The sequence below is a fragment of the Chenopodium album genome, chromosome 4 (assembly GCF_948465745.1).
Source record: "Chenopodium album chromosome 4, dcCheAlbu1.1, whole genome shotgun sequence".
Classification (NCBI taxonomy): domain Eukaryota; kingdom Viridiplantae; phylum Streptophyta; class Magnoliopsida; order Caryophyllales; family Amaranthaceae; genus Chenopodium; species Chenopodium album.
The window spans coordinates 706,053-963,636 of NC_137837.1; the positions used below are offsets into that span (position 1 = coordinate 706,053).

At 34.9% G+C, this 257,584-nt stretch overlaps 29 protein-coding genes, 3 long non-coding RNA genes, 1 other non-coding gene and 2 pseudogenes across 46 annotated transcripts; 11 read left to right on the forward strand and 24 right to left on the reverse strand.

The window, feature by feature from the left end:
- The first annotated feature begins 5,773 nt into the window (after positions 1 to 5,773).
- Positions 5,774 to 15,401, forward strand: LOC145626232 (putative pentatricopeptide repeat-containing protein At3g18840). Of its 2 annotated transcripts, XM_081678660.1 has the most exons (5): positions 5,774 to 8,333; positions 9,022 to 9,133; positions 13,154 to 13,250; positions 14,062 to 14,408; positions 15,294 to 15,401. In XM_081678660.1, the coding sequence occupies exon 1, from the start codon at positions 5,946 to 5,948 to the stop codon at positions 8,013 to 8,015; it is 2,070 nt and encodes a 689-aa protein (XP_081534786.1). In that variant the 5' UTR covers positions 5,774 to 5,945; the 3' UTR covers positions 8,016 to 8,333; positions 9,022 to 9,133; positions 13,154 to 13,250; positions 14,062 to 14,408; positions 15,294 to 15,401. The 2 variants fall into 2 exon arrangements, with proteins under 2 accessions (XP_081534786.1, XP_081534787.1); XM_081678661.1 differs by lacking the exon at positions 13,154 to 13,250 and having other exon boundaries at positions 9,022 to 9,136.
- A 156-nt stretch (positions 15,402 to 15,557) lies between these two features.
- On the reverse strand, positions 15,558 to 20,179 carry LOC145626233 (delta(12)-fatty-acid desaturase FAD2-like). Its single transcript, XM_081678662.1, has 2 exons — positions 20,019 to 20,179; positions 15,558 to 16,818 (listed from the first exon to the last, which is right to left on the reverse strand). Exon 2 carries the CDS (start codon positions 16,793 to 16,795, stop codon positions 15,626 to 15,628), a length of 1,170 nt encoding a protein of 389 aa, XP_081534788.1. The 5' UTR covers positions 16,796 to 16,818; positions 20,019 to 20,179; the 3' UTR covers positions 15,558 to 15,625.
- A 5,254-nt stretch (positions 20,180 to 25,433) lies between these two features.
- LOC145626195 (polygalacturonase inhibitor 1-like) lies at positions 25,434 to 26,381 on the reverse strand. The gene is made up of 2 exons (XM_081678625.1): positions 26,247 to 26,381; positions 25,434 to 25,904 (listed from the first exon to the last, which is right to left on the reverse strand). The coding sequence occupies exons 1-2, from the start codon at positions 26,379 to 26,381 to the stop codon at positions 25,434 to 25,436; spliced, it is 606 nt and encodes a 201-aa protein (XP_081534751.1).
- A 942-nt stretch (positions 26,382 to 27,323) lies between these two features.
- LOC145628386 (zinc finger CCCH domain-containing protein 14-like) lies at positions 27,324 to 31,265 on the reverse strand. The gene is made up of 3 exons (XM_081680678.1): positions 30,992 to 31,265; positions 30,585 to 30,645; positions 27,324 to 28,285 (listed from the first exon to the last, which is right to left on the reverse strand). Exons 1-3 carry the CDS (start codon positions 31,071 to 31,073, stop codon positions 27,529 to 27,531), a joined length of 900 nt encoding a protein of 299 aa, XP_081536804.1. The 5' UTR covers positions 31,074 to 31,265; the 3' UTR covers positions 27,324 to 27,528.
- Positions 31,266 to 32,416: 1,151 nt separating this feature from the next.
- LOC145626196 (non-structural maintenance of chromosomes element 4 homolog A-like) lies at positions 32,417 to 35,720 on the reverse strand (annotated as a pseudogene). Its single transcript, XR_014110970.1, has 8 exons — positions 35,678 to 35,720; positions 34,996 to 35,154; positions 34,824 to 34,904; positions 34,003 to 34,249; positions 33,827 to 33,920; positions 33,347 to 33,563; positions 33,161 to 33,252; positions 32,417 to 32,818 (listed from the first exon to the last, which is right to left on the reverse strand). The product of XR_014110970.1 is annotated as a non-structural maintenance of chromosomes element 4 homolog A-like (transcript).
- Positions 35,721 to 36,998: 1,278 nt separating this feature from the next.
- On the forward strand, positions 36,999 to 46,562 carry LOC145628387 (uncharacterized). The gene is made up of 3 exons (XM_081680679.1): positions 36,999 to 37,961; positions 38,083 to 38,725; positions 45,132 to 46,562. Exons 1-3 carry the CDS (start codon positions 37,522 to 37,524, stop codon positions 46,317 to 46,319), a joined length of 2,271 nt encoding a protein of 756 aa, XP_081536805.1. The 5' UTR covers positions 36,999 to 37,521; the 3' UTR covers positions 46,320 to 46,562.
- Positions 46,563 to 47,753: 1,191 nt separating this feature from the next.
- LOC145628389 (uncharacterized) lies at positions 47,754 to 50,175 on the forward strand. Its single transcript, XM_081680681.1, has 2 exons — positions 47,754 to 48,388; positions 49,622 to 50,175. Exons 1-2 carry the CDS (start codon positions 48,049 to 48,051, stop codon positions 49,942 to 49,944), a joined length of 663 nt encoding a protein of 220 aa, XP_081536807.1. The 5' UTR covers positions 47,754 to 48,048; the 3' UTR covers positions 49,945 to 50,175.
- Positions 50,176 to 50,185: 10 nt separating this feature from the next.
- LOC145628388 (protein EMSY-LIKE 3-like) lies at positions 50,186 to 58,881 on the reverse strand. The gene is made up of 10 exons (XM_081680680.1): positions 58,381 to 58,881; positions 55,464 to 55,672; positions 55,275 to 55,384; positions 54,920 to 55,154; positions 54,288 to 54,473; positions 54,096 to 54,164; positions 51,230 to 51,475; positions 51,063 to 51,131; positions 50,918 to 50,981; positions 50,186 to 50,544 (listed from the first exon to the last, which is right to left on the reverse strand). The coding sequence occupies exons 1-10, from the start codon at positions 58,406 to 58,408 to the stop codon at positions 50,390 to 50,392; spliced, it is 1,371 nt and encodes a 456-aa protein (XP_081536806.1). The 5' UTR covers positions 58,409 to 58,881; the 3' UTR covers positions 50,186 to 50,389.
- LOC145628390 (uncharacterized) lies at positions 52,418 to 52,975 on the forward strand. Its single transcript, XR_014111423.1, has 2 exons — positions 52,418 to 52,554; positions 52,808 to 52,975. It is a non-coding gene; the product is annotated as an uncharacterized LOC145628390 (long non-coding RNA).
- Positions 58,882 to 60,497: 1,616 nt separating the features above from the next.
- Positions 60,498 to 66,140, forward strand: LOC145628391 (uncharacterized). Its single transcript, XM_081680682.1, has 8 exons — positions 60,498 to 60,951; positions 62,260 to 62,369; positions 62,619 to 62,675; positions 62,788 to 63,087; positions 63,417 to 63,664; positions 64,353 to 64,659; positions 64,750 to 65,023; positions 65,620 to 66,140. Exons 1-8 carry the CDS (start codon positions 60,628 to 60,630, stop codon positions 65,872 to 65,874), a joined length of 1,875 nt encoding a protein of 624 aa, XP_081536808.1. The 5' UTR covers positions 60,498 to 60,627; the 3' UTR covers positions 65,875 to 66,140.
- Positions 66,141 to 67,439: 1,299 nt separating this feature from the next.
- On the forward strand, positions 67,440 to 78,055 carry LOC145628393 (octanoyltransferase LIP2, mitochondrial-like). 8 transcript variants are annotated; one of them, XM_081680685.1, is made up of 9 exons: positions 67,440 to 67,652; positions 67,883 to 68,005; positions 68,309 to 68,774; positions 69,123 to 69,167; positions 70,797 to 72,199; positions 72,713 to 72,854; positions 73,889 to 74,067; positions 77,012 to 77,073; positions 77,686 to 78,055. In XM_081680685.1, exons 2-4 carry the CDS (start codon positions 67,883 to 67,885, stop codon positions 69,125 to 69,127), a joined length of 594 nt encoding a protein of 197 aa, XP_081536811.1. In that variant the 5' UTR covers positions 67,440 to 67,652; the 3' UTR covers positions 69,128 to 69,167; positions 70,797 to 72,199; positions 72,713 to 72,854; positions 73,889 to 74,067; positions 77,012 to 77,073; positions 77,686 to 78,055. The 8 variants fall into 8 exon arrangements, with proteins under 8 accessions (XP_081536811.1, XP_081536812.1, XP_081536815.1 ...); XM_081680686.1 differs by having other exon boundaries at positions 70,797 to 70,986; positions 71,103 to 72,199; positions 72,713 to 74,067; XM_081680689.1 differs by having other exon boundaries at positions 69,123 to 70,216; positions 71,103 to 72,199; positions 72,713 to 74,067.
- Positions 78,056 to 79,765: 1,710 nt separating this feature from the next.
- On the reverse strand, positions 79,766 to 85,422 carry LOC145626235 (uncharacterized). Its single transcript, XR_014110976.1, has 3 exons — positions 85,242 to 85,422; positions 80,610 to 80,844; positions 79,766 to 79,910 (listed from the first exon to the last, which is right to left on the reverse strand). It is a non-coding gene; the product is annotated as an uncharacterized LOC145626235 (long non-coding RNA).
- On the forward strand, positions 81,862 to 84,669 carry LOC145626234 (G-type lectin S-receptor-like serine/threonine-protein kinase LECRK4). The gene has a single exon (XM_081678663.1). The coding sequence runs from the start codon at positions 81,938 to 81,940 to the stop codon at positions 84,323 to 84,325; it is 2,388 nt and encodes a 795-aa protein (XP_081534789.1). The 5' UTR covers positions 81,862 to 81,937; the 3' UTR covers positions 84,326 to 84,669.
- Positions 85,423 to 95,795: 10,373 nt separating the features above from the next.
- LOC145626197 (uncharacterized) lies at positions 95,796 to 96,671 on the forward strand. Its single transcript, XM_081678626.1, has 2 exons — positions 95,796 to 96,515; positions 96,609 to 96,671. Exons 1-2 carry the CDS (start codon positions 95,796 to 95,798, stop codon positions 96,669 to 96,671), a joined length of 783 nt encoding a protein of 260 aa, XP_081534752.1.
- A 2,139-nt stretch (positions 96,672 to 98,810) lies between these two features.
- Positions 98,811 to 99,791, forward strand: LOC145626199 (uncharacterized). The gene is made up of 3 exons (XM_081678627.1): positions 98,811 to 98,872; positions 99,363 to 99,641; positions 99,752 to 99,791. Exons 1-3 carry the CDS (start codon positions 98,811 to 98,813, stop codon positions 99,789 to 99,791), a joined length of 381 nt encoding a protein of 126 aa, XP_081534753.1.
- Positions 99,792 to 102,147: 2,356 nt separating this feature from the next.
- On the reverse strand, positions 102,148 to 104,399 carry LOC145628394 (uncharacterized). The gene is made up of 2 exons (XR_014111424.1): positions 103,607 to 104,399; positions 102,148 to 102,866 (listed from the first exon to the last, which is right to left on the reverse strand). It is a non-coding gene; the product is annotated as an uncharacterized LOC145628394 (long non-coding RNA).
- Positions 104,400 to 107,109: 2,710 nt separating this feature from the next.
- LOC145626237 (pentatricopeptide repeat-containing protein At5g59600-like) lies at positions 107,110 to 110,165 on the reverse strand. Of its 3 annotated transcripts, none has more exons than XM_081678666.1 (4): positions 108,258 to 110,165; positions 107,832 to 107,936; positions 107,474 to 107,701; positions 107,110 to 107,225 (listed from the first exon to the last, which is right to left on the reverse strand). In XM_081678666.1, the coding sequence occupies exon 1, from the start codon at positions 109,908 to 109,910 to the stop codon at positions 108,285 to 108,287; it is 1,626 nt and encodes a 541-aa protein (XP_081534792.1). In that variant the 5' UTR covers positions 109,911 to 110,165; the 3' UTR covers positions 107,110 to 107,225; positions 107,474 to 107,701; positions 107,832 to 107,936; positions 108,258 to 108,284. The 3 variants fall into 3 exon arrangements, with proteins under 3 accessions (XP_081534792.1, XP_081534790.1, XP_081534791.1); XM_081678664.1 differs by having other exon boundaries at positions 107,474 to 107,704; XM_081678665.1 differs by having other exon boundaries at positions 107,224 to 107,270; positions 107,474 to 107,704.
- Positions 110,080 to 110,161, reverse strand: TRNAS-GCU (transfer RNA serine (anticodon GCU)). Its single transcript has one exon. It is a non-coding gene; the product is annotated as a tRNA-Ser (tRNA).
- A 1,997-nt stretch (positions 110,166 to 112,162) lies between the features above and the next one.
- LOC145626200 (G-type lectin S-receptor-like serine/threonine-protein kinase LECRK4) lies at positions 112,163 to 112,919 on the reverse strand. Its single transcript, XM_081678628.1, has 3 exons — positions 112,661 to 112,919; positions 112,443 to 112,556; positions 112,163 to 112,398 (listed from the first exon to the last, which is right to left on the reverse strand). The coding sequence occupies exons 1-3, from the start codon at positions 112,917 to 112,919 to the stop codon at positions 112,163 to 112,165; spliced, it is 609 nt and encodes a 202-aa protein (XP_081534754.1).
- Positions 112,920 to 116,549: 3,630 nt separating this feature from the next.
- Positions 116,550 to 119,347, reverse strand: LOC145628398 (G-type lectin S-receptor-like serine/threonine-protein kinase LECRK3). The gene has a single exon (XM_081680695.1). The coding sequence runs from the start codon at positions 119,059 to 119,061 to the stop codon at positions 116,626 to 116,628; it is 2,436 nt and encodes an 811-aa protein (XP_081536821.1). The 5' UTR covers positions 119,062 to 119,347; the 3' UTR covers positions 116,550 to 116,625.
- Positions 119,348 to 120,611: 1,264 nt separating this feature from the next.
- On the reverse strand, positions 120,612 to 123,257 carry LOC145628396 (G-type lectin S-receptor-like serine/threonine-protein kinase LECRK3). The gene has a single exon (XM_081680693.1). It carries the CDS (start codon positions 123,221 to 123,223, stop codon positions 120,752 to 120,754), a length of 2,472 nt encoding a protein of 823 aa, XP_081536819.1. The 5' UTR covers positions 123,224 to 123,257; the 3' UTR covers positions 120,612 to 120,751.
- A 1,910-nt stretch (positions 123,258 to 125,167) lies between these two features.
- On the reverse strand, positions 125,168 to 127,949 carry LOC145628397 (G-type lectin S-receptor-like serine/threonine-protein kinase LECRK3). Its single transcript, XM_081680694.1, has one exon. The coding sequence runs from the start codon at positions 127,702 to 127,704 to the stop codon at positions 125,251 to 125,253; it is 2,454 nt and encodes an 817-aa protein (XP_081536820.1). The 5' UTR covers positions 127,705 to 127,949; the 3' UTR covers positions 125,168 to 125,250.
- Positions 127,950 to 131,181: 3,232 nt separating this feature from the next.
- On the reverse strand, positions 131,182 to 133,873 carry LOC145628395 (G-type lectin S-receptor-like serine/threonine-protein kinase LECRK3). Its single transcript, XM_081680692.1, has one exon. The coding sequence runs from the start codon at positions 133,871 to 133,873 to the stop codon at positions 131,399 to 131,401; it is 2,475 nt and encodes an 824-aa protein (XP_081536818.1). The 3' UTR covers positions 131,182 to 131,398.
- An 802-nt stretch (positions 133,874 to 134,675) lies between these two features.
- Positions 134,676 to 137,344, reverse strand: LOC145626238 (G-type lectin S-receptor-like serine/threonine-protein kinase RLK1). The gene is made up of 2 exons (XM_081678667.1): positions 136,591 to 137,344; positions 134,676 to 136,381 (listed from the first exon to the last, which is right to left on the reverse strand). Exons 1-2 carry the CDS (start codon positions 137,342 to 137,344, stop codon positions 134,676 to 134,678), a joined length of 2,460 nt encoding a protein of 819 aa, XP_081534793.1.
- Positions 137,345 to 138,811: 1,467 nt separating this feature from the next.
- On the reverse strand, positions 138,812 to 141,393 carry LOC145626239 (G-type lectin S-receptor-like serine/threonine-protein kinase RLK1). Its single transcript, XM_081678669.1, has one exon. It carries the CDS (start codon positions 141,358 to 141,360, stop codon positions 138,922 to 138,924), a length of 2,439 nt encoding a protein of 812 aa, XP_081534795.1. The 5' UTR covers positions 141,361 to 141,393; the 3' UTR covers positions 138,812 to 138,921.
- Positions 141,394 to 141,963: 570 nt separating this feature from the next.
- On the reverse strand, positions 141,964 to 144,739 carry LOC145626240 (G-type lectin S-receptor-like serine/threonine-protein kinase LECRK3). Its single transcript, XM_081678670.1, has one exon. The coding sequence runs from the start codon at positions 144,667 to 144,669 to the stop codon at positions 142,198 to 142,200; it is 2,472 nt and encodes an 823-aa protein (XP_081534796.1). The 5' UTR covers positions 144,670 to 144,739; the 3' UTR covers positions 141,964 to 142,197.
- A 2,322-nt stretch (positions 144,740 to 147,061) lies between these two features.
- LOC145628400 (beta-glucosidase 13-like) lies at positions 147,062 to 162,654 on the forward strand. Its single transcript, XM_081680696.1, has 13 exons — positions 147,062 to 147,438; positions 147,784 to 147,853; positions 148,054 to 148,112; positions 148,505 to 148,580; positions 149,059 to 149,136; positions 159,861 to 159,948; positions 160,329 to 160,584; positions 160,846 to 160,961; positions 161,143 to 161,360; positions 161,518 to 161,549; positions 161,693 to 161,795; positions 161,888 to 161,996; positions 162,305 to 162,654. The coding sequence occupies exons 1-13, from the start codon at positions 147,250 to 147,252 to the stop codon at positions 162,477 to 162,479; spliced, it is 1,569 nt and encodes a 522-aa protein (XP_081536822.1). The 5' UTR covers positions 147,062 to 147,249; the 3' UTR covers positions 162,480 to 162,654.
- Positions 150,222 to 157,213, reverse strand: LOC145629523 (G-type lectin S-receptor-like serine/threonine-protein kinase RLK1 pseudogene; annotated as a pseudogene).
- Positions 162,655 to 176,594: 13,940 nt separating the features above from the next.
- On the forward strand, positions 176,595 to 180,920 carry LOC145628401 (beta-glucosidase 13-like). 2 transcript variants are annotated; one of them, XM_081680698.1, is made up of 13 exons: positions 176,595 to 176,937; positions 177,040 to 177,109; positions 177,277 to 177,335; positions 177,505 to 177,580; positions 178,045 to 178,119; positions 178,250 to 178,337; positions 178,767 to 179,022; positions 179,208 to 179,323; positions 179,505 to 179,734; positions 179,958 to 179,989; positions 180,073 to 180,175; positions 180,255 to 180,363; positions 180,579 to 180,920. In XM_081680698.1, exons 1-13 carry the CDS (start codon positions 176,773 to 176,775, stop codon positions 180,745 to 180,747), a joined length of 1,548 nt encoding a protein of 515 aa, XP_081536824.1. In that variant the 5' UTR covers positions 176,595 to 176,772; the 3' UTR covers positions 180,748 to 180,920. The 2 variants fall into 2 exon arrangements, with proteins under 2 accessions (XP_081536824.1, XP_081536823.1); XM_081680697.1 differs by having other exon boundaries at positions 176,598 to 176,937; positions 178,042 to 178,119.
- An 826-nt stretch (positions 180,921 to 181,746) lies between these two features.
- Positions 181,747 to 193,015, reverse strand: LOC145628402 (histidinol dehydrogenase, chloroplastic-like). Of its 2 annotated transcripts, none has more exons than XM_081680700.1 (15): positions 192,878 to 193,015; positions 192,366 to 192,512; positions 190,924 to 191,045; positions 190,579 to 190,631; positions 190,394 to 190,466; positions 190,073 to 190,174; positions 189,880 to 189,981; positions 189,716 to 189,787; positions 189,566 to 189,628; positions 189,394 to 189,435; positions 189,177 to 189,236; positions 188,987 to 189,097; positions 188,410 to 188,580; positions 188,142 to 188,232; positions 181,747 to 182,348 (listed from the first exon to the last, which is right to left on the reverse strand). In XM_081680700.1, exons 2-15 carry the CDS (start codon positions 192,490 to 192,492, stop codon positions 182,065 to 182,067), a joined length of 1,473 nt encoding a protein of 490 aa, XP_081536826.1. In that variant the 5' UTR covers positions 192,493 to 192,512; positions 192,878 to 193,015; the 3' UTR covers positions 181,747 to 182,064. The 2 variants fall into 2 exon arrangements, with proteins under 2 accessions (XP_081536826.1, XP_081536827.1); XM_081680701.1 differs by having other exon boundaries at positions 192,366 to 192,457; positions 192,878 to 192,934.
- A 2,335-nt stretch (positions 193,016 to 195,350) lies between these two features.
- Positions 195,351 to 205,800, reverse strand: LOC145626201 (linoleate 13S-lipoxygenase 2-1, chloroplastic-like). Its single transcript, XM_081678629.1, has 9 exons — positions 205,359 to 205,800; positions 204,906 to 205,240; positions 204,553 to 204,787; positions 203,472 to 203,768; positions 203,173 to 203,258; positions 197,188 to 197,304; positions 196,782 to 197,086; positions 196,247 to 196,513; positions 195,351 to 196,107 (listed from the first exon to the last, which is right to left on the reverse strand). The coding sequence occupies exons 1-9, from the start codon at positions 205,798 to 205,800 to the stop codon at positions 195,351 to 195,353; spliced, it is 2,841 nt and encodes a 946-aa protein (XP_081534755.1).
- Positions 205,801 to 208,265: 2,465 nt separating this feature from the next.
- LOC145628403 (linoleate 13S-lipoxygenase 2-1, chloroplastic-like) lies at positions 208,266 to 212,760 on the reverse strand. Its single transcript, XM_081680702.1, has 9 exons — positions 212,542 to 212,760; positions 211,856 to 212,139; positions 211,287 to 211,524; positions 210,629 to 210,934; positions 210,455 to 210,540; positions 210,120 to 210,230; positions 209,729 to 210,036; positions 209,369 to 209,635; positions 208,266 to 209,275 (listed from the first exon to the last, which is right to left on the reverse strand). Exons 1-9 carry the CDS (start codon positions 212,696 to 212,698, stop codon positions 208,516 to 208,518), a joined length of 2,517 nt encoding a protein of 838 aa, XP_081536828.1. The 5' UTR covers positions 212,699 to 212,760; the 3' UTR covers positions 208,266 to 208,515.
- An 11,421-nt stretch (positions 212,761 to 224,181) lies between these two features.
- On the reverse strand, positions 224,182 to 233,588 carry LOC145626241 (linoleate 13S-lipoxygenase 2-1, chloroplastic-like). Its single transcript, XM_081678671.1, has 9 exons — positions 233,192 to 233,588; positions 232,463 to 232,734; positions 232,057 to 232,297; positions 231,516 to 231,836; positions 226,297 to 226,382; positions 226,028 to 226,138; positions 225,643 to 225,941; positions 225,194 to 225,460; positions 224,182 to 225,071 (listed from the first exon to the last, which is right to left on the reverse strand). Exons 1-9 carry the CDS (start codon positions 233,586 to 233,588, stop codon positions 224,312 to 224,314), a joined length of 2,754 nt encoding a protein of 917 aa, XP_081534797.1. The 3' UTR covers positions 224,182 to 224,311.
- A 2,270-nt stretch (positions 233,589 to 235,858) lies between these two features.
- LOC145628404 (linoleate 13S-lipoxygenase 2-1, chloroplastic-like) lies at positions 235,859 to 241,558 on the reverse strand. Its single transcript, XM_081680703.1, has 9 exons — positions 241,100 to 241,558; positions 239,493 to 239,764; positions 239,155 to 239,395; positions 238,426 to 238,746; positions 238,235 to 238,320; positions 237,946 to 238,056; positions 237,544 to 237,842; positions 236,946 to 237,212; positions 235,859 to 236,766 (listed from the first exon to the last, which is right to left on the reverse strand). The coding sequence occupies exons 1-9, from the start codon at positions 241,491 to 241,493 to the stop codon at positions 236,007 to 236,009; spliced, it is 2,751 nt and encodes a 916-aa protein (XP_081536829.1). The 5' UTR covers positions 241,494 to 241,558; the 3' UTR covers positions 235,859 to 236,006.
- Positions 241,559 to 248,982: 7,424 nt separating this feature from the next.
- On the reverse strand, positions 248,983 to 255,287 carry LOC145628405 (linoleate 13S-lipoxygenase 2-1, chloroplastic-like). The gene is made up of 9 exons (XM_081680704.1): positions 254,851 to 255,287; positions 253,573 to 253,841; positions 252,602 to 252,842; positions 251,986 to 252,306; positions 251,653 to 251,738; positions 251,353 to 251,463; positions 250,837 to 251,138; positions 250,248 to 250,514; positions 248,983 to 249,920 (listed from the first exon to the last, which is right to left on the reverse strand). The coding sequence occupies exons 1-9, from the start codon at positions 255,239 to 255,241 to the stop codon at positions 249,161 to 249,163; spliced, it is 2,748 nt and encodes a 915-aa protein (XP_081536830.1). The 5' UTR covers positions 255,242 to 255,287; the 3' UTR covers positions 248,983 to 249,160.
- Between the last annotated feature and the right edge of the window lie 2,297 nt (positions 255,288 to 257,584).

The window sequence follows — 257,584 nt, forward strand, 5'->3', positions numbered from 1 at the left end:
ATTAATATGATGGTATTTCTTATTTTTGAGTTTAATTAAGGGTCTGTTCTCTTCGGCTTAATTTCAGTTCAGTTCATTTTAGTTTTCAGTTCCTAACTTCCTACTCTCATGAACAATTTATTTCAGCTCTATTTAGTTCAGTTCAGTAAATCAGACTAGACCCTAAGGGTGTCCGACCTTAGTTTGATCAGCTGCCAACTTGTGTAAATTTACACAATTTCAGATGACACGGGTTTTTCTTAACTTGAAAAGCCAACTTGAGCATTGGCACGTAATGTAGGCTTTGCACAACCTCATGTTTCAGACTTTCAGCTCTATCCCTAAACTTTTTTTTTTTTTGACTCAACATAAGCTTATAGTCTTATACATACATTAAATTAAGTGACATATTGTAGATTGATTTTGAATACATTAAGTGACATATATTTGTTTAATGATTTTAGTTCGAGCCCCACGCATGCTTGGGTCATTAAGGGTAGTAGGAGAATAACGTAGGGGTATTACGGTATTTGTGGTACTATGTTTATTCCATTTAAGTACTTTTTTAAGGTTAAATTGTTTTTTAAAATTTTACCTAGTATATTTATTTGTGCACAATTTAGTGTGCATAGAAGTGGGACCCAGCTCAAACATCAACATGAGTCAAAGCATAATAAAGCTATGAGCTAACAACCATTTGCGTTACCCAATACAACTCTTTTCTTATTAGCTATCTAACCAAACTCACAAATCACAAAATCTCATCTTGGAGTTACTTATGTACCTAATCTTCCTCGGCCTCACCTTAATCACCACCCATTTTGTTTTTCATTTTTTTTTAAAAAAAAATAATCACCACCTAATTGGAATAATGTTTCATTTTGCTTGCTACACTGAAAGTTAAAATTAAATTTTCAAAAGTTACAAATTAAAACAAATCTAATAAAATCTCGCCTGATTTTTTTTTTCCCGTATGATTCAACATATGACATGAAAAGTAAAAGTTTGAATGATGTCAATATCCTAATGTTACATATAAAATGGAGTTGATGAATTACTCTCTCCGTTTCAATATGATAGTCCCATATGGAATTTATCACATAAAATAAGAAAAGAAGAGTATTTGGAACCTAACATTAAAGTAAAAAACATTTCATAAATAGTTTTGCCTTATTTAAACTTTTTTGTTTTTTTAGGAAACCATCAAGTATAATTGCATAATTCAAGGGAATAATTTCTTTACTTAGACTCATGTCATCAATGCACAATCATTAATTTAACCAATCATAAATTAATATGTATAAAATAGGAAATAAATACTAAGTTAAAAGTAGAATACATTCAATATGGGTAGATCTTTTTGAAACGCCCAAAATAGTATATGGGACTAACAAATTGAAACGGAGGGAGTAATATTTATTAATTTTTAGGATAATTTGTCAATTACTACCGCAAGTTAATATTACTTTGTAAATTACTACAGCAAATTAAAAAAGTTGTGAATTACTTAGGGATATAATGACGTCATGGTTAAGGGCTTTAACCATGGGAAGAGAACAGCATCGAGCTTAAATAGAGCAAATAAAAAAGTGCGCTAATATTGTGAATTTACATTATTACCCTGGTTGGCTTTTGTGATGTTGGTCAGGGTCGTCCCATTCCATTACGGGGCCCTGTTCTAATCATTAAAAAGGGCCCTCAACAAAAAAAAATGAAATAGATAAATAAATAAAATTGGCCCCTACTACAATATATATTTAAATTGAAATTCAAAATTTCACTAACAATAAATGAGAATATATACTGAAAATTATACAATGTATAGTTTAACTTTAAATCGTTTTGAGTAGTTAGATGTTGATAAAAACAATTAAATTGATTAAAATTTATAAGAGGTGAATTTGATGATGGCTGGAAATCAAGGGATGTATTTGTTAAGTATGAAATCTTGAAAATTGCCTTCAAAAAAAAAGTATGAAATCTTGAAAGTGCTATTATATTGAAGATTATTGAAGGATTGTGAAAATATTATTTACAATGAATATTATTGACATGTCACAATATATGTTAGCTGGAAATTAAAAGAGGTAAGAGGATGGTAAATTGATAAGATAATTAGATAATTATAATTGGGTGAAACAAGAGAGTTAGGAAATGTCCCATTAAAAAGAAAAAAAAAACAGAGAAGAAAGTTAGTACGGAGTAAAAGAAATAGTAAAATCCGGAAACTCTTGAATTTCCTACTTCCTAGGCATTAGTGCATTACTGAAGAACATGTGGAAATTGGAAAGTATGAATAGGATAAAATAATTACTGTAGTAGATTTTACTATACCCAAGAAGTGAGTATACGACAGTAACATCCTTGTAATACCCGAATATTTTATGATTTTATATATAGTTTATATTTATTTATTAAATAACTTTCCTATTCTCATATTTTATTTTAGAGTTCGGAAAGTTTTAAAACCCTATTTTAATTTTAATATGACTCTTTATTTTTTTTAAGCGTATATAAACTATCTTAACCCTATTAATATTTGTGCAGCCGTGACTCTTATTAAAACTTTATCTTTGCAACTGCTTTCACAGACCTCTTTGTTTCACGCACAACAACTCAAATCTTGGGGATTAAAGTTCTTTTGATGACTTTTGACTTCTTTATTTCGTTTTATATGCAAGTGCATTAGCAAAACTTGAAAAGCAGTATGTGTATGCAAAGAATATTGTTCATGCAAATATGCAATCATGCGTGACCTTAGTTTCATTATTGATAAATCTTGGAGTATTATTTTTCGGAAGGTAATCACACTCGTCATCTTGGAGTTGTTTGGTTATTGATCATTATTGTTTGTATTGATTGTACTTTGTACTATTGTGTATAAATTTTATGAATTGTTATTTGTTTGACCCATATTTATATATATGTGATTAATGTATTGTATTATAAAATTTAATTGTTGTATTGATTGATCGTGTTATTTTTCTAGGGTTTTAATGTTGTCTCTATTTGGAGTATTGTTTTATCGAGGTTTTAGGGTTGTTAATGCAGAGTATTATTTTTGGGTTGAGATTTGATTATTTTGGGTGCTAGTATTATTACCCTAAGAGTTGAGATATTTATTAAGCGAATTGTTATGTTATTTTTACTCAGCTTTTGCTGACGTGTGTGTATTTTTGTTGTGCTACTTGTGTTTGCGGCCATGTCTTTTTCTTATGGTGGCCCTGCGACGATCTATTTTGGAATTTGTCCTTAATGGTGTGCAGACAAGACTGTTTTAGCAGGTTGATCAAGTAATCGTAGCTAAAGGAGCTCAAGTGATCGATTAGTATGCTATAATGAGTTTATAAAGTTGTATAAATAGTTCACCTAGTTTATTGGGTTGTAATTATTGACATTTTGTAAGCCTTAACACTTGACAAGTTGTCGAGTGTGGCGGTAATACCTCCGATTTAGGTGTATGCTTCCGCAATTTTATTTAAAGATCGTTAATTTTCCTTTTATTCTTGTGTATTATTAATTAGTAAATCGGGGGTGTTACAATCCTACACAGTATGCTACAGACAAATTGACAAAGTAAAGGACTGGGTTGCTACCAAAAATTGGGCCCTTTGAGTTTGGGGGGCCCTGTGCGGTTGGTCTCTTTGCACAGGGCCATAACCGGGCCTGATGTTGGTGTTTATAGTTGTAGTTTTTTGGTTTAATAGGGGTAGCTTTGAGAAAGTGATTTGAATTTTAAAAAAGTGATGATTCACAATTTCACATTGTAGCGTAGATTCTACCATGGTTTTTTCTTAATCTCAACCATTCATTTCATACTTTCAATCTTAATCATTCATTACTTTACGCATTGTTTGGATAGCAAAGAAGGAAAGAAAAGAAGGGGAGGGGAAATGGAGGAAGGGAAGGGAAAAGAAAGGGAGGGGGGTGAGCTTCATTTTCCCTCCAAATGATTATGGTTATTATAGAGAGAGGGAAAATGGATCCCTCCCTGTCCTTCCCCTTCCTCCCCCCAATCTTTTACCCAAACAAGAGATTTCGCCCCCCTCAATTTCTCTTCTTTTCCATCCATTTCTTCCTTTCCAAACAAAGTGTTAGTTAAGAAAAATGAACAAATTTTACAAATCTTAATTAAAATTCTCTTTAATGTAAAAATATATATATAACATTGAATTATTGAGAAACATAAACATTGAAAAACTTTTATTTGAAGACGAATGAACCGATAGAGTAAATAAAGTTGAATTTTACTTTGTAAAAAACGGCCGCGGCGGGCCAAGGTAAAAAAAATTTGGCCATTTTCCGGGCCATGCCTGGCCAAACTTCGAGCCAAAAGGTGTGCCCAAACTCGCACAAACTAGGCAGGCCATGCGGGCTTTTTCAAGCAAAATTGATTTCCCAAGCCTGCCCAAAATTTTTAAAAAATCGGGTCGGGCCTGGAAAAAGTTGTCCAAATTAAAGACCGCCCAAAATCGCGCCGGGCTCAACTTGATCACCTCTTGTTCAATGTTCACACATTATTATATGTTGTCGGTTACACCATAAATTAATGGTGTGGGCAAATGATCGCTTCATATATAATTAATGTAAGCAATTAATTGAATAATGGGATGATCAAATGAATTACCTTAATAGGTAGGCATGCATTATTGTAGTAGAATTAGGCCCTGTTCGGCTCACATTTAAAAAGTAATATTTAGTAAAAATAAGTTCAGCTTAGTAAAAATAAGTTCAGCTCAGTTTAATAAAAATAATTTAAGATCGGTAAAAATCAAAAACTCTAAAGAAAATAGAGAATTAGTAAAAATAATTTCATTTCAACAACATTAATTTCAGTTCATTAAAAAAAATTAAGTTCAACAAAAATAATTCCAGTCTAGTAAAAATAATTTCCGTTTAACAAAATTAAGATGAAGTGAACGAGGCCTTACACGGTTACTTTTATAAACAAGTAGAATTATTTCTTTTAGGCTTGTTTTGGTTCATTGTTAGTAAAGGAAAAGAAGAGAAAGGAAGGGAAGGGAAAAGAAAGGAAGGGAAGGGAAAAAGAAAGAAATATTATTTCCAATGTTTGGTTAATGAAAGGAAATAAGAGGAAGAGAAAGGAAAATGCTTTTATTTTCACTTTCTAGTCGAATTACTCCGATTTTGGGAGGAAAGGAAAGCAGAAAATTTGTAAAGAGGCTTTCCTTTCACGTACCTTCCTTTCATTTAAATTCTCATGTCATTCATTAAACCAAACATGGGAACATATCAAAACCTTTTCCTTTCCTTTCTTTTCCAGCCAAATCCCTTGAACAAAAAAGGGTTTATATGATATTCAAAATAAAAGAAAAAGGGTTACTTGAATTAATGAAGTAACTACTACTACGCACTACTTTTTTTTAATTAATTGATGTTAGTAATTTGGGTTACATATATAGTAAAAATAAAGTTATGATAATGAACAATTGAATTAATGTATAAATAAGGTTACTTTTATAAACAAGAAGTGTAATCATATCATGTAGTTGGTCGCACACAAAACTTATAGGGAGTTGTTTAATTTCAGAATACCTCAATGCTTAAAAATCTCTTGTACGTATTAAGTTTGATATAAGCCTAAAACTCTATAAAATATTAGTTCTTGGGATCAGGTGTTCAAGAACGGGCGATACTTTGTACATCTAACACCAACCCAATCTCGATCTAGTCAAGAGTGAATCGATTTGATCATTCCAATCTGATAGCATTGATCGCCGCCTTGATACAAATAATACGAGTATACTACTTCCATTTCATAAATAATTAAATATGATATTTTAGATTTTGTTACTTGAAGATTACTTACGGAGTATTTTTTTCCTTTTTTCAAAGGAAAGAGGATTATTTAACGATTACTTTAGGCAGCAATACTGTAGTTGTCTTAGTATTGCCAAAAATAGAAACTACTCATATTTGCTTGATAAAATTTTCTGTGCCTTTAAATGCTGCTCAAATCTGTAAAAGAGCTTCAATTGTTTCATTCTCAAGCCATCAAATCCGGCTTACAATCCAGCATCTTCACATTCAACAATCTCATCCATTGTTATGCAAAACATGGGTTTTTGCGGTATGCCCATAAACTGTTCGACGAAATGCCTGAAAGAAATGTATTCACTTGGAACACTATTATTGCTGCCCACTTGAAGAATCAAGACATAAAGACAGCTGAACTCCTTTTTAAGTCTTCCCCATACAAGGATTTAGTGACTTACAACTCTATGCTATCTGGGTATGTTAATGCTGATGATAAACCCGAGCACGAATCGAGTGATCAAGCTCTTAGACTCTTTGTTGAGATGCAATCATCTCAAGTTAATGGTGGTAGTGGTAGAAACATTGATGAGTTTACTATCACTACTATGCTTAACTTGGTTGCTAAGTTATCTTTCGCGTCTCTAGGAATGCAGTTGCATTCATATATGGTGAAAAGTGGGAATGATCATAGTGGATTTTCTTGTAGTTCACTTATTGACATGTATTCTAAATGTGGGTGTTTTCAAGAAGCAATTCGGGTTTTTAATGATTGTCGTGGTGGATTGGATTCGGTATCTAAGAATGCTATAGTAGCTGCTTGTTGCAGGGAAAATAAGTTGGATTTGGCCTTGGATATCTTTTGGCACGAGGCTGAGTTGAATGACACTATATCGTGGAACACGATTATTTCCGGTTTTGTTCAGAACGATCTTCATGAGAAGGCATTGAGATTATTCATTTGCATGATGGAAAATGGGATCAGATTGAATAACCATACCTTTGCTAGCATCTTAGGTGCCTGCTCGGGTACAAGGAGCCTTAATCTTGGGAAGGAAGTCCATGCACATGTTTTGAAGGCTGGATTTATTGAGAATTCTTTTATCAGCAGTGGTATTGTAGATGTTTATTGCAAGTGTGGTAATATGGATTATGCTAAATCTGCCTATACAGCATTTAGCATGGGGAACGCCTTTTCAATCACTTCGATGATTGTGGGATACTCATCAATAGGCAACATGGTGGAAGCACGAAGGCTTTTTGACACATTGCGTGAGAAGAACTCTATAGTTTGGACTGCTTTGTTTTCAGGGTATGTGAAATCACATTGTTGTGAAGCAGCATTTGAACTTTTATCAGAGTTTCTAGCTAAAGAAGTAAATATTCCAGATGTTTTGATATTGATGACTCTACTTGGTGCATGTGCTATACAAGCCTCCTTGCATCCTGGTAAGCAGATTCATTCTTACATACTAAGGATTGGTATGAAATTAGATAATAAACTTCAGAGTTCAATGATTGACATGTACTCAAAATGTGGCCACATAACATCTGCTGAGAGAATTTTCTCAGGAGTCAAAGAGAAGGATTCAGTCCTTTATAATGTGATGATTGCTGGTTATGCTAATCATGGGCAAGAAAGTGAGGCCATTAAGTTGTTCAAGGAGATGTGCGAGAGAAATATTAGACCAAATGCTGCAACTTTTGTGGCTCTTTTATCAACTTGTCGGCATGCTGGCTTGGTGGAATCAGGTGAAAAGCATTTTGATGCCATGGAAAGAGATTATGGTATACAACGAGAAGTTGATCACTATGCTTGTATGATTGATCTCTATGGAAGGGCTCATAAACTGGACAAGGCGGCTGCCTTAATGGAAGAAATTCCTTTTGAACCAGATGCTGTTTTATTGGGTGCTTTTTTAAATGCTTGTAGGATAAGCGGGAATTTAAATCTGGCCAGAGAAACAGAGGAAAAGCTGTTGAGAATTGAGGGTGAAAATGGGTCTCGTTATGTGCAATTGGCTAATGTATATGCTTCAGAGGGGGATTGGGATGAGGTAGGGAGGATTAGGAAGAAGATGAAAGGGAAGGTGATCAAGAAGCTTGTAGGATGCAGTTGGATACATCTGGAGAAAGGTGTTACTGTCTTTACTTCTGGTGACACATCTCACTTGAAATCCGATGCAATCTACTCTTTGCTTGCATGTTTAGTAGCAGAAATTAACCACCTTGCCTTGGTCGAAAGATCTGCTTGTAGATAAAATGAATTGATTCCTGGGAACTATGTCATGAAGATGTCTGCTGTGACCTTATAGTATTCGCTTCTGAAAGAATTTGAACTAATTGTGCTTGACAGTAGTAGATTCTTCATAAACTGAGAAATCAAATTATGGGTTTCAACTTTGTGAAGATATTTAATAAGAAGGGGAAGGAACCCAAGTATGGCTTTATCTAATGGATATTCAGTATGCAAGTTTGTTTGAATTACTCTGCAGCTGTTGAGTGGGGGTGGGGTGAGGAGGGTGAGGGAAGGTCGGGAAGTCTTAATGATTAACAAAAGTGCCTTATTTTTTGGGCAGGTTAGTTTTATACTTTTATCTCTCGCATACTCCATACATTTTCCTTATTTAATTCTTGCTAATTTAGGTTGGATTTGGTTCAGCTGAATAATTTTGAACTGAAATCGTTTTTAGATTTCAAGTTTCAATATCTGTTTGATTCAAAAGAGGGGGTGAGGAGAGCTAGAGTGGAGGAAAGGAGGAAGATATGGTATATGGTGGACAGTGTGACACTTTTTTTTTTCTTTCTTTCCCCCCCCCCTTCAAACTAGAGACATCTCTTTCATCTTCAAGGATATTAGATTACGTCTACATATTTATTTTTCTCTTTCTCACATGCTAAACATAGGAAATATCTTAAAAGTAATTGTTTGGAATATAATATTCTTTTCAATTAAACTGGCTTGTTATGTTTATACCTGTTTCAATATTATAGTTCACACTTATGTTCTCAGTACACAATTTAGTTACAACATGAGCCTTTTCCTTATTTGTTGACTAATGGTTGTAATTGAAGATGATGTAAGTAAAGTTCAATATTTTAGTTTGATAATAATTATGTTTTACTCTTTACTTGATGGCTTCCAATTAAATGTCCCTAAATTAAAATATTATTTTTGATCTTGTTTCTAATGTTGATATTTATATTTTGTTATCACCAATTTGGAAGAGTATTCTCCTAACATAAGTGTGAACAATAATATTGCAGTTATACCTTTTGGTCTGAGCCACACAACTGTGATATAGGCTGACTGATTTGCACAAGCTTCGGTGTAAGAAGATCTACAACCATGCTCCTTGGAGAAGTTTGAACATCTAAAGTAGTATGTTTTTCTTTACCCTACATGAAGATTTGTTTGAGTTTTGGTTGTTATAAATGAGTATGCAATATATATATATATACTATGTTACTTGGACTCGGATGAAGTGTCAAATTAGACACGGGTGTCCAAGCACCGGACTCGCCCATTTTCTTGAAAAAAGTTGTGTTTTTAGTTAAAAATGAAGTGTCCAAGTGTCGGTGTCGGTGTCCGACACGAGTCGTGTCGACACGGATACGTGAGGTAAATGAAAGAGTCCGATATATATATATATATATATATATATATATTTTGTCTAATAAATAGTTGATACCTTTTAATCATAGTTATGGCTATTCATGGGAGTATTATGTTTATTTTGGCCTCACCATCCCAAGAAAACTGAGGAAAACCAATTTTTAGTTGTTTAATGGTGCGGAATCCTTTGTCCTATAATTATAGCTCACAATTTGATTGGTATACATTCATTTAATTTTGCTTTTATACGCTGTAATACCCACCAATTGAACACATTTATTACTCTCCAAGAAGAAAATATTGACACACTGGAAACAAGGGGTTAGATATTCAAGAATTTGTTATAACGTTTTATGTTGTACGATTATGCAGTTTGCAGCATATATAGATATATATAAATTTTAAAGTTTATAACGGAAAACGAACTGAACCTTGGTTACAGTACTATAACGGTAAACGAACTGAACCCTTGGTTACAGTTTTATAACGGAAAACAGAACTGAACCTTGTTCTAGACACATAAAATTTAAAACACAATTCCTAATGGCATATAAAATATAAAACACGATTCCTGATAGAGCTGCCACTATAAAATGCTAATACATAGGGATACAATCAGTCAACCTCCTTCTTGATAACCATAGTAGCAGAACCAGTCACACATCTTGGCTGACCAGAACCAGTCAGTATTGGCTCTTCCCCCTGCTGAAGAGACCCAGGCATCACAGTGATACCATCAGCAGAATTTGCTAAGTGCATTTCCCTCTTCCTGATCTTACTTTCACGACGTTTCTTCCGCTCATCAGGTGTCTCATCCTTGTAATGAATCTGAGTATGTGCTGAATACCTATTTCCATTCTCAAAAACAACATGACACTTAGGGCAAGTGTACGGGCCATACTTTTTGTAGGGATGACTCCTATACATTGAAGTTCTTCTTGCTTGATATGCAGGTTCAGCTGTTGCGTTGTTGTTATTAGGTTCAGAAGCTTGTCCTACCACTTCTACTGATGCAGAGTGAATTTCAGGAAAAGTTGGATTTGGTTGAGGATTAAATGAATTAAAATGGAGTGTGCCATTTCCATCAACAAGGATCGGATTTTGGTGGTTGGGTGAGTTCAGTATTGAACTTGGGAAAGAAGGAACAGGATTGTACTTCTCACCACGGTATCTAAATGGTCGATTGAATAAACTTAAACCCATTGTATGTTGAGAAGTGATGCGACTTTGATCAAGAATTCTTTGGCATAGGTTGGATGGTTGTCCATGATGAGTGGACAAACTGACTATATTCTGTCTTAGGTATGAAATAGCAGTAGGAATCTCTTGCTCAGAGTTTGTAACATACGTACCTCGAGTGTTTCCACTTCCTGTAGCAACAATGGGAGAAGCATATTGTGAATGAAGTCTTGCGAACCGGGGGCTACCATTTATTTCTGAATATCTATTCAGTATGGGTTCTTGGTTCGGGCCTAGATTTAAAAATGGCTGCTGGACATGTGAAGATGCCGGATTGAAGATGTTTATAATTGGGGGAGTACTTGATGAGCCTGCAGAAGGACTATTGCTTGCAAATTGAGAAATGGGGTTGTTGTTCAGGAGGTTGATATTGAAGGAAGAACTGTTTCCCACAAAAAAATTCAAGTTTACATTGTTTCGAGGTTGTAAAGGATAGGAATCAGATGGGCTATGCGCATGGAGACCAAAAGGTATGTTAAAGTTTGATCTCCTAGTCCTTGCTCCATCCAGATGATGATGGGAGGACTGTTGATCAATCACAGGATTGGCCTGATTTTGGCGAGAAGGCAAGGTGCTACTTGAGTTGATAGAGAGGGACAGAGAGAGGTTAATATCAACTGCACCAAGACCATCAGAGGTTGGTGCAAGAGTTGTGCCATGGACACCATGCTCAGATTGGCTAGGGTGATTGGGGGATGCCATGGTGATGAAGAGAAGGGCTCTAAAAACTGATAGAATGAGTTTCATTGAGGATGGAATGGCTATTGGTGAGTTAATGAGAAGTGGGAAGGCCCTGTTTATAGATGGCTCGGTTTCACACTATTGGACGCCTCTGCCAGATAAGCCTTTTGTTAATTATGGAAACATACCAGGGAGATTTCTAGAATCATGAATAATCTACCCTATCACGATTCACATTGGAGGACATTTAATGTTTTTTAAATTTAGAAGATCATAGCCTTATAGGAGATATGCTTTTTAAGTAACAAATCATGATTCTATTTTGTTTGACTAAAGGCCCATTTTCATAATTCAGTATTCAGTTTTGTGTAGGAAATGACAGCAAAGGTCAGAGTCATATTAGTATATAGTACTCGTTTTAAGCTAATTACTACCTCCTTTTCTTTTTATGTGCAACAAAGGAAAATTTTATGTCTCACAAATAATACCCCTTTGTTGCACATAATAAGAACCGGAGGTAGTATCATATTCCAGATTCATTAAATGGCTAATTAGGTGTTGCACTCAGATTCACTTAAACTTTGTGTACCGGGAAATTTACAACCATTTGTTCTTCTATTATTTATCTCATTTTATTTTTATTCCCTTTTTTCATTTTTTTCATACATAATGCCTTAAATTATCTGTATGTTCACAACCTGAGGATCGTGATACATTATACTTTAAGGGTAAACAATCAGTTTCATAGTTTGAAAAGAAGCTTGCCTGATATTTAAGCTGTTAACGACAACCTTTAATGAATTTGCTTGGCCTGCCTCTTAAATTACCCTATGTCAAATCAAGCATTGTATCTAAGTTCAACCTTTTCACAAGTCTATTAGTTTAGCAGTGGTTTAATCTTTTTAATCTTCTTCAAGTGGACACTAGCCATAGTAACAGCACAAATTAATGTACACTGAGTGCACTAGAATTGTGGTCCGTATTATCCATCACAATTACATGACAAAGTTTGACTGACAAGGATGATTATGACAAAAAAGGTAGCACAGAAGAACCCTAGCCAATACTTAGTTGCTGATAATCACAATTGCACACATTAGTAAATAGTAATTGCTTTTAGCCTCAACTATTAAACTTTTGATTGTGAACAGGAAAACAGTTTTATTTACAGTTTATATGACAAACAGTGTGGTTAGTTTCATTTTCCTTTTTCTCTTCTTTGTCTTTGTTACTGGCTTATTCCTTACAGATGGGTGAGTTGATATCTGTCTACAGAATCATAACGAGATGATTCTATCGGAATCTGATCTAAAAAATGATAGATTGTAAATCATATCAGGTTGAAACCTAAATTAATTAATTATAATACTGAATGTAGAAGAGACAACTATCTAAAATCCTGTTAGATTTCCATGTAACCAGAATAAACGTCATACAAAAGCGAATTTTGTTACTTATTGTTTCCTAAGATGAACAATGTTACTATGTTGGCAACTTAGCATTGAGCTCTGCTGCAAGAGTTCTTAGCTTTGCCTTAGTTCTTGACCTTTACCAAAAACTATTTATGATCTTAAGTGGCTTCGTTGAAGGGAGCAATGGGAGGGCTCCTGCCCACTCTGTTTTACTCAAAGTGTTCATATTGTTCTTTGACATTTAGTACAACTAAATGCTCAGTCTCTTTCATTTGCTTAGTGCTATATGGTTACCTACTGAGCTACAGCATTTTGGGCATGCTAGATAAATAAATTGTTCTGCATATATTTTGCATCAGTTGTAGTAGGAAAACACAATTTTTTTATTTTTTTAAAACTGTCTGGATGCTAACCAAATTCCTATTTTAAAAGTTGATTAAACTCCTTTCAGGTGCATCCTACATAGCTAAAGCTAATGAATTCTCATTGTTAAGAGGGCCATTTTATAATTACGTCGCCAATATTTTTTCTACATGTCCTTAGTTTCGGTAGGTGTATTTTGCTTTTCATTTCTCATTTTTTTTCTCCTTTGTGTTATTGTGTTTATAGTAATTTCATAATCTTATGATACTAATTAAGCTTCTTCAGTAGTTTTATCCCTTCCTAAGTATTACTGTTGAGACTTGAGAGAACTTGAACTTCATCCTCTCTCAACCACCACTAGAGGGTGTTGGTGGATAGTTAGATACTTAGATAATATATTCTCAAACAGAAACAATCCATGATTCTTTTTCAACTCAAACTCATCATATCGTCATTTAATTCCCGATTCTTGCTTGAGCAGCACCTCAATCTTTCTAACTCCTCTTCCCAGTTTCTTTCTAGAGCCAAATACGGGTTCAATTTATGAAACAGACAACTATATCTTATCCATTCCTTGTCCCTCAGTTTCACCGTTGCAAAAAGTTATAGTAAATTAGTGAGAAATCATTCATCTTGCTATTCTATTACTCTCCTCTCCTAGATGACTCTAGAAGCTGTAATCCTTTATTTCAGACAAGCCAAGTTCATAGCTATTTTCACTAGGCTTTACTTTTTCCTATAATTCCTTAAACTACATTACATATTGATCAATACATGCTGTTTAATTGTTTGTTTTATTAAAGTAGCCAATAATCTAGCAACCAAGCTATTGACATTAAATATGTTTAACTTACCATGGTCAGACATAAATCAGTGCTTTTCGTTGTTTTAGAATGAAATGATTGAAATCTTGCATCCTGAGAAATATTTTGGGTCTAATAAGTATAACTATTCCTTTGATGATAACTGAAATAACATAGATGCTTTGTGGCACAGGTTCTACCAATCAGCATAACTGCTGTTGAATGGGCAAATTTCTGCTGTGTTGCAAACTACCATCTCAAAGGCTCATGCTGGAGAGACGTGGTTTTTGTGTAAGACTGATATTTTGATGTAGTGAAAGCCACCCGAAGGAGATTTACAAACTAGGATGAGTAATTTCACCAATGAAGACTGTGTAACATGTCATACAGTACTGGCATGCAATGCCCTGGGTGCACATAGGAGTTACCATGCCTAGAAAAAGAAGTTGGAGGTGCCAAAGATCACCCCCAACTGTCTTAGCAACCATGTGATTTGACTGGAGTTTGTGTCTGCTCTGGCTCTTGGATAACAAAGCTACGGTAATTATTCGATGAATACCTTTTGATAGTAAGTTTAAATTTATATATTATAAGATGGAGTTATATGTGAAGAGATTTTGGGCATAAGGTGTAGAGGTCTTATTCATTTTCTTCTATTTTTCCCCACATGCTGAAATATGTTGTACTTTTCTCACTTTTTTTAATGGTAAGGGGACACCTACTTCAATGACGATGATGTAAGCCGTGGTTTTTGTGTATTCAAGTGGGGGTTTAGCCACTGCTCTCACACCTACATGCATGTCAAGCTCTTGAGTTCAGACATGAATAGATCCTTAGCAGATTTTATTTGTAGTTTTTGATAATGTAGTCAGGTTCATTTTCACTCATCTTAATTTGTGTTTATGTTATGTCATTCAGAGTTTAATTATGGCAGTGGTGGTATTGTTAGACTGATATTGCTAATGTTGGAGGGATGTCAGGATGTGGTATAGTTATTGTTTATGATATACTTTGCATAAGATAACTTACATAAATCTTTAGTTTCTACGGTTAAGTAGTATTCTTGTTTCTCTTTGATGTTTGCCGCCATAACTATGTTATAAATCTTCAAGATGCTGCTTGTTACCTGTTTGGTACGATTTGCTTTTGAGAATTTTTTTCAGTGAGATTTCTATGGGTATAATGATATATGTAAAAGTTGTCTTAATCAAATGGTGGCTTATCATGGGATTAAGGCTTTGATTGATTGATTATACCCATAGAAAATAAACAGTGGCTGCTACTTATCAGTCGTAGCCACTCTAATAAAAAGCCTAAACCCTAGAAATCAATGTACAATATTTATACGATTTTGATGTAGAATCTGTAGATCCTGTTTATTGCAATGATACTTTTTGCCAGAATAATAATTCCTGTAATTTGCAGGTATAATGTTACTGGCGATAGCAGGAAATCTCTGCCAATGGAGGTGTAGCAGCAGCTTAGTAAGAAATTCAACGAACAGAGTTCACACTCGAGATGATGATGAGAGTATGATGAGATACAGAGATAATAGTTTCGTTTTATATCCAACAGAACAACTGAGATATTTAGTGCCTGAAAATCTAATACAGGGAATGAGGGAAACACTTGGGATTCCTAGTTACTACAAGTAATAGTACAGTCTAACAAGTTACTACTAACAAGTACGAATACAATTTTTTCCATAACTTATCACTTAGTTCATAACATAACAGTTCGGGACCTGAATTAGAATGTCAGAACCGATTTTTGTACCAGTATACACCTTTCTGCTGCGAATCATCGTCTGGCTCGACATACAAACACTCCTTAGCCTCCCTCCATAATGCTTTGTAGAACGGTGTCCCATCAAACTGGTAATAGTCCCCAAGAATAGGCTTGATTGCTTTGGTTGCTTCCATTGCATGGTAGTGAGGCATAGTAGAGAACAAATGATGAGCAACATGAGTATCTGTTATATTATGGAAAACCTTGTTTAACACCCCATAGTCGCGATCCATAGTTGACAATGCCCCCTTCAGCCAATCCCACTCCGATGAGTCATAGTGGGGTAACGCCGGGTGCGTATGCTGGAGGTAAGTTATGGTGACAAGGAAGCCGTTGACAACCAAAAGTGGGACGCCGTACATGTAAATCAACCAAACTAGACCTTTAGTCATAGCAACCTTGTATAGGAGAAACATCACCCCTAGTACACCCAAATCAGATAGAAAAACTTGAGTCCTCTCCCTGGTCGAAAAAATGGGCCCACTTGGGTCAAAATGGCAAGCGAACCGGTCATAAGGGCGACCGGATGCATTGAAGAGCAAGTACAAGGGCCAACCCAATGCTAATGTGACTATAAGTGAAACCATACGGCCCGGTGGGCTGTTCATGTATTTGGAGTACCATGAGATTTGAGACTTAGGCTTGGGCACAAACACTTCATCCCTATCCAACGAACCGGTGTTCGAGTGGTGGCGACGGTGGCTATACTTCCAAGAAAAGTATGGGACCAAAAGGAAGGAATGAAAGATTAGGCCCACGGTATCATCAACCCATTGGTAGTCACTAAAAGCATGGTGTCCACATTCATGGGCTACGACCCAAACACCTGTGAGAATGCAGCCTTGTACGGCCCAATATATCGGCCAGCCCAACAAAGGCAGAGGATAAGCTAGAGTTGGAATAACATGAGAGGCAATGAAGTAGAAAAGGCAGGCTAGTGTAATATCATACACTAGACAGGTGAACGATTTTAAGAGGGAACGTTGGAAACAATGTGGTGGGATGGCTTGCTTAAGTTGGCCTAGTGTGAAGGGTGGTTTCGAGTTTGGGGCACGGCGAATAGCTACTCTGCCTCCTCCGTTTCTTTCTCCTTCTCGCGACTTTATGCTTGTGGTTTTCCTTTGCCCACCTGAACCCATTGCTACTCTTCAAAATCTTCCAACTGCATGGACATAAACATAGCGAGATTACAACGTTTAAGCTTTAATTTCCGTTGATTATTGTGTTAAAAAGAAAAGTTAAGGTCACTTAAAACATGTTTAAAAAAAAAAGGTCACTTAAAACATGTTCAAAGTACACTTGAAGAAACTAAAACTCACAAATACAAGTGCTTCATACTTTGAAATTATTATAAATAACTGTTGTTTCTATAATCTAGGTCATATTAGTTTTACGAAATCAAAATCTCATTCGTTTAATTCGTAATATATTTTTGCATTTTGTTAGTCCAATACTCCAATATACAAGGTATGGAGTATTGTATCCCCTCAAAAAAAAAGGGTTATGGAGTATTGTATTACAGCGTAGTTAATACAATATCATACGGGTACACTAAAAAGATGATTTTTAAACATAAGAATGTATATTGCGGAGAGAACTCGGGGCATCGCCCAGGACAGGTACTAGTTGGACATAAATCGAAAACAATTACTCGTAATTAATTTCCTCCTGCATGTTTGACTAATGCTTCAAAAACACCAATCCTAAGAGCAAGTTTAGCCCCAAGTCTTAAGACTTGGGGTGACATCATCATTTTGAGTCTTAAGATTTATACTTAAGACTTTTCCCATTTTTCTTCAAAAATCTCAAGCAAGTCTCAAGTTGAGTCTTGAAATTTCAAGACTCAACTTAAGACTTGAGATTGGGACCCACTTCACCCACTTCATTTTTATTCTTATTATCCCTTTTTTTTTACACTTTTCTACATATAATATGTCAAATATTTAAGTTTTAGGGCTAAAGTGATAAATTTGTGTAAGTCTTAGTGAGTCTTAACAAGAATTTGATGACATCATTTTCAATAGGGACCACCAAAAATGATGTCACATTCAAGTCTTAAGACTTGGGGCTAAACTTGCTCTAAGAAAGGCCTCTTCCATGACACAAGTACAACTAAGTAACCTGTATATAAAGTCCAACTACCAAACTCACATTTATTATGTAGCATTGGATCCATTTATTAACTCATCAATTTATGTTTATTTAAGCGATCTTGCTAACGAGCGTCCCGGGGCGTTAGATAAGGATAAATTATATAGGTTGAAATGGTATTAAGTTTGGAATTCATGACAAAATCACGCGTCGTTCGGTGTAATTAATGTTAATTTTACTCTAATATTTGCACTTTAATTCTCTTATCTAACGCCCCGGAGGCGTTCATTAGCTTTTGCCTTATTTAAGTATCATTTTCAATTACTCTAGTATTTGTTTTTAGGCCCAAGCGATACCTACCCCGATTATTGCATGAATAACATGCACAATTTACTCTCTTATTATTGTTTTTAGTCTTCCTTTGTGACTCAAATAAGATTAAATTGGGAAGAAATAAATAACATAATATGTATCACAACATTGGGTTAATGTTAATTGAAGGTTGAACTTTTAAACAAGATTCTTACTAGTCAAAATAAATATAGGTTAGACCATTTCACGGCAATTCAATTTGTTATAAGAGGACCATATGTGATAATTGGATCCTATTCTTTATTAAAATATTTGGAATCTAACTAGTAGTTGGCATAAGATATTAAGAATAAAAAATTAAAAAATAAAATAAAAAATACAAATTCTATAGTATTAAGGTGTTAGAACTTGACTATGCCACCTTATTTTTTGGTCACACGATTATAACAACACTTTTAGACATCACGTCAACCATGCTAATAAAAACAAAAGTTTTAATCACACCAAAGGCGTTTATTATTTCACTCTTAAATTTTTTTTTTCAAAAGCGTTTATTATTAAAGGTGTTAGAATATGCCTTGAATTGGCACCCTCTTCAAACTATCATCACGGAAAACTTATAATATACACGTATGTTATATTATATGGGCTCGACTATTTTGTAATTTGTACTCTTCCTCAAAATAGCTCTCTCTTGTTTAATTTGTTGATTTCGTTAATGTTTCTTGTTTTTATCTTAACAATAGGGTAAGGAGAAAACTTGTCCAAGGATACCATTCAACTATTAATTAGATTTTAGACTTTTATTATTCAATAGAGTGAAATTAAAGAAAGACGTGTTACAAATATTTAGGCAAGAGACTCGAACTAACAAATAAAATCAAATTAGCTACCCATTCAACTCGTCTATTTTCTGAGAGTGAAGGATAGCTCAAGTGGTTAGAGCTCCCTTCCCGATTCCAGGAGATCATGGGATCGATTCTCACCCCAGCCCTTGTGGCTCTCTAAACACCAAAAAAAAAACTCGTCTATTTTCTTACTAGATACTAGGATAGACTAATTCTACATGCAACTCTTTTTCTAGTTTAGATATTTCTACAATTTTGGTAAAAGATTGTACAATATATTACAAAAAACGAAATTTAAAAATAATTAAAAGTAAATTAATTAAAAAAATTAACCTATGAAATTATTATGTTAGATCGTTAGTTACGTTGTCCATGTATTAACGCAAGAGTTTCCTTTCTATCTCTGCATCTTTTTTTTTTAATACTATAAGTTTGGTTATTTTTGTTACTCTTTGTTTGGAAGTATTGTTATTAATCTTTACGTAGGAAGAAAATCGAAAATTTCCAATATAAGTAAATTTTATATGATCAAAAACACTGTTTGATAATGATTGTCAAAAATTTTTTACAAAAATGCATTGTCACATATAGATTGTGTTAATTTAATGATGTAATCTTATACTTATAAGAGAATATATAAGAGGGTGTAAAATTACATTCGAAATTATAATATAGATCAGACATAAGAAGGTGTAAACTTACATTCGAAAATATAATATAAATCGGACCTGTGATGTAATTGGTACAGAGTAATATACACTCATTCTCTCATACTTTTCTCTTCGGGTATAAATTATAACTAAGTAAGATGTTTCCTTATAAATTAGAAGAAGAAATAATGAAAGAATTGGAGTTATAATAAAAAGATACAAGGAACTTAGGGAGTCCCCCAGTTGCTCTTCTTGAGAACTTATGGTTTCAACAAATTCAAATTCCAAAATAGTGACATTAAAAACTTCCAAGCTTAAGGTGAATATTATAAAACATCAAGATCTAAAGATGATATGATGAACTTAAAAAAAAATTTTATAAAAAAGAACATAAATGAATATATAATGAATAAAATGCGCTAATTTATGAGGAAAATACGAAAATATATAAAACATCATACCTGTTTTGTAACAAAAGTATCAACCCAAGATGAGAGTTTCTTCTTCTTTGCTTTTATTTTTAGAAATGTTATATTTGAAGGTAAAAAATGATAGTAGTACGAAAGGATGCCCAAGCATTTGCACATATATATAGTGACCTTCCCAATTCCGTAAAATAACTAAGCCCCTTCATATGGGAGGTAGGTGGGCCCTTTAAATATCACTCCAATTAAGTAAGGATCAATTTTTTAAGTAAAAATCACAATAACTTTATACGACTGTTAATGTATTTGGCTCAAATTGGCAAAATGACATTACAAATCACAAATATATATTGTATTCAACTAATAAATACAAGTCCTTGTCAAAAAAAAAAAAAATTAAAAAAATAAATAAATAACCTAATAAATACAAGGGTAATGCTATACATAGCCCTTAGGGCTATATATAAGCATTGAATTTACTCTTGGAAAATGTATAAAGTTAGGAATTCATGACAAAAACACGCGCAAATCGGTGTAATTAGTGTGTTTTTGTCATGATTTTCTAAATTTAAACTATTTTTAAGAGTAAATTAAATGCTTATATGTAGCCCTTAGGGCTATGTATAGCATTTTCCTAAATACAAGTCTTCATTGTTGGTTGAAGCCTGGAATTGGTTTACATACTCTCTATATAAACTTTTTATCAGAGGGTTCGTTGGGTTTAAAGTGTGAAAGTAGCATGTGTCTCTTCATAACGAGCACTAAATATTCTGCTTGAAAGAAGGGGTAAATAAAATTTGAACCCATAACGTATATATATGTTAAATAATCAACTCGTTCAATATTGAAAATAGTATAGTGCACCCGGGTGCACCATGTGCATGGTGCACCCGAAAAGAACATTAGACATATTTTAAAGAACATGGGAAAAAAAAGAACATGCTAGTCTTTGAAAAAGAACATGTTTGTGTTTGACAAGAACATGACATTACAAAGAACATAAAGTCTTTACAAAAAGAACATGTTATTTTTCATGGTTATTTGGGTGGTTAAACGTGTTTGAAAAAGAACATTATATTTGACAAAAAAGAACATGTTCGTGTTTGACAAAGATATAGGTGATCATTAGGCGGACCGGGCCAAGGTTAAAAAATCAGCTCACTTCTCGAGTCGGGCCAAGTTTTTTGGGCTGAAGTTTTTGTGCCCAAACCTGCCCAAAATGGTCCGGCCGTGCGGGCTTTTCGTGTTGAGTATAAAAAATCAACTAAAATGCATAATAACGCAATCCCAAACCCGCCCAAAAATTTAAATTTACGGGCCGGGTCCGACCGAATTAGGGGGTGAATTTTTTTTGCCCAAAACCCGTCCAAAATCAAGCCGGGTCGGTCTAACTTTGATCACCTCTAACCAAATAACATAAAGTCTTTACAAAAAGAACATGATAATACAGCAAAGAACATATTCTTTTTTCTAGTTACTCGGGTGATTGGTTTTTTTTTTTTTTTTAATGTACATACATTAAAGAACATATTGTATAATGTAAAGAACATATAGTTCAAACTCAAAGAACATATTAATCAAATTTAAAGAACATATTATGCTCACGTTCTTTATAAATATCTATAATGCTCTTTTTTTCGCCCATGTTCTTGTAAATATACCTAATGTTCTTTCCGGGTGCACCATGCGCATGGTATACCCGGGTGCACCAACCATACATTAGTTCAATATATAGTTTAAACTGATGGTTGAAGCCATAGTTGAGCCCAAAATTGATTTATATAATCTTTGGTCACAAAAATCTATTGTGGCCTTGTGGGTTAGCACATTGAATTTTCCATTGCTTGTTTATTTTGGGAATGTTAAATAGTGAAAGTCAATATTGTACGTCCTTGATTATTATTGGGAGACTGGGGGTATAGACAATTGTCCTTATGCACCACCATTGTGAATGTTGCACCACCATTGTGGATGCTCTAATAGTGGAAGTCAATATTTAATGGTCCTCGATTATTATTATACTGGGGTATCGACAACTGTGCAAATTAAGTTAATAAACACAATATTAATGATGATTTAATTCATAGGAGATTAATGCTCACATTACTTGTTTACTTCTGAAAAATATAAGTGGTTGCATGGCATAGGTTTAATAGAAGACTTGAACAAAACCAAACACTCGTCAAGAGAAATTGTTGCATCTTTTGCATGTGGCTGCCTAAATTGGAATCCACACATGAACTTACTAGTCTTGCGACTGACTTCCCTCAACCATTGTGCCTTGTCTAATTTGGCCTTTCTATCGTTGTTAATGAGACATGAGAAATTTATACTTTTTTTGGTATATATCGTACTTTGTCATACTACACGTCAGTTTGACATACAGTGGCGAAGTCTAAAATTATTGAGGAAGCCCCTGTTTATCAATTTGATAAACAAAATTTGTTTATCAAATGACAAAATGGTAAATAAAACAACATAAATGCCCAGTCATCATGACATTTTCGTAAATATATCAACAACAGTGGGACCCATATTACTAAAAAGTTGTTGATTTATTTACAATTTTGCTATTTAATAAACAAATTTTGTTTATCATATTGATAAACTTGTATTTTCTCAAAATTATTGCTGCATGTATTAAGAAATGGTGGAAGTGTATCATACTACGTATATAATTTCATTACAATAAACTATTTTGTCAAGACGACTTTGTTATAATTTACTACGAATTGAAGCACATCTTCTTCATATTATATTAGGGTGAGTTCTTATTACGACGAGTTCTTATTAATTAAAACATATTTTGCGTTATTTAAGGTTCTAATATTCTATATATACATTGTAACAAATCAATAATATTACGTAATATATAATATGTAGCTTTATCGGTTGCTATGTCATTTTCTATTTCTCATGCTAAAGAAATGAAAATTAAATTCCATAATTTTGTGTTTCGTTGGATAAATGGGCCAAATGAAACTATTTCTTAATCCAAGTTGTTGATAAGTTTCGTGTAAGCCCAGAAATTTAGAACCAATTAACTTAAGCAACAACAGCTATCAATTTCATTTGAATTTATTACAAGTCTTTCTCAAATCTCAATAATCTTCCTCTCTATTTAAACATATTACGCACGCAATTTATACAACCGTACTTGACAATATGCTAATAATAATAATGTGTAGTGTTGTGTTTTTCAAACAAATTGGTAGAATTTCGAAGGAAAATTACAAATTGATCAGTGTCATTGTAATTAAAAGCTATGGTTGAAATGTATATAAGTACTCGTAATTAATAACGTGAAATTAAGTGTTGGTACTCTTCAATAATGTACAGAGTACTACCTTTGAGTTTTGTCGTTTGGAAATTTAGGTAGATTTAAAAGAGAGGAAAATAAAATAGACAACTTTAAAGAATATAATAAGTTAGGGCGTGTTCGGCGCTAGCTTTTAAGTAGCTTTTAGGTAGCTTTAAGTCAAACCACTACTTAACAAAAAATGTGAGTATTTGACAAAGTAGTGGTTATGATAGCTTTTAGTGGTGGAGGTAGCTTTTATGAAAAGTTAGATAAATTAGCTTTTGAAATTAGAGGTAGCTTTTGAGGTATCTGTTGAAAATTTAATCTATAGTTTTAAAAATAAAATATTGAATTTTATATGTAACAGTTAGTCAACCGCTATTTTACCGAACACTCATATCTAAATTATTTATTTTCACAACTAACATCTTGTTGACAGCTAGCAGTTACCTACACAGCTAACAGCTACCTCTACAGCTACAGCTACCTTCACAGCTATATTTTGCCGAACACTTTCTTAATAGTGTAAATAAAGAAATAAAATATAATATTTATTATACAATTTATGCGTGATTTTGTTATACGTTTTAAAAACAATTTCAAATATATTAAAGGTTTATTTGCAGTTTTAAGGACTGCATTTATCATTACTCTACAAAAAAAAATTACGAGTAATAACTATATATAAATCCCGTACGGAATAGTACTTTAATTCACACGTTTATAAAAAAAAAAAGATTGCATTTGCTTTGTTACAATGTTGTAAACATTTTCTCCTAAGAATAGCTATAAGACCGTTACATTAATTCACACAAAAGCACATAGCAATATTAGCATGTACCAAGAGTTGAAAAACCATATGTCCATATTTGTGATAATCAATGGGCGTATTATGGGCCTCCATGCCGAGGACGTAGAGAAGCTATGAATTTATGACGGTATAAAATGAGCTAATAGTGTAAATAAATAAATAAAATATAACATTTATTACACATGCGTGATTTTATTATACATGTTAAAAACAATTTCAAATATATTAAAAGCTTAATTATTTGCAATTTAACCAAATGAGGCCTTAGTGTAAAACTCCATTTTATAAACTTCGTATACATTATCTGTGAGATTGTATAACATAATCCCCTTGATTGGTTTAAATTGGAGTGTTTACATTTTTTTTATTATTACGGAGTACCTTTTAGTACACAATTAACTCATCATGAGGACTTGTCCTACAGATTTTGAATTACATGCAATGCAATTTCATGGTAGATATAAGAGACTACAAGCTTCTGAATATAAGTAATTATTATTGCAATACTCATACTTGTGATATTTTATGTATCTTTAAAAAATTTCCCTCAATATTTTATTCTCATCGACACATTGAATTGACAAAAGAAATGTGGTTATTAGGTATCATATACAAAGCCTCAATTCATAGAGGGTTTGGTCCAAATTATATTTTACAAAAGGTTTAATTTAAAAAAGATGTAAATGTGACAAAGTACTTGTACCCATTTTAGTCTTGGGTAATTCTACCCATATAAGCCCAAAGAGCATAAAAAGGTCCCAAATAAATCAAATGCATCAGTATGGCCTTCAACGGCCCACATATGTACTTTTAGGGCTCACAAACCCACTCATGTAGTACTATAAATACCCCTCAAAGGGCATAAGGTAAAGGGAGGTCACTCTTAGCATCTAAGATGACCATACTCCTCCACTCTCTCCCCTAAACTCCTCTCAATATATGCATTGTTTAATTGGCTACTAACTTGGGTGTCGGAGGCTCTGCCCCGGGGTCCACCCCCGAGGCTTGGGGTTCATTTTGCAGGTCCATTCAAGGTCCAATATCGAGGTTCTCAGACACCCCTTTGAGGCCCGGTTAGCTCATTTTTTGCCGAAACAGTACTGAACTGAGTAATTGAATTATGACACAAAAGGCAAAAAACTATATTAATTAGGAAGCTTGAGTAGTGAGGCATATCAACTATCAAGCGATAGTGCAAATGTGCAATACATAAAACCAGCAACAAAGACTTAAAAAAGTGCACGGTACACACAAATGACCAAATAAACGAGCTTTTAATTGAGAGCAAGTAAAGTCACGAATTAAGAGTGCACGGTACACACAAAATAGACTAGGGCAGCTACTTCTTGCATGGAGGTAATCCAGGTGCATCACAAAGGCACTTGTTATTGGTAAAACCATCAGGGCTAAATTGCTTTAGACGTCGGCCTTTGGGAAACTTACCACATAGCTCGTTGTTGCAAAAATTGACATATCTTAGTTGTCTCAGTTGTCCGAGTCGTTTAGGAAGAGATCCATAGAGCTGGTTGTAAGACATGTCAATATAGTTTAGCGTCCAAGGTAGGTCAACATAGCTGAAATTAAACTTGAAAAGATTTTGCCTTAGGATGACTCGCTCCATTGGTTTATCACTTGTGAACAAAAAAGATGCATCACTTGTAAATTGGTTGAGGGATAATTCTAACTGGCTAATATTTGCTTGACCTAACGACCTTGGGATTGGACCAGATAACCCATTTGTGTCAAGTCTTAATATTGAAAGCCTACTTTTAAATGATCCAAAACTTTTATTGAACCACTTAGCTTGAGTCTGAAATAATGTACACATCAACACCGTTAAATTGATAAATCATGATATCGTGTTACAAATGAACAAATAATATACATTATACAAGTACGTATACCATTTTGTTTTATGCAAGGCAATACAAGTATGTACAAACTTGTAGTGTTTTTCTTTTAACTGAATGAAATAAATATACAATACCTCATTTTCTTATTATTTGTAACCAAAAATATTGATTTTGTAAAACATAAAAAATTATTTGTTACAAATAATAAGAAACGGACATAGTAAATGGATGTATTAACGGATTCACTAATAAAATGAAAAAAAACAAATAAAAGACACATACCCGCTAAGAATGAGTACTTGAAGGTTGGGAAGGAGCGACAAAGAGGAAGGAATAGTGCCTTCGAAGCCGCACGCAACAAGCTGAATGGATTGAAGAGTCTTAATCTGGCTTAAAAATTCAGGAATAGGACCACTGAGGTTAACATTATCCATTGTAATATCGGCGAGATTAGTAAGGTTAACGATGGTGGATGGAATGGAACCCGTCAGGTTTGGCAAGTAATCAAACCCGAGCGTCTCGAGGAATGGAAGGTCACCAATAGAAGGCGGGATTAAACCGGAGACATTATTAGCAATTTGAAAATCAATAAGTCCAGATAGATGAAACCCGGTAATTCGGCCATTGCTTTCGTCGTTGCAACTAACAACATCCAGTTACAGCAGTCATCGCCGTTCCATCCTGAGAAGGGGTACACGTTGTTAAAGTGATCTTTTATTTGTATTAGCACCTTTGTATCGTTTGGGTGGCATGATGCTCCTTCTACTGATTCATGTTGGGAATTAATCAATAAGACCATCAACAAGAGGCTACAATATTTCATCTTCACTTTGATTTCTTTCATCTATCACAAGTTGAATAATATGACTATATTATGTTTTTTGTATGTATAGTGTGAACATATATAATCAACTCTCTGTGAAGATTAATTGATTTTGGAATCTATATAATCAGCAAGATTGAGTCATTATTGCCTTTATTGGTCCAATCAAGGTTCTTGTACTCCATAGCTAGGTCATTGTTGGGTTGGATCATGTCAGTGTATTATTTAATACAGAGTATTAATAAAAGTTGAAGTTTTGGGTTTATCATCAAGGGTACTGTATGACACAACTAACAAAAACTCGTCATCTTAAGAGGCTCGTACTTAAAAAACAACCCATCCTGCTGTAGTCCTGCACAACAGATGATTGATTAGTTCAATAGCTAACTCACAATTACCAGACGATTTTGGTCACTCATAATAAGGAATAATATAAACGTTACGATTCGAGAGGTGAAAGCCGTAAGACAAAGCAGAGTACTACTACTTTTAAGACAATCACAAGATCCACAAGCTGCTTTAGGATGTAACCAACCCACAAAAACACCCCAACTATCAAAATAAAAGAAATTTAACAAAACTAATTAAATGTAAGATTATAAACGTACAAATGAAAAAAACCCTACAGCCTCTGATAGTCATATTGTCTCTGTACCACAGTACTAAAACAACCCACATCCACAGCCTAAACATGCAAGACGGACATACAAAAACCCCAAATTAAATAGGGTGAAAAGGAACAAGTGAGGAGCTAAGGATTATATTGCAGATTTACGCATTTCATCAGCTCCATGAGCAAAATGGCACCTGTCCCCAAAAGTGCACGACCCCTTGGTGAAGTTTTCACAAAGCCTTGTCTTGAAATTGCTACCACCACCAGGTGCACCATGTCCTGTTGACTGCCTGACAGGGGGGCCGCCAGAAGCTGCCTTGACATTCCGTATGAGCTCCTCAACCATGGAAGAGGCCTGCTTGATTTGATCAAAGGTGCCCTCGAGTTGAATATTCCTTTTGTTAGAATCAGTCTCATGGTCTCTTATTGAAAGCTTCACCCCAGTGACACGGCATATTTGCTTTGAATTTATCCCACTTTTACCTATGACTGCTCCAGCAAGAGCAGCATCAATGCTGAGTTTGGCTGTAGAAGACTCTCCAAAGTTTGCAGCAGCACCAATACCAGGTGGTGGAGGTTCCATCCTGCCTCCCATCCTACCTGACATGTATCCCATGCCCCGTGGATCTTCATATGATGGAATGGATGGCCTTCCAAGCTGTCGTTCTCCATGAGCAAAGTGACACTTGTCTCCATATTTACAACCTTCTGGAGAATTAAATTTGGTGCAAATCTTGGTCTTGCCTGATGGTGTAGCTGGACCATCAGAGTATGATGGGGCAACATTCCTGGGTGGAGGAACTGGTGCACCACCAAGGTTCAACATCTGGGAAACAGCCTTGAATCCACCCGGGACATGGTGCAAGAAGTGGCACCCCTCACCAAATGGACAGCCTGACGTACTGCAAAAGAGACAAATTGGGTTCAGATTATTTTTAAATATAAAAAGATGGGGTGAAAACAAAGCTAAAACATCTTCAAATCTAAGTTTTATTTTATAGAACAAAATTGGGACAGACAGGATGATAAGAAATAACAAGGAGATTAACTTTTCCCGTATACAACTGATGAGGAAACTTCATTTATACAAGCCACTGTGAGCAGTCAGCAACAAATAAAACACAACACAAACCCAGAAACTAAAGAAAAGCGTAACCTAGGAAGCCAATGATGTACAAAATCAAACCCATAATAAAACCCACATACACAAACAATTTGAACCCCAATACCTTCACCAGTTCACCCCAACTCTCCACCCCACAGTCTACACCCACAAAGATATCATATGTCAAGTATGAGACACTGATTATTAAGGCTCTGACATATAGCCTCGTGATAAAAAAGAATAACATCAAAACCATAATCTTGGGAAAAATGTTCTTCACTTCCCATAAACCTAGATCCAAAGCACATTTAACCACATCCGACACCAAATCACAGCTAAACAAAGCCAAGTGTTTTCCAACTTAAAAAATTTCTAAGCAATAGTGGCTAGCATAGGTACAAAATCCCAAAATCAAAATAACAAGAGACAACAACCCAAATATAAAAAGATCGATCAAAGTAGCAAGTGAGGAAGGAAAGCCTCTGCAATGCATCACAAATATCTCAAACTTGCATCTGAAAAGCAAGAACTCTAACAGACTTTGAGCTTGACAACTCGTAGGACGTAATGAAAGAACCTAGCAACAGCGAGTCTGATCAAAACAAGGACCTAAAATAATACAAGGAAAAAATAAAATCTAGTTCCACAACAAGTTTACAAATCAATAAATCATACGTCCATTAACCAAAAAAAAATTTATTCCATCCTATCTCCCCCTTGATTCACAATCAATGGTCATTTCAAACATACCTATGGACATTCTATCAGTTTTGAGCACTTTCACATCACATTAACATAGTGGTCCAATCTTCTACACAATTAATTAAGAAACAAAAGAGTTAGATACTCAGGAAGAGCACCAGGACAGCATGGTTGCAGATAATAATTAAACTAGTCTATGCATATCATTCCTGCCGGAGCTAGAAATACACTAATTGTGTAATTGTAAACATTATAAAAATTATGACTTAACATTACATATCGACACAAATCAAACGAGACCCAACATAGGTATTTTTTAATTATGTGATTAGTAAATGATGTCAAATTGAAGAGGGTGAATAGTGCCAAAAATCAAAATTGAACAACTAAAAAAGTATTGACACAAACAAACAGGATAAAACAAATCTCACACAATATGCATCACACAATACAAGAACCTGATTGTGAAATTAGGCCACCCTGCCCATCATGTTCATATGTAAATGGTACCACTCAAACACCCACCCCCCTTCTATCAGTCTCAACACCACACAGCAAAATGCAGAAAATTAAATAATCAGATGTCAGATTATATGATTAAATTCAGCACTTCATGAAACTGCTTCTTCTCGGGATATTTAGCCTTGTTGAAACTTATTTAGTCTCAAAATTGCAGTGAGTACTCCAATGAATTAATAATTTCCATCACATTATATGATTAATTTCAGCACTTCATAAATCTGCTTCTTCTCAGACTATTTAGGCTTGTTGAAACTTATTTCATCTCAGAAATTGCAGTAAGTACTCCAATGAATTAAGAATTTGAATTTCCATCAAGAGTATCGATTTATTGTAATTTGAATGAAGAGTATGGACCTGTACCAAAAACTTAAATACCAATTAATTAGTCTGAGACTGAGTTGCATCACTTTCAAAGCTTAAACTCCCTCCATCTCATAATCAAAGACCCTCACACTTTCCGAGAGTCCACTTTGACCACTACTCCCTCTCAAAATATATACTCCTTCATAAAGTTATTCCGAATCTTTTTTCTTAATTCTGATACAATCTTTCACTGAACATATTTTGAGTAAAAGTTTGAAGCCAAAGTTCAAGCTCGGAAATTAGATTTTACACATAATTCCATATATCTTCCAGTAGATTACCCAGTGTATCGAACATTAGTTATCAATATCATCAAAGTCTCTGTTTACTGTGATTATATGATGATATAGAATAAGACCTGTATCACAACTTTGGATGCTGAATTTATTAGTCAATATATTACCAACATAAATTGTGTAAAATAACATTATTAATCTATATAGCATATTGTTGAATGTAAGATTTGCATTATATGTAGAATTGTTTTAAATAAGTATTGAGATTTGAACCTGAAAAACTTTGTGCAAGGCTTCGATTTGCTTCCTACACCAGATTGGAAGGACTCCGATTCTGTTGAAGAACATTAATTACTTTTTTTCAGTGAGTTGTATTAATTCATTCTTCAATCTCCACTGTTTTTCACCTTTTCCTACCAATCTTTTTTTTAATATAGATTTCGATTTTTATTCAATTCTTTCACTCGCTAAAATTTTAGAAGATTTCGCAGATTAGCTTACAACAAATCTACGAACTAAAACCCTAGAAAATGTCCTAAAATCGCGCAAATCTACAATTGAGTGAGCAAATCGCAGCAAACAAGTCCAAACTCCAAATCATCACTAAAACTTCATAAAAACCCTAGAATACACAATTAATTTGAAATAAAGGTAATTTATAGGAAGAAAATTCAACAAACCTGGACGAGATTTCTTGAAGCCGCCATTGCCATTAAGTGAACCTTCATGTCTACCTCTTTTGCGAGGACCACCGAAATCCATTGTCGAACGAAAGAAGAAGAAATTGAACTACTTAAACCTAAACCTAAAGAAAACCCTAATTTGAGGAAAGAAATTGATTGAAAATTGGGGAAGAAGAAGAGTGGAGTAGGCGAAAGAGAAAACCCTAGCGAAAAGAGAGGAGAGAGAAAGTGAGAGGGCGGGTGTTTGGAGAGAGAAAGTGAAAAGAAACGAAAAAGATTAGGTGGATGTGAGATTTATTTCGGTTTAATATGATTTATTTTAATGACACCTGGAAATTCGAGAGGAGGGTCACGTGCAGTGGGTGAGGTGTAAGAAGCGTCATTCATTCATGTACGAGCACTTTCATTTTCTGTGGGTTTTTCTTTCTCTCTCTTTTGACTAATTGTTGTTTTCTTTTTAGAACTTTACTCTTGCTTCTTTTATTACGACGAGTCGACCTGTGGACGAGTACTAATTTTGCCATGTAGTCCAGTTGGGCTGGGAGTACATCTTTGGGTAGGGCTAGACCTCACAATCCAACCCAAATAACTTGAATTAACCCGAAAATGTCTATTCAAAATTGACCCGATCACAAAACTCATCCGACCCATACCTGTCCAAGCCGAAATGGAGATGACCTGAGCTTGACCTGATACCCAAACGGAACCGACCCGATACCAGAATTGACCCGACCCAAACTCTACCTGATTTGAATTTAACCTGACCTGAACTTGATCCAACAATTGGACTTGAAGACTCACCCGACCTGAAGTGTTGACTCGATACCCGACTTGTTCCGAATAACAATTGACCCGAAACCCGATCCAAATGATCCGTTTGACAAGTGGTAGGGCTCAGTTAGAGATGATTATATGCAGTTCTAGTTGAGCCATTTGAAAACTCCGTTATTTTTTGCTCAAAATGGCAAGTTTGGTTAGATATATTTCTTTTGGGCTAGATATTTCACCAAAATTGTCAACTTGTTTCACCAAGCTCCAGCTCAACTCATGTTCAAGTCTAGGCTAACCAAAACCATTTGATTATTGGTTGGGACTATTAAAAAAACATAGGTAAATTGAAATTATTCCAATATAATCGAAATTTGAAAATATTTTAAAGATAAACCGTCAAAGTTTAAATCATTAAAACCAATTTATCTTTGAGTGTATAAAGTTTTGAAGTTAACACCTATATCAACCCCACCTATTTTGACCCTTTTAAGGCAACCTGATAGCAACCCACATTGATCCAATCCGACCAGCCAATAACCAAGTCCAATTCTAATCATGTGTGATTGAGGATTGGAAGAAGCAATTAGAAAAAAAAAACACATTGCTTACTCTAAACTTTTCCCAATAATTCAAAAAATCAGAAGTCTAAAGTTTACCTCAAAATAATCATTACTTGCTTCTTAAAACTAGATTCATTACAATATGTTACTCCTCTGCACATGATTATACTTACAGAGTTACTAGTCCATCTAAAATACATATTGGCACCCTCATAAACATGCCACTGCACAAAAAATGCTTCCAAAACTATGCTTGTTAGTTGTTAATAGCTATTTGCACTGAATGATCAGTCAGCCAGGATCAGAATGTTGCTGCTAGAGCTCTACAACCATGGTTCCTCCTCCACTACTTCGAGCTTTTGTTGTTGGTGAAGTCGGAATTGCAACTGGAGTAAGATTTGGCACTGACTGTGTCTGCCTGAGACAGCGGAACACTCGCTTGGTACCTATGAGGCATTAGTTCTTCTCCAGTTGGCACTGAATCCGCCATCAGCTGTTATTCATAAACCAACGAACATAAGCATAACATAATGCAAAATACTACTCCTTTTGTTACAGCATCAGTGCTTCCTTTTGTTGTTAATTCAGTTCTACACTCTTTATTTTGAGATGAATTCAATTCTACACTTGTTTCGAGTTCAGCCAATACAGTCATGTTTTCAGATTTTACAGGGTTGTGAACAACGTAGCGTAGTCCCTAAAATCAGCATGTATACTGATATACACCTTCGATTAATTTTTTTACTCTGAAATTGTGACATTTACAAAGCATTAAAGTCTCAACTCAATATTCAACACTGACAAAACAGATAGCAGTGAGAAGGAATTGCCTTACCTTCCAGTCCTTGAAATCAAATCTGAAGACAAAGTGGTTGTATGAAACTTCCTTGGAAGTCACTGAACTCGAGTCAGGAGCATTCTTTGGTGCTGAAAACAAAAGCGATAACAGTCATAAGTTGATCAAAATCAGGAGTATTGCGAAAGTTAAATGTTAAGATGAGCAAGAACGGCAAGGACTTACAAACAAGATGAGTCCCATTATCATTAACAGTAATCTGAGCACGCCCATCTTTTACCAAAAAAGACAAAGCAAACAAATTCTCAACAGTCTGTGCGAATGAATTCCTGTTCAGAATCAAGTTTTCGAGGCAGACACTTCTTTTACTCTTCAAGATGTTAAACATGGTTGCCATGTTCTTATCTGTGTCCTTTTTGTGGTCTGAACCAGAGTTCTCAACCTGATTCACAAGAAGAAAAAATATGAAGCAGATTTATGAACGAGCCAGTAAATCATACTCTGTCACAATGAATCTTTGCTATAAATGCTACATGAAGTACCAAGGAAGTTCAAGACCATATTTAATATTCGATTGAAACAATCTAATGTCATGCGAAATGCACCAGAAATAGTAATTCAATCATCTTCATAAATAAACATCAAGCATAAAGAAGTCCACTGTGAATAATTAAATAACCCATCAAAGTTAATAAAGCTGTATACCTCTTCAGGCTTAGCAGCACTTCCAGTAACCCTTGTTCGTTTCTTTCGAACAAAAGCCTTTCTTGGCTTGATCTGAGTTTTCATCGGTCCAGTCCTGCCATAACAAACAACCATCAATACACCCACAAATCATATCCATGAATCAAATATTTCGCGAATAGAAGTTCAAAACATACATTGTAGAACAGCCTTGAGCATTTTTGAAAATGGGGCAGACAAGCACACCAATGGCATTCCATTTGATCGAAGCACAGTCCTTTTCGTCTTTCCTTCCATCAACAACTCCAAAGTCGCGAACCAAAGAGGTTATGAAATCAAATGGGGTTAGGCCATCTTTGGAATATGACCTTGCAGTGGTCACTAAGGTGTTGGCCATGTCTAGCAGTGTCTCTGCATCCGTTACTTGCTCTCTTGTAGTTGTCACTAAAATATCCCAAGCAAAATTAACCAAAGTATTCATCAGAAGTTATAACAGGAATACAGGACTAACAGCATGTACTGTTATGTACAAGTACAAGTCAAAGCTAGCAAAAAAATTATCCTTTTCTTTTCTTTTCAACTCTTTTTTTTATGACAACCAATGTCTAAGCGACTAAGACTAGGACGTTAAGTAAATAATGTGATACAAATAATACGATCATACATGTAGCGAAGTACTCCGTAGTACTTAAGCCTAAAAACAAACACGTACAATCATTTTATATATTGAAATAGAGTCGTAAACAACCATAATTTAAACACGAGATATAAATTAAAAAAAACTCCACAAGTATGCTCAATTAAATTGTTCATTTTTACAATAAAACTAATACGGAGTAAATTACTTGTCCTACACGGCTACACCTACACTATACACAAATAATACTCGTACAGTCGTACCTGGTTCAATTTTTGTACAACAGTAACTAAAATTTTGCTGAGATTTCAACAGTAAATTTGTAACGTCATATTAAAAAATAAAAAATAAAAAATAAAAAAAAATTAAAATTAAAATTACCATTATCATATAAATCGTCAACTTCTCTAATTATTTTCTGGAACCTATTCGAATCTCCTTTGCATAATTCTTCCTTCTCCTCTGCAAAAAATTTACATGTAAATAAATAAAAACAAACAAATAAATAAATAACTTAAAAACAAATAATTTAACATGAATTTCAATTTTTCACCATGAATGAGATTTTTGTAGTATGCGTAGTGAGACCGGATAACTCGGCGGTCAACCGCCGGTTTCTGCACCGGTTCATCACCGCCGCCACGTGTCCGATCAGAACGGCGTCGTTTTGGTGGTGGCACTTGAAAATGGTCGGTTCGGTTCACCTTTTCGGCTTTAAAAATTTATGTGTCCATTACACCATATGATCATAAACTGGTGATACAATTTGCCTATTTTGTGATGAATTAGATATTTTTGGCAGATTTTTTTTTTCTTCTCACTTTAAAACCTTATAATGCTAAGAAAAAAAATATATAAAGTTAGCGAAAAATAACTACCTTGGAGTACACTTACTTCTATATCCAACCAGATTTACATAAAAGGTGTTGGTGACATATAATAATATGTCAATTTGCACAAAAATATCATACTATATATTTACAAAATGTAAATCTATAAGAAGAGGGGTTAAATTAGTTAGCTAATCCCGTGAATTCCAATTGAAAGACTCGGGATTGACTTTCATTAAACTCGCTTTGGTAAGATTTCACTTATTCCCCTTTTTAAGATATGTGGGTGTTCTTAGAGGTTGGCAACGTATCGTGTCGGGCTGTTGGGGGCTGTGCCTGGTGGTGGCTCGTGTCGGGCCACCATTTGGCACACCCCAGCCCACGGTACGGCACGACGCCACGTGCCTGGCGTGATGTGTCGTATCGTATCGGGCACCGGGCTGTCCATAATTTTTTTAAAACAACCTTTGAAATGGATATCTACTTAAATATTTTTATTAATTTATGTTTATGTTTTTTATTATTATTGTTCTTTTTACTATTATAGTTCTTTATTATTATTTATATTATTCTTATGGTCGTGCTAGGCCGTGCTTGGCGTGTCATACCAACGGGCCAAATTATTGTGCCGCCTGCGGGTTCGTGTTGTGCTCGTGTCGGATTTTCATGAACTACCAACACAACAAAAAGAATACTCGTGTATGGGCCTAAAGCTTTAACCCAGGCTTATTAGGCTCTAATTAGTCGGACCTAAATATGAGTTTTAAGTTTTTAACCGTGCAATTTGGGCAGGAATGTTGGATCAACCGTGGTAAACTCTAACGGTAGTTGCTAGTTAGGGATTAGGGGCAAATGAGTCAAAGTAGTCTATTCAGATTCTAGTTGATCTGAGTTTGTATTATTCGGAGTATCAATAGTTTTAATCCTTTAAGTCACTTTATATCAAGTCATTTTTATACTGATCTTTTACCGAGCAAACCTTGGTGGAGTTGGTGGGGAACACACCATGTGATCTGGAGGTTTTTAATTAAACACATAAGGCAATATTTACATGTACATATTTGAGCGTAATTCCATTCATTTTTTTAAAAAAAAAACATATTACTAATAATAAACAAATCAATCACGAGAAATTATAATGATAGATCAACATGAAATTGATAAGTTGGCTATAAATTTAATAAGACATTAGATCAAACCATGTTTAAGTAAGCTTGCTTTATAACTATAGTTTTAGACCAAAATTTTAAAATAAAACTAGGGTGACTAAGGGCCTGTTCACATTTACTTAATTTCAGTTCAGTTTCAGCTCTTAATTTCCCTCTCTCATAAAATATTCATTTCAGCTTAATTCAGTTCAACTCTAATCAATTCAGTTCAACTCCAATCAGTTCAATTCATATTAGTTCAGCTCAGTTCAGTTCAGTAAATGTGAACATGCCCTAAGTTGAGAACTCAATGGTAGAGAACGAGGATTCAATTTTCATTTCCTCCAATCCTAATCAGGTCAGATACACATATTAATTGCAGTTTCTTCATTGATTTTACATCTCCTCCTTAAACGTTCTAGTGTTCTACCAACCTCATGAAATTGGGCCTTTGTTCACCAAAATCATCCCTCCCTCTCTTTTTTTTTATACTCCGATTTATTTTCTTTTATAAAAATCTCTTTATATAATTATTTATTTAACGGACAAAGATCAACCCATCAATAACAAAGTAGGACCAACTGCTGAGGTGTACGGTAGAGATTCAACCCAACAGTCAAGTGGACTACATTGCATTTCATCAACAAAGAGAAAGAAAAAACTTTGGATATTTACAACAACTAAAAAATTGCAATTATAATCACACAATAAGGGTAAAATCGTAATTACACTCCCACCCTTAAAAAAAAAATCAGCACTCGTATAAAAGAAAGAATTGCGAGCACACTTGTTTGTTCTCTCACACAATCAAAAAGTATCCCCCAACATAACACCCCCGCCTCCTAACCCGAAAATACTAGCCGCGAAGGCGTTACCTAAACAAAAACTCGTATTTTTCATAATTCCACCAAATTTAAATTTGATAAATAATTTATTATTTAAACTCGTATTTCATTTTAATCGTCTTAAAACCCTAATTAAATGAAATTAGAAATGAAAGCAAACAATTAGATAAGCCTGATGATTATTATTAATATAAATAGTATTGTATAAGAGAAAGGAAGAGTGAGAGATTTAAGATTTATTAGTAATAATAATATTATGGAGGAGAAGGAAGAAGAAACGACGTCGTCGAACAATGGAGAGATGGAGAAGAGAGAAAAGGAGGAAGACGAAGAAGAACAAGCATGGGGAACATTGGAAGAGCTTTTGTTAGTGTGTGCCGTCAACCGCCATGGATTCAATAGTTGGGACTCCATTTCTACGGAACTCCAGAAACGTATCAAACACTCTTCTCTCGACAAAAACGACGTCGTTAACGACGCCATCGAAGGAGGCGGTGAAGGTACAGTTGATGGTTCGTTTTCGTCGGGAAACTGCCGGAAAAAGTACGTTCACTTGAAGCGGCGGTTTGAGGAGGCGGCGGCGGAGACGGTGGAGGAAGCCGGCGAGGAACACCTCGTGCGTATGGTGGATGAGTTACGGAAGCTTCGAGTCGAGGAGTTGAAGCGCGAGGTTCATCGGCACGACGTTTCGATCGTGTAATTAGATTTATTAATTATAATTTTATTTTATTATTATTCCGATCTATGATTTTTTTTTTAAATTTTAATTTATTTTTTGGATTGAGATCTGATTAGTTTATATTAATGGTGAGAACAGGTCGTTGCAATTGAAGGTGAAGAGATTAGAGGAGGAGAGAGAAAGCAGTAAAGTAAAGGCAGAAGATGAGGATGAACAACAACAACAACAAAGACAACAAGATGATGATGATGAAGAAGAAGAAGAAGAAAAGACAGTATTATTATCAGATCTGAGGATTAAACCGGAAGAAAATGCGACAGAAAAAGGAGATGAACCGGAGAGATCTTCGGTCGAGAAGGTTATAACCGCTGACTCGGCGGAGAATCGTTCATCTAACTCGACCAATCACCCGAAAACCGACAATATAAAACCTGGGAATGATTCGAAACGGGGTGAACCGGGGGCGGTTCGGGTGGAGTGGAAGAGGGGTGAACCGGGTGGTGGCGAAAGTAATAGAAAAGTGAACCGGCTTAGTGAGTCGTTGTCGGAGTCGAGGAGGGAAAGCACTAGGCAGCAAAGCAGTGACGTTCAGAGTTCCGCTAGCTTGTCGAAAAAGAAACGACGTCGTTTTAGAGGGGATAGCGGTGACGAATTGGAGGCCGAGGAGGTTTCGCCCGCTAATAAACGGATTAATGCGAAATCTCAACCGTTGATTCGGTTCTTGGAGAGCCTCCGGTCTCATAAACATGGCTCTGTTTTCCAACGTCGGCTTCCTAGTCAGGTAAATTTTGTTACTTCATATTTTACTTTTTACCGCGGTAAATTTTATTTAATAAAAGGAGTATATAAATGACCATTACAAGTTTACAACAACAAATTTCGGATTATATGCCAATAATCATTACTTGTAGAGTTGTAGTAATGTAATCGAAGTGTTTTTGGGCCAACTAAATTGATACCAATAGTCCAATAGTAAGTTTTAGTTTAGTTAATATTGTGAGTATTTTATCAACACTGATTAGTCATTAGTGGTTACACTTTACACCGAGATCATTTTAACCAAATTTGAGGGCAATTCTATCAAATTAGGACTGTTATAATAACAAGATAATCTGTAAAAAAAAAAAAAATTAAATTGCAAAACGATTATGATTTGCATGGGCAATATGAGTAATTTTTTAACTTATTACAATTTTTTTAACATAGAATCTATTTATTAATTTTATTTAGGAGTATTTATATATAAATGTATAAATTTATCTTATCCATTTGATAGAGATTATTACATGTAAGGTATTATATTGGGAGTATTTTGACCATCCTAAATTATTACGGTACATGATAAAAGATTGTTTTTTAAATTACATTAAATTTGAATTTGAGCCACTATTTCATACGATTAATTCTCAACTTTTAGATCCAAGTAGTGGGGTGAGTCTCTCCCTCTAAGATATTTATCCATCTTTCTTTTCCAATTTTACATCTTTGTTATATTCCCCTTTCTTCTACGGAATATTTGCTTATGCCACATATGTAGTGTTTTTTGTAGAGAGCACGAGTGTTTAGTTACAATTATGTTCGAGGATAAATACAAATAAAAAAGATAAGAGACAAGATTTTTAAAGCTTTAATTTTTTAATTTCCGACCTAATAAGTCAAAGAATAAAAGATAATAGACAACAAGTGAGAGTATGCTTGTAATTTAAACCATGAAATTTTATCCATTAAGAAAATTGAAGTGTAGAGTCATTTATTTTAAATTATCTCGACTAAAAAGATTATCGAAATATCCTAGAGTAATAACTAAAATTAAATTGGAAAAAGTAACATAATAATATTGCTCCGTACTTGTGTTGCATAGGGACCTTCGTAATGATCCCTTGATTGTAGGCTTGTAGCAAGTGAGCCGAGTTTATAGGTTCTCCTATCGAATTCGAGGCCTTGGGTTCAGGCAACAAGGTCGGGTAGGTTGTATTTAGAGGTCTTATGAGATAGCCTTATACAATTGAACCCTCCATTATTTAGTTTTTTTCTCTGCCTCTCTTAAACTCTCTATTTACCTCTATTCAAAAAAAAAAAAAAACTCTCTATTTACCTTTTTTAGGTTTTTTTTATTATTATTTTTTTTATTTTTAACTAAGATATTATACGAATATGATTATTATTTTTTAAATAATGAATATTTATTAATATGAAGTATAATAAAAAAATATTCATGTGAAATTTTATTACATCTATTTCAATGTGTTGATATCAATTTTTATTATACTCCGTATTTTGTGTTACTCCTAATAATTGTGCATCCGGTTGAACCTTCATATCGCCCAGAAAACACAATGTTGGTACCCCATTAAATTAAAATAAGTAGTGCCCTCAAATTTTATTTTATTTTATTTTTTAAAAAATACATAGGTCATGTTTGGTAATTGGCTTTTTAATGGCTTTTTGGTTAGCTTTTGGCTTTTGGCTTTTTTAGGTGGTCAAACAGCCAAAAAATGTGTTTGGTAATTGGCTTTTTAGTCAGTGAAAAAGCTGGTTTTTAAGTCAAAATAAAAAAGCTGTTTTGAGTAACTTTTTTGTTGGCTTTTGGCTTGTTGGCCCACAAATTATCTAATAAACAGCCAGCTTAAACAACCAATTTCAAAAGCCATTATAAACCGCCAAACCTTCCAGCTTGTCAAACAAGCCAAGTGAACTAGCAAACAACCAACAGCCATTTGCCAAACAAGGCCATAGTATCAAAAGAGCGAGTGAGATTTGAAGTTGGGCCAATTGACCATATTGGTATATAAGTTAACACCCTTATGACATATTGGTATATAAGTTATTGCCGGCAACATATTGGTATAAAAATTAACGTGTGGCGACATATTGGTATATAAATTAACAAATTGTGACATTTACCCTTATTTTTTCTTCAGATGAAAGAGCGTGTTGTATACTTCAAAATTTTGTTTTAATTACTTTTGCAATCTTATTTATTATCATAATATACTTATTCAGCACCAAATAATAATTTTTCCCTCTTTCCTTCCAATACAATAACTTTGATAAATCAATCAAACGATAAAACCCCAAAGAACTAATAAACAATAAACAAAATCTCAATATTAGTTATTTAATTTCAAAACCAATTACTAGAAGACGCTAACTTTCATTATTACTTCATTTGTTTAATTATACCCTCAATTTTGTAAATCAACAATATAATAAGAAAATATATATATATATATATATATATATATATATATGAGTTTTTTTATTTATTTTTATTTTTTTTTATTTTAAAAAAAAGAAGAATCTACCCTTGTGATGCTTCAATGACCAATGCCCTCAATACATTCAAGCTTATATTCCTTTGCTCAAGCTTTCCTATTCGTTTTCCCCTAGCTTCTTTCTCAACACTTTTGGGCTTTCAACTTTTTTTTTTTTGGATTTTTACTTCATAATTTTTGTAAATTAATATAAAAAGTAGAGAAAAGTACAAAAAACAAAATGTCAAATAAAAGTTATTAGCACTAAAATTAAGCGCGTGTATCATACGCATATCCTCCGACGAGAAAATAGGGGTAAATGTCGCAATTTGTTGACTTATATACTAATATGTCGCCACATGTTAATTTTTATACCAATATGTCGCCGGCAATAACTTTTATACCAATCTGTTATAAGGGTGTTAACTTTTATACCGATATGGTGAATTGGCCTTTGAAGTTGGGGACAATTGAATTTTTGGCCTTGGGGATGTTTTGTGAAAGAGTGTGAGAGAAGGAAATTAATTCGTGCCAGGTCAGCATCAAGGTAGTGGACATGCAAAAGAGCAGTATGGGGACATAGGTGTTATTTCATGAATTTGCATGGGTATTTTTGTAAACAAGTTTTTCATTGGTCTTTCTGCCCTTGAACTTTTTTTTCTTCTTCTTAATTTAAACGGGAATAGTAGTACTAGTATTAGAAGCCTAGAAGAATTTATTCATGGTCCACTTTCCCCCTTCCCTTATTTTTTTTAACTCCCAATCAAATTTAGTTGTACTTCTTCCGTTTTTTTATTAGAAACTTAAGAGTTTTTTCATAGAAATCAAGGAATTTGATTGAGATTATAAATATTCATGTGGAATTAGGGAAAGATAAATAAAAATAAATATTCAAAAAGTACAATCTATAGATAAAAATAAACTTGTATTACTGGCTTCTAATAAAAGAACGTAGGGAATAGTATATAAAAATATATAAATATACTTGAGTACACCTTTCATTTGTTTTTGTTGGTCAATCTTTGGCCATTTTTCTCTCATCAAAAAAATGTATAAGTAATCAACAAATAGAAATAAGGGTGTATGAATTTATCACATTAATCTCATTAAAAAAGAAATGATATAAACAAGAATCCTTTGTATAAAAGTAAGACAAGACCCTCTCTTCAACTTTAGGTTGAGAATCTATATGTTATGCTATTACTCAATAAATCACCATATTTGCTACTTAGTTATATTTGTTTTTATCAACTTTTTGAAATTTTATACCATGAATTACCTTCATTTCATATTATTTGCAACGATTAGACATTTTTTCTCTACTTTATGTCAAATCGTTGTAAATAATATGTAACAGAGGTAACATATACCATGCGAATGAAATTGAGTAACACTTTTCACTGTCATCCTTAAAAACAAATGTGACACATTTACCAAAAAAAAAACAAAAAAAACGATGGTTGTCCTAATAAGTAAGATTATGTATGATTTGTATAGATGTTAAAGTGTAATTTTAATTTATCAACTTTTTATGTTTTCTTATATAAAACTGAATTTTCAAGTATGCCTATATAAGTTTTCACCAGGACTCCTATAGACCAAATATAATTGTTCAAAACTTAAAGGTTTAATTTTTTTTTTTGTGTGTGTGAAAAGTAGTGAAAATATTCTTGGCAAACGGCAAGATGAACGGAAAGCCGTTAGGTGTAAGTGGGGCCTTTTAAAACTTTGACCTTTTCCTTAATTATATTTTGTGCTTCTCTTTGAAAAGCTGGGACGACGTACTATTATGATTATCATTGATATTGTGGAGCCGATATAGTACGTGCGTGTTTTGGTCTATTTTACGTCCCAAACTTTACGTAAATACTTATCTTTGGCCTTTGATTCATGTCCTCAACTCAAATCTAGGGACTAGAGTGCCCGTATCTTGTTTAGGTTGGATCCATACTATCAAACACATAACTTTAATTATGAATATTTTAATTTATATATATATTTTTTTTAACAAATTAGGTGTTTGTCTTGTCTATTTTTTTTAAAAAATATACCTTCATATTTCGTACGAGTTCATTACCAATATTTTTTATTTTTTTATTTATTTTATTTTATTTTATTTTAAATAACCATCACTATTAATATATACATTTATATGTAAAGAAACTAGAGATTTGGGAATAAAGGGGCCAATATAACTTATTTTAACGTGATTAGAGAAAGTATGTATGTTACCTATCATGCTCTTTTTACGGTTTCTAACTAGTTCGAAGTTTAAACGTGTCTAGAAAAAGCATGTATGTACTCAGCATGGGCATGATTATTTTCCCGTTCCCAACTAATTTAAATGTGACTAGAAAAGTTTGTATGTTACTTACATGTCCTTATTGAAATTGTTGAAGTTGCATGTCCCACGATTATTACCAAAATTTAACTTTTTATGTATTAAATACTATGGAGTAATCATCTTTCTTAAATTCTTAGTACTCCGTAATAATTAAAAATTACCTAATCAAAGTGTTATATTCCGTAGTTTATAGTTTATACTCCATAATTTTGGATGAAGAGGTAACAAATTTATCTATTTTGGGATGATGTAAGATCATAAATCAGAAAAAAGAAGTCGAGTAATTTCTTTTACGGGTGTTGAACACAATTAGCACGCTATTCATGTTGTTCGTAAATGGAAACCATAAATTGTTGGAAAATGTTCATTTCTCTAACGAGAAGTATCATTCCATAAATATGCTATTTCTTTCAGATGATCCACGTGAAACCAGTTTCACCAATTTAAGTTGTTACTCCGTAGCTCTTTGTCCCTCGATATCATATTGATTCTTATTGACATACCCCGCTTAAACAGTGAGTGAACTCATTGTTCTTGGTGGGGTTTACATTACATGGGTTGAGAGTTCGAATAAATTAGAATAGATAAACAACTTTTATAATCAACTTTTAGCAAAGATACCCTTTTGAATATTTTTTTTTCCTTTTGGGTTTATATTTAGCTCTAATTTGACCAACTATAAACTTATTGATATTTTAAAATTAGTTTAATAAATATTATTAAATCCTTAAATTTTGACTAATAGGCAATAGGCATAGGCTAGTAGAGGCTATACAAATTCCTTTGGTGTTGTTTTTATAAAGGGCTAAAACGTAAAAACAAGGCTATACACGGACGTTTAGTTAGGAGTACTTACATTAGTTACATGAACATTAACATATCATCTTCATGCACCTTTCTTTACACGTACGTATAATAACATGCCTCTATGTCGTTAAACTATGCATGCATACGAATTATGGAGTACTTCACTACTTAGTCATCTAATGGTAAGGATTTAATCCTCATGTTTGTGAGAGTCAAGACTTCGAAAATGAGAAAATCTTGCTTTCATTCTTTGCTTAACTACCTTAATAAAGTATTTTATTTTGGAGTTTTAGGGGCATATGATTTCAGGCTCTCCTTGATTTATGCTGTCATTGTTTATTATTACTCCGTACTTAACGAATAAATTGCTAAAGAAAGGAGGAAAATGAGGATGTTATGCTGTATTGTCAACCAGTTACATTTGAGCTGCTCATTTGTCCGCACACTAGATTAATTTAGCCACTTGCTGATTCTACTACCCTATCTCACTGAATGGACGTCAAAGACCCCGTGCCCTTAATCTATACGTCATCCGTTTATATGTAGATGTAACTTTTTGCATTTACACAATTCATAGTTTTACACACGCTCATTTAACTATTTGGTGATCTATAATTAAATGAACGCATAGTTATGTGAGACTTTGTTAGGTTGATAAATTTTTGTTTGAATTATCGACTTTTGTGACTGTATACGTATCATACAGATTACAGAGTGTAATGCTTTAGCTGACATTTTTTTTATCTTCAGTAAAATTTTCTTACACTATTTGGGTGTTGCAGGAAACTGAAAAATACAGGAATGTAATCCGCCAACACATGGATTTAGATACAGTTCAATCCAGACTTGACAAGGGTATATACTGCGATTGTCATCCCAAATTTTACCGTGACCTCATCCTTACATTCACCAATGCGGTGCTCTTTTACCGTAAGAGCACCGCAGAGCATATTGCAGCCAAGGAACTTCGGAGGTTGGTAATGGACGAAGTTGCCCAAAAAACCCGAAAGCCCAAGGTCCAACCAAGGAAATCGGACCAGGAACCTCAAAACCTCGAACCTGTGGTGAAGAAACCCAGATCCTCTACGACCATGGTTGTGTGCAGGAGACGAATCTCCAACTCAATGCAAGCATTGTCAGATGGAATGAAGAAGGCGGATACTAATCATACTACGAGCACTACTAATAGTAAGAATAATATTAGTAGTAATGTGGTGAATGGACGCGAGGAGAAAGTAAAGCCTGATCACAGTCAGAAGAGAATTAATGGTAGTAATGATATCAGCAGTGGTTCTCTTTCGAGTAAGAAAGAAAAGGAGAAAGAAGGCGATAAAGGAGGTGGTGGTGGTGATGAAAACTTGAAGAAGTTGCTTACAAGAGAGAGATCGAATTTGGGGAATGGAGGGTTGCGTTTGAGTAATAGCAATGGGAAGAAGATCATTAGTAAAGAAGGTAATAAACGGGAGAAAATGGGGAATGTTAGTAAAGATAGTAAACAGGAGAGCTCCGAGGGTGAAAGGGCTGAAGTAATGGAAAGGAGGAAGATAAACAACGCGGATCAAAAGCAAGAGAAAGGAACACCAACCCCTGTTTTGAAGAAACAAGGTGTGGCCAAGTTCTTGAAGAGGATGAAGCAAAATTCGCCTTCTAGTCAAGAGAAGGCGAAAAATAACGACTCTGAGGAGGATGAGGAGGAAGGAGGGGTAAGAGAAAAAACCCAAGTTACTAACAATAGTAATGCTAGAAAGACAGGTGGGAATTTGAAGAAAAATATTAGTAAAGATGTAGAGGTGATGAATACAACAAGGAGGAGTTCAGGCAGGAGAGGCGAGAAGGAGGCAGCAGCGTCGAGGAGAGGGATTGGTAGGCCGCCAAAACGGAAGGCAGCGATGATGAGTGGTAGTACACCGGATTCAGCGAAAGGTGGAAGATCTGGTGGTGAAAAATTTAAGAAAAAACCTAGGAGATAATATGGTTGAGTTTGTATTAGTAGTTTGTAGTCCTTTGTTGTACATTTTAAGATGTGATGTTCATTTTGGGTTCCCTTTAATTCTAGCTTTGTTGTATACATGGAGGGCTAGCTTTAAGGCTTTCATTAGACTTTAGTTGTTAGAATTGAGGAAGATAAGAAAGAAATGCTTGCATTTGTAGAGTAGTTTCGTATAAGCAAGTTTCAATATTTATGGTATCTTCACTTTAATGGTTTTTGATAATTTTTTTTACAAATTGGGTTAATGAGTTATGGTCATGGAAATTTGGCCCAAATGAGTTTATGAATAATGGAAAATTGGCCCATCTTTATTTTTTGCATCAATTGAAGAGTTTATGCTCCGCATATTAATTATGTTAATCATAGCTAATTACATAATTTCCCAAGTATATAAGTAAGGCAAAAGCTAATGAGTGTCTCCGGGCATTAGATAAGAGAATTAAAAGTGGAAATATTATATTAAAAACTAACATTAATTACACCGAACGATGCGTGATTTTGTTATGCATTCTTAACTTAATACTGTTTCAACCAATATAATTATTCTTTATCTAACGCTCGGGGCGTTTGTTAGCAAGATCCTACAAATAATTGCAATATTGTGGTATGGTTATTAATAATGTATGTGTGTAGAAATTATCATGTACTTGTGATTGATATTGTAGACTGTTGGTGTGTAAAAGCTCTTACTCTCTTATATAGACTTGTTTTCAAGTCGAGCTATTAAATCAAAGTTTAGGTCGCCTAATGCCTATATTAAAACATTTCTAAGATAGGCTATCCCCTCTACTACCTCTAATTTGAAGTGATGGTTGGCTAATAACAATTTGAGTTTTCTCAATATCTTTGTTTATTTGTGTACAAACCATTATGTTTGGTCTACTTTGTATCTCATGATACTCTACAAAGAAATCCAAAAGAATTCAGTTGCAAACCTCAATTTAAATTAAAGTTATTAGTAAACTGTCTTTAATTCAATGAACATATATGATCTTGAATTGTGACTTGACGGAAACAGGTGGAAACTTGGTAGAAAATTCAATCATACAGTACCCTTATTATTGACAAAAATCTTCATACACTTGGATGCACTTTAATTTGTTCAATTATAAAAGAAATCTAATAAAGAATCAATGATTACGACCACCATGTATATAACACTAATGTGTATAAAAGTATAATGCACACCTCTAATTAGTTGTCATTTACTCATTAATAGAAGTTTGTATTAGACCATCTAACCAAACAACTACTCGTATCTATTTTACAGAACAGATAAAGAAATCCGATAACTAAGGAAAAATCGAAAGGGGACATAATAGAAGAGTAAGGGAAAATGGTTGGGAAAAAGAAAAATTATGAAAAGGACATATCTAACCAATTATTTTACCCTTAATTTTCGCCAATTTGAGAGACAAACTCCTCAACCCCCTAATCCCCTATGAAAGAAAATCAAGATTGTCTTCACTCTTCTTCCTTTTTAGGCTTCCCCATCACCAAAACTCTGTCCAACCATATTTTATACATTTATTTATTTCATTATTTATGACCCAAACCCAATTTAAAGTTATAGAATTAAATTGAATCACCTTGATTATATTCTTCCACTCAAACAAACAAACAAACAAAAGTCCTAATTTTCTCAATCCCTTTTCTTTGAAAACTTTTCCTTTCCCAAAAAAAAAGAAGGGATTTTTCTCTCTCCCAAAATGTCTAGTGAATCAGTTACTATTGAAGGAAGTGATGGAGTAAATCTAAAATCAAGAATATTTAAACCCACAGAAAAAAATAAAGATGAAAATTTGGGCATTGTTTTGGTTCATCCATATTCAGTTTTAGGTGGTTGTCAAAGTTTATTAAGAGGAATGGCAACTGGGTTAGCAAATGCTGGTTATTTGGCTGTTACTTTTGATATGAGAGGTGTTGGTAGGTCAACTGGTAGTAAATCTGTTTCTGGGTTTGCTGAGGTTAAAGATGTAATTTCTGTTTGCAAATGGGTTTGTGAAAATCTGTCTGTTAATAGGATTTTGCTGGTGGGTTCTTCTGCAGGTATAATTTCTATTAATCTTGTTCAATATTGTTATTATTACTGTGTTATTGATGATTTTAATGTTATAGTTTTATGGAAGATCGATTTTTGAATTTGATTATTATGCTTATTATATGGTATGTTTTGGTGATGAACTAGTGTGTTTTTGGTTTGGAGCGTGATTTGATCATAAAAAGTTCGTGAAAATGTGTCTTAATTGTTTTGGTTTTGATAATTAAGTCAGATCTATTCATGGGAATTTGACCTTTTATGGAAAATTATGGGGAATTTGGATATGACTTTTAGATTCATCATCATGCTATTTGAAAGGAATTCTTGGTTGTCCTTTTCAAGAGAAAAAGCAGAGGAATTGCTAACTTTGAGGTGTGGAAATTGATCCTGTAGTGTTTCCTGCTTTCTACTTGTATCTAAGTTTGATCTGAATTGAAATCTGAAGCTAGTTTATGAAGCATTGTGGAAGCTGTTTGTTATATGTTTCATGTTTATTACTATGAACTACGTCGAACTCGGAATTTTGTTTCAATTGATTATTTCATGTCATTAAAGTCTTATAGTTATGGCAGCTGCAATATTACAGAATATATCTCTGCTTTAGGTCCATTTCTTGACAGACTGTAGGAACTCAATCTTTTTAATGTTGATGATCTCAACTAGAATAGCTTCATATAGATATGTTCTGATTGCATTGGTAAATAAGTGACATTTTGATGATTTGCTCTCATCTTTCCCTGTCTTGCATCTAATCTTTCCTTTCAAACAACCCAATCTCCTGAAATCGGGACCAAAGAGGAAATATACGTAATATAAAGTTATAGAAGGTTGAAATGAAAGACAAAAGCTGTATGTATAGGCGTATAGCTGAGGAACTTTTTTCCTCTATGAATAGGAAGCTTGGCATTCTATCCTGTATATGCTTTCTATTTGCCATTCAGCAGCCTCATTGGTTTTCTTTTTCTTATTTGTTAAATTGCTTTTGCATGCTCATCTGAATCATTACATACATGTTGATATCTGTGTGCAACAATTGAATAAAGTTTAAAAGGATAATTTCAATGTCAGTATGTCACTTTGTGACCGCAGATTAACCAAGGTAATCATTTTTACAGGATGGTCTTTAAATATGATTACGGGGTACCTGCTAAAATTTTGAATGAAATTGTATCTGTTTACGGATTTTAATTTATCAAACACCGATAATTAGCTTCCTTAACATGTTCCGTCTCTTGGATCAGGTGCACCAATTGCTGGTTCGGCTGTTGATCAGGTTGAGCAAGTGGTAGGTTATGTGAGCATAGGATATCCATTTGGTAAGATGGCATCAATCCTCTTTGGAAGGCACCATAAGGCTATCTTGCAGTCGCCAAAACCAAAGCTTTTCGTTATGGGAACACGGGATGGCTTTACAAGTGTCAAGCAGTTGCAGAATAAGCTAAGCTCAGCTGCAGGCCGTGTTGAGACACATCTAATTGAAGGTGCTAGCCATTTTCAAATGGAAGGTCCTGATTTTGATTCTCAAATGGTTGAGTTGATTGCAAAGTTTGCAGAATCTCTATAGGTGACGGGTGGGTAAAACTCCTTCTGTGTGCCTATATCAACAAGCAATCTGATAGATTTTCCGATGCACTAGTAGCAGCAAAATCTAAAATTCGGAAAATGGAGGTGGTAATATGTGCAGATAATGAGTATTGCATACTAACGTGGCAACATTGTTACATGTTACAACATATGGTCTCTATTTATTTTTGTAATATTCTTTGAAATGATTGCAGTTACTGGAGTTAGTTAAGGCAATAATGTGCATTACTAAAACAATTCTATATAAATTTACGAATCTGACAGATTTACATGAACCAACTTCTAATGTTTTTGGTTAAAATACAGAACTGAGTACTAATACCAAAATCTACACCTCCCACTACCTACTGCCCCCTAATGATCACCTATAATTCTAAATTGACAATGGTACAATCTGGCAAAATGCCAACATTCAGATACACAGACTAAACTTCTTGCTTCTTTTCTGAGGCAACTCTGCCTTTATCACCATCCGGACCTTCCATTCCCCTACCTTCTCCCATTTCATCATATTGTCGTTTCCTCCATCCTTGCTCTCGATCCATGGACTGTCCTTGTGAGAAGGGATGATCTCCCCCATCTGGTTGAAATAAATTATAACAAACATTATGCTACCAATCCACTTCTCACTGAATAGACATACAACTTTATCCAAAAAAAAAGGCATTTAGCAGAAGTGAACAGGTAATACAATTGGCCAGTGGCGTTAAGATACAAAAAATTGAATAACTGGATATACACAGGATGAACATCTCAAAAATAGGAACAGAAATGATGAAAGGTGGCCAATATGGAACATTTTCAGCCAGAGGCTTGATTAGAGAATTCTGTACAAGTAACTTACATCAGTTGATCTACCAAAACTAAATTAAAGAGGGAAGATGGAAAGGTAAAAAAAAAAGGCACAGGCGCTTTTTAATTTGTACAACAAACAGAAGACAATTAAGCATTACCACTTTCACCATCAGATGCATCCTGAAGCCTAGCAATAGCTTCTACCAATGCTTGTTCATGCTCCTGCAACACAACGATTCATTCAAACTCCCATGTCAAGACAAATGTACAGACAAAAACTAAAGGTAGCGGGGTAGTCATCACCTTTAACACTTTCTTGGCTTTCTCAACCTCCATTGGGTCTGGATGAATAGCACTAAAAACTTTCTCCACCTGCAAAGAGATTATCATTCCATCAAACACACCATCAATCTGAAGACAAAATTAGAAACTTACAGACCCCTCCCCCCTCTCTCAGCAAACTCACTTACCTCTTTAATAAGAGTATCAGTATGAAGTAATTCAATATCTCCCAATCCTTTTCTTCCAATACCATTCTGGGGCATAAGCAAATCCTTCTTGGGCTGGCCCTTTAAGGTCCCACGACCTCTCCCTGCACCAGCAACAGCTCCACCACGGGCCGAAGACTTCTTAAAACCACGACCTTGACCAGTTCGACCTCCTCTATGGGATATTCCAGAACCCTCACCCTCCCACTTGATGTCTTCATCGGATATCTGATACATATTAAATCACATAAGTTGTAAAACAAAGTCACTATATTTTGAATTGGTCACAAGAGATGGGCTACAATATATGTATAACTTCTTTTATCAAGGACTGCAGACAGAAATATCAGAGCACAATACAAATCCAATGCTCAGAAGCCAACTCAACTGGTTACTAGAAAATACTTCGCATAAACCAAGCAGAGACATATGTTCTGCATTGCATGGAGATGGGCTATCTTTACCATCTTTTAAGATTTAGAAGCTGGACCCGTTTAATTATTTTAGTAACTAAAAAAATTAACCACCATAAAAAAAAAGCTGATCAAATCAATCAGATTATTTATCCATCGTAAACTGCATTGAACAATATTATGACCAAACTGCAACTCCAACTAAAAAAAAAGAGATCCATCTCTCCCAACCTCCAGCTCTAAATTATGTGATGGCGTGATGCTAATCCTGCTATCCAAAAAATCCCAGTTTAAAATGTCCAAGCACAGTTTTCTCCTTTTCATATTAATTGCAACAAATTGGCTTATAGTTATTTAAAAACCCATGCTACAAGAGACTAGGGCTGGCAAAAACTAACCCGACCCGAACCCGACCCAAAAAAAGCGGGTTAGGGTTGAATTTTTCGACCCGAAAACTTAAATGGGTCAACACGAACCCGAACCCGAAATTAAATGGGTTAGGTTAAGGTTGAAAATCTCAACCCGAAAACAACCCACTTAACCCGAAATAAATTTCAGGTCAAAATCAGGTCGGGTCAACCCGAACCCGACCTGATAACCCGAACATTTTAAGGTTAAAAAAAAATATATAAAAAAACCAAAACTGATTAAATTCAGCCCAAGCCCAATAATATATGTAACTGTATCTAAAAGACTAAAACCCTAAAATCCTAAATGCCTCCTCCTCACACACAATCAGCCGTTTAGGCTCCTCTCTCTCTCTCTCTCTCTCTCTTCAACTCTCAACTCTTCAAACTTCAGATCTAAATCAACAATTCTCGGTTTTTATAATCCTTAGATCTTCCTCTCCTTCATAATTTAAGTGTTTAAAGAATTACCACTTCAACTTTTAAGGTATAGTAATTGCTATTTTGAAGTTTGCTTTTATACGATTTTTTTTTTGTTTGAATATTCTTGCATGTTTGTTGTTGTTTTCTTTGCTATTCAAAGCCTAATTTTGATGTTGTTTGCTGTTTTAATTGTTATTCAAACCATAATTTATATGATATTGTATTTTTTTGTTATTTGTTGTTTGTGTTTGTTATATTATTGTATTGTAGGAATTGAGTCCTTTATTATTGATGTTTGCTTTTATTGATTTTGGCAGATTTTCATCCTCACACGCCACAAACATACATAGCCCCTGCTTCAACTTGCTTCAAGTCTCCAACATTGTACATTATTTGAGAACTACTTTGTATAAAGTCTTATAAAAAAATTAAAAACATTAATTCTAGTTTGTAATTTATTTAGTGTACTATATTTTTGTATCTAATTTTTAATTAGACTTGCTAAATAACTTAATTTATAAATCAAGTTAAATTCGGGTTGACCCGAACCCGGCTACTATCAGATCAATTTCAGGTCAAAATGACTTGATTTAAACCCAAATAAAAAAATCAGGTCAATTCAGGTTACTTTCGGGTTGACCCGAACCCGAAAATATCAGGTTCAGGTTGGGGTTCTCAACCCGAAAACTTAAATGGATCAGGTTCGGGTTGAGGGGTAGCTGACCCGAAATCAGCTGACCCGAACACGAACCCGACCCGACCTGATCCATTTGCCAGCCCTACAAGAGACTGACAAGAAACAAATGACAGTAGCATTATTATAGAGACAATCAAACAGAATCAAATCTATTTCTAACTAAGAATCCCTACAAAAGGAAAATCTTGTCACTCTCATAGAAGCATTATTTTTATTTTGGAAAATAAGCAAATAATTAACGGGATAGATACTATATTTTGACTGCTATAAACACTACAGTTCAATGGATGTCTGTCACCAATATAGGCATCTAAAAAAGAAAGAAGTTAACACTACCTTGGTCTTTAATCATTTATTATTTTAATTCTACCCAATTCTATAGTTCTACTTTATTCTATTCTCAGCAAACATTATTTACCATCTTAACCCAATAAATTAAACTTTTCCCCTCACTCCCTTATTTTTACACCACCCACCTCTTTACTCCTATCTCTCTTACTGTATCCTTCATTTTTTTTTCTTACACCATACACTCACCTAAAAAGAAGTCTAATGTAGTGGGTACCAAAAAAAAAGGAAAGAAAACAAAAGAGGGGGGGGGGGGAGTATGATGCATGAATAGCAAAAGATACAGAGATATAGTAGTAGCAACAAAAATGTAACTCTTAAGATTGATTCCAAGGACAATAGACGTGTCCAACTCATCAGAGTACGTCAGCACCACAAATGAACAAACCCGCTTTAAAATACAACAATAGCAACCATCATACTAATGTAATTAAGCACATTTTTCTCTTGTTATTTATGACTAGCATAAACTATTAAACTCATAGATATAGAAAGCATGATCCACCCACCAATTAAAAAACCTAGATTAATATTCTTCAGAAAGAGGAGTGTGTGATTACCTCCTTCAGATTGACCCATTCCCATGCTTCGTTTGGTGTATTCATATCATAAACCAAAGCATGCCGGCCCTAAATAAATTTGGAAGGATGTGAGTCTTCAAGAATCATTATATGCGACATGCTTATCTTTTCCTCCATACTTTTGCCTGTGTAGGGGAGGAGAGGGGGGGGGGGGGAATAAGATAACCGTACCTCTTTAAAGTCTGTTATAATTGCCTCGTAGAAATTGTTATCTTCCGGCCATCTTGTCCATACTCTTTTCCCAATCTTTCCATAATTCTCAGTATCAGAAGGGTCATTAGCAGCAAAATTGCCTGATGTACTACGATTGGCTACCTGAGGCCTTCCTGGAGGTGCAGGAGAAGGGTATGGCAAAGTCTGCAGAACAGCAAGCTTCCATGAGTAATGGAAATTAACACCGTAAAACACAGAGTGATAAGTCAAACAAGCAACTAAATGTAGTACAAGAGAAAGTTTCTGAGTATTGCAGTGCAAATCTACTTAAATTTTTTAAAATATATATATAAAATAAAAAAAAAAAAAAAAAAAGGTGCAAACACAATAAGTATGCCTAGAAACTAGTAAGAAATAACAAACCAATATAGCAACAATCAAATGATAAGTTATCCTGTTATAACTAACAGAATTTACAATTACAGCAAAAACACCTCTACTTTTCAACCTGTCAGCATTTAGCAACCACAAAACACCACATTGCAGACCTAGCAGATATAGTAGCACGTGATAAATTTTGCAGACCTAGCAGATATAGTAGCACGTGATAAATTGTCTAGCTATCAAAATTTGTGATTCCAGAAACTTACTGGTTTTGTCTTTTTGGGTCGTGATCCTGGAGGTGGGCCTCGTTTCAAATTTGAAGAAGATGGTTGCATATTAGGATGCAAGGTAGGAGATGGTGCACCAACAGATAATCCCGACACTGACTGTCCTGTTTTCTGTTTCTTACGTGAGGCTGAAACAGTTGGACTAGGTACAGATTCGTGAACAGGTTGCGAAGAGCTAAGCATGCCTGGTTGCCCATTTGCCGTTCTCCACTCCCTGCCAAAGTTAATATAAATGGTATTTGTCAATAGACATCATCATCATCATCATCATCATCATCAATTATAACAAATATATTGAAAACACGTATGACTGATAATAAAAATAACGTCAAACCTTATTCTACGGATCATATCATCATTGTTCACCCTTGATAAAAGCTCCCTATGTTCCTCATCTGACACCCTCAGCTCCTTCCTTAATTCCGTTATCAAACTTTCCTTCTCCTAATAAACAGCACAATGTGTTTAGACAAATGAATATAATGATTCTGAACATAATTATAAATCAGCAACAGCAAAGTACCCAAGAAATGGCATCGGATTGAGCCTTGAAGGCCCGCAAAACTGAGCAATACGCATCTTGTTCAATAATATGGATTTGTGTTTCCATGTCATTATTTGGCATCCTTGGATATGGAGCAGGGGCAGCAACTGCAGACCTCCCATTCCCAGCTACACGTGCATTTCTTGCAAATCTATTTTGATGAGGTGGTGGAAGATCATCATCCGTCCCTACCAAATTTCCAAAAAGAAACAAGATTAATTCAACATTATAAACAAACCACAATGGACAAACAAGATAACAAAACTGCAGAAAACATCCATAAAATGGAAATCTGAAAAGTTGAGATTTCAACAGCAAAGACATAAAAAAAAGTTAAAATCTTGATGTAGCGCAGAGCATATATCAAAATCTGTTTAAAAAGGACCCCTCTCAGACTCTCAGTGATTATGCCGAAATAAGAACATTGACAATGAAGACAAATAGAATGCAGCAAATAATAAACTCGGTGTGACTGGGGATGATAATCATGGCAGCTATGAAATCAAACGGCAATAAAAAGTAACGAGGAAATCCAAAACATACATAGGTTATCTCCAAACGTAAAGTAGAGTGACTCATACTACACCATTCCAAGACATAACTATTTTTGTTTCAAAAAGTAAACCACTCTACAGTACAATGCAACATTAGATATTATCTAATTATGCCAATGTAAGGATATCCTGGAGAGCGGCCACGGGAGTGTTATGCGACCGCAGCATTCCCCTACAGTTGAATGGAAAATTCTACAGGACTGCCATAAGACCAGTGTTGCTCTATGGTACAGAATGTTGGGCTTCTAAGAAAGAGCATATTAAAAAGATGGAGGTTACGGAAATGCGCATGTTAAGGTGGATGTGTGGAAACACTTTAAGAGATAGAATCAGAAATGAGGTTATTCGCAAGAAAGTAGGTGTGGCAGACATTGCAGATAAATTAAGGGAAAATCGTCTGCGTTGGTTTGGACATGTAAGACGGAGACCCGTGGGTGCACCGGTGCGAAGAGTGGAAGAGTGGGATCATGGAGGGATTAAACGAGGAAGAGGGAGACCAAAAATGACTTGGTTGGAAGGAGTGAGGAAGGATATGAAGTGCATGGATTTACGTGAGGATGAAGTTTTGGATCGTAAGGGATGGAGGAGAAAGATTTATGTTGATGACTACACGGAATAATCATATTTGGTTCATGTTAGCCGACCCCACTTTTGGGATTAAGGCTTTGATTGATTGATTGATGCCAATGTAAGGATATATAGGTTATTTTAAACCATCAATCCATGCCACTTCACTATATAAATCCCTTATAACTATACCAAACCAAATTCTTAATATGTGTAGATCAGGTTATTATGACATGGAGAAAATAGTAATTATCAAAGTAAACATGAAAGGAGAGAAGCTATAGAAATCGTCAGCATCCCACACAATAATCACCAACAGCCCATACAGTATATTTAAAATTTTCACATTAAATATAGGCGTTAACAAATGGTTGAATGAATTGAAATTTCTACTTTGTTTCATTTAGCACCTAGAACAAAAGCATATTAAGTTCTCTTATAAAGAGAATCTGAATCCCAACTAATAAACTAAAAATTATTCACAAGAAACATTTCATTTAAGGCATCATATCATCTTACCTTCCCCCATAAGTATTAATTAAATGTTTAGATGCTCTGCAACAAATTGAAACAACTACAATGAATATAAGAAATATTACAGAATTAAAAAATCATGCATGTTGATTACAGATCCAAGTATAACAATTTAACAGATGTGATTCAAGCCCACATAATTAATAATGGCAAGGTTTGACGCTCACTTTTGATTAATTGCTGAGAACTAACACAGAAAAAAAGAAGAAAAAACCAAGTGAGCGGCCAAATGAGAAGATGATACATGCCAACTTCTAAATAGGCATTTCCCTTGACATAAGCAATCCAATAACATGACTGGAAATCACCAGAAAATACACTGAGATGACCAATGCTAGCACCAGTAACGCTAACGTCCAGATAAAAAGGAAAAACAAAAGTTAGCTACCCACCCCAATATTCATAATAAACGTTACTCGGCCAGTTCACTTTATCATACTCTTGAAACTTTAATTTGGCCAACAAACTGCCAAATTTTAATAATTGGACAAGTCAATTGGACATGCGCATAACTCGTGCTGGACACTGTCACACTAGTAACCAAGGAAGAGTAACATAACCTATCATAGAGAATCTACAAAAGAGATTAATGGTGTGAAAAGGGTGAATTCCCCATTCCCCAATCCCAACACAGATAGCTCCTGGAATCCTGGGAATAATAGGTACCATACAGTACAGGATTAAACATGTAATTAAATAAATCAACCTAATGATAACTTTCACAAAAAAAAAATTAAAAAAAAAATCTTGATCAAACCAAATTCATTTTAATGTGATAACACCATTGATCCAGCTTTTTGACACTGCTTAGAATTACTAAAACTTACAATGTACCGAAAAAAAGTACTTCAATTCATCATAAAGATCCTGAACTTGGAAAATAATCATAATTTTGCCATTTCTAAGCTCTCAAACAGTCTCCTGGTTCTTAGTAATCCAAAAGACTTGAAAATTCATTCACAGTAGCAAAATTATCATTAAAGATTGCAAATTGCAAGCTAAACCCCAACCTATTCAATGATTTTAATAGTAATCTAACGAAATTAAACCCTAATTCGATTCACAAAACTAAACCAAAATTCCCAGAAAATGTTGATGTAACAGTTCAATCAACCAATCAATAGTTCAGGAACATTTCAAAGAAAACCCTAACACAATTCAACAAAATCAAATCTTGAAAAAAAAAAAAAGTCGCTAAAATTCACACAACAAAGAAAAGATCAGAACTTTGAGTATCTCACCACTGCTGTCGGAGAGACCGTAATCCATAACCACTCCTTCAAATCAATCCGAATTTTTCAGTCGAACAGCAGAAACACCCCACAAAATGACAACCCCCAGATCAAGTCAGAAAAAAGGGGGAAAAGATCGGAAACCGATCTAAAAGTGAAAAAACATGAAAATTGGGGATTTGGGGGATGAAGATCTGGTGAAAAAAGAGGGGAAAATGGAATTGGGGAAAGAAATTGATGCGAATTAGGGTTGAATGAGGAGAGAGAAAGAGAAAGAATGCGGTGGTGTTGAAGGGTTGAGAAGAAACGCGGACTTGAAACATTTTTAGTTAACTCTATTTTTTTCATTTCTTTTTAGTTGATAAAAATTTTGGGTTCCGCTTTGATGTTTTTCTCTAGTTTTTTGGGTGCAGAGAAACAAAACCCAAAAACTACGAGTAATTTAGATGTGTTAACGAAAACTTCCTTTGCCTTTCCTAATGAAAATTTTATGAGAGCAACACTTTTTTTTTTTTTGTTTCCCCTCTTTTAACTTTTTTGATTTGATTGATGAAATCCTATTCATTTGGGGTGTATATATATATGGTAGTATAAGGTTAGGTTTTCAAAGGATAAAGATATAGTTGGTGTACAATATAATCTTATCATGTTGAAGAGAATAAAAGTTTGGGCTTATGATATTACGGAGTACGATAGATATGGTTTTGAGTGGATATTGGCTCTTAAAATAAAATAAAATAAAATAAAAACTGTATTCGAATTTTCGTGATTGTATGCAATCTGCTGACCTGCAGAATCAATAAAGATGTTGTGAATTTTTCAGATTTTCTTCTTTCACTCAATCTTTATCAAATAATTCAACAACAAAATCTATGCAATAAATATCATGGATTGGATTTTTTCTTTACAAAGGGTTGTACTTGGTACCTAATATCAAGTTTTAGGTAGATTAAAAATTTTCTAGTATTGTGATAGTATGATTGATATGATTTTGAGTTGAGATAGGTTTTAGGTAAGAGGGAGTGTTCTCCACTTTCACCGTGACTATATCATTTCTTCTTAAGTCGTGATACCAGAAGTTGCCCTTCCACTCATTTGGAATTGTCATGAGCGTATGCAATCAAGCATGAGGTTGCAAGACATCAACTTGTATAGTTTTATGATAATTTGAATTTTTCTTTGTAAATTCAATTTACCACTAATATTCACATATACAACCTTTCCAAAATACATGGTGGTGTGGAAGAGGATATCAATGACGCAATAACGTCATAGAATAGCTCATACATACATCAATTAAGACATTGAATATTGTTTGAAGCCTTTTTAGGGCCAAGTTATGAACTTATGAATGGCAATGGTTGCGTGGTTGGAACATACATCGGGGGGGCAGTTTGTAGCAATAATTAGGGGAGGTGGTTATTGGGGGCGGCATCAAGTGGTGGCTAGTGGTGAAGGATATGTTTGCACTTTTCAGAAGGGACTTTAGGGGAAAATAAAAAAATAAGAGTTTCGTTGTAGTCTTTAAACGTAGTCATTTTTACTACCTACGTTTTCATTTCGGAAACATAGTCATTTTAATTACCTTATGGCCATTGGTTTGTGTTGCATTAAATCACAGTTAAGCATATATGGTTATTAATGATAATAATAGAAGTGACAATTTGCATAGTTTTTCAATGCTTGCATCAACAAATAATAAAAGTTTTAAATTATATGATCAATTATTACACTTATAGCATATGTAAACTAAATGAATAGAAGTATATTATGGGCGTATTTGATTCTAAAGCAATGTCATATATATGCAGATTGGATTATTGGATGTTTGGTTTTAGCTCAGCAAAGAGGTGCATAAACAGTCTAATCAGACTATCCAAATCCAATCTGTTCCAGTCCAATTTAGCTCAGAATTTAAATACAAATTCAATCTATTCCAGTTCAATTTAGCTCCGAATTTAAATACGAACTAATTCACTACTTTAGATTGTTGATCTTGATCACACTAATTATTCGACCTCTCCAACTCGTAAAAATTTCAATCCGAGTATGCCCTAAATTCGACACACCCTAACCATTCAAGTAAATCAACCATTGATCACACAAACACACCTCCACAAAATTTCCCAAAATTTGCACCTTCCCCATGACTCATGAATCATCATCATAACCGAAAAACAAACACCCTTTTTTCCCAAAACTCTCATCTTTGTGCGACGTTTAAGGGGGTGGGTAGTAATCACCGATTCATATGAAATGCTGCTTTCCCATTTCTCTCTTCTTCACTCTTCTTCTCTCTCCTCTGCCTCTTCTTCCGCCCTTTCTCTCTCCTCTCTCGCCCCTCTTCGCCGCTCCCTCCTCCGCCCTCTCCGCCGCCATCCCAGCAACCCCATCAAAACCTTTTCAGTCATGGATTCTCAACAGAGTTCTTCCATTGAACAGGTTGCTCAAGATTTGAAGAATCAGAAGCTCACCCATGATAGTAATCGTACCAAATTGAAGCTTGAAGAGCTTAATTGGGATCATTCTTTTGTTCGTGAATTGCCTGCTGATTCTAGGGTTGATAATATCCCTCGTCAGGTTTTGTTTTCTCTAATCTAGTTTCATTTTTCAAGGGATTGTTTTATTTTTGTTTTTATAATTATGTTGCTTGTTTAATTGAAATTTTTGGGCATTTGAAGTTCCTTGATGATGTGGGGTTGGCTTATTTTGGACAAATTTTAAGTGTATTTGATTTGGTTTGATGGTGAATTTGTTGAATGCAGTGTGTTGAAGGAATTGAATGAAGTTTTGTAGAAAATGAGATTAATAGATAATTGTGAACGTAAGTTGTGGATGTGAGCTAGCTTAGTTGGTATAATTGTGGGTCGATAACCAAGACTTGTGATCAAATCCCATTTACAATACAACCTTTGCGGCATTCGGGTTTGAGTGTATCAAAACCTGCCACAAAGGTAGTAATGGGTTTAGATTTTGGAATTAATTGGGTTTACTTGAGCATTTGCAACTTAAAGAGGTGCAATTTAGATTGCGGGAATTTGGGAATTGAGAACAAGTGTGGAGCACATCCGCGGGAAGTTGTAGGTGCTTTGTACATTTTAAGTGTGGGCAAGTTCCTTCAAAAAAAATAAAATAAAAAATTAATATTGTGATCAATATGATCATGCTGTGATCAAATCACTTCTTGAACTGTCCTTAATATCTCACTTGATTTACCTTCAAACTTTAGAGTTTGCAATTAAGTTGATCACTCGCCGATCTTGTTTCTGACCTCGTGTTTTTTTGTCGTTATTCAATGATTGCAGCAAATCATTTTGTGGTGGGGGTATCCTTGGAGGATGGATATATAGGGTAGATAAGTTGCTTTTAGCGTTGACGCTCTTTGCTATTGAACTAATTGAAGGACTAGTTAGTGTTCCTGAATACTACTTTGTATGTGTAGTGATATAGTATGTATTGCAACCATCCCTAGGGACATGAAGTGATGTTAGAGATGAGCTCAGTAAATGGGATATTATTGTAAAAGGAGCTTGGAAAGTGGTAAACTAGCTAATGTTGTATTACCATGAAGGAAGACTCAATCTTTGCTCTCTTACTTTTTATGCTCAAGTTTTTGTGGATTTTATGTAGAAAGATAAACCGTGACAACACATTTTTATGGATATTACATGGTTCTCTAGAACTGGATATTATACTTAAGGTGGAAACATAATAGGTGGAAACAGTCTATCGTGTTCTTGACAACAATGAACAAGCAATATTTGTAATGTGGCCTGTTAAGCTTTCATATATTTTTTCTGACTTTAAGTAAACTTAAATTATGCATTGATCTTAATATTGTTGTTGTTGTTGTGTATGTGTCTTACGGCTCACATTGTTTCCTGTTAGGTCTTTCATGCTTGCTATACAAAAGTTTCACCCTCTGTAGAGGTCGATAATCCACAACTTGTTGCATGGTCTGAATCAGTTGCCGAATCTCTTGAGCTAGATCCTAAAGAGTGAGTGTTTATTTACCCTACTATATGAAGTAAACATAGTGCATATATATGGTAATTGTCCTTGATATCATATCTGTTTAAATGCACCTACCCATTCTGTGGGGATGGACTCTTTATATACTAATTCTTCATTTGACCTGACCAATTGACTCGAGTTACGAAAGATTTTTTATTTTCTTGCTATTTTAACTGTTGCTAAAAGTACTTATTTCTCATGCTTATTTTATGATTTCTTGTTGTGTTGATCAGGTTTGAGCGTCCTGATTTTCCGCTAATATTTTCTGGGGCATCCCCATTTTTTGGATCGTAAGTCAACTGCTTAAGTTTTTGAGTTTTAATTTCTTGTGGATATCCTTTACGGTTGAAACTCTTATATCTCGGGCTGTTTGCAATCTCCCTGATGAAATATCTCTTACAGATTGCCATATGCTCAATGTTATGGTGGCCATCAGTTTGGCACGTGGGCTGGTCAATTGGGTGATGGTCGGGCAATTACATTGGGCGAGCTTGTGAATTCAAAGAAAGAAAGGTGGGAATTGCAACTGAAAGGCGCGGGCAAGACCCCATATAGCCGCTTTGCAGACGGGCTGGCCGTTCTTCGTAGTAGTGTTCGGGAATTCCTGTGCAGTGAAGCAATGCATAGCCTTGGAATCCCCACAACACGTGCCCTTTGTCTTGTAACCACTGGGAAATTTGTCGTCCGAGATATGTTTTATGAGTATGTGCCCGCCAACTATAGTAATGACATCCATTTTGATACCAATGCGGGTTTTATTTCAGTTTTTCATTAGTGTATCAGCCAGAGTATTCTGTTTCTTATTGAAAGTTTTCCTTGTCAAGCTCTCTCTAACTTGTGCTCTTCAAGCAGCTCATGAAGCTTTAATTTTGATAGTTTTTATGGTTTCTATCACTCCTTATTTCTTTCTTGCCCATGTTCTTTGAATTTGCATTATGGGCTAGGAGATGGCTAGATGAATGGCTGGTAGGCCTGATTCTGAATGACTATTAATTCATTGTCTGATTATGATCAATTTCTGCTGTATGCAGTGGCAATCCAAAGGAAGAACCTGGAGCAATTGTTTGTAGAGTTGCTCCTTCCTTTTTGCGTTTCGGTTCATACCAGTTACATGCCGCTAGAGGGAAAGAAGATCTTGATATCGTTCGGCGTCTTGCGGATTATGCCATCAAGCATCACTTCCCCCATATCGAGAATATGAATAAGAGTGAAAGTTTATCTTTTAACACAGGCTTTGATGACCAGTCTGTTGTGGATCTCAGCTCAAATAAATATGCAGGTTGGAATTTGTTCTGGTGCATCTTTGTTTTAGTTAATGAAAAGCATGCCTTTGTTAGCCAGGCTAGGTTAATACATAGCTTTCTTGGCCAGGCCTTTTCAAACTACTGCTCATACGGGCTATGGTGTGTTGCCTCTTGTGCATGTTGTTCCATGTTTTTTTTATTTTTATTTTTTTTAAATTAATTTTTGATTAATTATTTATTAATTTATATTTTTTATGATTGACTCATGACAGACCAATATGAGTCATGAACTCATGATAGCTTACACATTGTTATATGTGCAATGTCTTGTTAAATTATGGTTTTATTGTTATTTTTCTGTAGTGATCCTCCTGTTTGACGAATATGCAAGAATTTCATTGAATTATCTTATGTCTAATGACTCTAGAATAACCTGAAAAGGATAAATGATACTGTTTTTTCCCTTTACCATAGAATTTTGTTTAAGTGACTTATTGAGAAGCTTTATTCATACATCAATTTTACCATTACTCTGTGAATCTCATGCTTGATGCTGCCATATTTTTTCCTACTATTTGGGATCTACTAATTTAGATAATTGAACCTTCATGAAATTCAACCATGCAAAATCCTTATACAGGCCAAAAAAAAAATAAAATTGCTGATGTTTTAAAGAAAGAAACTGATTTTTTTTGCTTGTTCCTTTTTCTATGAATGCATCAGCTTGGGCAGTTGAAGTTGCTGAACGTACTGCTTCATTGGTTGCTGGCTGGCAGGGGGTCGGTTTCACACATGGTGTGCTGAACACCGACAATATGAGCATCTTGGGTCTTACAATTGATTATGGCCCCTTCGGTTTCTTAGATGCTTTTGATCCAAGTTATACACCAAACACAACTGATCTTCCTGGTAGAAGATACTGCTTTGCAAATCAGCCTGATATAGGCTTGTGGAACATCGCACAGTTTGCTGCTACCTTACAAGCAGCTAATTTGCTTCAGGACAATGAGGCTAATTACGTCATGGAAAGGTACTTTTTGTTTTGCAATTATACTTTGAACACTGCTATGGTGGTGGCTAAACTAACTGAGAAATATTGGGTATAAATAATTTTCTGCAGATATGGAACTAAGTTCATGGATTACTATCAAGCTATTATGATAAAAAAACTTGGACTGTCCAAGTACAGCAAAGAACTGATCAGCAAACTTCTCAACAACATGGCTGTTGATAAAGTTGATTACACAAACTTCTTTCGGCTACTTTCCAATGTAAAAGCTGACCCTAGCATTCCAGACACCCAAATATTGACCCCCTTGAAGGCTGTTCTGCTAGATATTGGTCAGGAACGCAGGGAGGCATGGACCAGCTGGATGAAATGCTATACGCAGGAGGTATGACTTCACACTATTGCAATTTCTATCTTGTTCCTTTATTTCCTGAATCTCTTTTGTCATACTCATAGATCTAAATCATGTTATTGATCATTTTTTGGGTGATTTGTGGGGTGTGAGGGGGAGGGAGGCAAGCATGATCGGTTGAAGTGGTGATACCACTGGCTTCTACATTCCAGTCCTGGCATGGTTTCCTTTTTCAGTGTAAATCTGCATTTCTGATGTTGGGAACGTTGTAATATTTCTAAATATAAAAAATTGTACATAATCTGGGTGTGACAACTGCGGATGGCCCAAGTGGTAATTGCGCTATACTATTGCCCCCACATCCTGAGCTCAGTCTCAGGATTGACACTTTGTATCCTCCTACATCACTGCTACCCCTGACTTGCTAAGATAGGATACAGTGTTATGCTGCTGCTACTTTTTGATCCTTATTTTGAGGAGCAGGAATTGTAATTCTATTTCCTTGCTGTGTAACTAACAACCAAGTCTAAGGTTTTATGATATTATCTTTGTATACAGTACGTATGTCTAGTCCCTACTTAGGACATAGTGGATTTATGTATTGATTAAATGTTCTCTGTCTCCCTCAGCTGGTTTCTAGTGGAATTCCTGACGAGGAGAGGAAGGTTGCTATGGATTCTGTCAATCCAAAGTATATCCTGCGGAATTATTTATGCCAAAGTGCCATTGATGCAGCAGAGCAAGGGGACTTTGAAGAGGTACGTCGGCTGCTAAAAGTCATGGAACGCCCGTATGATGAGCAACCCGGGATGGAGAAATATGCTCGTTTACCTCCAGCTTGGGCTTATCGACCTGGTGTCTGTATGCTCTCCTGTTCTTCTTGATTGGCTGAAAGTCACTGTGAAATGAAGATTTTATGCTGGAGAGTGCAGGGTTACTTTCTGTACATAAATAGTGGTCTTGTTCTTTATTTTCTCTATATATTAGATAAATTTTTCTGTCTTACATTATTGCTTAGCTTTTTTCCTCTTCTTTTACAATCTGAAATATAATTTGCAGTTGAAAAAATTGCACACCTTTGTTGTTGTGAGTCATTGTAATATTCTCAACAATATTGCTTTACAATAGTTTACAATTACATTCCAATTGAGTTTTCTGCCTTTGTTAACTTTTGCGGATACTCTCCTCCATGTACACTGCGTTTTTTTTGGTTGATGAGAAATTGTGGCCTTTCCTAAATTTTGTATTGGTTTATGACTAGAATTTCCAATGTGCCAATACCTAAATTTTTTAATTCATCAATTATAAATTTTGTTATCTAACCTTACAATATGAGGATTTGTTATGTCACAAGTCACAACAAATCGATTTCGGATAAAAGTATCTAATGAAGGTTTTATGGTTACTTTATTGCTATGTGGTTGTGTAAAAGATGTCAAAAGTTCATCACATGTAACATGTGTGCTTGAATTAGGGCACATTGTCTATCGGTGTTAATCATATTCGAGAAAGGTAAAGACTAGAATAGATCCGGTCTACAATAACTTATTGTAGACCCAACCTTCTAGTATACCATACGAATGTGATTATATATTACGAAATGTGATTATATTACTAAAAAAAAGTGATTATATCATCCTAAAACTGTTATGTAAATGTATCACTCAAAAAGTGAATTTATCATTATAAAAAGTATCAAATAGTAAATTACATCATTCAAAATATGATTTTTAAATTTTATCATCCTAAAAATAATTATATAATCTCATTAAATGGTTTAATATGAGATTATATAATTCAAAATATGACTCACAAAAAGATAATTATATCGTCTAAAAAAGTGATTATATCATCCACAATGTGATTATATTATTTGAAAGTGTCAAATTTTGGGTCTACAACAATTTATTGTAGACCGGGTCCATACAAGACCAATTGTTCGAGAAATTATAATTCTTATTTGACACAATAACACAAGTTAGTGTTAAGACATTAAAATCATTTTATACACTTTTCAACTTTATCTTAATTGCGTTCTTTTTTTTCTTCTTTGATATGCAAATCTGAAAATTTAAATAAGGTATACAACTAATACTTAGGGCCTGTTCTCATTGACTGAACTCAGCTGAACTGAACTGAACTGAATCGAGCTGAACTGAATTGAACTGAACTGAACTGAATATTTTATAAGAGAAGGAAATTAGGAGCTGAACTGAATTTCAACGTAAGAGAATAGACCCTTAGTTAATTTACAGTATTCAGATTTAGGAAGACGGGTCAACCTTTTCCGTTTTAATAAGAGTCGGACAAATTTGACAATTCTTGTATACCACGACATGATCCAGCCTGAAACTATTGAGAGAAATCTGAACCCGATATCACACAACACGAATGTAGCCAAACTTGAGCCGACCCGACCCGACTAGATAATAAGGCAACAAAGCCAACAATCGACCATTCATCCACCATCCTTGTTACCAATTCCACTCTCTTCGTGTTGGTTTCTCTGTGATCATCAATATTTCTTTCACCATTATTAATTATTTGCATTCTTAATTTCAATAATTTGCATTCCTCCAATTTGAAGATTTGAAGTCAATAGTTTGGTTTATTGGATGCAAGAAGTTCCAGATTATTGAATTCCAGAGTTTCTCTCTTTTAGGTAATCAATGTGTGTATTAATTTCTTTTGAATTCAAGATTGAAATTTTCATTTCAACTCAACTTTGTTTTGTCAGATTTTGAGGTTTGATTTTTTGCTCATGGAAGAAATCAAATGGAATTTAGTTTGATTTATGAACAAAAAACCATAATTTATTAAGTAAATGTCATAAGTTTCTGGGTTATTGAATCTTAGGGTTCTTACAATTTGCGTTAATTTGTTGTTTATCAGATGACAAAGAACTTTGTTCGATCTTGTATTAATAGTTGGGATGATAGAAAATCCATGATCAATTTATATTTTGGGAACAAAATTCTCTACTTCATTTCTAACCAAATACTCTCCACTGTTAAGGTAAGCTATTTGTGTAGGATTTCATTAAATTTAGACTTTTTTGTTGCTTAATTGTTGAATGTTAATTCAAAATTTCACTTTGATGAGCACTATCATAGGTTTCTTGCAGTAGTTTGTATTGGAAATTGAAAATTTCAACCAGTAGTGTTTCATAGGTATTGCATAGATTTTCCGGTAGTATATCTTTGGTATCGGGAATTCTAACCGATTTATACTGGAATGATTTCCGGTATTATACCTTTGGTATCGGAAATTCTAACCGATTAAGGTGGAATTTGACAGGGAATTGTCTTTGTTACACAGGGAATGGGAGTTCGCCGGTGTCTTGAAGTGTGGAAGCTGGGCACTGTTAACTACTTGAATGCACTTAAGCTGCAGGAGAAGTTGGTTTCTGATAGAAAAGCTCAAAAGATAGCATGTACTCTTCTTTCATTGCAACATCCTCCTACATATACACTTGGAAAGCGTAGAACTGATCACAATTTGCTAGTTCCCGAGCCTGAGTTGGTACATATGGGAGCTGAGCTACATTACACTCAAAGGGGAGGGGACATAACATTTCATGGTCCACATCAAGCCATATTGTATCCTATCATATCTCTTCGTGATATTGGAGTTGGTGCTCGGAGTTATGTGGAAAAACTTGAGCAAACGATGATTGATCTTGCATCCATGTATGGAGTCAAAGCTCACCCTGGACATAAAGGTGAAACTGGGGTTTGGGTTGGAGATAGAAAGATTGGTGCAATTGGTGTTCGTATACAATCTGGTATTACATCTCATGGTTTGGCATTCAACATTGATCCTGATATGAACTATTTCAAACATATCGTCCCCTGTGGGATTTCAAACATTTAATGAATTTTGTATTTCCCCGTTGATCTAACTCTTAAATTTTCCCGTAGATCATACACCTACACTTTTCTTTATCTGAGACATAGCTCTTTAGCTTTTGAAATTTGAAATGGCCATCCCTACAAAATAATAAAAAAAGGGGACAAAAACAGGGAAAAACAAAAGGAAATGTCTTATACTTCCTGAAACTATGTATTGTGGTGATTTATGGTAAACATTGTTAGCGGATCTGGTGACAATATCTGGTATTACATGGTTCCAGGTTGATGGATGGGATCAGAAGTCTCGAAGTGGAAAGAGGTTTTGTGTAAGTTTACTTCTACTCGGTTGCCAGTTTCATACCTCTTCCTCTTCTCTCCCTATGACAGTGTAAAACATAAATGCTGCAGTAGTTCAGTAAATATTACAGTAGTTATATCTAATGTAATAGATCAAATAAAATTACTTAAGGAGCTTTCTTGCACCATTTAATTTACATAGAATTTGGTATTACACTAGGACTAGTCAAATTCAAGCTCATAATAAAACATGTTGGTTTATATTATGGCAACATAGTATGGGAGTGATGAACAATATAATTACTTTTCTCACATATATTATAAGGTTCCCATATTCTTCAAGCTTGAATTTTAGTTTTTTGTATTACTTAAGATATATTGGATGACAAAGCTATGAAAGTACCTTATAATAATGGTATAAGTCTATTTTTGGTAGCATGATTCATTGTATGAGAAATAAATTAACAGTCAAAACGCAACTACAAAAGCGTGGTTGTAGTTGTCTTGTACTAAATATCTGGAGGAATTTATTTGTTAACGGAATATTTTTATACGGAGTAATTTGTTCACATGTTGATGTGTATTTACTCCCATAATGTCTTGCTACTATATCTGCAAAGCCTTTCATTTAAAGCCATGATGTTGAGTTTTGTCATAATGTCTGGACTGTGCTGTACGGAGACCCCATTGCCAGTTGTTTTTACTTATTTTGAGAGGTGAACCACAAGCGCTTGCTGGTATGGGTGCGCGGGGGTGCCTATGGCTCTTGCCTTCAAGTAGCATGAATAAAGAAATAGAAAAAGGGCTTTTTAAATGAATAATTGGGATTCATCATGTAGTTCAGATGAATATCTGATCCACTCCCTTATTACCATGCTGAAACCAGCTACTGTGAGAACGAAAGAGTCTTAGAGGCTTTGGTTCGGTTGGAGAACTATAAAGGGTTCTCCATTGTACTTAGTATTATTCGTCCGTCTGTGAAGGAGGGAATATTATTTTTGGGGTATGGACTATGGAGATTATTCAATATCTTTTCCTCTGAAGACAGAACATTGGAAAACAGCAGTCAGAAACTACAGTTAAGAATTTGTTACTCTTCTGTAGAAGCGTGCTTTCCCAGCTAACCTTGGCTGTTTATGATGTTCTTAAGAGATACTGGAAGAGATTAAGCATTTTAATATGGCAAAGGGGACAGATAACTGAGAGAACTGACTCAATGTCATGTGATCAGTCACATGAGGCATGTCTGTTTAAAATTTTGATAAATTAGGCTATCAAACATACATAATGCCTGTCAATTCATTATCACATGATTAGCAGCTTCTGAGCTCTGAATCCTACAAAATTTGAAGTAAAGATCTTATGATTATGCTTTATAAACTTTATTTACCAGACCTGAGTTTCAGAACAAGCTTGTAAAACTGTAAAATCTTAACTGCTGTATATTTCTGTTTAACTTAGTTGTATCTGTATTATTCCGTTTAACTAGTAATAAGTCGTTTCACCTTAGCTACTAGTGTCGCATCTTTCTATGTATAGAGTGGGTGGAAATTGAGGAGTTAAAAAATTCTTTAGTTAAATGCTAGGTGTTGTGATTATGATATTGTGTGTATCTAATATCTTGAGTTTCTTGACCTGGTTGGTTTTTTGTGGAACAGGAAGCATAACCAAATACTCTGCCCGTATCTGCATATTATATTATACATGGATCAGTGGTTATTAAAATACTGAAGTTGCTTCTAATCAATGTTTCTTGGTCAGGCATAGACCTCATGTCAGAAAGTTACATGACTATATTCCTCATCTTGAAGGCAGAACCTGAGAAAAATCACATTTCATTTGATACATGTAGCTCGCTATCCCTTCTGAACTGAAAAGCCATGAAAATTGCTCGAAGATTTTTGTCTGTCTTAGTTTTTTATATTCTCATTCACTGTGCCATGGGTTCTTTCTTCACTCTGCAGTACCACCAAGGAATGACTCGCACTAGGGAAAGAAGTCATCCAAGAAAACTGCTTTCTTCATTTTCACAAAATCTTTCTGATCTAAACCAGTTGAATGAAGCAGCAAAGAGGCCTGCACAAGCTTTCTTGCCGACCAGTTTGAGGAGGAGGGCGCCATTGACTGGTTCAAATCCTACGACGAATAAGCTTCCTTGTCAGTGTTAGTCTTCAGATCAGTGTAGGAAAGGGTAGTTAAATTTCAGTTCTTTCTACTTTTTTGCAAGGTCTCTGCATCCATTTCCCTATCAGCATGATACAGAGGAGATAGATCATTGCAGAGATTTTTCTTTAGATCCCTCGCCTTTTTAAGTGTTTTTTTTTTTTTTGGTTTTTGTTTTTGTTATGAGAGTAGTAGAAGTGTAATTAGTTAATTAAGATACTATAATTAAAGAATTATCAATCATATGTGCAAAAGTGTTGGTGTTAATTGTGATTTGCAAGTATAGATTGATCACTTTGTTGTAAAAGAGAGCTGATCTAATTTTAAACTTAATTTGATGTACCTCATTATTAACATTAATTTTTTTTCTGTAGATTTACATTACATTGATTGCATGACATTTGATATATACTGTGCTGATTGTGGAAAAGGGAAATAACCAGAAAAACTAATTGAACTCGAAATCTTGAATCAAGATCTTATATATGCATGATTGGTGATTTATCACCCTGATGTGAATTCTAAGACAGAAATAGCATACTGCTTGGTTTCTTATTTACTTCGTTACTGATTCTTTAATATAAAAGTTCATTGACTATGGGGTAATAAGCTCTCATCTGTTTATCATATGTGAGCTCTTCCTCTGTTTTTCATATGTAAGCTTATCATCTGTTTATCATATGTAAGATTTCAAGCCTTCAAAATTTGTTAAATATCAGTATTTATCTTTTTGTGTGCATGTGTACATTCCTCTGTTTTACTTGCTCTATTTGAATCAGATAGTAGAATTGAACTGAAAACAGAGAATTAATAGTGAGATTAAAGGAGATGAAATTTGCAAAAGAGAGACATTGGCAATTTGCCACTAGATCCTGGTGTACTGCCTGCATGAACAAAGGTATTCTACTCCTGTTAACTTTCTATTAACTTAGTGTGCTTGTCACAACATAGTAGGCAAAAAAAAGTTGCTGCTATAAATTTTTGTGCCATTGGAATTGTGTAATAGATTGGTTTATTGGTGAGGGGTAATGTAAGCAATGCACAAAAAGTTGTTTACGAAAAAAACTAATAAAGCTTAATTAGGCTATCCATTAATTGCACAATTAGTTGTTTGAAGAGGAAGGAAATCCATTAGTTTGAGATAAGCTATATATAAAGAGATCAGCAAGAAAACATCACGCTGAATATTATTGAGTGTTTCTGTTAGCTTTGTTTATGTTTTGGGAGAGAACAAGCCTCTAGAAAGCTTGTATTATCTCTGACTTTCTGTAATTTCCCGCTTCTAATACTAATGTCCATCATCTTCTTCCTATATTTCTGCCCAAAATTCATTCTATTACTAACAGCTGCTTATTTTCTTGAGTATATTGTTTGGCATCAGCTTAAGTATGTGTCTGTTCACTTGTGACAGAGAAATGAGTATCCCCAGTTGAGTCAAAGCAGTAATCCTTGCACTGAGGTTGGAGCATTTGTGTTCAAGTCTATACTTAACAGATGTGGCATTAATCAAATATCATGCCCTGTTTCCGGGGTTCTAGTAGTTGGTGCTTCAGGTAGATTTTCTTGACAAAGTATGCTGTTTTTATTCTTCTTTTAAATACTACGAGCTGTATAATTTCCTGCTAAATTTTCCTTACTTTCAAAAATAAAGACGGTGCTAAACAGCTGACTGTTTAGTAATATATGAGAATTTTTAACATCACCCTATCGTCTCTACCGAGCCAGCCTCCAACAGGGCACAGGAGAGACTGTTTAGTAATATATGAGAGTTTTTAACATCACCCTATTGTCTCTACCGAGAGAGGGGTAGAGCTGTGGGGTTTGGATGTACGCAGGTCTGCGACTATACCCTTGCATTAACAGAGGTTGTTCTAGTTGTTCCTTAGTTTTATGCACAATAAGTGTACATTTTTTTTTCAGAAAATTGTTAGGAAACATAAAAAGTATTATGAACCTTTTAATTTGGTCTATTATGTTTCAAACGTCTAAGAATGGATGAATTTCTTACTCTTTTAGAAATGAACCAAGAACTACATGTGGACATTGCAAAATCAGCCCAGTATGTTTATAAGTAATTTTTTATTTATTTATTTATTTTTTGAAACCAATTTTTTATTTATTTAATTTGATTATAATAATTAATAGCCAATTTGGAAAATTATCATGTCAAAAACAGTGGAAAAAAAATATAAATAATAATATTCACATTTTAGGATTATTTCCTTATGCAGAAGCAATCTCCTGATTTGCATATCAAAGATATCCTGCTAGATATGGAAGTATATCAGCTGCTTGATTTTTCTATTCACATTTCTCAAATTATTATGATACAGAATAGATTGGATTCAAAGGAGAAAAAAAAAAGTATTTATATATATGAATTATGTTACTAGGAATTGACCATTCTGTATAATTACTGCATGTGTTTTGTCTAAAATGAAGTGTTAAGCGTCCATGCTCGTGTCATAGTCTGAGTTATAAAGCAGGCAAATTTTCAATTTTGTTTAGCCACCCTTGCCTTCTTCACTAATTGTCTGAGCATAGACAATTCCAGAAGTACTGTCACAGAGTGATGTGCAAAATGCAGTTAAAGTGTCAAAAGCTGATTCTTCATAAGCACAGCACTGTGACAGAAGAAAACAGAGGAATAGGGGCTGAAAGGGGGGAGCCGGAGAGGCCGCTTCAGGGTCTTATCCCCGATCTTAACCTTCCCCCAGACTGCAGCCAACAGTTAAACAGCTCAGAGGATTCCGTTGATGTACTCAAGTAAGTTCTACTCTCTCTTACATTTTTGTGAAACGGCTATGTTGAAGATGAGAATTCAAACGTTAAGATCCTATCTACTCCCTCCGTGTTTTTTTAAGTGTTACACTTTGACCGGCACATAGTTTTAGGCAATTTAATTGACTTAAATAAAATATGAGGTAAGTGGGGTAGTTGGAGTATTAAAAAATTAAAAAAGAAATATAGTGAGGTTAATTGGGTTAATAGTTTATTGAAAAGTAATGAATGTGAGAGGAGAGATATAATAAAAAAAAAAGTAGTAGTGGGTTTAAGTGGGGACCATGAGAGGAGAGATATATAATATTTTAATGTAGCTAATCTTTCTTTTTTTGTTTTGATTCGATTCAGACCAAAAACTACAGACTTTCAGTCAAACTTCATGATAAACACGATCAATTGGAACCATTAACTATTGGCTTGACTGCGCTATAAAAAACAAAGCATCCACTCGTGGGAGAATCCTTTCCCGCATCAGTTACTAATTTATTTTAACGTCTAATTAGACCGGGAAATCATTCAAATTATGAAAATAAACTCGTTGTTCTTTCTTTCCTCAGAATTTGAACCATAAGGTTCGATCCATTTATTCAATCGACCCAACTTTGCAATTTGGTTCGAGCTCTTATGTGTCTTGAACTTATATTGAATGCAGTTAATCTAAATTTTGTAACATTTTCTGATTTTTTTGATAATCGCCAATTAAAAGGAAGCATTTTCTCAATTTTTGTTATAGCCATTGCAGCCGCTGAAGCAGCTATTGGACCGGCTATTGTTTCTTCAATTTATCGTAACAGAAAATCAACTCGTATCAATCAATCGCCAAAAATAGGTTTTTTATTCAAGGGTGTGTTGGATTTTTTGCAATATAGAATTTGGATCCAGAAAATGGCCTCGGTGCTGCGAGGTGGGAACCAAGCCTTCGCTCGATCGATCCATTTGTTTTGTGTCAAAAGGCATATGCTTAACCCATTCAAGTATATCCGTTCGCCCTTAAGTTATCGGTTCGAATCCGAATAAGGGTTTTCTTTTTTTCGGTATGCCGCTCCGCCTGCAAGGAGCGCTTCCCTGAATAAGTAAGGCCCCGTTCTTTCTAATTAAAAATAAAAATGGATGTTTCCGGAATGGTGGGGAAGGAGGCCCTCCCTACTTCAATGGAAAGGGGGGGATCGCCCTTTCACATCCGCTCCTCTAAAACTACCTTTTGCCCAACATGATCACGAACGAAGACAGAAAATAGCGTAGATAGGAGGAGGAAACGAACCAACCCACTTGTCCTGATCGGAACGATTGAAGAAAGAAAGACGTAAATCAATCATTTGTCCTTGCGGATCCGACATTAATCCTCTCATACCTACTAATTGATGGACCTGAGACACATTTCCTCTAGCCCCCGAAAAAGACATTATATGGACTGGATTATAAGGGTCAGTCATCCTAAAATTGGGCCAGCAATCTTTATAGAAATGGGCTCCAAAACCATCAGGTCCTGGAGATTTTGATCCTGGTATGGATTTGAAAGCTACTTCCACTTCTGAGGCAGTAACAGGGATGAGCAGGATTTTGTAAATTAACTAAGAGACCATAGAAACGAAGCGTACTTCCCTTGAGGATAACCCTCCTGACTATCTTTACGCCCAATCATTCCGGATAACGCTTGCATCCTCTGTCTTACCGCGGCTGCTGGCACAGAGTTAGCCGATGCTTATTCCCCGGATACCGTCATTGCTTCTTCTCCGCATAAAAATGGCCGCATGCGCAGCAGCACCAACTATGAGAAATCCACCAATCCACATGTGATGTGTAAACAATGAAAGTTACGTACCATAGTCAGTAGCTAGATATGGATAAGGGGGCATCGAATACATATGGTGGGCTACAACGATGGTTAAAGAGCCTAACATAGCTAGGTTAAGAGATAGTTGAGCATGCCATGACGTTGTTAAGATCTCATATAGGCCTTTATGCCCCTGGCCTGTAAATGGACCTTTATGAGCCTCTAAAATATCTTTTAAGAGTGTCACGTACGGTTCCTTTGAGAAGGGTGTGATACCACCACCTATCAGGCCCGACGAGCGGTCCACGGAGCTGCATCCTTACTCACCTGGTCTATGCACATCGCTTTCTCCAGGAGGTTGGCCGCCTATCCTAGATCTTCGCATTTCCTCCTTTCGGGCGGCGTAATCAGGAAATTGAGTTACGGGCGGCCCGCGCCGGGGCCTCTTCTTTGGTCTTGCCTCCTCTGATGGACCACCTGGCTGCCCATCCTCATCGTCAGGAATCAGATACGGATTCTCAAAGGATCCCGGTGGGGCTGTGCCGCACAAACCAAACAAGCTAAAGCTTGCCTGGTTGGTACAATCAAAAGGGTCAAAGTTCGTTAGCTGAACCGATTTCTACATATAATATATGATAATCGCGTTTACTTTCTCTTTTTTTCTTTCTTTTGCTTTTACTAATTCAAGAAAATCGAAAAATAGAGGATTTATTATAAATTAAATTTCCAAAGCAGTCGTTAGAGTCCGATCCAAGAGGTATTTTAAATAAAGACTCCCCGACGAAAGATACAAACAAAAAGTTTTTTTTTGGAATCTAAAGGAAATAAGCATAGAGGTTTTTGGTTCGCGACATCCTAATTTTGGAATAAAAAAACTTTTTGACACAAATATAAAAATTGCAAAAATTGGATAGGGGTCAAGACGCAGTCGGGCGCCGGCGGCTGACTCAAGTGCCCCCCGAACCGCGCGAAATGGTCGCCTATTACACGGCTCACTAACTCTGCCTGGGGTGAGTTTTTGCCAAAAAAAAAGAAGTGTAACACTTATTAAAACACGGCCGGATTTGGTAAGTGTAACACTTAAAAAAACACGAACGGAGTATCCATCATAAAGAGAGACAAATGATTTAGGCATTGTGTTATTTCTGATAGGAAGCTTGACTCTCATGAGCTCACAGTCAATGCATCAAATTCTAAGATTTCTTCTTATTCAGGTATGCCGGTTTTCCTGATAATATAGATTCCTTGTTAAGTTGTTATGCATGTTGATCTATTAAGATGGTAATCTTTGATTTCTAACTTTTGATTTGAGATCAGCCATTGATTATATCTCCTAGCAAAAGCTAAATTACGAAATCGATGAGTAGATATTTTATTTCGTTATCAATTTTACAAATCCATTTCAGCCGGATTTATTAGCCCAAAAGCATAAATATTTGGTGTTTGTTGAAAATTTGAGAAATTCTGTTTAAATTAATTGAGGAAGAAAACATGTATTATCTACTTATATAGTTGTGGCAGAATATCCCCCTCAAAATTAAGTGAAAAATTTAATCTAATTTGGTTGAATCTGTAATCTGTTAATGGGATTATATGTTGTATGGAGTAGTTCTATCCTTTAAAAAGAGTTCCTGAAGGCTCTGAATGAGATCACAATGGCAAGGAAATGGGAATCATCTATTTAGCTTCATATTTCTGAAACTTTTATTTTAAACAATGCATTGGCTTAGAAAAAAAGTTTTTTTTTTCATGATTTTTCCGGTGGATGAAGCATACTGAATTCATTCGTGCTGACGTTCACAAAGTTTTATGTGACTTTATAACAGAGAAGCTACTTCCATTCAACAAGCGGAAGAGTCAGTATTATGTTTATCCGGAAGAAGGGGAAAATGTTGTGCCTGCAATTCAAAAGAATGGCTGTCCTAGAGGTGAGATGAAGAGACAAAAATATAGGAGCTTACAAAGTATTTACAGCAGTACTAGGCCAATTTCTTCTGTTTGAGAAATTGAGAGTGATAGTAAGAGGATGATCTGATGAGAAAATTTAGAACAGTTGATTTTCTATTGTACTTTCTGTTTGTTAGATTCATCCAATAACTTATCTTGCTTGTTAAATTTAACAGTAGTATAACCATAGTTATATTGCTGTATTTGTAGCTGAAAATGCTTTCGAGATATTCTTAATCAAAATTTGACTGTCAAAAGAGAAACCAATACAGATTAACTCTTCTGTTTCAGAGGTGAATAATGAACATGAAGAGAGTAGATTTAACATTGATTCTCACATGTTTTAATGAGGTAGTTACTTTAGTTCTTTGTAATAGTTGCAAATTTGTGCCAAATTTAATCAAAAGGATATTAAATAGAAATACAAAGTCTCAATTATTATTTTTGGCATGTAGAGTATTACCTAGTTTACCAGTATGCACCTAGTAGTTCTTCTTGGTCTAATGGTAACTGGTAAGAATTCGCTCTCACATTAGTAGACCGATTTGGAGTTTTCAGGATCTAGTGTCAAATATTAGGAGTGTAGAGATGCATCATAGGTTCATATAATGTTGTTGGGAACAATATATGATCATTACCTATATGCATATGTTGTCCTTGAGGCAATGAAAAGAGGCATATACATATATAACTTAATTGACTAATGTTCTTTGGAACCATATATATAAATGACCAATAATATGTCACACAAAGTCTTGTGATGAGAAATTAAGGGAGGTGTAAGTTTTTTTTTTTTTAACAAGACGGTAAGGTGTAAATTTGTAATAGCTAAAATGACAATTTAAAAGCAAAGTGGATGATTTTAAGTATCCAAATTGCCTCCTAAGGTGTTATTTGCCCATGTGGACTAGCGAAGCATTTTTTTTTTCTTCTTTTGAAAAAGTTGAAAATTTTCCAAAATAAAAGGTTATAATTCACGTTTTTAATCCAATTTTTGTAAAAATTTTCAAAATTATGTATTGGATGTCTCATGAGGTTATATAAACCAATTTGAAAGTTGAAACCATAATAAACCTTTTATAAATTTATGAGAATGGATTTAGTTCATTTATTCAAAATTATGTTGAATTGGTATTGACGAGTTACAAGAAACGATTCTAACAATTAATCATATTACGAGGTTTTTTTTTTTGTTTGGCTTTACTCCGTGTTATTATACAAAGTAATTTATTTGTGTTGTGTTTGTTACTCAACACCAATCAATATTGACTTTGGTTAGATTTTTTTACGTATAGTCTCAAAATAAGAAATGTATATTCGGAACCTCATCGCATAAGAATTTGGGGTGTTAGGGAAGGACTTAAGTAACAATGGCATGTATTGTGTTATTGTGCATACTATTACAAGTTTATTGTATGACATTACAGTGTATTATATATAGTGAATTAGTGGATATAGCTATAGTATCTGTGCTTTTAAGGAAAATTTGGTGGAAAATTCTTAAAGAGGGAAAGATTAGAATTAAGGGGCTATATTTAAAAAATCAAGACAATAAAGTCCTATCAATTGAAAAGAGTTCACATGATCAACTAATCTCTATTTGAGCAACTATATTTCCAATCCTTTTGATATGACTACAATAAAAAGACACAAAAATAAAAATCATGTTTTATTTTTGTGTTTTGGCATCACCCCTACACCCTAGTGCACATAGAGGTAGGTGCATCTAAAGTTTATATTGAACGATTAAAATCCTTTAGATATACCATGCACCCGGCTATATATATATATATACCTTCTTAACCCTCATGGCATCACATACAAGCTCCAAAATGGCAAAATTTGATAATAGTCTCCTAACAAGGCGACCGCCCCCAAAATTGCTGCCATGGCTTCAGGCAAAAACCACAGAAGCTTTAAAAGCAACTGGTTGACTCAATGATCAGTTAAAATCCCATGGAAGCTTCAAGTCCTGTAATTGGCTACCAAAATCTTGTCATTTCAACCAGAAAACACAATGGAGTTCCGAAAAGATCAGGCTGCCCAGGCTATTGTAGCAAGGGACAACTGATTCCTAATTATTTTAAACAATGAACATCCTTATCTGCATTTTGGCATCAACAATCACTTTAGCTATTAACAATCAAAACACACAGGCTTTAACTCTGAACAATTCAAAATTGTGCATTCGAACACCAACAAGATAAGCAAGCATATCAAAGATTTATGGCAATGTGACAGTCAAACAAGAAGATAATAGAAAGCTAAGTCTCAATAAAGCTTAGGATAAGCCTAATGTACTTCATATACAGCAGTCAAAAATCACAAAATAGTTTGAGCTTAAGACACAAAATTTGCTTCTACCTACAAGTTCGTGTAATGTTTACAAGGCACAATGCGTTCACAATCACTTGTAATTATCTACATAATGTTCTCTCTATCCGGATTAATAGTTACATAGATTATTTATCACATAATCTAGGAAAGTTGTCATCTTTACTAGTATAAAAGAGAGTAATTTGTGATTAACTTTCCTAATATGCTACCACTTTTAAGCAACGAATACAATAAATTTGTAAAATCATATCGTTAACTATGTAGATTATGTTAAAACAAAATAATGTTCCCTAACTGTTTCCTTTATATTGTCTAATATGATTAATCTGATTGTGGTCAACAAAAATCATACCACCGCAAACCATGATTTTATAATACATTGATCAAATGTGTGAGCCTGATGAATTAAAGAAAGTTAACATTAAGACCAGACTAATAATACATGTTAGAAGTAGATGTTTAATACCTGCATCTAAGGTCGAAGTTACCACATTAGGTCATCTAGATCATCTCATCAATGTGACAATAAATTCCAAAATGAAATAGTAGCTCTTATAAGGTTGAAATGTTCTCTGGTGGTTACTTGTCATATCTTAGTATGGGACCTTCTAAATCACATCAATAGTGATAACAGAATTACATTGAAGTATGAAGCCACCAAAGTAGACTTGCTCAATGCGCCATACCACACTCCACTGCATCTGCAATAATTTGATCTAATTAGTGAAACAAGTTACAATTCAAATGAAAGAGATGGAAAGAAAAAAAAAAGCAAAGCAATAGTCACCCATGTACCAACATGGCAACATCAAATAAAATCCATAGTTCCCTTTTAACTTCCGTATTCTTTTTACATAAGAGGGGAGGGTTTTCTAATAGAGGCTTATTAGCAAATGATCAAGTGAAGTACCCTGAAACGATTAAAACTAAGCTAGCAAGCATCCACACTAAGCACAATAAATTGGCGTGGCAAAAGTTCTACCAGATAAAAAAATCGTTTACTTTGACTTTGTTCCCTTTCAATGGTAGAACTAGCAATCATTGACCTAACTTGGAATAGCCCTAACTTGGACCACCAAGCAATTCAAAATCAAAGATAATTCACCTTTACTCATAGAAAACAATGTCAATAATTTTACTAAATAAAAAGAAAACTCTTCCATACAAAAAATACAAACAGAAAAAAGAGTTTCTAAGCTGAGTTTTTTCCTTGAAAGATGTGTACAACTGTAAAACACACGGCAGGTATTTTCAAACCAAAAACAATACACATCGTGTGGGAAGGGGTAGACTTTTTATTTTTGTGTTATGACCATATGAATCACATATAATTACATGCTATTTCACGGCAATTATAACTATGGAGTAGTACAGTAATTAGTAATTGCAATCTAAAATATACGTTCATCACTACAGGCTATCTTGACAATTTATGTAATACAATGCCCACGAGTTTGACCACCGCTCCAATACTTCCTCTATCCGGATTCAGTCATCTAATAAGTTTGAATTACACTATCAACGACTTATTGTCACCACAAATTCTAGACAGCGTGATAATATTCAATTGACATCACTAAAACATAGTATAGTGTAAAATTATGACCAGATTTTTGAGTAGCCTTAGACTATTCAACATTTCCTCATAACAAAAATAGAGAAGACTCGGTTGACTTTTCTGGAAATAAGTTGTCCTTGTATCTTTATTTAGCAACCAGCCTTTTCTGGTTCACAATACATGTCTATTGCTAATAAAATTCTTCCCTCAAAATAAAAAATCCCTTTTTTCTAGCAATGGCTAAGCCTCTTTCTTGCATCTTTTCCTTCTTTACAGCACTTATCCTCCTATTAACATCATCCATTTCAGCTCAAACTAGAGGCAATATACAAGTTGGCCAATCTCTCACAGCTACCATCAATGAAACATCATGGCTTTCGCCTTCAGGCAATTTCGCCTTTGGCTTTCATCAATTTCTCAACCACACTAATCTCTTCTTGCTTGCTATTTGGTATGCCAAGATCCCAGACACAATTGTCTGGTATGCAAATAATGGTAATCCTGTTCCCCAAGGATCAACTGTTACATTAAATGCTAATGAGGGTCTAATACTCAGTGATCCTCAAGGCTCTAACCTATGGAATACCTCTTCTGATTTAAATGGTACCAATGCTATTAGCAGTGCCTTCATGAATGATACCGGGAATTTTATCCTGACAAGTAGCAGCAATAACAATCCAATTTGGCAGAGCTTTGCTCATCCAACAGACACTTTGCTGCCAACCCAAATCATAAACCTAGAAGGGGCTGTTGATTCTCGACTTTCAGATACTAATTTCACCAAAGGCAGGTTCCAACTGCGCCTGCAAGGAGATGGGAATGTGGTATTTAATGTAATGGACCCAACTATTTACTGGCCCAATGCTCAACCTTACTATGCTAGTAACACTTGGAGTCCTCCAAATCAAGGTAAGCAATTGATCTATAATGAGTCAGGGCATATGTACATAGTGGCAGAAAATGGCACCATATTGTATAATTTCATCCCAGAAAATATAGGTGTAGCATCTGCCAGAGATTATTATCAGAGAGCAACTCTGAATTATTATGGAGTGCTTACATGGTATTATCACCCAAGAAATTTTACAAAAAACGATAAAGTTGGTTGGTCCAAGATGTATTCACAACCAGGTAACATCTGCTCTGTAGTGTGTGGGTATAACAGTATTTGTAGTTATGATAAAGTGGCTCAAAGTGTCAGCTGTAATTGCCCTTCTAATTATTCTCCGAGAGATCCAAATCACAAGTTTGGCAGCTGCAAACCAGACTTTGAGCTTTGGGAAGATGATGGAAAAGGTTCCGTCTCTGTTGAATATAATCTAGTGTCACTTCAAAACACTAGGTTTAATGGATGTGACAAAAGGTTTCAAGGTATCACTGAAGAACAATGCCAGAGTTCTTGTCTTGGTGACCGCTTCTGTGCTGCTGCAACCTGGCTTACGGGAACCTGTTGCAAGTATTCACCACTGTTCTTAGGAAATCATGGCAGTGATGTCAACGAGACAGCTTGGCTGAAGGTAGGCAACGGCACATACTCCACTGTCCCACTCATCCCAGGTGCAAAAATCAAGCTGAATACTGTGGTTTCAATTCTATTAGGTGGCTCTGTTTTCTTTAATATTGCTTTATTATTTTTGGCAATTTTCTTCACCTACCATAAGAAGCTACTTAGAAGTGTTGAACAACCTCGTGAGGAGTACAACAATGTCCATTGCTTCAGCTACAAAGCTCTTGAAGAAGCAACTGATGGATTCAAGGAAGAGTTAGGAAGAGGGGCTTTTGGGGTTGTTTACAAAGGCATGATTACAGCAGAAGGATCCCCAATTTTTGTTGCTGTTAAGAAGTTGGATAGAATATCTAACAGTGCTGATTTGGAGTTTAAAACTGAAGTAAATGTGATTGGCAAGACCCATCACAAGAATCTAGTTCGACTTGTTGGATTTTGCAAGGAGAATGATGAGCGGCTGTTAGTCTATGAATACATGAAAAACGGTAGCTTAGCAGATTACCTATTCAGAGATCAGAGGCCGAAGTGGGTATCAAGGATTCAAATTTGTGAAGGAATTGCAAGGGGCCTCCTGTACTTGCACGAGGAGTGCAGCACCCAGATCATTCATTGTCATATAAAGCCCCAAAACATACTTCTAGATGATCATCAGAATGCACTCATTTCTGATTTTGGGATAGCAAAACTTTTGGCTCTAAACCAAACCCATACGACTACAGCAATCAGAGGGACCAAAGGGTACGTTGCTCCTGAATGGTTCAAGAACAAACCAATCACAGTGAAGGTAGATGTGTATAGCTTTGGGGTTATTTTGCTGGAGATCATAAGTTGTCGAAAAAATGTGTGCATGGATCTCATTGAAGAGGAAGCAGCCATTTTGACAGATTGGGCATTTGATTGCTACGTATCTAACAGATTAAATTTACTTGTTAATGATGAAAAGGAGGCAATTAATGACAGAACACAATTGAAGAGGATTGTAATGATTGCCCTTTGGTGTATCCAAGATGATCCAATTCTCCGACCAAGCATGAGAACAATCATACAGATGCTCGAAGGTCTCGTTGAAGTTCCTGCCCCTCCTTGTCTAACTTCAAAACTATATGCTACCTCTTAATAAGTGTTAATCTTCATGGCTAAAAGTGTTCCTATCAATTTGGTTTTGTTTATTTTGATTAAGCAGAGGAAAGGGTGTATAATAACAAAAGTCTGTCTAGTTTTTTTTATTACAGCATTGTAGTGTAGCATGTGCAATACATGGTTTGTTTACCAACAAAATGTTAAATTTTGTTATAGTCAAAACGCCTGTTTTCACAGGAACACTAACCCGTCTCAATTTATATGCCTCATTTTTCTATGTCCCATTTCCTATTAATAATTTTTTTCTCTACTTGTTCGCTTGTGTAAAATCTTGTATAAATTGTTGTGCATGCAAATATATTCGACAAAACATCTACTGTATTAGAATCATGTATAATCACAATTAATTGTCATCTTCTATCAATAACCTAAAAATCAATCCATGACCATATAACAACATAAACAACTACCAGCAAATAAACCCTAATCAGTAATCAAATTACAAAATTAAGAGAAGCTAAGTACGATTAAACAGAATGCAATTCCAATTCCAATTTCAATTCAATTCAATTCCACAAACTAAACCAATAAACATTAGCTGCTATAATCAAAAGCAATCAAGAACAATCAATTAAAAGTGTGCATGTAGTAATCAACAACAATCAAACGCCATAAAATTAGGGTTTATGAAGAAGCACTCTAGCCCGAAAAATCACATGAGACAAAGTTAAAAGGGACCTTACGTGTGAGGGGGAGTGTTGAAGAATAAACCTTTCTCAAGTGTCACCACATGTAAGTGTCCCACATTGGTTGAAAAAGAGAGAGATAAACACTTTATAAGGCTAAGGGGCTACTCCTCCTATTGCCATATGGTTTTGGGATGAAACCTCCTTGTACATGACAGTTTAACAATGATTATAAAAAAAAACATGAAATTGGAGTAAAATTATTACCTTTTTCAAGATTATCGAAATCCGAAGCCCAGGTTGCTAAGAAATTTTCTCTCTCCTCCGTTGTGCAATCCAAGGAAAAGGAAGCAATTGGGCGCCAACAACGAATTTGTTCGCCAAAAACAAAAAAAAAATGAAAAGAAAAAGATTTACGACGTCTGAGATATTCGAACTCTCGCGGGGAAACCCCAAATACTTAGCAGGCCACGCCTTAACCACTCGGCCAAAGCGTCTCTTATTGTTATGTTGATTGAAAACTAGATAATTAAACGCTTGTCCTTATAATATATATCAACGGCCGGTGAGTTGAACTAAAGTAAACAACAAAGTTAGAATTAGGCCTTCACCTTGTTTTAATTGAACTGGAAATATTTTTGCAGAACTTAAATTATTTTTACTGATCTAAAATTATTTTTACTGATTCCGAATAATAATTCTTCTTTGAAATTACTGATTTTTATTGAACTGATTTTTTTTTACTGAACTTAAATTATATTTACAGAGTATTAATTGTAATACCCCAAAATTTCCTTTGCTAGTATAATCTTTTAAATTTATTATTTTAAAATATATATATATATTATATTAATTATTTAATATTTTCGGTTTAGTATTTAAAAAAAAAATCTTTGACTTTGGATAATTTACAAAAACTGATTTTGCATACTGGAAAAAAATTGGCAAAGGTGGATAAAGGCTGATAACAAAATCAGTTAAAATTTTGATCCTATCCCATGAACTTTCTAGACTCTCAAGATTGATTTATAAATATATGTTTCATCTTTCTAATACTGTCATTACGATTTCAAAAAAAAAAAAAATTTCGAAGCCGAAATACCGACTTTGGAAAGCAACTCGTCACTTTCCTCATTGTTGGGTAATTGATCATTACTATCTACTTTATTTACCTTGGTCCGCTTAATTAGACTTTGTGTTTAATGTTCTGGCTCTTGGGTTCGAAAGTTTGGTAGGTGATTATGGTGATTATGATGATGATGATATAATATCTCACGTTTAACTCATCAATTAGTTCATCTAGTTGTCTATTTTTGGGGTGATTAGACTATGGGTGGTGACAAATCAATTTTACGCTCAATTTTTTTTCCGTTAGTCGTATAATTATCTAACTTAGAATCGTTTATTTGTAGACGGAGGCTACTAGGTGACCGTTCCAGGGGTTAATTACCTTGAGTTTTATGCACGATCAAGGTAATTTTCAATGTCCATCATCTTTAGAATCCCGTTAGGAAATTGTTTTGAAATATTATGTGTCAAATACGTGCTTATGTAATTATATGTGATGAATGTGTTATCGTATGATATTATGGAACCATATATTACATATGAGTTTTCTATTTTGTGTACTAGTATATGTAATTTCGAAAAAAAAAATATATGATTATTTGTTATCGTATGAGTTTTTTTTTTAAAAAAATATAATCTTGGGTATTGGATGATTGATTATACGTGATTGATGATCTATATGTCATGTAGAATGACTATGGTCTAATAATACTGAAATTGAAGTATTGATACTTGAAATTAAATTGATTTGTGCAATACTTGTGTACAGTGTAATTGGATGATATAATCTAATAAGATGTACAGTGAAATTTAATTTAAGAAGGGAAATGAAACCCGAAAGGGTGAAGAACAGGTTGCCCACTAATAGTTATGGTTGCTACTAGTTGGTTTAAATTATTGTATATTGTTGTTAGTCATCCTCCTAATCACTGGGTATTAGTGAGGGGTGTGCACACTAGGGACATTCTGTTTTATTTTATGGCCACTTGGGGTTACACGCGACCCTCTGTAAAGTAGGTGGTGACAGGGACTAGTCCCGGCTTACTGGCGTTCTCTTTCCCTTTCTTAAATAAAGTAATAATATGTTATGTGACTATTTGAACTTGGTTGAGTATTAAAATATTTATGAGACTATATTATGTATAAACTGTTTTGAACTAAAATTTATTTATTTTACGGGATGGAGTTGAAATTACTCAGTTTATCTGATTTTTGGGAGTTTTCTCTCTTTTCTCGTTTCTGATTTATTTTGCAGGTTGGTAAAAAGGGTACTCGGTTACGTGTGAGGAGACGTTAGATTAATCACGTAGCTAAGACAATTTAGTTTATCCCCGAATTTAATTATTTCCTCTCAATTATTGGTTTCAAATAATTGCAGTTTTGATGTAATGACTATTTTATTTTGCCACAACTTAGACCACTTAGTTATTTTAAATATTATGTTATTTTTGCTTTGCATTTATTTACTCTTATTGTTTTTAAAGACTCGAATTTTGGGGGTGTTACATTAATTCTGTAAGGTGAAGTGATCAAGGCTTTATAGTGCGGCTTGTCAACTCAAAAATACTAGATTGCACTTTAGCGGATGTGGGTATGTACAAGGAGTAGTATACATCCTCTCTACTTTTAACTTTACTTACTCCCTTCGTTTTTAAGTATATGACACGTTTTGGCTTTCACGAAATTTAGAAAGGTAAGTTGGATTTATTGAAATAATAGGTGATGGAATATAAGTTTGATGAGAGAGAAGAAAGTAAAGAATTTTTTAGGGACCAATATTAGTAAAATATTATTTTAAAAAATTGAGAAAATATTATCAAAAATGTATTTAAACATTGTTTCAAAAAAAAATAAAAATGTATTTAAACACAGAGGGAGTATTTTATTTATAACGATTCACAATGCAAAACTTTAACCATCAATAACTTACAAGATCTTATATGAATATGTTTTTCCTTACATATATAATGTATATTGTACAAAGACTTATAAAAAAGTGAGTAATGAATAATGTAAACATTAAAACGGGTCCAAAAAAAAAAGAAAATATTGATTTATTGGATAAAAAAAACCAATGAAAAAAGTTTGATGTTATGCGAATTGGGCTTGCGTACTCCTGCACTTTGGGCCTAACCGCCTAAAACATAACCATTATTTTAGAACATTCAGTTGTGCAAATGTAATGTTACTAATTTTTTTGAGTTTTGCAATGCACGAAACTACGAAAGCATTGTCCAAATGTTTCACAGTAGTATTTCAAATTTGGGATCAATCATGCATATTCATTACAGTACTTCATTAGGTGATTATGGAAGCAAAATATGCAATTACGAGTAATTTTCTTTCATATACTTTGTACGGAGTATTAAATATTTTTTTTCCATTCACTTGGAATGGGTTTGGTTTGGTTTAGATCTTTTCGATATGATCTAATCTAAAGCTTTTTATATGGCTTGATAGATCTATCTTGATCCTAACATAAATGAACAATACGTTTAACAAAACATGTATCCTAAATGGAAATGACAAATATGTTAGCTCTCTATAGTTTGATGCAACTAACAATCCTATAACGAGTCATTTTGTCAATTTTGAATCCTATTTAGTCAAATTTTATTAAAATAAATTGCCAATTACCTTATTGTAGTAAGTCAATTAGGGTAGCTAGATTTGTATAAAATTCAAGTCATAAGTGGCTTTACATATATATACAATTTAAATTATTCAAGTGATTCACGATAAATAATTGAATACGGATCAATTTTATGGATCCATATGTAAACAATGCTAGCAACAAAATATAAATCTTAGTGTCTTGCACAAGAAAGATCGAATGGCACATAAAAAGGTACACTTTGTTTAATTATAAGAGTAATTTAAAAATTTCCAAAAGCCAAATGCTTTTCTTCTTTGTGCAAATGCCTTACATGAGAGAAAGAGCAATTCCCAAGGTAGTAGATAGATTAATAAGCTAAGATACCGAAAGAATTTTGGTAGTACGTGAAAAGGTTAGGTCTAGAAAAGGTTCAAAGAGACAGTCAAAAAGGCAATTTCCTTATTACATGGGAGTAAAGCTAAGTCCAACATATATACTATCAGACATGTATACCAAATCTATACTAAATCGGTTCCACTAAAATTGTCCTAAATGAATTTATTTAATTGTATAAGAGATCGTTCAAAATAAAAAATGTGAACATGATCGATACATAGTAAATTATTGAGATTGAAGTGTGGATGCAACATGAGTACATGACATTTCCTATACTTTATATATCTCATGTTGGAAAGGAGAAGTGAATGAGATTAAATATGTGATCTTCTTGTCCTGTTGACTCTTGATATCAAAAGGATCAATAAAAAAACTTAATCCGATGACTGAAGTTCGGTACTTGGTTTTATAACCTATGACTCTTTAAAGTTAATGAAACTGTTAAATAATAATAAAAAAAATGAGACAAATTTAGTGAAACGGAGAGACAATATAAAATATAAGGAGCCAAATGGCAAAAAGCCATAATATTATAGTGTACATCTTTTCAACTCCAAGTTAGACTAGTCTTGTTCTTACTTGAATTTGGTCCTTTTCCTTTATTAAAAAGGAAGTGTTTTAATTTATTGGGTATCATTTTTATGAAATCAATGAAATTTCTGTGTTAATAATCTTGTCACTTTGACCACCCACAACATGCAAACCACAAACTCTAACTAAGATTTTTGAATGTATTGTCGCCTTCCGAGGAATGACAATGATCTACTCCCTGAATTTCTGGTTTGGTTGGTCCATTTTGCTCCCCTTTAATGTTAACTTCTCATAATATTCTTATTAACACTTTTATTAATTATTAACTACACATTATTCAACGAAATTTAGGGTAATTTCGTTGATTTTTTGTGAGAGTATAAGCATATATACACAATTACACACAAGTTAGCTGTTAAACTCTCTAGAGAAGTTTTTTATTTACACATTTTACATAGGGTGTGGTGGTTTTTTTGAAAATAATTACAGGAGTTTAAAAACTAGTTAATTACTAGCTAGGTTGGTTAAAATACAAACAAAATAGGTTTCCAACAAAATAGTTCAGTTATTTTTATAACATAAAGCATTATATCTTGAATAGTGATGCGCCCACTCTAAATTCTACTTTAACACTCTGATATTCATATCTTGAGTAAAAAAAAAAAAATGTTTGTCAAGAGCATAAAGAGTCACAAAAGAACAATGACATATAACATGGAGTAAATAATAACCACCTTGAGATCTACATATTAACCCCAAAACTTCGATCCAACAGCTAAAATACCAAGTAGTTGACATCCATTTGTTATAATTGTATGTACATCAAAATGATAATTTTTTTGTGATATATCATTTTATAATACGATAAATCATCCGATCATATGTAAGTTTATGTGCTCATAAAAAGTGCCCTAAACTTACAAATTTCACATTCAATTCCTCTATAGGTGATTAAGCTTGTGCTTAGAAACCATCATATACTTAAATTTGACACACCATGATAAAAATCATTGAAAGATACTAGTTATAGATGTATGACTTTAAGGATGGTTCCAAAAAAATCAATGATTTCAACAACATGCAAGAAAAGGCGCAAGTTAAATAAACCAATTATATTTAATGTAAATGATATGATTTAACAGGCATAGATTAAGACCTTAATAGTTATTTTTGCAATATAGGTGTTTTACCAAGAAAGAGTAATCAAGGCCTACGCAAGTCTCACATGCAACCCAACATATATGTTAGATATATGCAATTTGCAAAGTCTTATTTGTATTGTATAACCTAATTACAAATTAATTAACCAAAGTATTTATCCAAATACTTTTTAGGTAAAAACTAATTAAATTATTGGAATAATGTTATCATCTATGAGAAGGAAATAAAGGGTCCCTTTGGATTCGGAAAAGATGGAAGACCTGTTGATCTTGTCCAAGTAAAATTATAATTTTGTCAAAAAAAAAAAATAAAAAAAAATAAAAAAAATAAAAAAAATAGTTGGTTGTTTCTAAATTGGTTGCACATGGCTTAGATAATGATATTCCTTTATCTATTTTCTCACTTAATTAATTAATTTCATGGACCCGTATCTATATTATTATTTAAAAGTATTAGTTGTATAAATTGATCAGTAAATACTAATTCTACAGAGTATCTATTTTATGCAATACAAATTATGGATCTCTGATCTTACTTTGATAATACGCGTACCATTATATTTCAACTTACCCGTATAGCTTAAGTGTGACACAATTGATTTTTAATTAGAAATTAAATGAATATTTCATAAGAATGTTTATATCTATGACTACCTTATGTATCTCATATGAAGAGTAAATGTAATTTTATTAACTTTCTAATTTAATTATTGAGTATTATCTTCCATAACAAATTTATTTATCTATAAATAAATACAATAGTTAAAGAAAATAATTTGGATATCAGCATTGGTACAATTTAGATTTGATGTATTGTAATACTGTATATATACTAGTATACTATACTTCTAGGGTTCTCAAGATTTGAATTATATTACTTAATACATTCAATATATGATCAATATAATGGCATAGTCATGTGATATTTCGACCAACAATTTATAAATTATAATGAAAGGCTTCTCGAAAAGTATTAAAAATCACTGGATTGTAACTTTTGATATAAAGTTTTATGCGGTCTATTTATAGAGTTAGATGATAGACCCTTGACTTCTGAGGTTATTAGCATAATTAAGTTGCTCTTAAACAGTACATTTTTGTACGCATTTGAACCCTAATTACTGTTTATGAGCATATACCATGCACGTTTGAGCATACATACAGTCTCTTTGGTTAGTGCTCTTATCATTGAGCTTGGAATGGAATTTTCAAGGTGAATTATTCATGCATGAATCAATTGACAATGTCGTTCGTTAAAGGATCAACTCAATTAAAAGTTTAAGCTATTGGTTGAAGTCGATCGATGATTGGTTTGTATATACTCTATTACACCTTATTACATAAGAACCATTTGAGCTTGAAGTGTGATGGACCTGCTCATTCCCAATGCAAAGTATTCTACTTGAAAATAGAGGGCGGATAAAATTCGAACCTGTGACCTTTGCATGTGTCATACTACATACTGAATCTTGATATATATTAAATTATTAAGTTGTTAATTGATCAACTCAACTAAAAGTTTAAGGTAATAGTTGAAGGCGAAGCCCATGATTGATTTGTATTATCGCTTAGTATATATTAAGATATTGTTGATTGAATGTAAGAAATAAATAAATAATTAATTATATATTTATATTCATTATTGATAAAGAGTTAAAAACGGATATTCAAAATGGAAGGACATACAAAATTAAAACAACTAACTCAATGTATATGTTATATGTATAGGTAACTTGATAGTAATAAATGTGGATGATTAACTAATTTAGCTTAATTAGCTACTTAAAGTCTTAAAGGCTAATATTCGATCAAAACCAGAGATCAAATCTCGTTTATATCATATCCTTGTAATAATAATAATAATAATAATAATAATAATAATAATAATAATAATAATAATAATAATAATAATAATAAGAAAATATTTTGGTAATCTTGAAGTGAGAGGAGAGTTCAAATTAAAGCTAATTTTAAAGCCTTTAACATGAGTCACTTAGCACATGTTTTCAAGTAAACTAAATATATTTCAGCGCAGTCACATCAAATAATTGAAATTAATCTCATTATTTAATCTCATATGATTACTAGGTCATCAGATGCTTTATCCAAACCATTTAATAGAATGTTATGATTAAAATTTATAATAAAATTTAATTTAATAAAATTGTGATTAATTGCCTAAGTGGTGCTTAAGTTATTCTATTTTTCTCTGAATATTTGTCTTAAAACTTAAAAAAAAAAACATTTTATGAAAGTATGTAGGCAATTATATTTGATATAATTTTATATTTATATGTAATTAATTAGTCATCGTTTCTAATACATTTTGTACCTCACCAGGTTTCAGTCTCGAGATAAGACGACAAATTTAATTTCACTAGTGTATCTTTCTATCAATTATAAAATTAAATCACTAAAAGATCGTCGAGACTTAGCTTACTCTTCTTGTAATCATTCCCTTTAATCATCTATCTTCTTTCATAAATCATAACACTTACTTTTCACTTTCCTCCTATGATTAAACTCTCTCATTAACTCATTTTTGGTCATTGTCAACCTTGCCCTACTCATATCATCAAAATTAAACGCATGATAATCGCCATCATTTGCTGTATCTTCATGAAATTAATCACTAGATCTTTTTATTTCATCATTTCATTCACAAGACCAATCTCAATAGATCTTAATAGTACACTATTTATGCATTAATAATCATACAATATACTTAATCAATGCTAAATTAAGGTAGATTAATTAGCTCACAAGTCTAATTCATGCATGTATTGATATATGATTGGTGATAATCATGAGATCATATGATCAGGTACATCATTTGCAATGATTATTGGTAGTTGATCCCATGCTTCTAGCAATCATATATTGAAGATCAAATCAATCTAATCTGGATTTTATACAATTAAGAACTAATTTTTTCAATATATTTCGAACATTTTTTATAAATTAATTTCTTCCTTTCGTCTATTAGCCAAAGGCGGAGCATGCATGCTAATAATGTACAATTACATTCATATATTGGGGTTAATTATTAACAGGTGGATATCTTACGTAGTACACCCTATGATTAGCTACTATATGTTGATACGAAGTATATATAGTAATATAATTCGGAACTATAGTAGGAAATCACATGCGAAATAAAGCAACTAATTAATTTTAATAAGTAGTGGCCGATCTTGGATTAAAAAATAAAGAGAGTCAATGAATATGATTGTATGGACCTCTAAAATTATATCTTATTTAAAATAATCATCACGAGCTGAGCTTTTATACACACTAGTATATACGTAGTAAAGACATTATATGTTTATTTTTTAATAATATCGTGATAGCTAAAATAAATCATTCAGAACCGGCGACTCTGTACAACTAACAACTTAAGCTTATTCAATCACTAGCTCTATAGTTAATTATCCATATTTTTTCTTACAACAATGAACTTCTTTGTACCATCTTCCTCTAATATTTGATACCGGATTATTACTATTACTCAATGTTTATCACCATATATGTCAACACTCTTGATCTCCTATATTATTAATGTGTGTACATGTAAATAGCTAGCTAGTAAATATAAAGATCATTGTGAAACGGATATAGTAATTCTATGTGTACGTAACGCAAGCCTACAATAAATTTGAACTAACTCATGTAACTCATATATGCTTAAAGTTATCATACTTTGAAGTGCTATTTAAGGTACCTATTTAGTAGTAGTGCATTTTTAGAGAGGTAACGTAATGCTATTATAGAGGTTAGGGTTCAGGGTTAGTTACGTTGTAGTTTTAGTTCTAGTTCTAGTTCTAACTAACTGTACAATTGTACTAGTAGAGTTGTAGTCTGAATTTGTACACTGCAATTTGGACCATCAATTTGTTTTCATTATTTGTATATACTACTTATGTTAGATATAATCATAAAATTTTGAAGAAATAAAGAAATCGCCATGCACCATGTCAATTCAATTAAATTACTACCTCTACCTCTGTTATATATTATGTGCAACTTTTGGGTATCATTTTTGAAATATAAAATATTCCAAAGTTGCACATAATATATGTCACGGAGGAGGTAGTAGATTTAATTTGATCCTTGGGTATAGAGTGTCTAGCTTATTTAGAGCTTTACGCAGCTTAAATTTAAATTAGTAGTGATTACTATATTTCGAATAAGGCAAAAAGAATAAGGCAATCTCAATATATATAGATTTAAAAGAATTAAAGTTAGAACTATTTTCAAATGACATAAAACCTCTTAAAATTTGTTCATTTATGTATTACATAGTACATGCTTTAATTTCTCCGTTTTTTTACTTGATCCGCTTTGACTTTTACACTATTAATCACCCCTCCTTTGACCGATTTTTGTGAATAATATGTAAGGAAAAATATATTCATGTTTTTTTTTAATTCGTCTCTATAAGTACTATTATAATATATAACTTTATAATTTTTACTTATGGAGAATTAAAGATATTAATTGTTAAAGTTTTGCATTGACAAGCGTGATTAAAGAAATAAGTCAAGTAAAAAAGAACGGAAGAAGTATTAATTTCAAATAGAGGTGATGCTTATTATTATATGGGAGAGAGAAAGTGACTAGTAGATTAAGCAAACTAGGAAAACAAAAGAAGAATTATTAGACTAATTAAAAAAGGCACTTAATTGTTAATTATTGCCTTAAGTGTGACCTGTATTAGAATGATGCGTGATCCGAGTATTTTATTGTCAAGGACACATACCCTCCTCTATTAAAGCAACTTCAAATTAAGCACACTCTCACAATCATCCCAACACAAACACTCTTTCTCTCTCTTCATCATTTTCTCTCTCCTCTTTCTAAGCTACTCACTCTTAAGTCAAAGTGCTTAAGACTTATTAGCTAACTTCTCACTTACGACATACCTACTATATCTTCTTCAACCTATTTAAACCATACTATACTATATAAGTAGTATATATCATTGTCGTTATTGTTATTGTTATTGTTATTGTTATTGTTATTGTTATAGTTACTGTTAAGCAGACGTGAATCTAAAATTATTATTCCTAGATGGAATACCTTGGCGGCATGAGTACCAACACAAATACCGCAATAAAGTCTCCTTCGCCTAGGAGTAAAAGAAAACACAACCAACAACAACAACAAGAATCACCCCCGAGTACTATTAGATACTTGGGGGTGAGGCGACGTCCTTGGGGGCGCTATGCAGCCGAAATAAGGGACCCCACCACAAAGGAGCGTCATTGGCTTGGCACCTTTGACACCGCGGAGGAAGCTGCCCTAGCCTATGACCGGGCTGCCCGGTCCATGAGAGGCCCGTCCAGGGCCCGAACCAATTTTGTTTACTCTGACTCCCCGGCGGGGTCCTCAGTCACATCCATCCTCTCCCCGGACGACCAGTCTCACCTTAACCAAATCTTTTTCACTAATGGGCCTTCCTCGGCCCAAACCCAGCCCAACCCCACTGATCAAAATTTTTGGGCCTGTTGGAGTAATAATACTAATTATCCTCAGCTCATTAATAACAATAATTATCAACCTTGTGTTCAAAATAATAATGAAGTTACCAAAGAAGTTGAACTTCCTCCTTTACCCCCGGATATTACCTCGAGTTACAACATGGGCTTCGGTATGGGTTTGGGTATGGATATGGATATGGGTATGGGTATGGATATGGGTCAATGGGTCGGAAATGACCCGGACTTTATCGGATTCTCTAGTCAGATTGGGTCAGTAGGGTTCGATAACATAGTTAGTACCGAACCCAATATGAGTGGTACAAGTAATGGGACGACCATTTTAAACGACAATAACCCGTATAATTCAGTCATGCAACATAGCCCGCTTTTTAGCAAGATGCCGGTTGTATCCGACCCGGTTTTCGACGGGTTTGACTTGGGTTCCTCTTCAGCTTACTTCTACTAAACCCTTTTTAATTTATTTTTTTTGAACAACTTTCTCTTTTTTTTGTATTTTTCTTTTAATTTACCACGTACTTTCGTTGGCGCTGTTTTTCTTTTCATTGTTTTTGGTTGGGGTTCTTCTTCATAGATAGAGTTTACAATAAGCAATTGTACCGAGCTCATCGACACCACGAAATCGAATTTCATTGACTACATACTAGCTTATCGGGAAAACTAGCTAATATTTGTTCATGATCACAAAACAGAAATGCAAAGCACGGTGTAATTGCTTCATTAAGTTTATTGCATGTATTGTAATATTTTGTTTAGTTTTCATACATTTTAACTTCCTATTATTTTCTCATCCTTGTAAGAATTAAGAAATTATACAACTTGGATTTTATAAGTTTAAAAGTTTATTACTCCGTATTTATCAAAAGGACGTAAAGGTAAATACGTACGTATTTATTTTAAGATAATATTGGGGTTAATAATTATATAAAAGCTTTTGTAATAATTTAATAAAGCTAATAATACGCATAATAATTGTGAGGTGATTAAATCATTGAGTTGAAAATGTTAGTTTTGGAATGTTTTGATTTGAATGTGTAAGTGAAGAAATTAATATACGTGCATGCATGATGTAAGTATGATACTAATGCCACGAAAGCTTCGCAAGGATTCATGCACACGTCTTTGATTTAGCTACATTACTATTCATGAATATAATACATTCAATATTCTACTGTAAAATAAAAATTAAAAAATAAATTAAAAAAAAAAGTTTGTCCCTAGCTACGTAGTTAGTCCCTATCCCCCCCCCACCCCCCAAAAAAAAACAAACAAACAAAAAAGAAAAAAAAAAGAGAAAGTATGCCACTTTGTGACTTTATGATGAATTAATGGTACAAAATTTAATAATAATCATGCTAAATAACCTAAATTACATTTAGGTATATAAGAAGTATATAGATATATAATATGGAGGATTGGAACACATTTTTTTTTTTTTTGAGGGAGGAGGATTGGAACACATGTAAAGTAATAAAATGGCCAAATGGATATTTTAATGTTAGTCAATAATACAGTATAAAATTTGAATTGAGGGTGAGGACGCGAAGAGTTGGAAAAATGTGTCAAGTCCAATCTTGCTCAGCATGTTAAAAAATATAGTTGTACTCCGTATTGATTATAATCCATATTTTCGTAAATTAGTCTTTAAAAAAAAATCTCCTTTGATTCAATAAGCTAACCTTTCATAAATTAGATGTTGTGAGCCTGTGAGGGTGAGGGTTGTTTTTTTTGGTGTTCCACCCAGTTCGTCTTTTGGGCTAATTCAGATTTGGGGATTAGTTCTAGGTGATTAAGTTTCAGTCCTGAGACACAATTGTGAGATGAGAGTAATGGTGGTAAATCATAGTATGATTAATATAAATTTTTCCTCCGTCCTTGGATTGTATATTTGCAATACCGTCTACAAATAGTAAATTACACAGGGTGGCCTTATCTCCCAATAAAACTGTGGAGAATGCAAAAACAAATAGAAAAGAAAAAATATATGAAAATTTGTTAGGGAAGTAAAAACCATGTATAATTTGCAACAAATGATCCGAAAATGGCGCCAAGTCATAGAAACTAACACAATACTACTTTACGAAACTAAACTGAATAATAACCGACTTTCAAAATTTTCTTTACTATTTTAAGTGAATTGTATTGTATCCTTAAGCCACGTATATTTTCATCTTAAATCATAAAAACATTTTTATATTTCTAGTTTTATTCAATCTAGTATAAATTTATTTTATGATCAATAATTATTAAACTTATTGCATTTTTACTTTGTACCAAAAGAGATTAAAAAAAATGGCACATAGAGCATCGGTAAGTTTTCTCTTAATTATAATTGTGGTGAATTTTTTTTTTTATATAATTTGTGTTGATTAATTAGTTTGATTGATTAGAAATTGATCTTATTAATAAGAATTATGATGATGATAATTGGGTTGTTTATTGTGATTAATTTTGTAATTATTTGCAAAATGATTCTTTTGCCTTTTATTTTCAATTCCCGGAATTTGTCACAACTTTCTTCCTTTTTTTGAGGGGTCAAATGACAAAAAATATAATGATTGTTTTGTAGGGTTATTTGATGAGATCAATGATGCAACAAAAGACTAGATCATTCTCCACGGCTTCATCTCCCACTCCCAAATCTAAGTGGTAACATTTTGTTTTCCTTTTTCCACAATCTATTTTTTTAATTTTAATTGTATTTGACTGAATCTATGTATGTTTTGACAATTGATTAGAACTTCATGTTACAAATTGGGATCTCGTACACCTAAATTTTAAAATGAGATACTTGTCCAAAAGATAACATAATGGAGGTGTTAAAATTGAATTTAAATTTGATTAGCGAATATAATACTTGTTTAAAACAAATTGATCAGAATTCCTTTGGGACTGAAGTGTGGATGCGACATGTGCCCTCCTCATAACCAGTGCTTAAATTCTATTTTAAAAGGAGGGGTGGATAAGATTCGAACTCGTGACCTTTGTGTCACGCTAGCTTTCGATACCATGTTAATAGACCATATCAACTAAAAGCTTAAATTGATGGCTAAGGCTTAGCATCAGTTTATTATTCTCTATCATTGTAATCTACCATAGGCCAATGAATTGATGTGCATGATAACACGAAATAATGCAGGATAAGGGCAGATTTCGCGCCCATATACATAGTAGCAGGATTTGTGGTGATAGCAGGGGGCATAGCCTTGCACACAGGATATCAACAATTGGTGCACAACCCTAATGTTTACTTCAACAAGAAAAAGAGGGAAATGATCAATGAATTAGAAAATCCAATGCAAGCAGTTAATCATGGTGGTAGATATGTGGACAAATCTTTCTTAAGAAAGGTTGCTCATGTCCAAGATAAAGGCAAAGAGACCGTTCCTAACCCTGTTAATGGCAATATCTACACCAGGTTCGTACTACGACATACATACCATCTCTATTTTTCATTCTTTTTCGAGTTTTAGAGTGTGTTACACTTACCACATACGCGATGACTAATGGTTTGATATATTGGTGTAGATCTAGGCATGCAGAAACTTTGGAGTCGATCAAGAGTTGATGTTATTGGATGCTACAAGTATTTGATCAACCAATTCTTAGAACACCATTTTGTTTGTAAATAACATTAAAGATCAGAAAAGGAACTATAGTTTCTTTCTTTTCTTTTAACTTTTTTTTCCCCTTGTTTAATAACATAGATTTTGAACTTTGATGTTAAATTATGGAAAAGACTTACTATGGGCTTTTTAATTATTTACGATCCAATTATGGTCTTTATTAGAAGCCCATTAAATTGTTAATGCTAGCAGGCTGGCCCATGGGCTAGCTTTTACGTCAAACTTACATTTCTTAAGACTGTTGCAATGCCGGAAATTTTTCCACTTTAAGTCTTTTTGGAGAAGTCTTCATTTATTTAATCAATTTGTTAATGCAACTAATATTTCTTCCATCTCCAAAATGTCTCATTTACCTTTTACACACGTTTTAGGTGATGTGAATATGAATTATACTGTAAGCGTACAAAGTATATATCGAGACAAATTTAACAATACGAAGTAAAATGGAGGTCCAATCGTACGTCTATACCACGAACTATTCCTCATAAAAAGTAAACCGATAACATAAACTATGTTACTATGTTTGGTTGCTTGTTTCTTACCAAAATTGGTTTTGAGTGGGGAGCTCTTATAATTTGAGCTCATATAAAATAAAATAAAATAAACCAAAAATTCACTCTTTTTTCCTCCTATAATCTTAAAATTAAGTTAAAGAATCAAAGAATTTTTTATTTTTTAAAAATTATGGTTCAAGTATTATAGAATTAATAAGATAAAAGTAAAAATAATGAGTACAAAAGATAGTAAGGACCACAAAAGGTGAATAAAGGCGTGAGCAAGAAACAAGTAATAGAATGGCAATTAACGTGTAAAAGTTGTGGGTGAGTGGCTGTTAAACTCCAAAATTTAAATTTTGTTTGGTAGGCGGATATACTAATCTAATCTATTCTATTCTATTCTTAATACTACTTTCATCAGATCCAAGTCTTCTTACCTATAGATTATCTAATCTACCCAACATGTACTCTACTTTTACAAGACTCCTCTTTTGTCCTCTACCAACTTGCCCTACCGAATATTTCCATACTCCATTTGATCCTCTTGTACCAATGTTTGGATAAATTAGTTGTTGTTAATACCCGTCTATAATTATTAATCGACAATACTAAATACAACTATGGAGTATGAACCTAAACATATTGTTTATGGTAGTGTTTGAATTCATCTATGTTCTTAGTCAAGAATATCAAGATACATGATTATAGACTCTCCTTTTTTTCCTACTTTAGTAACCTATATTGCATATCAAAGGGTTTTTTTTTTTCTAAGTAATTTGTCAAACTACAACTATAAGCTAGAACCTCCTATGAACCAAGTTTCAAACCCCCCTAACCTATAAAGGGGTCACACTTTTCTTCCACTACACTCCTACAGTATCAGTGTATCACACATTCAAATTAAGAATCATCACAAGATTTGAAATTTCAGCCTTTCCTATTTCCATTACATTCATGGCCTATAATTTGGCCGCTTAACGATTTCTAAAGCGAAATAGAGCAACAACCAACTAAGGGTTTATTCTACTCGTACTTTTGTCTGAATTTATCTAACCTGAACTTGTATTTGCTAATTGACCTCGAATTAGCAAAACCCGCAACTAACCCGAGCAAACAATTTGACAGCTCTACTAATAACGCGTAGGCCCTAGGGAGGCCTTGTGTAGGTATTGACAAGGAATGATGTTCAGAGAAGCTCGAGTCCTAAGCAGAAGGGCATTTTCATAAAGAGAATTGTCGTCCTTTGATGCCCCAAATGCATGCAAAATCTAAGAGGGCGGCATCACAAAGAATAGAACATCGCCAAACTTTGATGCCAAGATTTGCATCACAAGTTTAAGCTACATCTTAATCAAGCTCACACCAAAAATTTTTTTTTTTTTGTATTCGGTCCCTAAATCACAGTTCAAAGATAAGCCAAGTGTGGTCCAATTCTATCCTATTTAAACAATGTAATTCTACATGAAAGGTATAACTTAAGCCTTAAGAAGAGGCGATTCCCAACGTAACATTTCATAAGCAATCACCCCTCTCATCAGCAGACATGATAAAAAAAAATGGAGAGGACAAGTAGTTTTACACAAGAGGGCAGTAACTTACTGTCACGGCATCATGTTACCATCAAATGAACAAATGATGCAAGGAGACACTCGAAAACAAAAAACATGCACATGATAGGAGAAGATAGACTTGCATATAAAGACTTTTCCAGAGGTTTATGAACTGGAAATCTGAAGAAAACTGAATTCCATTTCTATCTAAAGCCAGACAGTATAATATCAATATAAAAGGATCCAAGGCATAGCAAAAAACAATTGAATGCTAGAAATCAACTAGTAACATGTCAATTATCATAGTCATTGTAAGAAATTACAGTATGATTGGATAATCGGCAAAAAATATCAAAGGGTTACTAATAAAAAGCAGCCAAAATGTTAGGGCAAATGACAAAAGAATGCAAAAGCCTGAAAGGTTTCAGGCGCGCCTTACCGGATGACTCGAGAGCCCAAGAACAAATCTAACCATTAACAAAATGGGGCTCAGGCTAGCTCAACTAATTATATATCACTTGTTATGTCACTAGCACTCAACCCCGACTTCTGCTGCTCGTCGAGGCTTGTTTTTCCTCCTGCTCCCAATATGTCGAAAACCACTAGGCTTGGTTGAAATTTCTGAAACTAAGGTAGCTCCAACACTGTTTTCCTCTTTCACAGGACTTTGTTTCTCCTTTGATGGAGAGCTTCTTTTCCTCTTCTTACCACTATCAATGGCGGTCGTGATACTCGAATCCTTATTCTCACTGTCCTCCTCTTCTACCTTTCCTACTACATCTTCATCATCCACCTCATCCTTCAATGGCTTTTGAGGTCTTCCTCTTCTCTTTTGAGCAGGGATCTTCTCCTCTTCCCCACTACCCGGATCGTCATGGCTCGTAACTGTCAACTTCTTTCCCTTCCCTCTACCTCTCCCCATTACTCAAAACTCCCACAAATAGCAAATTCAAGCAATGAACTGATTTATCTGTCAAAGAACAAGCAAAACCAAATTCCAATTTATCAATTAAAGCTCAATTATTTAGATGTTTCAAATTTATACCAAAACAAACATATCACTGAATTCAAATTGATGCAAATTAATTTCATACAAAGCTAAATCTCATCTTAAGAAAGATTTGTCACAAATTTACATGATATTAAGCTTAAAATCTAATCTCCCTCTTGTTTTTCCTCAGAAACAATTCTAATATGCTTTGAAACATAATCAAATTTACAATATGATGAATCAGTACATCAAAATCCCACATGCAAATAAAATTACATTGATATTCAAAGATATAACATATTCTAAAACCCTCAAATCCCATTCAATATGATTCAATCTTGAAATCTGATTAGCATATGATTATAAAACATAACATGCCATTAAAATTAAAAACAACATTAAACTTATAATAGAAACACAAAGCAGAGATTAGTGATTAAGTAGTTGAAAAACCTTCAAAATCTTGAATAAACATTAAAATCTCGATTACTTAAAGAACAATAATGCATAAAGCCAACATCTTGAAATTAATAGCCTCACAAATTCCAAGAAAATAAAATTTTCAGACAATCAGCAAATGAATTCAATAGATCCAGAATTGCAAAGTAGTCAACAGATGTAAATTCAATCAGATGAACACAAAATTAATTCCCTAACAATAAAATTAAATTTAAAAACAAATACCATTAAACAGAGAGAGAAAAGGGGAGGAAACTAACCATAAACTGAATGCAAGAACAAATTTTGCACATATTCTTCACAAACCCATGAATTTAAATCTTCATAATCATTGAAATTAGTCCAAAAGAACAAAATCCCAGTTGAAAATCAACCCAAAGATTGAATTTTTTTTACAGTTTTTTTCTTTCTGATTTTGCAAGTGTAATAATCAGAAAGAAAAACCCAGATCAGAAAAAGGGGAGGAAAACGAAGAAGATTTGTGAAAGATTCGAGAAGAATTTAAAAAACAAAAACAAAGATTGATTAAATGATGCAAGAAATGAGCAGCCCCAGAAGATGAAGATGAAGCAAAAAAAAAGGAGAGAGTGTTATATACGGGCCTCGGCTGCACCCGTCACGGGAGAGCGCAAATCCACCACTTTACAAGTCCAAGGAGGTTCCATCTCAAAACCATATGGCAATGAGGGGAGTAGCCCCTTAGCCTTATAGTGTGGTGGTAACTCTTGAATTCTTTCAATGTGGGATTTCATAACCACTACACTCCCCCTTTAGTGTTTAGTGTAGGACAAGAAGAATGTTCACATGTGGGTTGTTCATGGGCTCAACAGAGAGAAAGGGAGAAGAGTGAAGAGGGGGATATCTTCTTCTGCTGCTGCTGGTATAGAAAATGTGGACTGTAATGTGTATTTTTTGAGGGGGGAGTGAAATTTGCTGCTTTATTTACCACTTTTTTTTTTGGAGTTTACTTGAAGAGTTGAAAATATTGTAGCACAAAAAAGGGTAAAGATTAGTTTGACTAGGAAATGAGGGTTGGACTTGGGGAGGAAGGAAAGAAAGAGGTTAACACTGTTTAAGTTCAATGTATGTGTGAATGGAGCTTTTGGAGTGTTGTCTTGTGCGGCAATAGTAGACCCGGTAAAATTGACTTGTTATTGATGATTAGATATATTAATACGGAGTATATTATCATATTGGGTTACTCGTATAATGCTAATATTAGATGTACTTCCTGTGTTATTATGTCTGTGTTCATTCTATTTTACTGTATTTTAGTGTGTGTCTATATATATATTATCATTTAAAATTATAAAATTAAATTATAAAAATTGAAATTCGACTATAAAAATCACATATATTAATCATAAAGCATGTAAATAATTTATATATAGCATCGACCTTGATGGTTGGAAGCATGATTTGAAGAATAGAATAAATTCATTCTTAAAAGTTTAGTTGTTCTATGATGATTCTTGCTAGTTTTTGCTTTATTTTATGGAGTTATATTCAATTAATCATAGAATACATCAAAAATAATATACTAATACTAATATAATCTTAATCAAATGCATGACGATTCAGGGTGGTAGTAGAATAGAAAACATAAAACATAAAATAAACAAAGGAATTTTACAACATCGAAAATTTGACAACTTATCTTCATGAAAAATATATTTCTTTTTAGGAGTATAATATAATGTATGATAGTGATGGAGTCATGGTCTCATGGAAGTTATCTTCTTATTTTAAAGATAAATCAATTTGCCCCATAAAATTGTCTTTATATAAAAACAAAAAAGTATGCTCAGTAGAGATTGAATGATAGCAAAATTTAGTAGGAGAATCCAAATAAGAGGTACTTTGACAATGATATTGATAATGGTATGGTAAATGAGGGGTTGCATACTTGCATCACTTGAACTCTAACATGTTACTACGTAAGAGTGGATGAATGAGACGTGAAAATACTGTTTTACATAATACCTTTTATTTGAAGAATTTTAAAGAGGATATGATCAATTTGATATGAGATCGTTGAATAAAATAGCAAGACTAAAAAAATGTACTTCATAGTTCATTTGTTGTTTTAATTTAACAACCAATGAAAAGAACGATTTACAACTTGTGAGATAGTTAATAACTTTACCGAACATGCTATATCATTACTCATCTATGAGTTCAAAATTAAATAAGCTTAATAATAAAAGTGTCCATTACATTGTGTTAGTACACAAAGTATGAAGGTCAGCAAACCTAGGTAGAGTTTCCAGCTATTACAATTTTTATAACATGTTTTACATGAGTTGAACACTTGAACTATTAAGGGTCTATTCTTATTTACTTAACTGAGTTGAACTGAACTAAACTGACCTTAGCTGAGCTGAACTGAATTGTTTATGAGAGAAGGAAATTAAGAACTGAAATTAAGAGAATTGAACGGAAGAGAACAAGCCTTAAGCATACTGAGTTTCATGTAGAATTAGAAGCTAGTCAAGATACAACCCAATAGATTCCCATCAAATTTATTTTTTCAAACAAAGTTGAAAAATAAAAACAGGTTAGTTTTCACTATTCAAAATTTTTATACAGACTTGGCGATTAGTTTTAGACACATCTTACAACCGCAAAATTCACATGAAGCAAAAATTAAAAGACGGAAGGAGTACTCTATAAAAAAACGACAACTAGCAGCGTTGCACACTAGTAGTACGATATGATAGATCTTGAGAGTCATACATATCGGCATAAAGTCGCAAAGTACTTTAGCAGAGGCAACACCCACAGATTACATTTAAGAACTTTCTACAAAAACAAAAATAAAAATAAGGTCCCACTATTTGTGTTTGATTTGGTTGGTGTTAAAGAGTATGCAAAACTCCAGCAATTAAAGCACCCACGCAACTCATAACTTAACCTTCAATTCTAACACCTAAATATTACTTCATTAATCAATGCATGGGCCTCTCTGCCTTCAGCTAAAGTCTTTTTTTTTAAAAAAAAAAAAACAAACACATAAGCAAATCTCAAGCAAAGTATCTAGCAGGTTATTCACAGAAATATAAAATATAAAATATCAGTTGGTAATTATGAAAGTGTGAAGAAAAATATCACATTTATATTGTACTGAATTAAGATAAAAGATGATGTCTATGTCCGACCACATATAAGTTAAGTAGAGTTCGTTCTAAAACTAATTGACAATAAAAGTTTCCCGCTAACATACTCGTGTGTTGGTCATCCTCCTTATTCTTTAATGTGGGACAACAATTCACGTGGGTTTTCCTTAATGATCTTCTGGTTGATATTAGCCTTCCTTAAGGGCCCTATCTCAAGGAATTTTCCTCATACCAATTAAATCCTAGAATCTTGATAAGCCGGGGAGCCTCCAAGGGACCCTAGTAGTGAGTTAAACATACAATCTCAAAGTCACAAGTTCCCCACTCCAATAGACTAAAACAAAATCAGTATATCACAGACTTCACAGTAATATGCTTGGGCTTGGCTATACATTTTGAAGTACACATTTTGAAGTACTCAAAACTGATCTGCATCACATATTATTAAACACTAGAAACAGCAGAGTAGCAGACCATGTTTCACATTAGCTTCTGTTCCAAGTTCAAAAAAAAAAGTTTTTTGCCACCAGAGCCACACCACAGCACCACTGTCATAGTCTTGAACAATTTAACACTATACTCAATATTACTAAGACTCTTCGTACTGTTGGCCTATATGCTTGCTGGTCAAGTACCCGTGTTTAATCCTCGATACATGGAATCACCCGGCCACATGGGTATGAACACTTGACACTTCATTTTAGACCAACAAGAGTTGTGGAACTCTTTTCATATAATAGTAGAGTGACAGTTGGGCACATACCTGTGTCAAAGCCCAAGTCTGGTTAATAGGTAATGAGAATGCTATCTGACATGAGCCCATCACAAAATAATGTAAACATTGTCATATACGTTAGATCAGACTAATTCCAATGGACTAAAAAGGAAAATTCGTTGTTACATTTCATGTGATACAACTCATACAAAGAGCCTTTGCATATATTATCATTAAAATGTTGGTGTTAGAAAGATACGGCTTAGATTAACTGAGAATTGAGGAAAAGGAAGTACTTGTATAGTTGTATGAACTTTTTGCCTCTGATACAGTTTGACTGTTCTTGCACCAATCGATCGACCACAAATCAAAACCAGTATAATTTTGTACAATTTACAGCTCACCAGTAGCTAGCCTTTGGCAACCCTTCTTGTTGTGGCTCATGAGTGAGTGACATCTTTACAGCAACAGTCAAAGTCCAGCCAGCCTTGCCACAATTTTGCAACTAAACTTTTGCAACATGCCTGCTGGAAAAGAGATGAAGATCAGGTGCTGGTGTAAAAAAAGTGCACAGACTTTGATGCAAAATTGCAATTAACCTAAATGCAAGAATTATTTAATTTAAATCTAGGGATTAACAGCAGAGTGCCTTACTTTTAATCAGTTTACTATACATCTATATGCTAAGCTTCATCCCTGAATCCTCATTTGTAGCAATGTCTTTGTGTCGTCCATCCTTTTGCTCCAAAGGAAACTCTTCTGCGCATAATGAAATTGAAAATGAACATTGTCGCTACTAATACACAAACAAAGAGCATCTTTATATGGGCAGTAATGTTTCCGCTCTTCAAAATTTTCACAATTATGTAACTCTAAAAATCTGATATCAACATTCAGCAGCAGACATTTGAATGTTTAAGAGAACGATCTCTAAAACAAATCCATCACTCCATCAAAGTATTTTCTGGAGAATCAGAGGAAGTAAATAAACTACTCCTATTAAACTCTAAATAGCAAGTAGCATTCACAGAGAACAATATTCATAAAAACTACATATAAGAACATTTTAATAGGTTCTACCTGGCCCATAGACAACATTATTTCTACCTATGACTTCAAAATTGAGTGATGAATTTCTCCTGTCTGTTGGCTGAAACCTGGCTTCTTGTAAACCCCTTTCCCCTTCATCAACTTCCTCACATTTTGGACTTCTTGCCACTCTTCTCCAGCCGCATGTATGTTTGACAATGTCACAAGAGCTCCGGGTTTCTTTGAGGCTACTTTCAAGAGATTGTCTGCCATTTTTTCAGCTAGGTCTCTTCTTCCATGTACACTACACCCATTGAAGAAAGCCCCAACAATTGATTCTGTAGCTTCCATTGGCATCCTTTTTATCAATTCATAAGCTTCTTCCACATCCCCAGCACGACATAAAAGGTCAACAACACAAGCATAGTGCTCTTTGTTGGCCTCAACTTGATATATATCTTTCATGGACCTAAAGATTTCCATAGCCTTTTCAACTAGCCCACCATGGCTGCAAGCTGAAAGAACACAAACTAAAGTCACTTCATTTGGCCGAAAACCTTGTTCTTGTATTTCTTCAAACAATCGCAGGGATTCATGAACAACACCGTTCTTCCCAAGGCATCCAATTATAACATTCCATAACGCAACATTTCTGACACGAGTTCCTTCAAATACAGTTCTTGCAGCTTTGACGCTTCCAGATTTTGAGTACATGTCAATAAGAGCACTAGCCACATAGACATTGACTTCAAGGGACAGTCTGTATATCAAACCATGAAGTTCCTTTCCTCTTTGAACTGATCCCATCAATCCACAAACTGGAAGCAGCCCAGTCACAGTTACATGATTGGGTCTGATTCCAGCTACTAACATGTCCCTAAACAATTTTAGAGCCTCAAAAGGTTGATTGCTGCGAGAAAAACCAGAAATCAATGCATTCCATGTAATCAAGTCACAACACAACCCTTCTCTAGTCATTCGAGAGAAAAGCTCGAGAGCACCATCGCGATCTCCACTCTGAGCATACCCATTTATTAGGGCATTCCATGTGAAGTCATTTGGCTCCAACCCTTCCAGCTTCATCTGCTCAAACAATCCAATTGCTCCATCAAGTTTCCCTACATTACTATATCCAGAAATCATGGACGTCCAAGACGCTACATCCTTACACAATATTCTATCAAAGACCCTTCGAGCATACTGCATCTTACCACATTTACAATACATATCAACCAAAGCATTGCATACTAACACATCACACTCAAAACCCATTTTATTCATCACAGCATGAACTTCCATTCCCTTATTCAAATCCAACAAACCAACACAAGCTTTCAAGACAAACGAAAGTGTATACTTATTAGGTAAAGTTCCCATCTTTTGCATCAAAGAAAAACACCCAATTGCCTCCTCACATTTTCCATGAAAAGCCATCACCGAAATCATCCAATTAAAAGCAAAAACATTTGGGTTTAACATTTTATCAAACAGTTGGTGTGCATACCTAAGATTACCACAACTTGCATATACACCCAAAATTTTTGCATCCAACGACATTCTTGAAACATCAATCCCACTTATTATCAACATCCCGTGAACTTGCTTGGCTAAATTTGATGATTTTGACTTCGTGCAACGCTGCAAAACTGAGCAAAGTTCATCATATGACAACTTATATGGCCTAAACAATGCTGATAACTTCATAATAGCTTTGTTTTCGCTGGATTTTTAAAATTTCTGATAAAACCCAGATAAATTCATCTGACAGTATCTCATTTTAGCAACAAAAAAGGGGGGAAAAAAACGCGAAAAAATGATGAAATAAGAGAGAGAAAATTGAAGTTTGGCGCCAAATAAAAAGTAAAAATTTTAACGACGCCTGAGAGATTCGAACTCTCGCGGGGAAACCCCATGTACTTAGCAGGCACACGCCTTAACCACTCGGCCAAAGCGTCTTTTGTTGATGGTCTTATCAAATTAAAATATTTATTAAAAATTATACTAACCCTATTTACCTTTTTTTTTTGAGGCCAGTCCTTTTACCAAATACCCCTATAAATATGAATTTTTTTTTCTTGAGTGATTTAATGATTCAACTTTTATGAATAGTGTTTGGATAATTATGTCATCTAAAATGTTTAATTACTTATTTGCCCTCATTAACGTTAATTGTCATTTTTTTAAACTCTAATGAATAGTGTGTGAAATTTTTACCCCTTAATATTTATTAACATATTTTCCCTCATTGTGTTGCTAACAACTGAAAGAGCTTCCTAAAAATGGATAGCTATGACCCATGCGTTAGCCACCCTGATATGAATAAAAAACGGAGTCATCTCTAAGTTGTTTGACCCACCATTTTTCGTATTGACTTGAATCCATAGAGCAATGTAAATTTGAAGAAAGCACATCAACTAAATTGCCACTATTGAATAAAAGGATAGGGAGGGAGAAATAATGAAAAAATGGGGTAGCCGATTATAAACATTTGGTGGTTGAAAACAATTGAAATAACATTGATTTTCTAAAGCTAGTCGAGACGAGATTATTATTTAAGGGGGTAGCTAGAAGGGTATATAGATAAAAAAAAAAGGGTACTACTTAGGTTGCCCCTTAGTTCGAGTTACAATTAGGGTTTGATTTAAATCGGCCTTATTTAATATTTCGAGTCACACAAGTCGTTTTCAGGATACCTTAACCTAAACTCGTTTAATTTCATGTCGAGTTTGTGTCGATCCATGTAATATGCAATGAATCTGGTAAAAAAGCCTAACCCAAACGTACTATTTTCAAGCTGGTTATTGAGCTGGATCAAATTTTGCTAGTCCTAATTATAGTTTGAATTGAACTACTCTCCATTGCACATTAAACAATGTGTCAATTTTGAATTGTGATATTACACTAGTTCTACATGATGCAAGCCTCCATTAATCTCCAAAATAGCATATGATGTTTATCATGGGACAAAATTGCCATATTTTGAGATAAAAATTATAAATGACACCAGTGTTTGCGGTTTCAGTAAAAAGTCACCAAACCAATTGCGATTTTACCTATTTAGCCCCAAATTTTATAATTTTACTTTTACTATTAGCACAGGTAAATTCATAATTACCCAAACACCCTTACACTCATTTTTCTTCACCAACGACTCAACGCTACCATATTGGCGGTCTCCGCCACCCTAACCCTTTCAACCACCACAAACCACCATCTCTCTAACCCTAAATTAATTAATTGCAACAAATAACAAATACTTCAATTGTTCAATTGATTGTGAATCAGACTTCATTCCTAAATTGGCATCATCAGATCAACGAAATTATACCGGAAGAAATCGCCGGTTGCCGGAATCTCACTTTCCTAGACCTAATTTGAAGTGATGAAGGACAATTACGCGTCATTACTGGAGAGATTAAAGGAAAATGAGATGATTATTTGGCGATGATCTTGTGATGCAGGTAAATGCTGCCTAATTTTCGTTTTCAAATTCGTTTTCATGCAATTTTTGTTCTTTGATGCCCAATAATTTTGCTTAAACATGTAAATGGAGTTGCTATTATATATGTTTTTATTAATTGTTGTGAATTGTGATGTTCATTCCTAAATTGTTTTTATTTTGTTTTTTATTTTTATTTTGTGCAATTGTTGTGAATTGTGATGTTCTTGTTTCTATTGATTTTTGGTATGATAAGCATCTTCTGAATTATAAAATATTGCTCATTCTGAAATCGGAAGTCCATTTTAGTATTTTAATAAAGCCTCATCTTGTAGCCACGAGTTAGATTGAACGAGAATTCGACAATGTACATGACAGTATAGTTTATCTCCGTTTATCACAGGGGGCAAAAGTGTAAGTACTGGTTTCCAAAACCGTTACTTGAAACGAAACTTGTTTATCACGGAGATTGACTGGTGCAGCCTCGTATGGTAATAGAAATAAGTGAATTTAACCTTTATACCATTATTACTTCTGAATTTCTGATACAGTCGAAAAACTGATTCAGAGATTTTGGGTGATTATACCATGTCAAGACCCCATCAAAATCCAGTGTTACTCTCTGATTATTAGTCTTAGCGGAGACTAAATTATCTGCTAACGTGAGATTAAACCTTGAACCATTCTTGATCTCTATATACAAATCCCCTGATTCGCTGTAAATTACTTTGTCACCAGCATTTTCTGGGTTTGCTTGATCACCAGTGTTAGTCTCATAGTAAGGATTATAGGCATACCCAGATTCCCAGTATGGTCAAAGCTCTGCCAAGCTACATCATCACTGTCACTACCTTTGAGCACAAAATTCCCAGTATCATTCATAAAGCCATAATTAACAATTCCACCACCACCTAAGTCATCAGTGGTATTCCATAGAGGGGTTCCTTGAGGGTCACTAAGGACTAGACCCTCATTAGCAGTTATTTTTACTGACGACCCGGGTTAACGGGGTTACCGTCATTTGCATGCCAAACTATGTTGTCAGGTATCTTAGCATACCAGATGGCAAGCAAGAAGAGATTTTTGTTGTTAGGAAATATATGAAAGCCAAAGGCAAAATCGCCCAAAGGCGAAACCAATGAAGAACCATTGCCGGTGGCTGTGAGGGATTGGCCCACTGTTATTTTGCCACCATTTTGTGCAGTAATGGATGATGATTGTAGAAGAATGAGTGTGAATAAGGAGATAAGGATACAAGATGGAGGCTTTGCCATTGCTTAGAAATATTCTAGTCTTTTCACACATGGGATGTATGATGTTATTGTGAACCATAAGAATTTATTGGCTTATATCATTTGTTGTGGAGAACTAGCCTGGAATACTTTTCTAGCGTGAAGTTAATTAGTAAATTCTTTTAGTAAATTCTTTTAAGAGGAATCAGAGGACCCTGACCCACTTTCTGTTGAACATTCAGTTTTTGTAATGATGGTCCAGCTTAATTGTAAAAGGATTTACTGATCCTTCTAACTTTACTTTCTGAATGACTCAATAAGTCAATATATATATCTATTCTCACATTTTGTTTTTCTTATGGTTATGATACGAAGTAGTCTTCTTAAGAATTAAATTCATACTCGGACTAGTTAGCTTTGGTATTCTAAATTCCATGTATGCCTTGTCATACCCAGGATGAAATGTATTCCATCTCTTAAGTGGATGAGAATACTTGTTCTTGGATATGATCCGTGGAAATTGAATAATAAAGAGTTAGGAAACTAGATGTATCCGTGCAGGATACTTATTAGGAATTCATTATTATGAAGGTTTTGACTTTTGTGCTACAAAGTTAGCTAGCAACACCATTCGGAAGCAATGACTATTTTACTACCTCCGTCAACTATTATTTGCAACAATACTCCTTTGTTGCAAATAATAGTTAACGGAGATAGTATATGCCATCTTACTCCGCCCGTTACATGCTAATTTTCAATGCTTTAAGTTAGGGGTGTTTTATTTGAAGTAAAATGTTTTCATGGAAAATGATTTTCCCATTTCCCCCATTATACTTTGTTTATTTGTTGTGAAGAGTGGAAATTTGTTTTTCCAAATGGTACAAACTTACACTTGTGGAAAACATTTTCTTTTATAAAACAAGAGATGTCATAATTTCCTCCCTCCTTATCGAGGGAGCCTCCATTCATTATTCTACTCTTATTTTTAATTCTTCTATAACTTTTCTTGTAAGAAACTAAACAAGGAAAAACTAATTTGCAATTGCGGTATTCTTTGAACATGTGTTTTCTTTGAAAATTTATTTTTACATTTTTATTAGGTTGATTTTTCATTGAAGAACTTACACGTTGGTTTGGAGGAAAACATTGTCCTTTGAACCAAGTTATAAGCTTCTTAAATTTTTTTATGTAGTTAGCACCATAGAGTGACTAATGATGTCATTTTAAATATTTGAAAGTTTACACTACCTCCATTAACTTTTATTTGCAACTTTGGAATATTTTATATCTCACAAATAATACCACAAAGTTGCAAATAAAAGTTAACGGAGGTAGTATAAAAAAAATAAAATAATGGTTTTCGCTGGTCTCTGACGACTTTTCAAAATCGCTGTCAGTTAATGAGCATTTTTTACTAGAAAGAATTAGCTTGTTACTGTTGATGCGATAGCCTAATGTTAGAATAAAGAGGCATGATGGACCACTACCAGGGACTCTCATGCCCAATACCTGGGGATATATTTGTCATTTAACATATATTGGATAGTAACTTCATTAATAGTTACCACATGAGTTGGCAATAATAAAAAGTAGTTTCTCTCTCATACTTTTGGAAAAGATACCACCATTGTTTTCAATCTATCATTGCCACTTTCCTCCATAAACGCCACCACCAAAACCAAAGAAAATCACCATTATCATCATCATCTTCTTCATCAATTACATGATGGTTTAGATTATTGCACCGCCTTACCACCACCACTACCGGATGTCCAATAACAGTATACAAATCAATAGTAGTAGTATACAATCAACAACAGTTTATTAATTAACAATAACAGTACAAACTTAACCTAAACCAAGTTATAAAACGATAACATTTAAATCAAACCCATGAAATTTCCAAAAAAACAGAAAGCATTTAAATCCAGATTCACATATAAATAAAATAACTTTTTAATTATACTAATCAGCCAATAACAATATACTAATAAAAATAACAGTATACTAATAAAAAATAACAGTATAACAATTAACAATAACCGTGTGAAATCAATAATAGTTATGACTGCCAAATAATTTTCGTCGTCGACTTCAACCCCAAACATCCAAAGCTTAGATGAATGATCATCCTACCTGATTTGTATATTATCTACAAAAGCTTGCAATTCCATGGAAATAGATCAGAGCTTTGCGCTTAATTTCGTTCTACAAGGGAGCTCGACTTTCCCTCGAGATTTTCGATCAATAGCCACCATATTTGGAATCTCCTCCATATCTCCGATGAATAGCCACTGGCTATGATGCCATTTTTGAGAACTCCATCTAATCCTCTAGTGTTTTTTCATGGAGAAATGGTTTACCCAACTATTTACCCCGATTAAGGTGGATTTCCATATTTAGGTGGAAGTTCTAGCCAAATTCCCTTCAGCTACACCACCGGTGCCGATCGACTGTTTTTTTGCGAGAAGAGCACCAACTAAAGGGGGAAAGTAACTTCTCTCTCCTCCTTTTTTCTTTTACCCAACCCTTTTTCATTTTACCCCCCAATTTTATTTTATCTTTTTTTTTTATTTGCAAATATTATTTTTTTATTAGGGTATTGGACAGGGGGGCCTATACCTGGTAAGGGGCAATAGTCTATCTTAGAAAAAAGATTCATGGACATGTTTTGTAAGCACAATTGAATTGCTATGAGCCTATGACATTCATTTAAAGAAAAAAAAATGAATCCAAAGTTAGAGCCCTCAAAACAGATTTGATGATTTGAATTTGACTACCGGTTTATGAATGGTCCTCTTTAAAAGATGAACCAGAGATCACGCTCCGTTTACTTTTTTGTACTTGGAATTTTAAGCACTCGTACACACAACATTTAATAACTCTAGGATTCTTATTCATTGTTGTTTGTATTACATTGAAATGTTGTTTTAGTGAAGATTCCAGGAAAGATACAATTATGTCACTAGCAATGACATTGGTAATTTCTGTAAAAAAATTTGACATTGTTGATTTGATGAGATAGTTTGATAAGGGTTTTTTTTTTATTTTTATTTTTTTTTTACTACCTCAGTTAAATGTTATGTGCAATTTTGAGGTATTATTTATGAGATATAAAATATTTTAAAATTGCACATAACATTTAACAGAGGTAGTATATGGTAAGATACAGGGGTGCCCCTTCTATCACAGGAGGGTTGGGGGTGAGATAGCGTGCATCGACCTGTATGTTTTTTAATTATGCAAACTATTGTCTCCTTATAATTGAAAAAATATAGGTACATGCTTGAATGATATATTTCTCTTTCCTATAAACAGTTTGCGTGATAGTCAAATCATTAAAATGGTGTTGTTTACTGTTTCACTGTGTTGAAAACAAAAATTTAATTTTTCTTTAATATTGTTCTCTATTTTTTGATAAAAGAAAATATTGTAACTAGAGAAAGGCTGCATCAGTTTGAGAGAAAACAATGTACTGCAACATACCTCGTATAAGACAGTTGTTGCTAATTTCACATATGGTAGCTTTTGCAATCCCTAAGGATATAGTTTAAAATTGTTTCAAAGATAAATATGAATTATCTATCATGGAAAGAAAATAATAACTCCGTATATTGTTTCAAAGATAAATATGAATTATCTATCGTGGAAAGAAAATAATAACTCCGTATATCATGCTCAGAAGTTCGACAAAACAAAAGTAAAAATAACTAGAAATTAAACTGTAATGCTTGAGATTCTAAGTCTTCTAACATTGGCTAGTAATTGAATATGAGGGTTGGTAAGGAGGGTTTGGCACTTGGACAATGCCTTCAAGCATCTGTGTGACCTTTCTCATTGTTGGTCGTAGACGTGGGTCTTCCTGGATACACCAAAGAGAAACCATCACAAACCTCTCCAATTGTAACTTGTCATTGTGCACCTCCGTGTCATCACTGACCAGAGACTCTAGTGTGCTAAATTGATAGCAATCAAATGCCCAATCTGTCAGAATTTGCTTCTCTTCCATGAGTTCTAGGCATACACATTGTCTACAACATATGATCTCTAATAGCAAAACCCCAAAGCTATACACATCCACCTTTGCTGTAACTGGCTTGTTTCTAAACCATTCAGGGGCAACATACCCTTTTGTCCCTCTGATCACAGTAGTTGTTTGGGACTGATTTAAGTCCAACAGCTTCACCAAACCAAAATCAGAAATACGAGGATTAAGATCGTCATCAAGTAGTATGTTCTGGGCCTTGATATCGCAGTGAATGATCTGGGAGCTGCACTCTTCATGCAAATACAAGAGCCCCCTTGCAATTCCTAAAGAAATTTGAGCCCTGGTTGTCCAGCTTGGTCTCATATTACCGAACAGATGATCTGCTAAGGTACGGTTGCTCATATATTCATATACAAGTAACCTCTGATCTTTCTCTTTGCAAAATCCTACAAGCCGAACTAGATTCCTGTGGTGAGTTTGGCCTATCACATTTACTTCATTTTTGAATTCCTTATCCGCATCATTGAATATTCGATCCAACAACTTTACAGCAACATGAATTGGAGAATCTTTCTTACCTATTATGCCTTTGTAAACTATACCAAAACCCCCTCTTCCTAGTTCTTCCTTGAACTCTTTTGTTGCCTCTTCAAGCTCTTGGTAGCTGAAGCAATGGACATTGCTGTATTCCTTAAGCATTTTACTAGTTCTGACATCAACCTCTTGTAGCTGCATCTTCTTGTGTATAAAGTAGAATCCCAAACCCATGGTACTCAATAGAAAGAAACTAACAGAAATAGAGCCACCTAACAGAACTGAAACAACAGCATTGAGTGGGTTGGTATACGAATAACCGTTGCCTACCTTAAGCCATGCGATTCTAGTCACTCTACTGCCATTCATCCCATTGAAGAGGGGTGTCTTCTTTTTCCAACACATTTTTGTGCTTCGTTCATAAATTACAGCAGCACAAAAGCAATCATCAAAGCAAAAACTCTGGCAGGACTTTTCACTACAAGGACTAAGTATGGCATAATCAGCCTGTGGCCAATCTGTATATTGTAGCTTAATTAGCTTATATTTACCCTTTGCTGTTTCTTCACACTGATCCATCTGGAAATCTGGTTTGCAGCTGCTGAACATGTCATGAGGATCTATTGGAGAATAATTTGATGGACATCCACACCTTGGTCTGCGATCTTCACCGATCCAGCAAATGCTGTTATACCCGCAAGCTCCACTGCCAACTTTTGAGCCGCCAAAACTGTCACAAATATTGTCTGGAATCAATTTTGTTGTTGACCAAACAACACTGCTTTCCTTGGTAAAAGTTCTTCGGTGGTAATACCAGGTGAGAACTCCATCAATATCAAGAGTCATTCTGTGATAGTAATTTTTGGCTGGTTTTAACTGATTTGGTGTGAGATAAACCTTTGCGCCATTTTTTTGGAGGATAAACATATGCCCTGATTCCTCATAAACCACCTTCTCACCCGAGTTGGTGTGACTCTCATAGTAGTAATAACTATAATTGTAGTTTGTAGCTGGGTCCCTGGTATTAAGCACGAGCTTCCCATCATTAAGGAAACGCATTTGAAACCTCCCTGTTGTGAAACTAGTTTTTGATAACCGAGAATTAACCACCAAATTTGAGTCCATGACCTGAGTTGGCAGCAAGGTGTCTGTAGGATGTGCAAAGGTTTGCCATATTATCTCATTGTCTGTGCTTCTCTTGAGGGCAAAATTTCCGGTGTCATTCATAAATCCATAGCCTACAAAACCAGACAACTCATTCAAGGTACTCCATAGCTGACTGCCTCTTGGATCACTGAGGACTAATCCCTTTTCAGCAGTTAGTGTTAATGTCGATCCTTGGGGAACGGGGTTACCTTCATTTGCATGCCAGACAACTGTGTTTGGGATCTTTGCATACGAAATAGCAAGCAAAAACTGATTTTTGGTGTTGGGTAATAGATGAAAACCAAAGGCAAAATCACCTGAAGGTGAAAGCCATGAAGGGCTATTTAGGTTGGCTGACAAAGAGGTGCCAACTGATATGTTGCCACCACTTCCGTCAGCAATAACGGATGATTGCAGGAGGATTAGTGTAGAGAAGGCTAGGTGAATAGATAGAGCCCAAACCATTTGCGAAACTATCTGGAGCATTGCTGATTTTTTCAAGCAGTTGGGGAACATTGATTGTATATCTGTATGCCAGAATCTTATTCAACTCCAGAGTCAAACAAGTCTTCCAAATTAGTTGAAAAAATTACTTGAAGAAAATGCTTTGTGGTCCCGGCCGTTACCTTCAAGTTCTAGTGCCGTCCCCTAAAAAAAAAAAAAAAAAAAAAAAAATCTAAGTGCCGTCATCGGCATATCCCTCAATGTTAATGTTGATTTGCTGATTTTTCATTTTTCACACATCTATGCCTCCCTTTCTGAAGAACCTTCATGGTAGTCTCATCAAAAGTCAAGTCTTTACTGCCCCACTTAGGAACACTATTTTTTTCTTTTGTCAGGCTAATTGATTTTATTTTCAAAATTGTGGTTGAGTACTAAACAAAACTTGATCAATTATTGTGGTTTGACAGATATAGTAGAAAGATAAGTTTTGCTGTGACCACAACTAGCAATGTGGGTGTTCATTTCGTTTTCTGGAATGCTTTATTTATTTATTTATTTATTTATTTGTTTAGTAATTTCTCTGAGAGAAGGATCTTAGGATGAAGGGGAAGTATGAAGAGAAAAACCTTGACTTAAAACACTGTAGAATAAGATAGGACTTGTGTACTTGATATGTTAGTATTATTCAGAATTCTGGGTCGAATTTTCTTGTTAGATATGTCAAGGGTGAATGGAGAAGAATTCACGTGGATGACACATGGGAATGACATCTTGTTCATGTAGCCAACTCCATCCTTGCGGGACAAAGGCTATAATATTATACTTGCAGTTGTTGTTTCTTCTTGGATTCATCAGGTCTCATTTTTCCCAATCATTAGCTACTTTGTCCGTCTACTTTGCTAGTTCATTGTGTGGTTTAAATTATAGCTAAAGTCTAAAGAGGTTGTGCTGCTACTAAGGCGAAGTTGTGAATTCAATCATTTTATATGAACAGAGGAGCACTAATATGTGATCTTCAGAAAGATTTTCTGGATACTTAGCTTCCTCGCAAATATTCTCTACCGAGTCCTTTGTTTTCTTGCTTGTGCAGTGAGTTTATACTTCTGTAACTGTAAAACTACAATTTGCAAATGAAGAGGGGGTATATGTTTAAGCTATATGTCTCAATTTTAAAGGCTCTCCATTTGGATAAAGCTGGTTTGAATGTTTATTTCAACATTCATACATATGCTAAGCGTCAACTTTCTGTGTTGATTATTTCTGTGGTTCAGGTTGCAAAAAGGAGGAGATTCCCAGGATGTGAACTAGTGTCTCCTTCGGCTGTATGGATACCTTTTCAGTAGAAACTTCATGCCTGTCTGCTGTTGGAAGTTCTCTCTCACCAGTCACCAGTAAGTCTTAATGATCTAAGCGAATTTTTTTTTTTCAATTCACAATTGCTGTATATACCACAGGTTGACATAACGAGGTCATTAGTTATGGCACAAATATAGTAATAAAACTAATATGCAAATCATGGTTAAGGACTTTAGGTAGATCATTAACTCCTACATTCCTTCAAACACTAGGATATTGCTTAAAGCAGGTTTCTGGGGAAATGTACTTACTAATTTTGCTACTGAAATCACAAAGTAAATTTATTTCTGTGGAAATCATTCATAATCACACCAATAGTTGAAATCAGGTTTACACCATGAAACTAAATTTTACATTAAAAAATAAAAGTGATCAAGATTCATTATCAGGGGCCTTTTGGGCTGTTTTAATGTTGGGTAGTAACTGAAAATGAGGAAGGCCAAGGAGGGTTATTAGGCACTTCAGCAAGTCCTTCTAGCATCTGTGTGACTGTTCGCATTGTTGGTCGTAGACTTGGATCTTCTTGGATGCACCAAAGGGCAACCAATACAAACCTCTTCAACCGGATCATGTCCTTAAGTGCCTCCATGTCATCATTGACTAGTAGATCTAGTTTATTTGATAGGTAGCAATCAAATGCCCAATCTGTCAAGATTGCTGCTTCCTCTTGAACTAGCTCCATACATACACTCTTTCGACAACATATGATCTCCAATAAAAGAACCCCAAAGCTATAGACATCTACCTTCACCGTGACTGGCTTGTTCCTGAACCATTCTGGAGCAACATAGCCTTTGGTCCCTCTAATTGCTGTATTTGTATGGGTTTGATTTAGAACCAAAAGCTTTGCCAACCCAAAATCAGAAATACGAGCATTATGATATTCATCTAAAAGTATATTCTGGGGCTTTATATCACAATGAATGATTTGGGTGCTGCACTCCTCATGCAAGTATAATAGCCCCGTAGCTGTCCCCTGAGCAATTTGAACTCTATCTATCCAGCTTGGCCGCATATCATCAAATAAATAATCAGCTAAGCTACCATTGCTCATATATTCATATACTAACAGCCGCTGATCCCCTTCCTTGCAAAATCCTACAAGCTGTACTAGATTCTTGTGATGTGTCTGACCAATGACATTAACTTCTGTTTTGAACTCTTTATCAGTGTCGGATGATACTCTATCTAACTTCTTAACAGCAACACAAATTGAAGGACCACCTCCTCTGATCGTGCCCTTGTAAACTACACCAAAAGCCCCTCTTCCCAACTCTTCCTTAAATCCATAAGTTGCCTCATTTAGCTCTTGGTAGCTGAAATAATGGACGTGACTATACTCTCTCAGTGTTTTCTGCTGGCCCTCATTAGACACTTTCTGTTGCTTCTTATGACAAATGAAGAAAATTCCGAAACAGATTGCAATTAAAAGTAGTAAATTAACAGAAACAGAGCCACCAACCAGAGCTTTATTTTGATATTTCTCCTTGTTTTTTGTTGTTGAAGGGGGTAAGGAAACAAAAGTACTGATTGAACCATTGGAAATACTAACATTTCCAACCTTTATCCAAGCAGTCCCGATTACTGTGCTGTCTCTTCTTCCGTTGGACAGTGGTGCCTTCTTTTTCCAACAACCTGCAAGATTATTTACATCCCCGAACATGGCTGCAGCACAGAAGCAGTCTTTCAAACAAGAATTCTTACAGTCTTCTTCGCTGAAAGGATCAAGCCTTTCATAATCATTCCATGGCCAATCAGTATTTGGAAGGGGTACTAATCTGTACTCACCCCTCATGGATCTCTCAGCATATCCTTCACAACTCTCTAGCATGAAATCAGGCTTACAGCTGCCAAATGTATCATTAGGATCTAGAAATGAGTAACCTTTTGGGCATGTACATGTCGGCTTTCTATCATCACCAATGCTGCAAATGCTGTTAAACCCACAGATTCCACTGCCTACATCTGCTCTGAAATTTTGATTGGTGATACAAATATTTTCTGGTAATACGTGCATCGTTGACCAGACATTGCTGATGGTGGCTTTTGGGATAGAATACCATGTTAACACCCCATCAAATGTCAAAGTTACTCTCTGATAGCTATCTTTTGTTGACTGCACCATTTTTGGCGGCAAGAGATCTTGCCTGGACCCATTCTTTCTTAAAATAAACATGTACCCAGATTCATTATAGACCAATCTCTGACCTGAAATTGTCGGGTTTTCATTAGTGCCACTAGTGTAGTAAGCACCATAGGCAAAGCCTGTTGTTAGATCCCTGGGATTGAGGACGAGGTTTCCGTCAGGCATCAAACGTAACTGGAACCTCCCCTTTGTAAAATTAGTTCTTGATAGCTTAGCGTTAACCTCCACATTTATCTCCATAACCTGAGAAGGCAGCAAAGTGTCTGTAGGATGGTCAAAGCTCTGCCAAACTGGATTGTCACTGCTACTTTTGAGGGCGAAATTCCCAGTATCATTCATGTAGCCATACTTTACCTCACCTCCGTCACTTAGCTCATCAGAGGTGCTCCATAAGTTGATTCCGTTAGGATCACTGAGAACTAGTCCCTCATTAGCTGTAATCTTGACTGATGATCCTTGAGGAACAGGATTACCATCATTTGCATACCAAACAATGGTGCTGGGAATCTTAGCATACCAGATGGCAAGCAAGAAGAGATTGCTGCTGTTTGAAAATTTGGAAAAGCCAAAGGCGAAATCGCCGGAAGGGGAATGCCATGAAGAATTATTGGTGGCAGCTGATAGAGATTGTCCTACTGGTATATTGCCTTTATTTTGGGCAGCAATAGGTGATGATTGTAGGAACATTAGTGTTAGCAAGGAGAGAGTGCAAGAAAGAGGCCAAGCCGCCATTGCTTAGATAAGTATTTGGAGCAATAGGTGGTGTGATTTTATGAATTTATGTCACTGAGTTAAATATTGTAGCATTATTGAAATTTAAACAGCGAGTCCAAGTCAATATTTACTTGATTGAAAAGTCAGTCTATGGAGAAGCCTCAATTTCTAAGAGCTTTTGACTTTTGAACAACTTGAATAAATATTTGTAAAATTAACTTTAAAGTAAAAATCACTTTATAGTAGTGAAAAGACATGATGGAAGTTAAAGCTAGGATTATGATATAGAGATCAAGTTGGTTCTTATAGTTTTAATGCTTGTGAGGTACATGTTGTCTTTAAAAATTCATAAAATTGATTAATTAATCGTTAGTTTCACACTGAGTTAATTAAATAATTTGAATATAAAGTCTTAAGTTAGTTAGAGTGACATTAAATCCAAAGACTGAATATAATTGAGTACCCTTGCTAAATGTAGTAGAAGACTAGAAGCAACCGAGAAAGAACATCTGGATTTTTTTAGTCAACTTGTTTATTATAAAAATAAAAAGATTTGCTTTTTAGTGCCTTTTTTAATTTGCTGTTCTATTTTATCAGTAGTTGACTGGAAAATTCTTATAAAATTATAATGTCATCACCCATCACTACGGCCATCAGGGATCTTGTTTACCAGTTACCACCACCAACCGCATCATGGTGTAAAGAAAATAATACTACTCGTGAGTCGTGACACGGCTGCTAACACCAAACAGCGTAACAAAGTTAGAACTTGTGTTACTGACTCTTAACCTTTGTTCCACAAAGTTCTTCCTCCTTAAGTACTTGCATTTACATTCAACTTCATTGGTATGTAGATCTATAGTATGTATCTGGGTAGAAAATTGTAGAACGGAGGGAGTTGTAATAATACGTACACTTATAGTTTTTCAATGTGTGACACATGACGTTTATGCATGCTAACCTTGATCATTTTTTTTATTCAGCCGTTCAGATGATGCCAATGCAGAAACAAGCAGCACGTATTATGTTCCTTGTGAAGCAGAAATATGTACCAATATTTCCTCAGAAGAACCTCATGCATTAACTCAGCCAGTCAGTATTACAAGTGTAAGGAAAGCTAATTACAACACTATTATGGCCTATTTTATTTTAGAAAATGTGACAACATTGTCCGAACATCATACAATAGTGTTCCATGACGGTTGTTTTTGGATGGAGTGAGTAAAGATTTCAAATTTTAAGTACATTGTATCAGATGAATTTCGTTAACTTAACATTTTTCTTGCTTGTGGACCACGATGTTTTTTAAAATATGCTAATGTGTCTTTAAAGAGTCTTCTTAATAGCTTATCTTCTTTTATTGTGTATTTATTTATTTATTTATTGTGGTTCAGATGGTGACGAAGTCGATTCAACGATGGGCTGCCACCAGTTTAATGTTCTTGACCAAAACTTTTGGTTGAGGAGGAAATCACCTATATGCGTACAACTCCTTGGGCGAAGAAACTTCATGTTGAATAAGGTAATTCATTTTGGTAAAAATATTAACTCATCTTCTGAGTATTTATAACTTTTAGTCTTCTAATGTGCAATAAATAAATAGCCGGACTTTTCTTCTTGATGGGTAGGGTATTCTAAGGAGAAAAAAAATAGAGGTCAATTAGAAAATAATAAAGCCTAGAACAGTAGACCTGTTATAAAAGGCATGGTGGTTTCTAGCCTTTTTCTTTGGTTTTACTTAAAATAGCAAAAGTAGACACAGGAAATAGTTGGGTTAATGTCGAGCTTTTATGAAACATTTTATAACACAAATCACAATAATGTTATCATTTAATAAATGGGTTATGTACTTGTGTCCTTAATTTTGAGCTTTATAGGAATTGATTCTATTATGCTATATAAAACAAGTAGACTTCAAAAAAAAAAAAAAGGGATGTTTTTGGACATAATTCAGTCACACCATTGGTTGATAATGTTTACACAACAAAACTAAAGAAATCAAAATAAATGTAACCAGAATAAAAACATACTGTATATAAGGATTTTTAATTTTGGATAGTAACAGAAAATGAGGTTGAACAAGGTGGGTTATTAGGCACTTCAGCAAGGCCAGCTAGCATCTGCGTGACTGTACGCATAGTCGGTCGTAGACTTGGGTCTTCTTGGATACACCAAAGGGCAACCATTACAAACCTCTTCAATCGAATCATATCCTTAAGTGCCTCCATGTCGTCATTGACAAGTTGGTCTAATTTATCTGATCGGTAGCAATCAAATGCCCAATCTGTCAAGATTTCTGCATTCTCTTCAACTATACGTACACTCTTTTGACAACATATGATCTCCAATAGAAGAACCCCAAAGCTATAGACATCTACCTTCACTGTGATTGGCTTGTTCCTGAACCATTCTGGAGCAACATAGCCTTTAGTCCCTCTAATTCCCGTGTTTGTATGGGTTTGATTTAGAACCAAAAGCTTTGCCAAGCCAAAATCAGAAATGCGAGCATTATGATATTCATCTAAGAGTATATTCTGGGGCTTTATATCACAATGAATGATTTGGGTGCTGCATTCCTCATGCAAGTACAATAGCCCTGTTGCTGTCCCTTGAGCAATTTGAACTCTATCTATCCAGCTTGGCCTTGTATCACCGAACAGATAATCAGCTAAGCTGCCATTGCTCATATATTCATATACTAACAGCCGCTGATCCCCTTCCTTGCAAAAGCCTACTAGCTGTACTAGATTCTTGTGATGTGTCTGGCCAATAACGTTAACTTCTGTTTTGAACTCCTTATCAGTGTCAGCTGATATTCGATCTAACTTCTTAACAGCAACACAAATTGAAGGACCTCCTCCGTTTACCATGCCCTTGTAAACTTTACCAAAAGCTCCTCTTCCCAACTCTTCCTTGAATCCGCTTGTTGCCTCATTCAGCTCTTGGTAGCTGAAATAATGGACGTGATTATACTCGCTCAGTGTTTTTCTCTGGCTCCCATTTGACTCTTTCGGTTGCTTCTTATCATAAATGAGGAAAATTCCGAAAGCAACTAAAAGTAGTAAATTAACTGATACAGAGCCACCAAACAGAACTTTGATCGGAGTTGTCATTTTTCTTCTTGTTGTCACAGGAGGATTGGTAACAAAAGGATCATTTGACATGTTAACGTTGCCGACCTTTATCCAAAAACTCTGGTTGATTGAACTGTCTTTTCTTCCATTGAAAAGTGGTGCCTTCTTCTTCCAACAACCAGAATCATCACCAGATAGCTGGAAAGAAGCAGCAGCACAGAAACAGTCTTCCAAACAAGAACTCTTGCAATCTTCTTCGCTTTTAGAATTAACCCTTTCATAAGCATTGTATACAAAATCAGTATTTTTAAGTTGTACTAAGCTATACTCGCCCTTCATAGATCTCTCTGCATTATCATCACAACTCTCAGGCTTGAAATAAGGTTTACAGCCACCATATTGAACATTTGGATCGGTGAGCGAGTAGCCTTGTGGGCATGTACACATTAGCGCGTGGTTACCACCCAGGGTGCACATGCTGTTAGACCCACAAAGTCCAATGCCTAAATTTGGTGCAACCTGTTCCATACACAAATTACCAGGAACTACTTGAAATCTTGACCAGCCGCCCCTATTTCTTGCTTTTGGGGCGGAATACCATATTAAAATCCCATCAGAGCTCATGATCAATCTCTGATATTGATCTTGTGATGGTGTGTAACCATCTGGTAACATATTATACATCGACCCATCTTTTCTTAATATGTACATATACCCGGACTCATTGTACACATATCTTTGAGTCTGACCTGGATTTCCTGGGTCACTAATATGATAAGCACCATAGATGTAGCCGGTACTTAGATCCCTGGTATACAGAGCTATGGTTCCATCCGAGGTTAGATGGTATTGGAACCTTCCCATCGTATAGTTAGTTTCTGATAGTCGAGAATTAATCATCGGTATCTTCCCATCAATTTCCAAAGACTGACCAGGCAGCAAGGTGTCTGTAGGATAATCAAAGCTCTGCCAAATAGGAATGCTGTTGCTGCTTCCTTTTAGTGCAAAATTCCCTGTATCATTCATGAAACCGTAGCTCACCCAACCACTATCACCATTAAGCTCGTCAGAGGTGTTCCATAAGATGGTCCCTTGAGGATCAGTAAGAACTAAGCCTTCATTTGCAGTTATCTTTACTGATGAACCTTGGGGAACCGGATTACCATCATTTGCATGCCAAACAATGGTGTCCGGAAAATTGGCGTACCAGATGGCAAGCAAGAAGAGATTGCCTGTGATAGGAAGTTTATGAAAGCCGAAAGCAAAATCTCCTGAAGGGGAAAGCCATGAAGAGCCATTGAGGTTGGCTGTGAGAGATTGGCCAACTGATATGTTGCTGCTATTTTGGGCTGCAACAGGGGATGGTTTTGATTGTAGGAGAATTAGTGTTAACAAGGTGAGGGTATAAGAAAGAGGCCAGGCCATTGCAAATTTTGTTGCAAAAGCACAAGGGATGGGACTATAGGAGTTGGAATACTAGCAGTATAGTGTTTTTATGTAAATTCAACTTAGTTAATGAGCTGATAAAAAAATCTGTTAACGACCAACTTTGACATATGATGTTAGAATCATCGTTGGGTTATATAATAATTTGTATGTAACATAACTCCAAATTCTAAAAAAAGTTAAGTACCCTTGTTAAATTTAGTAGAATTAACCGAGAAAGAGCATCTAGATGGTTCTTTTATTCAACTTGTTTATTGTGTAGTATAAATATGAAATCATTTGCTTTCTATTACTAAAGTTCAACATGAAAATTTGTCGATGTATTGATCTGTCATTGTCTCATGACCGTACGAATTACTTCTAGCGTATGTGATATACATTATACAGAGTCATAATAAAAAATAAAAGCACTATGTCCTACAATGTTTTCTTTAAGTGTTTTGCTAATTAAGGTTATATATTACCTCTTAATCTCTTAGTCAAGTATGCCAAAGTCTGATGGCATTGAACTAGTGACTAAACAAGGTCATGCGATTTGTTTTCTACTGTCTTCTTTGTACGTAGTGTATATGTTACATACTTTTCGTCTATATATACTTATATGGTTTGAATATCTTCTTCAATTCTTTTTTATTGTGGTTCATCAGATGGTTACGAAGACGATTCAATGATGGGCCAGTGCCAGCCTATTATTCTTGACCAGGACATTTGGTTGAATAAGAAACCACACATTGACGTCCAACTCCTTGGACGAAGAAACTTCTTGTTGAATGTGTCATTCATTTTGGTAAATTTGCTATCTCATCTTTTGAGTATTTATTGCTTCTAGTATTCTACTCCCTCCATTTTTAAATACTTGTTTCATTTCTCCATGCGCGAAGTTTTAGGAGAAATTGGATAAAGTAATAAAATATGGAGGTAGTGGGGTAGTTGAGAAAATAAAAAATTGTAAAAAGCAAAAGTAGTGGAAGAATAGGAGGAGAGAGAGTATTATGTTAGGTCCACTAAGTGTGAGAAATGTATTAAATATTGTAAAAGCTTTCCATAAAAGGAAATGGAGCAAATATTTAAAAACGACCGGAAAAGAAAAGTGGAGCAAATATTTAAAAACGGAGGGAGTAATGTGCAATCAGTGGCGTATCCAAGAATTCTGAACCGTGGGTTCGGAATCTTAAAAAACAAACAATGTTCATATATTATTTAAATATTCAATACATAAATTTTAGTTTTTATTACAAATGGATGAATTATATGTTATAAAAATAATAATAAAAAAAATAAATAGAAAAAAACCCCTACAAAAGCATTCTTCAAGTTTTCATATTTTGAAAGCTCGCCAATCTATAATTCTACTGCAAAAAAATCAATATTGCACATAAAACAAAAATCCCAAGTCCCTAATAAACACAAATTTGACGATGAAACTTTTTCAAATTATCAATTAAAAGACTTGAGTAAAAATTTTAAATTCTAAGTTTCTACCATTCAATTTGTCAACAATTCAAGTATTCAACAATATATCAAAACTAATTAAACAAATCAGTAATTAATCTTATTATCACTAATTTACAAACAAATAAAGATTTGATAATTAAGAGAAGTAGAGGAATAAGAGGACTGTTGAAACTAATACGTACTAAAGGATAAAAATAATAATATTAGATAAGTATGAAGCCTTGCTACTTCTATTAATTACTCCCTTACCAATGCACTTGACTTACGTCTTTGGTTATTTATTTCACAAAAATTTGTTATAACCATTTAAAAAAAAAAAAAAAAACTTATAGTTTTTTTTTCCAAAAAATCTGTGGGTTCAATGAACCCCCTAGATCCTCCCCTGTGTGCTATGAATAGGTGGCCGGACTTTTCTTCTTTGTGGGTAGGGTATTCTTGTAGGGATTGGTAGGGAGTCACTACGACACCCACTATGTCGATCACACACAAGACAATCAACTTAAATTCAATCCAATTAAACTAAACTCTCACACAATTTGAATAACACAACCAAGACAACAATTAAGCATTAGCAAAACTGCAAAAGTATAATAACACCAACAATGATAGGAAGAAAAAACAATCATCAATGTAGCTGGCTACTTAGGCCCTTGTTTAGTTCAATTTATTTTTACTTATTTTAGAAAAAATAAGTTCAGATCCGATCATCGTTTTATGTGCAATTTTTTAACGCTAAATATGTTTAATTCTGCAATTAAAAAAAATTATAAAAATCACATATTAATAAAATACACTTTAATACGAATCTGATAAGACCCACTTTTTTTTTTTTTTTTTTTAGGAATGATTAGACCCACTTTATATACTCCCTTCGTTTTTAAATATTTTTTTTTACTTTCTTTTTCTAGCTGTTTTTAAATACTTGCTTCATATTCTTACTTGAAAAGCTTTTATAATATTTAATCTATTTATCTCAATTAGTAGACCCAACATAAATCATATTTTATTAATTTCATATTCTCTCCTCCAATTTTTCTCCACTACTTTTGGTTTTTACAATTTTTTATTCTCCCACCCACCTCACTAGCACCATATTTTATTACTTTCTACAATGTCTCCTAAAACTTCGCGCATGGAGAAATATAGCTAGTATTTTAAAACGGAGGGAATATATTTTTTTCCTTATAAATTATTCTATGTATAAGGTCAAAGTTTGGTCAAATTTGACATTCAAATCAGACCAGATCAGATAAGATAAGTTAGGCCTTGTTTAGTTCACCTTATTTTTACTTATTTAAGAAAAAAGAAAAATAAGTTCAAATCAGATTATTGTTTTATGTGCAGTTTTTTTTATCGCTAAATATCTTTAATTTCGGGCCTGTTCTCATACGATTTTTAGTTCAGTTAACTCAGCTCAGCTCCTAATTTCCTTCTCTTATAAAATAAGTTCAGTTTAGCTCAACTCAGCTCATTTTAGTCAATGAATACAGGCCTTTCGTAATGAAAATAATTATGAAAAATACACATTAATAAAATACACATTATTACGAATCTAACAAGACCCCACTTGATATATTTTAGATTATCGTATATTTCAGCTCAAATCTGACATTCAGATCAGATCAGATAAGTTCAGATAAGCAAAATTAAGGCGAACCAAACAAGTCCTTAGTCATTTGCTTGCCACAAGATATCCCATCTAAAACTTCCAAGAAATGCCACAATAGTCATGCTAAATATGGACTAAAGATAAGACTTAACAAGTCCATGAAAAGAGCCCATAATACATGAGTCCAAAAGCAATATATAGGTATTGCAAATTGGGCCAGAACCATAACAATTTTAAGGGTAAAATAGATGAAGAGAATACTATAGACTCAGTAAAGCCTAAAACTGTTATAAAAAGCTTTGTTTCTAGCCTTTTTCTCAAGTTGTATTAAGACGTAGTAAAAGTTGACCCAACATGAACCGAACATGAAATAGTTGGGTTAGTGTCTACACTCTAGCCTTTATGACCCATTTATATACATGGATTAGAAATTTTTATATTTAAAAAACTAAAAAGGATATATCAGATTTGATGCTATTAAGCTATATGAAAAAACAAGATAGACGTTTGAGGACAATTATTCAATCACATCACCGATAACAGTTTACACCATGAAACATAAGAAAATAATATGAATCTAATCAGGATACACACTTTGTCTGAGGAAGTTTAATACTGGGAAGTAACTGAAAATGTGGTGGGACAAGGTGGGTTATTAGGCACTTCAGCAAGGCCAGCTAGCATCTGTGTGACTGTTCTCATAGTCGGCCGTAGACTTGGGTCTTCTTGGATACACCAAAGGGCAACCATTACAAACCTCTTCATTCGAATCACGTCCTTAAGTGCCTCCATGTCGTCATTGACAAGTTGGTCTAATTTATCTGATAGGAAGCAATCAAATGCCCAATCTGTCAAGATTGCTGCATTCTCTTCAACTAGTTCCATACATACACTCTTTCGACAACATATGATCTCCAATAGAAGAACCCCAAAGCTGTAGACATCTACCTTTACCGTGACTGGCTTGTTCCTGAACCATTCAGGAGCAACATAGCCTTTGGTCCCTCTAATTGCCGTGTTTGTATGGGTTTGATTTAGAACCAAAAGCTTCGCTAACCCAAAATCAGAAATACGAGCATTCTGATGATCATCTAAAAGTATGTTCTGGGGCTTTATATCACAGTGAATGATCTGGGTGCTGCATTCATCGTGCAAGTACAATAGCCCCGTTGCTGTCCCCTGAGCAATTTGAACTCTATCTAGCCAGCTTGGCCTCAAATCACCAAAAAGATAATCTGCTAAGCTACCGTTGCTCATATATTCATATACTAACAGCCGCTGATCCCCTTCCTTGCAAAATCCTACGAGCTGTACTAGATTCTTGTGATGTGTCTGACCAATAACATTAACTTCTGTTTTGAACTCCTTATCAGTGTCAGCTGATATTCGATCTAACTTTTTAACAGCAACACAAATTGAAGGACCTCCTCCGTTGACCATGCCCTTGTATACTACACCAAACGCTCCTCTTCCCAACTCTTCTTTGAATCCGTTTGTTGCCTCATTCAGTTCTTGGTAGCTGAAATAATGGACGTGATTATACTCTCTCAGTGTTTTCCTCTGGCTCTCATTTGATTCTTTCAGTTGATTCTTATGATAAATGAAGAAAACTCCAAAACCAATTGCAAGTAAGAGTAGTAAATTAACAGATACTGAGCCACCAAGCAAGACTTTGATTGGAGTTGTCATTTTACCTTTCCTTGTCACAGGAAGGAAGGTAACATTAGGGTTGAGTGGATCGTTGGACTTGTTAACATTCCTTACCTTTAACCAAAAATTCCGGCCTATGAAACCGTCGGTTACTCCATTTAGAAGTGGTGCCTTCTTCTTCCAACAACCAACATCTTTGCCTGATAGCTCGAACGAAGCACCAGCACAGAAACAATATTTCAAACAAGAATTCTTGCAATCATCTTCATTTCTAGAATCAACCCTTTCATAGTCATTGAAAATAAAATCAGTGTTTAGAACTTGTACTATGCTATACTCACCCTTCATTGTTCTTTCTGCATAATCTTCACAATCCACAAGGTTGAAATCAGGTTTACAGCCATCATATTGAACATTTGGATCCGTGAGAGAGTAGCCTTGTGGGCATGTACACGTATGCTTGTTGTTATCACCTAGGATGCACATGCTGTTAGATCCACAAACACCAACACCTAAATTTTGTGCAGCTCGTACAGCTAATTCTTTACATATGTTTTCAGGTGCTACTTGAAATCTGGACCATCCGTCACTAATTGAAATTTTTGAGGAAGAATACCAAATTAAAATCCCATCAGAGCTCAAGACTAATCTCTGATGTTGATCTTCTGTAGGTGTGTAACCATCCGGTAACATATTGTACATCGACCCATTTTTTCTAAGTATGTACATGTACCCGGACTCATTGTACACATATCTTTGAGTCTGACCTGGATTTGCTGCATCACTAATATAATAACCACTGTAGGTATAGCCGCTACTTATGTCTCTGGTACTGAGTTCCATGTTTCCATCTGTGGTCAGATGGTATTGGAACCTTCCCATCGTATAATTAGTTTCTGATAGTCGAGAATTAATCATTCCATCAATATCCAAAGACTGACCTGGCAGCAAGGTGTCTGTAGGATGATCAAAGCTCTGCCAAACGGGAATGCTGTTGCTGCTTCCTTTTAGTGCAAAATTTCCTGTATCATTCATGAAACCGTAGCTCACCCGACCACCATTAACTCTTAACTCGTTAGAAGTGTTCCATAAGTTGTTTCCTTGTGGGTCAGTAAGAACTAACCCTTTATCAGCAGCTATCTTTACTGATGAACCTTGGGGAACTGGATTACCATCGTTTGCATGCCAAACAATGGTGTCCGGAATTTTGGCATACCAGATGGCAAGCAAGAATAGATTGGCTTTGTTAGGAAGTTGATGAAAGCCGAAGGCAAAATCTCCCAAAGGTGAAAGCCATGAAGAGCCATTGATGTTGGCTGTGAGAGATCGGCCAACTGATATATTGCTACTACTTTGGGCTGTAACAGGGGATGGTGTTAATTGTAGGAGTATTAGTGTGAATAAGGAGAGAGTACAAGAAAGAGGCCACGCCATTGCAAATTTCTTGCACAAGGAATAGGAGTATGGGACTATAAGAAATGGAGTTGGATATTTGCATTATAGTGTTTTATAATTATGTTAATGAACTGGTCACAAAATCTGTTAAAGACCAACTTATTGACTTAGAAATATAAGGTTTAGTGATCGTTAGTTGATATAATAATTTGAATATGTAAAGTCATATTGTAAATGTGAGCGACTTAAATTCTAAAGACTAAAAATAGTTGAGTACGCTTGTAAATTTAGAAGTAACCGATAAACATCATCTTGCTGGTTCTTTTAGTCAAATTGTTTAGAAAATTTGTGTTGAATATGTCATTCATTTTGGTAAATTTGTTTGCTCGTCTTCTGAGCATTTATTGCTTCTACTATTCCGATGTGTAAAGAATAAGTGGCCGGATTTTTCTTCTTTGTGGGTAGGGTATTCTAAAGAAAGAATAGGTCAAGAGAATACTAAAGCCTAAAATTGTTATAAAAAGCGTGGTGATTTCTATCCTTTTCTCATGCTATACTACCAAATAGTAAAAGTTGACCCGACATGAACAAAACACGAAATAATATGGTTAGTGTCTAGCTTTTATGACCCGTTTATAAACTTGAATTACATAATGTGTTAGCAGCCTTAGTGTTGAGGTTTAATTATAATCTGGAATTGATGCTATTAAGCTATATGAAAAAACAAGGTAGATGTTTGTGGACATTATACAGTCACACCATCAATAACGATTTACATTTTATACCATGAAACTAAAGAAAATAAAATGAATCTAACCATAATACATTTTATCTAAGGAGTTTAGTATTGGGTAGTAACTGAAAATGAGGTTGGACAAGGAGGGTTATTAGGCACTTCAGCAAGGCCGTCTAGCATCTGTGTGACTGTTCGCATTGTTGGTCGTAGACTTGGATCTTCTTGGATGCACCAAAGGGCAACCAATACAAACCTCTTCAACTGGATCATGTCCTTAAGTGCCTCCATGTCATCATTGACTAGTAGGTCTAGTTTATTTGATAGGTAGCAATCAAATGCCCAATCTGTCAAAATTGCTGCTTCCTCTTCAACTAGTTCCATACATACACTCTTTCGACAACATATAATCTCCAATAAAAGAACCCCAAAACTATAGACATCTACCTTCACCGTGACTGGCTTATTCCTGAACCATTCTGGAGCAACATAGCCTTTTGTCCCTCTGATTGCTGTGTTTGTATGGGTTTGGTTTAGAACTAAAAGCTTAGCCAACCCAAAATCAGAAATACGAGCATTATGATATTCATCTAAAAGTATATTCTGGGGCTTAATGTCACAATGAATTATTTGTGTGCTGCATTCTTCATGCAAGTACAATAGCCCCGTAGCTGTCCCCTGAGCAATTTGAACTCTATCTATCCAGCTTGGCCGCATATCACCAAATAGATAATCAGCTAAGCTACCATTGCTCATATATTCATATACTAACAGCCGCTGATCCCCTTCCTTGCAAAATCCTACAAGCTGTACTAGGTTCTTGTGATGTGTCTGACCAATAACGTTGACTTCTGTTTTGAATTCTTTATCAGTGTCGGATGATATTCGATCTAACTTCTTAACAGCAACATAAATTGATCGACCTCCTCCGTTGACCATGCCCTTGTAAACTACACCAAAAGCCCCTCTTCCCAACTCTTCCTTGAACCCATTTGTTGCCTCAAAGAGCTCTTGGTAGCTAAAATAATGGACATGATTATACTCGCTCAGTGCTTTCATCTGGCCCTTATTAGACTCTTTCAGTTTCTTCTTATGATAAATGAAGTATAATACAAAACCAATTGCGACTAAAAGAAGTAGGTTAACAGATACAGAGCCACCAAACAGAACTTTGATTGGAGTTGTCATTTTTCCTTTTGCTGTCGCTGTAACAAAAGGGTTGAGTGGGTCGTTGGACATGTTAACACTCCCTACCTTTATCCAAAAATTCTGGTTGATTATACTGTCTTTTCTTCCATTGAAAAGTGGTGCCTTCTTCTTCCAACAACCAGAATTATCGCCAGATAGCTGGAAAGAAGCAGCAGCACAGAAACAGTCTTTCAAACAGGAATTCTTGCAATCTGCTTCGCTTCTAGAATCAACCCTTTCATAATCATTGTAAATAAAATCAGTATTTTGAAGTTGTACTAAGCTATACTCACCCTTCATAGACCTGGCTGCATAATCTTCGCAATTCTCAAGCTTGAAATCAGGATTACAACCACCATATTGAACATTTGGATCAATGAGCGAGTAGCCCTGTGCGCATGCACACACTGGCCTGTTGTTATCACCTAGGTTGCAAATGTTGTTAGACCCACAAATTCCAACACCTAAATTTGGTGCTGCTAATCTTATACAAATGTTTTCAGGTGCTACTTGAAACCTAAACCATCCGTCACTGATTGAAGTTTTTGAGGCAGAGTACCATATTAAAATCCCATCAGAGCTCAAGATTAATCTCTGATATTGATCTTGTGATGGTGTGTAACCATCTGGTAACATATTATACATCGATCCATCTTTTCTTAATATGTACATATACCCGGTCTCATTGTACACATATCTTTGAGTCTGACCTGGATTTGCTGGGTCACTTATATGATAAGCACTATAGATGTAGCCGGTACTTAGATCCCTGGTATTGAGAGCCATGTTTCCATCCGAGGTTAGATGGTATTGGAACCTTCCCATGGTGTGTAACCATCTGGTAACATATTATACATCGATCCATCTTTTCTTAATATGTACATATACCCGGTCTCATTGTACACATATCTTTGAGTCTGACCTGGATTTGCTGGGTCACTTATATGATAAGCACTATAGATGTAGCCGGTACTTAGATCCCTGGTATTGAGAGCCATGTTTCCATCCGAGGTTAGATGGTATTGGAACCTTCCCATCGTATAATTAGTTTCTGATAGTCGTGAATTAATCATCCCATCAATTCCCAAAGACTGACCAGGCAGCAAGGTGTCTGTAGGATGATCAAAGCTCTGCCAAACTGTAACGTTGTTGCTGTTTCTTTTGAGTGCAAAATTCCCCGTATCATTCATGAAACCAAAACTCACACTACCACCACCACCTATTAACTCACTAGTGGTGCTCCATAAGTTGGTTCCTTGAGGGTCAGTGAGAACTAAGCCCTCATTAGCAGTTATCTTTACTGATGAACCTTGGGGAACCGGATTACCATCATTTGCATGCCAAACAATGGTGTCCGGAAAATTGGCATACCATATGGCAAGCAAGAAGAGATTGCCTGTGATAGGAAGTTGATGAAAGCCGAAAGCAAAATCTCCCGAAGGGGAAAGCCATGAAGAGCCATTGATGTTGGCTGTGAGAGATTGGCCAACCGAGATATTACCACTATTTTGGGCTGCAACGGGTGAGGGTGTTGATTGAAGGAGTATTAGTGTTAACAAGGAGAGGGTACAAGAAAGAGGCCACGCCATTGCAATTTTTCTTACAAAAGGGATGGGACTATAGAGTTGAAATACTAGCATTTTTAAAGTAGAGATCATCTATTGGTTCAAAAATTCAACTAAGTTAATGTACTGATAAAATAATCTGTTCATGACTAATTTTAAAAATTGTTTAAGCCATCGTTAGTTTGAACACAAGTTGATATAATAATTTGAATACCCTTGTTATGTCTAGATGAAGTAACCGTGAATGAGCATGCATTTAATTTGTTTCTTTAACTCAACTTGTTTATTATAAAATTGAAAACATTTGCTTTCTAGTACCTTATTTTATCTCCTGGTCTATTTAATCAGAAGTTGACCGGGAAGTTCATACAAAACTATAGTATTATTAGGGATCTTGATTTACCCCCACCAACCCACCATGGCGTACGGAAAATAAAAGATTATACAACTTGTGGCACGGCTGCTAAGACCAAACAGTATAACTAAAATAAGAAAAATGCAACTTGTGTCGCGGCTCTTGACTAAGGACTCCTTGCAATCATTTTTATTTGTGTGTTGCATCCACATTAAGCAGGAAGAAAACTGTAGAACAGAGGGAGTAGTCAATAATATTAATACACATATAATTAGTTTTTCAATATGTGACATATAATGTGTATGCATACTGACCTTGATAATTTCCTTTGATTCAGATAATGTTAATGCTGAGACGACCAGGATGTATTGTTTTCCATATGAAGCAAAGATCAGTTTCAATACCTTGGTAATTCCTCAGAACGAAGAACCTCATGCCAGTACATTTCCATTGACAAATTCTGTGATTTGTAAGTCTAACAGAATTACATTTCTTTCATGATTTACTAGTGTTTTGGTCACAGCTATGATCCAAAAATATACAGTACAGGTTATGAACTTATGAAAACATAGTAAGAATGCATCATTGGTTTATTACTGTCATATTTCCTTTTAATTGCTGTGGACTTACAGGGTACATAAATTAATTGTTGTTGCTTGAATGATCAGTTGTTAAAAGACCCTTTTAATATCTGAAGTCAATAGCATTAGAAGTCTCCTTAAATTATTTTTTTATTTATATTATTTTTTGGAGCAAAGAGTCAGAGTATTCATTAATTTTATAGGACAACTTGTCTATAAGTACATACGATACATGACAATTTTACATGTTTATGTGGATTTGTAGAAATTCTTAACTTGCTAAATTCTACTATGCCTAGTTTAGTTCACTCATTCCTGATAATTTTTGTGAAAGATGTTCAAGCTAAGCTTGTTTGATGAAGTTTTTTTGAGGATATGTACATTTGTACACACAAATCATCCTACTGGAATGGCAAAATAATCCATGCCTGTGGATATTATACACTACCTCCGGTTTGTATTATAGGTAACTTTGATGTATTGTTTGTGAGACATAAAAAATTCCAAAGTTGCATATAATTCAAAACTAAGCTAGTATTATTATTGACTGCAAAACTAAATTCATAGATAGATTATTTGTGCTGGAAGTCGGCAGCTGGATACACTGCGAGATTATGAAATACAATATGAAAATATACTAAGCTACATGCTTTAAGTCAACAAGCTTAACTTTGGGTGGTAACTGAAAATGAGTTTGGACAAGGAGGGTTATTAGGCACTTCAGCAAGCCCATCTAGCATCCGTGTGACTGTTTGCATTGTTGGTCGTAGGCTTGGGTCTTCTTGGATACACCAAAGGGCTACCATTAAAAATCTCCTTAATTGAGCTATGTCTGTTAGAGCCTCCATGTCATCATTAACAAGTGAATCCAATCTGTTAGACTGATAGCAGTCAAATGCCCAATCTGTCAAAATGGCTGCTTGCTCTTCAATGAGTTCCATGCACACACTTTTTCGACAACATATGATCTCCAACAAGAGAACCCCAAAGCTATAGACGTCTACCTTTGCTGTGACTGGCTTGTTTCTAAACCATTCGGGAGCAACATAGCCCTTGGTCCCTCTAATTCCCGTGTTTGTATGGGTTTGGTTCAGAACCAAAAGCTTTGCCAAACCAAAATCAGAAATACGGGCTTGCTTATAATCAGCTAGTAGGATATTTTGAGGCTTTATATCACAATGAATGATCTGTCTGCTGCACTCCTCATGCAAATACAAGAGCCCTTTTGCAATATCATGAGCAATTTGAATCCTCGCAGCCCAGTTTGGCCTTAAATCACCGAAAAGATAATCTGCTACAGTGCCATTGCTCATGTATTCATACACCAATAACCGCTGATCATCTTCCTTGCAGAATCCTATAAATCCAACTAAATTCTTGTGATGAGTCTGGCCTATCACATTTACTTCAGTTTCAAACTCTTTATCAGCATCCTTTGATATACGATCTAACTTCTTCACAGCAACAAAAATAGGGGGAACTCTCTGTCCGATCTTTCCCTTGTACACTATACCGAAAGCCCCTCTTCCAATCTCTTCCTTGAACCCATCAGTTGCCTGTTCAAGCTCCTTGTATCTGAAGCAGCGGACACTGCTATACTCACTGAAAGTTTTACTCTGATGCTCTTTAAGGCATGTAGAATGACTTTTGTTATACATGATGAAAGCTCCCAAAATAGTTGCACTTATCAGAAGGAAATTAACACCTATCGATGTACCCAACATGGCTATGACTACATGATTCTTCTTATTTATCACTGTAGGATTGTCAGAACTATTACCATTCCATACCTTAAGAAAAGTTATCCCTGTTACCGCGGTGTCTTCCATTCCATTGGAGAGTGGCAGCTTCTTCTTCCAACATGTGGATGCATGTTCATTGAAAATGGCAGCAACGCAGAAGCAGTCATTGAGACATGAGCTTCTGCAAACCTCTTTACTGACAGTTTGAAGACGTGCATAATCACCAAATGGCCAATTAGTGTTTTTAAGCTCATGTAGCTCATATTTATATTTGGCAGCACTCTGGTCTTGTGCTTCACAAACACCTTGCTTGAAATTTGGTACACAATTTCCATATGTATCATTAGGGTCTTGTAGAGAATAACCCTGTGGGCAATTACATGTTGGCCTGTTGTTATTTCCAAGTCTGCAAATGCTATTAAACCCACAAATTCCGCTGCCTAACTCTGGTTCAGGTGATCCTGTTGTTATACATATGTTGTCTGGTGTCGTCTGCACCATGTTCCAATCATTGGTAATGGGAGTTTTTGAGACAGAATACCATGTTAAAACCCCATCAAAGCCTAAAGTCGCCCTCTGATAATAATCATTTTGTGCGACTGTCTTACCTGGTGGTAAGAGATCGTACCTTGAGCCATCCTTTTTTAATATATACATATACCCTGACTCGTTATAGATCAATCTCTGGCCTGAATTATTAGCATTTGCTTGGCCATTAGTGCCACTAGTATAGTAAGCACCATAGGCATAGTCGGTTGTCAGATCTCTAGTATTGAGAACGAGGTTTCCATCAGAAATTAATCGTAACTGGAACCTCCCCTGTGTAAAATTAGTATCAGATAGCCTAGAGCTAACCACTCCATTTATTTCCATTGACTGAGTAGGCAGCAAGGTATCTGTAGGATGATCAAAGCTCTGCCAAACTGCATCAGTAGTGCTGCTATTTTTCAGCACAAAATTCCCTGTGTCATTCAGAAAACCATGATTAACAGCTCCACCACTTAAATCATCAGTGGTATTCCATAGAGGAACTCCATGAGGGTCACTAAGAATTAGACCCTCATTAGCAGTTATTTTTACTGATGATCCCGAGGTAACGAGGTTACCTTTATATCCATACCAAACTATGGTATCAGGGATCTTAGCATACCAGATAGCGAGCAAGAAGAGATTGCTGTTATCAGGAATTTGATGAAAGCCGAAGGCAAAATCGCCTGAAGGGGAAAGCAATGAAGTACCATTGCTGGTGGCTATGATAGATTGGCCAACTGTTATGTTGGCATTATTTTGGGCAGCAATAGGTGATGATTGTAGGAGTATAAGTGCTAATATGGAGATGGTACAAGAAAACATCCAGGCCATCAGATCATTCAGACTAGCAGAATGATCAAATTAGAGGGATTTTGGTTATTACAAAGTTACAAGGAAAATATTTATTACCCAAAGTTCTTAAAAGGAAAATATTACCCAAAGTTCTTAAATTAGAAAAGTTTATTGAACCAGTCTTAGTTTTTAACCTTGATACTGGGTCAAACCAATACTTGATTGAATAGTCAAAGGGGGGACTCAATTTTCAAAGCATTGTCTTTATCAAGCACTAAATTTGTAAAAAAATCACCTTCAAGTAGGTTGAGAAGATAGAAGAAATTACTTGTAAATTTCTCATGCTGACTAAATTGCTGTCATTTTGTTGAGTCTTAATTTTATCAAATCTATACAGGCTCTGGTTGTGCCTTATTTGGTTTGGATAACATACCATTAAGCTAGTTTGTTATTGTAGTGTTAAATGAGTAAATTGCTAGTATTTTGTACTTTATACAAGATTAATACACGATACACAAAGGTGTACGAGATTAAGAGGTTACCAGATTGGTCATAGTCACTTTGCTAAATTAGCCTGTAGGCCTAATCAATGACGTGTGCTAATAAACCAAAATCATAGGTCCAAAATCTAAGAGAGCCAGAAGTAATAAATGGTTCGTATTAAAAAAAAAAAATCTTGAAACAAAGTTAACAAGTTACAATCTGCCATAGCAGTAAATGTTGCAGATATACAGAACAATGTTCCAAATGGCTCTGGTACTACATGCCTATGAAACATAATTCATTATTACACAACAAAACTAAATTCAGAGATTCACCACTGAAGTAAGCAAAACAAAATGAAATTGACCTGAAAATGTAGTTTATCCGGCCTCTTCAGTTTTGAGTAATAACTGAAAATGAGGTTGGACAAGGAGGGTTCTTAGGCACTTCAACAAGTCCGTCTAGCATTTGTGTGACTGCTCGCATTGTTGGTCGTAGACTTGGATCTTCCTGGATACACCAAAGAGCTATCATTACCAACCTCTTTAATCGTATGATATCATTAAGAGCTTCCATGTCATCATTAACAAGTGAATCAAATCTGTTAGAAAGAAAGCAATCAAATGCCCAATCTGTCAAAATTGCAGCTTCCTCTTCAACAAGTTCCATGCATACACTCTTTCGACAACAAATGATCTCTAATAACAGAACCCCAAAACTATAGACATCTACTTTCACTGTCACTGGCTTGTTTCTGAACCATTCTGGAGCAACATAGCCTTTAGTCCCTCTAATTGCTGTGTTTGTATGGGTTTGGTTTAGTATCAAAAGTTTTGCTAACCCAAAATCAGAAATTCGAGCATTCTGATATTCATCTAGCAGGATGTTCTGAGGCTTTATATCACAATGGATGATCGGTCTGCTGCACTCCTCGTGCAAATACAAGAGCCCTTCTGCAGTATTTTGAGCAATTTGAACCCTTGCAGTCCAGCTTGGCCTTACATCACCGAATAGATAATCTGCCACAGTACCATTGCTCATGTATTCATACACCAATAATCGCTGATCTTCTTCCTTGCAGAATCCTATAAATCGAACTAAATTCTTGTGATGAGTCTGGCCTATCACATTTAATTCAGCTTCAAACTCCTTATCAGCATCCTGAGATATCCGATCTAACTTTTTAACAGCAACACAAATTGAACCTCCTCCATTGATCATCAAGCCCTTGTATACTACTCCAAAAGCCCCTCTTCCCAATTCTTCCCTGAACCCATTTGTCGCCTCTGTGAGCTCTTGGTAGCTGAAACAATGGACGATGGTGCAATACTTTCTCATTGTTTTTCTCTGAACCTCATTAGATACTTTCAGTTTCCTCTTATGATAGATGAAAATTCCAAAACCAATGGCACTTAATAAAAGAATATTAACTGATCCAAATCCCCCAATCAGAGCCTTAGTTAGAGAATTCACCTTGTTTTTTGCAGGTGAAGGGGAGAAGGAAACAGAAGTGTTGAATAGGTTGTTGGAAGTACTAACATTTCCTACCTTTATCCAAGCTTTCCCGATTACTGTGCTATCCCTTCTTCCATTGGATAGTGGTGCTTTCTTCTTCCAACAACCTGCAGGATTATTTATATCACCGTACATGGCAGCAGCACAAAAGCAGTCTTTCTGACAAGAATTCCTACAGTCTTCTTCGCTGCAAGGATCAAGCCTTTCATAATCATTCCATGGCCAATCAGTATTTGTAAGGTGTAACATGCTGTACTCACCCTTCATGGATCTATCACAGCTATCTATTGTGAAATCGGGTTTACAGCTGCCAAACTCATCATGAGGATCAAGGAATGAGTAACCATTTGGGCAGGTACATGTTGGTCTTCTATCAAGACTATCATCATCGAGGCTGCAAATGCTGTTGAACCCACAAATTCCACTGCTTATATCTGGTCTGAAATCTAGATAGATTGTACAAATGTTTTCTGGTAATGCGTGTATCACTGACCATCTTCCGCTGATAGACGTTTTTGGAATAGAATACCATGTTAGCACTCCATAAAAGTTCAAAGTTGCTCTCTGATACTTATCTTTTGTTGACTGCACCTTATATGGCGGTAACAGATCTTGCCTAGACCCATTATTTCTCAAGATAAACATATACCCGGAAGCATTGTAGACCAATCTCTGACCCGAAATCCCCGAGTTATAGTAAGCACCATAGCCAAATCCAGTTGTTAGATCCCTGGAATTGAGAATAAGGTTTCCACGAATGTCATCACGTAATTCAAAATTTAACTGGAACCTCCCCTTTGTGAAATTAGTTTCTGATAGTTTCGAGTAAACTACCCCGTCTATTTCCATAGACTGAGTAGGCAGCAAGGTATCTGTAGGATGGTCAAAGCTTTGCCAAACTACATCATCATCACTGCTACTTCTTTTGAGTACGAAATTCCCGGTATCATACAGAAAGCCATAGCTTACCTCATTACCATCACTTAATTCATCAGAGGTGTTCCATAAGCTGATCCCTTCAGGGTTGCTGAGAACTAGGCCCGCGGTAGCAGTTATTCTGACTGATGATCCTTGGGGAACAGGAATACCATCATTTGCATGCCAAACTATTGTGATGGGAATAATCTTGGCATACCAGATAGCAAGCAAGAAGAGTTTGCTGCTATTAGAATATTTGGTAAAGCCGAAAGCAAAACTGTTTAAAGGAGAAAGCCATGAAGAATCATTCACAGTGGCAGTGAGAGATCGGCCTACTGGTATACTGCTTGTATTTTTGGCCGAAATGAGTGGTGTTTGTAATAAGATTATTAGTGTTAACAAGTAAAGGGTGTTGGAAGGAGGCCAGGCCATTGCTTGCAAAATTATTTGGAGCAAAGATACATGAATTTTGGTTCTTTTAGTTACTTAGAAATGTACTGTCTATTCTAACATTCATACTGATTTAATCCAATCACTTGACAGAATAGTTATTGACAGGCTTAATTTAGGATAATTTTCAAATGGCTAGAATTAAATTGTAGCCACTATATTAAATAATATCATAACCATCTATTTTTTATTGACTAAATATGAACAGTTGATATGGTCAACTTTTAAATTTACAAAAAAAAATTGGAAAAAAAAAAAAAAACTGTCAATTTCTCTTGATTTAGAGTAGTTATTTTTTGGTTTTTCTCCTCAATCTTGTTTGAGTTCTCTGAAGAAGGAAATGGAGAGTAGGATTTCTCACAAAATTCATTCTGCAAATTCTTTACTAACTAGTTTGTATACAAATTATGGAAAGAATATTTGAAATCTATCTATAATACATACACCTGCGACCTGCATAGTAGTTTTCATCATAATCATTGGGGAACTGAAAGTTTTAGCCTTAATTGATCTGGGATTTCAATTTTTTGTTAATACTGGAAAAATCTGGTCTCATCATTAAACCTATGCTTTTTATCTTATTGGATGATGTCAAATAATTGGTTTCTTGTAATTAGAGACAAATCTTGCTATTGAATAATCTTCCTGGCTTGGAAACTTTAATCTTTGTAATTAAGTAGCTGGAATCATGGAAGAAATTACATGTTAATATATCATGGTACTGTCATTTAGTTTGGCTTTTTTTTTATCACTTCATAATTAGGTTCTACCTGTGTCAGGTATCAGGTTCAACTCAAAGGCCATGCTTTACCCTCCTCCTTTAATGACCGAGCACTTGTGATTCAAATTATAATTGTTCTTGATGCTCTTGTTAAAAAGATGCAAGCTATGTTAAAAAGAAAAATAATGCAAGGTACGTATCACGAGTCTTTCATTTCGTTTAAATTTTTGTTATGTTATTAAACTTGTAATGTGACATTCCTTAAAAAATAAAAAATAAAAAAAAAACTTGTAATGTGACAACCACTATCAAAAGGAGTAAAAGTTGTGCTAATATTCTTCGATCTTTATTTCATGGCATAAAATGTTGTATTATTTTGTGATAATACATAAGTTCACTCTTTTTAGGCAGATGGTTGAAAGTTTATATGTGTGTGTTTTTTTTTCGGGACAATTACTATGCATAGCCCTTAAGCATTAAAAAACACTCTTAGAAATTGTATAAAATTAGGAATTCATAACAAAAACACGTGTTGATCAATGTAATTAGTGTGAATTTGTCATGATTTTTAACATTTAAACAGTTTTCAAGAGTATTTTTAATGCTTATATAGTTATATGTAGTTTTTTTTTTTTTTTGAGGAAAGCTTATATGTAGTTTTAAAGGCTATGCATGTCATTTTCCTCTTCTTTTTTTATTTTTATTTTTATTTTTTTAATATTTAAATGTAAAAAAAGAATTATGTTCTTTGTGGCCCAATTTTTTTATCCAGTAACAACCCCGCAGTAAATGTCCAGCCCATTGACACATTTTAGCCCATGACGCATCTGGTTCTTTGTTTGGTTTCGATTCAGTCTTTCGGCCCAAAACTCCAACCCAAGCTTTTCATCACTCATCAGTCACCACCAACTTGGTTAACTACTTTTTTTTTTTAAATGAAAGAAGGTTAACTGCCAATTTTGTTACTAATAATCATAATTTATTGTTATTTTTTATTCTACATTTAAATACATTATGTGGATGAATAGAGTATAAATTATTGCTAATTAAGTTAACAAAGTGTGTGATATTCATTCTATGAAGGTTAGGGTTCAACCCTCTATCTATGCATATTTTAGTCAACATTGCCATGAATTATTGAATTGTGATATGATATGATGTCATAGGTTATTGAATGGTGACGTCATAACTTTAAAAAAAATCAACCAAACAATTAAATTTAAGAGAGAAATAAAAGTAATGACAATGGAGAGGGAAGAGGAGACGGTAATGCAACCAATGTGTGATTTTTGTCATAAAAAATACTACCTTCGTTACAGATTATGTGCAACGATTTGACATAAAACAGAGAGGGAAAATGTATAATCGTTGCACATAACCTGTAATGGAGGTAGTATTAATCTACTATTATTGAAGAACAAAGATTGTATGTGTCAATTAAACAATAAAAGTTAAGAAATTTTGTAGTACTTCGTATTTTGTGAATATTCTTTTATTGTGATTTGCATAATTGAGTAGACATACGTCACATACTCTTTTTTTTTGACGAGATACGTCACATACTCGTATCAGATTCTTTACGGAATTACGATGGTGTATTTTCAGCATCATAAAAATAGCAACATATATAGTGACAGAACAGAAATAAATATAAACTCTTAGATCCATTTTTTATGGTAGAAGAAGTAATACGAGTAGACTCTTAAATTCACTCTGTAGTCTCTACATTATATGTCACCAAATTACACACCCTTGATTAGAGAAAGTGCCAAAAACTCTCGTAAACCACCAACAAAATTCCCTAAAACCCAACAATTTCTCTTACTAAAAATTTTAAGAAAATGAAGATTCTTCCATATTTAGCTCTCCCCCTTTTCCTTACTCTGTTCCTACTTAAAAGCTCAGGCTTTGCTATTGCTACTGCTAGTATTAATTACACTAATATTGACACCAATTACGGGATTAGCTGCCTTAATCGTACCCATTTTCCTCTGGGTTTTCTTTTTGGTTCAGCTTCTTCTGCTTATCAGGTAATTAATTACCCAACATTATTGCTAATTTAGTGTTTAATTTTCAAGATTATTACTTTGCTTTTGATTATGATCCTGGGATAATTAAACTTTAAATCATTAAATAACGACGTTGTTGATTAAATGTTAAAGTTGGTTTAGTATGAATTATCATAATGGGTTCTTCATATTCATAATTGAAAGGGTAATTGAAGAAAAATGTGGATTTTTTTTTTCTTTGTATAATTGTATTTGATCAGAATATATAATTTGTAAATGGGTGTTCTTAGAACAAGTAACGATTTTCCTATTAATATATTTATTTTTAATATTGTAGAATTATGAGTTTATGTGATTTTGGTGCAGTTTGAAGGAGGAGCTGAAGAAGATGGAAAAGGTCCGAGTATATGGGATACTTACACCCACAAATTTCCTGGTGAGGTTAATTTTTATTTTTTTTCCTTACAATGTTATATCAATTTGGTTTATTTTAATGAAATAAAGACTATTTGTTACATAATGTACTTATATAAGGAGTCATGAAAGTAGGGTGGTGATGTAGATGAGATTCGATTCGAGTATGGTGTAATGTATATGAGGCGTTCGTTAAAAGGTTTTTGGTGATAATTTGTGCAGATAAAATAGCGGACGGTAAGAATGGGGATAAGGCAGTTGATTCATACCATCGTTATAAGGTGTGAAATAAAACTACTTGTACATCACAATGTTAATGTGACTATTTTTTTGGAATGCACAATTCATGTTGTGTAGTTATAGAATATTAGAATGTAAACTACTTTTCATGGATCTGAATTTGGAATTCAAACTGTTACCCTTATTCGTTGTACTTCAGCATGTTTACGAATATTATGCACTTTGTTAAACACTTGAACTGATATTGTCTTACTTAGATGTATAGTTAGTTGGTCATAGAATCAAGAGATGCTCTTAGTTTGTTTGGAGCATTGTCTTGATTTGGGAGGTTGAGGGTTGGATTCTTATCTAACTTTTGCGTCCTTTTTTCAAACCCCAAGAAAACAGAAACTTTGTTTGAAAATGGTTATAACTCAACTTATTGATTTTGTAGGAAGATGTGAAGATCATGAAGGAAATGGGACTGAGTGCTTACCGGTTCTCAATTTCATGGCCCAGAGTATTGCCTTGTATGTCATTATATGCATGTATGCTTTGAATCATGACATTATTAACCTGAATTTGGATTGCAATAAAGGCTGTAATTACTGTAAATAGTTGCAAATTAAGGCTGGAAAATTATCATAGATTCATAGTTGTCTGGAAACATTCTAGTTATGACAGGTAAAAGGGTAGAAGGGCTAAAGGCATGCTTTTGGTGGATTTTATCTGCATTTGTTTGTAAAAATTCCTGGCATCATATTTTGCCTCATATAGAAAATAAGCCCCAATAGCTTGTTCTCTAATGTTTTTCTTTTCTAGATAAGTCATACAACACTTATAGGACTATTTAAAGCTCTAGGTCCATCTAATAACCTACTTTGTCACCTAATCTTTTGGATTGACACATCCTTATATTAGTTAAGTGATATGTGAAATCTGTTTTTTATTTTCCCGTTAATTTCTCAAATTGACATTGATCATCTTTGGAACTTTTGAAATTTTCAGATGGAAAAGTAAGCAAGGGTGTGAACCGGAAAGGAATAGCTTATTACCACAACCTTATCAATGAACTCTTGGCAAATGGTTAGATTTCGTCACACTCATGGCTATCCCTTTTTGTGCTCTATTATCTGCATCGTTGTGACTGTTCTGTTGCTACATAATGGCAGATATACAACCATTCATCACTCTTTTCCATTGGGATCTTCCTCAGTCATTACAAGATGAATATGGTGGCTTTCTTAGCCCTCACATAGTGTAAGTTGTTTACTTTGTAGAAGTCATCACGATGTTTCATAGTAATTACCATTAGTCAAGCACAATGAAAACATGGTATTCTAAAGCTTACTCATATATATGTATTACTTACTTTAGCCTTTTTCACTTGCTGCTGAATAGTTGGTGTTTTGGAACCATATTAAAGTTGAAGTACGTAAAACCAATCTCAAATTTCTCTTGCATCTTCAAGACAAACATTAATCTCTTTGACTTGGGGCATTTCTTCAAGATATATAGGTGACATCTAATAATTTTCTTTTGATGTATACCTGATGTATTACCTATTATTTCACTGTACAGGGATGATTTTCGTGACTATGCAGACTTTTGTTATAGAGAATTTGGTAACAAGGTGAAGCATTGGATTACACTTAATGAGCCATGGACCTATAGTACAGGCATTTACACAACTGGAATCTTTTCATCCAAGCAGTGCTCTAAATCAAACCCCCAGAATTGCAAAGTCAATATGGCCACTGACCCTTATGAAATCGCGCATTACCAGCTTCTTGCTCATGGTGCAGCAGTTCAAATTTATAGACAGAAATATCAGGTCTTATTTCATCTATCCTAACTTTTCTAATATTTGTATATGTTGGCATTTAATTTATAAACCTTTACCTCTGACATGTGTAAGGTATGTGGTAACAAAATTGATGTATTACAGGTATCTGATTAGATACTGTTAAAGTGACTGTATTGCTAAATGGGAACAAGTTTTTATTTTTTAGGTCAATCATTAATTTTTACTAATTTGGAAATATATTTTTATGAGAATACTTGAACACAAATCTTTTTTAATATAAAATCACAAAAAAAATACATGCCTATGATATAGTATTTCACTACACACTAAATTAATAGACTGATCTTTTTATTCCCCTAAAAACTGATGGCTGCAAATTACCAGCAGAGCACCAAATGAAAGTAAAACAAAATGAAAAACATATATTCATTCAACTAATTTAATTTTGGGTAGTTATTGAAATTGAAGATGGAGGAGGATTAATAGGAACTTCAACAAGACCATCTAGCATTGTGTGACTGTTCGCATTGTTGGTCGTAAACTTGGATCTTCTTGGATACACCAATACCATTACCAGCCTCTTCAATCGTAGCATATCATTAAGAGCTTCCTTATCATCATTAACTAGCACATCTAACCTGTTAGATTGATAGCAATCAAATGCCCAATCTGTCAAAATTGCACCTTCTTCCTCTATGAGTTCCATGCATATACTTTTTCGACAACATATGATTTCCAATAGCAGAACCCCATAGCTATAGACATCTACCTTCACCGTGACTGGCTTGTGTCTAAACCATTCGGGAGCAACATAGCCTTTGGTCCCTCTAATTCCTGTGTTTGTATGGGTTTGGTTTAGAGCCAAAAGCTTAGTCAACCCAAAATCAGAAATACAAGCATTCTGATGTTCATCTAAAAGTATGTTCTGGGGCTTTATATCACAGTGAATGATCTGGGTGCTGCACTCCTCGTGCAAGTACAATAGCCCCCTTGCTAACCCCTGAGCTATGTTAACTCTGTCTGTCCAGCTTGGCCTCAGATCGCCGAAAAGGTAATCTGCTAAGCTACCATTGCTCATGTATTCATATACTAACAACCTTTGATCATCCTCCTTGAAAAATCCTACAAGTTGTACTAGATTTTTGTGATGTGTCTGGCCTATCACATTGACTTCAGTTGTGAACTCCTTATTAGTATCACCTGTTATTTGATCTAACTTCTTTACTGCAACACAAATTGGAGGACCTCCTCCACTGACCATGCCCTTGTAAACTATACCGAAAGCCCCTCTTCCCAACTCTTCCTTGAATCCGTTTGTTGCCTCATGGAGTTCTTGGTAGCTGAAACGATTGACATTACTGTACTCCTTCAGTGGTTGTCTCTGACCCTCATCTAACACTTTCAGTTTCCTCTTATGATAGATGAAAATTCCCAACCCAATGGCACTTAGAAAAAGTAAATTTAAAGATGTGAATCCTCCTAAGTCCTAACAGAACTTTAGTTAGAAAATTCACCCTATGTTTTTTCTTTGAAGGGGAGATCGGAACAATTGGGTTGATTGGGTCATTGGGATTGGTAACATTTGCTACCTTCATCCAAGTTGTTCCAAGTACTGTGGGTTCTTTTATTCCATTGGACAGTGGCGCTTTCTTTTTCCAACAACCAGGATTTTCGTCATCTTGGAAAATGGCAGCAGCACAAAAGCAGTCATTCAAGCAAGATTTCTTACAATCATCTTGGTTGGAAGGATTAAGCCTTTCATAATCATTGAATGGCCAATCAGAGCACTCACACTAGTGAGCAAAATTTTTTTTGCTCATTCTCTCTCTAGCCACTTTCTCTCTCTTACCAACCATGAGCATTTTTTGTGAGCAAATTTTATCCCACTAGTGAACAAAAAAAAAATTGCTCATCTATCTCTCTCCTACTTTTTCACATACCCCATCAACATTTCTCTCTCTTACACATCACCATATTATTATTAATTATGTTTTGGTTAAATGAAGTTTTAGTGCTACTAATTACAATTATACTATTATTTAACTTAATACAATTATTAAATATTAATTAATAATATTGAATTTTAATCGCTAAACAATTATAAATTATAAATCTCACTAGAAATGGGAGAAGAATAATATAAAGTGTTTTTGAAATTATACCAAAATATGTTAAAATGGATCTCTATTTGTAGAGAAAAAAAATTATAAATGTTGATGATTTTTTTTATTATTATAAATCGGCCAAAATAGCCGTTTTAAATTAATTACCGTTTAAAAACGGTAATATTTGCTGATTGGAGGAAGAAGCTGACAGAGACATTGGAGAAATGCTGGGCCCCACATATTTACTATTCATCCTCAAATTTGCTCATAGGATGAGCAAAATCAGAAATGCTCATGAGCATTTTTCAATATGCTCATTGATGGGGAACCATTTTTAACAAATTTGCTCATCATTTTTGCTCATGAGCAAAAAAATGCTCACTGATGTGAGTGCTCTCAGTAGTTGGAAGGTGAACTAATATGTACTCACCTATCGCAGAACGCTCTGCATATCCTTCACAAGCATTTGTGAAATTGGGTTTACAACTGCCATAATCATTGTAGTGAACATACACCCGACCGAGAGTAACACAATAATGGGTCTAAACTTAAGAAAATGTGATAATAACACCCAATTTTTTTTGATAGAATCCAAAGAATGGGTATTAATCTTGATTTTGACACTTTTTTTTCCAAAAAATATTTTTGTGAGCCCCAAAAAATGGAAAATACGGGAAAAAAGGCGGTAATTGGAAAAACGGGAAAAGTTGCTGAAACATCCCCAGAACATGGGAAAAAGGTTTGGAATGATAGGGGGATGTAATTTTGACACTTTGTTATATCCCATATTACCCTTACTGCTCATTTTTCGAGATTGTTTATACCGGGAATGTGCCAATAGACCCCGGGACATGGTGATTGAGGGACAATTTGTGTGTAATTGGTGATGGAATATGAGATGAGATGTGATACTTAGATTACAAACATGAATAGTACTAGTATGATGGTTCCATAAAAGTATTATTACTATCCATAGTCTATCAATCGACACATCAATCAACACACATGTGAATAGTAGTATGACTATCCATAGTTACATGATATATAACATGTGTTCTTTTCCAATTTCAAATCATAGTGTGAATTCACATTACATCATTATAAATATAATTACATAATATGACATCATTACATTCATATGGCATCATTATTGTCAAGTCACATCACTTCAATATACTTAAATGACATCATTATATTCATATGACATCATTAATGTCAAGTAATATCACTTCCATCATTATTATAAGACATCATTATGGTCAAGTCACATCACTTCAATGTACTTTTATGACATCATCATATTCATATGACATCATTATTGTCAAGTAATTTCACTTCAATATACTTGTATGACATTATTATATTCCAAAATTTTAAAATAGAAACATAACTCATTCTTAGTACTTTATAGACATCTTTATAAATGTGTTGTGGTTTCAAACCAGCTTATATGACCTCGGGAGTCATCCCGCGTATTCAGTTCACTTTTCAAAAAAAATGTCAAAAAATGACCCGAAATCAACCTCCGAAATTGGCCAAAAAGCGTGTATTATAGCCTTCAATTTTGCCAATTTTTGACTTTTTTTACCCGGAAATAAAAATTGACGAGAAGCTACCTATAGGCCCTAATACCCTCCGGGAGTCCAATTGGGAGGGTTAAACCATCCAATTTGCCTTTAAGCATCCAATTTACCAGTTTCCGTACACGCCACTTGTATCAATTTTTCACTTTTTTAGACCCGGAAATAAAAATTGCCGAGATGCTTCCCATGGACCCTAATAAACCCCGGGAGTCCATTTGGGTGGGTAAAACCATCCGATATTCCTTCAAACTGTTAATTTACCCGTTTTCAACTTGCACCGATTTCTTAAACTCGAGGCTACCACGGACATTTATGGCAACATATAATGATCATTTATGGTTCCAAACGACATTATATGACCTTGGGATGTATCCCCTAATATATCGAGACTTTCCGACACCGGGTCCCAAAACCTCCGAAATTGGCCAAAAAGCGTGTATTATATAGCCTTCAATTTTGCCAAATTTTGACTTTTTTTTACCCGGAAATAAAAATTGACGAGAAGCTACCTATAGGCCCTAATACCCTCTGGGAGTCCAATTGGGAGGGTTAAACCATCCAATTTGCCTTTAAGCATCCAATTTACCAGTTTCCGTACACGCCACTTGTATTGGCTATAAGCTTTTACGGGGCCTTTATGTAGCCGACTTATGGTTGTATATGGGTCCAAACAACATCATATGACCTCGGGATGCATCCCGTAAAATTCCGTGGATTTCTGACACCGGGTCCGGACACCTACTGAATTGCTCCGATTTCGTGTATTTATAGCCTTCAAATTTGGCTTCCGTACATCATTTTTTCACCAGACAAGATTATGCATCCAAGTACTTTCATGGGTTCCCAAAGGGCCTTGGGAGTCATGGATGATGCCCAAAACCATCTAATTCATCCTTCACAACCATCTGGAAATTGGGTTTACAACTGCCATAATCATTGTAGTGAACACCCGACCGAGAGTAACACAATAATGGGTCCAAACTTAAGAAAATGTGATAATAACACCCAATTTTTTTTTGATAGAATCCAAAGAATGGGTATTAATCTTGATTTTGACACTTTTTTTTTCCAAAAAATATTTTTGTGGGCCCCAAAAATGGAAAACACGGGAAAAAGGCGGTAATTGGAAAAACGGGAAAAGTTGCTGAAACTGCCAGAACATGGGAAAAAGGTTTGGAATGGTAGGGGGATGTAATTTTGACACTTTGGTACATCCCTTATAACCCTTACTGCTCATTTTTCGAGGTTGATTATACCGGGAATGTGCCAATAGACCCCGAGACATAGTGATTGAGGGACAATTTGTGTGTAATTGGTGATGGAATATGAGATGAGATGTGATACTTAGATTACAAACATAAATAGTACTAGTATGATGGTTCCATAAAAGTATTATTACTATCCGTAGTCTATCAATCGACACATCAATCAACACACATGTGAATAGTAGTATGACTATCCATAGTTACATGATATATAACATGTGTTCTTTTCCAATTTCAAATCATAGTGTGAATTCACATTACATCATTATAAATATAATTACATAATATGACATCATTACATTCATATGGCATCATTATTGTCAAGTCACATCACTTCAATATACTTAAATGACATCATTATATTCATATGACATCATTAATGTCAAGTAATATCACTTCCATCATTATTATAAGACATCATTATGGTCAAGTCACATCACTTCAATGTACTTTTATGACATCATCATATTCATATGACATCATTATTGTCAAGTAATATCACTTCAATATACTTGTATGACATTATTATATTCCAAAATTTTAAAATTGAAACATAACTCATTCTTAGTACTTTATAGACATCTTTATAAATGTGTTGTGGTTTCAAACCAGCTTATATGACCTCGGGAGTCATCCCGCATATTCAGTTCACTTTTCGAAAAAAATGTCAAAAAATGACCCGAAATCGTGTATTATAGCCTTCAATTTTGGACAATTTTTCACTTTTTTAGACCCGGAAATAAAAATTGCCGAGATGCTTCCCATAGACCCTAATACACCCCGGGAGTCCATTTGGGTGGGTAAAACCATCCGATATACCTTCAAACTGTCAATTTTCAACCAAGCGCGATGACCAATTGTGTGAATCAACGGTTCCTCTCGTTCTAGGTTGAATTACCATTGCAATACCGTCATAAGTAGGGTAAAACTAACCGTTCTCACGAAGGTCTAAACCTAGCTCACGTTCCCTTGAACCATTCTTTCTTAAGATAAACATATACCCGGACTCATTGTAGACCAATGTCTGACCTGCAATTTCGGGTTTTCATTTGTGCCACTAGTGTAGTAAGCACCATAGGCAAAGCCGGTTGTTAGATCCCTGGTATTGAGAACAAGGTTTCCGTCAGGGATCAAACGTAACTGGAACCTCCACTTTGCGAAATTAGTTTGTGATAGCTGAGAGTTAACCTTCACTTCTACTTTCAGCTGCTGAGAAGGCAGTAAGTTGTCTGTGGGATTGTCAAAGCTCTGCCAAACTGTCTCGTTGTTGTTGCTTCCTTTTAGGACAAAATTCCCGGTATCATACAGAAAGCCATAGCTTACCTCACCACCATCACTTAACTTATCAGAGGTGCTCCATAAGTTGATTCCATTAGGATTACTGAGAACTAGTCCCTCATTAGCTGTAATCTTGACTGATGATCCTTGAGGAACAGGATCACCATCATTTGCATACCAAACTATGGTGCTGGGAATCTTGGCATACCAGATAGCAAGCAAGAAGAGATTGCTGCTGTTAGGAAGTTTGGAAAAGCCGAAAGCAAAATCACCCGAAGGAGAAAGCCATGGAGAATCATTGGCAGTGGCTGTCAGAGGTCGACCGACTGGTATGCTTTTATTTTGGGCAGAAATAGATGATGATTGTGTAAGGATTATTAGTGTTGCTAACAAGATGGTGCTGGAAAGAAGCCAGGCTATTGCTTAGAGACGTATGTGCAGCAAACTAGATGAATTTTGGGTCTTTATCATGAGGGAAAACTGTCCCAAGGACTTAAATTCGAAAGCATAGTACACTTGAAGTGTTGACCATTCTAATTTTCAGACTGAATAGCTAAAGGAAGGACTCAATTTTCTAGGGCCTTTGAAAACCTTGTTTGAACCGCTACAATAATTGTTTGAAAAAAATTACTTTTCAGGCTTTCAGCTTTGAAGTAGTAGGAAAATAGGAAGAAATTACTTGAGAAATTTCTCACGGTACTATTATACTACCTGTATTTTATGTCAAATCATTGCAAATAATTTGAAACGAAGGTGGTACATAGACTTGGGTTAAACCCCTCCTATATCAGGTTCAACTCAAGTGTCTCCCCTGCTGCCCATGTATATAGCCCTCCTCCCCTACCACTTGAAGCGTTTATAACAACATTAGATATTAAGCAGTACTTATTACTTAATATGCATATATTTAGTACCACTATATATATGTGGTATTATTTGATTACCCAATGGTATTACTCTAAATTCAAGATACGTATTTGCCCATGCATATGTATAATCACGTATATACTTCCCGTTATGTATGAGAACATACACAAAGGTTATCAGTCCCTTTGAAAACATGTATGAGAACATACACAAAGGTTATCAGTCCCTTTGAAACAGCTCGACGTCTGATATCTTCATTGTAGTTTGAAAATGCCCTTGTAGTGTCTGATTATATCATTTTTTTTATTCTCCAAGTGTGTTTGTGTTCCTTTTAATTAATAATTTGTAGTTACTACCTTTTTTGGAAGGATAGGCTGGTGGGTGGTCATCATAGTGTCCATAATAGGCAATTGAAAGCTAAGCTAGTGATCTTAAGTGGAGTTTTTATGATGTTGCTAGAAATAGGAAACACTGCTTTCAGCATTAGTTTAGCAGCTGAGTGATTCCTGCTGCTTTCTGTCTTTCCTTCAAGCTTGGATTTTCTTTCTATACTTGCATACAATAATTCAAGTTATGCACATATATATATTCTACGTACTTAATAGTGGTTAAAATTTGAGCACCTAACTTGTTAAAATACGAAGTATGTACTATAATTGTTCTTGTTTCACTTTTACAGGACAATTCCTTATGACAATTCAGGTTAGCTGAGCCTAAATTTAGATGGAGATAGCGGTATTTACACTTAAAAAACTCAAACTATGTGATTATACCATGTGCTTTTTTTATTTGTTTTTTTTTTTTGGGAATTTGGTGCTCTCTAATTTTAGTGGGTGATTAGCACATGGTTCATCATTATAATCATTTAACTACATTTTAAAGTCTTTAATTACTGTTTTTAATGCGGTTTTCTTGGTGCTTCATTTCCAAATAGGATTTCAGTGGAATTTATTGTCTAAAAATGATTAATAAATTTACAAAATCATGATTATATTCTATACAAATTTCATTGGCAATTTTCTTAAATTTAAATTGTTTTTCTATTCTAGAAGTTTGATCAATTCTCTTTGTAAAAGTGACTTACAATTAATCACATCATAAGATAAGGTTTAAGGACATGTTTTTTTCTTATAACTTATTAATTTGTATATTGAGATTGTCAAAATGGGAGGGTTTATTATAATCCTCCAATTTATTTCAACAAATAATATTATACAACATCTATTTGTTGTTACGGAGTAATACATAATGTTTAATTTAAAAAATAAAACACAAGTAAAATTTGAAGAGTGGATTGAAGAGTCCATTCTTTTTTATCACCCCTAAATGCCTTCCTAACTTTTTCTAGAAACACCAAAAACGCCCCTAGGCCTGCTGGTTCTACATCAACATAATAGAAATTTTTCCAGCAATCCTTAACGTATGAAAGAGTACAATTGTACAGCAATTAAGGGGACAAAATACATGCAAAAAGCATAAAGGCTCCTTAATACAAGAAAAATAAGGCAGAAATAAGGTGATATGTATGTCACTTTAAAATTTGTTATAAGTCAAGGTGTGGTATGCATTTTCAATGCTAGTATCCTTGCAACAGTTGCATTTCTTTGGCCTGAATATGCTCTACCTTTACTGCATATACCTGTATAAAAGATAACATTAGCAAAGAGAATGAGACAGTTTTTTTCTAATGAAAATAATCATGACTATGAAAGTTCAAACCAATGTCTTCCTAGTCCTACTATCATTACTCCTTTTTATGCTTGGAAACTCCATTGGTTGTCGTGAGATCAATAATGTTGTTCGAGCTGATTATGGGATCAATTTACTCAATAGAAGCAGTTTTTCTGCAGGTTTTCTTTTTGGGACAGCTTCATCAGCATATCAGGTGATTTAGAAGTTTAGGATTTAGTTATTTTGTATATAGAATTTATTTATATTACACCAACATTAAGTTGTAAAAATGCTGGCAAAGAAAAAATAGTTGTCTTAATTAAGAGAGATTGATTTTCGTTAACAGTATGAAGGTGCAGCTCATGAAGATGGTAGAGGTTCAAGTATATGGGACACTTATACTCAAAAATATCCAGGTTCTTGATCTACCTCATGCCCCATGAACTCTTGAAATATTTGGTATTATGTTAATGGTTTACACATTTAATTAGTCACCTACACCAAGTAAAATCAAATTCTCAAGTTCTTTTACATGCATCAAATCTTTTTTTTTTTTAATGAATGTTTCTGTAAGTTGTTAGGATTGTAGAATGATTAACCCTAGATAATTTATAATCTCAAATCTTGTTTGTTCATGACATTACTTGTGCAGATAAGATTAAAGATCGAAGTAATGGTGATGTGGCAATAGACTCATACCATCGGTATAAGGTAATAGACTCAACTGTTGCTCAACTAATTAAAACTCCTTTGTTAATATAACATGCTCTATTTATTAACCGTGTTAATCATTTCGTAGGAGGATGTGAAGCTCATGAAGAAAATGGGATTAGATGCCTACAGATTTTCAATTTCTTGGTCAAGGATATTGCCATGCATGTTTTAATACCCTTGTCTTAATTTGATTTCCAAAGCATGTGTTTTCTTCATTTCGACAGCCTTGTCTGATGAGCCAAATGAACTGATGATTGAACAGATGGGAAACTACACAAAGGCGTGAACCAGAAAGGATTAGCATACTATCACAACCTTATAGATGAACTAATAGTGAATGGTAAAAGATTCAAATCTCGTTCTTCTATAATAACTATCTTATTATTTCGTGATTTGTGATTCATTTATTACTAATAGTGAATGGTAAATGAACTGAAGTGAACTGAGCTAATTGGAGCTGAACTAAACTGGACTGAATAGGGCTTAAATGAATATTTTTATGAGAGAGTTGTATTGGCAGGTATTAAACCCTTTGTGACTCTCTTTCATTGGGATCTCCCGCAAGCGTTGGAAGCTGAGTATGGTGGTTTCCTCAGTCCTTACATTGTGTAAGTCATCTTTCTGAGATATTGAAAAGATTGATTTCTATATATGATAAAGATCCCTTTTTTTTTATTGGAAGCATAATAATATTCAATAAAAATGAAACTTGTGTTGAAACTTAGTGCTAGTGTTCAATAGGCTGGGTTTGGGCTGCCATTTTCTGGTCTTTTGCTGGGTTTGGCACTACCAGATTACCTCTTCAGACCATTTTTTACTTGGGCTCTGTCAGCTTTGACTCATATGCCAATTTATTTATCCGACCTGAGACAAAAAGGGCCCAATCATTTCTCGGCGCCTTGGCCTTTATTATAAGCATTTCTCATATTTTGGCCTATAAAAGTTTTAATTTAGAGTAAAACATGTCCTGTTTGTTAAAATGTTGCAGGGATGATTTTAGGGATTATGCAAATATTTGCTTCAAAGAATTTGGTGATAAAGTGAAACATTGGATCACATTGAATGAACCCTGGTCCTATAGTTATGGTGGATATGCTAGTGGAAGATTGGCTCCTGGTCGGTGTTCAAAGTGGCAGCAGCTTAACTGTACTGGCGGAGATTCAGCCACTGAGCCATACTTGGTTTCTCACCACCAGCTTCTTGCTCATGCAGCAGCAGTTGACTTGTATAGGCGTAAATATAAGGTTTATAAACTATAATGACTCGTGACTAAATCCTTGCCTATATATATACTTGTATGATTTCTGTATATAAAACATGCAATACTTTTGACATGTAAAACGATGCAATTACACAACACATATAGACCAGCCCATGAATTGGGCTAGTTATTTCATGGACTAGTCGCGGTTCCTCCTCCCTACCCAGTCCATTGACCATCTCTAATCATGTATGACCATCATGTGAATTCAGGATTTCCTCTGACTACCCTGTTATATTCCTAGGCATCTCAGCAGGGCATAATTGGCATCAGTCTAGTGACGAATTGGTTTGTTCCACTCTCAAAAATACAGCACCATAAGTTTGCTGCTATGAGAGCGCTTGACTTCATGCTTGGATGGTGAGCTTACTGAGCTATGCATATATTATATAAATTTGTATCAATTTCTGAAATTTTTGCAGCCAGAGTTCCTAATACCCCTTTGTCTGTTATTGTGTCCCATTGCACTTCATGATATATACGACCTTTAAGATTAATGTTTGATAGAAACAAGTTCTTATATATTAAAGGTTGCAAACAGGTTTATGGATCCAATAACCAAAGGTGAATATCCACATTCCATGCGCTCCCTTGTAAGAGGCCGATTGCCTGAATTTTCTGCAGAGCAGTCAAGGATGTTGAATGGTTCATATGATTTTCTAGGCTTAAATTATTACAGTAGTCGTTATGCAGCTTATTCTCCTGGTTTGAAGCATGCAAAACTCAGTTACACAACTGATGCTAATGTCAGACAAACAGGTATGTTTATAAATTATTTTGATGTGCTTCCCACAATATATAAAAGTAAATATGTACGATGTATAGCACAGCATATTTTCACTTTAAGATTCAACTGTTGCTGTGTACTCATGAATTTCACTTTGGTTTTTATTAAACATTGCTTGATTTATCGCAGTTGAGCGAAAGGGAATCCCAATTGGTCCAAAGGTATTCAAGTGATTCCTCTGTACCACAAGAATTTTATTCTGTGAATGATTTATGCTGTACATCTTTTTTTATGCTATTAATAATTTCCTCAGCTAAAATCGGTGGTAACTTCCTTGTATCTTCTTGTCCCTCTAATTCTGCAGGCGGCTTCAGATTGGCTGTATGTTTATCCACAAGGAATTCGATATCTTTTAGTCCATATAAAGAGAAGATACAACAACCCTTTGATCTATATAACAGAAAATGGTAAGTTTACCACTAAATTTTAGAAATTTTGTTTATATGACTTTACAATACAACGCATTCTCACTCAGAATTTTGACTACTTATGTCTGTAGGTGTTGACGAGGTTAACAATGGCACATTGTCACTCAAGGAAGTTCTTAGAGATGAAATGAGGGTCCGATACTACCATGATCATCTAGCTTTCTTACACCTTGCAATCAAGTAATCATACTCTACAAACTCACTTAATTTTCTTTCATTTTATTTTGGGCAGTCTTTTATTACATACCTATGATGGTATAAATCTAAATCTTTTTAGTCATCGAGTGGATGGACTTGAATAGTGGTGATCAAGTCCCCTGAGCCTTCTTTTGAAGGAGGTTCGGCACAATTGGTCTCCGTTTGTTCTATCTTCTATGCTATGTTTGGGCTAGGATGGTTAATTAACTGTGAATACCTCGAAAGTTAATTGTTGCAAAAATGTATTTTTCTTTCTAGATTTTGATGATTGTATTGGTTTTGGCTTGCAGGGAAGGTGTAAATGTGAAGGGCTATTTTGCATGGTCATTGCTGGATAACTTTGAATGGAGTTCTGGTTATACTGTTCGATTTGGGATCAACTATGTTGACTACAAAGATGGATTAAAAAGATACCCTAAACTTTCTGCTTTCTGGTTTAAGAAGTTCCTGCGAAACAGGAAATAATATTGCACTCTTTGAAAGCTAGTTAAATAAACTCTGAAGTCATATTCCTGAATCCTGATATTTATATATATGGTACATGATTATGATTTTTATGTGATCATAACCATGCAAATATATATGGAGACTAAAGTGTATCAAATTGCTCCTATTATGTATCATTGTATGTTATATTGAATTCCATATCATATTCTAGATTCGTATACAACGACACTAATATGATTTGAGCCTGTTATACAGTTGGTCGGTTGCTTATTATAAATTTCACATAGCAGACGGCTTATTATTAATAAAGACCCGAGCATTACATGGCTTAAATCTAGTCTAATATCAATTTATCATACACATGCAAGTTAAGGCGACTAGCTTCCCTCCGTGCAAAAAAGATCGCCTTCTATAGACTTTTGAGGTCTGATTTCTTAAACATTGGCAATTGATGTTACTCATCAGGTGCAGAAATCTCCATCTTAACTGCTTGGACTTAATGAATTAGATAGAAGAATATATGTGTGAAAATATTTGGTAGAAGTTGCATTGTTTGGTTTGCTTTAAACGACTTTCAAAATTGGTAATTGTTCAAAAGCTTTATATTTCTTCTTTCTGTGTCTACTTTGAAAGATTAATCATACTAAACAACATGGCCCTTTCCAAGGGTAGCTAGCTGATGAATCTGTTTTGTATACCTCTCACTGAAACGACTTACATCACAATTTCTGATGAACTACTACAGGATATCCTGCATTAAATGCAACTTGTCATGCTTGTAGTAAAGCATGGACAACATTAATAAAATCCTTGAATCAGGAAGCTCATGATCCAGCTTTACAATGTTGTTTGACTGGAGAGCTTCAATATAAGAAGAATAAACAGCTCCAAACTCCCTAAAAGTATGGCTCTCATACTCCTCCAATTGATACAGGGCCTTTAAATATTCTCTACGATGAGCAGCATCATCGTATTCATCCAATCTTAATATGGATCAAATAAAACAAATGATATTAAAATTATTTATATATTAAAAAATTACGGAAAATTATTTATAAAATAAGAAATTTCAAAAAAAAAAAATTGACATGACAGGATATTACTCATAATTAACAAATAAAATTATGTGTATTAATAAATTAATTGAAATTTTCATATTAGCATTCCCCTATGAAATAATGCAATGTTAAATAAATTCTTATTTTTTCATATTATAAATAACATATAATATAACTAATATATAAAGCTAAACTTTTAACCATGTCACGACATTGCAACACTTGGCAACTAGTCTAATATCAATTTAAAGCTAATATATAAAGCTAAACTTTTAACCATGTCACGACATTGCAACACTTGGCAACTAGTCTAATATCAATTTAAAGCTAATATATAAAGCTAAACTAATACACATTCTAGATTTTTATATAAAAATTGTCGAGATACTTACCATGGACCCTTATAGACTCCGGGAGCCTATATAGTTGGGTGCAACCATCCAATATACCTTTAAACGGTCAATTTATCCGTTCGCACCTTGCACCGATTTCGTGAACTCGAGCCTACCACGGACATTTATGACAACAAATAATGGTCATATATGGTTCCAAACGGCATTATATGAACCAGTGATGTATCCTCTAGGATCTAAACACTTTTCGCCACCGGACCCCTTAACCTCAAAATTCCTCAAAAGCGTGGATAACAACCTTTAATTTTGGGATTTATTGAACTTTTTTCGCCCGGAAATAAAAATTACCGAGATGTTTATCATGGTCCCTAATACCCACCGGGAGCCCATTTGGGTGGGTAAAACCATCCAAATATGCCTTTAAACAGTCAATTTACTCGATCGCACCTTGCACCGATTTCGTGAACTCAAGCCTACCACAGACATTTATGACAACATATACTGGTCATATATGGTTCCAAACGGAATTATATGACCCTGAGATGTATCCTCTAGGATCTCAACACTTTTCGCCACCGAGCCCTGTAACCTCAAAATTCCTCAAAAAGCGTGAATAATAGTCTTTAATTTTAGGATCTTTTCACTTTTTTCGCCCGGAAATGAAAATTACCGAGAAATTTACCATGGTCCCTAATTCCCTCCGGGATCCCATTTGGGTGGGTAAAACCATCCAAATATGCCTTTAAACGGTCAATTTACTCGTTCGCACCTTGCACCGATTTCGTGCATTCAAGCCTACCACGGACATTTATGACAACATATAATGATAATATATGGTGCCAAACGGCATTATATGACCCTGAGATATATCCCCTAGGATCTCAACACTTTTCGCCACTGGGCCTCGTAAACTCAAAATTCCTCAAAAACCGTAGATAATAGCCTTTAATTTTGGGATTTTTTGAACTTTTTTCGCCCGGAAATAAAAATTACTGTGATGTTAACCATGGTCCCTAATACCCTCCGTGAGCCCATTTCGGTGGGTAAAACCATCCAATATGCCTTTAAACGGTCAATTTACCCGTTCGCACCTTGCACCGATTTCATGAAATCAAGCCTAACACGGACATTTATGACAACATATAATGGTCATATATGGTTCCAAACGGAATTATATGACCCTTAGATGTATCCTCTAGGATCTCTCCCCTTTTCGCCACTGGGCCCCGTAACCTCAAAATTCATAAAAAAAAGCGTGAATAATAGTCTTTTATTTTGGGATTTTTTGACCTTTTTTCGCCTGGAAATAAAAATTACCGGGAAGTTTACCATGGTCCCTCATGTCCTCCGGGAGCCCATTTGAGTGGGTAAAACCATCCAATATGCCTTTAAACGGTCAAATTACTTATTCGCAGCTTGCACCGATTTCGTGAGCTCAAGCCTACCACGGACATTTATGACAACATATATTGGTCATATATGGTTCCAAACGACATTATATGACCGTGAGATGTATCCCCTAGGATCTCAATACTTTTCGCCACCGGGCCCCGTAACCTCAAAATTTCTCAAAAAGCGTGAATAATAGTCTTTAATTTTGGGATTTTTTTGACCTTTTTTCGCTCGGAAATAAAAATTACTGAGATTTTTACCATGGTCCCTAATACCCTCCGGGAGCCCATTTGGGTGGGTAAAACCATCCAATATGCCTTTAAACGGTCAATTTTCCCGTTTGCATTAAGCATAAATATATGTTTTTATTGAAGTTTTAAGTGCTAGAAATAGTTTCTAAGTACTACTTTTGATGTTTTATAAAGAGGGTTTAATCACCCATTAAAAAGGGAGATTATTAGGGGTTTTAAAATAATTTAAAAATTTTTATTAAACTTTAAACTTGCTGTAATTTCATGTATAAGAGTGTATTTTAAGGTTTTTATGAAGAAAATTTAAAGAACTATATATAAGCCTTTAATTTTAACTAAAGGGAAGGTTTTAAAGTGTTGTTTGATTTGGATTTTGAAGGTTTTAAAGTAAGTTAGTATTGCTGTAAATTTGATTGATTGGGTATTGATTGAGATGTTATTATTTGGCTTAGGAGAGGAGTTTATTGAAGGTGATTTCTAGTTAGTAAAGTGGCATACCAATTCGTTTGCTCAAGGTACGTACAAGTTACAAAACCTTTCTTTTAGGTGCGTGTTTAAGGACGACGGATCGAGAACTTAGTATCATGTATAGGGAAGACTGAGTTAAATTGTTTGGTTATACATTGTGAATTTCGTATGACATGCACTATTTTATATTGCAAGTATTATTTGTGCTCTAATTATGCAAGGTGCACTTAGAGGCAAAGGTATATGATTGGTGTAATGATTAATTTATTACTCATTCATGACTATGCAAGCAGGATGAGTAAAGGAAGAATTTAAGTCTTCTAAGACGAGGTTAAGGTTTTGGGGTGCCTTATGCACTCAAGGTGTTTATACACCGAGGTAGTAAAGGAATAAATAATAAATGTTGCTTGCCGCTAATAAATCAAGAATTGAAATTGAAAAGTTGTTTTACTTGATTGAATTGATATTGGATTGATTGTATTGTTATGCATATGAGTCATCACCAAGTCTAAACCTGTAAATCACGTAAAGTGCAAGATGGATGAGCAATAAAACTCTGGATTGGTGCACTTCTGGAGTAATGACAATCAGGGGTTGGGGTACATGGGGTATTAGCCGTGTACTTTTCTCGAGGCCATCTGATCTACGAGTCTCTTATTTCAAATATTTTTCAAAACTAGGAGTTAGGTGAGATCTCATACTAACTACGATCACGGAGTCGCGCCCGTGGTCGTTGGATGTTTATTGATGTTTCCGAAAGGAGGCATGGGGTTTTTCTTTTATTGATGTTCCAAATGGAGCATGGGTTGGACAACCTTGTCTATTGCGTAATCCAATGAATAAAAATAATGATTTACCTATTATTAATTAATGGAGTCTTAGTAATATAAATAGTTGAGTCGTGTGTTGAGTCTATAATTTAATGATGCATGATGATTGGTTATTAGTAGCATGTTATGGATTTCTTAATTTATTTTGCAGCTTGTATGTACTCAGCTTTGCTGATTGCGTGCTTTGTGTGTCTTTCTTTGGTCATGGCCTTCGCCTTTCAATGACCCTGTGACGATCCAATTTTTACACTTGTAATATTGGGGAGCAGAATTACCACAGGTTCTTACACATGCAGCATTCATCAGGGTTGTGGGATCTTGAGTAAAGAGTTGGTTGTTTGCATTTTATTTCTTTTGCAAGTTTGAATTTATTTTAATTCGATTTTATTCGACACTATTTCTTTTGGGTTTGAATTTATTTGAACACTGAATTTAATCACTTACTACTTTTATTGGGATTTGAATAAGGGCCTTAATGGTTCCAAGTTGTATGACTTAATTTGGTTTCATTCAGGGTCCTCACAAGTTTAAAGAGAGAATTATTGGGGTGTTACAATAATGGTCATACATGGTGCCAAACGGAATTATATGACCCTGAGGTGTATCCCCTAGGATCTCAACACTTTTTGCCACCGGGCCCCGTAAACTCATAATTCCTCAAAAACCGAAGATAATAGCCTTTAATTTTGGGATTTTTTTTACCTTTTTTCACCCAGAAATAAAAATTACCGTGATGTTAACCATGGTCCCTAATATCCTCCGGGATCCCGTTTGGGTGGGTAAAACCATCCAATATGTCTTTAAACGGTCAAATTACCCGTTCGAACCGTGCAACGATTTCATGAACTCAAGCCTACCACGGACATTTATGACAACATATAATGGTCATATATGGTTCCAAACGGCATTAAATGACCCTTAGATGTATCCTCTAGGATCTCTCTCCTTTTCGCCATTGTGCCCTGTTACCTCAAAATTCATAAAAAAGCGTGAATAAGTCTTTTATTTTTGGATTTTTTGACCTTTTTTCGCCTAGAAATAAAAATTAATGGGATGTTTACCATGGTCCCTAATACCCTCCGGGAGCCCATTTGGGTGGGTAAAACCATCCAATATGCCTTTAAACGGTCAAATTACTTGTTCGCACCTTGCACCGATTTCGTGAGCTCAAGCCTACCACGGACATTTATGACAACATATATTGGTCATATATGGTTCCAAACGACATTATATGACCGTGAGATGTATCCCCTAGGATCTCAATACTTTTCGCCACCGGGCCCCGTAACCTCAAAATTTCTCAAAAAGCGTGAATAATAGTCTTTAATTTTGGGATTTTTTTGACCTTTTTCGCTCGGAAATAAAAATTACTGAGATTTTTACCATGGTCCCTAATACCCTCCGGGAGCCCATTTGAGTGGGTAAAACCATCCAATATGCCTTTATACGGTCAATTTTCCCGTTTGCATTTTGCACCGATTTCATGAACTCAAGCCAACCACGGACATTTATGACAACATATAATGGTCATATATGGTTCCAAACGGCATTATATGACCCTAAGATGTATCCTCTAGGATCTCAACACTTTTCGCCACCGGACGTCGTAACTTAAAATTCCTCAAAAAGCGTGAATAATAGTCTTTAATTTTGGGTTTTTTTTTACCTTTTTTCGTCTGGAAATAAAAATTACAGGGATGTTTACCATGGTCCCTAATACCCTCCGCGAGCCCATTTAGGTGGGTAAAACCATCCAATGTACCTTTAAATGGTCAAATTACTTGTTTGCACCTTGCACCGATTTCGAGAACTCAAGCCTATCACAGACATTTATGACAACATATAATGGTCATATATGGTTCCTGTAAAAACATCAAAAGTAGTACTTAGAAACTATTTTCAACACTTAAAACTTCAGTAAAAACATATATTTATGCTTAATTAACTTTAAACATAATTAATTTTATTAATCAAACTCAAGGATAATATTTTAAGTATAAAAAAACTTCGTTAAAATCAAAAACTGCCCGAAAATCATATTTAGAGGCTGAATTTGGCCACGAGAGGGTGGTGCTCACTACTAAAGGTAGTGAGTCTTTCTTAAAACGTTGTTTCCACATGGAAAACACTACTTTTTCATCAAAATCGGATGAGTTCAGAATCTGATCGGGATTAAAACGGGATTAATATTAACGAACGAAAATCTAAAAATTAAAACACGAATCTATGTGTTCAAAATAATCTGGAATTAAGTTAAACTAATCAGTAGCTATAATCACCAAAATTTCAAAACATCATTACTATAAAAGCCCTAAATCAATTGTTCATAAAAACCCTAAAATCATGATTTTCAATAAATTGAAACCCTAGGTTTATAATTCATAAAATATGAAATTTATAACATAAATATAATCTGAAATTTATAATCTTTATACCATTAAAATATAATTTGATACTAAAAATATAATCTTTATACTAAAATCAAAACCCAAAACAATTAAATTAACATTAAGCAAAATAATGAAACAAAGGAGGATGAAAATAAGACTAACCTTTTTGTGTGGGAAATTTTTGGAGATTCATGGGATATTTATAGGAGAGAATTATTGTAGGGTAAAAAGAAAGATTGGGCCTCATAAAAATAATGGGTCGATTAAGTAAACAAATGGGTTAGGCTTGTGTGATTGGACATAAATTATAGAATAAAGGTGCATAAAATAATTTGTTCAAATAATTTTCGACCCAGATTAATAATTTGAAACTTTTGAAATTAAATTATGAAAAATAACAAATAAATATTATAAATAAAATAAATTTTCATTTATAAAATATTTAAAAATACGGGGGATTACACATATAATGGTCATATATGGTTCCAAACGGCATTATATGACCCTGAGATGTTTCCCCTAGGATCTCAACACTTTTCACCACCGGGCCCCGTAACCTCAAAATTCCTCAAAAACCGTATATAATAGCCTTTAATTTTGGGATTTTTTGACCTTTTTTCGCCCGGAAATAAAAATTACCGTGATGTTAACTATGGTCCCTAATACCCTCCGGGAGCCCATTTGGGTGGGTAAAACCATACAATATTCCTTTAAACGATCAATTTACCCGTTCGCACCTTGCACCGATTTCATGAACTCAAACCTAACACGGACATTTATGACAACATATAATGGTCATATATGGTTCCAAACGGAATTATATGACCGTTAGATGTATCCTCTAGGATCTCTCCCCTTTTCGTCACTGGGCCCCGTAACCTCAAAATTCATAAAAAAGCTTGAATAATAGTCTTTTATTTTGGGATTTTTTGACCTTTTTTCGCCTGGAAATAAAAATTACCGGGAAGTTTACCATGGTCCCTCATGTCCTCCGGGAGCCCATTTGAGTGGTTAAAACCATCCAATATGCCTTTAAACGGTCAAATTACTTATTCGTAGCTTGCACCGATTTCGTGAGCTCAAGTCTTCCACGGACATTTATGACAAGTTGACAATATATAAAGGTCATATATGGTTCCAAACGGTCTTATATGACCTTTAGATGTATCCCCTAGGATCTCAACACTTTTCACCACCGGGCCCTGTAACCTCAAAATTTCTCAAAAAGCGTGAATAGTCTTTAATTTTGGGATTTTTTTGACTTTTTTACGCTCGGAAATAAAAATTACTGAGATTTTTACCATGGTCCCTAATACCCTCCGGGAGCCCATTTGGGTGGGTAAAACCATCCAATATGCCTTTAAACGGTCAATTTTCCCGTTTGCATTTTGCACCGATTTCATGAACTCAAGCCTACCGCGGACATTTATGACAACATATAATGGTCATATATGGTTCCAAACGGAATTATATGACCCTAAGATTTATCATCTAGGATCTCAACACTTTTCGCCACCGGGCTTTGTAACTCAGCTCAAAATTTCTCAAAAAGCGTGGATAATAGCCTTTAATTTTGAAATTTTTTGACCTTTTTTCGTCCGGAAATAAAAATTACCGTGATGTTTACCATGGTCCCTAATACCCTCCGGGAGCCCATTTGAGTGGGTAAAACCATCCAATATGCTTTTAAACGGTCAATTTACTCGTTCGCACCTTGCACCGATTTCGTGAATTCAAGCCTACCACAGACATTTATGACAACATATAATGGTCATATATGGTGTCAAACGGCATTATATGACCCTGAGGTGTATCCCTTAGGATCTCAACACTTTTTGCCACTGGGCCCCGTAAACTCATAATTCCTCAAAAACCGAAGATAATAGCCTTTAATTTTGGGATTTTTTTTTACCTTTTTTCGCTCAGAAATAAAAATTACCGTGATGTTAACCATGGTCCCTAATATCCTCCGGAAGCCTATTTGGGTGGGTAAAACCATCCAATATGTCTTTAAATGGTCAATTTACCCGTTCGAACCGTGCAACGATTTCATGAACTCAAGCCTAACACGGACATTTATGACAACATATAATGGTCATATATGGTTCCAAACGGAATTATATGACCCTTAGACGTATCCTCTAGGATCTCTCCCCTTTTCGCCACTGTGCCCTGTTACCTCAAAATTCATAAAAAAGCGTGAATAATAGTCTTTTATTTTTGGATTTTTTGACCTTTTTTCGCCTAGAAATAAAAATTAACGGGATGTTTACCATGGTCCCTAATACCCTCCGGGAGCCCATTTGGGTGGGTAAAACCATCCAATATGCCTTTAAACGGTCAAATTACTTGTTCGCACTTTGCACCGATTTCGTGAGCTCAAGCCTACCACGGACATTTATGACAACATTTATTGGTCATATATGGTTCCAAACGGAATTATATAACCGTGAGATGTATCCTCTAGGATCTCAACACTTTTCGCCACCGGGACCCGTAACCTCAAAATTTCTCAAAAAGTGTGAATAATAGTCTTTAATTTTGGGATTTTTTGACCTTTTTTCGCTCGGAAATAAAAATTACTGAGATTTTTACCATTGTCCCTAATACCCTCCGGGAGCCCAATTGGGTGGGTAAAACCATCCAATATGCCTTTATACGGTCAATTTTCCTGTTTGCATTTTGCACCGATTTAATGAATTCAAGCCAACCACGGACATTTATGACAACAAATAATGGTCATATATGGTTCCAAACGGCATTGTATGACTCTAAGATGTATCCTCAACACTTTTCGCCACCGGGCGTCGTAACTTAAAATTCCTCAAAAAACGTCGTCTTTAATTTTGGGATTTTTTTTACCTTTTTTCGTCTGGAAATAAAAATTATAGGGATGTTTACCATGGTCCCTAATACCCTCCGGGAGCCCATTTAGGTGGGTAAAACCATCCGATGTGCCTTTAAATGATCAAATTACTTGTTTGCACCTTGCACCGATTTCGAGAACTCAAGCCTGTCACAGAAATTTATGACAACATATAATGGTAATATATGGTTCCAAACGACATTATATGAACTAGTTATGTATCCTCTAGGATTCCAACACTTTTCGCCACCGGGCCCTGTAACCTTAAAATACCTCAAAAAGCTTGAATAATAGTCTTTAATTTTGGGATTTTTTGACCTTTTTTCGCCTAGAAATAAAAATTACCGAGATATTTACCATGGTCCCTATTGCCATTCGGGAGGCCAATTGGGTGGGTAAAACCATCCAATATGCCTTTAAACGGTCAATTTAACTGTTCGCACCTTGTACCTACCACGCACATTCATGACAACATATAATGTTCATATATGGTTCCAAACGGCATTATATTACTTTGAGATGTATCCCATATGATCTCAACACTTTTCGCAACCGGGCCTCGTAACCTTAAAATTTCTCAAAAAGCGTGAATATTAGTCTTTAATTTTGGGATTATTTAACCTTTTTTCGCTCGGAAATAAAAATTATCAAGATGTTTACCATGATCCCTAATACCCTCTGGGAGCTTGTTTGGGAGGGTAAAACCATCCAATATGCCTTTAAACGGTCAATTTACCCGTTCTCATCTTGCACTGATTCGTGAACTCAATCCTACCATAGACATTTATGACAACATATAATGGTCATATATGGTTCCAAACGACATTATATGACCTAAAATGTATCCTCTAGGATCTCAACACTCTTCACCACCGGCCCGCGTGACTTAAAAATTCCTCAAAAAGCTTGAATAATAGTCTTTTAATTTTGGTATTTTTTTAACCTTATTTCGCCCGGAAATAAAAATTACCAGGATGTTTACCATGGTCCCTAATACCCTCCGGGAGCCTATTTGGGTGGGTAAAACCATCTAATATGCCTTTAAACGAACAATTTACACATTCGCACCTTCGCACCGATTTCGTGAACTCAATCCTACCACGGACATTTATGACAATATATAATGGTCATATATGGTTCCAAACGACATTATATGACCCTGAGATATATCCTCTAGGATCTTAACACTTTTCGCCACCAGACCCTGTAACCTCAAAATTCCTCAAAAAACGTGAATAATAGTCTTTAATTTTGGGATTTTTTGACCTTTTTTCGCCCGAAAATAAAAATTATCGAGATGTTTGCCATTGTCCCTAATACCCTCCTGGTGTCCATTTGGGTGGGTAAAACTATCCAATATGCCTTTAAACGGTCAATTTACCCTTTCGCACCTTGCACCGATTTCGTGAACTAAAGCCTACCACGGACATTTCTGAAAACATATAATGGTCATATATGGTTCCAAACGGCATTATATGACCCTGAGATGTATCCTCTAGGATCTCAACACTTTTCGCCACCAGGCCCCGTAACCTCAAAATTCCTTAAAACGCGTGAATAATAGTCTATAATTTTGGGATTTTTTGACATTTTTTTGCTCGGAAATAAAAATTACCGAGATGTTTACCATGGTCCCTAATAGCCTCCGGGAGCCCATTTTGGTGGGTAACACCTTCTAATATGCCTTTAAACGGTCAATTTACCCGTTCGCACCCTGCACCGATTTCGTGAACTCTAGCCTACCACGGACATTTCTGACAACATATAATGGTAATATATGGTTCCAAACGACATTATATGACCCTTTGATGTATCATCTAGGTTTTTTACACTTTTCGTCACCGGGCCCCGTAACCTCAAAATTCCTCAAAAAACGTGGTTAATAGCCCTTTAATTTTGGGATTTTTTGACCTTTTTTTCGCCCTTAATTAAAAATTACCAAGATGTTTACCATGATCCCTAATACCCAATAGGAGCCTATTTGGGTGGGTAAAACTATCCAATATGCCTTTAAACGGTCAATTTACCCGTTCACAACTTGCATTGATTTCATAAAATCAGGCTTACCACGGACATTTATGACAACATATAATGGTCTTTTATGGTTCCAAACGTCATTATATGACCCTGAGATGTATCCCTTAGCATCTGAAGACTTTTCAATACCGGTCCCTGAAACCTCCTAAATTCTCAAAAAACGTGGATAATAGCCTTAAGTTTTGACAAATTTTGACTTTTTTAAGGCCGGAAATAAAAATTGCCGAGTTGATTACCCACGACCCTAATATCCTTCGGGAGTTAACTTGGGTGGTGGAACCATCTAATTTTCCTTTAAACGATCCATTTACCCGTTCGCACCTTGCATCGATTTCGTGAACTCAAGCCTACCACGGACATTTATGACAACATATAATGGTCATATATGGTTCCAAACGACATTATATGACCCTGAGATGTATCCTTTAGGATCTCAACACTTTTCGCCACCGGCCCCGTAACCTCAAAATTGCTCAAAAATCGTGGATAATAATATCCTTTAATTTTGGGATTTTTTGACCTCTTTTTGCCCGGAAATGAAAATTACCGAGATGTTTACCATGGTCCCTAATAAATTCCGGGAGCCCATTTGGGTGGGTAAAACCATCCAATATGCCTTTAAACAGTTTATTTATCCGATTACAACTAACACTGATTTCATAAAATCAAGCTACACCACGGACATTTATGACTACATATAATGGTCATATATGGTTCCAAATGTCATTATATGACCCCGAGATTTATCCCCTACCATCTGAAAACTTTCCGATACAGGGTCCCGAAACCTCCAAAATTCCTCAAAAAACGTGGATAATAGCCTTAATTTTTGACAAATTTTGACTTTTTTTAGGCCAAAAATAAAATTGCAGAGATGATTACCATGGACCCTAATATCTTCCGGGAGTTCATTTGGGTGGGTAGAACCATCCAGCTTGCTTTAAGCATCCAATTTAACCATTTTCGTATACGCCTCTTGGATTGGCAGTCAATCAAATTGATGCGCTTCTTAAAAAAAAGTAGATGAAGTACTAATATAAACAACGTGAATCTACATTATTAAAACAAAATTGGTATAATAAAATTAAAATACACTAGAGAATGAGTGACAGCTAAAGTGGTTAGATCTTTTCTCCCGATTTGAGGATGTTTTGGGATCGATTCTCATCCCTGCCCCTTGTGGCTCTCTAAACACAAAAAAAAATTAAATTAAAATACAGTAATTTAAATTTCATCAAATGCAATATTGTATATACTCCATATAAAAATACTGAAGATATATGTTGTGCTTTCAAATGATTGATGGAAAAGACAACCTTTTTGCTTTGATCCCTTTAAGGCATGCCTCGTATTGCACACCTTTAAGTTGATTGTAAAATTTTGCTTTGACCAGGGAAATTAAAAAAATGCTTAAGATGTCATTAAATTGACGGTTGGCATATCAATCATTTGATGTTGGTTTGCAAGTGTTATATTTGAAAATATAGCCTTTGGCATGTTTTGAAAATTATAGTTCCATCAATATTATTTGCCCTTGAACCTTCAACTGATAAAATGAGTTACAGTACTACCATGACCATCTTAATTACACATTTTTCTGTTTGCAATCAAGTGAATCCTCTTATTCTTTCGGCTTTCTAAGAACAACTTAATGATTTAGCCATTTTTCTTTGATCAAATCATAATGCCTAGGAAGTAAATTCTTCCTAACCCACCCAATAGATTATGGAACTACTTTTATAGTTGGATGTTAGTGCCCTTACTGTGCTGCTATCTATAATGCTAGCTATAGTTATGTTTGAATTCAAAAAACACGTCCTTAATCATCTATATTCTCTAGTGAAATGAAAATTACCTGTTTTACATGGATTTTTGACATACACTATCTTCGTCACTAAATATTCTTTATATAATGAACATTTAGTCGTGATTGTCTCACAAAAAGTCAAAACGTACAACAAGAAATTTTAGACAGGAGATTATTGTACTAGTCTTATTAAGGGACTCCAGTTGACAGATTTATACAAGGATCATTCATGTTCATTTGAATTCTATAGCTCTAGGCATGTTTTTTTTAATAATGCTTGGATCAGCTACACAAATGAAATACAGAGGTTTCACTAAAATCCATGTTTTTGTCAGTAGTTTTAATTAGAACGTATACAGTATGACAAAGTTTTGTTATAATCAAACGAATCATAAAATTTGCAGATTGTAATATTTTGATATTCTCGATGTTTGTGATATGATGAACTTGGTATACCAGCAATATATATGCCAAAATATAACTTTGGTATGTGAGTCACGTACTAACAGAAAATATTCAGTGAAATTTGTGCGTGTCAATAACTAAGTGCAGTACAAACTACGTTGGGATTTATGCTATCCATCCGGACCCTCCATGTCACCTCAAGTATCTATATACTGTATGTCGAATCCTAAAAACTTCGGTATTTCATTTTGGGTTAAAATAGCCGAGTTATATACTTGGACACACGTGTCAGACATGGGTATCCGAGTACAAGTAACACAGTCCAAGAGTGCCCATATAATAGAGTACTCTAACTAGAAGATTGCAACATTATTAGAGCAGGGCTAGTGAATGATAAAGTCTTTGTTATTCACTCAGCATTGAAGAAACAAAAAAAAAGAAGTGAGAAATTTCAATGGGTAATAGAAGATGGATTTTTACTCTTATGATAATCTTGGGGTTAAATTTTGTGTTTAACATTAGACAATCTATTGCTTTGAAAAACTACCATACTAGTTTGCTCAACCGTACTTCCTTTCCTCAAAAATTCATTTTCGGCGTTGCTTCTTCAGCTTACCAGGTAATAAGGAAATCGATGAATGATTAATTTTTAGCTTGCTGTGTTTCCATCTTGTTTTCGTGTCTCGAGTTGGATTAGATTGATATGGTTGTTGCATTTCAGTATGAAGGTGCAGCGAAGGAGGATGGTAAAGGTCCTAGCATATGGGATACCTATGTTCATAAATATCCAGGTTGCTCCCTGTTTCTCTTTCTCTCCCTCCTTATGTTTACGCTATGTTTGAAAATAATAGTTAGAGTACTATTTTAGGATGTCTGGAAAATTAATGTAGTCATTAATCCTCGAATAGTAATGACTAATGACTTGTGTTTCCTTGTTTGTTATAATGTTGGCTTATAGGTAAAATCGTGGATGGTAGCAATGGCGATGTTGCTACAGATTCTTACCATCGATACAAAGTAAGTTTGTTTATTTGTAATTCGAGAATAGTCTAGAGAGGGGTATTAGATGCTCATAGGTTTTCACATACGAAGCATGAAGTATATATCAAATTAACCAGCTTAATTAGTATTTTGGTACTATTGATTGATATTCTTCATTATCTAGTAATTTTGAATTGAATTGCAGGAAGATGTGAAGCTCATAAAAGAAATGGGATTAGATGCTTTCAGATTTTCAATTTCGTGGTCCAGGTTACTGCCAAGTAAGAGCCATTTTGTCATTTTGATTCCCTAAAACATAGTTTCTTTGGTATCTTTCAATTAGTACAAGTACATGTTTAATTAATTTGTTTTTCAATGACATTCTTATAACTATAAATTATCAATGGGTTTTTGCCGTAATAGTTACTAAGGGTTGTTTTGATTTGATATGTGTATAACATGTACCAGCATGTGGTTAGCGTGTGAATCACACGTGTCATTTATTGGCATATCTAAGTCAATAGGTCGGGTTGATGGGCGGAGAATCATGATTGGCCCACGAGGCAATTTTGCTGGTTCAGGACCAGGCTGGACATGTGGACTAGAATTCGGCCCACAAGTCCACAACCCACCTAGGGGATGGACAATCATAATGTGATGCTTTAGTTTTACAAAAGGTCAAACTTTTAATTTCCTAGATGAGTCACAACTCACAACTCACAAAAACATTGTTTTCTTCCAGAAGGAAAGCTAAGTGGAGGAATCAATCAGAAAGGAATCAGATACTACAACAATCTCATCAATGAGTTACTCAAAAATGGTACGGATTTCACACCATAAGTTTTAGTATGGTTCCTAGGATGGCATTAGTTTGGGAGCTTATGACAAAATCACGCGTAGTAGTGTAGAACAACTTATAGCCTACTTGACAACGATGGATCTAAATGCAGGTATAAAGCCCTTCGTGACCCTATTTCACAGTGATCTTCCTCAAGCTCTAGAAGATTATTATGGAGGCTTCTTAAGTAGAAATATAATGTAAGCACCATTTTTCTTTGGATTTTTATTTAGTGATATCAAGCTAGAATTAATTAAAAGAAAATCAAATACTAGTACTTAATTATAAATGTGTGTGGCTCTCACACATTCGGGGTACTACGGGAGTTGGATGTAAGTAGCCTTATCCTTGTAACTACTGTAAGACTATTTTTGGCCAAACACTTCTCTTGAATAATGTTAATGACCTACACTTGATGAAAACTAGGAAGCATTGAAAATTCATTGAGCTATATTAACTTATTACTCTGTATTATTCCACCATAATGCAAATGTTCATATATATTGTCAATAATCAATAAGCCTAATCAACTGTCTGATAGACATTTATAACAACCTTAGGAGGTATTCTACTAAGTTAGAATGTAATGATGTTTAGGAAGTGACAAATAATCATATTATTGTTTACAGAAATGATTTTAGAGACTATGCAGAGCTATGCTACAGAAAATTCGGCGACAGAGTTAAGTATTGGACTACACTGAATGAACCACTGTATTATGACTTAACTGGCTATGCAGTAGGATATGGACCACCAGGTCGATGTTCGAAATGGCAGAATCTCAATTGCTCTGCCGGTGATTCCGGAACTGAGCCTTACGTTGTGGCTCACAACCTACTTCTTGCTCATGCTGCTGCTGCCAAGCTGTACAAGCAAAAATATCAGGTTAATCACCACCTTTAATTGCTAGCTAGGATAATTAGTCATCAACTTTTTCTTAGATTTCTTACTTTGAAACATACAAATTTGAGAAATTGAGTACATAAATGCAGCAGTAACATACTGTATTTAGCAATTTGTAATTCTTGTAAATGTGACATGATATTTGACAAGCTGCTAAATTAGTGCAGGCATCTCAAAAGGGAAAGATTGGCATTGTTTTGGCAACAAATTGGTATGTACCATTATCAAATTCTATACAAGACCGCGATGCTACTCAACGAGCACTCGACTTTACAATTGGGTGGTAAGTTATATCTTTGATAGTTTACAAAAATCTTCTATTCTGTTTCTGCCCTGGCAAAAATTCTGGTATGGTAGAACCCTCCTAACTTCCTAAGGTCATTCCTCAAGTCATAAAATATATGTCAAATAGCTCAATTAGTATCATAACTATTGCTTGATACTTGTGCTTCTGCTGTTACTAGGTTCATGGAACCTCTTACAACAGGAAATTATCCACACAGCATGAGTTCTTTAGTCAAGGATCGATTGCCAAAGTTCACGAAAGAGCAGTCAAAGATGATAAAAGGGTCTTTTGATTTTCTAGGATTGAATTATTACACTGCTTCGTATGTAGCGAATGCTCCTCCAATGTCTTTCAATGGCTCAATAACAAGATTCAGCTACCTTTCAGACTGGCATGGTACCTATTCAAGTAAGCAATTCTCAGCACTTGCAACGTGATTATATTCATCCCAATTTTTCAAAGTTATGGTAAGTTAGTAACATTGATGTTGTGGTGTTATTGTTATAAGGTATTTTTCAACTTAGTTATTACTATGGTTATGCTTCTAGATCCACCTATACGTTTTTGTTTACACTCAAAAGTTGCTTTCATATAATGCATCGCGTGAGATTTATCAAAAACTTTATTGCAGATGAACGTCATGGAGTTCCCATTGGTCCAAAGGTAAGAATTGAACTAGAACTATCAAACTATTACTTCTAGGCATACTATTTTTCCTCTTATTGCATTAACTAGTCCTGTTTCAGGGTGCTACAAACGGGTTTTACAGTTATCCAAGAGGGCTACGGGATCTTCTGCTTTACATGAAAGACAAGTACAATTCACAAGAGATATATATCACCGAAAATGGTACTACTACTACTACTACTACTGTCTGTAAAGATGAGACGTATTATGCATCTTTCATGTGTATTTGATTCTTTTGCAGGAATTGGTGAGCAGAATAATTCCTCATTATCACTTAAAGAATCCCTAGCTGACACGATACGGATAGACTACCACTACCATCATTTGCATTACTTAAGAGAAGCAATTCAGTAAGGCTCTTCTAATATCTAGCTTTATGTTGTAATTATGTCCGGAATTAATTGTCACATATATTTTTCAACTTCCCTAAACTAGTCATGGTTTAAAGCTGGGCTTCTTAATGTACCTTTAAATTAGGTGATCAGATACAGTATGTTAGTAAAATTTGTCCCTAAATCTCAGACAGAAGGAATAATTATTACCTAATGGATGTTGTTTGTGACAGAAATGGTGTTGATGTAAGGGGATACTTTGCTTGGTCACTGCTGGACAATTTTGAATGGAATTTTGGTTATACAATCAGATACGGGATCAATTATGTCGATTTTCAGAACGGGTTGAAGAGGTATCCTAAAAGCTCTGCCTTGTGGTTCAAAAAATTTCTGCGGAAATGAGATCATCTTAGCTATATGTTCATCTGTAGTTTTCCTAGTGTATTTTTAACTTATGAATTGGGTATTGTTTCAAATTTTAACAGTTATAGCTACTGACTGTACACTTGCCTGATAATCTGAATTCCGACAGCATGCAATTACAAGAATAAGCATTCATAGTAAGAGTTGAATAAGCTTGTTCGTTAACCTTAGAAATTTTATTCTTCCTTTTTTGTCTTTTGGTTATTTAAAAGTCAATAAATAATGTGGAAATTGCTGCTTCATTGGATAAGTACAAAAATTTAAAGTAACAGCTCTTGTACCTCAACTGAAGTGAGCCAAAGGCAACTCTGATAGACTGAGCCATTATAAACACCCTCATCGAGACATCATGGTTCGGTAGAGCTGTAGGATTGCCAGGGATGTCAATACTGCAGTTATTTTGAGGGACGAAGCTATGCATAACAGAAGCATTGACAGCCCATTACCCACACAACTTATTCATGCTTAACTGCATCATTCACATTAAAATAGTAAGCGGCCTCACCTTCAGCATGAGAAGCATGTCATGATCAGTACACGGTGGGTTGAAACCATAATTTATATGTGCACATACGTTGCCCATGAAGGCTTGAAGAGAGAAGCTTCACTCTACCGATTTTAGCTCTCATGCGTTATCAAATGTCAAACACTGTACCTTCGACTATCATGTCATTTTTGGTACTATGCTCTCCAAAGATGAACCATCTACTCCACCAGAATCATAGTTTTGTAACCTACAGCCCAACACCAAGTTCTGCAAGATATAATAAAGTTCAGTTGAGTTATATCAGCAAAGTGTAGCACTTAGATATACACTGCTTTCTTTTTTTTTTTTTTTTGTCTTTTTCTTTTTTGACAGGATATATACACTGTGCTAAGGGTATCAAACGAATTCTTATTCATTCTATATGAATTATGTATAAGCATGAAAGCTCACATGTTACATTAATCTAAAACAAAATTACAGAGATTAATGGATAAATGATGCAACAAGAATTAAAAGTTCAGGAAACTTGTTTTTGAGACCTCGGCTAAAATCTCATGTACAGAAGTTGGTAATCATCTGAGATTTACCCAAAAATCCAAATTAGAAAGATGAAAAGTGATGAAAGATAAAAAATATTGCAACAGTTCTCTGTTACAATTTCATTATTTTAGAGTACAGGGTACTAGTAGTAACAAAAATACAAAATCAACTCCACAACACATCCTCAATGTGAGGCTGAGGCACTTACACCAGCTTTATCTCAAAACAGCAAAGACAAATCACATACTTAAGGTCACAGTTCGTCTGTATCATCTCAAGTTTGACCCTTGCCTTGCCTCAATATCCTGAAGCCTTAAGGTTACAGCTCGCTTGTGAGCTTCCAGTCCCTCAACGTCAGCCATGGCTGCCACGTATGGGCCTAGATTTCTTAGGCCTTCCTCAGTCAGAGATTGAACTGTTATATACTTCTGGAAAGAATCAAGTGACACTCCACCATACATTCTTGCATAACCATATGTAGGAAGGACATGATTTGTTCCACTAGCATAATCTCCGACACTTTCAGGTGTCCATTGGCCCATAAATACAGATCCTGCAAATATCATCAGTACAGAGGAAATTAGCAGCAAAAATCTGCAAGAAATTTACTCAATTTTTGGGATTCAAAGTTACTTGGTTTGAATACATTAGCATATGCCATATAAAAATTATGGAAACTACAACAGCACTAACATTGGCAAATGCATTGTCTATTCTTATATAAAAGATATATACTCTCTCTGGCACTCAGTAAACATCTTCATTTTGGGAAGTGTCCCACAATTAACAATTTTTCCTAATTCCAAAGCAAGTTTTCATCTTGTCCTTTAGAAAGTTAAGCCCTAGGCACCTTCCCTCCTTTCTCATTTTCCATAATCTTTGCACAAGTAGATAACTTTATTGTGAGACAATCATCTAAAAAAAACTATAGGATGAAGGGAGAAGTAGATTAGAAAATACAATAGAGTGTATTTCTTGCAGAGGTTGGGAGCTTTGTGCTAAAAATTCAATGTTTATATGATTGAATAAGAGAGAAGAATTAATCATAGAAATCAAGGAAGAAGAGAAATTTAATTATATTTTGCAATATATAAATGATCAATACAAGTGACACTGCATTCGAGCTGATTGGGTTTCTCTCACTAACTCATTAGTCACTACAATTCGCAACTGCAACGAACCCACCACCACCACCCGTTACACCAACTTACCACAGACGACAGAAGTAATAGCAAGTTCAGACCAACAACAACAAACCGTGGCCAATGCAAGGTCAGAGAGAGGACCGTTAAAACAGACAAACACCTTTGGCTATTTGTTTGTACTGTGTTAAAGAGGAAGAGGACAAGAGTAGTACTTGTAGAAATTAAGGCTATGTTTGCCAATATTCGCAATGTAGTAGTAGTAAAAATAGTGGTAGCCTAGAAGAGTAAAGTATCAAGAAAAATTGTAAGTAACTCATGGAGAGTAATGGCCTAAAGCCATTAAACCCCTTTCGCAAGCTTTAAGCTTTCTATCAATCAAACATTCAACCTTTCGACTATATCATCTTGTTGCTACACGCTAGTCCGTTGCAGTTGGTATCAGAGCTACTGTCATGGTCACTTTTGGGTCGACCTAGACAAGGCCGTCGACCACCCCGCATAGGCACGCAAGGCCTTCGGGATCCCACTTGCCTACGTGAGCAAGTGCATGCTCGATTCGGAAAGAACGAGCCAAGTGAGGCTAGAGTTGCTCATTACCATGTCTAAGGCTTGTGAGGTTATCATGGATGATCCCCAAGTGCTTAGACCATGGTGCTAGCAAAGCATTGGCCAGCTAGGCCTTGGGCCTATGGCTAGCACGCGAGCGAGCGCACTAAAAGATCCTCGGAGTGTTTGGATGAGCAAAACTCCATAATAACCTTTGATACTTATTGAGGGGACTTATTAGGACCCTAATAGATCATACATGGCCATAGGGCCAAGGTTGGGTTCAAGGATCATGCATGAGAGCCCATTATTGTGTTACTGTCAGTTGGGTATTTCATGGCCACATCAAAATAAAGCTCTTTAGGGGGCGAGTGCTCACTCAAGGATTAGGGGTCAAAGAGTGGCCTTAGGGCTAGGGGCCTTGGGCATAGTTTTGGACATAAGATGACCTATGGGGACTATAGCACACTTGGATGGCTAAGGTGGACACTTGATTGGACAAATCGACTCGGTAGGTGCGAGGTGACTAACAAGGGCTTAGGACTTAGTATGGGCATGCTAGCTAAATGGTGCGTGCTTTGGCTAAGGAATGCTCTTGGGATCCTGTGAAGGTGTCTCTATGGTCCACTACTATAGTGGAGACTGTAGTGGCTCCAGCATGGAGGAACAAGTGCGGACGATGACCATGGGTCCTTCGGGGGAACCATGGGCTAGTGTGGCTATGTGCTGGATGGTGAGGAAAGGTCTTAGCTTGATGATTGGTCTAACCAAAGCTTTACTTAGTGGTTTATTTATAGTAAGTTCTCCTTGACGGTTATGCTTAGTCATTGTGGTTACATGTGGTCGCCTTGAATCTAGGGATTGGCCGAGTAGTGGGGCTAATAGACGGTTGAGGTATCCAACCAGAAACAAAGCTCGCACTAAAGACGCCCAAAGGCGGGAGATGAAGCCCAGAGAATCGACAACATCCTAGATACACACCCGCCAACCTCAAAATCGACACCCGGTTTGAAGCAAAGAGTGACGAGCCCATAAACCCAAAGACAAGCTCCAGAGTCAACAAAGATTCTGGTTGTCAGCCCCATCAATGGCGCGTCAGAGACTTAAGATAGTTTACGATTTTCTAGTTATGTTGTAACTCTTGTAAGTCGACGAGATCGTCAACAGCTTAAGTAGGGGAGGATGTTAGAATCCAACTCCTTTTGATGTATTAGATTCCTTTTAGATGCTTTCCTAGAGTTTAGTTTATGTTTTCTTTGCTTGAGGTCCCATTATTGTGTTACTGTCATTTCAGCGTTCACTAGGGATTCTCCTTGTAATCAATTTAAAGCTCCTTAGAGGGTGAATGATTAATGAAATCTTAAGCCTTCTACCAAGTGTTGCTTTGCTTTTATGCTTGTTTATTGTTAGACCTTTATAGATATTGTCTTACTTGCATAATAGCTCCCCTCTAAACTAACTTGATGCATTAAGAACTCGTGGTTCGGACCCGCTTGTACCTGCCTTGAAGTATCGGCCGTCGCAAGCTCCGACCACCCGCACTCCGTCGCCAAATAGACGTGAGTGCTCCTTTGATTTAATTGCCCGCTTGTATTGCTTTGTGCTCACAAGCCCCTCTTTCGCTCAAGGCTAGCGTTCTTGCCGCCAAAAGGCTAAACGCGCTGCACGTTTCGGGGTCCAAACTCCCTGACCGTGACACATAGCCACTCACCGACCAACTCAAAAAAGACAATTTTGGGTGGTGTGAGACGGCCGAGCAGGCGTTCGTGAAGCTTAAAATGCTATGACGACGACACCGGTTCTTGTTATGCCTGATTTCACTAAGTTTTTTGTGGTGGAGTCAGACGCCTCGGGGTAAGGCCTCAGCGCGGTGTTGATGCAGGAGGGATACCGGTGGCCTATTTCAATAAAGTCTTGTGGCCGAATGGCCGTGGTAAGTCGATCTACGAGAAGGAGCTCATGGCGGTTTGTTTGGCCGTCCAGAAATAGAAACACTACCTTTTGGGGCGGCGATTCCTCATACGCAACGATCAACGGAGCTTAAAGTTCAGAACATAACTAAGGGAAGTGGGTTCGGAATACTAGAAATGGGTTAGGAAGTTAATCGGGTTCGATTTCGACATTCAATATAAACCCGAGGTGGCCAATCGGGTAGCTGATGCGCTGTCTAGGCGCGGCGAGGTTGTCGGTGAGCCGAAATTGTTGACTTTGGTTACGGTTCAAGGAGTAGATTGGGATCAATTAGAGAGAGAAATTCGAGGAGATGAATGGATATAAGGGCTGAAACTGACGATCGAAAAAGGAGAAGTGTAATAGACCGACTTTAGGGGGCAATTAAGTAAAAGACAAATTTAATTAAGAAGAAGAAAAGGAAAGAAAGCAATCAGCTTTTAATATGTTTTATTATGGTTTTTCCATTTTTGTTAAGTAGTCACATGTAAGATTTAAGGTCAACCTTGACCATTAGTATAAGTAAGTTAGTATGTGTAACATAGAAGGGAGGCAGAAATTGAGTGAACCTCTTGAGACACTTGTAGCCTCAAGCTACTAGAGAGATTTGTAGCCTAAAGCTACTGAACCAAGTTATGGCTATCCTTATGTAATCCAACCGTTAATCAATCAAATGTTCAAGCTTTTAGCCTTAAATTAATATTCTTTGTGTTAATCTTGGGGTCGGAAATCTGGTCTATAATAGGAAGGAGGAGCTGCGGATATACAGTAGATGGTGACCATGTTTTTTACAAAGGCCAATTGGTAATTCCTCCTAAATCTGCCTCGAAACAATTCTTGCTCCGAGTTTATCACGTTTTTCCATAAGGAGGGCATGAGGGTGAGTCCAAAACATACTTGAGGTTGGCACGAGAATGGTTTTGGGTTCAAACCTATGTCAAGGAGTGTTTACTTTGTCAACGCATTAAGCACTCCCAACAATCTTCGGCGGGGCTTTTGCAACCATTACCCGTCCCGGAATGAGTGTAGGAAGACATCACTATGGACTTTATTGAGGGGTTGCCGAAGTATAAGGGAATTGATACAATATTAGTGGTGGTTGATCGGCTATCCAAGTATGCTCATTTTTTGGGGCTCAAGCACCCTCGCGGTGAAAGTGGCTGAGATTTTTGTGAAGGAAGTAGTGCGGTTGCACGGAGTTCCTAGTAGTATAGTGACAGATAGAGATCGAGTGTTCGTAAGCTCGTTTTGGAAGGAGTTGGTTTGCTTGCAAGGGACGGACCTCAAGCGTAGTACATCCTATCACCCGACGACCAGTCAGAGGTGGCCAACCGAAGTCATGGGCTCGCTGGTTACAATGGGTTGAATATTCCTACAACACCACCACACGTCGACCCACATGACTCCCTTTAAAGTTCTGTACGGTCGTGATCCACCACGTTTGATGAGGATGGAACTTGGCAGACCACGGTGGGTACGGTGGAAGAGTTATTACAGGAACGTGATATGATGTTGGATGAGCTGAAAATTAATTTGTTAAGGGCTTAACAAGTCATGAAGTCAAACGCTGATATAAAGAGAAGGGAGGTGGAATTCCAAGTTGGGGATCGAGTGTTCCTTAAGTTATAGCCATACCGCCAACGTTCATTAGCTAAGAGGCCATTTGAGAAATTGGCAGCGTGCTTTTATGGACCGTTTGAGGTAATTCAACGAGTAGGGAAGGTGGCATACAAGCTGCGATTGCCAAAGGATTGTAGGATCAATCCGGTTTTTCACGTCTCTCAGTTGAAGCAGGCCTTGGGTATCACCCCTAGCTCGCCAAATATTCCCACTCAAATCACACCCGAGTTGGAACTAGTAGTTGAGCCCGAGAGAGTGCTGGACAGCAAGCCGAAATTGGGCAAGGAGGATGGAATGGAAGTGCTGATACAGTGGCAGGGATTACCGGAATTCGAGTCCACTTGGGAGGATGCTCAGGCCATCAAGGTGGGTTTCCGGACTTCCATTGTGAGGACAAGGTGGCTCTTTTGGTTGGGGAGTATTGCAACGAACCCACCATCTCCACCCGTTACACTAACTTACCACAAGCGATAGAAGCAACAGCAAGTTCAGACCAACAACAACAAGCCGTAGCCAATGCAAGGTCAGACAAAGGACCGTTAAAACAGACAAACACCTTTGGCTATTTGTTTGTACCGTGTTAAAAGAGGAAGAGGACCAGAGTAGTACTTGTAGTAATTAAGGCTATGTTTGCCAATATTCGCAATTTAGTAGTAGTAAAAATAGTGGTAGCCTAGAAGAGTAAAGTATCAAGAAAAATTGTAAGTAACTCATGGAGAGTAATGGCCTAAAGCCATTGAACCCCTTTCGCAAGCTTTAAGCTATCTATCAATCAAACATTCAACCTTTCGACTATATCATCTTGTTGCTACACGATAGTCCGTTGCAGCAACCCATTACACATACCTCCCCCTCTCCACAGCCCCGCCTACTATCTCATTATTCATTCCCCAAACACCCCTAACAGCTATGTAATCAACTACTACTAGCAATACCCACCTACAAACTCATTATATATTCCCCAATTCAAGCATATGTGCCAACAGGGAAGAAAGATGGATTACTTTAAGCACCTTATAGACAAATGAATGACCAATACAGAAAAGCTTGCCAAAGTATGATGACTACAAGATTCAAACATGTACCTGCATTCTCAATGAAGCTCTCCCATTTCTCAGCATCTTGTACATTAATAATCAGATGCTCAGGTGCGTACAAGTTTGAGAAAGAGACTGCCTGCATGTGAAATGTAATAAACACATCAACGGACAGTGCATTTTAAAAAATAAAAAGAATAAAAAAGGATCACTTAGTAGGAGATGGAAAGCTTGTTAAACACTTAAACTTGGAAATGTAAATTAGATACTGCAGCATGCATGTTAAGCAGCAGTTGAAAGAGACAAAATCACAAACCTCAACCATATCACAAGCGAACACGATAAAACTATGAGATAATGCTTTTGATGCAAAATCCCCTCTAGGTAGATTTTGACATTGCTTGCTAATTTCATCCTCAATAGCATTTAGATTCACACCATCACCAGCTACTACGAGAACAACCTGACTATCTGGTCCATGTTCAGCCTGAAAAAACACGAAATATTGAATAATACAAAACAATTAAATTGATAAACATTCTAAGCAACAATGCCTTAAGGCACACATGAAAGACACAAATAGCATCCCATTCCCCTTTTCTACTTAAAGGTTGGGCATGAAAGTAGCCTGTTCAAAACAGTGATTGAGATGAGGACTTTTGCAAAACATATATTACTCTGATAGCAATGTAGATTATCTCTTCTCCATGGTATGTAAGGGCTCAAGCCCTTCCTGGATGCATATAAAATGCGGCCCGGAAGGGGTGCATATTATATGCTGCCTACTCTTCCCTTCAAAAATCTATTACTTTGTATATGTTTATTAAGGAAATTGTATGATGATGCAGATATCAACATGGTTAGCTTCCAAAAAAAAGGGTACAGAGACATACCTGAGAAAGCAAGTCTGCTGCAACATGAACAGGATTAGCATACTTGTCAGCAATCACTAGAACTTCTGAAGGGCCAGCAGGCATGTCAATCGAGATCATAGCTTCACTATTCTGATGGATAGTGAGGAAGTCAATCAGAAGAAAAGTTTAAATTTAGCTAAGAAACTACAATAAGTGACTAAACTCCTACCTGCAGGATCATCTTTGCAGCAGTTACATATTGATTTCCTGGTCCAAAGACCTTCTCAACCTATATATTTGAAGAAAATTAGTAGAAATGGAAGTTGGGCAAAGAATTTCCAATTAAAAAGAAAAACCATCGGGCACACTGGTGTGTATATATACAAAATATCTGAAACAATAAAACAACCTCAAATATAGATATTTATAGTCTTAGTAGTTAGTACCTTAGGGCAAGAAGATGTTCCCCAGGCCATAGCAGAAATGGCCTGTTCAATAGAAAAAGAGGATGGATATGAACTCCAACAGATACAATAATGATTTAAGTTGAATTCAAGAGGTTGGAGAATTTTTCATAATACAGAATATTGTATTTTTAAATAGTACAGCCTCTCAGACCTGAGCTCCTCCAGCTTTAAGGATATGAGTGACACCAGCTTTCTTGGCACAGTAGAGGACTTCCTAAAGAAGAAGAAAAGAGAGCATTAGTCATCAAGAAACTCCCAGAGTCATTCTACCACTGCTGGAATGATGGGAAGTCAAAGATACCTTGCATATGCTGCCATCCTGGCTTGGAGGTGTGGCAAGAACTACAGTTTTGCAGCCCGCAATTTTTGCAGGCTAGAATAACAAGTAGATAATGATGTCAACATTATTCAAATTTTGAAATTTCTTAAAATTTAGAGGCACTAAGATAAAAAGTTGCAACTCACAATTGAAAGCATAAGAGCTGTGGATGGCAATACAGCAGTCCCTCCCGGAACATAAAGTCCCACAGAGCCAATGCTTCTTGCTACACGTTTGCACCTAACTCCCTGACTTTGAAAAAAATCAAATGCCATTATAAGATGATAATAAAAGAAAATGTAAGATAATGGAATCAACCAATGTCTCTATGAAACTTACCTTCATGTTCTCAACACTTCTCTCCTCCGACTTTTGAGAAGCATGAAATGCATAGATATTGTCATAAGCAACATCGAAGGCCTTTTTTATATGGGGATCAAGCTGCAATATTGAAGATGTTAGGAAAAAGAAACTGGTTTTTCAATAACAAAAGAGCTACAAAATCTAGTAGGCCTATTGTAGATTATATACAAGAGAACTGGCTTTTCAATAACCAAAACTAAATTTCTTGCTTCAAAAAAAAAAAAAAAAAAAAAAAAAAAAAAAAAAAAAAACTAAATTTCTAATTAAAATAGTCCTTGAGAAGTATCTTATGAATACCTCAGGCTCTGGTAAGTCTGCAACATCTTCAACCACCTTATCCAGTTTGACTTTGTCAAACTTGACGGTATATCTGTTAGGGGATCATTACACCAAGTAAGTTTATAGTGCAAGTTTGGACGTGTATTGAAAAAAATGGGAGAAAAACAGGATGTATATGGTCACCAAAAGCATAGATAACATACTCTTTCACTGCATCATCACCCCGAGTGCGGACATCATCAACAATGGGTTGGACCTGATAAGTTTCAAAAGGGATAAAAACCATTTGACTCCTTCAAGAATGACTGCTGTAATTTTAAAGATGAAAGAGAGAACCCCCCCCCCCCTCCACACACACACACAACACAGTGAACACACACACACACAAGTAAAAAAGAAAAGAGATGAGAATTACAAACACCAAAAAATACACTCATTATCCAATGGAGAGAACTAAGTTGGCTAGTAAATATGGTGGGATATCCTATTCAGCATTTGAGAGCATGTTAACGGAAAGGATAAGTAAATAGGGAAAGAAGATAGCTCACCACACTAAATATAGATGAAAAATCGATGCGGGGACGAGATTTAAGATTATCAACCTCAGACATAGAAAGTTCAGATAATTTGTAAGACTTCAAGGCACATTTCACCCCGTTGCTCATTGAACCTAATGTAAAAGCAGCACACAATTGAAGCATGCACTAAAAAAAACTCAAGGATACAAATTTCCCAACAAGTGAGTAATACTAAGGTAACAACACAAAGTTCTTCACAACAATATTACACCGAAAACAAGCAAATTTAATCACCAGATTAGAGAAAAATGAGCATGTCATCAACAAAAAAATGTTTCAGTTTGCACCAGAGCATTACATGATACTGATACAAAATTGTGTTCACTAGTTCCTCCATTCCGAAATAGTTGCCAGCTTGTCTCAACCCATAAGAGGATATAACAAAATTATATTTAAATTACTGTGTACGATAATTGGGTCATACCAACACTCTGCAATCTCTGCACTCAGTTTTAGCAGGGTGAAAAATAATCATAAAAAATTACTAATAGAAGAAGGGTGACAAGTTCTTTCAAACATTCAGTATTATTTGGCATCAAACGGTCTATTGAGAGTAGTAAGATTAGTTAAGAGCTTTAAAACAGGGTGACGCAAGAATTGGGTAGCATATGTAAGCACCATTAGATCAACAAAAAAACTAAGAGTCACTATTAGAGTATTAGTAACAGGCAGAAGAGAGAATAAATTTACATAAACTTCTATTGCACCTTACATGTACTAGGGATATGTCTTAAACAGGTATATGTCCATCTGTCCAATGCAAACTGTACAGGATAATGTTCGACAACTTTATTACTTAAACAATCTTGACATTCCATTGTAAAGTGATAGTCTTCGTTATGCTTTATTTGTTATCGAGCACTCTAGCCTTGTCTCCTAGACTAATTATATCTTATTGTTAGCTCTAGAACTTTCACTTAGCATATGATTCCTGCAATTATATATAAGGTAAACCTACGACATTAATGTACAAGTTTTTCTACTTCTCTGTATCCAAGTGTCGGACTTGGCCATATTGGAAACATTAGCATTTTTTCATCTCAAGGCAAAGTCTCCAAGTGCCTATACCTATGTTGTACGGTCAAGTATCCATGTAATATCCTCGTATCAGAAATTCATACAAAACTTATTTCAGTTCACTTGCTTATACTATGCATCAATTCACTTGCTTGTTACAAGAATTATAACAGAAGTTTAAAAAATATATATATAAACAGCACCAGCTCCAGGAGAAGGGAACTAATTATTGAAACATCATCAACTTCTACAATTTGATACGATACGAATAAACAATTGTTCATACAACGCTAATATAGTAATATTGACAACTTTACATCCTAAAACACAAGAAATGGAGTACAAAAAATTAAAGCATGAGATTAATTGAGTTAATAAGTAAGAGTACCATATACCTGATGACAAAATTCGAGGCCGGAAACTAGGTTTCGACGAGCAGGGAGAAGACAATCGAAAGGAACGAGCTTCGAAAGGGTTGAATAACAAACTGGTTCGATGTAAGCACACAAGTTTAGTCTCCATCAGCAACTCCTTCAACAAGTCTTAATTGAGGCAATTTATCAAACAGTTTGTGGGCAGCACATAAAAAAAAAAAAAAAACAAAATTTATTGAAGCACAACTATCCAATTAATAAAAAAATCTTCCAATTCACAAATATAAAGCAATAATACTCAATTTAACAACAAAAATAACGAAGAACACAACATCAAGAAACAAAATTTCAATCATAATTAACCAATTACATAAATTGAATTTCAAGAAATAAAATGAATCAATTTTCGGGGAGAGAAATAATCGTAAATTAATTAGTAAATTATACAGTAACTGAATCGAATAATAAACGAAATTTATAAACTAGATTAATTTACAATTAAGGAAAAGAGAATAGAGAAAAGATGATTTTACCAAATTGGTAGAGAGAAAATGGGGGTCTGATGTTCAGTGAGTCCAGTCAGATAGCCTTGTCAAAGTGAAAGAGTTCTTTTGAAGGCAAGTGAAAGAGTTCTTAAGATTAAGAACGGGTCAGTCTAGTTTGGGTTTTTTTTTGTGAAAAAAAAAAAATAAATAAAAAAATAAAAAATTAGTTGACATTTGATAATCTGAAAAATAGAAGTAAATAATCTCACCTTATAATAACAATCTAGTTTTTTTTTTTTTTTTGTTTTTATATAAAAATTTCTTTAAAAAAAAATAACAATGTAGTTTTTTAATTCCACCTTTACATGTCATTTTCTTTTACTAAGGGTCTGTTCTCAACTTCTCATTGACTGAAATGAAATGAAATGAAATGAATATTTTATAAGAGAAGGAAATTAGGAACTGAACTGAACTGAGGTGAACTAAACTGAACTGAATTTCAACGCATGAGAACATGCCCTAAACCCTAACTTGTTAGTTTTTCAAAAAAAAAAAACTCTAGGGAAGAAACGCCTAGAATTTTCGAATCTCCTTCGAAAGTCCCTAGGAGATTCAAAAATTCTAAGCGTTTCCCTTTAAAAAATTTCAGATTTCTGCGTTTTTGTCGTAATTTATGATACCAAACTTGGATTAAAACAAATAATATTTCGTATATCATTAAACAACTTTTTAACCCAATTAGAATTACGTTAATACAAGTATTATATTTAGATATTAAGAAAAGTAAAGTGAACCAGATTCTGGCAAATTTTAAGATGCACCATGGTGCACCTAGAAATAGGTGCACCACGCCTATACTTTTGAACAATTAGTAAAAAAATCTGAACAATTGCAAATTTTGAACATGTAGCATCTGAACATCGCAAATTTTGGACATTTAGTTAAAAAATCTGAACAATTGCAATGCATCATGCCTATACTTTTAAACATTTAGTAAAAAAATCTGAACAATCGAGAATTTTGAACATTTAGTTAAAAAATTTGAACAACGCCATTTTTGAACATTTAGTAAAAAAAATCTGAACAATCGCAATGCAGCACGTCTATAATTTTAAACTTTTAGTAAAAAAAATATGAACAATAATAAATTTTGAACATATAGTAAAAAAAATCTGAACAATCGCAAATTTTGAATTATTACGAGTCAGACAAATTTTGAACTAACTCGTAATAATTCAATAATTTTGTAATATAAATTGAACATTTAATGTATACAAAATGAACATTTCTTAATAAAATATGAACATAAAAATTGCATGTTTATGTTCAATTATTGTGACGTGTTCATATTTTTTTACTAAATATTCATTTTTTGCAAAATGTTCAATTTTTTTTATTAAATATTCAAAAGTATATTCGTGGTGCACCTATTTCTAGGTGCACATAGTACTAATTGCCAGATTCTTTCAAAAAAAAAAATGGCCCGGATTAATTTACCTTTCTTGGGCCAGCCCATATGAAGTTAGAAGTTTCCAACAGCAAGCAAGGCAGTGGTTCGTTTGACAAACTTTCTCCGCAATTCATCAATTTACTCCGCAACAGCGCCATCCATCGGCACAACCGTCGACCTTCTCCGCAACAACAACCGGCGAAACCAACGCCGGTGTCATTACCCAAATTCCGCTCACACTATGTATTTTTCCTCTTTTTCTTACTTTCATATCACCTGCTTGCATTATTTTTCTCTTCATTTTCAACTGTGAATATTTGCCAAATTAAAAGGAATTAGCTTTTGTTAGTAGTCGATTCTCGTACTTATCAAATGATACTGTCAAGAATTAATTTATTTTTTTGGTAGAACATTGGAAAGGACATTGTTACATAACATCATACATTGATATGTATGTATTTATGTTACATTGTTGTATTTTTTAGGCTCTAATTTGCTAGCGAGTATAATATTACTGTAATAAAATTACTCTCAAATGTATTGCGATGTAAGAGTTAAGTTAAAATTACTTATAGTATAGAACTATAGATCGTTCAAGTAAGGCAGCATAGCACAAAACACACTAAACAAGTGCTTTTAGTATTATAAGGCTAGTCCACCTCAGGGTAAGGACTAAGGAGGAGAGTGTTGTCTGCACGAGTCTGCATATGTAGCTCTCAGTTTCTCACTTCTCGGTTTATTTGCTCGCTTATGAAGCATTATGCAAGGCTGATTGATTATCACAAATCGGAACCTAGTTTTAAGAACAGCAACATTCATTTCTTTTTGGAAGCTTACAAGCCATGGGTGTCAGGGTGTGAGTGTGAGTAAACATTGAAAGCATAAATCCCCACTCTTAAGACTTACAAGAGTTTCAACAACGAAAACAACAACAAAGCCCTACACGTAAACTCCACGCTTTGTTAGCAATGGTAAAACCGTGTGGATAGATCCTAATTAACGCAATTAAAAAAAAATACAAATTGAACCCAATTGAACTTAGCTTGTAGTCAAATTATTTGTTTTGTTTTTTCAGATGGAGATGCTGTTTGGAACTCCCATACCGGTGACCCCAGGCTTTTCGGATATAGGCCTCAACAACTCATAAGGTACAACACCAGCTCCATGCCTATGCTTTAGATTTTCATCAGCATTCCTGTTGTCAATTGATTTGTCTAATTTACTTAGCCCATCTTGAAAATCTTCAAAAGCTTTATTTATCTCTTCTTCTGCCTCCCAAGATGGCTCCTTCTTTTGGCCTATATATTCCTCTTCGGATGAATGACTTGAAAGTACATCCAGTACTGCCATAACTGTAGCTGCCTGTGTCATTGTTGGGAAGCATTCGAGTAGTGTCTTCTCGGGACTTCTAATGAACAATGCCCACCCTTCATCAGTGCGATTTTCTGTAGGCATCTTAGTCCTAGTGATGGTAGGCCTGTTAGGGAAGTAACCTGCATAGGCGTATTGGCCGAAGTTGACAGCAGCATGGTGCCCTGAACTCACCCATATTATGGTTGACACAATTTGGATTAGATCTTCTGGAGTATTTAGGGGCAGCCACCCTTCTTTCTTGTCTCTATGCCCTTCGGTAATTACCTCCATCCACCAAGCTTGAAGCTCTTCATCTGATTTTACTAGACTCGGATCTTTATAGTAGTGGCTTACATATTTTGTTACCCACTTCTTAATGCATCCCCATAGGTCTAAGCCATCTTTCGCGTATGGATAGTCATCAATTATGAGCCTCACTCCATGTTCAGCTGATGGATCTTCAACTGCCATTCCCCTATTATATTCCAACATAGAGGCTTGTTAATACGAATGAAGTATTAGTTATTTAGAGAATTAGAGACTAATGGGTGCATGATATGAGAGTTTGTTTAATTCAAATAATTCAATGATGCTAAACCAGGAGATTAAACTACCTGTGTAGCAGGTCAGCTGGTAAGGCTTCGCGATCAAACTGCCACTCTGATTTATAGATGGCAGAGCTCATCTCTAAGCAGTACTTCCCAGGTGAAAAAGTTCTCTCAATTATACCATCTGCATTAACCAAAGCTAGCCTAGCAAGGGCGTTGATCTCCATAGTGTAACGGAAATGAGGATGCAACAACCTATATATTGGGTGCATAGCGCTCAAATGCCTATTTGCTGCAATTATGTAAGGTTCTGTGCAGCAATGTGCTCTAAGCCTGAAACCAACCATTGAACCAATCAAATTAGACATGGTAGTAAAAATTCTCTGTAAAAATAAAGTCAAAGTTATAGGAATTTAGTCAACTAAACTGAACTAAACTTATTGGAGCTGAACTGAACTGAATATTTTATGAGAGAAGGAAATTAAAAACTAAACTGAACTGAACTGAAAATAATATGAAGAGAACAGACCTTAAAGCAATACGAGTAATTTGTTACATACGCGTAAATAAAGAACAGATTAGAGTTTATGGAAATAATTACCAGTGGCTTATAAGTTGGTGGTAGCCAGTGTCATGAGCAAGGACATGAGCCTTGGCAAGCTTCCAAAGCCATCCTTGAGTGGCATTGTTTCTTGGCATAAATACTTCCTGATACGGAACTGGATTTTCTTTAGTCGGAGGCCGGGTTAACTCAATAGCAAGAGGTTTTAATGCTTCATCATCATCATAGATGAACAAAGTTCGCGATGCATATAAATTCCTCCCCTCAAGCTCCGATACTCTGTTTACGTAAGGCATAAATGCATCGTGGTAGTCAATTATGAACAATTTATTCTCTTCCACTGCCTGCAATACAACAATATATAGGATAACATACAAAGAAAATCATGAGATTAACATACAACATTTTAAATTAATTAATCAACACAATTGATTATATAGCAAACCTTTCTTAAAGTTATATGATATCGTCGTTTTAACTCATTGTCCAGCAGTTGTTCTGTCAAAACTGACTCAAATTTGCCGCAAATTTGTTGTTCTAGGATACTGTTCAGCATCGATATCTGTAAAATTAGCACACACTTAATTAGTTTTTTTTTATTTTTTTGAAAACCCGTTAAGAGTGCCTTATATTGATAATTTATCCATCAATACATACGGAGCAACCTCACAAGGACAATGGTTCTCCCAAATTTGCACATTATCAAAAGGCGTTAAACGGGCTAAATTATGAGCAACTACATTGCCGTCCCGTTTAACGTGACACCAATTAACGGAATTAAAATCAAGACAAGAAGATAGAATATCATGAAGTACTGCATCCAGGTCAGTATGGAAGATCGAAGCTTTGCTCAGCCTATTAATTAGCACTTGACTGTCGGACTCAATCACCACCTCCTGCAGACCGTGAATTTTTGCAAGGTTAATTGCCCAAATAACAGCCTTCCCTTCTGCTATGATAGGAGCCCAGTGTGCTCTGAAGTGTCGGGTCGCAGTGAAGAGGACTTCTCCTCTCCAATCTCTGGCAATGACCCCTAAACCCACCCAACCTGCCACGCTAAGGCACGCATCACAGTTCAGTTTTATCGTGCCCTCTGGAGGAGCTTTCCAGACCTTCGAACTTCTGCTTGCGCTTTTCTTAATACCCCCATAAATCCTCTTAGAGTAGGTGTTGCAATCTGCAGCAAGGCGGAAGACACGCTCTACAATAATTGGATGGTACACCTCATTGCCATTGAAGATCATGTCGTTTCTTCTATTCCAAATATTCCACATTAAAATAGCACCTCTGCATACTTTCTTCACTTCAAGCTTGTTCCATGACTCAAATAAGTCAAGGAAAGTCATACCATTGGGCCACAGAGACATCTCGGTGCAGTCACACTCCACCCAAAGGTGCCGCACTGTAGGGCAATCAAAGAACGCATGTTGCAATGTTTCAGGGGTACCCGAGCACCAAGGGCAGTCCGCTTGATCAGTCATATGTCTGTGCTTGAGATAGGCTCTTACAGGAAGAGTCCCTGTGCAAACACGCCAAAGGAAATGTCTAACCTTTGGGGTGATGTCCAATTTCCAGATATCAACCCAAGATTTATGAAAAAGATCAAGGTTGCATCCCTTACCAAGCATGTAAGCCGATTTTACATCATAGCAGCCATCTTTAGAAAATGCCCAGTAGATAGCATCAGGTCCTGCTGTCGAGCTCAAGGGAATAGCAAGAATGCTACGAACATCCCCTTCATTAAAAATTCTCTCGATGCGCTGCACGTCCCATGTACGAGACTCATGATCAATTAAATCCTTCACCATTCGGACTTCATCAGAAATTGGGGTGGTAACAAATCGGCTCTCACCATTATCTACCCACGGATCACTCCAAATGTTGACAGACGCCCCATTCCCTATCCTCCATAGTAACCCCTCCTTAAATAACGCTTTTGCAGACCACACACTACGCCAAGAGTAACTGCCCCCAACGCCAAGTCGAGCATCAAGGAATCTTTTTCCCGGATAGTATTTCGCACATAGCACCTTGTTAAGCAAAGAGTTTGGGTTACTAGTAAGCCTCCATGCTTGACGACCGAGCAGAGAATCATTAAAGACTCTTAAGTCCCTGAACCCCATACCCCCAAGAAATTTGGGAGTACAGAGGTCCTTCCAAGTCTTCCAGTGCACCCTCCTTTTATCATCTTCCTGACCCCACCAAAACCGCGCCATCATAGCATGAATGTCGTCTATTACTCCTGCCGGAATTTTATACACCCCCATAATGTAAGTTGGGATGGCTTGAATTACCGATTTGAGGAGTATTTCCTTCCCTGCTCTTGATAAAAAATTTTCCTTCCAACCCGACAACTTTTTCCATATTCTATCTTTCAGAGCCGAAAATACCATCTTTTTTGACTTTCCGATGATGGTTGGGATCCCAAGGTACTTCTCATGCTTGTCAACTTGCCGCATTGCTAAGGTACTCAATATTTCCTCTTGCATTGTAGAACTGACACCTTTGCTAAATGACACTTCCGATTTGTCATAATTAATTTTCTGCCCGGAAGCTTGTTCGTATACGTTGAGAATTTCGACGATTTTCGAACACTCCCTTCGGTTGGCCCTTGCAAAAATAAGGCTATCGTCTGCAAAAAGAAGATGAGATATTTCTGGCCCTTTTCTGCTAGCTCTGGCTCCATGAATAGTCCCATCAACCGAGGCTTTCCTCATTAGCCCAGAAAAAGCATCCGCAACAAGGATGAAAAGATACGGGGAAAGAGGGTCCCCCTGTCTGAGACCCCTAGAAGGGGTTGCCGAGCCACAAACATTACCATTAACAATAAAGGAGTACTTAACCGAAGTCAGGCAATCCATAATGGTCCTAACCCATCTGTCAGCAAATCCCATTTTCAAAAGCAATCTTTCAAGAAAATTCCACTCTACTCTGTCATAAGCTTTACTCATATCAAGTTTCATTGAGACCAAACCCTTCTTTCCATTACACCTCGTTTTCATCGTATGAAAAAGTTCTAGAGCAATGAGAGCATTGTCAGTTATGAGTCTTCCCGGGACAAAAGCACTTTGGTTTTCAGAAACAATTCCAGGGAGAACAGATTTCAATCTCATGACAATGGCCTTCGAGGCGATCTTATAAAGAACATTACAAAGAGCAATTGGTCTAAATTCAGAGACCAGAGTAGGAGATTTCACCTTCGGGATAAGAACAATGTTAGTATTATTTACAGGGCCAAAGGATTCATTACCTTGTAAAATATTACTAACAAGAATAGTGACATCATCACCAACAATATGCCAGAATTTTTGAAAAAATATGGCATGCATACCATCAGGTCCCGGAGCTTTGCAGGGGTGCATTTGAGAAAGAGCGGCGAAAATTTCATCTTTAGAGAAGGGTCGTAAAAGATCAGAGTTAATCTCCGGAGTGATGAGATTTTCAGTAGACCCTAGAACAGCATTACAAGCCTCTTCTGACAAGGGGCCAGCAGTAAATAAATTTTGATAGAAATCTTGAATGATTTTTTCTATCTCCTCATCATCATTCTGCCAATTACCCTCATCATCAAATAGGCCTTTAATTTCATTTCTGTGTTTCCTCTAAGAAGCTTTGTGGTGGAAGTACGAAGTGTTTCGATCCCCGTCTTTGATTTCCGTGGCTCTAGAACGCAGATACCAATAGGCTTCCTGTTTAACATGTAGATCATCCAGCTTTTTCTCAATGTCGGAACATCTAGCAAGAGACTCAGCTGACACTCTTCCCTTTCGTACGTTCTTCAGAGTATCTTCCAACTCCCCGATTTGAGCTTCTAATCTCTGGAATTTTTTGCGGCTCCAAATTTGAAGATCATTCGCCACAAATTTCACACGGTCCTCCACCCTCCCTACATTGTCCTGCCACGCCCCCCTGATCACCGCCTCACATTCACCGTCCAGCAGCCAACATGTCTCAAAGCGGAACCTTGTTTTCCTTTTTTTCTTTTTCCTCTTTCGGTGCACACCAAACCTTACTAGGATTGGAGAGTGATCTGACTTGACCCTCATGAAGTTCTCGACAGTCGGATTCGGAAAGGCGTCAAGCCATTTGCCATTAGCTACAAAGTGATCGAGTCTCTCCCTAATAAGAGTTTGCATAGTTAAGCCTCTCTCCCATGTGTACCATTGTCCTATGAATCCCAAATCATGAAGATCGCAGTCAATAAGAGTATCACGGAAATTAGGCATCTCTTTCCTTACAATATCTGCTCCCCCCTCTTTCTCATCATAGGACAAAATCTCATTGAAGTCCCCACCAAACAAAATAGGACCCTCAAATTCACTGCAGAGGTTTCTAATTAGAGTCCAAGTTTTGTGTTTATTGTCAGATTTCGGCCACCCATAAATTCCCACAAAACGCCAACATGAGCCAGTGCTCGTTTTGATATCACCGCAAACATGATTTTGAGAAAAAGAGACAAGAGAGAAATCAACACTTTCCTTCCAGAAAAGACACAGACCACCCGCTGTACCAATACTACTAACACCAAATGCATACGAAAAACCAAATTTATTTTTATTATTTTCAGCAATCGCTTTATTCACTTTGGTTTCGGACAAAAATAACAAATCGGGAACTAAATTTGAGCACCATTTACGAAGTGCTCTAACTGCACGAGGGCTAGAAAGCCCCCGGCATTTCCAGCATAAGTAACTCATTGGGAAGGGCGGGGTTGATCCATGTCAACCTCCGCCGGACTAGCAAAAGAAAGAGTCACCTCAGGGTTAGATTTGAGTCGCTTCCCAAAACATGCTTCACTCTCTTCTGCTTCAGTAAGTTGTTCTGCTTGTTTCCTCTTTCCAAAAAGTGGAACGTGCTCCTCCATTGTAGTATCTATATCTCTATCCACACGTCTCCAAGACTTGCCTGGTTTTACACTCAAACTGCTCTCTTTATGAGTAGTATTTTGCTCATGTTCAGGTGCGGAGAGAACCAAGTTTGCAGCAACAGGGGATTGTTCTGTGTGAGGTAAATTATTATCATTAAAAATCAGAGGAGGAGTCAGAAGCTGCTGCTCAAGAATTGGGGCTCCATGTTCAGTTTCTGGTCTAGCTGTCACATTGTCTTCTCTAACAACAAGAGAATCATTGTGTTGGTGAGTGTCCTGTCTCAACTCCAAAGCTTCTGCCTTTTCCAACGGTGGCTGCAAAGGTGAGTTGAAGAGCTTGCGGGCCACAGTTGATGGAACCTTCCTGATGGCACGGGGGTCATAGTACCCAGGGAGTTTCGTTCCTTGATTGCCTTTAAGCTTAGCCAACCATGCTTTTTCCTTCTCTTGGTTAAAAATTGACGTTCGAGGCAGCTTCTTTGGTGAAGCACCCAACCAAGGGTCGTACTTATACACAACCCCATTCTTTACCTCCTCTGCTTCGACAAATTGACACTCTACATCTGTGTGGTCCATTCTCCCGCAATAGTAGCAAAAATCGGCAAGCCTTTCATACTGTATACTGCACCATTTAGAGGTTTGCGAGCCAGTCGCAATCTTGATTCCTCTTCGCAGAGGTTTACTGACATCCACCAACACCTTAACCCGCAAGAATTCATTCCAACCCAGAGGGTCGGAATCATCATACTCCACAAAGCCCCCTAAGTGTTCACCTATATCAAAGGCAAAATCCGCTGAACGTTTGTTAAAGGGAACGTCTCTAATGCGAGTCCAGAAAGGTGTACTCTTAAATCGCACCTCCGAGGGCTGTTCATCCCCAATGATTTATGTCAAGAGAAGGAGTTTTTTGTCAAAAAACCAAGGGCAACCATCTAGCACCCTTTTCTTATCATCCTCGTTAAAGAACTGGAAAACAAATAAATTAGTCTCCACCATCCTAATTGCCACATTGTCTCTGATTTTCCATACATTCAGAAGAGTGCGCTTCATTGCCTCAACATTGAAGGGCCTCCCCGTCAATAGTTTACCAACCAAAGTCAAGGAAATTTGAGTTTTCTTATCATCATCAATGTCATCTATATCGCCATCGCCAATGATTTTGTTCTCCTCTTCTGTCAGCCGCAATTTTTCCAATTCGTTCTCCAAATTGGCCTCCATTGAAAGAAACAGTAGAGAGAGGGGGAAATAGGCTAAAATTTGATCAGAAAAGCTAACTTTCAAACGGAAAACAACTAACTGAACTATGCGAGAACCCTAGTCGAGGGACGAGAGCAAACCCTAGGCGAGGGACTATACATTTTATTATGTATCAATTTATACTTAATTAGTTAATTAGCATGTTTTTTAGGAAAATTATCACACCAAAGTTAATCTAGAAATTAGCTAGTTCGATGGATTTCATAGTTCGGTATATTGGAATAATCTACCATAAAGACGTGATAATATTAATTAGGAACAAAAGAAGTATGTAAACATCTTTTAGTTTTAATTTGCAGATTATACCGTGACACGCTTGATGCTTAAAGGATTCATCCCAGCAAGAGTTTGACGAGCAAACTCCTCATCCTTAAACCATGAAAAAGCATCCCCTAATATAAGACAACCAAAAATACATTCAATCACATACAAATTAAATTTAGAAAATGTGAAATAAACATTAAAACAGTTGTAATAATATCATATATCACAAAGTAACTACTACGTACTTCGATCATATACCAAACGACGATATTATAATAAGATGAAATTAAAGTCAAAATGTGACAATTATTTTGAAATAGTTTTACGGAGTATATTCTTACGTTCAAATATCTGGGGGAGCTCAAAACGGAAAACTTTTTCAGCAGAATCAGAGGCATCTCTGATAAATCTATGCACCACATCTTGTACACCCCCACGTTGTTGCATATCAGGACACTTAATTTCTTCGTTGAAGAGCCTGTTTATGGCTGTGATGAATGGATATTCCTTATCATCATTGATGAACTTTGTCTCCAATGGTGGTATTAAATGATGCAGCAAAGTGTACAGGGTACGAAATCCGAATTCTTTCAGCTTCAGTTCCGAAAATGTTTCGTCTCTAGGTACATACACATTTTCTTTAAATAAGCTAACAATGCTACCTGCACCAATGGCGGAAACCAGAATTTTTTATAAGGGGGGCAAGAGTAATATATGTAGTGGGAAAGTTTTGTATGTGGCCACATTCGTGTATAAGAGTAATCTCCATTTAATTGTATAAGTAACCTCATTTTTTCATAAGATTAATCTCATGTTATCCATAAAAGTAACTCAAATTCAATATACGAAAAAAAACAAGTAATTTAGAAATAAGTAACCTCATTTGTTTATTCGAATAACCTCTATTTTATTTTTAAAAAAAAAAAGATGAAGGAAAAATTCCACATATTTAAGAGAGTGGTTCCTTTTTTCTCATTTAAGTAATATACATACGTTAAGGTAACCCCATTTGCTCATCACTGTAACCTTATTACTAATTAATTGTCTTATAGTATGTGATTATGTAAAGTGACCAAACCATATGGCTAGCCACATATACGGTGTATTTGGATAAAAAAAATGGGAAAGAAATAAAAGGAGGAGAGAGAGGTGAAGGGGAAGGAAGGGGAGGGGAGGGGAGGGAAGAAAGATGAATTTTCCTTTCAAATCTCTCTATTGTTGAAGAGATCAAATTCTTACAATTTAATCCCTCCATTTTTCTCCCCTTCAATTCCCTTCCTTCCTCATTTGTTATCCAGATGAAAGGTAATTTTACTTAATTTTTCTTTCCTTCCTTTCCCTCCATTTCCATCAATCCAAACAAAGTGATAAGAATTTGTAGAAATATATAGATCAAAAGAAAGTGAATGATAGTAGAAGTACCTCCTCTTGCAATAAGACTTCCAGTTCTACACCGCCTTGGGTAAGGAAATTCTTCACTACCACCCAAACTTGGTCGAAAATTGCCCGGATCACCAAGGTCATTGTAAATGTCATAGTCATAGATTCTCTCATGAGGAAGGCGTTTTTCTTTAGGTTTTGTATCCCCTCGCAAGATTTCAAGTTCATACTCCCTCAGCCTTTTCAAACCACTTGGTGTTTGTGATGGCAAATACGACTACAACATGCATCAATGGAAATTTTTCTATATTAACTTCAAGGAAGACTATTCAATAACTACATAAATAATTTTGAATCATTTGAAAATGCATGAAAGAGGTGTATAATCGAAGTACCTTATTAGCAAAGAAGACCCTACTTTCAGAGTTAACAGATTTGGGGTGCACCCATGAATTACAACTAATAGTTTGTTGTGACATTTCAGGGAAACGTTCAAGAACAATGTCAATGACGTGCATCTCAGTACGGTGTTCATTCTCGACTTGTACAGCACCCACCTTTCCGAACCCTGGCTTAATTTCTATATAAGCCACATATTTCGCAAACTCAACCTCAGGAGGCTTATATCCGTCCTTAGTTTTATCATCCTTAGCAACCGGAGTATACACTTCGTCCTTAGCCGTTGAATGATAGGCGGGCGCTTTGGGTGTAATGTTCTCACAACCCGTAACTTCAAATCAACAGAAAAAACCACAAACAAATAATTAATAATGAACATTTTAGGTATTTTAAGCGGACATTACACTAAACTAGTGAAAATTTACTAGAAATAATGTTTTTACACTTACTTGGGTCAACCTCAGTGCCAATTAGCTCCAAGTTTAAGACAGCATGATGACAAAAATCAGCAAATTTATCGGCTGTTTCGCTAGGAAGGTGGGATACGTACTCAACAATAGATGGTAATTGTACAAAGATGGTGGCCTTGACATATTCTTCAGTGGATATATCTGAAAAGGCTGTTTGGATTTTGTCGATATTTTTGGCATGTATTTCGTCATTAAGGCTTTTATCATGGTCTGGTTTCCCTAAGGTGTCATCTTTATGATGAACCGGTGGCGTTGGAGTTGGAGGTGGAGTTGGAATTGATGGCCCAGGGGTTATGGTGCCGAAAAGGTCTTCCAAGTTGGGCATCCTATCGAGTAATCTCATAAGGACCATTATTCTCAATATTGCAAGAACTGACACAATAAGCAACACGACCCATGAAAACCAAACCCCAATAGCCATTTTGGCTCGTGCAATGCCTATAAATAGCCACCAAAATGGGGGGTTTATCAATCTCAATGTAGCCACTAAAAGCTTAACGAGACTTTTCTACGTGATACAAACGTAACAAGCTTAAGTTATTGTCTCACACACGAAATAAATTTTTTTGGTGGATGTCTTTCGACAATTTTTAAACAATAACTAATGGGCTTGGATGGGGATTGTATCGGAATTAAAGAAGAAGAAGAATAATAATATTAGAAGTTGGATTTTTTTGATGGGAAATGGAGTTACAATAAGGTTTCGTTTTATAGATGATGATGAGGGCATGCATGGAAATTAATTTTGTAGTACTAGAAAACTAATATGACTATTAATAGGATATTATGTTAATTGGAGATGGGCACGACGTCAACGTGCATACAAGCTCAGGAACCAACTACATGGTTTATGTGACTAAAAAAAGTTTACCTTTTTTTGGGGTCATATATAATTACTTTAGGTGAGTATATTAGGGGATTAGCACGTTGTGCATATGACAACTAGGCCAATTCGGTAGGACGTTGACCCAAATTAAGAATAGAAAACTCTTTTATTATAATTGACTTTTAACCTTTGTACATCAGAAAAGACCGGATACAACTGGTCGACTGTATGAGGTATGCCCACATAACCCAAAAGGTTCATCCTAAAATCAATTTGTAAAAAGTATGGTAGTCTACCAATCATCACCATTTGATATCGAAAGAAAAAATCATTGATGGGATATGTGTATATATCTCTCCAACTTTGTGCTTTGTTACGCCTAATTCTTCTAAACTTATTTTCATTTCAATTTAAATTAAGTTGTTTAGGTTTAGTAGTTATTTTTCAGTTATGTTTAATTCAGGCCGTTTTAGTTCAATTATCATTATTATTATCATTATTATTATTATTATTACTACTACTACAACTACTACTACTACTACTTTAGTTTAATTATGTCGGTTTAATTTGATTCATTTCAGATCGGTTCAATCTAGCTCAGCTCATAAGAATAGGGCTTGGTGTTAGTGACTTTAGTGTGAAGTGTATGTTTGCCTAATTAGGCTGCTAGACAGTTTAGCCCCAAACTTATGATCCAATTATAAGGGTATTGTTTCTGCAGGAATCCGATAACCCGAATTCAAGATCCAAAGCTCGAGTATGTAACCCGTTCTGCTCCTGCACAAAGAGAAGAGATAAGCTAGCCCCGGTGTGAATCCGGGGATAACCACTCCAAAGATTAAGTCAATAAGTGTTTATATAAGAGAGATGATTTAGAGAGAGAAAGTAGTGAGAGAGAGAGAGAGAGTGTAATTAATGCTACCTTCTTTATGAAGTAAAACCGAATTATTTATATGTTTACTAGGTGACAGATGGCAGTTCAATAAGTAACATAATTTCTGCCACGTGTCAAACGTGAGCATGACACGTGGCAGCTACCTACGTGCCGATATGTATACTTTATAGGAATGCCGATATTAACAAAAGCCATTTGATGGATCGAATTCAAATAGTGTGTCGGTCTGTCATACCATATCGGCCCATTATGATTTCCGTTATGTAGATATTTCCCCATACAGGTATATTGGGCCTGTGAGATAAGTATTCCATATTCCATTTTTTTTATTAATTTATTATTTTTTTTATAAAGTATTCCATATTCGTTTTTTTTACTTTTTTTTTGAAAGTATTCCATATTCAAGTAGCAAGTGCAAACTTAGTAATTTATTTACTCCACCGTCAAATCTCTTCTCAGCTGCGCCGCCCGTAGCAACCAACGTCCTCTTCCGCCACCACTACCGGCGACACCACGTATGATGTATCTTTTTCACCTTTCTTATTTTTTTTTTGGGAAGTTAAAACCTAAAAATTAATTAAACTGCTTTAATGATTATAATTAGATTAATTTGATGGGTGATAATTGACATAAATTGTATTTGCAATTGTTTCCCTTTTAAACTAGCGAAAATAAAAAGTACGGAGTATAATTTTCTGGAAATATATTTGTAATTAGTGAATATATATAATCAAAGAAGGCTTGAAGCCTCATCTTTCCGAGATTTATGCTAGGACCTTAGCGTATTACTACTGTTTTATGAATCTGCTGGTTATATATCTACTACCTTTGTTAATTGTTTTCTACACCTTTCCTAACGTAAAAAATTCTAAAGTTGCATATAACAATCAGTATTTGATTTGTTGTTTGTGGATTTCTGTTGCTACATTTTTGCAAACTGCTATTTAACGACTAATCTTGATGAATTACCAAAGTTTTCGGAAATACTATTTGATTTGCACTGCTTCCCTGAAATTTTTTTAGTATATACTTTGATGAGTTTATAATTTTATGTGATGAATTCTTGTAAGATTGACATTAGAATATTGGATGCTAATGACTTCCTCTGCTTCATACCTTAGATGTTCTAGCCTTCTAGGTATCATCACATGTATAAGTCTATAACTATTATCAAATAACCTTTTCTGGAATGTAAAAATAGTTTATTGATCTATACTCATACAACACTATAAGTCTATAACTACTATCAAATGCACAAATTAAATTTCCCCCCTACCCCCTTGTAACACCAATAATTATGATGTGAAGCTAAGTTAAGCTAAATATCCTAAATTATTACAACCAATTAAAAAATTTCCTTTCTTATAAAATAAAGTTGTATATAAAGATTTTGAATTGTAGGTTATGGGTTTGGATTATATCGAAATGCTGTTTGGAACTCCCATACCAGTCACCCCAGATTTCGAAAATGGCTTAAGTAGTTGATATGGTAAAGTTCCTGCTCCATTTCTGTTCTTCCACTTGTTATCTGCATTCCTTGAATCAACAACATCCTCCAAGTTTTTCAAACTAGCATTGAACCTCTCAAATGCTGATTTTATCGTTGGATCTTCAGCCCACGAAGGCTCAGTTTGATCACCTATGTACTCCTCATCAGGGGAATGATTCGACAACACACTAAGAACAGCCATAACTTTTGTTGCTTGCAGTTTGGATGGAAAAGTTTGGAGCAAAAAACCAACTGGATCTTTAGCAAAATTTGTCTTTGTTTCTTTAGTGGGGTCTTCTGAAGGCATGTTGATTCTTGCAATGGTAGGCCTGTTTGGGAAGTACCCTGCATAAGCGTACTGACCGAAGTTGACAGCAGCGTGGTGCCCTGAAGTCACCCATATCATGCTTGTTAAGACTTCAATGAGGCTACTAGGTGTGTCGAGCACAGGCCACCATGTCTCGTCTTTCTTGTCTTGATGCCCTTTAGTTCGAATCTCTTCCCACCATGCTTGGAGCTCATTATCATCCTTGACTAGATGTTCTGTAGCATAGTAGTGGTTGACATAGTCAGTCACCCACTGCTTGATCGCGTCCCAGAGGATAAGCCCATCATTGGCAAAAGGATAGTCCTCGATTGTCAGCTGCAAACCATGGGGTGCTGATGGATCTTCAATAGCCAATCCCCTAATGAAATTGATATTGATACAGAATGAGTTGTTAGAGATGGAGTATGACATAATTACACATCGAATTGAACAATTTTGTATTATTAGGTACCTGGCAATAAGATCAGCTGGCAAACCCTGTTGATCAAACCTCCACTCCTTGTCATATACATAAGAGCTGAACTCCATGGAATACTTTTCAGTAGAGAACGAGGTCTCAATGATCCCACCCGCATTAATCAAGGCTTGTCGAGCAAGAGCATTGATCATCATGGTGAACCGAAAGTAAGGGTTCATGAGTCTGAAAATTGGATGCATAGCACTGAGTTGTCGATGGGCTGCAATTATGTAAGGCTCTACGCAACAATGAGTCCTTAGCCTGCAAAACCGAACAATTCTCTTATTGTTGATATTATGATATGGTTACTAGAAAACCGAAGAATGAGTCCTTAGTCTGCAACTCTTCACATACCAGTGGCTAATAAGTTGGTGATGACCAGAATCATGAGCGAGTACATGAGCTTTAGCAAGCCTCCAAAGCCAGCCCTCGGTAGCATCCCCGCAACTCGGTGAGAACACTTGCTTCCATTGTGGCTTCCCATCATCAGTAGGAGGCCTTGTTAGCTCAATCGCAATAGGCCTAAGAGTGCCTTCAGGGGTGAGGAAAAACAACGTTCGTGATCCATACAATGTTGTGTCTTTAATCTGTCTTACTTTGTTCACAAAAGGCAGCAACAAATCATGGTAGTCCAGCATGAAGAGTTTCTTTTTCTCTAGAGCCTACAGTTTGCCAAAAAATACAGTTAGATCAGAAATCGAAGCCTTAAATTCAGGGGAAACAGAGAGTATATATGATCAAGTACCTCTTTCACAGACATGATGCCCATGATCTCTTCCTCGACCAACTTTGAAGTGATTGCTGATTCTGGTGGACCATAAACTTCAGGATCTAGGTTGCTCTTCAGAGGCCATTCCTACAAATTGTGTTAGAGATTATCAGTTCGAGTCCAATGTTTGAATTTGTACGTAGTTGTATGTATATGTTCTGTTAGGCTGCCATGTTTAAATATTTGTACTCAGTCTATAGCTTAATTGTTTTAAGTCTCGGAATAATATCTAAGATTTGAGATCAAATTTTATCTATATGACTCATGAGCAAAGAAATAAATATGTATCGCGAGCAGTTACAAATTCATACCGTGACAAGCTTGATTGCGTAAGGATTTAGACCAGCAAGAGTTTCGCGAGCAAACTCATCATCTCTAAACCAAGCAAACTCATCTCCTACACATCCCATACAAAAACGTTATCTTCAATGAACAAAAAATAAAAAATTAAAAGTAGAGAAATTGAGATTTGAGCAACGACTTACTGTCCATTAATTCAGTGGTAGGAAAACTAATAACATCTTTACTATCAAACAGGTTAGGCAACTGATCTTTCATGTTACTTCTGTTTTTCATATCAGACAACTCAATTCCTTTGTTGAACAATACGAGTATCTCTTTGAAGCTTTCGAATCCGAGATTCGTATCAACAATGGTTGCCTCTAGAGAAGGTAATAGTGCATGCAATACATTGTCTAGGACATTGATCCCAAATGTTATCGATTTCAAATCCGAAAAATTTTCGTCCCTTGGCACGTAGAAGCTGCCTGCCCTTTCTTCTGACAATGGATCTATATATGTATATCACAATATGTAAGTGAGTTAAGATGGAACCAGTAATTAAGTATATTTAAAAAAACAAATTATTAATTGAGTGACATTTTTGTAAATAAATCATTAACTTTTTTTTTTATCAAATGTACCTTGACCCTACATGGCCACATACATGTTACATCAATCTTATACGAAAATGTCACGTTGACAATTGAAAATTTGTAATTATGCCATATGATATTAAATGCTCTTTTTGTTTATCTCCATGATAAAGAAGGCTTTTTTGAAAAGTCTTTCAATTAATTCTCCATATGCAATCAAAATTCGATTTTAATGGCTCTTTGGTTTACTAGTCCTAGGTGAAATTACCTTTCTTAGCGGGTGGACGTCCGGTTCTACAACGCCTTGGATATGGATGTTTCTTGGTTCCTAGAACCGGCCGGAGAAGCTCAGAGTTACTATCAGGATCACCAATATCGTTGTAAGTGTCATAATCATAAATTCTATCATAAGATCGTCGTTCTCCTTGTCCATTGCCCCTCAAACTCTCAAGATCCTTTTCACGCAAACTCTTTAATCCAGCTGGAGTTTGTGATGGTAAATAAGCCTATAAAGTAGAGCAAAATATTGTAATTATTGTAAGTAATAACATAAAAAAAAAACTATATGTTTGAGCAATTCAAACTCAAGCTCGCAACACCTTTTATTCAGGTTCACATAGAAGTAGGTGCATCCAAAGTTTATTTATTTATTTATTTTTTTTCTTTCATTTGATATTTTTGTTCTCATTTTAAGATTATAAAATGAATAAAAAAATATTAAATGAGTAGAAAATACCCTTTAATTTCGGTGTATATAAATTATTTTACAGGCCCGAGCTAACTAGTTGAATTCTTAATATTAACTTGTCGAGTACTAGTTTGTTTCATCACGCTTACCTTATTCGCGAAGAAGATTCTTTTCTCAGGATTATCGTACTTGGAATGCACCCAAGACTCACAATCCACCTTAACAACACCTTGAGGCAAGCCTTCGAGGACGATATCTTTAACGAACATTTCTCTTCTATGCTCATTTGTAACTAAGATTGCGCCAACTTCTCCAAAATTTTCATGGACTTGTAACTTTGATTCATACTTGGTTTCATTTTCCTCGGGACGTAAAAAGATGTTTAGTTTTGCTGGTGCTCTAATTGCCTCCTTTTCCAAATTTGCCCCCAACTCTGTAAGATCAGTACGTATATATCAATTCCTCATATTATTAAAGCAAGAATTATAAAACAAATCAATTTTTTTTTTTTTGGATTCGATTAATTATGAAAAAAGCTCGTAACAATTAAATTGGTAAAAACTAATGTCCTCAAACAATAAAATTATGCAATTAATTAACCCCAAATCAATCTAAATTAATAGAAAAAGTGTTTCATTTCAAAAACATTTTTTAAATGGAAACGATATACATAGTTGTGAGAAATATCTCATTGGAACGAATCAAATTAAAAATTCATGCATGAGACTATTATTTTCAAACAGAGGGAGTACATCAATAGTTTTAACGCATGAATGATTGTATAAATGAATACTTGTATAAATGAATACTTGTATAGAATAATGAACCAACATACTTGGATCGGCGGAGCTAACAAGTTCCAAATGGAGAGCATTGCCTAGCAAGAGATCTGAAATGCCATCAATTCCTTGGCCTAAACCAATGTTCTTCAAGAACCCAGTAGCAGTTAATTGGACAGTAACAATAGCTCTAACACTAATTTTTTTAGCCATAATAAAATTGATTTTATGAAGATAAATTACACTATGATTTTGTTTTTTTTAAGGTTCAAATAAAAAGGTGGTACTAGTTTAATCTCAAAGAGCACCGTACCCTTTATATATAACTCAATTATAATACCATTTGCGCGTCTTACTGAAAGCTACTATTATTGATAAAAATAATAGTCTTCTAATAAAAACAATTTATTTAAGGAAATTGTAAAAACGTTGTTTCTAAGTGGACTTTTCTAGATAGCTTTCATTGTCAACGAACCCAACTAGTATTGCGAGAAAACTAACTTGATAGGGGACCAACAAAAGTTTCAAACAAAAGTTCGTATTTGTCAAAAAAACGAAAGTTCGTACAATGTTAAATGCATGTGTTATGTGGATAATTTCCTACTCCCTTTGTCATTTAAAAACAATATGACGTACGTGTTGTACGAATGAAGTAATTTCTATATTGGATTGTCACAAGTACGGTTTAGAAAAATTATTGTACTCGTACTAGCATGTGGTTTACCATGTCTAAGGGCCCTCGTCATTCAATTAGAAGGTACTACTTGAAAGGTCAATCAATCAATCAATCAATCAATCAAAGCCTTAATCCCAAAAGTGGGGTCGGCTAACATGAACCAAATATGATTATTCCGTGTAGTCATCAACATAAATCTTTCTCCTCCATCCCTTACGATCCAAAACTTCATCCTCACGTAAATCCATGCACTTCATATCCTTCCTCACTCCTTCCAACCAAGTCATTTTTGGTCTCCCTCTTCCTCGTTTAATCCCTCCATGATCCCACTCTTCCACTCTTCGCACCGGTGCACCCACGGGTCTCCGTCTTACATGTCCAAACCAACGCAGACGATTTTCCCTTAATTTATCTGCAATGTCTGCCACACCTACTTTCTTGCGAATAACCTCATTTCTGATTCTATCTCTTAAAGTGTTTCCACACATCCACCTTAACATGCGCATTTCCGTAACCTCCATCTTTTTAATATGCTCTTTCTTAGAAGCCCAACATTCTGTATCATAGAGCAACACTGGTCTTATGGCAGTCCTGTAGAATTTTCCCTTCAACTGTAGGGGAATGCTGCGGTCGCATAACACTCCCGTGGCCGCTCTCCATTTAAGCCACCCTGACTTAATTCTGTGGGTTACGTCTTGATCAATGTCACCATTCTTCTGGATGATCGACCCAAGATACTTAAAACATTCACTCATGGTCAAATCCTTTCCATCCAAACTCACCACTTCATTGCTTGTCCCCCTCTGAGTGCCAAAACGACATACCAAATATTCAGTCTTACTCCGACTTAGCTTAAACCCTCTAGATTCCAACCTTTGCCTCCATTGCTCCAACTTAACATTAACCCCATCCTTAGTCTCATCCACCAAAACGATATCATCCGCGAACAACATACACCATACTACTTGAAAGGTATGAGAAGAAAATTCTTTAACAAGGCCGGTCATATAGTAGCTTTGTCTATCATTCAACTATGTAGACTAATAATAGAACTTTCTTTGTTAACATGTACTCGTACTTTTATTTACCTTGATTGCAATGTTAATATATATAAAATAGAAAACGAGTGAAACACCGTCATATCATAATTGGACCTGACTCAAAAAGAGGGAGCAAATTAATGGGAGGCTACCTAATTGGCGTTAGATCTTCAACTAGTACTATTGTTAGATTTGTAGATTTATTATTGTCTAGCAAAATTCACCCTAATTTTGGGCTGAAGCCTGAAGGATATATTTCTACATATTGCATGTCTCGACAACATATTATTCAAAAACATTAATTTAATAGGAGGATTTTTGGGAGTTCAAGATTACCCAAAAAAGTAAAATGTTTCAAAATGTAGATATGGAATTGAAGTTCATAAGAATAGAGGTGCCAATTCGAGTAACTAGGTCGGATTTGGTGAAACCTGGTTGGCTTGAGTTCATTTTAAAGTTGAGTCAATTCTAAATTACTGTGTTCCTTTGTACAAGTCGAAACTTGAATTGATCTTTTTAGGGATTATATTGAATTGAATCGGGTCAATTTTTAACACATTTATATAAATAATTTCTATATACAGCTAACAACAGATTTTATGGATTAAGTGAATATATATATAGCTGGTCTTATGGATGCCATTGCAACTATCTAAATTAAGAATCTAGAGATTAAGGTTTAGGTCCACAATCCACATCAATGCCTTTTCCCCCTTCCCCTAAAAAATTGTTTATTTCAAATAAAACCGGCAAAATCTAGCTCACACGATACGAAATTAAAAGAAGGGTAATTGTCAAGGGCATATAAACCGATCAATTAATTTAAACGCGGGTCAACACGATACATTACTTATAATTAACAAGGCGGATTAGTGCTAAGATTTCTAACAGAAAACTTCCACAATTCAATCCTCCGAAGAAAAATGGTCAATAATGATTGGAATTGAATACTAATTATTGACGAGGTAACTCTTTTTAATATAACGCGACAACACAACACAAATCAGATATGAAAGAATCAGCTGGTTGATTATTAATGTCAAGCTAGCTAGCGTTTCAACACATATAATTGAACAACACACGACACTACACATTTATGTTGTTAGTTCTAATCAATTTATGCTTCAATCCTATCTTAGCAAATTTATGATTCAATCCTATCTTAGCAAATTAATCAATTTATAATTGAACTGAACTGATTGGAGCTAAGCTGAACTGAAATTAAGCTGAAGTGAACAAACCCTTAGTTCTTTTTTTTTTTTTAAAAAGCAATATGCTTTAGTTCTTCTATCTAGAAATTTAAGTATATATTTATCTCAATTTTTTTTTATTATTTTTGGGTGAAAAATTATACAAAGTATATTTATATTGACACCATTCCTTTTTTCTTCACGTGGAAAAAAGGAAGTCTACCATCTTCATTTACTTCAAACAAAGAAGAAAAACGAAAAGTATTTCGTTCCAACATTTTACACCAACCAAATCAACCTTGATGATTTGATTAATTAAAAACGTTAGTGTAAAAGACCTAGTCTTTTTTTAATTAAAGAAGACTATAAAAGTCAATTAAATTAAAGGTTGGCCTGGCAATGACAGTTCACCTAAATCTTTGCAAGAAAAGTAGTTTGACGTACACTTTGGTCTATTTCAAATGTTAATGTTGGCTTCTCTTTCTCCATATAGTAGTTAGACGTAGCTCGTACTAATTTAATTTGATAAGGGCAAAGTCGTATATGTTTGTTAGGTTAAATTTAACGTGTTAAAATAGCCTTTTGTTTGGAACGGTTTTATATTATCTCAATTTTAGGAGACTTTGCGTACATACAATATCATTTTTCGTGTTGCACTAAAGAAAAAAACATATTTCGTGTCCAATTAAGCACACTTACGTTTTGTTATACTCTGTGTGAAAAACACTATTATTAATGTTTTCTTGTAAATGTACTCGGATAAACCTTCTGTTAAAAACCAATTAAAGGCGAACAAAACAAGAGTGAAGATAAAATCTATAAGAGGGTGACGAAAGATCGATAATAGGGATTAGGAGGGTCATAGAATGAGAGGCGGTGTGAAAAAAAATCAAGGGTAAGTAGTACGAGTAGGATTAGGTGTAATTAATACCTACCATGTGTGTAAAAGAGTCATAATTTTACTGATTAATGCATATATACAACACTTTATTGTATACTAGCTCTTACTAGAAGACTAGAATGTTGTTTAATGAACGCATTCTAATTGATTAATCCTTAATCAATTGCGTATTGTTTAGTCAGCAACGTGTATCATCTCTATACACATACACATGCATGATAGTATGATACATTGTTAGATGTATTATATACAACATTTTATAGATTATATACATCGCAAATTCGCAATAAATAAGAAACTTACTCAAATAATACACTAAGAGAAGGTTTGGTATGAAAATTTGTAACATAGGAAACGTAAACAAATAAGTGTTTCCGTTTCTATTAGTTTGTTATGAGCTATAAGTAACAAATACCGTTTCCAAAGGGTAACAAAATCCCCCAAATTAAATTGTTACCCTTATCCAACTAGTGGAAACAAAATGTGTTTCCCTCCTCAATCATAAACTCCTCAATTTGTTTCCATTTTATAAAGATACCAAATAAATATCAAAGGTAACGTGTATCATTACCCTTTCCCTTACTTATATAAATTCTTTTTCATTCCGTTTACGGAATTTATACTAAACGCCCCCTAAGTAATAAATGATGATATACGGAGTATTGATTACATATTAATTAGTCAACAACGTGTATCATGTCTATACACATACATGATACACGGTATCACCTACTAGAGGATTAGAATGAGAACACCCTTTCAAAATCTGGATAAGTGAAGCACTCCGGCCCTTCCTTTTTTTTTTTTTGACATAATAATATCATTAGATCAACCTTACTAACGAGGTTTTGATAAATTAGTATTTCCTTCATTTGTGAAAAGGCGTCACATTTACCCTTTTTAGCTTTTCTTTTTCAAAAACTTTTGCATAGCCCCGATTTACAATAATTTTATTGTACATCGAACATTTTTCGAAAAGTGACCCTTTTTACTTATAAAAGTGACCATTTTTTTTACAAAAGTGACCCATATTTTCACAAAAGTGACCCTTTTTTCCATAAAAGTGACCCTTTTTTCTTATAAAAATGACCCTTTTTTTATACAAAAGTGACTTATATTTTTACAAAAGTGATTTTTTTTTCAAAAAAGTGACCCTTTTTTCCGCAAAAGTGTTCTTTTTTTTCCACAAAAGTGACCCTTTTTTTCCCACAAAAGCGACCCTTTTTTTTTCCCAAAAACAGAGTATCAAAATCAATAAAAATAAACACAAACGCATGCAAAAGTATACATGATTGATGTCGTATGCTTAACGAAATAATGACAATTAACTTAGCTTGTTTCTGAAATTGGGGCTTGAATTGAGAGCTTCTCCTTGTTTAGCTTGTTTCTGAAACAGAGTACCGACGCGAAATCGGGCAGAACAATTCCTTATTGAATTCTTTTACAGTTTATTCCTGCTTCAATAGGACATGAGGGGATTTTAAAATCAAGAGTTTATAATTTCTTTGGATGGATAAATAATGTCCTTTCTAGACAAAAATTTGAGATGACGATCTACAAGGAACAATAGATCGGAGTTCGGCCGGATTATTGGGAGATGCTAAGGGAGTTCGACGGTGGCGCGGCAGCTGGGAGTGGCGACAGGGTTGGTGGTTTGGCGGTGGGTGTTTTTCTCGGCGGTGGTCCGGCTGACTTCGGCGGTGACTCCATGACTTAGAGTTGATGAAGTTACATGCCCAGCCCAATTTACACTAATTTAGTGTAAACCGAATGTTATTAAATATTTGTGTTTCTTTTTAGGGCCTGTTCTTATTGACTGAATTCAGTTAAACTGAACTGAGCTAAAATGAACTGAAATGAATATTTTATAAGAGAAGGAAATTAGGAGCTGAACTGAACTGAAAATAAACTTATGAGAACAGGCCCTTAGTGCTTACGTTTCAATGATTTCGTAAATTTATAATTATTCTTTTACACATTTCCTTCCTCCATACATGCATACTCCTAGCAAAGATTGAACCGCGAAGACCTATGTACAATACGTTCCGATTCTAAATTCGTCCCCTCCAATCTCCCAAGTCCCAGCCGTTATTTATAATACCCTTGTGGCTGATTTGATTAAAAATTAAAAACTTGATTAATTCAAGTATATATGATCAATTGCTCGTCATTGTCATACTTAGAACATGACAAAATTGACATATGTTAATATGTACAATGTTGTTACAATAATTTTTGGAGAATTAAATCTGATTCACGTTTATTCCATATATGACATCTAAAATGAAAAAATTTTGAATTAGCTAGGCATTATATTATTGATCCATGGATTACACATTATCTTATCTCCAAAGCATCTTGATTTAGTGGTCCTATCTTAATTTATAAATGGACCACTCCTGATTCATCGGACACAATCATCGATCCTAATCAAACTCAGCATTAGGGTGAAATTTATAATGAAATAATGTTACGGAGTAGTTTACAAAAGCACAAAACAACAACAATACGAAGAACAAACTTTAATACGAAGAACAACTTTGAAAATTTGAATCTCTCTGTCTATATAGTCTTTCCTAAACAGAAACATACTGTAAGCTTTTTTGGTGCATGTGGCCTGCTGCCAAATCAGTAAAAATAACAGATTACACTGAATAACGGGGTTACTATTCACTCGCATAACGGGGTTACTGGTCTTGTCAGGGTTACTTGTATTTTTTTTTCAGGGATTACTTGTATTTTTTTTTCAGGACTTGTATTTTTTCTTTCAGGGGTTACTTGTATGGATTATTTATTCAGGGGTTACTTGTATTTTTTTTTAGGGGTTACTTGTATTTTTTTTCAGGGGTTACTTGTATGGATTACTTATTCAGGGGTTACTTGTATTTTTTTTCGGGGGTTACTTGTATGGATTATTTATTCAGGGGTTACTTGTATTTTTTTTCAGATGTTACTTGTATTTTTTTTTCAGAGGTTACTTGTATGGATTACTTATTCAGGGGTTACTTGTATTTTTTTTCGGGGGTTACTTGTATTTTTTTTCAGGGGTTACTTGTATGGATTACTTATTCAGGGGTTACTTGTATTTTTTTTCAAGAGTTACTTGTATTTTTTTTTCAGGGGTTACTTGTATTTTTTTTCGATATTTAGTTGTATTTTTTTTTTCAGGGGTTACTTGTATGGGTTAATTCAAGGGTTACTTGTATGAGTTATTTATTCAAGGGTTACTTGAATGAGTTACTTATTCAGGGGTTACTTATATGAGTTACTTCAAAGGTTACTTGTATGAATTACTTATTCAAGGGTTACTTGTTACTTATTCAACGGTTACTTGTAAGCCCCATACCAAACCAGTAAGACCCTACAAGTAACCCTTGAGCAAAACTAGTAACACTCTACAAGCAATCCCTAACCAAACCAGTAACACCCTACAAGTAACTCTTGAGCAAAACTAGTAACACCCTACAAGTAACCCCTAACTAAACCAGTAACACCCTACAAGTAACCCCTGACCAAAACCAGTAACACCCTACAAGTAACCTGACCAAACCAGTAACACCCTCACCAAATCAGTAACACCCTACAAGTAACCCCTGACCAAACCAGTAACACCCTACATGTAACCCCTGATGACCAAACCAGTAACACCATCACCAAACCAATAACCCCTGACCAAACCAGTAACACCCTACATGTAACCCCTGACCAAACCGGTAACACCATCACCAAACTAGTAACCCCTGACCAAACCAGTAACACCTACAAGTACCCATAACCAAACTAGTAACACCCTACAATTTTTGACGTAGAATGTTTGATCTAAGATTCCACGAAGAAAACGAGCTCACATTTCTTTGGTTCTCATCAATTTCACTATTTCAAATGTTGTTGATGATTTTAAGGATAATTAATCACAATTTTCACAGCAATTTAACATCCAATTTCTACCATTTCGGGCTTTAATTGCAACAATTTGGCAAAGAGGAGAGAAAAAATGGGTGGAGTAGAGATATGGTTGTTGGTGATGTGTGGTTTGGCTTGAAGAAGAAGCTAAGAAAAGAGGAGAGAGAAAATGGGTATAGTAGAGATATGGTTGTTGGTGATGTATGGTTTGGAGAAGAAGATAAGAAAAGAAGAGAGAGAAGAGTTGTGGTATTTTTTTAAAAAAAAATTAATAATAATAATTGTGGCTGGCCACACCGTGTGAATATGTTGATGACACTTTAATTTATACAAGTTAAAGATACTCTATGGGTGTACAATATAAGAAATTAGATGAAAAAAATAATAAAGTGGTTTTATAGTGTGAACAGTTGAATATGTAAATTTATGTGGAAGAAAGGGAGCGGTTATTATTGGGTAGTTATGATAGGATTTTTTTTTTCTTTTTGGTAATTTTGCAACTTGAGAAGGGTAATTTGGGGATAGTGAAATTTATCACCCAAAAGGCCCTTTCCCTTTATATATAGGATACGGGGACAATAGTTTCCACCCAAGGTTGCAAGAACGAGCCATTATCCAAATCCTCGGGCACATCCTTCAATTCAATCTTGATAGCTTTTCCAAGTTTTGGATCACATTTTATTACGAACTTAGGTAGTCCAAGACAACATGATACTAAAATAATTTCGTGTCCATCTTCTATGCAAGCAAACTTTAAATTCCGACTATGCCAATTTCTTGTAGTATAGTAACGATTAGTCCTGTAAAATTGGTGATGAAATATTCGAGTCCAAGACTTTTCCACACCATATTTCTCCAGCATCCATATATCCAACGTACATGTCACGATACACACTCGACCCTTAAAAAGGGTCAATTTAGATGAATCAAAATTAAGTACTTCAGGGAGGTGTATCTTGTAATACTTTCGTGTGAAAAGATCGAAACACCTTAACTCTTCTGACATCATTTTTTTTGGATTAGGAATCTTCCAATGCAAAGTGTTGTTGGCCAAAACACTGTTTGTGGTCTTAAAATACTTGAAATTCTTCCAAGGAGGGTTTGGAATAGTCTCCCAAACATTTGTTTTCAAACTATAGAGCTTAGATATAATGCCTATCTTCGATTGTGATTTCATAAATGTTAAAACCTTATAATCATCCGATACACAATCATAACCAAAAGCAGCCGTGTGAAAAGGTTCGTAGATGTTTTTTTCCTCGTTAAAACTGAAGGGCGGTAGTTTTTTATAGGCTCGAGTCGCGGGGTTGTAAAGTGAAACTCTCCTGCGGCGATTTGATGCAATGCATAGTAAGCCGTTGCACGAGCCTATAACAAAGCCAAATTTATGAGGGTAAAAGAGTTGATTGACATGGTAGTCGGATTGGTGATATTCAAAAGAGTAACAATTACGCTTGGTTTTGAAAGAAGAAAGAATGAGTTTATTATTTGAATTTGATTTGAGGGATCGATCAACATGGGTTTTGATGAAGAACTTATCGTTGATGAGTTGACACCATGACTTGGAAACACACTTGAAACGCATGAGAGATTTGACGGGTAGCCTTGCCAGTATGTCGATTACTAGCTCCGTTGGAAGATGAGCATTCGACCTTTCTTTCTCCATTATTATGCCAATAATCGAATTATGTTGATTCCTCGATCTTCCTTCTCTTTCACTCTTGTTTGGATGTTCAAATAAGGTTTAAACCCTTTACTTATATAGCCAATTTCCAAGTTATTTATGGCAATATATTAAGATATATTTAGGAAATATATTATTTGATTCGATTTTCTTTTTGAGGAAAAGAAACATTATATTATAAATATTCAGCTCTTATGAGGATAATGATCCGAATGGCTTTTTTCGTTCACACGTTACCATAACTTATGGTAAATATATGAAAAGATAGAATATGCAAATATCTTAGTTAATTACTTTTGCATATTCTATCTTTTCACACGCTATCATAAGTTATGGTAACTATGTGTTACTCTAATTTTTTTTATTTTTTTTTTTAGCTAGGTATGTAATTTAATTAATAGAAGCAATGGAATTGAAGCAAGTTCAACAATACGATCAGGGAATACATCCTTCCACACTCTATGGCCAACCACAAACGGTTGAAAGTGAGCCAATTCGTGTGCTATTTTGTTCCCTTCTCGCCTAACAAAGGACCAAATCACATCATCAAAAGTAGAACTAAGCTCTAAAATATCATCTAATAGCATATGAAAGGCACTAGTTCCTTTAGCAGCTTCACGCAAGGATTGAATGACTGTCAAGCAGTCACTTTCCACCACCAACCTTCGAGCACCCACCTCATTAGCAAGCTTAAGACCGAAGACCACCGCTTTTATTTGCTTCAGCAATGACCACCTCCCAACACTCACGGCCCTGCCAGGTAGCACAAGCGCACACCTGACCATCGCTGTCCCTAATTATCAAGAAGTCCCTGGCTGGAGGAGACCACACCGTGGGTAAGCTGCTGCTCGTACCCCCATCCTTAGTCTTCTCGGACTCCCCACTAGCCTCATTCCACGTCATCCGGGTTCTCGCCTTCCATCACAAGGGAATTGCGAGCACCCCAAATAGCCCAACACAAAGTCACCACACCCACAACATCAGTTTAATCAAGCTCCACAAAGCAACTCTCCCACCAATCAAGAATATGACCAGTCGAGAGCGTGAAGGGTCGTCTCGAAATCATGATGACAAACACTACAATCAGGGTCATAATCACGCACTCTATGATTTATGTTGCTTCTTGTTGGCAGGGCATTTGGTTAATTGAATACAAAGTGTATCAATCTACTCCAAAAAAAAAAAAAAAAAATAAATTAATAAATAAAAAGGTAAGTGTATCAATCCATTTAATAATATTGATATGTACTGATTGTAAGGTGACTTAATTACCAATCTATACTACGAGTATATGTATATTATCTGATCAATTCACATATATGTCTACAAACCTCTGTCCTTTAGAGTAGAAATCATTAAGGATTCATTAACTGCTATGCTTGCAGGTTAAAAAGCATTAATTGGAGCAATTAGGAAGATTTATTAATTAAGCATTAATAAAAAGCACCAACATTAACATGTATGGGTGCAGATAGGAAGGATGTTTTATTTTATTTTTTTTAAAGCAAATAGGAAGGTTTAATTGGTTTAGGTCTCGAGAGATTTTGCAGTCCAAGCAAGGGTGAAAGCTTTCTTGACAGCATCGCAAATTCGCAAGGCTGTTTCATGCTGGTAATAAAACTGAAGAATTCTTCAATAGAAAAGTAAGAAAATCACCAAAACTTCATTGATTTCATCAAAACTTCTGAGATTACAAAGGCTAAATTTAGAGAGATTTTAGAGACAGAAAATAGATCGACAAAGAAAGTGTTTTCACACTAAACTTTTGATTACAAAAAACAGCCAACAATAAAGCCTAAAACAGAATTTATATTCTCTTACTACGAAGATTCTCTCTAACAAACTAACAACCTTCCAGAACCTTCTCTTGATCTTCCATCTTCTGCTGCTGACTCAGCCAAGTAATGAGATAAGGTACCAATTGCTCTGACTCTTGAGGTTTATAGTGATGACTCATTACTTCTCCTCCATAGAAAAAATTCTGTTGTATCGTTTAAAAAAAAAGACATATTTTGACTTTTTGTATTATTCATCTATTAACCTTGCCTATATACTTAATTATACTAATATAGAGTTATAGATAGCTCAAGTTTATCAAAACGTTATACCATATACGAAGTACGGAGTATATTAGTATAACACATCAATAGATATATGAATAAAATAATTGCACCAAAAAAAAAACATGAATAATATGAATTATTATAATTTATCTATTCTTTAGTTTCAAATCAAACAAGTAAAACTGGCGTGACACTTGTGCTTTATTTGAAAATTTTAGCAAATTAAAGGCCATGCGTGTATAACTTCTTGCATTGAACTCACTAAAATAAAAAGACCCAAAAACTTATTGTAGACTTCATCATGAACTATATATATGTTTTACATAGACTTTATTCATTCATTATTTATCCCAAAGTTTTATATTAGTTTCAAATAGAGATGCTGTTTGGAACTCCCATAGCAGTGACACCAGGCTTAGAGAAAGGTTTCAACAATTCATAAGGCACAACTCCTGCTCCATGTCTGTTCCTTAATGCTTCATTAGCATTCCTTTCGTCGATGATCCCCTCCAACTCCTTTAATCTCCGGGTAAACTTCTCGAAAGCCGCCTTTATCATAGGTTCTGCCTCCCAACAAGGCTCCAATTTTTCACCTAAATACTCTTCTTCAGGTGAATGGCCTGAGAGCACATCCAAAATTGCCATAACTCTAGTAGCCTGTATTTGAGATGGGAAGCATCCAAGGAGTGTATCCTCGGGTTTTTCGATGAAGTTGTTCCATTCGTCGTTAGTGGGGTCTTCTGTAGGCATCTTAGTCCTAGTGAGTGTAGGCCTATTAGGGAAGTAACCTGCATAGGCATATTGTCCGAAGTTGACAGCAGCATGGTGCCCTGAAGTCACCCATATTATGGTTGTCGCGATTTGGATTAAGTCTTCATTTGTTTTAAGGCCGGGCCACCATGGCTCATCTTTCTTGTCTCCGTGCCCTACGGTTCTTACCTCGGTCCACCAAGCTTGAAGCTCTTGATCCGATTCTACTAGGCTCGAATCTTTGTAGTAGTGGTTCACATAATCCGTCACCCATTGCTTGATGATAGTCCATAGGTCTAAGCCATCATTCGCGTATGGATAATCCTTTATTGTTAACTTTAGCCCATGTGGTGCTGATGGATCTTCAACCGCCATTCCCCTGAATTTTCCAACACATCAACATGTATGTACTCACATTTTCAGACCACGCCATATTATTACAAGTTAATTAATTAAATTAATTACCAATTAATAATTAGCTAGAGTTTTTATTACATATACCTATTAATAAGGTCGGCTGGTAAGGCTTCTTGATCAAATCGCCACTCTGCTCCATAGATGACAGAGCTTAACTCCATTGCGTACCTCCCTTGTGAGAAGGATCTTTCAATGATACCGCCTGCATTAATCAAAGCTACTCGAGCAAGAGCGTTGATCTCCATGGTATACCGAAAATGAGGATGTAACAACCTATATATTGGGTGCATTGCACTTAACTGACGATTTGCAGCAATTATGTAAGGTTCCGTGCAACAATGTGTTCTAAGCCTACATTCACCAAAACGAACAAAATAAAAATGTAGTTAGCTCACATTCATGAATTTACATGTATTGATCAACTCTTTTTTTTCATTATCATATAAAAGTAGCTAGACAAATAAAATCATATCCTCAAATTTATGCAATCTTATCAATAATTAATGAAAACGTACGTATACTACGTAACGTACCAGTGACTAACAAGTTGGTGATAGCCAGAGTCATGGGAAAGAACATGAGCTTTGGCAATCTTCCAAAGCCATTCAGAAGTGGCACAAGTTCCTTGGGTAAAAACTTGCCTCCATTGAGGTTTCCCATCGAATGGAGGCCGAGTTAATTCAATAGCTAGAGGTCTAAGTGTTGTGTCGTTGTAAATAAACAAAGCTCGAGATCCATACAAAATTGAACCCTTCAACTCCCTTACTTTGTTCACATAAGGCAAAAATGCATCATGGTAATCTATTATAAACAACCTCTTCTCTTTCAAAGCCTGCAATTTATATCATTAATTGTTACATCCAATCACCTCGAAAAAAAATTAATTAAAGCTTATCCTCATAAGGTTGATTAGTTAACCTGTTGAACAGTCATGGAGCCTTTTATCTGATTTTGCACAAGCTCTGTAGTCATAGCTGATTCGGGTGGGCCGTAAATGTTCCGGTCCAAGTTACTCTTTATCGGCCATTCCTTCAAAATTGCAAGTTTATAATCGTTTCATATGAGATCCTAAGCAATCAAATAGGCTAATAAACATACTAGTATATATTGATAAATTGCCACATTCAATTAGTACTGTATCTTATATCAATCCATATACTTATAATATATAGTTTTACATATCATACCGTAACACATTTGATGCTTAAAGGATTTAATCCAGCAAGAGTTTGACGAGAGAACTCCTCATCTCTAAACCAACAAAACCTATCCCCTGTATTTTATAAGTTAACCAAAAAAATAAAAACTTAATTGGTTAGTGCAGAATTCATTCAAGCTTGTTAATTAATTGTAGCTTAACATAAGAAAGTAATTAGTGTTCATATGAACAAACTGCAATTATCTGCAGTTTGATTCCAGAAAATGTAGAAGAAGAAGAATAGAAGAAACAGGGGAAATGAGAAAAAGAGAAAGAATCTTAGAGAGAGAAAGTTAGGTAGAAACTTTATTATGTGAAAAATGATCTCTCACAATAACAGCTCATAAGAGCCTTTAAATAACAAATACAACTCACGCAATATGCGTGACTAAATTCTGTTAGGCTAAAACAGAATTCTAATCAATAACTAATTAGTGAGGCTAATATACAAAATGTACAGGAAGGTATTCTAACACCCCCCCCCCTCAAGAATGACTTGGGGAAGAAACACAAGGCCATTCTTGAGCATGAGCATGATTGACCAAACCAATCTTTGAAGCCAAAAACCTGTGTTGATCAGACCCAAGTGGTTTGGTCATGATGTCAGCTAACTGTAAAGCTGATTTTACATGTTTCAAATGAAGAAAACCTGACTGCACATTCTCCCTGATGTAATGAACATCAATCTTCTGACTTTTACTTCTCATATGCTTCGTTTTCTCATGAAAACATGGGTTTTCTGCTATATGTATTGCAGAAACATTATCACAATATAATGTGATAGGAGTAGGAACAGGAATGTGCATTTCATAAAGAAGCCTTTCCATCCAAACAAGCTCATCTGCAGTGTGACTCATGCTGCGATATTCAGCCTCTGTAGAGCTTTTAGAAACCACTTTCTGTTTCTTAGTCTTCCAAGAAACAAGAGAATTGCCCAAGAAAACACAGTAACCTGTAAGAGATCTACCAGAATCAGAACAAGTTCCCCAATCAGCATCACTATATCCTGTCAAAGTGCAACTGGAATTTGCAGGATAAAACAACCCCAAATTAAGAGTTCCTTTGAGATATTTCAAGACATGAATTGCAACATCAAAATGTGGAACCCTTGGAGCACAAAGAAACTGGCTTAACTGTTGAACAACATAAGATATATCAGGCCTGGTCATATTGAGATATAGGAGTTTACCAATCAATCTTCTATATACCTCAGGATCAACAAGCAAGTCTCCATCATCCTTGCTTAATTTCAGTCCCTTAGACATAGGAAAGGAATCTGGAATACAGTTTTCTATATTTTGATCCCTTAAAAGATCCAAAATATATTTTCTCTGGTTTAACAGAATACCAGAAGCAGACCTTGAAACTTCAATACCCAAGAAATACTTCAATGCACCTAAATCTTTGATAGTAAAAGCACTGTGAAGACCAGCCTTCAGATCACATATCAACTGTGTATCATTTCCAGTAATAAGAAGATCATCAACATAAGCCACAACAACCATAAAAGAGCTGTCTCTCTTCAAGACAAACATAGAATAATCTTGCTTGGATTGAGTAAAACCCCAATTCACCAAATACTTGCTCAATTCCTTATTCCAGCATCTAGATGCCTGTTTAAGACCATATATGGATCTGTTAAGCTTGCAGACTTGACCTGGTTTAGCTTTAGTATAACCAGGAGGAGGACTCATGTACACTTCCTCATCAAGAAAACCATGCAAAAAAGCATTATTGATGTCAAGCTGCTGAATATCCCAATTATTAACAGCAGCAATAGCCATAACCACTCTCACTGTAGTAAGCTTAGCAACAGGACTAAAAGTATGCTTATAGTCCTTACCAGAAATCTGCCTATCACCCCTTGCTACAACCCTTCCTTTACATCTCTCAATATCACCATCGGGTTTAAACTTAGTTTTATAAACCCATTTACATCCTATTGCCTTTTTACCAGGAGGTAACTCAGTAAGCTCCCAAGTATCATTTAGTTCTAGAGCTTGAAGCTCCTTTTCCATAGCCTCCACCCATTCTGGGTGATCCTTAGCTTGCTTATAAGAAGAAGGTTCAAAAGCTGTCAACACATTAGACAAACTATGCAGAGAATCTGAGTTCAAATAAGCTAATGAAGGCTCACTGTAAACATTAAAGGAAAGAGAAGGATCAGAACAAGTCTGATCAATGGTTTTGTGTTTAGGAAGGGTTAAAACAAAATCTTTGTATTTGGAAGGAAAAGTAGTAGGTCTAGTAGAAATTCTAGCAGGGATAGGAATCTCTGAAAATGATTCAGAAGGAACATTATCAGAATGAGAAGAAGGAATTCCAGAAACCAAGGGAATATCAGAAGCAGGATCTGTAAAATTTGGAGAAGAAAAAGAAGAAGAAGAAGGAGAATTTGGAACAAATAAAGGAGGAGGTTGTGGAACAGGATATGAAAAATTATTAGAATCCAAAGCAGGATTCACAAGAGGAAGAGAATGAGGAACACCAGAAACAGACACAAACTGTCCTTTGTAGGGAAATTCATTTTCCACAAAATGAACATCCCTACTCAAAACAACCTTGTGAGTATCAAGGTCATAGAGTTTGTAACCTTTTTGTGCATATGGATAACCAATGAAGATACATTTCTTAGATCTTGCTGCAAACTTGTCAGACAACTTCTGAGAAGGATAACACAAACATCCAAACACCCTCAAAAAACCATAGTCAGGCTGTTTCTTCAACAAAACTTCATGAGGTGACCTCCAACCCAAAACAGAACTAGGCAACATGTTGATAAGATAAGTAGCAGCTAACAAACAATCTCCCCAAAATTTATAAGGTAATCCAGCATGAAACCTTAAGGTTCTAGCAGTTTCCAACAAATGTTTGTGTTTTCTTTCCACTCTACCATTTTGCTGAGGATTGCCAGGCAAACTCTTTTGATGTACAATACCTTTCATAGCAAACAAAGTCCTACACTGTTCTTGTATGATCTCTGTACCATTGTCACTTCTAATGACTTTAACTCTCTTATTAAACTGAGTAAAAACATACTCCAAGAAAGCAGCAATAGTAGAGTTAACCTGAGTTTTAGTATGTAACAAAAAAGTCCATGTAGTCCTAGAGTGGTCATCTAAAATAGTAAGAAAATAGAAAGCACCAGTCAAGGAAGGTCTTGAATATTTTCCCCATAAATCAATATGCACCAAATCAAACACCTCAACAGCATGAGACTCAGACAAAGAATAGGGAAACTTGTGATGTTTTCCAAACACACATGCTTCACAGCTAAAATCAGAAGTATTATTACCAAGAGATGGAACTGTTAAATGCTTTAGAGTATTAAGAGAAGCATGACCTAACCTAGCATGAATAATTTCAGGACTAGGTTTTACAAAAGATGTGATAGTATTATTGATAGAAACAGGACAAAAACCAGATTTAACTGAAATAGGAAAAAAATGAGAAAACCTATATAAGCCTGAGTACCTTGTACCACCAGCTATCACTTGACTAGTTGTAAGGTCCTGAAAACAACAGGAATCTGACTCAAAAATTGCAAGTAATCTGTGACTATCAAGCAACTTTCCAACGGATAAGAGATTGTGTTTGAACTGAGGAATATAAAAGACATTCTTCAGAGTTATATGTTGGTTCAAAACTACATCTCCTATGTGTTTAACCAAATTAACAGTTCCATCAGGCAAAGATACTTTTATAGGATTTTCAAGCTGTTTAATAGAAGCAAATAAAGCCAAATTAGAAACCATATGATCTGTAGCTCCAGTGTCTATAATCCAATAACTATGAGCAGAATTATGATTCAAAGCATCAACATTAGAGACAGAAGTTATACCAGCAAAATTCACAGCAGCAGAAAGAGGATTATCAGGAGCAGAAGAAGTGCCTGACATCTGCATCATCCTCATAACCTCATTGTAAAGAGCTGAAGCCATAACTGGATCCACTCCATTAGCAACACCAAAAGTTATAGCTGGAACAGAAACACTTGATTCACCAGGAGCTTTGCCTAAGAGACCATCACCATCAGAAGAAGCATTTGCAGCAAATCTTGAACCAGACTGAATACCAGAATTGCCACGCTCCTTATTCCACCAATCTGGAAAACCATTCAACTTGAAGCACTGATCAATTGAATGTCCTTTCTTCTTACAATAATTGCAAATAACATCACTCTTCTGTTTCTTGAAATCTTTCTTAAAATTCTGATAAACAGGCTTGGGAAAAGTCTTAGCAACCTGAAGAGCACTCATCTCAGGAATAACAACCTTCACATCATTCAACTTATTTTGGTGCTCCACCTGCTGCAAAATATGATAGGCCTTATGCACATGAGGCAAAGAATCAGCACTCAGCATATTAGTAATGACCTGATCATAAGAATTGTTCAAACCAGACAACAATTGCATCAACTTCTGTCGTTGATCATTCTCAAGAATCTTCTTGAGCATACCACAAGTACAATTCCTCATTGCACCACAAGTACAATCCGGAAAACTTTCAAGAATCTGTAATTGATCCCAAATAGACTTCAATCTACCGAAATACTCAGCAATTGAAGAAGAATCCTGCTGAGTTGAAGTCAAAGACCTATGCAACTCAAACAATCTAGGAGCAGTAGTATGACCAAATCGCTCAACAAGTTCATTCCACAATTGAGTAGAAGAATTAACAAACATAAAACTCTCGGCCAAATTCAGGATCGTTGAAATTGATTCCAGAAGAAGAACTAATACTCTGAGAAGAAGTTGCCATTGCATGCAATCAATCGCTCGAATTCGACCAAAAAAAAATCCGCAAAATACGCGAAAAATGAACCAAACAGAAGTAGAATATCAAAATCCAAAATAAGAACAAAGAATCGTCAAGAAATCAGGAAGAATTCAAGCTCCTTTGCTCTGATACCATGAACAAACTGCAATTATCTGCAGTTTGATTCCAGAAAATGTAGAAGAAGAAGAATAGAAGAAACAGGGGAAATGAGAAAAAGAGAAAGAATCTTAGAGAGAGAAAGTTAGGTAGAAACTTTATTATGTGAAAAATGATCTCTCACAATAACAGCTCATAAGAGCCTTTAAATAACAAATACAACTCACGCAATATGCGTGACTAAATTCTGTTAGGCTAAAACAGAATTCTAATCAATAACTAATTAGTGAGGCTAATATACAAAATGTACAGGAAGGTATTCTAACATCATACGATCAAAAATCTTGGGGAGCTCGAAACGAAGCACACTATCTTTCAAGTCAGTAACGCCTTTGATGATCCTAGGCAACACAGTCCGTAAGGACTCGTGTTGTTGTAAGCCGGGACAATTAACTCCTTCGTTGTAGAGCGAGTCTATGGCCGTGAAGTATGGAAAACCGAGGTCAGGATCAACCAATGCGGTCTCTAATGATGGTACAACAGCATGTAGCACCGAGTACACGGTTTTGAACCCGAATTGTGCGTTCTTTATCTCTGAGAATGTTTCGTCTCTAGGTACATATACACTGCCGGCTCTGCTCTCCGACCTTGGATCTGCATATTGTATACATACATGGTACAACAGCATGTTATTATATGTATAAAGGTGGTTAGAAAACTTAGAATATGTTGTTAGATTTGGAATTTAATCGTCACAATTTAGACTTTTTCCATTATTCATATAACCCTGTCAAAAAATAAATTTAAGGAACAGAGGATACCTTGTTAATTATAAATGAGAATAGTGATGATTGAGAGTATAAAAATTATATACCTGTTTTAGTAGGAGGACGTCCAGTTCTACAACGTCGAGGGTAAGGAAGATCTTTAGTACCACCCAATACAGGTCTTGCGAGTTCGGGTTTCGTGTCTAGAGCACCAAGGTCGTTGTATGTGTCGTAGTCATAAATTCTCTCAAAGTTCTTACGTTCACCCTTCCCATCCCCTCGCAAACTTTCAAGCTCTTTCTCCCTTAATTCTTTCAATCCACTTGGTGTTTGTGATGGCAAGTAAGACTACAAATATTACACCATTGCAAATTGGTCATTACAAATCATACAATATTTTCACGTACGTATATGTTTGAAAATTATACCGCGAATTGAAAGTATTTAAACGATTAAAATTAGACTTGTTAATCAAAAGAGTTTATGAAAATCGTTCATTCGTTTGTTCTATACCTTATTACTAGCGAAGAATACTCTTTTTTCAGGGATGTCATATTTGGAGTGCACCCATGAATTACAAGTAATATGAACTGGACCAAAATTCGGTCCATCGAGTACGATTTCAGTGAGGTACATCTCTTTGTGGTGTTCATTCTCAACAAGAATAGCACCCACTTCTCCAAATTCCGGCGAAATCACAAAATTAGCTTCAAATTTCACCACTCCATCCTCTACCTTTGAACGATGAGCGTATCCTTTGATTTTTTCCTTATCTGATCCTGTATCTTCTAATTAATAATTATTAGTTAAAGGCATAATTTAAATTAATAATTATTAGTTATATATGTGACATACAATTAAACTAGCTAAGGTTGGATTTCCTCCTATATATATGCATATTGATGTCAATAAATTAAAAGGCAGTGAGCATTGTGCATACGTCTCCACTATCAAATTTGCAAATTTGGTACATTCAATCATTTTTGTGATAAATTTGTTCTCGAGAAAAATCAAATTATATCAATTAAGTAAAGTGATGTGTAAATGTTAGTTGTAACAATCTAAATGGCACAAGTACTTAAAAACGTGTACAAGATTTTGCCTTAATAAGTACTTCAATTGTTCAAAGTTATCGATCTATATATTTAAAATTTAAATAATCTTGTCTTTGGAATTATTAGACAACCCTAATTGAAGTATAATACTTGTATATTATACTAGTTCGTTGTTTTTATAACTTACTTTGTTTTTCCTCACCACTAACAAGCTCCAAGAGGAGGGTTTTACCAAGCACATCAACAATATCATCAGCCCCTCGGCCTATGCCAATGTTGGTCAATAACCCACCAACAGTTGGTTTTACCGAGACAATGGCCTTAATTTTCACAGATTGTTCGCTATATTTGGTTGCTACTGCCTGCACTCTAAGGCCACTGTTTCGAGCTCGGTGTGCCCAAGTTACAACACCATCACCATACAATCTTCTTGATAGAAATAATGCACCTACTGATGCATTATTTATGACCCTAGAGGAGTTTAAGAGTTTAACATAATTTTGTTCACCTCCTCCAACAAAGGGCTTTCGCGATAGATTTGGTGATGGGGTTGTGTTGATCACAACCGTGGATGTGCTCAACATTTTTATATATTTTTTGAAGCTAAGCTAAGTTGTTTAAGAAGAAGAAAGTTTTTTTTTTTTTTGGATGATGGATATGGAGATGTAAGAATGAAGTTTCTTGTGATTTATAAAACAAAGTTGATGAGGGCTTGCAAGGAAATTCACTATATACTACGTCCTCCGTTTCTATTTAGTTGACGCGTTTGATTTAGGCACATTGCACATATATTAAGAAGAGGAGAGAGTGTGAGAGAGAATGAAAAAGCAAATGGGGTAGCTTGTAAATGCATGGTAAAAAATTTGGGTAACTTTTGTATACATCCGGTTTACACTAATATTAGTGTACATCGAGCAGTATAGGGGTAACTTTAAGCCAATTTAGGGTAACTTTTTGCCTTTTTTGGGTAACTTTGAACATAATATGATTTTTTTTATAAATCGAACAAGAAAAGTTTTATAAGGGTCATTAAATTACTTTCAATCACTAATAATTGAATTTTAGTCATTTAAAATGTGATTCTTTGCCAATAAAATATAGATTATTTTTATTTGTATCGGGTTACTTTTATACATATTAGGGTAACTTTTATTCATTTTAGGGGTAACTTTTGATCACTTAAAGAGAGATTTAAAATGGATGTACAGCCAAAAGGAAACGTGTCAACTAAAAAAAACATCCTAAAAAGAATATGTGTCAACTAAAATGAAACGGAGATAGTATAACTTTTGAAATAACTTTTGAAAAATTAGCAATAAGATCAAAACGTTTGTGGTATGTTTCCTTTTTATTGTTTTTGTTTACATGCATGTGATAGATGTGATAGGTAGGAAAAAATGACTAGGGCAAACCATCATGAGTGTTCATCAAGACTATTTCAAGCCCTTTATCCTTATTTATGACTCTAAGTTCATAACCTTTTTGGTACTAATTTTTGCTTAGTTGGTATTCACTTAGTATCATAAAAAGTTGCTCTATAATTAGTATCAATCAAAGCCCAAATTCTACGTACTACGTAACAGCTATCAAAATAAAATAATTTTGTATACTACGAGCCTGTTACATTTACTTAATTACAGTTCAGTTCAATTCAGTTCAGCTCTAATCAGTTCAGTTCAGTTCAACTCCAATCAGTTCATATCAGTTCAGCTCCTAATTTTCCTCTCTCATAAAATATTCATTTCAGCTCAATTCAGTTCAGTTCAGTTCAACTCCAATCAGTTCAGTTCAGTTCAGTTAAGTAAATGTGAACAGTCCTACATAAAATGATTGCCAACTTAGTACCAAACTACCAACAAGATTTTAATTACTACAGACATTATTACTAGTCATTAACGACTAGTAATTTGGACCAATTTAGTACAATATCAAAATAATGAATTATTGATGACTCGTAGTACTAGAGATTGAGAAGTTTAAAAATGACGAAAGTCTAAATAAAGCAAGTATTATAATGTATCTTAATTGTATTTCTAATCACTAAACTAAAATAACAAAAAGTACATACTTATTTGTTTTCTACTTCGTATTATCTTTCGGTGCTTATTCTACAGCCACACCGTATGACCGAAATTACTTATACGGAGTAGGGGTTATTGTTACTCAATCAGTCAGTTACTTATTTTGGGGTTATTCAGTCGGTCATGGACTCATGGGTTACTTATAATAAGTAACCCCACTGAATAAGCAACCCCTATAAATAAGAAAGAGTGTAATACAAAGTACTAAACAACTAACTATACAGATCTCCCCCTTCAAAAAAAACAACTAACTATACAGTACAAGTAACAAAAATTTGTTTACCTCTTCTGAAGCAAAAAAAAAAAAAAAAAAAATGATGCAGTACGTATGTAACCAAAATTTTTCAAAACAAAAAAAAAATGTAACCATAACCTAATTTGCCACGATTGAAGTTACAATTTTATTATTATTATTATTTATTTATTTTGGTTGTTAAATGAGAAAGTGAACCTTGATTATAAATAAGAAAAAAAAATTATAAAAAAAAAAAAAAAAAACTAAAAATAGTGTTCGGTTGATTAGAGATACGGAGTACTAGATATATTGTGGGCTCAATTGTGAACTGGACTAGATAGTCTAGATTGGACCTATAATTACAAGGCACGTAATTAAATCAGACACATCCTTCATCCATCTTTACATTAATTCTAAAGAGGTGTGTTGCAAGTAAATAAAAACAGAGAAAGTATATACATAAAAATTATGATAAAGAGAGAAATCATTTCTGCAAAGACGTACTTTACCAAAGCCACAACTACTTCATTGAACTTACTATAATCAAAAGTCCCAACAACTTTCATGGATCTTAGAGTAACACGTACTTGTGCATAGATCTATTATTGTATGTAGACTTCATAAACTACATATGTGTTACATAAATTTTATTCTATCATTATTTATTCCAATGATGTTTTACATTATTAGATAGAGATGCTGTTTGGAACTCCCATAGCAGTGACACCAGGAGTAGAGAAAGGCTTCAACAATTCATAAGGCACAACACCTGCTCCATTTCTATTCCTCAAAGCTTCATTAGCGTTCCTCTCGTCGATGATCCCTTCTAACTCCTTTAATCTCCCGTTAAACTTCTCGAAAGCCGCCTTTATCATAGGATCTTCCTCCCAAGATGCCTCCATATTTTCACCTAGATACTCCTCGTCGGGTGAATGACCCGAAAGCACGTCCAATATTGCCATTACCCTAGTAGCTTGTATTTGAGAAGGATAACTTCGAAGTAGTGTCTCCTCGGGCTTTTCGAGGAAGTGTTTCCACTCCTCGTCAGTGGGGTCTTCTGTAGGCATCTTAGCCCTCATGACAGTAGGCCTATTAGGGAAGTAACCCGCGTAGGCATACTGTCCAAAGTTTACGGCTGCATGATGCCCTGAAGTCACCCATATGATGGTTGTCACAATTTGGATTAGGTCTTTGTTTGTTTTAAGGTTCGGCCACCATGGCTCGTCTTTCTTGTCTCCGTGCCCTACGGTTCTTACCTCGGTCCACCAAGCTTGAAGCTCTTGGTCCGATTCTACTAGGCTCGGATCTTTGTAGTAGTGGTTCACATAATCGGTCACCCATTGCTTTATAATTGACCATAACTCTAAGCCATCACTCGCGTATGGATAGTCCTCTATTGTTAGCTTTAGTCCATGTGGTGCTGATGGATCTTCTTCGGCCATTCCTCTATATAATTTAAGTTCGACAAAAATTATACATGAAACTTTAGTATAATTATTATGGAATTTCAAAATAAGAGTTACTATCTCTATTTGTGCAACAATTAAACTTTTTATGTCTCACAAAAAATAATATTCAGTTGTTGCACATGATTTAAAATGGAGGTAGTAGTTTAAACTATATACCTGCTTATAAGGTCGGCTGGTAAGGCTTCATGATCAAATCGCCACTGCAATCCATAGATAACGGAGCTCAACTCCAAAGAGTACTTCCCCGGTGAGAAGGAACTTTCAATGATACCACCTGCATTAATCAAAGCTAATCGAGCAAGGGCATTGATCTCGGTGGTGTACCGAAAATGAGGATGTAACAACCTATATATTGGGTGCATTGTGCTCAATTGACGATTTGCTGCTATTATGTAAGGTTCCGTGCAACAATGTGTTCTAAGCCTACAATTAACAAGTAAACAAGAAAACTTAGTTAGTCCGTCCACAAGCCTATTGATCATCCAAATACTATACTTAATAAAGGTTAGATTTACTTTTCTCTAGCAATATAATATAATGGTGCACAACGGGTAAATACAAGTTTCTCATAATGAGAAACTAAAATTGTTTCTCACATGGCATTTTCGTAAATAATTTAATAACTATTTCATTATTGTAGGCTCCACAATTAATGGTGATTGGATAAAGTTGTTGGTTTATTTACGAAAATACCATATGAGAACAATTTTTGTTTCTCGCTATGAAAACTGGGCCAAGCCCGTGCACGACGTACCAATGGCTAATAAGTTGGTGATAGCCAGAGTCATGGGCGAGGACATGAGCCTTAGCAAGCTTCCAAAGCCAAGCAGAAGTGGCACTAGTTCCCGGCATATAAACTTTCTTCCATTGAGGCTTCCCATTACATGGAGGCCGAGTTAATTCAATAGCTAGAGGTCTAAGTGTTTCATTGTCATAGATAAACAAAGTTCGAGATCCATACAAAGTCGTCCTCTTGAGCTCCCTTACTTTGTTCACATAAGGCAAAAATGCATCATGGTAATCTATTATAAACAACTTCTTCTCTTTCAAAGCCTGCAATATAATGTAATTGTTAATTTAGTTAATTACAACCTCCGAAAATTTGTGATTATAGAGAGCACAAAATAATTAATCGATTCAAATATGATTTAATTACCTCCTCGACAGTCATGGATCCTTTTATCTGACTTTGCACAAGCTCTGTAGTCAAAGCTGATTCGGGTGGGCCGTAAATTTTCGGATCCAAGCTACTCTTTAGCGGCCATTCCTACAAAATTGTTACACATAAGATCATATCCTAAGCTATGGAATACGCTAATTAGCATATATATTGATACTTTATATAATAGTAACATCACTTACAAAATATGTTGAATTCAACTAGTAATATCTTATAAATTTGATTCATATACAAACTATATAATATATAGTTTTGCATATCATACCGTAACACACTTGATGCTTAAGGGATTTAAGCCAGCAAGAGTTTGACGAGAGAATTCTTCGTCTCTAAACCAAGAAAACCTATCCCCTAAATCAACCAAAAAATTCCTTGTTGGTTAATTAGTTCAAATTCGTCGAATTTAATAATATCAAAGGAATTAATACATAGGAAAGTCTTAAGTAATGTACGTACGATCAAATATCTTAGGGACTTCAAAACGAAGCATATTATCTTCAAGGTCCGAAACAGCTCTAATGAGCCTAGGCAACATATCCGGTAAGAACCCATGTTTTTGCAAGCCGGGACAATTAACCCCTTCGTTGAAGAGTGAGTCTATGGCCGTGAAGTATGGAAAGCCGAGGTCGGGATCAACCATCGCGGTCTCTAATGATGGTACAACGGCGTGTAACACCGAGTACACGGTTTTGAACCCGAATTGTGTCTGCTTCAACTCGGAGAATGTTTCATCTCTAGGTACATATACACTGTTGGCTCTGCTCTCTGAACTTGGATCTGCATATTGTACGTAAAATTTGCTTGTAATTATGTCTTAATAAAAATTTATCTAGAGTTTTTATTGTGTATTAAATTGGTTAATTAGCTTGCTTTAAAAATTTGTTGAGATAATGAGATGTTATCTTGTTTGTAGTTGTGAGGTACACATACAAGTATACAACTACTATAGTGGGAGGATTTGTGTCACATATTGTTAATTAGGAGCAATAATTCTAATTTTTTACAATTATGCTAGTACGTAAGATGTTTTTGGAAATGTCCTCAGGAGAAGACACGTAGTACTTTGTAATTATAGATTTATTTATGGTTAGAGTTTTACGAGTATACAAAATGACAACCGTTAAAGTTGAATTATATTAAAAATATATCGAAAAAAATGGAATAAGATGCTACTGTGGTACATACCTGTCTTAGTAGGAGGACGTCCTGTTCTACAACGTCTAGGGTAAGGAAGCTCTTTACTACCACCCAATACTGGTCTCAACAATGCGGCATCTTTGTCTGGATCACCAAGGTCATTGTAAGTGTCATAATCGTAAATTCTCTCAAAGTTCTTACGTTCTCCTTTTCCATCCCCTCTCATATTTTCAAGCTCTTTCTCTCTTAACTTCTTCAATCCACTTGGTGTTTGTGATGGCAAGTACGACTACAAATATATCACACCATTGCAAATTAATTAGTCCATTAATTACATATTATATTATTACGCGATAATTAATATTTTTTATATATTGCATACACACCTTATTAGTGAAGAAGACTCTTTTTTCAGGGTTGTCATACTTAGCGTGCACCCATGAATTGCAAGAAAAATGTACTGAACCTAGTGGCAACCCATCGAGGTGGATCTCGGTGAGGAACATCTCTTTGTGGTGTTCATTTTCGACAAGTACAGCACCAACTTCTCCAAATTCTGGTGGAACCACAAAATCAGCTTCATATTTCACTATTCCATCCTCGGACGACTTTGAACGATGGGCGTATCCTTTGATCGTTGCCTTCTCCAATCCCGTTTCTACACAGTAATAGGAAAAAAAAAAAGTCAAATTGGACTTATTGTTAGTAAGTAATAAAACAAAATAATTAGTACGTCCATTTCTTATCTTATCTCTAATTGCTTAATGCAATCTCCTCTTATCTCCTCTACATAACACGTACGTACAATTACTTTCCCTATTCAAAATTAGTTGTCACATTATCGTGTAGTTTAAATGACTAATTTATCCTTTGAGAGTTTGTATGCGTATTGCATGGTACTAGAGTAGTTGAGTTGTACCCTTTTTGTCTTCATTTAAGTAAAAATAAATTCATTAATCTACCAAAATAATATGTAGGAAAGTGCTACACTGTAAAAAAAAATTAATTGGACATTTTTAGTAAATGAAAAAAAAATATATAAATACCTGTGATCTTATCTTACCTTTAATGGCATAATACAATCTAGTCTTATCTCTTCTATTCAATACGTACCGTTACTTTCTCTATTCAAAATCAGTTGTCACGTTTATAGCTTAGCTTTTTTCACAAACAAATATAACTTTTTTTTAAAAAAAAAAAACAAAATGAAAACTAAAATTAGTACAGCTTTGGATCCAATTAAATATACAGTATATAGAGACATAATATTCTATCTAATCAAACACAAAAGCAAGTTTATTCTAGTACGAAATATTTTGATTTGTTGGAACCATAAATATATATAGTAAAGAAATCATCAAGGATGTTCGATCTTCATATTAGATTTGGTACAATCGATTAATTTCTAAATAACCTTGGTTGAAAATCAATCTTTAAGTGTTAGTTGCAATTGTATTATACTAGTAGTACGTATTAACGTATATCTGTCTAATTCACACCGTTGAGTTTAAGAGCCTTTCCTAAAAGAGTATAAAGTGACTCTATCTAGCTTATATCAACAACCTTTGAAATTTTAATAATTTTATGCATGGTACTTGAGCAGTTGAGGTGTACCCTTTTCTTCATTAAATTAAAGTAATAAAGTCACAACCTACAAAATTAATTGGGAAACAATAAAAACTTCGATTAGTCCGCAGTGTAGTCATTGTAAAACTATCCTTAAACAAATCTCAGGCCTCAATGCATCAATCATTGAGGGAGTCTTAGGCCAAGTGAGACTATTCAACATACACTAGTTAGTTTATTAATAGACAATAAAATGCCACCTTTCGAATAAGTTACGTTGTCACAAAATAAGCTAATCTATCATGAAAGTAGATCTTGCCTCAACTACAGGAACGGACTTTTAGCTTCAATCTACAGAGTAAAATTTAACTCCGTCTTTAAAATTATTATTTAGAGAATATTAAGGTAGTTTTTCTTTTTTACTTACTTTCTTGTGTCTCACCACTAACAAGCTCCAAGAGGAGGGTTTTACCAAGCACATCAGTAATATCATCAAGCCCTCGGGTGAAGCCAACGTTGGTCAAAAACCCACCAACAGTTGGTTTTACCGAGATGGTGGCCTTAACTTTCACAGCTTGTTCACTATCTGTGGTTGCTACTGCTTTAACTCTAAGGCGGCCACCGTTTCGAGCACAATGTGCCCTAGTTACAACACCATCACTACCATACAACTTTCTTGACAAAAATAATGCACCAAGTGATGATGCCTTATGAACCCTAGAAGAATTAAACAGTTGAACATTATTTTGTTCACCTTTTTCTCCTAAAAAAGGCTTTGGTAATAGTAATAAGTTGATATTATTGGTGGATGTGTTCAACATTTTCTTTTTCTTTTTCTTTTTCTTTTTTGGTTAGAATTTTTAACCAATAGTAAAGAGAAAAAGAAGTGATTATTGAATAATGGAATAATAATAATAATAATAGGTTTGTGTGTTTTATAGAAGGTGATGAGGGCTTGCAAGTAAATTTACAAATTTTGGAATTTAGCAAAAATAAGAGAGTACGTACACATGCAAGACGTTTTTGGTCATTTTGAAATTTTATTGTTTCCCTATTCATGTGATGTACGTAGTTACATTTGAGAGGAAGATAATTACAAGTGTTGAACTGTTGAATTTACCCCCACATTGTGGGCACATCGATCAAATTGTCTTACATTTGAAAGGCCAGGGGATCCCCATAATATAGGCCACGAGTTCCTCAACTATCCTTACTTAATTGGTGATTCTAACCCTACACTACCTTTAAGATCTCGATCAAGTAATATTAACAGGTGAAATGGTAAATCAAGCTTTAATTTACTTTAATAAAGGATAATATATTGGAGAACAATATAATAGTTACCTAAAAAGGTAAAAAGCAAAAATATAATGTCGCTGCCTCGTCACCTAACTAAAAGTTTAGTTTTATATATTAGTTATATACTTATATGATATTATGTACATCTCTAAAATTATCTAATACCCTCAGCTCCCGTGATAATAGTCAAACAAATAGTAGTGTTGGAGAACGAACTATTTTTTGACAAAAAAAAAAAAAAAAAAAAAAAAAAAAAAAAAAAAACAACAACAAATCAAATCAAATATTTTATAAGGTATTGTTTGGCTGAACAAATAAAATGGGGGAATTGGAAAATCATTTGAATTTGAAAATGGAGGATTTGTTTGGTTGATGACTATAAAAAATGGACATGTAGGATAAAACAATTTTAATAACCAAATTTCTTCTCTTGGTAACTCAAATTTCCCATAATTGTCAAATAAAGTGTCTTATATTATCCACAACCAAATATGTTTGGCTAACTCCTAATTAAGTAATATACTACCAAATGATCAAGTCTCTAATCGATATAAAAAAAATAAAAAAAAACACTTCATGTTATTAAGATGAAACGAGTCTATAATTTGGGCCTTTGGTGGTTGTGTTTTGGGTAGCGGTTAGTTTTGGACCAACTCAAAACATTATTACGAAAAATAAAGTGTGTTTGGCAAGAAAGTGATTCATGTAGCGGTTAGAGACTTAGCGGTAGATGTAGTGTTTAAGTAATTTTTGTCAAACGTTAATAATATTAGCGTTTGAAAGGTAGCCAATAGCTTTTGACAAATTTAATTAGTTTACTTTATAAATATAATGCATGTATATATTTTTACTGTATGTTAACATTTCATCCGTTATTTTTGCCAAAAACTTGTATTATTAACCGCTACATTAACAGCTAACTTTTACCCACAACTAATTAACAGTTATCCGCTACTCGACTTGTAAAAGAAACCTGCTATCGCTAATTTTTCCAAACATTACCTTTATAGGTTAAAAGGTCGGGTAGTTTGTTCTTAAGAAAAATCACTCTCAAGCCACAGTTAAATGAAAATTCTATAGTGGTCGTTTGATATATGACTATCATAATATTTTAATGATTATATAGTGCATAATTAAAGTATTTTTATCCAAGTTATTAATCATATTACTCTATTTTTGCTATAATATATTATTATCAACATTTTTTTGATTTATCAAATTTTTAATTTTATTTATGTAATTTTTACTCTTATTTTATAGTTTCTCAAAAAATATTTATTTTATGTTGGATTAAAATTTTCAAAAATTATATTTGCATTTTAGAAATTAGAATACTAATTGTGTCCAATTTATAGAGTGAAAAAATAGATCGCTCATATTGTTTATCATTAAAATAATAAGGTAGTCATATTTCAAACGACCATCGTAAAAATATCCACAGTTAAATGTTAATCGAGCAATGGAGTACGAAACTGTCATCTCACAACATTATTACAAGATCAGATTTGGTAAATCAGTATCGTTGGAGGCATTTAATAATTGAGAGGTTTACTTATTATTTTTATTTTATGATTTGAAAGTTGAACGACATTATGTTGTACTTGACATGCATGTTGCAATGAACTTAAACCAATAAATTCATAATGCATGGACATCCACTCCAGAGCACATATCAACTTAATAAGACCAACAATAATTTAGTAGTATGGACAGAGAGTTCATGAATAATCTAGCTTGCGGGTTAATGATTCAAACCCGGTATTAAATAATACTCATAATTTTTAAAAATTTCAACCGACTCTAAATCTGACCTATACTATTACAAAAATGTCAAGTAACTTACAATAATTTAATGGAAAAATTGGCCTCAACACTCTGAACTATGGCTTAGGTGCACCCAACACTTTGTAATTTGCTTAGTGGCCAAAACACTACAAACTAATGACACTTATAGTGAGTTTTCCGGCCACCGTTCTCACCGGAGCCGATGAATTAAACTTTTTTTTTCGATTTGCATGCCGAAAAATGTCTCGTAAAGATTTTGGGAAGTCATTTTGACCCTTAAAGGGCCTAAATTGAACTCGAAACAAGCAAAGAAAAGCATACATGATTCGTTTAGCGTGTTATAAAACATCTCGATTTGCGTGTCATTGTTTTTTCAGCCGAGTTGAGTCATTTACGCTATTTTTTTGCTTGTTTCGAGCTCAATTTGGAACCCTAAGAGTTAAAATGACTCTCAAAACCTTTACTGAATATTTTTCGGCACGCAAATCGAGAAAATTCACCAAATGGTAGTCAGAAAACTCACGAAAGGTGCGCTTTGCACCCAAGTCATTAATCTGTGGTGTTTTGACTACTAAGAAAAGTATAGAGTGTTGGGTGCACTCAAACCATAGTTCAAAGTATTGAGGCCAATTTTGCCTAATTTAATTAGTATAGATAGAGATCAGAGTTCGTTCTTGAAGAATCTAGCTTACCTTGAGCTTTTATAATTCAAACCCAAGATTATATATTTTTTAAAATATCAATTGACTCTAAATCTGATTTGTATTATTACAAAATGCCGAGTAAATGAAGCTTGGTTGAGTAACCATGATTGAAACTGCTTATGTCTTATATTATTAACTAGGATAATATTATATTATTAACTATTCAAAAAAAAAAAAAAAAAAAAAAAAACAAACAAACAAACTAGGATATTTGACGTCGACATAGAAGAGTAGGGTATAAGGAATGTGTGATATGCAATGATAGTCGTAGCTTTGCTGAAATGATAAATGTTTTATTTAATTCAAATGTTAGATCATGTATTTGTTAGATCTAAATCTCTCTTTAAATTGCATGACATTTTGTATGTGATTAATTTAATGGTTCTATTCACTCCATATTGATGCTAACTAGAGTTTTTAAATAAGAAAGCAAATTCTGTATGTATTTACTTTTTGGTGAACTGAAGCAAACAAAAATAATTTTGCATGCCAAAGTTTGACCATGTTGGTGGCAATTTTTATGGAGTAATATAAGCACTAGAGTTAACACATTAAACCGTTTAATTAACAGAAAAACTTTTCGATCTCTTAATATATTTATTTTTTTTCATAATTATAATAATGACTCAAACAACATCTAATAAACATCAGCAGTTATTTTATAATTGCTAGAATGCGAAAGTGAGCAAGAGGTGAGGTTTTGTGTAAGGTAAGGATTAAGGAAGTATAATCACTATGTACAATTATAACAATTCATAATCAAATAGTTAAAACAATCAAATTTAAAAGTTGTTAAAACATTAAAGAATATAAGTAGTTTGTGTAAAGAGTAAAGTAAAGAAGTACTATGTACAATAATTATAACAATTCATAATCAAATAATTAAAACAAATATATACTAAAGTCGTTAAATCATTAAAGGACCAAGAGACTACACATTTAATTGCTCATTATGTGCTCTAACTATTGAAGTAGACAACACCACATGCGTATATTTTTGGAATTGTATTTTTTTCAAAAAAGAAATAGTAAGTAAAACGTTTTGAGACCCAGTCCACATTAGTGCAGTGGACCTATATACAACATGAATTTTGATAAGGTTTAACATATTTTGTCTTTGGTTGCTTATAAAAACTGAATTGTACAACATGAATTGTGTTTTTCGGATTACGGAGTATAATTTTAATTTGGTTATTCACCGGTTATTTCAGCAAAAGGCAACACTAATGTTTCTTTATTTTTTTATTTTTTTATTTTTTTTTTGACACCAATGTTTCATTATATTTTTTCAGCATATTAAATTTTTATAATTTTAAAATTACACAATTATAAAATTTAATTAATTGTCATATTAGTGTATTGAAAAAAAAAACCAAATAAAAACCAAATAAAAATAGTTTCACATCAATTGATTAATTAGCTAGTACAACATAGTTACGGGTATTACAACAGCTAATTTTTTTTAGTTATTACTCATAATAGAATCTACATGTAACTATTTTCAATTAAATAAATAAAATCTACTCTGTTTAATGATTAGTGATGATCCTTTTTTTTATATCATTTTAGATATAAATTAATAAAGTGATAATAATCACACATAGATGTAGACAATGTTCAATGAAAATTACTAGAGATTTATTTTCTTTGTTTTTATTGACTTGAAAAATGGACCATGCACAATAAAACAACTACCATGTACTTACGAGTAACATGTTGCTACAACGTAATAGTCATTGTTACCCGGGCCAATCATTAGTAAATGACAAACCCTAAATTTATCACTTGTACTAGTAATGTGGCATATTTTCAAGACTCATACTCCATTTACGTCCAGCTGTCACGAAGGGTTTGGAGCAAAAATACATACAAGACAAAATTACGTTGGAGTTTCATGCTTGTCAATTTATATAACATATATAAGTATTATTAATGTATATAATTTTAATTTTTCTTTTTTCAAGATATCCTTTGAGGACATATAATGAATGGAATATGATATTACTCCGTATAAGACTATACGTGAAACGTGATTATACATTTTCTTACATATAAATCTCAAAAAAATAATCAAATAAGGTGTATGTATATATATAAATAGCGAAAAGAAAATGATGCATTAAAAAAACATTGAAAATAAAATAAAATAATGTACACCCTACCTACAAATCAAAGAAGCAAAATGCCAGTATAATTCATTCTATAGAAACAAGCCTGCAAGCTTTAATGGTATGGAAAGGAACATAAACTCACATCTTAAACTAAATTCAATGTATGTACTTGTTTTGTTCCATTTTCTATACTGAGATTACAACATTTCAGCAAGCAAGAAGAAAAATACCCTTGTTATATGGAATAGACTAGAGAATTTATTACAATCTAGCTAGTCTTATATATTCTCCGTGTAGATACACCTAGATGTAGCGTATGTATTCCCAAATTAAGGTAAGGTAAGAAAACAAGGGTGTTGTTAAGTATTAACTTTTGAAACCGTGTGGTTGACAATCATCATCAATAGTGGGATAATATACGTTTATGGATTTTTATTTTAAAATAGGATTTGATTTGATGTTTGAACCAACAATGTTACAAATAGTGTTTTCTGACTAAATATCTCTTTAAATTACAGTAATTTTCAAGACTTGACTGATAAGGCACTGTTCTCTTCACCTTAAAAAAATAATATTAAGTAAAAATAAGTTCAGTTCAGTAAAATTAAGTTCAGTTCATTAAAATTAATTTCAGTTCAGTAAAAATAAGTTTAGTTCAGATAAATTCAGTTTTCTTAAAGAAGAATTATAATAGAAAATCAGTAAAAATAATTTCAGTTCAGTAAAAATAATTTCAGTTCAGTTCAATAAAAATAAGTTCAGTTCAATAAAAATAAGTTCAGTTCAGTAAAAATAATTTCAGTTCAGCAAAATTAAGGTGAATCAAACAGGGCCTAAATACAGTATAATGTCAATTAGTTAGTTAAAAAAGGAAAAGGTACTGGTTATTATACATAGTCCTAAGTCCTAACTCCAAGCTACATGCAAAAACTTTAATATGGAAAAAAATAAATGAAATATAACATTAATTACACTGATTAGCTCATTATTTTGTTATGCATTCCCAAATTAATGCGAATTACCAAATTAGAAAAGATATTAAATGCTTATTTGTAACCCTGGCTAAAGGCTACATATAACATTACCCTTAAAAAAATTATTCAATTATGATGCATTTTATTTATCTAATCTTTAAGACTTTAATTACTTCAAACCTTATAAAAATTGTTTAAGTTGAAAATAAAAAATAATTAATTAAACCTTATTTGAATTTGTCTATACAGTTTGCTCACTAGTTTTATAAGAAGATGTCGAATGTATGATATATTGACAAGTCATTTCCGACCTCTAAAATAATTGTCAATAATTTTAATATAGTCACATTTTCACAAAAATGTCAGTATTATAAAAAAACATCAATGATTTTATTTGTTTTTTTTTGGTGTTTAGAGTGCCACAAGGGCGGGGGTGAGAATCGATCCTAGGATCTCCTGGAATCGGGAGGGAAGCTCTAACCACTTGAGCTATTCCTCACTCTCTCAATGATTTTATTTGTAATTACACTTTAAATTTTATAAGTCAATAGGTGCATTATTAGGGGGAGTGAGAGACGAAACTTGCTATTTAAGGTGATAATTGATAACTCGATCAATAGTACGATAAAGACGTTCTTGAAAGTTTGTCAATTTATTAGTTATTTAGTTAAATACGGATTATAATTCTTAAAGTATATCTACAAATCCCAAATGAAGGGTTCTTATTGGTCGATTTGATCCATGGATATCACGTTTACACCTTATCCCCATGCAAAACATTTTTATTAAGTGGTCCAATTCCTATTTTAATAAGTAAACACAAATTTCCAAATAAGATATTCCAAAGTACGTCATTGTTGATACGCAAGCTTTGATTTCCTACGTGGAAAAAATTGACATATTTTACGAGTAATTGTTAGTAAGACAAAAAACAATATTTATTTATGATTTTTTTTTTTAACAATATTTATGAAAAGTTGTTATTTCCTATTTAATTATTGTAATATCATTCCATAAGAAAATCTTTCCTAATTCAATTATCTAAGGCCCAATTGTGTAGCTCTTTGTTATGATGCGGAAGTGTAGATATTTTGTATGATGTATTATACGTAATTAAAAAGTTCGTTCAATTGTCGTCTTTAGTTTTGATTTCAAATGGTTATTCCATTAGTCATGTTATTATAATTAATTTCGGGATATAATACTACATATCATTTAAACTCTTTCATGTGTTTTACTCCTCGCTCTATGTTTTTATTATCTTACAACAACACAAATTTTCTAGCCTAACCAAAAAAGCTTTTTAATTCTGTTGATTGAATGATATGGTTTTAGAAGAGTATTATTCGTGCATTTTGTTTTAAATAAGCATAATACCAAGTAGAACTTAGAAATTATAACGCTAAAATTCAAGAAATATATAGAAAGAATAATTAAAAGAAAGACAAAATAACATTCCATTATTTTATTGTAAAAAGTGCACACAATCGAAAGGACATTTTTTCATTTGCTCACTTTCAATTTCAATCTTTATTATTTTTGCTTGAAAGAACTAGCAACTTAATTGTCACAATTATGCATGCTCTTGTGCAACTTAATGAATATAATGTTTATTCTAAATGGAAATACTATTAGGAACTCCCATAGAAGTAACACCAGGTTCAGAAAATGGCCTCAACAATTCATAAGGCACAACACCAGCTCCATTTCTATTCCTTAAGTTCTCATTAGCATTCCTCTCATCAATGATCCCATCCAACTCCTTCAATCTCCCGTTAAACTTCTCGAAAGCCGCCTTAATCATAGGTTCATTCTCCCAAGAAGGCTCCATACTCTCACCTAGATATTCCTCGTCGGGTGAATGACCCGAAAGTACGTCCAAAATTGCCATTACTCTAGTAGCTTGTATTTGAGAAGGGTAACTTCGAAGTAGGGTCTCCTCGGGTTTATCAATAAAGTGTTTCCATTCGTCAATAGTGGGGTCTTCTGTAGGCATCTTAGCCCTCATCACAGTAGGCCTATTAGGAAAGTAACCCGCGTAGGCATATTGTCCAAAGTTTACGGCGGCATGATGCCCTGAAGTAACCCATATAATGGTTGTTACAATTTGGATTAGGTCTTCGTTTGTTTTGAGGTTCGGCCACCATGGCTCGTCTTTCTTGTCTCCGTGCCCTACGGTTCTTACCTCGGTCCACCAAGCTTGAAGCTCTTGGTCCGATTCTACTAGGCTCGGATCTTTGTAGTAGTGGTTCACGTAATCTGCCACCCATTGCTTTAGGATAGACCATAACTCTAAGCCATCATTCGCGTATGGGTAGTCCTCTATTATTAGCTTTAATCCGTGTGGTGCTGATGGATCTTCTTCTGCCAATCCCCTATAATAAAGGAATACATTACAAAATAACGTTGCAAATCAGTATAAATAAATGTTATGTTTTCATTTATATTTCTCAATTTTAAATTCTTATAACTTTATAAGTAGTCATAAGCCCATAAGGGCTATGTATATTATTTTCTATTCCGTATTAATTAATTAACTGATATGTTTGACAAGATTTTAATTGTTACAATAGTGTTTGTTCAATTTACACCATGGATAACATGAATTAAGGAGTAAATTCGTGTCTAGTTAATTAATTAATTCATGCTTCATTATTACCAACCAAATTGATGTTGCAAAAGTGTATTTTAATTTAAATTACCTGCTAATAAGGTCATTTGGTAAGGCTTCATGATCAAATCGCCACTCCAAGCCATAAATGACAGAGCTAATTTCACAGGCATACTTCCCGGGTGAGAAGGAGCCCTCAATGATACCGCCTGCATTAATCAAAGCTAGTCGAGCAAGAGCGTTGATCTCTATGGTGTATCGAAAATGAGGGTGCAATAGCCTATATATTGGGTGCATTTCACTCAATTGACGATTTGCAGCAATTATGTAAGGTTCCGTGCAACAATGAGTTCTAAGCCTACAATCATCAAGTAAACATATGTTTAGGTACAAATTAAATATTTAACGTAAGTTAAGGACCTGTTCTCATTAACTGAACTGAACTGAACTGAAATGAATATTTCATAAGAGAAGAAAATTAGAAGCTGAACTGAACTGAACTGAACTGAGCTAACTGAAAATAAACGTATGAGAACAGGACTAAAGGCCTTAATGTGTAGTATATTAAAAATAAAAAAAATAAAAAAAATAAAAAAATAAAAAAAGGATAGAAAAATATGTGGTTTTAAAGTATTCAACGTAACTTATCCAAGTGCAAAAAATAGGTAAAATGAACGTACCAATGGCTAATAAGTTGGTGGTAACCCGAGTCATGGGAAAGGACATGTGCCTTAGCAAGCTTCCATAGCCAACCGGAAGTGGCACTAGTTCCCGGCATATACACTTGCTTCCATTGAGGCTTCCCATCTACGGGAGGCCGAGTTAATTCAATACCTAAAGGTCTTAGTGTTCCATCATCATTAAGGATGAACAAAGTTCGTGATGCATATAATGTTGTCCCTTTTTGCTCCCTTACTTTGTTCACGTATGGCATAAACATGTCATGATAATCAATTATAAACAACTTCTTTTCTTTCAATGCCTGCCAATATCATCATTTTTTCTTAGTCGCCTTAACAAGTATGATATATTCATTTACATACATTGCACATAAAAAAAATATGGATAGTTTCTCATGGGACATGGCATTTTCGTGAATAAACCAACAACTTTATTTAATTTTATTCAATTGTGGAGCCCACAATAATGAAAAAGTTGTTAATTTATTCACGAAAATGCCTTGATCTTATAATAACCTGATCAAGAGTCATGGAACCCTTTATCTGGCTCTGTATGAGCTCTGTTGTGAAAGCCGATTCGGGTGGACCGTAGATGTTAGGATCCAGATTACTCTTTAGTGGCCATTCCTGTGAGAATGACATGTTAACATGATTACAATTTCATTTTATTTTATAGACGAAATAGATAATTATGCACATTTCAGTGATTATTTAGGCCTTCATTCGACCTCTAGCATTTTACATAAACTATATATAGTGAAAGTACGTTTATGAATTCTTGTATTAGTTGTATATAAATTAGGTTTCAAATTATACCGTGACACGCTTGATACTCAAAGGATTCAAGCCAGCAAGAGTTTGACGAGAGAACTCCTCATCTCTAAACCAAGAAAACCTATCCCCTGCAAGTCAACCATAAAATTTACTATATTAATTAACTACTTATAAGCTTAATTAGTCAAAACAGTCAATTATGTTGAAACTATTACTCCCTTTATTATTTTCTTGAATATCTGACACGCTTTGACTTTAAACACAACATTAGTCAAAGTTATGATTTAAGACAAAGCGTGTCAGATTAATCCGGAGTAACACATTATATTAAGACTTAGTACGTAATTAAGTTGAGTAATTAGAAAAAGTTCATACGGTCAAAGATCTTAGGGAGCTCAAAACGAAGCATGTTTTTTTCAATGTCAGTGACGGCCCTGATGAGCCTAGGTAACATATTTTGCAAGACTCCATTTTGTTGTAATCCAGGACAATGGACCCCTTCATTGAATAGCGAGTCGATGGCAGTGAAGTATGGAAATCCTTGATCAGGATCAACCATGGCAGTCTCTAATGATGGTATCACAGCATGCAACACCGAGTACACGGTTGTGAAACCAAATTGTGCTTGCTTCACCTCTGAGAATTGTTCATCTCTAGGTACATACACTGTATTAGATCTACTTTCCGAACTTGGATCTGCACATGAAATTGCATTCATAAGATTTGTTTGAATGCGTATATAAGGAAGCCCCAATTCATCATCAAGTGGCAAATTGGTAATTAAATTAGCAACAATTTATTAAAATTGGTCCAACGATAGGATTGTTAATGAACACATTTTGTTTATCAAAATAAACTTGTATTTCTTCAATAGATTTAAGGTATTACTTTCTATTATGGTTTTTATTGATTAAATTTAATAAAAAAATATAGTTGGTTATACTCTTCGAGTGTGTATCTTAGAGATCATGGAAAGAAATGAAATTAATACCTGTCTTAGCAGGAGGACGTCCAGTTCTACAACGTCGAGGGTAAGGAAGTTCTTTGCTACCACCCAAAGCGGGTCTGGCCAATGCAGGATCTCTATCAGGATCGCCAACATCGTTGTAAATGTCATAATCATAAATTCTTTCAAAGCACTTGCGCTCCCCCTTTCCATCCCCTCTCAAACTTTTAAGCTCCTTTTCTCTTAACTTCTTCAATCCAGCTGGTGTTTGTGATGGCAAGTATGACTATATGTATATAAAATAATCGTTACTTAATGATTGTACAATTATATATCAAATTCAATGTTGAGTTTTATTTAATTTTCAACTATTTGAAAATCCATAAATTTGAAAAAAAAAATTCAAAAAAAAAATTAATAATTAGATAAAATCAATCCGACTACCTCATACATGTTGGGTGACCAATAATTATCAATTAGTCAAACCGAATTGAAAACACTTTATAATATGAAACAGTTCTAATGTCGAAAATTCATACCAAATAAAAAATAATTAACATTAATTATTGAATTGAATCTAACCTAATATAAGTCTTGTATTATGAGACTAGATATACATAGAGTCAATGACATATACATAGTAAATTAAACTTACCATAAAATAATTTGTATAAAACATATGAAATACTTGGGTCAAAAAAAAAAACATATGAAATACTCCCTCTTCTTTTGTTTTAATTTTCTTTTTTTTTTTTTTTTTACTCCGTTGGTGACAAACTAGCACTTGTTAGTTGTCATTCATGTCGAGACAAATGTTTGATTTCTAATATATTTAATTATATATCAATAAAGACAATTTATAGTATAAAATTGATAGTAATTATATACAAGTAAAAAAAAATTAATTCAAAAAATAATACTCCATATGTAAATAGTTAAAAAAAAATAATAAAAAAAATCAAAGTGTATCACTTAAAATACTAAACGTATTTCATTATGTAGAGTATTACTCGTACCTTCTTAGTAAAGAAAACCCTTTTTTCAGGGTTGTCGAATTTGGCATGGACCCATGTATTGCAATTAAATTGTAATGAACCAAAAGGCAAGCCATCAAGGACAATATCAATGAGGTGCATCTCTGTATGGTGTTCGTTTTCAATAAGTACAGCACCAACTTCTCCAAATTCTGGTGGGACTACCAAATCTGATTCATATTTTACCAATCCCTTCTCCGATTTTGTTCGGTGGGCGTATCCTTTGATTGTCGCCTTCTCCAATCCCGATTCTTTGACAACATCATACAACAAAAATTATTAAAAGCTCGACTCATTTAATTTTTATGTATGTCCCGTTTAAAATACTCATGTATATAGTTATTACTTATTAGAAAGAAAAGAAAAAATTACGAATAGTTTATATGTGAAAATGTGGGATATTGTTAGATTTGTCACAATATAATTTTCAAATCTTAAATGCCTTAAAATAAAGTCAAATGAGTTGAACTTTTAGGATTAGAGGGAGCTAGCTAAGTCACATAATCTATAATTAGATTAATTAGTCCAACTTTTATTTCATTTGGTACAGTTAATTAATTAGTCCAATTATTGCACTCTATTATCAAGTATCAACATATATGTCCACCCTTAATAAATTGATTGTCGTTCAAATTGTACGTCCTGTCAAGAAATTAGAAAAACAATACGTTTGTATTAAAGTTTCTTTAACTAGATGAATTGAATGTTACTTTCTATTTGGTTGCGCGCATGTTACTTACTTTGTATAGAAGTAATATATGCTTGAAAAACTTTTGTATACACCTACTTTACATTAATGTTACTGTACATCGAGCAGTATAAGGATAATTTTTACCTAATTTTAGGGTAATGTTTTGCCTTTTTTTGAATAACTTTAAACCTAATACAATTTTTATATAAATAGACAACAAAAAAGTTTTATAATGGTAATCTAATTACATTCACTCACTAATAATTGATTTTTAGTCATTTAAAATGTGATTTTATACTAATAAAGCGTAGATAATTTTTATTTCTATTAGGTTACTTTTATGCATATTGGAGTAACATTTATTCATTTCAGGGGTAACTTTTGATTACTTTAGCCATCTTTATTATGGATGTACACCCGATTTATTTAAAAGTTTGTGTATATGCTTTGATTCTATCATAAAATTATGAGTAATCCACCCGCTAAATAGAATAGTAGAGAAAGCATAAATAAAATTCGTAGTAATATCAAATTCGTAGTAATATCATATCAACGTGTCATTTACTTACTCGATTGAGTCTCAGCACTAACAAGCTCCAAAAGGATGGATTTACCCAACAAATCAGTCATATCATCAAGCCCTCGGTTAAGATTAAGGTTGCTCAATAAACCAATCGCTGGTTGTACTGAAATGGTGGCCTTAACCTTCACAGCCTGTTCACCACCTACGGCTGCCACTGCCTTAACTCTAAGGCGGCCATTTTGACCACGATGTGCCCTAGTAACGGCACCACCACCACCATACAACTTCCTAGAAAATAATGCACCAATTGATGCATTATTTACCCTAGATGAATTGTATAGTTGAACAAAATTAGTTTCATTTCCATTAACAAAGGGCTTTGGCAACAAAAAAGGTGATGGGGTTTTGCTAATATTATTGGTGGATGTGTTCAACATCTTTATTTTAGATAAAAATTTATTTTTTTTTTTGGGATGAAAAAATTGGTATGATACATTATTCCTTTTATAGATGGTGAAGGGCATGCATGGAATTATAATATTACTAAATTTGGAATATATTATGCAATTACAGCTTGTGTGAACCATGTGGTTTATACAGGGCAGATATTCATATAATTATTTTATTGGAAAAATGGAAATTAAAAATCCAACCTTTGCGCGGTCTCACAATAAAAATCCAACCTTCGTTTAATCTCAGAAAAATCTAACCTTTATACCCCACCTTCATCTAAAGATCCATTACCTATTGATGACCGATTTTTGTAAGTTATATGTCACGTGTCAACTACTAATAGGTCAATTGTTTTTTTAATTATTAAAAAAAAAATAAAACAAAAATAAAAACAAAAACAAAAAAAAATTCAAATCCCCTTTTCCACCACCACCACCACCACCTTCCTCTGCCACCACTCCCTCTCCCCCTCCCTCCCCGGCGTGCAACTCCCCTTCCCCTGCGCGTGCAACGCTAGCCACCCATCGATCTCACCCACCGCCAAATCCCAATTGTCGGCGACCCAAAACTGACCCTAATCCCTACCCTGTCCCGACCCTTTCTCCACCTCGACCCTAAACCGACCACCACCTGAAATCGCATCCCCCATTCCACCTGAAAATCGTAACCCATCCCATCCCCATTTGCTGAAACCCGTAACACCCATAATTAGCCATTTACATGGGTTTTAATCCAATTTCAAAAAAAAAAAAAAAAAAAAAAAAAAAAAAAACAAACTTTACACAAATTAATTCATGGAAGAGGGGGTGGTCGAATTTTGCAAGGGACGGGGAGGGATGGTCGGATTTTGTAGGGGAGGGGGTTAGGGTGGTCGATTTGGGGATTAGGGTGGTCGATTTGGGGATTAGGGTGGTCGGGTTTTCATGGGAAAGGGGGTTGGGGTGGTCGGTTTTCATGGGGAAGGAGTTAGGGTGGCTCGAATTTTGGGGGGGGGAGGGATTAGGGTGTGGGTTCTGGTGGTCGTGGTTGGGTGGTTGTGGTCGGTGACCGGAAAATATGGAGGAGAAGGAAAGAGAAAGTAAGGAGGAAGGAGAAAGAAAAAAAGGGAAAAAAAAAATAACATGTTTAACAGGTTCAAGGTCAAACGGATCTATAAAAGAAGGTAGGGTATAAAGGTTGGATTTTTGTGAGATTAATTAAAGGTTGAATTTTTATTATCAGACCGGCCAAAGGTTGGATTTTTCTTTTCCATATTTTCTATTTTATTTTATTTTAGGACGCAATAATTATCATTAATAATATGATATGTATGACATACTCGATCGTATTCCTAAGAGTTATGGGCTGGCACGTTACAACTCATGGATACAAAATTGCAGAATTGAATAATTGGTGTGTTATACTGTTATCATTGATGAATTATTGTTGATATAATTATAATATGTTTTTTGACTGAAAATTGTTATATTATACATATAATATACTGAGTGACAATTGTTATACTTATATATATGTGAAGTAGTAAAAACTCTCTCGACAGATCAACGTCCATAAAGATGTTTCAATATTCCGTTTAAAGTCCATCCACAAATATATTCTTATTTATTTATACTTCTTATTATTACTTTGTTTGCTTTTTTTATTTTTATTTTTTTGGAATCCTATTACGTACTCTGTTTGTTTAATGGTAATGTATATAATGAAAAATCTCTCTTTTATTAACATACTAAAGACATGTTCACATTTATTGAACTGAGCTGAACTGAACTGAGCTAAAATGAATATTTTATGAGAGAAGGAAATTAGGAGCTGAACTGAACTGAAATTAAGCTGAAGAGAACAGATTCTAAGCAATTATTACTAGTCAATGCTTAGTTTGAATTAATACAATTAAATAGAAATTTACAGCAATTAATATTGATTGATCATCGACCAATTATTATTTCCGTAAAAATTCCAACTAATTAAACACGAAGTATGAACTACTTTTAATAATTTGTGTAACACAATATCTTTTTCTAAAAAAAAAAGAAGTAGAATGAGGAGATAGCAATTTTTTATAAAAAAAAATAAAAACATTTTGATGTATTCAATTCCTAATGAGATCGATACAAATCGTGCAAAATATATATATGGAGAAAAATAAATAAATAACTTTTAAGTTCATTGAATATAATTTAATGCTCTCATAAATAATAATGTGAAGTATGCTTTCTTCAAAATTAAAATAAATAAATAATGTGAAGTATTCTTTTTCTTTGGGATGATATATATAATAAAGTAAATTAAACAATACCAACAAATTTATTTGTTGAAAAATTATTTTG

Excerpts from the sequence above, each read along its gene's own strand:
- LOC145628389 (XM_081680681.1), top strand. The coding sequence starts at position 48,049 with ATGTCTAGTGAATCAGTTACTATTGAAGGAAGTGATGGAGTAAATCTA. Across the intron at positions 48,389-49,621 it reads GCTGGTGGGTTCTTCTGCAG|GTGCACCAATTGCTGGTTCG; the intron begins GTATAATTTCTA and ends CTCTTGGATCAG.
- LOC145626199 (XM_081678627.1), top strand. The coding sequence starts at position 98,811 with ATGATGCAACAAAAGACTAGATCATTCTCCACGGCTTCATCTCCCACT. Across the intron at positions 98,873-99,362 it reads CCCACTCCCAAATCTAAGTG|GATAAGGGCAGATTTCGCGC; the intron begins GTAACATTTTGT and ends GAAATAATGCAG. Across the intron at positions 99,642-99,751 it reads AATGGCAATATCTACACCAG|ATCTAGGCATGCAGAAACTT; the intron begins GTTCGTACTACG and ends ATATTGGTGTAG.
- LOC145628395 (XM_081680692.1), bottom strand. The coding sequence starts at position 133,873 with ATGGCGTGGCCTCTTTCTTGTACTCTCTCCTTATTCACACTAATACTC.
- LOC145628400 (XM_081680696.1), top strand. The coding sequence starts at position 147,250 with ATGAAGATTCTTCCATATTTAGCTCTCCCCCTTTTCCTTACTCTGTTC. Across the intron at positions 147,439-147,783 it reads CAGCTTCTTCTGCTTATCAG|TTTGAAGGAGGAGCTGAAGA; the intron begins GTAATTAATTAC and ends ATTTTGGTGCAG. Across the intron at positions 161,997-162,304 it reads TTCTTACACCTTGCAATCAA|GGAAGGTGTAAATGTGAAGG; the intron begins GTAATCATACTC and ends TTTGGCTTGCAG.
- LOC145628398 (XM_081680695.1), bottom strand. The coding sequence starts at position 119,061 with ATGTTCCCCAACTGCTTGAAAAAATCAGCAATGCTCCAGATAGTTTCG.
- LOC145626197 (XM_081678626.1), top strand. The coding sequence starts at position 95,796 with ATGGAATACCTTGGCGGCATGAGTACCAACACAAATACCGCAATAAAG. Across the intron at positions 96,516-96,608 it reads TAGTTAGTACCGAACCCAAT|GTTGTATCCGACCCGGTTTT; the intron begins ATGAGTGGTACA and ends AGCAAGATGCCG.
- LOC145626200 (XM_081678628.1), bottom strand. The coding sequence starts at position 112,919 with ATGGCAAAGCCTCCATCTTGTATCCTTATCTCCTTATTCACACTCATT. Across the intron at positions 112,557-112,660 it reads AGTTTGGCATGCAAATGACG|GTGGTGGTGGAATTGTTAAT; the intron begins GTAACCCCGTTA and ends CTGATGACTTAG. Across the intron at positions 112,399-112,442 it reads TGACCATACTGGGAATCTGG|CAAACCCAGAAAATGCTGGT; the intron begins GTATGCCTATAA and ends CTGGTGATCAAG.
- LOC145626201 (XM_081678629.1), bottom strand. The coding sequence starts at position 205,800 with ATGGCTATTGGGGTTTGGTTTTCATGGGTCGTGTTGCTTATTGTGTCA. Across the intron at positions 203,769-204,552 it reads AAGTCTTATTGCAAGAGGAG|AAAATGTGTATGTACCTAGA; the intron begins GTACTTCTACTA and ends GCTTATTTAAAG. Across the intron at positions 197,087-197,187 it reads ATCATATAACTTTAAGAAAG|GCAGTGGAAGAGAATAAATT; the intron begins GTTTGCTATATA and ends GTTGTATTGCAG.
- LOC145628387 (XM_081680679.1), top strand. The coding sequence starts at position 37,522 with ATGGAGGAGAAGGAAGAAGAAACGACGTCGTCGAACAATGGAGAGATG. Across the intron at positions 37,962-38,082 it reads CGGCACGACGTTTCGATCGT|GTCGTTGCAATTGAAGGTGA; the intron begins GTAATTAGATTT and ends TGGTGAGAACAG. Across the intron at positions 38,726-45,131 it reads AACGTCGGCTTCCTAGTCAG|GAAACTGAAAAATACAGGAA; the intron begins GTAAATTTTGTT and ends TGGGTGTTGCAG.
- LOC145626241 (XM_081678671.1), bottom strand. The coding sequence starts at position 233,588 with ATGTTGAGCACATCCACGGTTGTGATCAACACAACCCCATCACCAAAT. Across the intron at positions 232,298-232,462 it reads TATTCTTCGCTAGTAATAAG|TCTTACTTGCCATCACAAAC; the intron begins GTATAGAACAAA and ends TAATATTTGTAG. Across the intron at positions 225,072-225,193 it reads CCAGCCGACCTTATTAATAG|GGGAATGGCGGTTGAAGATC; the intron begins GTATATGTAATA and ends TGGAAAATTCAG.
- LOC145628405 (XM_081680704.1), bottom strand. The coding sequence starts at position 255,241 with ATGTTGAACACATCCACCAATAATATTAGCAAAACCCCATCACCTTTT. Across the intron at positions 251,464-251,652 it reads TGAGTATCAAGCGTGTCACG|GAATGGCCACTAAAGAGTAA; the intron begins GTATAATTTGAA and ends TCATTCTCACAG. Across the intron at positions 250,515-250,836 it reads CACCAACTTATTAGCCATTG|GCTTAGAACTCATTGTTGCA; the intron begins GTACGTTCATTT and ends TGATGATTGTAG.
- LOC145628388 (XM_081680680.1), bottom strand. The coding sequence starts at position 58,408 with ATGGATTACGGTCTCTCCGACAGCAGTG. Across the intron at positions 55,385-55,463 it reads AATCCGATGCCATTTCTTGG|GAGAAGGAAAGTTTGATAAC; the intron begins GTACTTTGCTGT and ends GCTGTTTATTAG. Across the intron at positions 54,474-54,919 it reads GACCCAAAAAGACAAAACCA|ACTTTGCCATACCCTTCTCC; the intron begins GTAAGTTTCTGG and ends GCTGTTCTGCAG.
- LOC145626237 (XM_081678666.1), bottom strand. The coding sequence starts at position 109,910 with ATGAAGTTATCAGCATTGTTTAGGCCATATAAGTTGTCATATGATGAA.
- LOC145626195 (XM_081678625.1), bottom strand. The coding sequence starts at position 26,381 with ATGGATAATGTTAACCTCAGTGGTCCTATTCCTGAATTTTTAAGCCAG. Across the intron at positions 25,905-26,246 it reads CGCTCCTTCCCAACCTTCAA|ACTCAAGCTAAGTGGTTCAA; the intron begins GTACTCATTCTT and ends ACATTATTTCAG.
- LOC145628386 (XM_081680678.1), bottom strand. The coding sequence starts at position 31,073 with ATGGATTTCGGTGGTCCTCGCAAAAGAGGTAGACATGAAGGTTCACTT. Across the intron at positions 30,646-30,991 it reads CTTCAAGAAATCTCGTCCAG|AATCGGAGTCCTTCCAATCT; the intron begins GTTTGTTGAATT and ends GTTCTTCAACAG. Across the intron at positions 28,286-30,584 it reads CCTTGCACAAAGTTTTTCAG|TACGTCAGGCTGTCCATTTG; the intron begins GTTCAAATCTCA and ends TCTCTTTTGCAG.
- LOC145628393 (XM_081680683.1), top strand. The coding sequence starts at position 67,883 with ATGACAAAGAACTTTGTTCGATCTTGTATTAATAGTTGGGATGATAGA. Across the intron at positions 68,006-68,308 it reads AAATACTCTCCACTGTTAAG|GGAATGGGAGTTCGCCGGTG; the intron begins GTAAGCTATTTG and ends TTTGTTACACAG.
- LOC145628397 (XM_081680694.1), bottom strand. The coding sequence starts at position 127,704 with ATGGCCTGGCCTCTTTCTTATACCCTCACCTTGTTAACACTAATTCTC.
- LOC145626238 (XM_081678667.1), bottom strand. The coding sequence starts at position 137,344 with ATGGCGTGGCCTCTTTCTTGTACCCTCTCCTTGTTAACACTAATACTC. Across the intron at positions 136,382-136,590 it reads GTATAATATGTTACCAGATG|ATGGTTACACACCATCACAA; the intron begins GTTACACACCAT and ends ATATGTTACCAG.
- LOC145626239 (XM_081678669.1), bottom strand. The coding sequence starts at position 141,360 with ATGGCCTGGATGTTTTCTTGTACCATCTCCATATTAGCACTTATACTC.
- LOC145628396 (XM_081680693.1), bottom strand. The coding sequence starts at position 123,223 with ATGGCGGCTTGGCCTCTTTCTTGCACTCTCTCCTTGCTAACACTAATG.
- LOC145626234 (XM_081678663.1), top strand. The coding sequence starts at position 81,938 with ATGGCTAAGCCTCTTTCTTGCATCTTTTCCTTCTTTACAGCACTTATC.
- LOC145628404 (XM_081680703.1), bottom strand. The coding sequence starts at position 241,493 with ATGTTGAACACATCCACCAATAATATCAACTTATTACTATTACCAAAG. Across the intron at positions 239,765-241,099 it reads TAGTGGTGAGACACAAGAAA|AAACGGGATTGGAGAAGGCA; the intron begins GTAAGTAAAAAA and ends ATTACTGTGTAG. Across the intron at positions 236,767-236,945 it reads CCAGCCGACCTTATAAGCAG|AGGAATGGCCGAAGAAGATC; the intron begins GTATATAGTTTA and ends TAAATTATATAG.
- LOC145626240 (XM_081678670.1), bottom strand. The coding sequence starts at position 144,669 with ATGGCCTGGCCTCCTTCCAACACCCTTTACTTGTTAACACTAATAATC.
- LOC145626232 (XM_081678661.1), top strand. The coding sequence starts at position 5,946 with ATGCTGCTCAAATCTGTAAAAGAGCTTCAATTGTTTCATTCTCAAGCC.
- LOC145626233 (XM_081678662.1), bottom strand. The coding sequence starts at position 16,795 with ATGGGTTCAGGTGGGCAAAGGAAAACCACAAGCATAAAGTCGCGAGAA.
- LOC145628402 (XM_081680700.1), bottom strand. The coding sequence starts at position 192,492 with ATGGAGACTAAACTTGTGTGCTTACATCGAACCAGTTTGTTATTCAAC. Across the intron at positions 189,788-189,879 it reads CAGCTCTTATGCTTTCAATT|CCTGCAAAAATTGCGGGCTG; the intron begins GTGAGTTGCAAC and ends TTGTTATTCTAG. Across the intron at positions 189,629-189,715 it reads AGGATGGCAGCATATGCAAG|GAAGTCCTCTACTGTGCCAA; the intron begins GTATCTTTGACT and ends CTTCTTCTTTAG.
- LOC145628391 (XM_081680682.1), top strand. The coding sequence starts at position 60,628 with ATGCTGCTTTCCCATTTCTCTCTTCTTCACTCTTCTTCTCTCTCCTCT. Across the intron at positions 63,088-63,416 it reads GTCCGAGATATGTTTTATGA|TGGCAATCCAAAGGAAGAAC; the intron begins GTATGTGCCCGC and ends TGCTGTATGCAG. Across the intron at positions 64,660-64,749 it reads GCTAATTACGTCATGGAAAG|ATATGGAACTAAGTTCATGG; the intron begins GTACTTTTTGTT and ends AATTTTCTGCAG.
- LOC145628403 (XM_081680702.1), bottom strand. The coding sequence starts at position 212,698 with ATGGCTAAAAAAATTAGTGTTAGAGCTATTGTTACTGTCCAATTAACT. Across the intron at positions 210,935-211,286 it reads ACGTCCACCCGCTAAGAAAG|ATCCATTGTCAGAAGAAAGG; the intron begins GTAATTTCACCT and ends ATACATATATAG. Across the intron at positions 209,636-209,728 it reads CACCAACTTATTAGCCACTG|GCTAAGGACTCATTGTTGCG; the intron begins GTATGTGAAGAG and ends TCGGTTTTGCAG.
- LOC145628401 (XM_081680697.1), top strand. The coding sequence starts at position 176,773 with ATGGGTAATAGAAGATGGATTTTTACTCTTATGATAATCTTGGGGTTA. Across the intron at positions 179,023-179,207 it reads TGTACAAGCAAAAATATCAG|GCATCTCAAAAGGGAAAGAT; the intron begins GTTAATCACCAC and ends AAATTAGTGCAG. Across the intron at positions 180,364-180,578 it reads TACTTAAGAGAAGCAATTCA|AAATGGTGTTGATGTAAGGG; the intron begins GTAAGGCTCTTC and ends TGTTTGTGACAG.